Genomic DNA, 288,358 nt, shown 5'->3' with positions numbered 1-288,358 from the left:
GACCTCTGCGGTATGGAGGCTGGCTCTGTTCCAAGGTTTCTAAACTTGATGTTGCTAGTTGAAGTGCAGCAGTTTGACTCATAAGGTTTGAGCCCTGCTTTGATTAGTTGATGTGAGGTAACTGCTAGTGGGATGTGGAAGGTGTGTGTGGGGGGGAGATGGAGGCCCAGGAGTTCTGAGGGGATGGTGGGACGTCATGGTGGAAGAGTGTGGTGTCCTGCTAAGTTCCTGGCAGCCAGGAAGGGCGGGATGAGAGAGAGAGGGAGAGAGGGAGAGAGGGAGAGTGAGAGAGAGGGAGAGAGGGAGAGAGGGAGAGAGAGAGAGAGAGAGAGAGAGAGAGAGAGAGAGAGAGAGAGAGAGTCAGTTCATGGCAGCCAGGGATTTGGGGGTGAGCTGGGGGGGGGTTGCACACACATCTATGAAATGAGCTGCTTCAATCCTTCACAAAGTTAATCCTTTTGGAAAACCAGAACCTTCTCCAAAATTTATGCTGAGATAATGTGCCAAGGTCAAAGTGTCCTCAAGTTAAATAAAAGAAATGAATGTTGGACACTTGACTCTTGGGATACCAGCATTAATGCCCACACTTAAAATGTCCATTGTAGTGAAGATTTAGAATAAAAAGAAAAAAAAGCCTTGAGCATTTTGGGTAATTCGATAGCAGATTCCTATTCGTGGATATGGTCTCAATATAAAAATTGTGTGTGGGGGGGAAACTTGAGAGAAGTCCACTCCCACCCCTGGTCCTCCCTTCCTATTCTCACCCAGCCTTTGTTGTGTACTGGTGGACTGTGTTCAGGATGCGTTGTGTGGCATCAGGGGAGTATGCAGTGCTGCCAGCTACTGGCGTAGGCCTCTCTGTGCAGGGCGCACAGTGCAAACACCCCCCTAGATAAAGGTAGGCATGATGGCTTTCCCATGGCCTGCTCAGTAGAGTGTGTCAATCTCTCTCTCTCTTTTTTAATTGGTTGTTCAAAATATTACAAGGCTTTTGACATATCATATTTCATACATTAGATTCAAGTGGTTTATGAACTCCCATTTTTACCCCAAATACAGATTGCAGAATCACATCGGTTACACATCCACAGTTTTACATAATGCCCTATTAGTAACTGTTGTATTCTGCCTCCTTTCCTTCAATCTCTCAAATGAATCCCTGCGAATGTCTTTCCCTCTTAAAGGCACGAATGAATGTGGCTGTCATTTACATGCAGGAACCACGACTTAGTTGTCACTGCATCCAAAAGCTGTTGAAGTGACCTAATTTCAAGTCATTTTTAATTCAGAGATGATCTCTAACTAGGGGAAATGCCATCATCACTCCTTTCCCTGGCCACTTTGCCTTTCACGTGAAAGCAATGTTTGGATATATCTTCTCCTGAGATCCTAGTGGGTGAGCTGAGGGTAGCTGCTTGATAAAGAAGCAAGTCTACATTGCCGTGTGAGATCTGTAGGAATTCAGCAAAGACAAGAGAGCAAGAGAGAGATGAAAAGGAGTTCAAGTGCAATCACCTACTGGCTTTATGAAGAAAAAGTTAATCTACCAACCTGCCGGGGTCAGCTCTTAAACCTGGTTTATGCAAGGCTGCTTGATCACCTCTCTCTTTCCTTTTCTGTCTCATGCACACACATGCATGCACGCAGATACATGCTTATGTGGACTTTTATGTGAGTTAATCAACATCTAATCATTCTTAGTGTTTTATTTGCAAGTAAACAAAATTCTTTACGTACACAGACTCGTCAGGGGCCAGAATATTTTCCACTGGCAAGTCATCGTCTTACATACAGAGATTTCATCATTCCATTTATCAAAAAACTCAAGCTTCTAGATTTTTCTTTTTATTTAGGAACTATGCTCTGAGCACTTGTCAGAAATAGTGGATCAAAGTCAGAGGCAGGTTTTCCACCCCAGGTGTGGCGCATCCAGCGTGCTCTCAGGTACGCCTCCCGTGGCCGCACTGTCCTGGCAGCTCTGCCTTCCAACATGGCTCCCTCCTCTGCCCTGCCAACAAGATCTTTCTGGGAATGCAAATGTTTTTTTTTCTTTGTATGTATGAAAAGGGCAACTGCTCCTAGCAGCAGCCACATACATGGAAAATTATACTTTTGACCTGCTGAAACACTATATCAGGTAAGAAAATGTCAGGTAATTAGAAATACGGGGAGAGCTCATGAAATTTTATATGTCTACCTGATGCAATTTCCTTTGAAAACCAATGCTTGAATTTGAAAGTGTGTTAAAAATCAAAGCCTGCCTTTCTCTTTCCGGGTATGCCTCATGCTGAGCACTGCCACTTATCTGTCAAATTTTAAACACTTTAGAGCTTTTCAAATGAACAAACTCTTATTTATCAATAACTTCATTATTTTTAGTCTATACTAGTGAAATAATTCATTTTAACCACAAAGCTATTCTCTGTCTGAGGGTAGATTACTGCTGGCGGTGACAGATGACTGAATCCCACATCGGGGGATCCTGCCACCTGTAAACACCGCCTTTGATCAGCCGGGGCTCTGCTAGATCTGGTTCCACCTCCTGCAGTGACATCTATAAATCCCACATCTAGAATTATTTGGCACTTTAGATCCACATAGTTTCACACAACAATCCACATCCTAAAGGAAAATGAGACAATTTCCCTTCCAAGAATAATGGCATGCAAATGAACTACAGAAAGTTTTAAATGAGAAGACTTCAGAGACCAGTAAGAGGGTGAATGGGATGATCAAGCTGGAACTTTAAAAATGAGTGCACTGTTCTGTGACGCAGATGTCTTGTGCCGACGGATCATGGTGCCCTGTGATGGAAAAATCAGACCAGGCTATAAAATGAAATTATAAGAAAATAACAATGAAGAACCAAACCCTGGGGAGAGGGTTAACTCAGCTCCTCTGCTCTCAGCCCGATTCACCAGGGTTGGATTGTAAGTAGCCTCTCCAGGAGACTGAGTACTCACTGTTGAAATGTAAACACTCATGCCAGGCTCTTAAGGCCAGAGATTCAACAGCTGCCTGTGAAAAGAGTCCTTTCTTCTTAGACTTTGTAACTTTCTGAATCTGTAAGAATGTAGCTGCATCACTTAGTTGCTAGGCCAATTAACTGCTATCCGAACCATAACCTCCTAGGCTATGGTTCTTAGAACTACAGCTTGCTTGTAGGGAGGTCAACTCAAGTCACCTTGAGTCACTGGTGCCTGTGGTGAAAGCCACTTCCTGGTGACACTGCAAATGTGAGCTACTTATCATGAAATTCCTGTATATGGTCCTTGGTTCTGTAGGCCAAGAATCCCATCCCCACAATGTTGTTAAGAGAAATGATGTCAAATATACTGCAAAAGCTCCATGTGACCTCAGCTCTGGGACCTGGAACTTCAGAGCACTAGCTCCCCTGGGTCAGGGTTAGCAGAGCCTGGTATCTTGTTGAGCACGATTTCCATAACATTTACAGCCTACAACTCAAGAGGAGCCAAGGAAACAACCCTGACAGCTTCAGAATGTACCTAAGACAGAGATTAGGCATTTGGCCAAATCTTCCATAATTGTACTGCTTTCACCCATGGCCTGATTGCTCAGAATACAAAGTTAAATTGTCAATAATTCAATAATTTGAAGCTAGGTTTTTCCCATGCTCCAGGACATGCACATTTGCCTGTATGTATTAAGCTTTCCTTTCAGGATTCCGTGAGCACTGACTGTCATGCCTGTGAATCATCTGCATGTGACAGTCATCGCACACAGCCCATAGTGAAGGCAGCCACATGTAAACTAATATTCTTCATTTAATTATGTCCTGGGGGTGTGAGACAATGGGCATCTCCTGAACATGTTTCAGAAACACCTGGTGGACTTGTTAACCCTAGGGCTGAGTTTCTCACTCAGTAGGCCTCAGGGAGAGCTTGAGAATCTGCATTGGTAACAGATTCCCAGCAGATGCAGATGCAGGAAGTCCAGGGACCACACTTTGAAAAGCCAAGGCATAGGAATAAGGCTTAGTGGCTGCCATTGATGCTACAAGAGATAAAACCAGGGGGGAGCAAAGAAAGTGTTCATCTCCACACATGGGCTGACAGTTCTGCAAACTCACTGAGGGGTTCACGCTGGCTCTTTCACCCCCTAGGCCTAAATTATATGGAAAATATAAAGCCCATGTCTACAATGGATTAGCTGATCAAGGAACTAACTTATGAGCCTTTCATTGACTTTAAAAAAAATCATAATTGTGATGAGTCCCGTTTAACACAGTGTGAACAAAAGTTTGGAACAATAAAAGTTTCACATATTTACCGTGTGAAGTGACCTGAATGCCCACTCTTGACGAGCTAGGGGTATCACCTGGAGTCATCCTGACAGTCATCCTCATTCATAGTTTGAGGGACCAGATGGTGGGTCATTTCTAAAACTAGGGTGGATAATGGGACCCTGTGGAGTGGGATGTAAGCTCCTCAGTTAGAAATTACCTTGATCATTTCCCCCAGAGTATGCCAGACAAGTAGGTTGGCTTAATTAATTAATTAATTTAGGTAACCCAGGGCAACTTAAACTGACCCATATACCCAGCCCTTTTTAAATTTTATTTAGAGACAGAATCTCACAAAGTTGCTTTGCATCTTGCTACACTGCTGAGGCTGGCTTTGAACTCATGATCCCCCTGCCTCATCCTCCAGAGCCGCTGGGATGACAGGAGACATGTAGGTTTATTCAATGAAAATCAGAGGCACAGATCACCAGAGACAAAGACTTGTAGTGAATGTGTAGGGGCTGATGATAGTGTCCCAAGCCACTGTGTCCCCAAAGTGCTTCAGGATGTGTGGAGCCCGTCATTGCTTCTGTGGATCAACCCCATCAAACAACTTGTGCAATTTCATGGATATATCATGTACTCAATGGCGACATCAGTAATTATTATGTGCATTCAGTTGTATTTCCAGGCTTTACTGAGGTTTCATTATCCTCTCCCTCAAAGGGCAAGATGTGGCCAACTCTGTCCTTTCAAACACAGGGACACCACATCATTCTCCTCAAAGGCCCAGCCCATCCAGGAAATACTCCTGGACACATCTCAAGGACAAAAGATGTCCTCATCTTGCCTCCCAGAGATTCAAACTTTGGATAAGTGCAGTCTGAACATGTTACCATGCTACATAGTCAAAAACAAACAGTCTTGCATGGTGGCACATGCCTGTAATCCCAGTGGCTAGGGAAGCTGCTGAGACAAGAGATATAGAGATTGAGAGTCCAAAGGCAGCCTTAGCAATGGTGAGGTGCTAAGCAACTCAGTGAGACCTTGTCATTAAATTATATACAGAATAGGGCTGGGGATGTGGCTCAGTGATGGAGTACCTCTAAGTTCAATCCCTGCCCCAATAAAACAAAAACAAACAGATGCTTCCTAAGATTTGACTTTGTAAATATTTCATCCCTCCTTGGAAAAGCAAGCTAGATAATCCATGCAACGTGTTGATTGCAATACTTCTTGGTTTATGGTAAGCAATCAAGAAAGCATAGCTATCATGACTTTAGTCAGATTTGAGTATCCTAAGGCATAGATCAGCACTCCATACTTCTGATCGAGTACCTGGAAGGCAGTGAGTGCCTAGCTGGGAGTGTTAATTATTTATTTTTCCGTGTACAACCTACCAGGGGTTGTCAACCTGATTCCTATCCTGATTGGACTGAAAAAATATTTTTTTTTCTACCATTTTCCATTGGTGATTCTCTTAGGGTTGTAAAGAAGAGCTAACTATTCCCCATCCTGTTATTGCATCACCACCTCGACACTGTGTAATTCCTCTAGCTTAATGTAAATTCCCCCATGAAATCTTAATCCAGCTTCAGGAGCAGGGTTGAGTCTACGCAGAATGATCAAGAAGCAGATGGAATTCACTGTCACTCCCCTCTCCCACCCCCGGGACTCAGCCCTCTCTCTCCACCCGACTCTTCCATTTGTTCTGAACTCTCGATGTCTTTTTCTCTCTTCATTTCCATCCCATCCATTCCATAACTATTGATTGGGCATCTCCATGGCATTACCCAGGGCACTCTGCTAGACACTGCAATTAAAAAATAAACATGGCTCCATCCATCCTCCCAGTTAAAGGCTTTCCTTAAGCAGTTACGAAGATATCACAGGCAGGGACACCACCCCCATAGCACAGTAGTGACAGGAATTCAGCTCAGGGAGTTAAATGCTGTTAACAATATCCTCTTTTGTATCTTATTTTGACTCTTTGTTCAGAAAAATATGTTTTATGAACTATGTAATAAAAACATCCTGAGAGACTGCCTTGTTAGCAAATTCTCTGAAAAGCTCTTTCTATTCATTTACTAAATTAGTCTGTTTTCTGCCATCCTTTGTTCCCATCGGATACATTTTAAGAACTCTTTCCTCCTGAAATTACCATAATTAAGTTTAAGCTTACTGTATTATCTTTTCACATGTTGTGAATAAGTGTGCACAATTAGTCTACTGTATTCATGGCTACTTTATTTTTTTCTTTTTTTGTCTTGATTTGTTTTTCTCTCCTCAGAGTTATATAGCTAGAACAGGAGTCAGGAGCCAGGAGCAAGGGTTCTGCTGAGATTGCTGTCCCCAGGAAGAAAGCTTCTTAGCATTTGGGTCTCTATGTTGCAATTTTAATCATACAGTACAATGTTGCTAGCCACAGCAATTGGATCCCCATAATTGATTCATCTTGCAGAACTGAAATGTTGTATCTTTCTGCCCTCATCTGCTGGGTTTTCCCTTCTTCCAGCCCCTGGTGACCACCATCAGAATGTTTCTGTATGACTCTTTTAGATTCCACAACTAGGTGAGGTCATGTAGCATTTGTCTTTCTGTGTCTGGCTTATTTCACTTGGCAGGATGCTCGCCAGTTCCATTCAGGTTGCTGGAAATGGCAGGGTTTTCTTCTTTTTTAAGGCTGGATAATTTCATATTGTATGTGCATACCATGATTTCTTATCCAGGCGTCTGTTTTAATAAACATTTATCTTGTTTATTTGTCTTAACTTGTGAATAATGCCATAATAAACATGGGGATGCAAATAACACATCAAGATTCTGATTTCTATTCTTTTGGGTATGTAGACCAAAAAGAGGAATTGTTGGATATTCTTGTTCTACTTTAAGTTTTTTTTTTTAATTGAAGCAGCCAGGGGTGCTCATCCACTGAGCCACATCCCCAGCCATTTTTCTCTTTTATTTTGAGATGGGGGTCTCATAAATTTCTTAGAGCCTTGTTAAATTACTGAGGCTGGCCTTGAACCTAGGATCCTCTTGTCTGAGCCTTCCAAGCCACTGGGATTATAGGAGTGCACCACCACACCTGGTTCACATTGTTTTCCATAAAAGAGATATCAGTTTACATTGTAACCATCAGTGTATAAAGCTTCCTTTTTCCTCACCAACACTTGGTACACTTTCAATAACAGACATCCTGAGAAGCATGCGTGATATGTCATTGTGGTTTTGATTTACATTTCCTGGTGGTCAGTGATGTTGACCAATTTTTTATATGCCTGTTGTTATTTTGTTTGTCTTCTTTTGAGAACGTGTATTTGGGTCCCTTGTTCATTTTTAAAGAGGCTATTTCCTTTGTGGCTTTTCCTTCTATCTTTTGAATAGTAACTCCTTATTGGATACATGGTTTGCAAAAGATTGAAATTGGGCTCTCATCTTATGCCATACTCAAAAATCAACTTAAAATACACTAAAACCTATATATAAGACCTGAAACCATAGAACTCCTGGAAGAAAACCTCAGGACAAATCTCCAAAGGAGCTCAGCAGTGATGTTTTGGATTCGATACTGAAAAGCAAGTGCCAAAGTCTGGCTGGGCACAAATCACGAGCCACTTAAGAGGAACAAACTTTATTTCTGAACTCCACCGGCACACTCCACAACGCTCCCCAGGAACTCTCCCGAACACCACACTGCTCCTCCAGGAACCACCAACCGGAAATTCCTCCTCCAGGCTTCCCCAACCAATGGGAACTCTTCAGGAATCCCCGCTAGAGCTCAACCGGAACTCAACGGGAACTCCACAAGAACTCAAAAGTCATCATCTTAATGGCTCGCTGGCTTCACCTCTCAACCACTACTTCTGGCAAAAATGTCATGTGTCATCCAGACTCGGCTGTGGCCCTCAACAGGCAAAAGTAATAAAAACCCATATATAAGCAGGTGGGAGAATAAGGCAATAAAAAACCTCTGCACAGCAAAGGAAGCAACCAATAAAATCAAAAGGCAACCTATGGAATGGGAGAGGACATCAGCAGAGATATTGTGGATGGGCCGAATCTGTTGAGCTACATAGTAAAGGCTTGGAGCCACAGTGAACTTAATACTGTACCTAAGGAACAGGTCCACAGCAGTCGTTCAAAAACTGCAGCTTAACAGTATTTAAAGAAAACCCCCCAAAAAATCAGTTGACTACAAAGGTGGCAAAGAAACCCATGAAAATACAAACCTACCCAATAACTTTATCTTCTAAACAAGATGGGAAAGGTTATCATTTAAAATTCCTTCACTAATTCATCCCAACACATCTATTTGCTCCTTGTAGGAACAAACTGTAAAATTAAATAGTCACCATGTGATCATATGAACTACTCTAAACTGCTTTTACTTCTGCATACCAGTTTTAGAATGGAAGAAGATCTTCAGAGGACGCATCAGGAACCAGGCATCTGGCATTTAGCCAAGAGCTTCCTTAAGCTGAGCTATTGCCTTCAATCCTGCCTGGCCAACCAGATCTGCTGGAAGTTGTGAGCTAGACCACAACTAGAAGGTTCCAGCTTCTCTCCTTCTCCAGAGTGAACACCCATGACTGACAGGAGGGGGACGAGCATGGAATGGCTGACCCTTGACTGTTGAGCTTTTCTCTGATGGAGTTTTAGACTTTCCATATGAATACACATCTGGATAGAAATGCAAGGTAGAGAAGGAAGGCATGAGGTATAATTAGACAATGATTAATTCCCTTGGGTCCTTTGGCTTCCTAGAGAACTGATTACTCATAGAGATGGGGACCCAGACCATAAAGCTGGGGACAGGTGAGTATCACCTTGGGACATTGCTAAGCGACAGACCTGGCCAAGAACAGGAACCACTGAGGTTGGAGGAGGGAAGAAGAAAATATGTGGAATTGAGGAAGGAGTAGCAAAACCCAGCCTGCCCTCCTGCCACGTGGAGGCAAGGGTACACCTGCTGCTGTGGAATTACTGGCACCACAGCAGGAGACTCAGACACGTGTCACCTTGCCACCTCTTCCACCTCCTGAGTGAGGGACTCTTTGCAGAAGGGCGTTTGCTTAGGAGCTGGGGAAGGATAAAGTGTCTGGTTTGACAAGGATCTCCCTTACTGCCAAGTAATTTTGCAGAAATGACACCTTAGGCTCAGAGGGCTTTGCAAAAATTTCTAAATCTGGCTCCGTGAAAGAATCATCATTTGTATGACTGTCACACAAAGATTGGGTTATAATCTAATCATTTATAATATAAATTATTGGGTTATAACCTAATAGGTGTATTGATTTACTGATATAAATTACCTGGGTGGTAATTATAAAAAGTGGGGTGTGACTGGAGGAAGTGGGCCAAGGGGAGTGTGGCCTGGGGGTTTGTGTTTTGTCCCTATTGAGTGAAGCTCTCTGTTCCTTGGTTGTCAGGTCCTGAGCTGCTCTCCTCCGCCAAGCCCTCCCACCATGATGTTCTGCCTCACCTCAGGCCAGAGCTGTGGAGTTGGCCAACCATGAACTGAATCTCTGAGACCATGAGCCCAAATAAACTTTTCCTCCTCTATATTCTTCTTGTCCCTTCTTTTGGTCACAGTGACAAAAAAAAAAATCGGAGTCAAACAACATTCATCTTTCAATTGTGCTACACATGGCAGGGTCCCCCTTCTCTCTTCCATGTTAGAAAAACAATATTCAAGGACACCATAAGGGAGGCTTTATTCAAGAGTGAGGGGAGGGACACTATTGAGATGGGTATGGGGACTTGCCACAATGGAATTTGCTGTGAAAGAGAAAGTCTGAGCTCTAAGTCCAGCATGGGCCAGTGGGAATTCAGAGACAAAATCCTTGTGGGGGTTGGTGCATGGAAAATGAACATACAATTCAGGGGTGTCTCAGTCCTTTGCTTTAACTAAATACCTCAAATTAGGTAATAAAAGCAAACAAACAAATAAACAACAACAACAACAAAAAAAAACAGGGACTTATTAGCTTACAGTTCTGGAGGCCAGGAAGTCCCAGAGTATGATGTCTGTCAGGTCTTGTGTGGCTTCAGTACACAACAGAATGCATAAGGGCCAGCCGACTCCAGTGGAAGAGAGAAGCACAAGAGGCAGCCCTGCTTTTGGATGACGGATGCTTGCCATAGCTCTACCCTTCCCTCCTGCAGGAAGTCCATGCATCCCTCTCTCAATGGCCCCCCAGTCCTCCACCTGCTTTCAACAGTGTTACATTGGGTATCAAATTTCCACCTGAGTCTGGGTGAGGACAAATCCCATGCTAAACCAGCCTAACAGGACCGTTGCTGAAGACAGGTTAGGGGGACAAGGCCTCACCTGGGGGTTGGTGGAGGGAGAGGAACCAGATGGGAAGTGACAGGGGACTAGACTTTGAGAGCCAGGAGTTCCTGGTAACCTGACTTAGTAGGGTTCTGGCTAAACTGGATTTTATAAGGAAGAAGCAGGTGGGCTGAGCAAAGAACCAGGAGCCTGACTCAAGTTTGGTGGAGGCAAAAATCTGTCAGTGATCAGGAGAATCTGTTTCAACAGGGTGGAGAGAGCCCAGGGCTCTCCCCTGGCTGGTCGAGGGTTGGTGGACATTGTCATGGCCTGTGCTCCTCAGTGCACATGGAGTGGGTCTACCCATGCTCTGCCTCCAGATGATTCCTCTTTCCCTTCCTCCAAGCTGACACTGGCTGGGCCCAGCTGGGCTCTGAGGCTAGGCAATCACTGCTGCGTCCTCTGCCGCCTCAGCCCTGGCCCTGCCCCAACCCTGAGTGCTTTCTGCCAGGTCATTTCCAGTCTAGAAGCCAAATCACCATAACACCCTGATGATCCTTTATCTTGGGTTGGTTTAGTGGGGAGCTGGCACCAAATTCTGGTCCCTGAGCCATGAGGAAACCTAGGAGAAAGTTCCTCACTGACTGAAAAAAAAAATTGAGAGTAGATGTTCACTCCTGTCTTGCCAGTGGTCAGTGGTGCTGTCCCCCTGGTGATGTTCAGATTGCCGCCACTACCTTAGGACAAGAGGGGAGAGCAGCAGGACAAGGCACACATTGAGAGTGTCAGGACCAGGGGAGAGAGAGATGGTCAGTGCTTGATGACATAACAGGTCCACACCAGACCCTACGCTGCCCTCTATTCTAGACTCTTACTTGTGAAATTAAACTATATAAATCAGTTGAATTCGTTTTCATAACTTGCACAGAAAGATTTCTTCCTGGAGGGTTCCAGTGGCTGGACAAGCTCCCCAGGGCCAGGGGGTCAGCAGGTGTGGACTTTGGGAAGGGCCATGAAGTGGGCATCGTGCCCCTGCTTTAGCTGCTATCTTAAACAGCCAAGGATAATGCATCCTGCTGTGCCTTTGAAAGGAAGGTCCCTTTTTCTTCTCTGGTTTTACACTTAAGAAAAACCCATTAACACTTCTTCTTGCTATTCTTTCTAGGAGAAAGGGCAGGTTGCTGGGGCTGGGGTGGGTCAAGTGGAATTTTAATGAAGAGTGAACTGACAACCTGTTGCTAAAGCCACAAGTTGTCCTAAAGCTTGGAGGCTCTTGCACTTTGCCCTTGACCACCTCACTCACCTCGCCCTCTCCCTATACAGCATCACTTAAATCCCAGTCACAGCTAGTGTCTCTGCGGTTTCCTCCACTACATGGTCTCCTCCAGGCTTCAGGCTGACCTCATCTGGATGCCACCTCAAACTGAAAACATCCAAAAACAACCCAGGCACAGTGGTGCACACCTGTCATCCCAGGGGCTCAGGAGGCTGAGGCAGGAGGACTGCAAGTTCAAAGCCAGCCTCAGCAACTGCAAGGAGTTAAGCAACTCAGTGAGACCCTGTCTCTAAATAAAATACAAAATAAGGCTGGGGATGGGGTTCAGGGGTCGAGTGCCCCTGAGGTCAATTCCAGGTACAAAAAAATAAAAATAAAAACAAACTCTGGTCTTTATTTCCAGGATTTCTTTTCCTTTAAGCATGTCTGGTTTAAGAAGCAGCAGTTCCAGCAACTCATCCATGTGGGCCACAGTGTTAGGGTCCTTCTAGGTTCTGCTCTTTCTCTGGCATTTACTTGAAACTCATCAGTAAAAAAGTCTCCTTCCCAAATCTTACCACATGTGACCCTAATTGAATGTCCATCTCCTCCAAAATTCCTGTGTTGAACGCCTCATGGCCAGTGCTGCAGGACTGGGGGCGAGTTCTAAGGGGAGGCGCTTAGGGCAGGAAGGCTGAGGTTCCCAGACAGATCAATGCCACAGTGAAAGGGGGTTAGGAGCAGGCTCTCTCCTTCTGCTCTTCCATGTCAGGGACTGTCTTCCTCCCTCTACAGGATGCAGCGTCCAAGGTACCATTTTGGAAGTGGAGAGCAGCCCTCCCCACACCCCAGACTTGCCACCACCTTGAACTTGAACTTCAACCCTTCAGAACCAAAAGAAGTGAATTTTAGTTCTTTATGAATTATCCAGTCTCAGATGCTCTGTCATAACCACACACACACACACACACACACACACATACACACACACACACACACTAGGGGGCGGGGAGAGGGATGAAGACACCCTCTTCTCTAACTCAAGCTGTTGTCATTGTCACCCACCTTGTGTCCCCACCTCTGCCCTTGGTAGCTGCCCAGTTTAACTTTCTAACCCACCACCCATAATAAACTTTCCCAGGGTATTTGTATTGCATTGAGAACAAACACAAAATCCCTTTCTTTCCTGGGCTGTTCTGAGATGTACTCTAAATGTCACATGGCATTGACCCTAGGGAGCCTGGAGAAAATTGTCTGAGTAGGTGTGTGGGCTTCCTCACTTGGCCATTGGCGTATCAATCCCTGGTGGGCAAGGTCAGAGTCCTCTGGGAGATTGATGCAGCCAGAGATACAGTGAGGGAGTGATCCACGCTCTGGTCACCCAGGGGTTGACTAAGAATAGTCTTTCATCAGCTAACCTATTGATTCCATTAAGAATTAAGAACCTGTTATGGTCTTACAGTATGGCAGCGAGCCCTGCCCAACCACTTGTATATTATTTATGGGGAAAAAAAAACCAACTCTGCTAATTGACTGCTTTGTGAGTAATGTAATGCCAATTAAATCAGAGTTTTTGGAAATGCTTTTTGTAGTTAAACTTTCACAATCACTGAATATTTTCCGTGGTATCTGTCCACATGGCAAAAAACACTCCTCATCCAAACGAGAAACGGGATGTGCCACTAAAATCAAATAAAGTTTTGGGAAAGTTTTCCAAATGTCTGAAAAGGCAATTCTGCTGTCTCTCTCTCTAAATGTAATTGAAATGCAGCGAGCGGGAGCCCACGGGGTCTCTGCTGGTGTCCAGATGGACAGTTCTGCTTCTTCTGATGATGAGCTGTACTATTGAAAATTAATTGGTATTTTCAGCTGCGCTGGGTTGTCAGCCAGCTTACAAATAGAGCTGATGCTTTAGTATTCACAAAACATTCATCCTCAAGCTCTAACTCCAAATTAATAATTTGTTTCAACTCATGCCTCAACGTTTAAACTTTTAAAAAAATCACATGAAGTGTAAAAAGTTGACCAAATAGTAACGAAGCCATCTTTAAATAAATAATTGCTGATATTTCTGACCTATGCAAAATGCTGTATTGGGGAAAATGTTGAGAACATAGGAAATTCCACCTAAATATTAAGCTGAAATGTCTACAAATTCAAAATATTTTATGTTTGTCTATCTTTGGAAGATTAATAGAGGAAAAATAAAATCAAGACATTTTAAAAACCAAATTGGACAATTCATGCTCATTATGTTGTTATATAAAAGTTATTCAGATTTTATGAATATTACTTAGTATCTATGCCAACTTTATATGCTATATCCCTAAACAATCTGTTTAGTTTTGCATATTTGCACATTTAAGCATCTTATATAAATGGAAACTTTGTGGTCACATATTCTTGTGCAGAAATACTTCTTTTATCTAATATTATATTTCAGGTTTTCATGGACATTGCTTCTTATAGCTGCAATTTGTTCTTTTTCATTACTGTATATTATTCTATTGCACACATAGCCACACATATCTCTTCCACCTAACTGGTGATGTGCACTTCATTCTTTCCATTCATTTGATTAATGCAAATAATGTTGCAGCAAACATCCATATACATATCTCCTGACACTACAAGTTTCCTTTGAGGATACAAATCTTTGAAAGATTTCTGTGGTAGGGTTTATACAACTTTTGGCTTGTAAAAGTTCTTGTATCCCTGGATACTCCTGTAGAATGTGCATCCAGGTTGCTCCACATCTTCCTCAAGACTTGATGCTGCCCAACTCTCCACTACTTGGGGATCTGATTGGTGTCTGATTGGAAAATTAACAATTAATTGTCAGAATCCACCTTCATACACTAAACCAATAGTTACAAAGTTTCATAATCTAGGAGAGAGATTGTTCAGAACTTTCAGAGATGCAATTCATTTTAACTTTTCAAAAAAATATTTAGCACATTTAATGAGTAAGTCACTTTCTCTCTCCACACCTCAGCTTCTATGTCTTTAAAGCAGCGGTACAGGTTGAGTATCCACAATGTTCGAGACCACAAATGTTTCAAGTTTTGATTTTTTAAAATTTTGGATTATGTGAATGTACAAAGATATCTTGGGGATAGGACACAAGCCCAAACAAAATTTCATTAACGTTTTATATACACATTGTAGAGAATCAGAGGTAACTGTGTTACTATTACTGTTCTTAATGGAGTCTGCCTGCAAATAGGATATTCTGTCAAGGTATAGATAGGTAACAGCAGACATGCTTGAAAACGAGGTGTCTGCTGTCCTTGGGAGAACTTGCCTGCAAATTGGATGTTCTGCCAAGTGGGCTAGGAGGGCACTGAGAAAAAAATTTTTATCTGCTCTAAACAAAGAGCAGAGCTCAGCATACTCTAGGTCAAGAGTAGATTAGTCATGAGAAGCGGGTCACTTCTGATTAGAAAGTAAAACTTCTGTATGCTATGTTTAATTAACTGAAAGACCTGATTCATTGATGTTGGAAGGCTGCCTTCTTTGTTCACAATACTAGAAAAAGATTGCTTATACACAATAAAGGACTTTTTTTCTGCTGCTGCTTTGCTTGCTCTGCTTCTTCTTCTTCTTTCTTTTCCCATGATAACCTGCAAGTGAATTACTACAACACACATAACCAGGGGATAATTTTATACAATATGTTTAGGGTGCCTGCATTTTGACTATAAGGCATCACATGAGGTGTGGGGTTTTCCATTTGGGAACTATGTCAATGCTTAAAAAATTTCAAATTCTGCATTTCAGATTTTCTTTTACTTCCTACCTAGGGATCCTGAGATAGCCCAACTTGAATGTGAATATGGAGCATAGGGATAGGCATGATAAATCACGTTATTGCTATTAAGTGAGGCCTTAGAGTACAATTTCAGGTGCAGGAAGAATCCCCAAATGTGAAAGCTTTCAGAGCTCACCGTGACTTGACCACATGCAGCCTGTCAGTTCTGCTTACTCCCTAGGACCTGGTAAGGTGCCAGGCGCAGAAGTGGTCTCAGCTTCCCCCTGGCGGGCTCTGGTACACTGTGCCAGATGAAAGAATATTCTCTATGGCTCTGAGATCCTTTCCAGATGTTTTAAGGTATACATTTTTATTAATGGGGGGGGGGGGTCATGGGATGACAGATCAGCAGATGGCTGCATTGAACACACAGTCTAGGGCTGGGCTGGGGCTCAGTGGCAGAGCCTTGCCTGGCATGTGTGAGGCACTGGGTTCAGTTCTCAGCACCACATATAAATAAATAAAATAAAGTCAATCAACAACTGAAAAAGAGAGAAAGAAAGAAAATATAGTCTAAAGCTCTCAGTTCCCAAGAGGAGGGTTGCACCATGCCACACAAGCCCTCATTGGGAATCACTACGTTGATCAGGAGCAAAAGAGGAGAAAAATGTGGGCAAGGACCTTCATGATGGTTTCTGGGGGAAGCAGTGGGTGAGGAAGGGTGAGCAGGTCTTGTCCTGGCTGGTTTGGGTCATCAGTGAGCGTTGGGGCATGGGGACTGTCCGCAGTTGTCTGGTAACCTGACTCCGGGATGATTTAGGATGGGGGAATAGTGACTTGAGGTGTGATGGTTTGATAGGGAGATGGTTACAGGGGCTGTGGGCTCTGGATTGGCTGGTTTGCATATGTAGGGCTTCTGAGTGAGCGCTCGCCGTCTCTGCGAAGGGGGAGTCTGACCCAGGGCCACAGCATCAGGAAGATTGACTTTCACCTTGACCCTCTGTCTGCTGAGTACTGTGTTTTCCTACTCTAACCTTTGCTTTCAATAAGTCTTTGCCAACAGGTTTTGGAACCATAACCTTTGGGGCTGCTGGGTCAAGGAGTCCCAGAAATCATGCTTCTTCACTCTCTGGCCATCTTATCCGCTCCTCTTCATATGGACTTAGGTCTGCAGCCAGGGGTGAGGCTGAAGGACCCAGGTCTGTTCAATTGTATTGTAAGACACCCTGCTCCCCAGGGTGAAGGGACGTCAGTTTCCTCATTGGAATCTCGCCTTATGGTTTTTAAATTCCCTTGAACAGAATGAATAGGGCCCCCACCCTTGGGCAAGGGGCTGATCTTTCTAGCACAGAGAGCCCCACCCTAAGATCACACCCGCCAGCCAGGCTGCCCTAAGTAATTTTATTAAGACTGTCCAGCAATGCTTCACACAAAGACATTCCTACAGGCATGACGTCTCAGAGGTGGACACGATTTTTCTCTTTCTCAGTTAATCTTTTAATTTATTGACATATATGCTGTGCAATTCTCCATCTGACAAAGGTGATCTCAGACTCCAGGGAAGGGGGCAGAGGTCTATGGATGACATGTTGAAGCAGTGCTAATGGATTTTGGAATGAAAAAGACCCAGCCAAAGGCTGACGACAGACTTAGATATTGCAATACGCTCAATCTGAGTGCTGTATTTGCCTGCACGCACACTGCGAGCTACACTGAGACAGATTACCAATAGAATACGGGGAAGTCCTATGAAAAAGAAGCTGAGATTTACTCACTGACACTAAATGAAATATGACATGATCACATAATCTAGATAGGGTCTTGATACTCAAGAAGAATTTGAAAAATTGGTGGGAAAACTAAAATTGAAACATACACATGTGTTCTGTGGGCAAAACCATCAAGGTTGTAGGATTAAGGAAGATTGAGCCACACTGCCAGATATTCCCAATTCCATAGTCTCCTTTCTTAGGAAGTTTATGGAGAGTGGTTAAATAACATTTAAATCTTGATTCTTCCCATGAATCAAATCCATTTTTAAAAGATGGAAGCATATACTAACTTTGAAATATCTTATGGAGCTTGCTATTCTTAACATCTATCACAATGCCCAATATATAATAGAGTCTCTGTAAATGTTTATAGAGTATGAATGGATGGATGGATGGATGGAAGTTGGATAACTTAATATTTTTTTTACTCATCTATTTCTCCTTTAGCTCTAAATACTTCTTCCTTTTATATAAGTTTCTATTAAATTAAATGGACCAAAAATGATTTCAATAAAAACTTTACCTGAAATGATGTATTAAACTTGTCCCTAACCTCCCAAGTAAGATGGCGGAGACTTCAACTCCTGCAGGTTGCGCAGGGATAATATCTAGTGACTATTGACTCTTTCTGTGTTCTTCAACAGCGGCTTCCTTTGGAGAAAAGCTCTCCCTCCTTTTAATGTTATGGAGAAGAAATCACTTTTTAATTTCATTCTACAGATAAAAATGAAAATATTAACCGCAGGAGAGATCCACCTGAGTTTCCTAGACATTATTGGAGCACTTCCAAGTTTTGTCTTCTGAGGATTGGGGATGGAGGACACGTAGGAAGAGGTCATAGAACCATTCAGAGATGCTGTTGTTCATTCCAATGGATATGCAGGTGTCCTGCTTTGTCGCTTTTGTGCCTATGTTTAAGGTCAGGGTACCACCCTTTCTCATCTTAGCTTGTTATTTTTAAAGATTCCACATCACAGGGTGATTAATTGTTCAAGAACCTGGCTGTCAAGCAGAGCTGCCCAAAGTGAATTGGAAAAATTAGAGCTGCACTCTGCATAAGCTGGGCTCCAAGCCTCATTTTTATTATAAAATAATGAGACTGTGAATGTCGTCGTGTTACTCTAGAAAACACAAATTCATATTTTACGTTGGCTCTGTGTTTCTCATTATGTTGAAATCAGGTTCCCTTTTTGAAAGCATGTAAGAAAATAACAATCAAAAATAATATCAAAATGTAATAAGAGAACAGGAAGGGGAAAAGCTCTTCCCCAAGGATGTGAGGTAGGTGGCCACAGGATGGATGAGAGATTAGAGAGAATGTTGACTAAGGATGGCTGTAAGGGAGCTGGTAAGATAATTGCAAAGTTAAGAGGCCCAAGCCCAGCAAGAGAGCAGAAAGGAAGAGCATTATCTAGGAGAGATGTCAGAACTCAGTGAAGGCTCGGATTCCTTCTCTGGAGGGGATTTGCATGTGATCTTGTTAAAGTAAATTTTTTTCCTGTTGTTGGTGGTCAAAAGTGCAGAAAAAGATCTTTTCCTCACCTATGCCAGATGTTTAAATGTGTTTAATAATTTGTATTTGCCAGTGAGACTTTTCCTCACTCATGCACAGTCATGCCTGACACTCCAATGACCAAATACAGTCCGAGGAGAGAAATGACAAATTTAAAATAATTGCTTTGGGGCTGGGAATGTGGGAAGAGTCCGATGATCTAGTCTCACACAAGGTCTTGGTACTGAATGAGGCCCGTTTTGCCCGCCTTGTGGTATGCCCATCACCAAAAAGAGATGAGTTTTGCAAAAGAAAGAGTTTTCTCACAAGGTGGCCCAAAGCTGAGGAGGCAAGAGCACCAGGCATCAGATCCCCCTCCCCAGGGCAGGGTTTGGGAGAACTTAGGGAAGGAAAAGGGGAGAGAGGTGAGGGAAGATGGGGAATGCAGCAATGAGTGGGCTGTGAGTGCTCATCAAGCTTCATGGCTCTTCCTGCTCAGATGGTGGTGTTGGCGGGCTCTGAGGGTGGAGGTCAAAGGTCACCCATGGGTCACTTGCACGGCCCAGGAGAAGATGGGTGTTCCAGCTGGTTTGAGCTGCCCCAGGTTCCTGAACAACAGCTTGGACACCTATGACCTTCCTGACCCAGGCATCAGATGTCATCTAGAGCAAAGCTCCGTGGGAGAGTGCTACATGGTGAGGCGACCCCCGAGATTGGCAATCAAGGCAGTAACAGGAAAAAGGTGAAATTAAGGGGTTCATTCAGATTTCTCTTCAGTTTCACAAGGTGCCATATCTGCAGGTAGAGTGTTCTGAGGGCTGGGCATCCGTTAGCCCTACAGCCTGGGATTCAAATGCAGATATCTGAGCGCAGCAGAGCACAGAAGAGAAGGCAGGTGCTGGGTTCTGGGGACAGGTGGCTCTGTGTCTGAAACTTGGTTCATTCATCTTGCATGGGAAATGAGGATGTGAGTAGTTCAGTCTTGCAGTAAAAGGGAATCTGCAGTTCAGGCTCCCCGAGTACTTGGTACAGATGAGCATTATGTTGGACACAATTTCCAAGACACACACTCCACTGGCAAACACACTCAGGCTTCCAGCTCACTTATAGAATGAATTTTGTGATTCACGACTTAAGAGGGGAATTGGCAACATACCCACAGGGTGGTTTATCAAAGAGAATTCCTAAAGAACACAAATGATACATATCCCTCCCATCAAAAAGGTTCATTTTTCATTCTTTTGACTAGGAAGAGAAATTCTCCACAATAGGAGTGGATTTGGAAAAAAGTAATATACTTTCAAATTTATAGTGGGATCAGAGAACGTTGCTGGTCTTCTTGAAGGTGAGAAGCATATCTAATTGCTTTTTCTCTCTTGTTTTTAAAGAGCACAGAGTTTACTAAAAAAAAATTCTAATGGTGACAAGTGTCATGCTTGAAAGGTATCTTTTATGGCCCAAAGGAAACTTTAACTGAAAGTCATTTTCAAGGATTCCAAAATGCCCTCTGAGAGGAGCCAGCAAATATTCTGGAACAGTTTCTGAGAAGGGGTGAAGTGGCACCCCCTTTCTCCACAGAGAAGTCTTAACTGGGCTTCTCCAGAAATCTTCACCATGGCTGATTTTAGGACTGTCAGAAAAAGAGTCTCTACAAAAGAGTTCAATGTAGATTAACTTCCTATTTTTGTGTTTTAGTTGGCCACCGGCCAGGAAGAAATCAGCACTCCAGCTGCTGGACACCCCCTTACTAGTTTTTCACAAACACGTATCTAGTACAGTAGTTTGTAGAAATGTGTAAACAAGGCTTCTGGCCTTGAGCTGGGCTTCACAGAAATGTCTACATTTCTAAGATAAGAGAAATTACCAACTGGGCTCCATGGTAACAGCTGGCAGGGAAGAAAAGAAAGGGGAGGAGAAGCTCTCCCCTTCTCAGGGGTTGTCCTTGAAGGGTTAACTTGCCCAGAACAGCGAAAGGAAGATCTGCTTTTGTGTGAAATTTTGCAGACTGTGAACTTCTGAGCCCCTCCCCTTACATGCTGGATATAAAGTTCTGAAACTCCCTGAACTCGGGGTTCAGGGGGTTGATTGATTATAGCAAAAGCTGTGCCCTCTGAACCTGGCTGCAGCCAAGTAAAACTGTTTCCTGTTGTCTTTGGTCCCCTGCATCGTCTGTCCCCTACAACAGGGGGAGACTCCTGGCACTCGCTCTCCATGGTGGCACTAGTCTGCGCATGCTCTAACATAAAGCTACTGATGTGTGTGTGTGTGTGTGTCTACCTGTTCTTTAAATCAATTTTCTCAATTATATACAACATACTCTAAAAATGCACGTGGGTTTCTATAAATAATTGATAAAAATACCACTTACCAGTTACCTAATCATCAAATCAGACAGTCAGGGCCAAAGGATGTATGCAGCATCTGGGAGGCCACTGTTAGGAATTCGGACGTCGTTCTAAATGCCAGGGTGATGGTGCTTTGAAATCCAGGAGTTTTAAGCCTGGGAGGGATGTGGTCTGATCTGATCTATGTTTTTAAAAGATCACTCCTACCTGTAAGAGGAAGGGGAAGCAGTGAGGGTGCGGGGTGGGACTGGCTAGCGGGACATCACAGAGGCTCAGCAGGCAAGAATGCTGGGTCAGAGCCCGAACACTGGTCTTGAGCTAGTGATCAGTGGGTTGAACTGGGGAGGCAGAGTGGATGTGAGGGGCAGGAGAGGGCAGCGGTTGGTGACAGGCTTCTGGTTGGTGGATTGGAGAAGAAGGCAGGTTCGTTACCTGAGGACAGGAGGATGGCCAGTTAGGATTGGGCCAGGCTAACTTTGCATCTCTGGGTCCAGCAGGGAAAGAAGCATCAGTGTCACCAGCACCAACCACCCCTGCCAAAGGTCACTGAACGTACATTAGGGAACATCCTCTTGGACTTAATGCTGGTCCTTTTTTGGAGCTTCTTGAGATCAAAAGTGTTCAAATATTCAAAGATGCTCTTTGCAGGGCAAGCAGTACCTGGGATTGAACTCAGGGGCATGTGACCACTGAGCCACCTCCCCAGCCCTGTTTTGTATTTTATTTAGAGACAGGGTCTCACTGAGTTGCTTAGTGCCTCGCCGTTGCTGAGGCTGGCCTTGAACTTGTGATCCTCCTGCCTCAGCCTCCAGAGCCGCTGGGATTACAGGTGTGCATGACTGCACCTGGCTCAAAGATGCTCTTTGAATATGCTAAGATGACAGCACGGATGTCAGACATCCTTCTTGTCATGCCATATTTCCTTTAGCTTCTGCTAGGCTAAGTGGTGTGTCCAAGCTGGCAGGATTGTGCCTATTTGGCGTTAACCAAGGACCTAAATAACATCATGGCCAGACATGCGTGGGCTTCGGTGGCCCGGGTTACCATTCTCTGAAATGACCGCACTCTGCTTTCTCCCTGACCTTGTGACAGTTTTGCACCCTGGGGTAGAGGATAGGTTGGAAGAAGGCTTTGTCTCCTCTGCTTCTGCAATCACAACACTGTGAAAAACAGAACCAGGTTTTTAAACTTGAAACTTGGAGCTATTGAAGATTGTTCTGGTGGCTTTTGTGTTTATAATGGTTGGTGGCTCCTGAAAGAAAACAGACCTGAGGGCTAGTGGATCTGAGTGGCCACCTTGGCCAGGGTTCAGAGGGGAGCTCTGTGTGGTCAAGGTAGCCTGAAGGTTATGGGGTTTTCTCTATGGCTTCTTAGCTTTCAGTGCTCTTTATCTAGAATACCCATATACAAGCCACAAAAATATTCCTAATTTTCTCTTTGTTCTTTAATGTCTTCAGTTTTGTTTGTTTGTGTGGTACACAGGATTGAACCCACCAGTGTGCTTAACCACTGAGCCACGTCCCCAGCCCTCAGTTCCTTAGGGTCTTTTTAAGTTGCTGAGGCTGGCTTTGAACTTGTGATCCTCCTGCCTCAGCCTCCTGAGCTGCTGGGATTACAGGCATGCACCACCGTGCCTGGCTGATGTTTTAGTTTTTACATTAACATTTTTATACTTCCAGGATTGTTTTAGTGTGAGATGCGACACCGGAATCCAAACATTGCAGTTTTTTCTATGTGGTAAACAATTTATTTCAACCTATGGTGTCTCCCCACATTGCCTGAACGAGGCATGCACCTGGACAACGGTTTACTAAAGGACTAGGGTGAGGTGAGTGAGATGACCAGCTCTTTTGAGTATTGTGCTAAGTACCTCAACATATGCCAGATTAAACCAGATGAAATGGCTGAGTTTTGAATAGAAAAAAAAATGACCATATATATATAGTTTTTGTATGACTGAAGCTAAACATTTTCTTATTGAAATATATTTAATTTTTGCAAAGACTCTGTATCTGAGAAATCATTTGATTTTGAGAAATCATTTTATTATCAAACAATAACTGCTTTAACTGAATTATGCTGAATATGAGGTGGGGCCCACCTTAATATCCCGAGACGACACTCGTCATAGACTGAAGGTGGAGAAGAGCCACGTAGTTGACTTCCAATGTAGAGAATTCTAGGCTCATGCAAAGTGCTCATTAGTAGAAAAGGAATTTCCTCCCCCCCCCTGCACCATGGGTCTGTGGATCCTATGATTTCTAAAACATAAAATATGATCTACAATGACACAAAATTATTACAAACTGAATAGCTTGTGAAAAATGTTTGCAATCTGAGACATGGAGATCTGAAATTTAGCGCTTGCTTTGTGAACTTGATTCTTTTCATTATACAGTTTTCTCTTCTGCAAAGTAAGGTTAACAGCATTTACCTTTTGGAGAAGCTGAGTTTTAATGAGTTAATGTCTGCAATGTGTCTGAATGATCCCTGGCAAGGAAGAGACATTGAATTAATGTTTGTCCTTTTTCAACTCTTCCCTAAGGTAGTGTCTAAAAACCACCCCCTTCTCTCAAGACTTGACAGCTTGAAACTTAAAAAAAATTGTATTTCTTGTATGAATATTTATATGTGGGCAATTTTCCATCACTGGCACTTTGACACTTTTTAATACAAAAGGACTGGGAGATTGCAATCCAGTTATTTTCCATGAATAATTTCACTAATGCAATGAGCAACTCTACCACCAGCGAGCTAATTGTGAGTCTTGGACTGGGGCCAGGACTGGGGGAAGCAAGTGCTTCTGTGAACCTGGGGGGAAAAAACTAATGGGCCACCCAAAATCTCAGTAATAAGAAAAATAAAACCTCAGTGCAATGTTAAAAATAAAAATTAAAGCAAAAAATCCCTGATGAAATAAAATACCAGCATTTTAGATGAAGGCAGGGTCTTTCAGGGTCAGGACTAAGGTGAAATTAGTGAGATGACTGTCTTTTTTAAGTACATTGTTAAATATTTCAACACATGCCAGATTAAATCAGATGAAATAGCTGGGTTTTTTTAAATAGGTAAAAATGACCATATGTCTGTAATTTCATATGACTCAAGATAGACATTTACTTATTGAAATATATTTAATATTTGCAAAGACTCTGCATCTTAGCATTCATTGAATTATCAAACAATAACCACTTTCACAGAATTACAATAAAAAAGGAAATGAATTTAATCCTAAAGATATTGGGGAAATCTGACCATGAGCCTCCTAAGTGTTTGGCACAGAGGATTCAGGCTCAGGAGCTCAAGGTAAGGTCAATCAGTTCAAACTCAGAATCTACAAAAGTAAATAGGACTTTATTCAGAACCTTAAGAATTGCAACTTGGAAAACACAGACTCAATTACTTTTAAATCAATGTTCCAAGAAAGGCCGAAAGGGGGGCACTAATATTAGTATGAAGTATTGGTTTATTGCCAGACAATAATAATATTCTCTCTCTCCGCCCCCCCTCTCTCATATCAGGAACTAAAGCCAGAGTCACTTAACCACTGAGCCACATCCCCAGTCCTTTTTATTTCTTATTTTGAGACAGGGTCTTGCTGAGCTGCTTAGGGCCTCACTTAGTTTCTGAGACTGGCTTTGAGCTTGCGATCCTCCTGCCTCAGCCTCCTGAGCTGCTGAGTTATAATCCTTTTATGATGAGGTTTCTGTTGGAGTTGAGAATAAGTGCTGTGTCACAGGACCTGTGTGACCATTACAGAATGCATCTGCTTAGTAAAAATGTTCTTAAAACAAAATTCTGAAAACCTCTTTGTCAGGTAGCTTTTTGTTACTGTGTCAAATTGCGTGAGAAGAACAACTTTAAGGAGCAAAGTTTTTTTTTTTTTTTTTTTTTTTTTTTTTTTGGCTCACAGGTTTGGAGGTCTCTGTCTGTGGCTGGCTGGCTCCATTGCTTCCAGAAGCAAATCCTAGCAGAAAGGAGTGGAGAAGGAAAGCATCTCACTTCATGGCAGCTGGGAAGCAGAGACAGAGAGAAGGAAAGGGTAGTCTTGGAGAGGCTGTTCCCTTCTCTTGAGTGTCTGTCTCAGCAGATGGGCTTTTCAGGTCACTCATCTGCATGGGTCCCATCAGGATTCTTAAAAGGCTACCTTGGACCCAGGTGTCCTCTTCAGGCCCTAGTTCAGGTGCCTCACACTGACCAGCACACTGTGGATCTCAGGCTCAACTTCTGGAAAGGGGCTGTGAGCAGCCAGCTTGCACACTGCCTCTCGTGGCCTCGGGGTCAGGACCAGAGAGGGGTTTCATGTCAAAAGGAGGAAACCAGAAGCCCTGACTTTTCCAGTAAGTACTGATGGGTAGAAATGAGCCTGGCCAGGCAGACAGGTGCATTCTCACTTAATATTTGAGGAAACAGAGAAGTCCAGTACTTGGACGCAACTCTGGTATCTATGTTGTGTGACCTTTAGTGAGTTAATTAATGTCTTCAGCTTCTATAAAATGTAAAACTGTAAAATGAGATAAAAATCCTTCCTACGGCGCATGCTGTGGCGCATGCCTGTAATCCCGGTAGCTTGGGAGGCTGAGGCAGGAGGGTCCCAAGTTCAGAGCAAGCAGTAAAGCACCCCTGGGTTCAATCCCTGGTACCAAAAAAAAAGAAATCCTTCCTGAATCCACATGGATATGGAAAACCGATTTTTGACCAAAGTTCCGGGGCCATGCTGTGGGGAAGGGTTTTTTTTTTTTTTTTTTTTTTTTTTTTTTTTTTTTTTTTTTTTTTTTTGCAAAGAAGGGCCCTGGAACTGCTGGACACATGAAAAATTGAACTTTGCTTCATGCCTCGCAGCACACACAACTACAAACTCTAAATGGTTCAGAGTCCTAAAGGTAAATGCAGAAACTGTAAAACTTCTAGGATGAAACAGAAGAACATCTATGGGACCTAAGAGTAGTCAAAGTTTTCTTGGATAAGTTACCCCAAGAGGCAAAAATCCCCAAGAGAACAATCTGAAAAGTTGGGTTGCAAAAGACACTGAAACAAAAGTGAGAAGACTGGTGATGAAGTTGGAGAAAAGATTTGAGAAACACAGACTCAGGCAGAAAAGGCTTTCTTGCTATCTGAGCTTGATGTCCAGCCTGTAATTTTATGTATGGTTTCCTCACCCGTACTTCGCATCCTACTCTTTAAAAAGCCTTTGACTTGTTTCTCAAAGTATTAAAAACAAATGAAAAAGCCTTGTCCTAAAATTGCTTTGGGGACATTCCCACTGGGAATGATAATACAAAAAAAAATGCTTGTGCCTTGAGATGAGAACACTGTTGTTTGGTATTTGCGTTTATTGCTTTTTCCTGGCTGTAACGCAGCCTGAAGACTACAGAGTGCAATTGGAATGCAATTAACAAATGGATCTTCTCTACTAGCCCAAAGCAGTCGAGAAACTGGGTTTCACGTAATTCAACCGAGATTATTGTATTGTATGCCTTAAGCTCTGAATCTTCACCGATTTTCATGAAAAAGATTCAGAATGCAATTCCATTCTGATCTCCGACTTCATACACAGTAAAACAGACATGATTACAATATGTTTGAGATGGTTCTGACCTACAGAATGTAAAGGATGCTGGACTAAGGAAATGCCTCCCGTCAAGGACAAGTGTAAAGGTCATCTATATGATTCATATTTACAAGTGAAGCTCTTTAATAGGAGTTATAGATTATAGCATGTTCTCTGCTGTGTGGGCAGAGACTCAGGCTGGTTTGACCCTCACAGGCACATGGACACTGAATGGTGAGGAGAGTGTGGCTAAAATCATGAGGGGTGCATTTATCAGTAATTATCTAGAAGCTCTGGATGCCCAAGAGAGCATCGTGGTGGAGGGTTATGAAATGGTGAGGGGAATGTTAAGTGGTTGGCTTTGGGTGCACTTTAAAGGTGCATTTGCTTTCCCTGTGGGGGTACTTACTTCCCCACACAGGTCCCTCCACGTTCAGTAGGAACACCTCTGTGTTGGGATGAGCATGAGTTGTGGAAGCTGATCTAAGAACAGAGGGGCCACAGGAAAGAGAAACCAAGGGACGAGTTAGGAGATCCTTGCAATTATGTTTGTCCCTGGAGAATCCTGGCAAGGATATCCAGCCTGCAGTGCCCCTGGGAAGCTGAAGGAGAGGGAGGGTGAGGCACACTCCAAGCCTTTATCAGCCAACAAGCTGTGAGTTAAGGTGCAAGAGCCAGAAAGAAACCTTACACCACCTTTTAATGCCTGCAGGCCCAGGAGCACCTGTGCCCTCTGCCCCTGTGGTGGTCGCTAACTGACTCACTGTGAGAATCCAGTGGTTTTTCAAGGTTCTTGAGTCCTTGGGGGTCTCTGTCTCCTTTATGTCTCCAGTAGGTTGTTGAGAAGCTGGTGTCAGTGATGGCGTCAGAGCATGGCCTGCTGGGGAAAGAGGAGCCTGGTGCCAACAGTGTAGGGTTTAGAATTGCCTTTGGATGCTCAGTTCTGGAAGTTAGTGGGCCTTTGATTGATCTTATGCAACCCCGACATTCGCACGGTGTGTCCCATCAACATGCACCTTCCGTGCTGCACTCAGAAGCCTGAACTTGCCTGGCATGGTGGCACAGGCCTTTCATCCCAGAGACTCAGGAGGCTGAGGCAGGAGGATGGCAGGTTCAAGGCCAGCCTCATCAATTTAGCAGGCCCTAAGCAACTTAATGAGACTCTGTCTCAGAATAAAAAGGGCTGCAGATGTGGCTCAATGGTAGAGCACCCCTAAGTAAAATCCCCAGCACCAAAAACACAAATTTTGACAAATTTAAAATCTTTCAGTAAAGATGTCAGGGTTGGATTTTAACATTAATAGGTGTCAGAGGGAAGTTAGAGAAGAAGCATAAAGAACAGGTGGTGGTCGTGTGAACTCAGAATGAAACCTCATGAAAAGAATTCCTAGAAGGTGGTGACGGGTTAGTTGTAGCAGGACAGGGTGGGTCTGTGGATGGTGACACGGAAACATCAGGAGGATTGGATGAGGGCTAGCCATTGACAGAGAGTTAGAGTTAGGGTGGGGGGTGGGATTCAGGGGCAGGAAGAGGATTTAGAAGAAACAACGAACTAATCGAGGACAAGATGAATCTTAGGTCTCTGAGAAAGATCCATCTGCAGGTTTGTGGCTTGGCAGAAACATCTGTATTAGGAGTCTGTATTTAAAAGTCAGCAGGATATGAGAGACGAAGACAGGCCTGTGGATTGGTTTTAAGCTATTCAACAGCTATCTCAAGGTCCCAAGAAAAATAGGAGTGAAATTTATGTCTTGGGGAGTTTTTATGACAATGTTGAATACAAGTTGAAAATTTCGTCTGAAATCCAAGGTGCTCCAAATCCTGAATATTTAGTGTGCCAATATGATGCCCAGAGTAGGAAATTCTGCACCTGACCTTCAGTAATGGGTCACAGTTAAAACTTAATGCTAGCTGGGCGTGGTGGTGAAATTGTTAACTCACAAAAAGTCTCTTTTCAGTTTCATGATCCTAATTTCACACTATCCCAGTGGCTCCGGAGGCTGAGGCAGGATGATTGTGAGTTCAAAGTCAGCCTCAGCAAAGTCGAGGTGCTGAGCAATTCAGAGAGACCCTGTCTCTAAATAAAATACAAAAAATAGGGCTGGGGATGTGGCTCAGTGGTTGAGTGCCTGAGTTTAATCCCCGGTACCAAATAAACAAACAAAAAACAACTTAGTGCTGTATGCATGAAGTATACATGAAACAAATTAATTAATAAATTCCATGTTTAGATTTAGGTCCCACACCCCCAAATTTCATTATGTATATACATATATCCCCAAATTTGAAAAAAAATACCAAATCAGAATAATTTCAGATAAAGGATACTCTACTATGTTATATTTTTAGGCATAATGGGGAAAAAGAATTTTTTTTTTCAGGAAGCTGCTTTGATGTTTCCAGTTCTGGATATAATATGTGAAATTGCCGTGGCTTGGATAGTTTGAAATTGTTAACTCACAAATAGCCTCTTTTCAGTTTCATGAATCCTAATTTCCCACTATCCCTGTGTTTGTAGGTTGTCTTTCATTGTTTTGGTGCAGTAATAGATGTTTAGATCTCAGAACTAACTACAAGACAGTGGGGTTGGGCTGTCTTTGTGGCTCAGGACAGTGTTTGAAACAATCTTGGATTGGTGGGGCTAGATGGGTGTGGGCAGAATCGGACAAAACCTTTCCTGGCTCCTGGTGAGGATCACACCTGAAACAAAGACAAGGGGAAAGCATGTCAGGTTTATTTAATTTGAGTTTTGTACATCACAGGGACCCTTGGAGCAAAAGACCCAAAGATGGCAGGGATCTAGACATTTTTTATGCTTAGGTTTGATGACGATGTAGACCTGTGCTTAGATGGTGAGCTATGGTCTAGAGGGGGAATAAACAGACTCGTCTGCTGGATTCTTCTTGGCCTCTGTGAGCACTGCTCCCCCAGGGTTCAGCAGGACGTCTCTGGAACCAGAGTCTTGCCACCTTCATTCGGGCCAGTAGGTCAGAGAAGTTCTTTCAGGCCAGGTCCTTCACAGGACAGCAGGGAAAGTCAGAGTGGCCCTCTTGCTTCTGAAGTTCTCCCACTCTCCTTCAGTGCAAAACACCAGAGTTTTCTGAATCCTGATCGGTGGAATGTGAAAAATGGAACAGAGTTTTGACCTTTTCACTTGAATGTGGCACCTTGGCCACTATAGAACTGAAAGCATTTGCAAACACGAAATTCAGCGGAATTGGTGTGTGGCAGACTGGATACTCTACTGCCAGTGATAGTTACACCAGAGGTGCCTGGTGTCTGCAGGAAGTGCTTCGTGGTCATCAGCAGAAACCCAGATTCACCAAAAGGCAGCCATTGAGCAAAAATCATATGTTGTATGAGTTTTCAGTGAGACAGTTTTAAACACTTAGGGCGTGGGTCTAAAATATCCTAGAGCTCCATCGGATGAAAGAACCTATTTCCATTTATTAAAGAAGAATTTAAATGACCACCAATTGTTAGTACTGATAGCTCTGCACTTTCTTCCTCTACCCATTTGCAGCGTGTACATTTACTACTGAAACATTCTGAGGGGAATTCCGCCTTTACACTTACATACTAACATTCTAGTAAGTCCTCATGCCCCTGTGACATGGCATCTGATGTAATTTTGCAAAAGAAATTATCAATAAACTTTTATATGTAATTAAAAATAAAGAGCAGACTTAATAACCAAAATCTTTCATCTTGACATTTTTATTCTTGTACATTTTTTAAAGCCCTTAATTGTGCTTTTCTCTAACCAACTAAAGATTTTAAATTATTTTGAGATAGCTTGACTTTCCGTGTGAGTGGAGTTGATTTTTATCATTGGCATTGATAGAAAAAATTAAAAGATATGTAGGAGAGGGGGAGAAAGAAGAATAACGAAGAGGAACTGGGGGATGTTAAAGAGAAGAAGAAATCAAGGTGTTTCCTACATTCTCATGCAATTGAACATTGGGAAGGACTCAATCATTAAGTGGACAGATTTCCGAGGAATAAGAACAGCAAAATACCTATTTTATTAATGCAGAAATGTCTGTGTCTTCAGTCTCTGTGTGTTGATGGAGACCCTGAGGCTGTCCTGCAGTGTTCTCTAGCTTCTGAGGGCCACCAAGCCTGCAGGGAGGGACATGTATCCCATCTGCTATTCCCCCAGGTGTGGCTAAAAGGTCTTTTGTTCTTTGAGTTCCCAAGGAGAACAACGTTTGCTTTCCAACAGGAAGCAATTCTTCCTGCACAGAAGCAAGCACTGGGGCTCTTATGCAGGGATTACACAGTAGATGACCCCGACCACCTGTTCTGCTTTTTCCTGTCTTCGTATGTTACCTTTCCTAGGTGAAGCCTAGTGTTTGAGCCCGTGGCTGCTCTAAACCCAGAGGGTGACAGCAGGGGAGGGAAAAGAGGAATCAAACTAATATTGATTGAGGACCTAGCATGAGCCCAGCAGCATGAAAACGACCCCCTCCGCTTCTGTTATCTTCTTAAATCATCAAGGTCATTCTTTGGGACAAGTGTCATTCTGTTTACAGATGAGGAAATAAGTTCATAAAAGATAAGCAGCATGCCCAGCCTGCACAGAAACTGCAGAGTAAGGATTTGAACTCTGGATTCTTTGGCACCAATGCCTTTCTCTGCTGTGTCATGCTTTCTCCTGTGCAATGGAAAAAAAATATCAATTTATAAATAATTTATTTTGTTTTGACTTCCAAATGAGATCTTATGTGCATATGCTATACATGATACCTAAAGATAAGGTGAAAACAGAAAGCCATTCAGACCAAGGGGAAAGGATTACACATGAGGCAAAGCTTAGTAGGATCACCAAAATTATGGAGAGTTTCTAGGTGTCTGTTAGCCAAGAGGGAGGTGAGGAATGGAGGGTCCCAAGGCTCTCAGGCATTTCTCAGGGCTGACCTTGGGCTGTCATCTGACCTCCAGAAGTGCTCCAAGGTCCTTAGGAAAGATCACCTTCTGTTTTGCTGATAATGAACTATATAGGAATTCTGTTAGAAAAGGAAAGCATTGTGGAAACCCAGTGAGTTTGCGTGATTCTCCAGATTATGCAAATAGATAACGTTTGCATATGCAAAGTTCTGATAAAATTCATCTGATAAAATTTAAGGGCATATTATGAAATCGTCATTCTTAAAAGTTTACAAATAATAAGTGAATCTAATGCAGGTTAAATACTTTGCTATTCAGTGGTCTAACTTGAATAAAAGAGAAAATCTAGAGAATCTTTGGTCTGCAGTTCCTTAGGTCATTGTGTGTAAATACATTGCAGATTGGGGCATTGTGTTTAATTTCCAGGAAACTGTTTATATTTTGCAGGAGATTTAGGCCTCAATGCACCTCCTAATAAAAAAAAAAAAAAAGAAAGAAAGAAAGAAACAGAATAGTGTCACAGGGGTCCTGAACTATAAATTTTATAGTCTGGTTACACATGAAATAGTTCTAAATATGCCAAATAAAGCATATTAGAAAATGCACCTAAATTGTGGAGATATTTTAACAAGTGGATAGTATTGTATTTTCTGGAGTAACTTTTTATATTACAGATTATATAACCCCACCTATTTAGTGCTGCTAACAAGCCTATATTGGAGGACTCTAGAATTATCATCTTTCAAATAAGGGGATGGAGGCAGTCCTGGGATGCCGGCTGGGAGGTCTGGAACACTGTGGGTGTGCTCCGTCGCAGAACTTCTGTGGTCAGGTTATGAGTGAGTTGAACACAGTCCATGGAAAAGAGAGGAGATAAAGCAGCAGCCCCTCCTGAGAGATTTTAGACCTAAATGCTAGAGCAGTCTTACATTCACGGGGAACTGAGATTCTTTCCTCTGGATGAAAAGTAGTAACCCTGTCCCTTTTGCTTTGACTGTTACATCAACAAAATCTTTTAAAGACTTCTGCAGTGCCAAACTCCACTTCAGGATTATCCTTTTATTTCAGTTCATATTTTTTTTTCTGTTCCTAATTTTTAAGTTTAAATGTATTTTTAATCATTTTTTTCTATGCTATTCTTTCTGTTTAAATGATCTGGAAATAGGGAGAACCCTATACAGAGCTATAGGTGGCCAGACTCAGGCAGACACAGGAGAGCAGGAGAGGGACAGATTTCCCAAAGCCAGGAACAAAGGCCAAGGCTGGCAGGACCCTGTGGGGACTGATGAACTGAGCTCACTTCCAGGCCACCAGGGACGACCTAGTGAAGGATGACAGTGGGTGGACCCAGGAATATTCTCCCCTCAGGAGAAAGTAAACAGCTACTGCTAAGATTGCCTCAAAGTGTTGATCTCAAAGCGTAACCCAGGTTTGAGAATCATATTGATTATGATTCTGGTAAAGATAAGCTATGAAACAATGATTTCAGTTGCTGCTTACTGCTCCTTAGTTAGGGCTCTTTGCAGGTGGTCAGAAACAGGCTCATGCTCCGTATGTCAGGGGACGGGGTGGGGGGGTGAAGGCTTGCCCCTGGATCAGCGTCTCTGGCTCTGACACTGTTCCTCCCTCTCAGTGTCTGCAAACACAGGCTACTTCTTCTCCCTCTTGCTTTCCACTTGTTTTAGCCCATTTTGTTTTTGTTGTTGTTGTTGTGACCCAAAGACCTGCCAAGAACAAGTAGAGGAGGGAAAGTTTATTTGGGGGGGGGGGTCAAGGTTTCAGAAGTCTCAGGCCATGGAAGGCTGGCTCCATTCTTCAGGGCTGAAGTGAGGCAGAACATGGTGGCAGAAGAGTGGGGTGAAGGGAAGCCGAAGCTGCTCACATGATGATCAGGAAGCAGAGAGAGAGGGGGAGAGAGAGAGAGAGAGAGAGAGAGAGAGAGAGAGAGAGAGAGAGAGAGAGCAAGATCCATCCTCTCTATGGACAAAATGGAAACCCCAAGGCAGCCCCCACTGACCCACCTCCTCCCGCCCCTCCACCTGCCTACAGTTTCCACGCAGTCTCTATCTGGGGGTTAATTCACTGATGGGGTGAGGCTCTTGTAACCCATTCATTCCACCTCTGAACCTTCTTACATTGTCTCACATGTGAGTTTGGGGGGACAACAGATGTAAACCATAACATTCTGCCCCTGGCCCCAGGCTATCCCCAACTCTCTAGGGCCTTTGCAAACATGGGCTAGGGCTACTTCTTCTCCCTAGTGTTTGTCACCCTGTCTGGAACTTCTGTTTATTGCTTTTCTTCTTAGGACCCTGTGCCTTCAGACATGCGAGTTCCCTGTTCCCTCCCTACCTGGTCAATACTTGAGGTCAGCAGGAGATTCTGGTGGTATGCAAAGTCGCTATATCATGTGAATGATCTCTGCTGGGCCGGGTTCTCCTGCCAGACCACCCTACAAGCCCACAGGGAGGCCAGTGGCTGCCCCCAGCTCATGGACATGCTTGTCAAAGACAGGCGGAGGGAGAGCCATGTGGGCATATCACAAAGTCTGCTGTCACAGATGCAAAGCTTTCCTGCTGACGGCATCTACCAGAGGACAGCTCTGAGCAGGGAGTCCGGTGAGGGAGTGTGCGGGTCAAGTGCTGGCACACGTTCCCAGCTGGAGAGGAGGACCCCCAGCCATGCCCCGGGCCATGGCCACCTGACACCAGATCCCAAAACCACCCAGGTCTCAGGCCAGCTGTAAGGAAATTCGCTTTTCTGTTGAGCAAGCTCCGAAGTACATTTCTAGGAAAAGTGGGGTTTGTCCATTGAATGACAATGAATTCAGCTCTTTTACGTGGTTTTCAGTGGTTTTCACTGAAACAAAAACCCTCATAGGATATTAAAGGGAATATCTGTATTTTTTATTTTGTCTCATCTAAATCATGGGAAAAGAAGATCCTGTTTACTAAAGGTCCCTGGAAGCGGCAACTGAATAACTATGTGGCGCTTTAGTTGTGGTTATTTGATAGCTCCTCATTATTTCCCATTTTGTAGAGTGTCCCGTCAGAGATCAGCACACCATATGCCTTTGCAGTACAACTCGGGCTGCCAAATTTTAAGGAATTAAGATTAGACAGGAAGTGCTACTGGAAAGCCAACCAATGAGGTACGCATTAGGAGAGGAAGAAAGTTGACTTGTGCCGAGTATCTTCCATGTGCAAAGGTACTGAATCCCGAATTTTGCTGCATGGTGGGCTCACGTGAAAATCTTTCAAGAAAATCAATTCTTTTTCCCATGCCTAACTGGCACAGTGTGCAACCCAGGCATTGGGATTTTTTAAAACTTCCCAATTAATTCTAATGTGTAGCCAAGTTTGGGGACCATGGTGCCTAGTCATTTCTGTTTCTTATCTCATTTCACTCACAGAAGAACTGGTTTTGCTGATAAGGTCACAGAGGCCAATTCATCACTGAACACTTGCCTAATGTTGAGTAGCAAAACAGACTGTGAAATCTGACCCTGCAGCTGCATAATTACAAAGCTTGGGTCCTGTTTACCCTTCCATACTTACAGAATCTGTGGGGTTTAAGGCAGAAGAGATTTGCTGTTTAATTTTTCCACACTCTAGAAGCCAGTAGCAAACTTGAATTCATTTAGTGGAAGGAAAAAGTGTGTTTGTGTGTGTATGTGTGTGTGTGTGTGTGTGTGTGTGTGTGTGTGTGTGTGAGAGAGAGAGAGAGAGAGAGAGAGAGAGAGAGAGAGAGAGAGAGAGAGAGAGAGAGACTGGGCTCTTTTAGCGAGAGCTGACTTTTGACTGGAGGCAAACAGTGAGGACAATTATAAATTCCCAGGGTGCAGAGATCACTCTGACCTGCACATGTTCCTGGCAGCCAGAACTGCGGAAGTGAATGTCAAAGTTGTTTTTGTCATTTTCTATAAACATTTCCTGTTCAAACTGTATTGAATTCAGATGGTTAGCTAGTAGGACATGAGGAGTACCTACTTCATTAATTACCAAATCTCTTCATAAGCCTTTTGGCCATTTGGATAGACACCTTCTTCTGAGAAGTATCTATACAAGTCCTGTGTCCCTTTTTAAATCAGGTTATTTGTTTTCTTGCTGTCGAGGGCCTTTTATATTTTTAATATTCATCCCCTTCTCAGATATACAGTGTAAATATTTCCTCCCATGAGGAAATGTTGAGCAAAGGGTACAAATTTTCATTTGGATAGGAGGAATATGTTTTTGAGCTGGATTTCATAAATGGTGACCACAGTTAACAGTATATCGCATCTTTCAAATTGCTTTTAGCATAGATTGTAAATGTTCTCAGTACAAAATAAAGATGAATCTGTGGGGTAGTGGATCTGTTAATTATCTCGATATAATCACTCCACAGTACACACATATCATCACAGTGTGCTCCATCAATACATACAATTGTCATTTGTTGATTAAACATAAAATCAAATTTTTTAAAAAAATCGCATTACTTGATTTTGGCACATTTATAAAGCATATTGTGACACCCATCGCTAGTTATTTAGCATCAGATCACCCTAATAAATGAGAAAAGTGAGTCAAAAAACAAATAAAAAAGCTTGTGCTAGGAAAACAACAAAAAAAGCAGTTTCAGATTAAAGCTTGTGTAAGGTTTAATGAAAACAGGCAGGCATGTTTATCACATGACACAGAGGGTGCTGTGGTTTGGATATAGGGTGCCTGGTCCAATGGACTCACTGGGTGGCAACTGTAGGCAGGTGACCTCAGGAGCAGGTCTCACACAGGGATAGGAAAAGAGCTTTGCACCCCAAAGTAAAGGAGAGAAGCACACAGGGCCACAGACCTGGCAGAATGGTGGGTCACCTCTTTGGAGGCCTGGGACCTCTGGGATGCACAGTGGGAATGGGCGGCTGCATTTCCCCCTGCCCACCCCTCCCCCTCTCCGTCCCATCACTGGGACGTCTAGGCACACATCTGACGGTATTGACTGTGACCCACAAACCTGAGTTCAGGGATTCGCATCTCATTTTTCTCGTACCTGTCTGATGCCTGTTTCTGGCAAGGGTTCATATTTATTGCACTTAATACGATCGAAGTTCATCTTGCTCTAGTTGGGTGTGAAAGTTGTCTCGACCCTCCTCTTCCGGTTGAATATAGATATTTTCACTCTGAAGCAATTTAATTTTCATTTTACCCCTTTAAAATATCTGATATTGCCTTTAACCTGGGAAAGTCTTCATTCCTGCCTCTTCTGTGCTCTCTCCCTCCATTTCCACAGCTCTGTAAGACCTCTCCAGACCTCACAAAGATGACACACGACACCCTGGAACTGGACACCTCGGATGGAGGTGGGCCTCCTTCCCTCCCCAGGCCATGCCTTGTCTTAGAAGCTGCTGTGGGGTTTTGTCCCCTCCAAATCTCACGGGAAATGCAGTTGCCATGACAACAGCAAAGAGAGGTGGGACCTTGAAGAGGTCAAGGAGCTGGGGGCTCAGCTGCTGTTAGGAAAGGGTGAGTCTAGTCCCTCAAGAGATGTCGGCCTCTCCATCTGAGGCTCCCCAAACTCCAGAGCTGGGAGGCAGAGGATTCCTGTTCACCGTGGATTTCTGTTACATCAGCGCAAAACAGACCAAGACGGACGTCCATTCTTATTCCCTCCATTAAAAGTCAGTCAGAGATAAGCCTTGGTTACTAGCTCCCATTTGAGTTTCTTAGTCTCGTGAACCCCGGGGACCTTCACAGCCTGAACTCCTAATTTAGCCATGATACATATTCATATCATCTCTAGCTATATTTCAAATATGTTCTCCTTTTCCTCCAAGACTCCCGGTGTCCGTGAGCACTGTGACCTATATTTGGAAGGTCTTCAAGGCCGCTCTAGTGGCTATTGAAATATGTTTTTCCCACAGGCTCAATGTATAATTTATTGGTTAAGAATAAAATAGGGAAGTGAATTATTAACTGCATCTCAGTGGGTTGGAGCGGTGGGGCTCAAAAGCCCCACAGAACTCAAACTCAAAGTCAAGTGATTAGAAACAGGAAAACTGGAACCTTCCCTGTCCAAGATTTCCCTGTGGCGAGATGTGGCATCTGTAGGGTGATGTCTGAACTTCTTATTCTGACACAGTTGAAGTTGGGAACCTGTCCTACTCACTTCTCCGTGCTTCTCTCCTTACTCATTATAGCAAAGGCTGTACCATTTCCTGGAACCTATTCCCTGTAAACTTAAACTCTAAACCTGCATCTGCTTTTCATCTCCTGTATTCCTGCAGTCCCTCCACACCCTCAAAGCTTCCATTGATCCTCCAAGAGCTCAGTTCCAACACTGTTTCACCCACATTCTCAATCCATAGTCCTTCTGTTCCACATAACTGCATCAAACCAACCTCTTGAATTCTTAACCCTGGTGTTGAGTGTGTTGCTAGAACTCACCCACGTATCTAGGTGGGTACTGTTAATGGTTCCTGTCCTTGGAGAGACCAGAGGTGCAGCACTGTAGCCCTTAGGGCATCCCTTTCCACTTCTCCCTTGGTTCTACCAAATCTTGACCCCACTCCATAAGGATTACACTTTTAATCTCATCCCTTCACCAGATCCTGCCTCTCATTCCACAAGAATACTTTAGCCAGATAGTCATTGCCCTGCCCTATAGCAACCAACCCCTCATATCAAGATACCCACACTTGTCTGCAACAGGCTCTGGATCCCATCTTCTAGTCTCAGCCGTCTTGGAGGGAGAGACCCTCTGCTCTGTCCTGTGTGTTTCTTCAACCGTGCTTCAGATGCTGCTCATTTGATCTTTCCATAAGTGCAGAATTCTTTCCTGGGCTACATGATCTCATGGGATGAGCCAGGCAAAGACATTCTTATCACCCTTCCCTGGGTTTTGATGTCTAGCATTTCCATTTTATTCATGGTATAGTTTTCTGATCTCTGCTAAAACTACTTACCAAGTTTGCAGGATGCTAACTTTTGGAGCCTTAGTTGTGTTCATCACAGTGATTTAAAATTCTCTCAAGAAAGTGCTAAGCCCCGTGACAGAGCGGATCCTGGCTTCTGTGATTGCTGGGTCTCTTGGGACTGTGTCGTTACTTGCACTCTTGAATGGCTTATAGTACTTTCTAAGTTAAACACTTTGTGTTGGATGTTGGGACTGAGACAAACTGTTTTTATGCCAAAAAAATGAGTATGTCTACCTCCTATTAGGCTTTTTGTGTGAAGTTTTATCTGTCTTAAGAGATGTGTGAACCATGCTTAATTATCTTGTGTTTTTAACAGTGAAATTGTTTGGTTTGAATGGTTCATGACTTTTTAAATGTGGGTTTCATTGAAAGATTCAATATAATTGAATTGGAATATTCCCTCTCTTGGTTAATCATAGGCCTTTGAACTTTCCTAAGTGCGTGCCGATAAGCATCTATTGAGGCAGTTATAATTCTCATTAAGTTTTAAACTAGCTATAAAGGTCTTTTATTTCTTTTACTTTTTAAAGAAAACAAGCTATAAAGGAATTCATTCCAAAGTATCCTGACTGTGGCAGACATAATGTTCTGCATCATTGGCTTTTGATTTTACCAAACACCAATAAAGCTCAGCAAGTCTCAGTTGGAAACACTTTCCACTTTTTAATAATGACCAAGTCTCAATATTAGATTTGAAGTCAACTTACTTTTTTAAACAAAAAATTATAGTCTGCTTTTCAGAGTAGTTTTAAGTTCACAGCAAAATCAAATAGAGGAGAAGGAATCATCAACCCACACTCCGGCATATGCACAGCCTCCTCCAAAACCAACAGCACCAAAATTGGGTTTGCTGTAATTAATCAATGCTGACTTATCACTATCAGCCAGAGGTCATAGTTTGCATGTGGCTTTTCCTCTTCATGTGGTACATTCTATGAACTTTGACAGATGTGTAATGGTGTGCATCCCTCATTATTGTTATACAGAATTACACCAGAATTGCATAGTATTATACTGCATAGCTTCAGTGAGTTAAAAACACCCTGTGCTCTATTCATTCTTCCCTCCTCCTTAACCACTAGCAAGCACTGATCTTTTGAATGTCTCCAGAGTTTTGCCTTTTTCATAATGTCATCAAATTAGACTGCTTTTCATTACTATAATGAAATATCTGGGGTAGGCTACTTTATGAAGATAAGAGGTTTCTTGTGGCTCATGATTCTGGAAGTGCAAGGTCAAGAAACCTCAGACTTCTTTTTGTCAGAGTCCCAAGGCAGCACAGAGAATCACATGGCAAGAAACAGGGATACATGCCTGTCTCTGTGTCTCCTCTGGTCTCTTTCCAGCCAGAAGACATAGAATTCAATCTTGAGGGCTCTACTCTAGTGATTTCATTTAATCTTAATCCCTTCCCAAAGACCGCAACTCTGCACATGCATCACTCCGGGCATTAAATTTCAACACAGAAGTCTCAGGGGACACAAGAAATGTATGGATACCATCCAAGGCTCCTTGGCTGGGCTTATATTTTATGCTTGCAAACAAAATCCTTCCCTTTCTTCAACACAAAGCTATTAACAGACTCTTTTGAATCATTTTCATCAAGTCGCAAACAGGTACAAGATCTACTCAAAACTTCTGATAACTCCTGAGGGTCGTCAGAAAATTGACCTTAGAAGATACTTAGCAGAGGCAACTGAGCAGATGCTAATGTTCCTGACCCAGGTCAGAAGTCCTTCGGTAGCTGAGGTCTGTGTTTGTCCCTTCAACATGGTCCTAGGAAGGGACTCTTCTGGTTGGTCCTGCAGATGCTCCCTGCCCTGAATTGTGGGTTGCGTGAAGGACTTGGATCCCACATTCTGCTGCCCCCAGAGGACCTTCTCAGTCACCTGCCCCCCCAGCCTTGGTGCATCTGTAAAGTCGCACTAAATTCTTCCCAGAGCCCTGAACGGCTCCAAGGGTCCCACCAGGTCACTCATCAGGGAAGGCAGGATGCCCCTGCACTCAGGGAGCTTCTTCTCCCCACAGTTCAAGTTTCATGTGGGGAAAAGTGAAGCTTTCTCTCACCAATGTTAGGAATCAGGGGTTGAAAACAGCAATTCTCGGTGTCTGTGAATCTTGAAGTTCTGTTTTGACAGAAACTGACAAGGAAAGAAGTTAGGAGGAGGCAGGCAGAGCTTCAGACTTAACGAATGGGAGTGGAGAAAATGTGAACAGGAGATATGAGCTGACATAGCTGGTGTTGGCATCACGGTCCATTATCCCTGAATTTAAAAATGTAGAATTAAGGGATTGTGGTCCATTCTCCTTGAATTTTTTTTAAAAAATATAGGAGTTTACATTGTGGTTTGCAAAACAAGATATAACTTGGAAGTCCCATTTGGGAAGTGAGGTGGGACTTCGGAGTATGTAAAATAGAGAAATGTCAGGGAGAAGAGGAGAGAGAGAGAGAGAGAGAGAGAGAGAGAGAGAGAGAGAGAGAGAGAGAGAGAGAGCTTGCTTCTGGAAAACTGTAGATGAAGGTGGTGTCTCCTAGGTGCTACCTGGAACTCCACAGTCTCGCAGCTGGTGCATAGAGGGTGCTGGGTCTCTCCTAGGGGCAGGCAGGTGCACAGTCCAACCACGTCTCTGGGCCTGTCCTGTCTCCCTCTCGTCTCTGGCTCACACATCATGATTGACAGCAAGACTCTCTGCTCTGAATCAGCCAGATGTGGCTTTTAATGTGAAAGGAAGTGCTGGGAACTGGGTGCACTGTTCTCTTTCAACAAAGCTCATCTCTCAATTCTATGGTTTTGTCGAGAGCTCAGAAATTCTATTGTGAAAGTCAAAAGCTGAACATGAACCATTTTTCTTTTCTACTTTGCAAATGAAGGCTGTGGGACACAAAGGGGAGTTTATAGAAGAAAAATAAGAGAGGAAAACCTATTAGTTTAATTTCTACATTTAATTCTCTTTGTACACCAATTCTCCTGGGCTCCGTCTCTTGCCCCAGTGCCTACCCATCTTGGACAGGACCCTTTTTTCCCCTCCTGACTCAGGCTGCCTATCTCAGACAGGATATTCCTTTTTAAGCCTCCATGGAAAACTCTCCATTATCAGTTTGGAGACCTGGTCATTGTTCCACAATCAACAGAACAGTCATGACTTGGGAGGCTGAAGTGGGAGGAGCACAAGTTCAAGGTCAGCCTCAGCAACTTAGTGAGATCCTGTCTCAACATATAAAGTAAGAAGTGCTGGGGACTGGGGACTTAGCTCAGGGGTAAAGCACCCCTGGAGAGTCAATCCTCAGTGAGAGAGAGAGTTGAAGTGCACTTGGCACTCCTGCAAACATTTTATTTTATTTTTTTTTGATTTTCATAATATTTAGTTTATGTTTTAGTTATAGGTGGATACAATATCTTTATTTTATTTTATTTATTTTATTTTATTTTATTATTTTTTTATTTTTTATTGGTTGTTCACAACATTACAAAGCTCTTGACATATCATATTTCATACATTAGATTGAAGTGGGTTATGAACTCCCAATTTTTACCCCAAATGCAGATTGCAGAATCACATCGGTTACACATCCACAATTTTACATAATGCCCTATTAGTGACTGTTGTATTCTGCTACCTTTCCTATCCCCTACTATCCCCCATCCCCTTCCCTCACATCTTCTCTCTCTACCCCATCTACTGTAATTCATTACTCTCCTTGTTTATTTTCCCATTCCTCTCACAACCTCTTATATGTAATTTTGTGTAGCAATGAGGGTCTCCCTTCATTTCCATGAAATTTCCCTTTTCTCTCCCTTTCCCTCCCATCTCATGTCTCTGTTTAATGTTAATCTTTTCTTCCTGCTCTTCTTCCCTGCTCTGTTCATAGTTGCTCTCATTATATCAAAGAAGACATTTGGTATTTGTTTTTATTAGGGATTGGCTAGCTTCACTAAGCATAATCTGCTCTAGTGCCATCCATTTCCCTGCAAATTCTATGATTTTGTCATTTTTATTGCTGCTTAGTACTCCATTGTGATGTGTCACCTTTCAAAGAGCAAGTTCCTTCAGCCTCCAGTGGAATTGTACACTCTATGGAAGACAATAGGATGCATGTCAGACCCGCCCCAGACAGGAGACTCCACAGTGTTGAAATCATGTTTATTCCTTGGGAAATATTTTTAATGCTATATTTAACTATGTCTCGGTCATCATCTGCCATTGTTTTTCTGTCATTATAATCAAAAGGGACATTTTAAATAAGTTTCTTACTTACCAGTAACCATGTCTAACAAAATTTAACTCTTTTAAAAGTGACTATATCATTTAGAGACCATAACATATTGGTTAATTAACCTAATAGAGATTGCACATTCTTTTAAATTAGGCATGTTCAGGTTGTATACCTGTGTTTGGAAAGAACAGCTTTTTAACAATTATCACTGATACATTGTTCTTGACATTTTATGCCAACCTTATGTTTAAATGTGATATCTCATTATGCAATTCTAAAGGCAGGAAACAATATGCCAAGATAGAAATATGTCTATTCTTTCTGTGTTTTCATTTCTAAGGCTGGAATTGGCAATTAGATAAATGTTTTCAAGCTATTTTATTACAATATTTGTATCTCATGGGGATGCCCAAATTAATGCAAATATTTCTAGTGAAAGTCTATCCTTCCTCTGAAACTATCTACAAGGCACACTTGAAACATTTGCCATATATTCAATGTTTTAAACTCCTATGTATGATTTCTTCAGTGTGCATCATAAGGGAAGAGTCTGTCTTATTTTTGCATAGCTGGTATAGGTACACATTTAAACTCAATACTTTTAATAATTTCTAACTTAGAAAAATTATCATTATCAAAATCTCAATGACAAATAAAAACAGTAGTGATCAGAATTCAAATATAAGCCTGTTGCCCGGCACTGAGTAGAGTATCTCTCATCACCATAATAAAAACTTTAAAGTCAGCCAGGCACAGTGGTGTATGTCTGTAATCCCAGAGACTTGGGAGGCTGAGGCAGAAGGATCATAACTTTGAGGTCAACCTGGGCCATTTCATGAGACCCTGTCTCAAAATTAAAAAAAAATATATTAAAATAGCCAGGAACATAACTAAGTACCAACAAACAAATAAATAAATCTGATCTCTGGATTCTAAAGTTTACCACTTTCCTCTTTGCTATGTTGAATCTTTAAAATAAATACCAATTCCACGTTTTAGCTTTATGATATGTCCAAGTTATTTATTTATTCTTTTGCTAAATAGCTTAGACCCTTTTCCAAGACTGACCTCTTTTATAATATACTAGGAAAATATAAGTTCCTGAAAAATATTTTAAAGAGACATTTTTCTTCCAGTAATGTAATTGAAACCCACGGGAAAGGACAGCTGTTTTGTTTTAAAAAATAGCAAAAAAATTGGGGAAATGCCTTTGTAAACTCTTCTTCCCCAACACAGGTTCCCCACTGGGAATAAAATTCAAGATTTGCTCAAAAACTCATTTCCTGCTGTCCATTGATATATCTTTCCCCTAACTGCTCAAAATTCATTTGTAATTTAAAATACCTTTGACAAAAGCCACCACGTTCTGAAATATCAAATTTACTGCACTTTATTCCTTCCTCTCTAATTCTTCCAATAAATACACTGTCAGCTGCGGCATCCATTTCTAATTTCCTTTTAAATAAGTAGAGTCGCTTGCAAGCAACTTCTGAGATTCTGTCTTTCAGGGCGCAGGGGAAATATTTCATTGTGGGGTGCAGGGCGGGTGGGCTGGTGTGTTTCCTCGACGAGGGAGGCTCCGTGCAGTGGGGTGTAGTGCTCTAATCTCCGGGTTTCACTCTGTGATGTTGGACAAGCTGTATTTTCTGAGGGTCAGTTCTATCATGCACACATTGGGATTATAATAGCGCCTTTAGGCATGGTGTGGCGACGAGAAGATGGTCTAACACATTATTGTTATGATGTGCTCCAGGGCAGACAGCACGTCTTGTTTTATTGTGCTCAGAGTGTGTTGCAGGGGTTGCACATTAAATAAACTGTTGTCATGCACCCAGGGGGGACGCCTGGCGTGCACATGCCTGGAATCTACTTTATGGGGCCATCATATCTCGCCTGGATTCACTTCTGAACACAGGCTGCCTCTTCATTAGGAACTAGACAGCCTGATGTAAAGTCACGCTCTGAAGATGCTGATTACCATGACTTAGGGTTTGGTAGATGCTCTTAAACAATGGGTTCAACTCATCAGATTTTCCTAAATAACATGATGTAATTCTAACACCATGAGCTGGTCCACAGAAATACAGATTCTTTTAGATTTTAGTAGCTGGAGAGGTAAAAACTAAAGGCGCAGCATTAGAGAAAACCGTTTTTTAAAACCTTATGACTGGTAATTAATTATTCTTTCAGCTCTGAGAAAACTTATGTGTAAAAAAATTGTAAGAAGGGATGGTTTTTTTTCTGGAATATGGCCACACAGGCAGGCGGCAGCTCTTCAGAGGATACGGGCATCCCATTACCCTCTAGCTCTACTAGTGGGATACCCCATATATCATCTTGTATGTTGTTTTTTTTTAAATATTTTTTCTAGGCACAGTTTCCCAGCATATCTTTTTAAAAGTGTTCATCCAATTTAACACCCTATCTCTCTGCTATGAATGATGGTGGTGGGGGGGTGATATTTTACATTACCTACAAGGCAACAGGTGTCCTGCCACAGTTTCAGGGATGCTACCAGAAGAAATGAGACTCCTTGGTCAGAGACACAAGACTTCACTACTCAAGAAATAACACACAGCATAAGCATCAGCAGGTCACTTGTCTTTGTCCCCATGTCTCATGGGGTGACATGGATGGACTCAGAAAGGTACATGTAAACACAATGGATTTCATTACAGAAAAGGGGTCCTGTGGGGCACAGTAGTGCACAATTGTAATCTCAGCAACTTGGGAGGCTGAGGTAGGAGGATCCCAAATTTGAGGCCGGCCTTGGCAACTTAGGAGAACCTGTCTCAAAATGAAGAAAGAAAAAAAGAGAACTATGAGTTTAGGAAATCCCAATCTCTCATGAAGATCAGCAAGTATGTCCACATGTTATTTCAGAAGCAAATACTCATATTCTTGAAGAGAAAGTCTGGAACGAAGGGCAGTCTGTCTGTGCAGAAATGTGAAGGACCCATGAAAAATTACTGTAAGCATTTTCCCTCCCCTATTAGGCCAGCAAGTCTGTATATGCATGAATGATAGACAAATACTTTTTTCAAATCTGCTCTGGAAATCCAGACAAAGGTCTAAGTCAATCGAATAATTGTTTGAAATCAAGAGATGAATATTTTATATTTTGCTAGCAGCAGTTCTCAAGTCTGGCTATTTCAAAAATAGCTCAGCTCGATTAAGTCCTACTCTGTGGGGGAGGGGACCAGCATCTGTATTTTCAGAGCTTTCCAGGTCACTTGAATATGTAATTGAGTTGAGGCGGACAATCACAGAGCCAAAGTGAATCTAGTTCCAAGTAGAATCTGATCAGAGATACAGAAAAAAAAATGAGGCCCTAAATAAAAATCCACAAGATAGTTTCTGTCAGTGAAGAAACCTACAGTCTTTGTCAGGGAGAATTCCAATTGGACGTTTTTTTTTTTTTTTTCCCTTTTGCTATGCGAACTAATTAACTTTACTAAAATGAGATCTATGGTTTAATTCCTATGTAGATAGAACTTATAATTTTGATGAGAGGCAAGATCAATTAATTCTCTTTTTACTACTCGACTGACATTTTGATTAAAGTGTTTAAGGATGGTAGCGTTGACTTTAAAAAACATATTTGCCAACTTCGCAAAAACACATGTATCTTTTTGCAGTTTTCTAAGATAACTGTAAGCAAAGCACATTTTCTTTCCTCCCGTGAGAATCCTCATGGCGTGTCATTCCCAATATTTTATTTTATTTTTTTTATAGAGAGAGAGAGAAGAGAGAGAGAATTTTTTAATATTTATTTTTCAGTTTTTGGTGGACACAACATCTTCATTTTATTTTTATGTGGTGCTGAGGATCGAATCCAGCGCCCTGTGCATGCCAGGTGAGCATGCTACTGCTTGAGCTACATCCCCAGCCCCCCGATATTTTCTTAATACGAGTGAACAGTGGCTGTTTGTACATCTCATCTTTGTCTATTAATCGATATTTGAGAGGAAAACAAACCCAACTTTATGATAATCTTCTGATAATGGTTTTAAGGAGCACAAAGCTTCCACGGTTTTCTTCAACAGAGACAGCAATGATCTCGTACAATCTTGTTCTGATGGTACAAGATCCTGAGGAGGAAAGCTACAAAACTCTAATGGGGAAAAAATCGAAGAATATGTAAGTCAACGAAGAGCTATTCTAAGTGCTCAGAACTTCTCAACTTGATTTATAGATACAATACAATCCCCATCAAAATCCCAGCAGGTTATTCTGTGGATATTGAAAAAGTGATTCTAAAGCTCATATGAGAAGGTCAAAGCCCTAGTTTAACCCCCCAAATATTGAAAAGCAGAAAGGCAGGACCCACACAGGTTCAGAAACTCCCGTGAAGCTGCAGTGGTCAAGTCAGGGAGGTGCTGGTGGTGGAATTGAGAAACAGATCAGTGGGATTTCCAGGAGGCCAGAAGCAAACCCGTATGCACACAGTCAGCTCGTCTTTGACACAGGAGCACAGGTAATTCAATGGACAGGGGACAATCTTCTCAACAAATATGCAGGAATAACTCGACATCCACATGCAGAAATGTGAATCTAATTACAGGCCTTATACCTTTCCCAAAAATTGAACTAAAATGGATCATAGACCTAAATATAAAATGAAAAACTCCCAAATTCACAGTATTTAGCATAAGAAAATGCTTATAATGTCGGTTTTAGCCATCACTTAATAGATACAACAACAAAGACATAATCTATGAAAAAATTAATAAGTAGCCTTCATTAAAATGAAAGACATTCCTCATGGCAAAGGATGCTGTTAAGAAAATATAAAAGACAAGTTGGGTATGTTAGCAACTCAGGAGGTTGAGGCAGGTGGATCACGAGTTCAAGACCAGCTTCAGCAACCTAGCAAGACCCTATCTCAAAATTTAAAAAAATATTTGAAAAAATGGCTGAGAATGTACTTTGGTGGTTAAGCACTCCTGGGTTCAATCCCTGGTACGAAAAAGAGAAGTGTTGGGGGGAGAGAGAGAGAGAGAGAGAGAGAGAGAGAGAGAGAGAGAGAGAGAGAGATTACGAGCGCAAGCTTGTGTAACACGTAACAGATAAAAGAGTGATATCTAAAATAAACAAAGAACATTTAAAATTCAACAAGACAAAAGCAAACAACCCATTTAAAAATGGGTAAAAGATCTGAACAGACACCTCACCCATGAAGTTATACAGAATGGCAAATAAGCATATACAAAGATCAGCCGTGTCATATGTCACCAGAGAAATGCCAATTAAAACAACACTCAGAGAGCGCCCCAGACCTTCTGGGATGGCCACACCAGACCTGATGCTGGTGAATGGGGGTCCACAGGAGCTCTCATTGGTTGCCTGTGAGAACGCAGAATGGTACAGTCACTTTGGAAGACAGGTGGACAGTGTCTTAGAAAACCAAATGTACTTTACCCATAGATCCAGCAATGGCAGTCTTTGATATTACCAAAGGAGATGAAAAACTTAGGTCCCCACAACACGGGCAGCTGTTGGTTTTAGCTATTGGCTTTATTCATAATTTATAGCAGCTTTATTCAGAATTGTCAACATTAAGAAGCAACCAAGATGTCCCTCAATAGCTGAAGAGATAACAAAAAACTGTTGTACCTGCAGGCAGTGGATTATTACCCAGTGAAAAATAGACATGAGCTAGTGAGGCACGGAAAGGCACCGAGAAAAGAGACACATATTAAGTAAAAGAAGTCAAACTGTAAAAGCTGTATACTGGAGGCTTCTAAGCACGAACATTCTGGAAAAAGACAAAACTATGGGGACTGCAAAATCATCAGTATTTTCCAGCAGGACAAGACAGTGAATGGGGACAGCACAGGGGACAATGGACGGATTCTGTAAGCTCTCTCTCTCTCTCTCTCTCTCTCTCTCTCTCTCTCTCTCTCTCTCTCTCTCTCTCTCATAGCTGTTGGTAGACCTTATTTTTTTTTATTTATATGTGGTGCTGAGAATCTACCCCTCATACATGCTAGCAAGTGCACTAGCGCTCAGCCCCAGCCCCAGCCCCAGCCCAAGCCCCAGCCCTCTGTAAGCTCTCATAATGGTGGATCCATGTCATTATGCATTTATCATAACTCACAGAATACACAGCACAATAGTTGACCCCAAAGTAACTTTTGGACCTCAGTTGAACATGTGGACACCTCAGCTCATTCATTGGAACCAGCGTCACAGGGGATGTTACTACTAAGTCTTCTAATCTTTCATACATGACTTCCTTTCGAAGTCATGACCTTCCTCTCATTCCTCCCGGACTGCCTACAGAACCCTTACCCATTTCCAAAACTTATGCCCTGTCCCTCCTCTTCCATCTACACTCTGAACTCTGCTGCTATTAAGCCTGACTTCTTCCTGGACCCCAGTCTCTCTCAAAACCCTAACTCCTTAACACATGGTCAACTTGTTTACTATTGCCCACTGGGAGAAAAGCCCCCCTCTAAAACCAAATCGGGAGAGTCCTGCTCTGGTGATTATGTGCACTCCCTTGGTTGGCCAAACTCAATCTATCTAATAACCAACTAACCCTGTGGATTCATATTCCCAGGCTTAAGCCCGGCACTGCTACACCTTCATCAGAAGAGCCAATGATCGTCACCTGTCATTAAGTACTCTTGTCAATTCTCCCCCTCATTTCTGGCCCCTCTTGAGTCCTCTCTTCTCCCTATGTCTGGAGATTCAAAGCAAGGGATCCTAAGGGCCCCCTCCAGCCAGATCCCCTCCTCCTTCTTACAGACCCCCTACTTGCTTGGATCTGGCCAGGAGTGGGACAGTTGTGTGTTGTCCTTCTGACAAACCACTTAGGTGTCCAGAGCATGGTGACCCCTGAATAAGTGTGATAATAAGAGAGCACTTTACTATTTGCTTTCTGGACCTAAGGAGGAACATGTGTGTTTTGTTTGCCCTCCCAGTTTTGTAATTTCAAGTATAAGTATTTAAAGTTAAAGTGTTTCACATAAAACCTAGAGAGATCTGACTGCACTCAAAGCAAAATCTGGTAACAATGGGCCACCATCCTCCCTTGGCTGCCTTCGAGAAAGGCAAAGGGAGAACCAAGATGGTACACCCAGTTAAGAGAAAGTTTGAAGAGCAGCCTTAATTGAGAGGGGAGGAAGCTAGATTGACTAGGAATGAAGAGTGGAATTGAGGGTGTTAGGTGTAGGACAGGCTGGTCTCCAGGGCTGGTCCAGGTCAGCTGCTGGATGACCTGGATTCTCAAACCCTCTGTCTGGTTCTATATCACCTGTTTGCTTCAAGCCCAAATGCCCAAGCACTGCTCAAGGCTGAAAACTCAACCCCCTCCCGCCCCCCACTCAGGGTTGAACACTTAACCCCCCTTGGGCCAACAAGGCAGCTTTCAGACCCAGGACCCCATTAGATTTGGGCTATTAAAACTCCCTGTGCCTGTTCCTTGCCCCATCATAAAGTTCATTCAGACTCAGGTGGGTAAAATTTCTAATCAAGCTTTTAACCAGCTTCTCCAACCAACTCTCGGCTACTGATAATACCTCCAGTCGAGACCTATGCCGAGACCTATGCCGAATGGACTGATGTCATCATGGATCTGTGGTGGCATGGAACCTTTGTTGATACCTGTCTTCTCTGCCCTCCTGTGGGGGCTCCTTACTTCCCTCCTCTCTTTCTCCCACACTGCCCCATTTCAGCAGGAAGCAGCCAGAATGAGTCGACGCCCACTCTCATTTAATAACAAAAAGGGGGGAATATTGGGAGTCGCCCCAGGCTCCAAAGACTAACTTCCCCATTCCCCAAGAAGAGCCATCCAATGGTGAGCCCTGCTAGCTCACATGATCCTGCCATCCAATGGTAAGCCCTGCTGGCTCACATGATCCTTACCCACCAATCAGACTAGCCCTGCTGGCTCACCTGATCCTTACCCACCAATAAAAAAGCACCCCATTTCAACTGTCAAACCCCCCCCCAGCTGTATAAATATTCAGAGCTGTTCCTCAATAAATGGGCATTTTTTCTGAGGGCAAGCCTTGATGGTTCTTTCAAGTTTCCATCAGCATCACACAGAAAACTAACAGCTTAAGTCTCCAGGACTTGTCTAACTGGGAATGTTTTGAAATGACATTCCCTTCCAATGAAATCTTTTGATCCTTCAGCACCTCCCAGAGAACAGATCCTGGGATCCCTTGGGGGCACTTCAGCATCTCTCAGGTCTTCCCTCAGTCTCCAGGGTTGTCTGGTTTGGACTGCAGAGCTGGGGGCATGACATGACATGCAACCTCTTTCTTCTCCACTAGCCCATTCCTTCTGTGTGTCACAAGATCTGGGAGAAACTCAGGTGCCTCTCTCTAATAATCTTTTGAACATTTCTAATCTCATTGCCGGGATGAGGGGGGTCAGGAACTAGGGATTGAATTCTGGGGAACTAGACCACTGAGCCACATACCCAGCCCTATTTTGTACTTTATTTAAAAACAGGGTCTCACTGTGTTGTTTAGCACCTTGCTTTTTTCTGAGGTTGGCTTTGAACTTGTGATCCTCCTGCCTCAGCCTCCCCAGCCACTGGGATTACAGGTGTGTGCCACTGTGCCCAGCTGATCTTTGTACTTTTATTCACCAAAAACATAAATAAATAAATAAATGATAAATAAATAAATAAATAAATAAATAAATAAATAAATAAATAAATAAATAAAAACTATCTGAATGCCTCCTGGAAATTGGAAATGAGATGGAGTTGAAATCTGATTCCGGTAGCCGTGTTGACTAAAAATGGAGCAAAGTCATCAATATGTGTGTTTCCAAGGAAAGCAAGTGTCTCTAACTGTTCTGGGACTTCTCCTGAGGGGTGGCTGAAAAATGTCATTGACTGGTCAACTCTCTATTGGGAAAGACTCCAGAAAAAGGAATTGAAGTGATTGACAAGAAGTTGGGTGTAGAATATACAGCATTGGTTTGCTGAAGGAGCTCACCACTTAATTCATACTATAGAACATATGGAAATTTATAGAACAGCAGAGACGTCTCGATTTGAGGTTTTTGATTTTTGTGTTTTTGTTTTTGATTGATTGGTTTGTAGTACTGAGGATTGGATCGAGGGGTGCTCTACCACTGACCTATATCCCCAACCCTCTTTTTTATAAATTTTGAGACCAGTCTCACTAAATTGCTGAGGCTGGGCTACAGTTGTGATCAACCCAAGTAGCTGGGATTATAGGTATGTACCACCACATCTGGCAATATGTGGTTTTTAAATTCATTACATAACATAGAATATATAGGAATTTTTCTATACCACAGAGAAAATACCACTTTTTAAGATTTATACTTATATAATTATGAATGCTTACAGGTCTATATTAAAAAGATTAAATAAAAGTGATATTTTTTTTTCAATTCTTCCTAAATACAGCATACTTTCCATTGTTTTCTATTATGCAAACATATGATTTGAAGAGATATGATATATATCAAATATGTACTAATTTTATACATAATCTTTATTGAGATACAATTTATGTGCAAAATGTAAAAATTCCATATACAAAATTTAATGAGTTTTGGCAAACGTGTATACCAGGGTAACCATAACCAATCAAGATATGGAACACTGCTATCATTCTAGAAAGTGCCCTGGTGTGTGTTTGCATTCAGCTCTCACCTTATCACACACCCCAACTTCTGATATAATTTCTCTGACTATATCTTGGCTTTGCTTATTCTAGAACTCCACAATGTTCTCTGTAGTATCTAACTTAATTATGCATTCAACATGAGGGTTTTTTAGATTCATCCAAGTTTGATTAAAGTCAGAGTGGTTTTTCCATTGCATAACCGAGGAGTACTCTATTTTGTGAGTCTAACACAATACGTTTATTTATTTTTTTCTGAGGGTCATTCTAGTAGTTCATAGTTTGAGGATATTACTAAGAAAGATTCTGGGAACATTCTTGTGTGTGTCTTAAATATATCCATGATTGGAATTGTAAGTTCATAGGCTAGATGTTTGTTTAAGTGCATAAAACGATGTTAAAGTGTTTCCCAAAGAGATTGCGGCATTTTATAGTCAATAATATATAAGAATTACAACAGATCCACATTTTCCACAATACTTGGTATTGTCGATATTTCTCATCTTAGTCATATTTTGGGTATAGAAAAGCAACTCTGACTTGAATTTTCTTAATGACTAATTATATGGACCATCTTTTGTGTGTCCTTTGTCTGTTGCTTTTGGTAACTGAACTTTATCCACTCTTTTTTATTCTCTGTTTTGCTCTTTACGAAAATTGTAAGAGTTCTTTATATATTTTGGAAACAAGTGTATTGTGTTTGACTACAGGGTTTTCGGGATAGTTTCTTCTTGTCTGTGGCTGGACTTTTGTTTCTGTTAACATTGTCTTTTTAAGAGGAGTTGTGGATTTTAAAATCAAACGTCAAAATTTTACATGTAATCTTGCTATTTGTCGTATATTTGCTCCACATATTGTTACCTTTTCCTATTTTTTGTCTACTTTCAAGTATTTTTTATTATTCTATTTTGTTATGTTTATTGAATAATTAGGAGTTACTCTTTTATAAGCAAAACTTATCATTGTCCACATTTAACTGATATTATACAATGTATCAGAACTGTACAAACAACATTTTCGTTTCTTTAGGCTTTTGTGCTAGTGTTCTCATTTATTTTAATTTCACTTATGCTATAGACCTTACACAATACTACTTTTATTTCTAAACAGTGAATGCTCAAATAATAAGCAAGAAGTCATATTTATTTACTTACATATACGTAAGTGTTCCTCCTCCCTTTGTGCAGATACATATTTCTATCTGTTTTCATACTTCTTCCTCAAGGACTTTTAAACTGCTTTTGAAGGGCAGATATACTGATAATAAATTTTATTTTAGCTTTTGTGTGGCTGGAAAATTTTTTATTTCACCTTTTTCTGAAACAAGTTTTTTGCTGGATATACAAATCTAAGGAAGAATTTTTTCTTGTTGTTGTTGTTTTATTTTTTCCTTTTTGGGTAAAAGTGGCTTTGCTTCCAAAAAGAAATCTACTGTTGTCCTTGTTCTTGTTCTCTGTATAAAACTTGCCTTCTTCTATGGCTGCTTTTAGATTTTCTCTCTTTACCATGGCGGATGTTAAGCAATTTCTTTGTGATGTTCCGTGGTCTTGCTTTCTTAATACCATTTGTATTTGAGGCTGTGGGGCTTCCTGGATCTCAGTTTGATTTTCATCAAATGTGAAAATGTTCAGCCAATATTCTTTTCCAATATTTTTTTCTCTCTCCATCTCTTTCCTTGTCTCCTTTATGAACTCGAATTAAACATGGGCTATTTGAAATTGTTCTCAGGTCACTGATTCTCTGTTTATTCCCTGTCTCATGTTTTTATTTTTTTATTTTTTCTATTTTAGTTTGGCAATCTTCTGTTGTATCTTCGAGTTGACTCAACTTTTTTTCCTGAAAAGTCTAATCTGCCATTAATCCCATCCATTAGGTTTTAAATCACATGCACTGAAAATTTCATCTCTAGATGGTTCCTATTTATCTATTTATTTATTTATATTTTTAAATATTTTGGACTGGGGATTGAACTCAGGGGCAGTTAACCACTGAGCCACATCCCCAGCCCTATTTTGTATTTTATTTAAAGGTGGGGTTTTACCGAGTTGCATAACACCTTGCCATTGCTGAGGCTGGCTTTGAACTTGTGATCCTCCTGCCTCAGCCTCCGAACTCCTGGGATTACAGGCAGGTGCCATCATGGCTTCCATATGTTTTATTTGAACCTTTTCAATGTCATCCATGTTATGTATTTGAACATAGGAATATAATTATAATAGTTATTTTAATACTGCTGACTAGTAGTTCAACATTTGTATAAGTTCTGGATCATTTCTTAAATTAACTTTTTCCAATTATAGGTCATATTTTTCTGCCTCAGTGCATGCCTGGTAGTTATTCTGAGTAACAGTCATTGTGATTTTACTTTGTTGGGTGTTGGAAATTTTTATATTTCTGTATGTTCTCTTGACTTTTTTCCAGGGATTTAGAAACCATTTGATAATTGTTCTTTTGTCTGGGTCTGTTAAGATGTGTTCAATGGGACCATAGCAGTGTGTAGCCCCTAGTGCACTACTAGCCCCTCCTGCCTGCTCTCCCTAGGTCCCTGTTAATGAGGAGGATTTCCAGGCTACCTGGCAGTCACCTGTCCTGTGTGAACTCTGCACTCGATTCCTTTCTTCAGTGCTCTCTTAACCAAGTGACATCGCCTCCAAATGGGGCAACACTTAGCTGGAGGTGAGGGTGGTGTAGAAAAGGTTCACTCTTTAGGTGCAGCACAAGTATACACAGAGTACTAGAGAGAGAGTATCTGGTATATAATATGGAGGGAGCTGGGTGCAGTGGCACACACCTGTAGTCCTAGGGACTTGGGAAGCTGAGATGGAAGGATTGAAATTTAGCAAGATCCTGCCTCAAAATAAAAATTAATGTAGCCCAATGTTAGAGCACTCACAGGTGTAATCTCCAATATTGCAACAAACAAACAACAACAACAAGCATTGAAGGCCCTTGTGTGGTTTCAGAAATGGGAAAAATTACCTGCTTCCCCAGCCTGGTTTGTTTAAAGAGTTAAAATGTAGTATTAGATATTATGCAGTGATATAGGTTCTATATCACTTTATCTATAGGTTCTATATCTACATGGGTCTAAATGTTTAGGTGGTATTATAAGCCAACTAAATTATTGATTTTAATATTCCTCAAATTATAAGTAAGTTTGGTTTTGTGATTACAGACCTTTTTACTTATATGGCAAATGGCATCTTATGAATCTCACATTTTAAAATAAATAATGATACAACAAAATGAAAAACTACCTTTTTAGGTCATGGTCAATTTATGATCGATAAAGTACATTATTGGAGTAGTTTTAAAAAGACAAATACAAATAGTTCTCCAATATATTTTCCCAACAATGTGATAATAGACAATATATAAATTCAGATGCCAGTCTTAGTGATAGCAATGTTAACTTTCTTACAAATTATCCACATTTCCAGTGGAGTACTACCACGAAAACCCCATAAGGGGTGTTCTGAGAACACACCAGCAATGAGCCAAGCTTCAGCAACATCCACAAGAAGCATGTACAAGAAGACAAAAGGTTGGCACACATGATAGTTAATATTCCTCCTAACTGAAAAGTCTATAATTCCTGGAATGAGTTTTTTGAAGAACAAAAATCAGTTTCTTTTTTTAAGCTTAATTGTTAAAACAGTGCATGATGGATATCTCCGTAGCAGATTGCACAACCACCTAATCATGTTCTGACTCAAAAATCTGTCAAAGGAAGCCAACCAACATAACCTTACCACAAATATTTAGCACTTTTCATGATGATAACATTTGAGATCTACCCTTCCCGTAAAACAGGGCAGCTCTTGGACAATAAATAAGTAAACTTCTTCCTTCTAACTAAAGTTTTGTACCCCTCAGTTATCAGTTCTCCATTCCATCCAACTCTCAACCTCTGGTAGCCTCCATTCTGCCACATTTCTGTGAGCCCCAATTTCAGTTCCACCTGTCAGTGAGGCTATATGTAACTCACCTTCCCATCACGGGCTTATTTCACAATTCCATCCATGTTGTTGCATTTCATTGCACAACGTGTTGGAAAATTGCAACATCCCTCCATACCCCATAAATATATAAAACTGTAATTTGGCAATATATAGCAACAATCATAATAAAAAGCAAAAGTGACATAATGCCTCCATTTGGTCTGATAGAGAGGGCTAATTGAGCCAAGGGATACCGAGCTTTTATAGAAGAGCTGAATAAAGGTCAGTCTAATCATTCTGGGTTCCTAGCATAACAAATTCCTTAGTTTTGGGTTTCAGAATCAGGCTGCTTCCGGATCAACCATTATGCTCTCCTTATTTATGGCATGAACTATTACTAAAGCACACAGTTCCCCTAATAGGAAAAATATTCAACTAAACAGAAAATATTAGAAAATAATTGTGAAACTGGGAAAAAAGTGTCCATTTGATTATTTTCCAACTTCAAGAATATTTTAATGATCCATTTGTGTCAATTATAGTGTAGATTCCAGAATAACCCAAAGGGGCATTTGTTTGCTTCTATGATGAAAGTAATATTTTATTTTTTAAAAAATCAAGATCAATTTTCCATTAAATGTTTGTTTTTTCAAAAGATGTGAACAGAGATCCAGAAGCATTGGTCAGTCTAGGCAAATGGAATGTCAAGTAATGGAATCAGTTTCTCCACTCTGCTCAGCAATGCTGAGAAGGCAGGGAGATGGCTCTATCCTTAGTGGCATCAAGAGTGAGATGAGCCAGGAGTTTCATAAAAGTATGACAGCTCAATGGTATTGTCCCCTTGGTGAAGTGACTCTCACCCTTTGTGTTTGCTTCCTCATCTCTACAGCTGACCCAGCAGGGAAAACAAATCTTATTTATGTGCCCACGATTTACCCCATGTCTCTATTACTATGAAGGATCAGAGCAAACTGGAGAAATATTTTAATTCAAGCCATTTGACCCTTCACAGAAATAGAAACATGAGATAGACTTGGTCATTTATCAGCAATAACCACAATCAAAAGAGGTTAAGTTCATGCTTAAAGTGATGGCACTTAGGAAATGATGAAGAATTGGAGTGATTTCCTACAGTGAATTTGGGCCACAGTGTCAAGATGAGACAATTTGCCAATGTCACCATTTTCCAGCAATTGGTCAATGTCATATTAACCACTCTAGGTTTAATATTAGAAGTTTGAAGTTCTTAAGAGTCAAAAAACTTCAGCCTTTTCAGATAAAGAATGTTAGTTATGCTATTTTCTTTTTATGAGAACAAAATATGGGCAATCATTACACTGTTAGTTTTATACATAGAAGGGTGCTACTTGCAACTAAATTCTATATAATTAGAGTAGTTTTTGCTTTTAGTGACTCATTTCTCTGCAACAACATAAAAAATTACTCCATCTGTATTTTAGTCAATTGATGGCTGCTCTTGGCAGAAGGTGAAATATATACATTCATACATATATACTTCTAGTAATCAGTAAAGATTTATCTTTTCTCTACTTTTTGTTTAAGAATTTAGAATGAAAATCTTACCAGATGATAAATATCAGATCATAAAAAGGTAAACATGTCTTGCTAATCTCAAAATATACAAGGAATATAAGCTAATGCTCAAACTATTACAAGCTGCATTTATCTGCACGTTTTAAATAAACTAGCGGGGGAGGGGGGAGAGTCACATTTTCATAATTTCAATTTCACACAACTTCCCTTACAATAATTTTATTTTACTCCAAAAGTGAATTTATTTTCAAATGAAAAGATTAAGTCCAAAAATCAGTACAGAAGATTCACAATGGATGATATATCAATGCACTTTTTCTGTCTTGCAAGAAACACCAAGAACAGTGGTTTATGGTGTTTTACTCTCTGCAATTAGATAAAACACCAACTATGCAAATCTGTGATGTAAAATGTGTGTGTAAAAATTTCAGTGATTACATGATGTCTATGCCAACTTACAAATGCACTTTATCTTTGTTGAATCTTTCTTCACCCTGCAGAGATCTTTGAGATACAGCAAAACCCCCCCAAAACATTTATCATTCACGCAAGTGTGTTTCCTACATGTTACTGTAGAAATAAAATATATTTTGTCATTCACTTAAACATCAGTAGAGACGAGGTACTCTGAGAAGAACTCCTATGCTGGGAGCAGACCTCAGAGAGTACCTGTAGTAATCCTTTCAAAACTGAAACAAATAAGATGTGAATTCAGTTATGTAGTAGTCAGGCTAAAGTGGCATATTTCCAGCTTGCCCTGGTGTGGACAAACTCCATAATCTAATTAGTCCTTGCAGGCAACTGGCATCTGAGTTCTGGAGACTGTAGCATCACTATTCTTATATAAGTGGTTTATTTAAACCAGTGGTAGTTCCATGTGGTTACCAAATAACCACTATCTCAATACTCGTTCCTGGAACTGTTAGTTCCAATCTTCTGCTATCTTGGTGTGTGTATAAACTCAAATGAGACACATTTCAGTACTTAGTAGCATATATTCAATTTGGTATGCTCTATTAAAATCTGGCTTCGTGATCATAAACCTGTGATTAGAAGAGCAGATTTAATATAGAGCCTATAAATTCTGCCTTTCCTTGGAGGAAGTAGCCTTCATCTTATATTTCAAAAGCAACTGGACAAGAGGATACTAATCAATGATATTTATGCTTAGAGCAATTGAATATTTAAAAAATAAATTGCAGCTGATTTTCCTAATAAATTGAAAGATATTCAGTAAAAATTCAGGAAATCAGACATATCAGTAACAACGTTTAGAAAGAGAAATATAGAGCTGAGGGACCTGGTGTTTGATCCTCAGCACTGTCCCCACCCCTCCACCCCCCCAAATAAAAAAGAAAAAGAAAAAAGAGAAATATAAATATAGAATAATAAAAAACTGACATAATTTCTTAATATGGGAGGGGGAAATAAGTTTAAAATACGTTTCCTTCAGGTATTGATATAAATAAAGAATCAATCTTTTTCACTATAAGAAGTAGTATTTATGTCATCATAAATTTAGTTAAAAGCATGATCACAATTTTAAAAAACTATAATTACATATTACAAAGAAAATAGGCAGACTCTAATTGACATTCTGTTTGCATCTTGTTACCTATCAATTTTCTGTTCCATTACAAAATTCAATACTAAATTTTATCACCAACACTCCATATTGATTTCAACATTAAAATTTATCAAAATGATTAAAAACAGTCAATTAGAAAAAGCAATACACCAAAAATAACATTTCCAGGTCTCTCTTGCATTGCATTGACCATCAGATAAGGAAATCAAACACGCCATTAACTTTTTAGCAGGCCCTTGGCACTGGATTGCAGGACTATGGAAATGCTGGTGAAGTAATCAAAGAAGCATTTCCTGTCCAAAATGAAATATCAGCAGGGAACAGGAACGGGATCCCAGATAAGCTTCTGAGCAATAAAGAACATTAGAGTTTGATTTTGTCTCTTACATGTGAATGAAACTTCTGTCCCATTCTCTAAGTAGGACCAGAGCCTCATGGCCATTTTCTCAGCTAAAATCCCCAATTACTACACAAATTAAATTTCTGTGTTGAAAGAGAGCATTCCTTCTGGGGCAAACTACTCCACCATGATGAATGAGGATTCCTCCTTCACTGTCATATAAATTGCACTGGAGGGAGGGGTCCACCAAGGCAGAACGGGCCTCCCAGCACCCCAGGTCCTCAGCAGATGGTTAGCACTGGCCCACCCACAGGGATGACCAGATCAGGACAGTCCACAGTGGATGGGGTAGATCAGCCCACTGCCAACCAGAAGACATTGTCTCTCAGGACTGTGTCTTGACACGTGCACTTCGCTGAGTAGTCCTAGCACTCTTCGTCTTTTGAGACTTTTGATTCATTTTCTTTGCGTAACTTTTTTCTGTTGGTAAATGCATATGGCTATAGCAGAGATGCAGAGCAAAATAAATATCACAACTGCTATCAAACCTGGGATAGGGGAGAAGACAGAAGAACACCAAGTCAGAATATAAAAGGCGATTTTTGCCTTAATTGGGGGCTTTGCTAACATCACTGCCTTATAAGATAGGTTACAACAAACCAACCATCTACTATATCATAAGTTGGGACCATCAAGCCTAGGAATTTTTAGGTCCGGTGGTTTTATAACATTTGGTGTGTCTGAGTTTCCATGACTTTTGGATATAGTTGGGGTAGTTCTTTTCCCTAAAGGCCTGTGATTGAAATTCAGCTTTTGTGCTTAAAAACAGAAACAGGACTTGGGAAGCTGGGACAGGAAGATCACAAGTTCAAAACCAGTCTCAGCTAATTAGTGAGGCCCTAAGCAACTTCAAGAGACCCTCTCTGTAAATAAAAAATTTAAAAGGCTGGAGATGCTGCTTACTGATTAAATATCCCTGGGTTCAATCCTTGGTTCCGAAACAAACAAACAAACAACAAAAACATATATACACAAGGCTCTGAGACAAAGTTTTAAATTATCTTAAAAGTATAGGGGCTGGGTTGTTGCTCAGTGATAGAGTGCTTGCCTTGCATGTGTGAGACCCTGGGTTCACACCTCAGCACTAAATAAAATAAGTGAATAAAATAAAGCTAAAAAAAAAAAGGTTACTATTACTAAAAAAAAAAAAAAGCATAGTTTGTTTAGTACCATCCTAGAATAAATGTTATTTTTAACTAAGTAGATAAATTTTCATTAAATTGTTTTATATCTTTGTAAATTTGTTTTGATGATAGAGATCAAATCCAGGGCCTAGCACCCTACCACTGAGCTATCTCCCCAACTCCAAAATACTTTAATGACAACATAATTTTGAAATGCAGTAGTGTAACATATATGTGATCAATCCCTGTCACCAAAAATATTGCAGGGATACTTATTAAGTTTATTTTTGTGGAATGTGGACTATTTGAAGGAACCAGATGTAAATGTTCTAAAATATTTAATAACCATTAAATAACCATTAGCTATGCCATGGTTCTCAACCCAAAATCATGCTGAATCAGAATACCTGAGGGGAAGACCTGGTGCCAGATGTAAATGTTCTAAAATATTTAATAACCATTTAATAACCATTAGCTATGCCATGGTTCTCAACCCAAAATCATGCTGAATCAGAATACCTGAGGGGAAGACCTGGTGCCTCCTTCTAGTTTAAGGCTGTAATTTAGAGCCAGAGTGCTAAAGCACCCCCAAGAAAGCTAGCTGTACAGCAGTCATATTCCTGAAGAATGAAAGTCAAATCTATGCTACACCAAAAAGCTATGCATAAAGCCATGCTTGGACTGTCCACATTGTAAGTGTATGACAAAAGGTATCAATTTGTATCTCCAGCTGGTGACTGTTAGAATATGAAGACTATGTCTGTGAAGAGTCTTTGTGAATATTAAATGAAATAAAGTGTATAAAATAATTAATTAAAGTCTAGGTATGGTATAGTTATGGTACTTTCAATAATGAAAATTATTAGCTTTAAAAATCATAATAATTTCATAAAATTATATTTCTAATTCAATGACTAATCGTTACTTGAATATTTCTTTTATTATACTAGCAAGTATTTCAGAGGATCGGGTTGAAATAATAGTAAAAAACAAACACTTGATTTAGTAATAAATAGACATAACAGAAAAATTCTCTAAATCTTATCTCTTATGCAAATTATGACAATAAAATATGAGAAAGAAATAAGGCTGAAGTATGTATATGAGGAGAATAAAATAAATTATTGGGAAAAAAAAAACAAACAAAGACTGGGAATCCTTCTGCGAATTCTCCCTCTTCCCTTCCCCTCCTTCAAGAGCTCATCAGAGTTTCTCAGGACAGCCCAAGAGCCCTGTAAGATTTATTGTTGAACAGCAGAGAATCTTGCCAATGATTTTTTTACAGAAGATCTTACAGTGATGTTTGACCAAAAGCAATAAAATTCCAAAAGTAAGTTTTTGTTGTTGTTGTTATTGTTGTTTTGTTTTTAATTTGCTGACTACCTCTAGCTCTTCAAGAAGATCAGGGGCTAAGTCTGACATTTTGCAAACACTTGTAGGACTTGGGATCCTGTTCTGGAATGTTGAACATCTTTAAATTGCTTTTGTATTGCAATGAAAAATTGTCTCCCCCCCAAAAAAAAAATCAGGATTTATTAAGGATTATATTTGATTTAAAATCTAAGATAAAAGTAGTCTTTTTAGATATGCATTCTTGACTACCTTCTCACATAAAACTGTAAAACTGCTTTTTCCTCATTGGGTCATGTATTATTATTTTATACCTCACTAATTTCAAAGAGAAAAATAACCAAGAGAGTGACAAATGTCAATACACGAAAAAAATATTTAGTCAGGTTTTCATAATGTCTGAATTGTTTTGTTTTCTATCATTTTAGAGGAAAAAAGTTTGCTTTGTATGTACTATGAAGAGTCTATACAACAAGAAAACAAACAATATTTCAATAATCCATTAATTAATTAGTGAGGAAATATGAAATCTAATTTTTTTCACACCAGCTCTGATAAATTATATTTCAAGAAAATGAAACATTGTTTTCATTGCCAAAAAAATATGTTTAGATTGTATTCAATTTTCCCTTCAATGAAAAATAACCTATCCGACTAACTGGAAAGGACAATCAAAAATGAAATAAACCATGGCTCTTGCTGTACCACACTGAGAATGTACGAGATGTCACTGAAATGCACAATTTTAAAAAATGCACTTGAAGTAATGTTAAGCATATTTAAATTTTTAAAAGTTTCTTTTAAAAAATCAAATAACAACTGAAACATCTAAATCATGCAAATTGCCTTTTTTTAAGTATCATAACACATGTGCTCTGATCATTATTTGGCTTTCGACTTAGGTTTTTGTGGCTTTGAATATAATTACTTGGGGCAATGTCTTGCTCTAATAGCTATATCAGATCTATGCCCTATCTGTCTTTCTTTCTTTCTATCTATCTATCTATCTATCTATCTATCTATCTATCTTTCTATCTTTCTATCTATCTATCTATCCTTCTATCTTTTTTTCTATCTATCATCTATCTTTCTATCTATCTATCTTTCTATCTATCCTTCTATCTATCATCTTTCTATCCTTCTATCTATCTTTCTATCTATCCTTCTATCTATCTTTCTTTCTATCTATCTATCCTTCTATCTATCATCTATCTTTCTATCTATCTTTCTATCCTTCTATCTATCATCTATCTATCCTTCTATCTATCTATCTATCTTTCTATCTATCTCCCCCTCCCTCCTATATATCCCTCAGATCTTAGGGAATACAGCTATTTATGAAATAAGAAATTTTCATTATTTTGTGACTTTTTTTTAATTTTCCCTCAGACTGTGGATGGAACCCGGAGGCCCCCTTACCCCTGAGCTACATCACCAGCCCTTTTATTTTGAGGCAGGGTCTTGCTCAGTTGCCCAGGCTGGCCTAGAACCTGCCATCCTCCTGCCTCAGCCTCCCAAGTAGCTGGGATCCGGGAGACCACCACGCCAGACTTTACCTGTTCTTTAAAAGTCCTGTTTCCAGTGGAATCCTCACAGAAGCATCCCCCCCACCCGCCCCCAGCTTAAATCGGTGAACATCAACTCAGAAAACCCACAAGCACCCCTCCTGGAGTGCTGATTCTTAGCTATAATTTTCTATTAAGTTAATACTGTTAAATGGGAACAAATAATTTTTAAAATTTAAAAAGTTGTTTTTTTTTTTTTTTTTTAAAGCGACAGTAATGCCGCAGACGAGTTCCTTCAGCCCCTTTACCTCCGATGACCCCAGAGTCGCTTCTGTCCGCCTTCAACAAAGGTTCTCCCTCCTCGCTGGTTTCGGAACGACCTAGGGTAGAAAAGGGGAGGCTGCCAAGGGCGTCGCAGGCCCTCTCCACCGCGCACCGCCGCTGTTCCCAGCCCGCGGGGAGGGGCAGGGGGCCAAGCACCTGCGCCATCTGCGCCACCTGAGCGCCAGCGGAGCCAGCTCCCGCGCTCCATCGCCGGTCCGCGACCCCGCCGTGCAGCGGGTCCCGGCGGCCACGTGGCCGCGGACAGTGACTCGGGCAGGGCCGCTGGGGCGCAGCGCCTTCAGCGGGGCGGCGCGGCCGAAGCGCACGGCCGAGAGGCAGCGGGTGAAGCCGCGTGCCGCCGCCCGCCGCGTGTCGGGGTCCGCGCCTGGGGGCTCTGCGGGGACAAAGCGACACAGCGTTAGGACGCAGGGGCACTGGGCTCGGTAGGTGACCCCGCCGGCACAGCCGCCACCGGCTCCGACCTGCGCCCCCCCTGCGCCCCCCCTGCGCCCCCCCTGCGCCCCCCCTGCGCCCCCCTGCGCCCCCCCTGCGCCCCCCCTGCGCCCCCCCTGCGCCCCCCCTGCGCCCCCCCTGCGCCCCCCTTGCGCCCCCCCTGCGCCGGAGCAGGCGGCTGATGGCCATTTCCAGGGCAGAGGGCCTCCGTGGACAGCTGCGAGGGACAGCGACTCTGTGGGGGCTTCAAGGCGACGATCTGAACTCGGTTTTTAAAAACTGATCATTAAAACACATTTGTCAGGGAGGCCACAGCCAAGGGAGGAATTATAGTAAACTGACTCTTGGAGACGACAGAGCTCTGGAAGTTCATTTTTACTCCTTCTATTCAACTGTTATCTTTCATGATGTATATTGGATTCATGGCTTTTATGTTCTCTTAACAAACTGTACCTTTTATCCCCAGGTAATGCCCTCCCCCACCTTTGAGCTCATTCACTTATTCTAACCTCATGCGCATCTTGTCTGCTGGCAACAAGGCTGCACTTCTGAAATTCATTAGCTGGGACTTCTTAGTGGTTTCGTTTTTTGTAAGAGCGTTTAACTAGATATTTATTGACCTGAATATGACAGAATTGAGGCTATTCACATTTAGAGTAACAACTTCTATTATCTGATTTGATTCATTTTATCTTACATGGTGTTTTTTAAAATTTTGTTGATTTAGTGGTGTATTATTATTATTATTATTATTATTATTCAGAGATTGAAGCCAGGCTTAATCACTGGGCCACATCCCCAGTCCTTTTTCTTTGTTTATTTTTTATTTAGGGACAGGGTCTCATTAAGTTGCTTATGGCCTCCCTAAGTCACTGAGGCTGCCTCAGCCTCCTGAGCCACTGGGGTTACATAGTTTCCTTCTTCTTTCTCCTTTTCTTTCCTGAGTTTGAGAGTTCCACGTTCCTAGCACCCACAATCAGAATCATTCTCTTGCACCATTACGTGAAAACAGATACTCTTTTCCCCAACACATTCATCCAACTCTTCGCTCACTTGCAGTCAGTAAGATGAGCCCTTGGGCATGGGCCCTTACTAGTGGTCAGGTCCCCTTCCCGGGTCGCTCCCCATGTTACCCACAGGCCAGAGAGTGAACCTTGGACAGTGCTGTTTCCTCTTCGTTTTCTCTCTTTAACCCTCTTTGGTTTTACTCATGCTTATCTCCTGACTAGAATTACCATTTCCCTTACATTTATGTATTCTTTCTTCTATTTCAAGAACCTTTGTATAATTATATATATTTTTTCTAAAAAAGAACTTTGACACCACTGAGATTCTACCCTTAATCAAACTTTAATCAGGCTTCTCTGAGCCATCTGCTCCACTAGCCCCATCTTTTTTGTTTCTGAGTTGTGGAATTTAGCCTGAACCCTCCACTCTCCTTGATGTCCTTGACAGTCCTCCAGGTTATTGATTAGCCCAGCGGGTCTTCATCCAGAATTCCAATAGGCCAATTTAGTAAGAATTCTCCTAACCTCTTGGTAATTTTCCACCCACCAAGGAACACCCTCACCTGGCTGGCTGTCAGTCTACACTTTTCCTTGCATTTTAAGCTGAGCCCAATCTCTTCACTGCAAAACCCCAGTCCAGAGTTCCTTTAGTCCTGAAGAAAGTCTGTCATTTTGTCATGTGTAAAAATATTTCTCTCTTTGACACAATATAATACAAAAAGGTTTTATAATAAATCATGGTATTTCGGACAAGAATCATATAGTTTTATGGGACCTTTTTTTCTGATGAATGGTGAATATTAACATTATATAATCATTTAATTTGAACGTGATGGAACAGAATAGAGCTCTTCTAATTCATCAATAAATTATTTAAATCAGTAATGATCCAGATATACTTTTTTAAAAAATATCTGAAAGGAAGAAATCACTTTGCCTACTCTGAGTCTACCAGGCAATCACTCATTCAACAACCCAGGAAGAAACCCAAGGGTGAAACACTTCTGGCTTTTAACAAAACACTGTTAGTAATTGTTTCTCAGTAGAACACATTTTAAGTAGAACTCAACACTTAGGCAGTGACCTGAATTCTATTTTCCTATTGCCTTGACAAGTTGACATTGTCAAAACCCTTCATTTCTGCACCTGTTAGCTAATTAGCTCTAATCAAGAATGTCTGTGGGTCACTCTGCCCCCTCTCTCTATGGTACTCTACCTGGATTCCTTCCAATTCTCTCTTCTTTTCCATCAAAGCCTGTTCTTGAATAAATTCACTTTTGCATAAATACCTGATTATGCTTTCTGATAGTACTCTAAGAAGTATATGCATTTTAGCAGAAGGAAAGACTTGGTACAAAAGAAATGGTTCTTTAATTATGGAATTTGAAATATTAGCACCTGAGGAGGTAGAAAAAAATATTTGATGTAGGGCTGGCTTCCCAGGCCAGTGTCATGCCAATTAGACAGGTGTCTGCTTTCACAACAGGGTGTCATTTGTTTGAATGAAAAAAAAATGACTACATAAGCAAGCAAATGGACAGTGTTTTACATTGTGCAATATGGTACACACTAGCCACATGCAGCTGTTGCAATTCAAATCAATTAGATTTAAATAAAATAAAAAATTTAGTCCCTCAGTTACAGTAGCCACATTTCACTTGTTAAAAAACTATGTGTGTCTAGGAATGACTGTGTAGGTCAGCATAGTTATAGGATAGGTTCACCATCACAGAAAGCTCTATTTGCTAGCCTTGGTCTGGAAGGCTCATAATTTCAAAGACCTCAAAACATCCATGATCCTCACTGACTCCCAGTTAATGTTAAGTTAGAAAATCAAGAGATTTCTTTCTTTTCTTTTTTTTTAAAGAGAGGAGAGAGGAGAGAGGAGGGGGGGAGAAAGAGAGAAAGAGAGAGGAGAGAGAGAGAGAGAGAGAGGAGAGAGAGAGAATTTTAATATTTATTTTTCAGTTCTCGGCAGACACAACATCTTTGTTTGTATGTGGTGCTGAGGATCAAACCTGGGCCGCACGCATGTCAGGCAAGCGTACTACTACTTGAGCCACATCCCTAGCCCCAAAAGATTTCTATGGATTCTACTAAATTATTTCTAAGTTTTTCTCATTTAACAGATGATATGAAAAGGAGTTGACTTACACAATTAATCTTGGATCTTCCTTGATAAACAATGTAAAATCTCATATCTTTTTTATTTTTTCAGATTTTTTTTGTGTTTTCACCCTATAATATAGTAAGTTGCCCTGGGTTCAAGTGTTTCTCTATGTTTTTCCTGATAAACAAAGAAATGTAATACTTGACAGCACTTTATCCAGACCACTTCTCAAATTTGTTTGGCACAAGAAATTTTGAGGGATAAGGATACCTTTCCCTATGGGATAAGGAATAAGCTTGTTTAGTGCTTGCTACAAAATCTGTAGATTCCCTAAGCTATGTGTTCCTCAGTTACAATGCAGACCCGGCCCATCTGCAGCATTGACCTGAATGCTTATCCCAGCTCCATAAGGGGAAACCATACCAATGGCTAATGTGCATGAAACTTGCTATATAAATAACAGAGCCCTTTATTTCTAACCCAGGGATCTTATGTCATCTGCCAGCATCCACAAATCAATTGTAGGTTTCTTTAGTAGCTTGTGAATCAGGTAAAGAAAATCTCAGACCCAAAATACAATAACCCTTCTAAATGAGGCAAATATCATAGTATAAAAATAATATAAAGCCATAGCTCCACTGAGCTTTAAATGTTATGTGTTATGTGACATCTCCTTATAGAACTCAGAACATAATTTCCAGGATAGTTAATTACCAAAATCATTTGGCATTCTCATATCTGTGTAATTGTAATAATACGTGAGTATTTACACTGCTTTGCTAGGGGATGGGGATGTAGTTCAGCAATAGAACACTTGTCTAGCATACTCAAGGCAATAAGTTCAATCCCCCAGTACTTCAGGGAAATTAATTAATTAAATGAAAATAAAATGTAAAAACTTATAGGCTACTGCTTTATTTTCTGAGAGAAGATAAAAAGACATGCTCAGCTTCTACATTTCTTATTTTGTTTTAGTACATTTCTTTTTTTAAGTTTGTGGTTAAAACACACACACACATACACACACACATACACACAGCCAAATCAAAAGAATAATAATCCTAATTATTTGGATAAAGAATGTAACAAAAGTGACAGGTCACTTCTCCTGGATCATATTATTTTAAGTGTTAACATTCTTTAAGACACTTCTCTGATAAAATTAAAACTACATAGAAAATTTGACTTCAAGAGCTTACATTGAGGTGGGTGTATACTGAATTGATGTTGAGATAATTAACTTGAATGGTCTTCATTAAGCAAGACTATTCAGAAATGGGAAGATAAGAGCCAGGTGTGGTGTGGTGGCCCAGGCCTATCATCCCAGCAGTTCGGGAGGCTGGGGCAAAAGGATCGCAAGTTCAAAGGCAGTTTCCACAACTTAGGTCTAAGAGCAACTCAGCAAGACCTGTCTCTAAAATAAAATATTAAAAATGTGGCTGGGGAGGTGGCTCAGTGGTTAAGCACTCCTGGGTTCAATCCCTGGCACACACACACACACACACACACACACACACACACACACACAAACTAATTGGGAAGATAAAAACAGCATGATAACTTTAATGAATTCTGGGATATTTCTTGTGAAGTATGGTAAATAATAACAAGCATTATTTTATTATAATTGCTCACACACTAGCCTATGTTACTTATTAATATGTGAGTATAGTATAGGACAAGTGCAGTGACTCTCTTATTCATAAGCTGCCTCGACATCTAATTAAGTGTACATAATCAATTTTCACCAAATATTTTTCAGTGAATGGATAAGGGAATGATTCACAGGGGCTAAGAGAATTAATAATGACGAATTTCCACTGAATACTTTGAACAACTTTCTTTGGAAATTAGTGGCTTCTTTTTTCCTCAATATGACAGTCTATCTTATTGTAAGTTAAGAGAATAAATATACTTCACATGGATCTCCAAGTTTGAATATAAAATTATATTGGCATAATTATTAAATAGTTGAACAGCAGGAAAAGACAACAAAACCCATTCGAAAGACAGCTGTCCAAATCATGCTTTATTCTTTGATTATTATTTCACATTTGCCAGGCATGGGCAGAATGAATATTCATCACTTTCTGAGGTCAGTGGCTTCAGACTCCATGCTTCATTGCTCAATTCAAACTTGTATTTTTAAACCTTAAGTTATATGACTTTGAATAACATTTGAATTAACATCTTAACTCCCTGCACCTACTTATTTGGAGGGAAACAGGAATGTATGCAATTAATATTGTTTCCTAATTTGTGATTCTCTTTAGAGTCTATATCATTAAAATAGTTCATTTTCAGAGCTGATTGACATATTTCTTTCCAGAAAGATTCCTTTCCTCAGTAACTATGATGTTAATTTGAAGTTAAGCTGTGCCTTTCAAATACATCCTTCCTGGGGTATCATTCTCAACTTCACCTTTCCCCCTGGGTAAAGGTGGTTATGAGCATGCCTCATGGCTTTGGTTCAGTGTCATCAAGGACAGAAGCATAGGCCAAGCAGGACTTGGGAACCGAGTTCAAGGTGCTACCATTTGCTGAAGGAAATCAACCCTTCTTTCATCTGCTTCAGCTCATGGGTAGTTTTATCATTGAGTGGAGGTCCCTGAGTTGAGGCTGATACTCCATGTCGGCTTTAGTAACAGTTCACTTTTCAGTAAGTGTTAGAAAAACACCGTGACTCCTGCCTGATTGCCCAGGGGGAAGGTAAGCGTGGGTGTTTTTCAGGGGAAGCCTTTGCTCATCCTCCAGGCAGCACTTACTCATGGTTCTATGTGCACTCAGACAAAAGTGCCATTTGTGCCTTGATTGTCACTCACTGGGAAATTATTATTAAGATAAGACAAGGAGCTTCTTTCAGCATAACGAGTGCTTCCAGAGTGTGTGACATAACACTTACAATCTGATGTTTTTTTGGGAGAAAGATCTTTCTGCCACTTACCTAAAACCTTTCCCAACGTGAGGGATTTGATGAATTCTGTCTCCAAGGACAGGTTGACTTGTCTCTGTGCACTCTGGTTAACCTATTAAACGCCTTGTGGGAAGCGAATGTCAAAAGGAGATACAGTTTTAATGATAAGGAATCAGAGGAGGCCAGAAAAAAGTGATAAAAATAAGTCACTTGTAAGTGCTCAACAATGCTTAAATAATTCACCTTAAAACAACGTTTAGGAGGGGAAACCGATTTTATGAACAATCTCTAACTGCCACAAGCCGCCTGCCCTCCCAGCCCCCCACTCTCTTTGCTGCTTTACTTTTCTTTATGATGTATCTGCAGTTGGCAGAATCCACAAGAGGATGGAAAATCAATTATTTTAAATGTAAAAACTTATTCTCTGGAGGAGACTTGACACAGCCAAAATAATTGTAGTTTTATGTGCAGACTTAAAATATATTTTCTTTTGAATGTCAGTGACAACTGCCTGACTCTCTTCTGACTCAGGTCTATTTTGTTATTTATTCCCATTTCAATGAATATCTTGCATGCTCTCATCTTGTGTTTAAACTGCTGGCCTATCTGTTCTTTTGCTATCACCTACTGAAATATTAATTAACAAATTCTACCTGTCGTCACCATGATAAAATAGACATTTCCCTGCTGAATCAAGTAAAAACAAGTAAGGACATCTTGACATTTTTAAAAGAACTTAAGAGTAATAATAACTTTGACAGGATCATTGCTTAACAAACAAAACAAACTAAATACTCCTCTAAACCCTGGATGTATTGGGTTTTCTGCCTTGATCTATGGAGAACACGTGCTCATTTGTTACTATTTATCATCAAACTTTTGCATTAGATTATCCATTCTCTGACAAACTCCTCATGGTGGTTAATGGGACCTTCAAGTTTGCTGCATTACCTCTACAGAGACCACGGCTTCCTCCCTGTCAATCTTCAGCTGGTGAAGGTGCCCATCCGCCATGTTTTTAAAATCAAAATTAAAAGCATCTGGATCTCGATGTCTGTCTAGCTTGTACCTGACCTGCAAACTTCCTAAAGAAGAAAATAAATGACATTTTAAATTACAATGGTATTTTACAAATATTTCAATGCAGATTCTAGAGCACTTATATTATTACTTATTTCATGCACCTTTGACTGTATTTAGCATTGACTTGAATGCACTCAACACTTGCCTCTTCTATACTAGAGGTGGCTTAAGTGCCAACCTGAGTCCAACTGTACTGTTTCTAAGTCAAGATCCGGTGCATTGATAATCACTGGTCTTCTAAATCTTTCCAAAATGAAGAAGTTTAAATTATACATATGGAAACTCAGAACTTAAATCTAAATCACAACTATATTTATCTTAGAAATTGATAAAACTGTAACACTGTATCAATATTCAGTACCTATTATTATAACTTCTTTAATAAAACCTATTTTGATGTGTTACTGATGTGTGCATAATTAAGTTTTTATTTTGCAACCAGAGTTTCCTTATGAAGTCTTCTACCATAACCAAAGAATAGGGAAGAAAAAAGGTTTTATTAGAAGATGAGGTTTGTGTAGTTTTCAAACATACTTAGCTTTCCTACACAGATATACCCTCAGGGCTCATAACTCTTAACAATTTACATGAAGATTCTGATTCTAGGATTGTCTAGAAATCAGATTTTTGTCCTAATTCACTAAATGTAAAGTATGACTTCACTGTCCAACTGTGAAAGTCCTGTAATGCCCCAGCTGCCACTGGTGGAGAGATTGTCCCCTCACTGTTCTTAGGTGGATGTCATCTAACTTGCTTGTCAACCATGGATGAGATAAAGAACCATTGTATTTATCAACTGCTTAAGGAAATTAGCTTTTATATAGCTCCATAATATCATCCATATTAATGCTCTTGTACTTACTTAGAATGAGCAGGAAATAAATACCTGGCAAATATCCAAATATCTTATTTCAAACAGTCTTAGATCATCATGGAGTATTAAAGCATCCTAGCAAAGTGTAATTTCATATCAAATCTGTGAAATTGTCATTCTTGGAATGGGAAAAAGCATCTTAATTTAACCTTTAAATACTACTTTTTATGATAAGCATTATGGAGAGTACTGAAAAACCAAAGTGCATCTTAGAAATGCATGCGATTTTCTTTATTTGTAGTTTAAGTGCTGAAAAGACCCATGTAATTACAGTCCTATTTTTCTAATTCAGTGTTTTCTCTCTTTTTTCTTCACACAAAAGATATTCACCATTGTTGGCCAGGATAATGGAAAGGTATTCCTCATAGAAAGAGCTCACATAAAGCAGTAAGCTGGGTGTCCGAGTGGTTCGGAAGCTCAGGGTGATGGTCTCTTGGGATAGTGTGACATCCCTGTGTAATGAAGAAGCAAGGGAGCTGGTGTTGTCACCTAAGGGGTGATGATCTTGAAAATCATAGGTCACTGAGGAGCCAGTTTCAAAATATGCAGAAATCTCTAGAATGAAAAGCACATTTTTGTCATGTTAACAGAATGCAAATACAAGTCTTGTTGAAAGAATGTCTCAATGTTTTATTTTATTTTGTTTACTCATATAAAGTAACAATAGCACAATCTCTTTTCTGTGTTTCTGGGTTCCCCATCTGTGGAGTCAGTCAACCTCGGACTAAAAAAATTTGAAAATAAATTAATTGGGTCTGTACTGAACATGTACAGACTTTGTTCTAGACATTATTCCCTAAACAATACAGTATAACAACTATTTAGATAGCTTTTCATTTAAAAAATTTATTTAAAAAAGAATTTAATCCTTTTATTTTGGGAGATAAAATGGCAAAATGTTTTGTTTTTTCATGTTTTAATTTTAAATTTAAAAAAAAATAAAATTTGAAGAACAAAGTAACAAATCCCAACATATAGCCCAGAATGACATTTGCTGGAGATTTCACTTAATTCTCCAAATTATCTTTAACTAAGACTTACAAATGATTAGTTTTTCTGTATAAATATATAATTTAAAGGCAGCTGCTTTGAGGTCCCAATTTTGAGGGGTGGGGTGGGGGTTTAGTTTTGGATTTCATTTTTTTCTAAGAGGTAAATTTTTACATATCTTTATTAAGATCTAAGCCTTATACCATAAAATGGACCCAGTTAAAATGTAAAATTGCATTGCCTATCTTCAGATATTCATGGACATGTGCATCCATCACTACCGTCAGTGTTAGTGCCTCTTCATCAATCCTCTCCATCCTCATCCCACCCCCACACAAAAAAATTTATATTCAGATGGAATTCATTCTGTTTCTCCTCAATATCCTAACTGAGGCAATCACAAATCTATTTTCTATATTTTTAGACATTCCTATTTTGGAGATTTCATATCAATGGAATCATAAACTGTGTGATCTTTACTGACTACCTTCTCTCACTTGGCACATTTTCAAGGGTTAGTCATATTATAGCATTTACAAGCACATCATTCCTTTTTCACTGATGAATAATATTTCATTGTATCACACTTTGTTGATCAGTTCATCAGGTGATAGACACTTAGTCCATTTCCACCTTGAGCTATTTTGAATAATACTTCCCTCAATATTCAAACTTTTGCGAGAATATACATTTTCATTTAATATATACCTAAGAGTGGAATAGCTTAATCTTATCATAACTCCATCCTTAATATTTTGAGAAACTGCCTTTTTTTTTCCAAAACAACTGCATCATTTTACACTCCCAATAGAAATTTATGAGAGTTTGGATATCCCCACATCCTCACGAAAATGCATTATTGCCTTTCTTTAAAACTAGCTGTTTTTGAACTATTGCTGGCAAAAAAGAATATTTCAAAAGCATGAGTTGCTGAGAGCCATAGCCAAGTAGGAATGATGCATGGCATTTTTGTTTGAAAGGTGACCCCAGCAAGCCATTGAGATGATAATGATCATGTTAAGATGTGCACTCAATTGGAGATTAGACCCCTGCTGTCGCCTAGGCCTGCTACTTTGGAGCTCTTGCAGGACTCCCTGAGAGTTCCCATTGGTTGGGGAAGTGCAGTAGAAGGGAATTCCGGAGGAGAGATTTCCTGTTGGTGTAGTGTGTCCTGGGAGAAGGCCGCATGTGTGGCATTCGTGGGAGGTTTGGAAATAAAGCTTGTTCTTGCTTGAGTGGCTCGTGATTTGTGCCCAGCCAGACTGTGGCGATGAGTAGAGCAGACTTTGAATATTTTCACCAGAGAAAAAATTATAATACCTGAGGCAATTGACATTCGAATGAATCTGGTTTATCATTACATATTATATATATGTATGGAAGTGCCACGCTGTATCCCATACACACGTCCAATTGTAACGTGCCTCTGTGTGTGTGTGTGTGTGTATGTGTGTGTGTGTGTGTGTATGTGTGTGTGTGTGTGTAATTACAGCCATTCTAGATGTGAAGTCATCTCTTTGTGGCTTTGATTGGCATTCTCTAACAGCTAATGTTGTCAAGCATCATCTCACGGGTTAATTGGCCATCTGTATATATTTTCTGAAGAAATATTCACAAATTCTGCGCATTGTTTGATTAGGTTATTTGTCCTTTGGATTAAGTTATTGGAGTTTTTATATAATTTGGATACTAGACCTTATAAGATAAACAACTTGCAAACATTTTCTTTTCTTCCATGATTTGGATTATATATATAACTATATCATGTGCAAATACACTTTCTGATTGAGCCATGTGAATCAGAGATTTTTTAATTTTGAAGTCCCGGTCCTTTCTTTCTCCCACGTTTTAGGAATCCTACTGTTTCATCTTTCACATAAAGGGGTACGACACACTCAAGGTACATTCTCTGTATTGTGAGACTGAGGTCCATTCTCACTTTTCTGTGGTGTATGTGAATACCCAGTTGTCCCAGGGACCCTTCTTTCCCCACTGAACTTCCTTAGCACTCTGAAATCCATTGACCACAGACATGAACATATAACTCTGAACTCTGATCTATATGGCTAGTCTCAGGCCAGCTAACTCGCTGTTTTGCTTATAATACCTCTACAGTAAGATTTGACATCAGAAAGTCTGGATGCACTAAATCTGTGCTTTCTCAATTTTCGGGGGGAGCTATTTGAGTCCCTTTCATTTCCATATGAATTTTACCATTGACTTGTCAATTTCTAGAAAGGATCTGGCTGTGATTTTGATAGAAATTGTATCAAAAGGTAAAAGTAACACTTCCTATATTTGCACATGACTTAGTCTTTTTTTTAACATAGAAAATCCTGAGGGACTTGCTGAAAATAAATCTGTAGATCAATTTAGGGAACATTAAGCCTTATTTATTTTAATTGTTATAATCCATGATTGAAGTATCTCTCTGATTATTTGTTTTTCTTTCAGATTTATGCTTTTACAGCGTATATCTTCCATTTCTTACTGCTACATATCTTGCTTTTTGATACTATTATAAGTGAAATTGTTTTATATTGATTTTATTTTCAGATGGTTCATAGCCTGTACACAGAAATGCAGTTGATTTTATATATTGATCTTTTATCCTGAAGCTTTTATCAACTTTTTTTGTAATAGTAGAATAGCTGTTAGTAACAGAAAACAGGATTTTCCATGTAAAAATGACTATATCATATGCAAATATAGGAAGTGTTTCTTGTTCCCTCCAAATCTGGATGTATTTTACTTTACTATTGGCCCAGCTGGAACCTCTAGAACAACATGGAAGAGAAGTTGTGAGAGTACTCATATTTCTTTCTTGTTCCTGACCTTATGGAAAAGCATTCCCTCTTTCACAACTGAAATGATTTTGGCTGTGGGGTTTTCACCAGGCCACTGGTTAGGCTCAGAGAACTCGTCTGTTACTAATTTCTTCATTTTTTAAAATCATGGAAGTGTGTGGGATGTTGTCAAATTACTTTTCCGCAGAAATTAGATGATTATTTATTCTTGTTCCTTATTCCAAAATGTTATATTGTATTATATTTATTGATTTTCAGCTATTAAAACAACTTTTTTGGATAATTGCTATTTTATCTTGGTGAATGATCAATTTTATGCAATTGGCTTTAGTTTGGCAGTGTTTCTTGAGGATTTTTGCATCTACATATTTAAGTGAAATTTAAGTATGTAGTTTTCTTTTGAAATCTTTGGTTTTGGTATCAGGAAAATATTGACCTTACACAATGAGTTGGGAAACACACACACACACACACACACACACACACACACATACTCTCTCTCTCTCTCTCTCTCTCTCTCTCTCTCTCTCTCTCTCTCTCTCTCTCTCTCTCTCTCTCTCCCTCACTCTCTCATTTGGCAGAATTTCGAATAACAAATAGTACTTTTTATTTAAAAAATTCATAGAAATTACCAGTGAAACCATACAGACCTGGGTTTTATCTTTTGTGATTGTTTTAAAATAACTAATTTTCTTCATCGCTATAAGCCTATTCAGATTTTCTCTATTCTTGAGTAAATTCGATAGTTTGTGTTTTCCTAATAATTTGTTTCATCTAAGTTAACTGACTTTTTCACATATGTAGTTGTTCACAATATTCCCTAACAATCCAGGTTACTTCTGTTACTCAGTAGTAATGTCTCTCTTGCCCCTGTCTACTCTAGTGACACTATAACTTAAATTCTAGTAATTTAAATTCTCTCTCTTGTTTTCTCTGTCAGTTTTACTGGGTTTGTTAATTTTGTTAATCTTTTCAAAGAACTAACTTTTGGTTTTGTTCATTTTATGTTGTTTTTATAATACCTACTTTATGAAATTCACTATAATGTTAATTTTCCTTCTCATTAAATTAGATTTAGTTTTCTCTTCTTTGTCCAGTATCTTCAAATGGAAGGTTAGGTTATTGATTTAAGACTTCTTTTCTTTTTAAAATACAGACAGTTAGAGCTATGAATTTCCCTCTAGACATGACTTTAGCTGCATCAAATAGGTATTGTTTTTATTCCTCTCTTTTTAAATTTCCCTTATGTTTTTCTTTTTTGTCAAACTAGAAGTGTAAGAATTTCTACCTATTTATAATATTCCATGATTTGTTTTTGCTATTGATTTCTAATTTCATTCCATTGTGTTTAGAAGGATATTTTGTATGATTTCAATTAAAATTTAAGTTTACTAAGGTTTGTTTTACAGGTAGCATGTTGTCTATACTGGACAATGTTCCATGAGTGCTTAAGAATAATATATTCTGCTATTATTGAGTGGAGGATCATTTGATTTGGGTTTTATTTTCCCCCAAGTTTTCTATTTTCCTGATCATCTTTGGCCCAATTATCTACCCATTATTTAAAGTAGAACTTTGAACCCTCCAACTGTTATTCCTCATTTGTCTGTTTTTTTTAATTCTGTCAGGTATTCTTTATGTATTGTGGGATGATATTATTAACTGAACATATACTTATAATTTTTATCTCTTTAAACATTATAAAAAGGTTCTTATCATTATAAAAGTTCTTTTATCTCTAGTAGCACCTTTTTCTGTAAAGTGTATTTTTTTCTGATATTAGTACATCTCCTCTGGTTTCTATTGTCCTTCCTTCCATAGGATATCTTTCTCCATGCTTTTATTTTTAACCTATCTTTCAATCTAAACTTTAGACAGCATATCAATAGACATTTTTGTTGTTGTTTTACCCATTCTGATAATAATCTGCCTTGTGGTGTATTATTTATACCGAGAACATTTAATGTTGTTATTGATAGTTAGATTTATATATCTCATTTTATTTTTGATTTTTGTGTTTCATTCCATTTCTGTTTTCTTTCCACTCTCATTCTGCTTTCTTTTATATTAGCAAATATTTTGAATTATATCATTTTAATTCCTTTCTTATTTCATTTTAATTTTGTGGCAAAATATACACACAATTTGCCATTTTAACCCATTTAAAATGTATTTTTTATGGTTATTACTTAAATCCATGAAATTGAACCATCACCACCAACCTCTACTTTCAAAAATTTTCCTACTCCTGGAGGGGAGGAAAATGGGAAATACTGAGGGATGATACTGGACAAATTATATTGCTATATTGTATGAATGTACAAATATGTAACAAGAAACCCCACCATTATGTACAACTATAATGCACCAATAAAACGTATGGGAAAAAAATGTTCCTCATCCCAAGGAGAAACATATACTCATGAAACAATAAGTCTGCATTCCTTTCCTTCTCCTACCCTTGTAACCTCTGATTTACTTCTTGTCTATGAATCTGCCTGTTATCAATATTTAGTAAAACTGGGATCATACATTTGCCAACTTTATGGTTTATTTCACTTAGTACAATGTGATACATGTTGGATCATGTAATAAAACTTCATGCATGTGTACATTTTTTATTGTAACTGTACAGAAATAGAGTCAAATTTTGCATGTTGATTTTATATTCTGCAACTTTGCTAAATTCATTTATTGTTTCTAACAGTTTTTCCTTCCTGGATTCTTTAGGGTTTTCTGTAATTAAAGCAACATGATCCAATAATAGAGACAGTTTTTTTCTTTTGAATTTGGATGACCTTTTTTCCTTTTCTTGCATAATTGCTCTGGCTAGAACACCCTGTACTATGAAAAGTATTAGCATATCTGTCATGCTCCTTATCTCAAAAAAGAAACTTTAATCATGAAGTAGGATGGTGGCTGTAGGTTTCTCAACATGTGGCCTTTATTATATTGAGAAAGTTTTACTCTATTCCTAGTTTATTAAATATTTTATTATCATGAAAGATTTTCTTTTTTTCAATGTTTCTTTAACATCAATTGAGATGACCACGTCTTTTTCCTCTTTCATTCTGTTAATCTTGAATAACACATATTGAAATGCTGAACCACTCTTGAAATCCTACACTGTATATCCCAATAGGTTTTGATGTATAATCCTTTTATTGTGCTTCACCATAATTTTCAATTTTCTTTTCTTCAGTGATTGCTCTAGGGCTTACAATGTATATCTTGTAAAATCTGCTTTATATTTACACTAATTTAATTCAAGTGTGATATATAAATGGTACTTCCATATAGTTCTATTACTTCTACCTGTTTTGAGCTACTGTTATACTAAAACCAATATTCCATTGCTTTAATTAGAAACTCTGTGCTCATCTAATTAGGATTTTATAAATTTGGTGTCTTTTAAAGCACCTGAGAAAAGAAAAAAAAGTATGTATTCACATTAACTCTTTGTGTTCCTGAAATCCATGTTACCATCTAGTCTCACTTCCTTCTTCCCTTACAGCTTTCCTCCCACCTGTCTCCTCTGTGCTGTTACTTTCAAATACACATCTCCAGAGCCAACCACACACACACACACACACACACACACACACACACACATACACACACACACACATATTCATTCTCATTATAGTTTTATATAATTTCTTTTTTATATCAGTTTAAAAAAAAGTAAGGATAAGAAATATACCACTATACTCTTTCTATAGCTACCTACAAACTTATGCTGGTGTGTGTAAGTGCACCCAAGTGCACAGGTATAGACTGTCTTACTGCCTAGGGTTACGTTCTTTCAGCAGGAAGAACACCCTTTGCTATTTAAGACAGGCCTGCCAGCGGTGAGTTCTCCCCTCCCCCACCTTCTCTTTGCAATTTTCTCTTAAATCTGTGAATACCATCATTTTGCTGTCATTTTTTTGCAAGATCATTTTTCTGCGTATAACTTTCTTGAATGACAATTGTTTTATTTGACATTTTTGAGTGTGTTATTTCCCTGATTTGTGGCTTCCAGTGTTTCTGATGAAACATCAGCTGTTTATCTTGGTGTTTGCTTTTACACCAAGGAAAAATGAGCCATCTTTCTCTATCGTTTTCTAACAAATTTCTTTTTTGACTTCAGCTTTCAACATTTTTTGCTAAGGTGTGCCTGGGTATGGATTTTCTTGTGTTTATCCTACCTGGATTTCATAAATGTGTGTATGTGTGTATATGTGTGTGTGTGTGTGTGTGTGTGTGTGTGTGTGTGTGTATTAATGGTTTTCAAAAATTAGGGGATATTTTCAACTATTATTTGAAAAGTAATTTTTTTCTGATATTTTCCTTCTGACATTCAATTACATATATGTTGGTGTGCTTAATGATGTCTGACGCTTGTCTGATGATCTGTTCGGTTTTTATTTATTCTGTTGTTTAAGATACATAATTTCTATTGACCCATCTTGAAGTTTGCTGACTCTTCTGCTGTTTCCAATCTATTGTTGAGTCTCTATGAATTTTTCATTTCCATTATTGTACATTATAATGCCAGAATTTCTATTTATTTCTTTTTTAGAAATATTTGTTTCATCTACTGTAATTCTATATTTGATTAAAACTGTCATATTTTCTCTCACTCAAGCATGGTGTCTTTGTCTACTTGGGCTGCTGTAACAAAACACTAGAATCAAGGTGGCTCAAATCATTATTCTTTTCTCACTCTTCTGGAGGTTTGGAAGGTTATCATCAATGTGCCAGAGATGTGGTATGTGCTGTGAGCCCTCTCTGTGGTTGGCAGATGACTGCCTCTTGATCTCTTCCTATTATAAGGATGTATATATTAGCAGAGGGATCTCCATCCTCACAACCTCATGACCTAAAGCTGGGCCCCATCTCCACATATCATAATGTTGGTGATGAGGGCTTCGGCATATGAATTGAACATTCCTATGTTCATTCACTCCATAACATATAGTTACTTTTATTTCATTGCACATATTTCTAATAACATCTGTTTGGTGCTATTGATGACAAGTCAGTATTTAATGTTTAAATATGCATTTCCCCTCCTAGTTAATATATTTGTTTTCTATTTAAGGTAATTTAAAACTTATCCTTACATCACATCAAGTCATTGCAATGAACAACAATGATGCTTGGATGATCTTAAAATCAGAACAACCCAAAGGCAGAGTTTGGAAGATCATTTGGAGCCTTGAACAGAAGACAGGAGTAACACAGAGATTTTCCAAAGAAGGAATCCGGTGAGGATGGATATTCAATTGCACAGTCTCAGGTTTTCGAAATTGGTACCCTCCTAAATTCAGTAGAGGGATGGGGGTCTGAAATGACTCTATTTCTAATAATGGCAAATCTTACCCTGGCTTCACGGTGTCAGATGCCAGAGGTGTCCCTCAGAGGCTGTAGCCCCCCCACCCCCACTTTCTCTAAAGTCCCATCCCTGGCCTCACTCACCGTAGGAGCAGAAGGGGCCCTCGTAGGCAGAGGCCGAGCAGTCGCAAGCCACCCCTCTGAGCCGTTCTCCACATCTCCCCCCATGGTGACACAAGTGTCCGTAGCTCCTGCAGTGTCCCGCACACCCTGGCTCCACTCCTGGTGTCACTGTGGCTCTTTCCTCCAGGTCCAGGGCCATCCCGTTCAGCCGCAGGGACTGAATGCACCCCAGGAAGCCCCTTTGCCTGCTGGCCGTCCCACCTACAAGGGAAACACTGCAAATAGAAATGTGCTCCTTGGTATTTTATCCAGGATTTTGTGTCCACGTCAAAGTCAGGCCTTAGGGAAAGTGGCAAAAATTGCAAATTGTTGAACATACCGTGAGTATATAAAATTTTAAAAATATAAACTTGTATCAGATATCATGAAACCTCAAAAGACATCGGATAAAACTTCCTTAAACAACGTTTAGATGAGATTGGCAAATACTCGTTCTAAAACCATTTCTTTAATTTCACCAAATATAGATCACATCAACCCTATTTTGCTTATGTTTATCAACAGTGATGCAGATTAGAATGGTTCTGGATGGACTTCCAAAACATTTACAAGAATAAAAATAGATGTAGTTAAATTTGTATGTGGATGATCGCCCCCTACTCCATCCACTCCTTTCTGAGGACCCAGTGGTAAGTCTTTACTGAATAATGTGCACATGCACATTGGATCACATCAACCTTCAACACAAAATAATCTGTTCAGAGAGGTTGGCAACACTTATGTCAGGATAGACACCGTTTCAAAGGTCACAATAACATATTATTAAGAGAGGATTCCAGAAATTACCTGTAAAATGTGGCCTCCACCCAGATACTCTGATTCAGTGGACCTTCAGTGGGGATCCCAATTCTGAATCTTTTCTTTTTCTTTTTTGTTTTCTATTTAAAGGTAATTTAAAACTTACCCAGGGGCTCTTTACCTCTGAGCTACATCCCTAGCCTTTTTATTTTATTTTATATTTTGAGATAAGCTGGGTCTCACTAAGTTACTAAGAGTCTTGCTAAGTTGCTGGTCTTGAACTTGTGATCCTCCTGCCCTGGCCTCCAGAGTCACTGGGATTATGGGTGTGCATCACCACACCTGACCCAAATCTGAATTTTTAACCAGCTTCATGGGTGACTGATGATTTCTCCACCATTGTTTTATAAAACTTTCCTTAATAGGAATGTTTATTCTAGGCAAATATTTATGTTGATTTTGTTCCTAGGATTTCCCTTAAATAATCCTCAAAATTGTAAGTAAGAAAATAACGTTCTTAACTTGACTCCTGCTAAGTTTGTATCTGGAAAATACCCCAAGGGCCCTTGTGGCAAAGGCTTGGTCCTCAGCTTGCCACCTGGAGCTCCTTGGGAGGTTTTAAGTCCTTAGGGGTGTGCCCTTAAAAAGGATTGTAGGACCCTTAACTCTTCCTCTTTCACTTTTGCTTCCTGACCATGAACTGAACATTAAGCTCTGCCCCCAGCTCACTACCCCCACCAGAGGCCCCAAAACAATGGGTCCACCTGGTCATGATTCAAAACCTCAAAAACTAGGGGTCAAAATAACCCTTTTTTTTCTTATAAATTGCTTAATTTGGGTATCTGTTACAGTAATGAAAACCTGACTCATGTAGTGATGTCAGGTAGTTTTGTGGTTTCAAGTCCTTCAAAGAAGATTCATCTTGCCCTAATGTAAAAACCACCCATGTTGGAAGTTATATTTTATGGAGTCATAGTACATAAACTCCTGCATGTGTGAAAGTCTCACACACACACACACGCACGCACACACACGGATATTTACACACATTAGCCTTCAGCGATATAGTGCTTAGTACCTGGAAGTAGGCTGTGAGATAATTTCTGATTTAGTCCAATTTCTAATTGGAGCGGTGTCCTTATTTGCTTCATCTTGCATAAGAAATAAACAAGTGAGTATGACTACCTCAGTGTGCTTGGTTTTTACATTGGAATGGAATTGTTTGGAAAGGAATATGGCAAAGTAAATTTTTGCCTTTGGGGAAAATAAACAATGATAAAACCATCTATGGGCAAGCCAAAGGAAAGACGTCCAGTCCATCACCCAGGGCTGACCTCTCTGTACAAACGCACTGCAGGATTAAAGGAGCAAACCTGTGGTCTGTTTTGAAGCAGACAGTGGATGACTTTTGTCCACGGATAAGATAGACTTTCTACTGGAAGTGAAAAGGGAAGAAGTGGGTACAGGTGGCTCATGGTCACACAGGTGGTGTTGATCAGACCTAGTGATCACAAATGCCAACCATCTGTAAGGAGAGCTGTTCAAGCCTGGGCATCAGAGACCTCGGGGCTGGATTCCTTTCACTGGTTGTTACTTGACCTCTTTCAGATGCGATGATCTCACCTGGAAACAGGTGACGATAAAACCTACAAAACGAGTTACCTAATAAGAAGCCCAGCACGCTCCCGAACCTACAAGGTTATCAATAAATAGCGCCAACGGTTTGCTGCTACTTGCATTTGCCACTAAAAGTACTCCCACCATTGTGACTGTCTGCTGGTGCCCTCTGCGGTCCTACCAAGTTCAGCGGTGGCCACAGGACTCACCAATGAAGAGCTGGCTGTTGAGCTGCAGGCGCACATGCCCAGCTGCAGGCGCACGTGCCCGTCTGCAGGGGCCCGCTGCATCCTCCTGGGGAGCTGGTCCACCTGCAGGGAGGCTCCCTTGACATTCCTCTCTGCCCTCACGTGGTGCCACCGATTGTCATTAAAGGGAGTGGGTGACTGCACTGTGACCTCACAAGGTCCATTCCCCACATCAAAGGAAAAGGTCACTTCAGTGGGAGCTAAAAATATCATATATGAATATAGCCCAAGTTCATTCCCAGGGGAGTATTGAGTTGAGTCAGGGAATCATGGCGTGCTCTTTACAAAAGGGGACAAAGGTGTCGACGCAGACATGTGACTCGAGTTGGGGAAGGGGGGCAGGAGAAATTTGTATCCTGGAGGATAAAAACAAAACCACACTGATTTTAACATATTCACTTTGAGTTTAATACTTAACGCACTCAGTTCTAGTCAGTAGATATGTACCCCTAGAGAGAATAAGAAACACAATTTGTTTTGTATCTACAAGTAGTTTTACTCAAAAGTGTTTCAAAGTCTCCTCTAATTTTAAAAAAAAAGATGCAAATTTTTACAGTCATAAATTAAGCTCTGAGTACATGAAAAAAATATTTGATCAAATATTTTAGGAAACAATTTTGTGAGTTTGGTTTAAAGTTCTGACTCTAGTTGGCAATGGTCCAGGAAAGACGAAACAGTTTTATGGATTATTGTGTACTTTATGCTTCATGGTTTGACCCTTAAAATGATTGACTAAAATTATAGAACTTTTGTGGTTAAAAAATAAATATGATTATAAGGTAAGAATGACACTATTTAAATTTTTGTTTAGTCAGTTTTCAATGCCAAGTAATGGACATCCTGTGACTTGTCCTGGGGGGGGGGTCACTCACTCTGCAGCTCTATCCTGATGAAGTCCGTGATGCCCAGGTTCTCCATAAACACACCAGAGAAAACCGTGGTCTCAAAAAAGAACTGCACATCCACAGTGAGTTCTCCATGGAAAGTGGGGAAATAAAGGTACGAGGTCTCAGTGTTGAAGGAAGCCAAATTCCAAAATGACTCTGTTTATGCCAAAAAAAGGAAATAAAGAAAAACTCATGAATCATTTTTACTGCTATTTCTAGAAGCCTTCCCTGCCTCACTGGGTGTTCTCATTCATGCCTTATCATCAGGACATCGCATTCAGCGATTATTTTAAGGGTTAGAATTCTGTGTTGAGAAAAGACGGAGGGTAAGCAAAGCAAAAGTGTGGCTGATTGTCACACCAACAACGTGGGCAAGAGATGAGGGAGAAGGTGCCCAAGGAGGTGGAAAGACAGGGGTAGGTTGCAGGATCATTTTCAAGTTCAAGTCAACAGAATTCACTGCTAAATTGAATGCAAGTGTAAGAGAGTTTGAGATGACACCAAGGGTTTGGGGAATAATTTTGAAGAAGCAAGTTTGATAGGGGTACATTACATTTGAAATCTCTATTGAAAACCAGATGGATTTTTGGAGGCAGCAGTTGGTCTATGACTCAGGAAGCCAGATGATAGAATCTTGCTTTCCATATTTTTTGCAAACTAACAATAAACAAATACAACCCATCATCCTAGTAATGCCCTTCATAGAAAAAACAAAAATCAGAACAAAACAAAAGACTCCTTTTTTTTCTTTCTGGTCCAGAATTTAATCCAGGACCACACTTTATATTTATTTCTCAAGCCCCTCTAGTGCCATTCATTCTAGACTTTTCTTGTCTTTCATGAATACAACTGCTATGGTTTAGATATGAGTCAACCCCCCAAATCTCATGGTTGAGACAATGCAAGAATTTTCAGAGGTGAAATAATTGGGTTATGAGAGACTTTAGCTAATCAGTGGATTAATCCATCCATATGAATTAACTGGGTAATCATAAGCTGGTTGGGTGTGTCTCAAAGAGGTAGATCACTAGGGGCGTGGCTTTGAGGTTGATATTTTGTCCCTGGAAAGCAGGGCCTTCTCTCTACTTTCTGATCACCATTTCCTGATCTTTTTTCCTTCTCCACGCCTTTCTACCATATTGTTTCACTTCATCTCAGACCCAGAGCAATGAAGTGAGTTGTCTGTGGACTGAGACCTCTGAAATGAGCCACAATAAACTTTTCCTCCTTTACGTTGTTCTTGTCAGGTCTTTTGATCACAATGATGCAAAGCTGACTAAAATAATAACCTCTTATTTTTTTCATATTTTTGGAGCATTTTTCAGTCGATTTGTAAAATGTTTCTCAATTTGGGTATATCAGACACTTGTCATTAGATTAGTCTTGTGCATTTTGTCAAAAACAGCATAGAAAAACGAAAGGAGTAAAGAAAGAGCCTTCAGAATTGGAGAAAATCTGCCAGTTACTCTTCTGTGAGATTACTAGCTAGGATACATAAAGATCTCAAAAAACACCCAAAACATAACCCACTCAATAAATGGATTAAAAAAAATCTAAATAGACATTTCTCAAAAGAAGAAATACAAATGGCCAACAAATGTATGAGAAAAAATGCTCAACATCCTTAGCAATCAGAGAAATTCAAACCAAAACTACATTGAAATTTTATCTCACCACAGTTAGAATGACACTCATCAAGAATACAAATAATGATAGCTGCTGGTGAGAACATGTAGGAAAAAGGTATATTCATATCATTGGTAGGTCTGCAAATCAGTATGACCAATTTGGAAAGAAGTATGGAAATTCTTCAAAAGATAGGAATGGAACCATCATATGACCCAGCTAACCTATTCATTGATATTTATCCCAAAGAACTAAAATCAGCACACTGTAGTTACACATGCATACCATGCTTAGAGCAGCCCAATTCACAAGAGTCAAGCTATGAATCAGCCTGGGTGCCCATCAATAGACAAACAGATAAAGAAAATATTATATATATTCACAATGGGGTTCTACTCAGCCATAAAAAAGAATGAAATTATGTCATTTGATGGCAAATGAATGAAATGGAAAACATCATGCAAAGTGAAATAATCCAGGCTCAGAAAGTCAGAGGTCAAATGTTTTCTCTCAAATACAGAAATTAGAGATAAAAAGGGAATAAAAATGGGGATCTTATTAAAATAGAAGGGAGACAAGAAGAGGATAGGCAGGAGAAAAGGGGGAAATTGGAGATGATGTTGGTCAAATTATGCTATGTATGTGTATGAATATATTGCAATTAATTCCATTCACATATAATTACAACTCATGATTAAAAAAACAATAAATAAGCACAAAGACCAGTGAAGTAGAGGTAGGGGATCAAGGGGAGGGAGGAGGTGAGGTAAAGGAGAAGCACTAGGGATTGAAATGGATCTAGTTAAGTTATACGCATTAATGAATGCCAACATGAACGTCACTATGATGTAAAGCTGTAGTGCTTTAATAAGAACATTTTTCTTCAAAAGCAGAAAAGTGATGCTCTGTCCTTGGGAGTGTATCACATCAGGACTTGCACTGTGCTAATGTGTCCCCCTACTTGCCATGTTAACTTTAATTGATTTCTGCTATGGTATCTGTCATTGCTCCCATATAAAATTAATATTTTTCTCTTTGTGATTTGAAATTATTTGGACATCTAATGGCCTTTACATAACCTGGTCCACTTTTCCATCCTGTGGTTTTATAGCGGATTGATGGTCCTTGAATTATGATGATACTGGTGATGTTCCATCATTCCTTGACAGGGTGCTAGTCCTCTGTTAGGAAGGGCTTGTTTCTGGACCTCCTATTTAGTATTTTTTATCCATTTCAAATTTATAGCAGCATCACTCCTGGATCCCTATTGTTGTAAACTGTTTATAATCTACTACTGTAACTGATTTCAATGGTTACACTGTCCCAAATCAGGTCAGAGGGAGCCTTCCCAAGATCCTTTGACAAAAGCAGTTGGTGGGACACAGTGAAATTTTTTGAGCAATTTTTTTTTTTATATATAGCAGGACGATCTAGGCTTATCCTCTATCTTCTCTGTCCCATCTCTGAAATCAGCCATTTTCCCAAGGAGTGGTGGTTTCTTTTCATGGAGAAGGATAGAAATAACATTCAGAAGTCAAGATATTAAGTCACATGCTTATATCTCTTTGCTACTAAGGTGCTATGACTTCAAGGCCCTCTCAGTAGTCAGCTGCAGGAACAGGTGTATGGGCACATGCACTACAGCACACACATACACAAACACATCTTTTTGTGTATTTCATATTATCTACTGTGCATATGTTAAAACTCTTGAGTTCATGTTGGTAACCTTCTTTTCTAGTCTAGTACCGAGGGTACTAGAATTTGCTCTTCCTTCTTTCCATATGTGTGACCCCATTCTCAGTGGGGTCACTGAGAAACACCTGGTTTTGTAATCCTCAGTAGATTTTCATGTTTCACGTTTCCCTTTCCCCATGGCCTGGGCACAGTAGGGCCCACCATTCTGGGCTGATTAAGGGAAGCTAAAAGAACCAACTGAAACTGTTTTAAAGAAAGTAGAGATGAAGATAAAGACAGGGAAAGAGAGGAAGGAGGAATTGGGGTAGGGGGTGTCAGCCCTATTTTTTATTTTATTTAGAGACAGGGTCTCACTGAGTTGCTTAGCATCTCACTTTTGCTGAGGCTGGCTTTGAACTTGCAATCCTCCTGCCTCAGCCTCCCAAGCCACTAGGATTACAGATGTGTGCAGCTGAAGAAGGAATTTTTGAAGAAAGAATTATTATTATTATTATTATTATTATTATTATTATTATTATTGGTTGTTTAAAACATTACAAAGCTCTTGACATATCATATTTCATACATTTGATTCAAGTGGGTTATGAACTCCCATTTTTACACTGTATACAGATTGCAGAATCACATTGGTTACACATCCATGTTTTTACATATTATTTTGAACACCACCTCACCCTCTGAAGTTTTGTTGAGAAATTGACATGAAGGAAATGCCCTGAGTCGTCTCAGGATTACACCCACATTCAGAGAGAAGTGGAGGGCTGGTATGAGTTGCCAGAGAGCAAATAATCCAGAAGAAAATGTAAGTGCAGAATTCTTATAGACCAGTGCTCCAGGTCAGAACTTCAAAAAACAGGAAACATGGCTCCAAATGTGAAGGAGCTAATACTGAAGTGTGAAAAGAACTGGATGCCTGTGGCATCCTGATAAAAGTATAGGATACACATCATGTTGGGTTAGGACCGCAGAACAGGACACTTGTAATTGTTGAAGATAAAGCAGCATAGAGAGCAGTTGATCAGACACAGTGCAAGAGACCCCTCCTTCACCAACTTGAGACATGGGGAAAAAAAAGTGATAGAATGACAGACCCTAGACCTAAGATCACAGTTCGGAAGGGACAAGAAAGATGCATCAGATTGTGAGGAGCTGGAGCGAAGAAGAATTGAACCACATCATGTATCAATCAATCAAATGGATCAGAGCTGCCAGCTACACACCAACAAGTTAAAAAGCCATCACAAAGTAAGGAAGGGAGGGAGCATGGCACGTGTATGGAGGAATGCTTAGATAAGTGCATTGAAGAGGAGACGGACAGAGATGAAAGGAACTGGAGGACACAGGGCATGCATGGAGTAAAGCTGGCACATGTCTCAGATGCAGAGAATCCAGCACATGAAACAGAAGGCATTCAAAGCATAATAAAACCATTCTTCTTAAATAAGAACAAAGTATTGAGATCAAAAAGCACAATGGTTTCAGAATAATTAATAGAAAATGACAAAGACTGAGGCTTATTCTGGGTGACAAGTGAGATTGAAGGGGGACAGGTCAAAAACTGGGGAGCATCTGAGGTCTCACCCCCACTGCAGCTGGCCACAGTTTCACAGAGCCTGATAGAAAACACACCTTTCTGGGTTGGAGTCAAAGAGCTTTATTATATATATCACCATGAGATGTATGAGCATCTCGTGATCTGGCATCTGTATGAGCATCTGGTGATGTGAGCATGGTGGTCTGGCTCTGAATCTCACAGAGCCATGTGATTGGTGTGAGATGAGTACAGGAGGGACAGGAGCCAGTGCTCTCCACTCTGGGGACTGGTGAGACATTGGTGGTGATGATGTACTCTCCTGGAGCGACTCCGTTTCCCACACATGCACAGAAACTGCCTGGTATTAGGGGACAGCGATGACACACACTCTGACACTCTCAGCAAGGACATGCAGGGATGCTCAGGGTCCACACTGGATGACCTCTCAGCAGCACCCTCCTCATATTAAGGGAGAGAAATAAAAATTCATACTCCAGATGTCTGCCCAGCAGCATACAATGCTTATGAGTAAAAACACTGGAACTTTCCCCTAGGGAAAGAGGTCTTGATATCGAGTTCATGTACTAGGGCAAAAGGGGATCCTCACAGGTTTGAAAGAATTCTGGGACTGTAGAGGCAATGAGCCCTGAGTGGATGAGGAAAACCTTGGCCATGGCATTCAACCTTGAATGAAAATCCTGCAGGGAAAAACACGATCTAATATTAGAGCCCATGATGGTGATGTGGTGTGTACAGGGTCTGAGAAAAGAAAGTGGAATTCACTGTTTTTATACTGTTAAAGGTGTCCTGAAAATATAAGGGCAATCAACCAACATTCTCAATCATTCACAAATTTGGGAAATAGTTTTCTTAAGGACTGTTCCATAAGAAAAACAATAAATGGACAATTAACCAGTCAACCAAATAATATGTTAAAATAAAGATAATTCATTCTCTGTAAACTAATACAGGTAGAGCATCCATAATCCAAAAATCTGAAATCTAAAATGTTCCGTATCCAAAAGTTTTTGATGCCACAAGAGGGAAACTCCACACCTGGCCTCATGTGACAGGTCACAGTCAAAATGCACGTGCACCAAAAATATTGTATAAAATTACCTTTGGGCTATTTGTATAAGGTTTACAGGAAACTCGAGTGTCATTTAGACTTGGGTTCCATCTCCAAGAGATCTCACTACCGCGCAGGCAAACATTCCCATGTCTGCAAACCACTGCTTTCCAAAACACCTTGTGTCCCGAGCATCTCAGATGAGAGAGATTTCAATGGCTGTTCACTCGTGAAACGTTGATCTCTAGCACAGACGCAGTGCTGTTCTATCCCTGTGCCCATTATGGTGTGGATTAGAATGTCCCCCAAAGGCCCATGGGTGCCCAGCCTGGGTCACTATTGGGAGGTGGTAGAGTCTTTATGGGTGGGTCTCAGTGGAGGAGGTTAGATCACGTGGTGTGTGCCCGTGAAGGGGTACTGGGCCCTGGCCCCTTCCTGTCTCTTTGCTGTGCAGCTATGGCAAGGTGAACAGCCCCCTCTGACTCTCTCTCCCACCATGATGCCCTGTGCAGCCACAGGTCCAGGCAAAGGGCCAAGTGACCATGGACCCAACCTCCAAAATTGTGAGTCAGAATAAACCTTTCTCCCTTTAAGGTTTTCATCTCAGAACTTTGGTCACAGCCACAGAAAGCTGAGGAGCATGAGGCTTTCTGATATCTGCTCTGGTCCCAGCACTACCATGAATTTTCTCTCCGGCCAAAATAAGGGCACTTACTTACTTTTAAAAAAAAAATAATCAAAGTATGTTATTATAGAAAGAAAGCTTTTCTCCTGCCAGCACTTACTGTCCCCCTGGCAGAACAGAGGTCCCAGCGTATACACAGCTTCAGAGGGTGGTCAGCCCCTGTCCGTCATCACCACTTGAATGACTGGCAGGTACTCCTTCTGGGAAAAGACTGTGATGTCACTGTTCCTGGAAAACCACAAAGGGACCCTTAAGATGACTCCAGTTCACACACACACATACACACACACACACACACACACACACAGAGTCACCTGTGATCTCTTATTTGAATCTAACATTTCAGGACTTAATGGAACACTTACAAACATTTTTGGCATTTTGAGAGCAGAGAAACTGTTAAAAATTGAAATCAAAGTTTCTCTGTAATGATTGTGACTTTGCAGGCCACGTAGCCTCTGCGATTGCTCAGCTCAGCCACAGGCACTAATGATGGGCATGATTGTGGGGTGATCAAAATTTATGAACACTAAAATTTGAACTTCGTAACAAGTTTGATGTGTCATGAAACACTCTTCCTTCCAACTACTTAAAAATGTAAAACATTTCTTAGTTCATGGGCCAGACAATAACAGGTAAGTGGGCAGATGTGACTCACAGCAGTAGTTTAGCAACTCCTGATCCATTTGCCAATTCTTGAACTCACTGAACACAGAGAATAAAAGGGGCAAATCAAGAAGGAGAGTCATTTTGCAAGGGATAGTATTTTCACGATAATCAAGCATATAACTGCTCTTTAAAAATTAGCTCAGGATACTACTCAAGTGATTATCAATTACAGATATAAATAGTTACAGATTTAGATCTTCACAGAATTTTACCATTAAATATTTGAAATCCTTTTATGTTTATAGGGTATTTCTTTCCTCAATAACTTCGTAAATTGTAAAATTAAACCTACAGATCAAAATGAATTAAATAGAATACTTTTATAAGAAATACACAGGTTAATGTATGTGAAAGTTCTGTGAAATGCTGAACCCAGCTATCCAGTGGACAAACATGGATCAGACCCTGAGTGAGGCATTGAGGACACATAGGAAAAATACTGTGTGTGCCCCTGAGTACACAGCCCCCTGGGCACTAGGTTCCAACCATAGTTATGGCCTCAACATCTTCCTACGTGTGAGTGACTGAGAAATACAAGCAGGTCTGGAGCAGGCGCTGGGAGGGCCTGGGGTCCTGGTCACAGCTGTGCCACTCCTATTCTCTCTGTCCAAAATAATGGCATTAATCTCTTCTTTTGCAACCTGTTTATGTTTATTTTGTGTCACTCAACTGTGTACGTAATCTGATTCAGAGACAAAGCACCCTTACTCTGGTTCCTCATCCTGCTCTAGAATCTCTATAGAATCTAATAAATACCCTTGTCCTTAAGTCACTCATTTCTAAAACCTTCCTTGGCGTGGATTTATGGCCAAAGATCAGAATAATTAATATCAAATCATGTAAGTCCTTTCATAGTGGCAAAAATAAAGTTTTCGTAAATTTTTATTAAAGATTTTAGGTATCAAAGCTTGAAATTGGAAAAGATAGAAATAAAAGAAAATGGCTATATTAAGATTTTCATCATGTAAATAAATGAAGTAATCTGTAATGCATAAAAGAGATATCAATTAATGTAAGTCAGGTACTCTGCAATATGTGAAATATTTAGTGATACGGAAAGATTATTTCTCATATCCAGACTAATATTCCATAACCTTACCTAGTTATTGATGTTTGTGCAAAGAACAGAGCATGAGTTATGAAGTGTCACCATCATTTAGCTCTGGAGTGGACTGATGGTTGACAAGCAGAAATGTTCTCCTAGGAAACAGGGTAGGTCAGCTGAGGAGATTGTGTATGGACACAGCAGGCATCAAAAACAGCATTTCCATGCTGGTAATCGCCATCTCATCAAGGTAGTCTAATAGGGGAGCTGTACTTCTATGAGCTATTTATGAAGGATGCTGGAATTTTAAAAACTCATTTTGCATAGAAGCTCCAAGCTTCTTGATGTTTAACGCTGCATGCAAAATACTGAGCTTGTGTAAGGTGACAGCTTGTGTAGGGCACCTCAGTTGCATTGGAGGAGATACTAAATCTCCCCCTCCCCAATTATTTTGGAGAGCTCCCAGTAAATCATAAAAAATGGCTAACATTTTTCACCAATTTTTTGTTGGTATAGGCAGATCTCAACCTTTGCAGATTTATATAGATGACTGAAGATTTGCCATGGTTATCAGACTTCCTTCAAATTTCTTCAGCAACTGGGACTTGTTTTTTTTTATTTCTTTTTTCCCTATTATTTTCTGAAATACATACTACAGGTAAAATAGTCCTAATTTGAAAACCTAAAATGGGAAAACCTCTAAAATATAAAACATTTTGAGCCCCAACATGATGCCATGTGTGGAAAACTCCACTCAAGACCTCTTGTGATGGTCAAAGTCAAAATGAAGATGCATTAAAAATATTGTATAAAGGTCCCTTTAGGCTGTGTGTGTACAGGGTTCAGACTTGAGTTTCATCCCTGAGATATCTCATTAAGTATTTGCAAATATTCCAGATTCCCCAAATCCAAAATCTGACACACTTCTGATCCCAGGCATTTCAGATAAGGAATACTGAGCCTCTAGGTAGTGTAAACATGGGAAGAATATATTTCTAGATATGATAACCCCTTCCAGTACTATTAAAAGTTCAGTAAGAGAACTTTCAAAGACTTTTTGCTTGAAAGTTCCCATTGTTCTAGAAATTATGCTTACCTAAGAAATGCCATGACTTCTAAGAACTACTATTAATTACCAAGAGATTTGATTTGATGCAAAGTAGAGCTATACATTTGGGGGGTTGTTGAAAAAGCCAAAAAGGAAAAATGTTGAATCTACCTCAACATTTAATAACTAGGTTAGTAATAAAATACATATCATGGTCCACAACTAATCTTAAAATCTTTCCAGTTTTTCAACTTCTGTTTCATTGACCTCTTTCCTCTCTCCTGGCCAATTCAGCTATCATAATACAATTTGTCTTGATATGTGCTATGACCCATCTCATCATCTTGATCTTCATCTTAAAAATCATCTTGCTTATTCTTTGAGTTTCCATATGGATTTGAAAATCCACTTGTTGCAATCCACACCAATCAGTAAAACACCTGGCATTTGTTAGAAATCCCAATACGTTTTTAGAATAATTTGGAAAAATGACATCTTTAAAAGAGGACTTCTCAATAGCAGTGTTATTGAAGGACTGCATAGTTTTGCTCCATGAGGGTTGTACAGTGCATTGTAGAATGTTTAGCACTTTTTTTGCACTAGGGATTGAAACCAGGGGTGCTTGATCACTAAGTCACATTCCCAACCCTTTTATATTTTATTTAGAGACAAGGTCCCATTGAGTTGCTTAGTGCCTCGCTAAGTTGCTGAGGCTGGCTTTGAACTCGTGATCCCCCTGCTTCAGCCTCCCAAGGCCTTTAGCACTTACTAAAGACACAGAAACATTCCTTCCTTTGTGACCACAAAACTGTCTTCAGAAAAAACAAGCATTCCCCGGGGGATCAAAAGCATACTTGATTGAGGACTACTGCTTTAAGCTACTACTGACTCATAGAATCTATGACAGTAGCAAATCAATCTATTTATTTGTCTTCTAAATCTCAATAATTTTAATATAAAAGTATTAGACTTATTCTAAAGAAATTTACATTGTAACATAGCAAATAGTTTTTATTAAGTCTTTCAGTGTTAATAAATTTATGCTTTTATAGATATTCAAGTAATTTCTCAATACTGATTGATCACAAATTCAGCATATCAACTGAACTCTTCATTCATCCTGGTGGTATTTCATTATATTACCTTCAATTTTCTGTGTAGGCAGTCATGTCATTGGTAGGTAATGATGGCAGCTTTGTTTCCTTTTTTTACAAGCTTTTCATCAGTTATTTGTTGTGTGTATATGTGTATGTGTGTGTGTGTGTTTGTAACTGGCATGTGATAAGCTTTTGTGTATTCTACAATGAATGGTTGCAATGTCAATTTTCTTAACTTTAGTTTTGAAATACTCTTGCCTGTTTCACTTACCGATTCTCCCAAGTCATGTTAAAATCTTCCAGTATTTTGAATAATTTTTCTATTTCTCTTTGCTTCCTTGCTAATTCTTTCTTGATACACTTTTTTTTTCTTGATATACTTCTTATGGTGCATATGAAACTTGTTGGAGCATCTCATTAACGAATCAGCATCATATAGGGTCCAACTTTATCCCCAACGGTGTGGTTGTCTTTGTCTGACCTAATACAGCTACACCTGCTTCCTTTTGATTTGTATTTACCTGGTAAAAATGTCTCACCCCTTTACCTTCAACTTTACTGGGTGCTTATGTTCTCTTCTGTGAACAAGTTATGGTTTCTTTAAAAAATATAATATGATAATGCCTAATGTCTGACTTCAAAATGGACAGAGTGGCCTCACATTCACTGGGGTTAGTTGCACATCTGGATATGTTTAAACTATCTTATGTTTTGCTTTCTATCTACCCTGAATAATAATTAAATAAAAGTCCTAAGACAAAAATATAAAATAATAATAATAAATATAAAACAATATTATATACAGCTACAGGGATCATCCTAACTAGCAAAATAACTTATGGATTTTTGGAGAAGTTGAATTCTATGATGTATGTATATTTCAGAGAATGTATAAAAGACTCTTGAACAATGTTTACTATAAATTTATACCTATAGATTGACTTGGAGCATAGCTTAACATTTTACATTATTAGAGTGCCTTTTATATATGTGTATTTTATGTTAAATGTTTGGTATATTGGAATTACTGTAGAAATTTAATGAAAAAGTCTTGCTTTAATTGGTGTCTATCTAATTATATTTTTTTCATATACTGCTTTAAATGAGCCCCTGACTACATCAAACAGGAGCTAAATGGGTGGGGGATATAGTTGATTCCTTTTATGCAAAACCTCTTGGAGTTCCATTGTGTTAAAGGAGTTCCCATGTTAATGTTTACTCACAAATTCCTAAAAAATATATAGTGTTATCTCCTAAATATATTTAAGACAAAGCTTTGGAGAAATCCACCTTCTGAATTATTGCCATGAGTGCCAGATTGCTCAATTAAACTGAACTTCAGAGACAGACACTTGATTTCTAGTTGAGTGGGAGACTTACCAATTGCTTCCAATTGAAGAAGAATAAAAAGCACATTATCTGGTATTCACAGTGAAATAGTGAATCTTTGGTCAGACAATTTAATCTTTCGATTAACTGAAGGTATTTCATCCAAACTTATACTTTTAAATTACTTGAGCATCATGTAATTACTTATTTGTTCCCATATGCCTGCTGTGTAATTAACTATGCATAAATGAGGAATAAAAACTACATTTCTGTGCAGGGACAGCATGTGGAAATCACCATTCATCCTGGTCACCGTCACAGCTGCAGTGATACTGAGAGTCCAGGCAGCTCCCCTCTCGTCCACAAGTGCACTTTTGTGCATCTGGCAGAGAACCTCCCCAGTAAGTGTGGGTTCCATTGGTTCTTCTATCCCACCAGCTCAGTGGCGTTCCATCTGAAAGACAAGTATGAGAAAGGTGACATCTATTTTGCCCCTCCCGCTGTCCAAAATAGTTCCCTTTTTTTCCCAGGTCTAAAATGTGTGTGTGTGTGTGTGTGTGTGTGTGTAAGAGAAGAAAGATACACTTCACTTCAGAAGCTATATTTTACCCCTGCCAATAAAAATGTGGTTTCTCCAAATATATGGGCCATGTTTCTCCCCTCAGTGTTTCAATATCTAGGCTTAAATAATCCCCATCATCTATTTTTATTTTATTAGGAAATGAGTCCTTAACTAACTTGTACATGGATATCACATATTTTCCATAAAAATAACATTCAAAAATATTTGCCATCAAAACAACAGTAAGAGTAATTTATATACCCAGGATGAATTTGTTTGAGATGACAAATGCCCCCAGAGCAAGTTCAATGTCATACAGAAACAATGATCTATCACCCCACATTTTTTTTTAAAGAAAAGTTGCTATGCATTAGGCCTTTGGAAAGGTATGGCACCCTCTGTAAGGACTTAACACATATTTTTGAGATATGTGTTTTTCTTGTATTACAAAGCCTGACTGTTTATATGGAGGCTAAATAAACGCATGGTTAGGTCTTCTTCAAGTCTCAAGTGAACATGATGCTGAGAAACCAAGTCTGCCTGGTGCAGATGTTCAGCGCCAACTCCCCAACCCTGGCTGTGGTCAGATGACAGAGCTGGGCACTGTCTCAGCTCTACAGAACCACATGTTAAGACCAGGCATGCTTTGGGGGTGGGGACCAGGATGCACATCTCAGTGAGCCTGAGATGATTACAGAAGCAGGTGTGCAGGTTAGCCCTCATAGAGGAAGATGCAGGAGAAGATAAATTGCAGTCATCCCAAAATTAGAGGATAAAGAAAATGGAATTGGATTGCTTCAACCAATTTCCCAAATGTGCTTGGTAATTTGGTGCTGTTTTTCAAATTTGTAAGTTGTTATTGTTGGGCCTTGAGTTGAGATCTGGAACTTATCCCAGGTTCTGCCTTTAATGCTTAATACAACTCAATTATGATTCATTTATAGGTAAGATCTCTGCATTCATCATCCTCACTTTCACTCTCCCACCCCCCCAAAGAAATTTAAAAAAATAAAAGCAATCCTGAGAAATTTATGGAGGAGTAAATATCTAGAACCTGTTAAAAATACATTGAAAGCTTGTTACTAGGAAATAAGAGATACTCAGAAAATTTAATATTCTTTTCTCAAAATGCTACTTTGAGAAATGCTACATTACTTCCTTCACCACTACACTTGCCTAGATTGAAGTGTATATCCTAGTGCACAAGGATGAATTTACCTGGAAATCCCCCTGTAGAGTGGTAAAAAATAAATTTTTGAGAGATTGCAAATATCTTTGGTTCTGCTCAAGTGTCTTAAAGTGTTCTAGAGAACAATCAAAAGACTTCAGAGGAATTTCCAGATGATGTAGACTTAACTTTTCCTGCTTCTTCCGACTAAGCACAATGATAAACCTTGGAGATAACACACAAGAAGAACCACAGGAGATTCTGAAAGGAGGAAAGAGGAAGGCTAACTGGTTAGAACCCAGAACTGGAGGGAAATTATCATAGTTTATATAGAATTTCATTACAATTCCCCATTCATGTTAAAACAAAAAGTTTCTCAGAATGAGGATAGATGATATGGATTAGAAAATTAGCTCTAAATAAAGAAAGAAGGAGCATTAAAGAAAGAATAAATGAAGATAAAATATAACATTTTGACAATCAAATGGGGTTCATTCCAGGAATGCAATGTTCAACATATGGAAATCAATAAATGTGATTCATCACGTCAATAGACTTAAAGATAAGAACCATATGATCATCTCAATAGATGCAAAAAAAAAAGCATCTGACAAAATACAGCACCTCGTCATGTTCAAAACATTAGAAAAACTAAGGATAATAGAAACATGTCTCAACATTGTAAAAGCTATCTATGCTAAGCCCCAGGTCAACATCATTCTAAATGGAGAAAAATTAAAGGCATTCCCTCTAAAAATGGAACAAGTCAGGGATGCCCTCTTTTAACACTTATAGTTAACATAGTTCTTGAAACACTGGCCAGAGCAATTAGACAAAAGAAATTAAAGGGATACACATAGGTAAGGAAGAACTTGAATTAGCACTATTTGCTGATGATATGATTCTATACCTCGAAGACTCAAAAAATTCCACCAGAAAACTTCTACAACTAGTAAATGAATTCAGCAAAAGTAGCAGGATAAAAAATCAACACCCATAAATCAAAGGCATTTCTGTATATCAGTGACAAATCCTCTGAAAGGGAAACAAGGGAAACTACTCCTTTAATGATAGCGTCAAATAAATAAATAAAATACTTGGGAATCAACTTAATGAAAGAGGCAAAAGACCTCTACAACAAAAACTACGTAACATTAAGGGAAGAAATTAAAGAAGACCTTAGAAGATGAAAAGATCTCCCTTGTTCTTGGACAGGCAAAATTAATATTGTCAAAATGACCATATTACCGAAAGTACTATACAGACTTAATGCAATTCCAATCAAAATCCCAATGACATTCCTCATAGAAATAGAAAAAGCAGTCATGAAATTCATCTGAAAAATAGGAGACCCAGAATAGCTAAAGCAATCCTTAGCAAGAAGAGTGAAGTAGGTGATATCACTATACCAGACCTTAAACTATACTACAGAGCAATAGTAAAAAAAAAAAGCAGCATGATATTGACACCAAAATAGACTTGTAGACCAATAATACAGAATAGAGGACACAGAGACTAACCCACATAATTACAGTTATCTTATATTTAGACAAAGGTGCCAAAAACATACATTGGAGAAAAGATAGCATCTTCAACAAATGGTGGTGTGAAAACTGGAAACCATATGCAACAAAATGAAACTAATCCCCTCTCACTCACCATGCACAAAACTCAACTCAAAGTAGATCAAGAACCTAGGAATTAAACCAGAGACACTATGTCTATTAGAAGAAAAGTAGGCTCAAATCTCCATCATGTCGGATTAAGCCCTGACTTCCTTAATAAGACTCCTATAGCACAAGAATTAATATCAAGAATCAATAAATGGGATGGATTCAAACTAAGAAGCTTCTTCTTAGCAAAAGAAACAATCGGTGAGTTGAAGGAAAGATAGAAATTTCTAACATTGGAAATGAAAAAGAAGCCATTGCTAATGATCTGATGGACATCCAAATAATATTAGAGGACTATTTTGGACAACTCAATGCACACACATTTGATTATTGATATGAATTGGGGCAACCGCTTGAAAGACACAATCTACCAAGCCTCACTCGAGGAGTAATAATCTAGACATCTCTATGTTGTGGGTGGGATCACATACACCAAAACAAGTTACACTGAAGTCTTAACCTTCCATACGTCAAAATATAACTTGAATATGTGGTCTTTGTAGAGGTAATTGAATTAAGATGAAATCATTAAGGTAGGCTCCAATATAATGTGACTTGTCTTATTTTTTAAAGAAAGGTAAATATGGACACTGAGCTAGACACACACAGAGGTAAGATGATATGAAAATACACACAGAGAATATCATGTAAAGTTGGGAGGTTGGAGTGATTAATCTACAAGCCAAGGAATGTCAAAGATTGTCCACAAACCAACAGATGCCACAGGTTTCTGTTAACACTTTGATTTTGTAATTCTAGCCTTTAGAAATATGAGACAATTATTTTTTCTTATTTTAAACAACCCATGTCTAGGACTTGGTTATAGCATTTATGAGAAAAGAAGATAGATTTTATTATTAAGTAAAATGAATCAAGAATCAACAATTTTTCCAAAACAGAAGGTTCAGACCCAGATAATTTCATCAGAAAATTCTACCTAACATGATACCAGTTCTCCCCAATGTGTTCAGGAAACAGAAGGACAATGAATACTTTCTAATTTATTCTAAAAGGCCCACATTGCCCTAATACCCAAACTAGGAAACATTTTACAGAACAAAAAAGAAAGAAAAGAAAAGAGAGAAACTGCAGAAAAATCTCTCCTAAATATAGGCATTGAAATCTTTAAAAGTATTAATCAGCTGGATCCAACAGTATGCAAAAATAATTATGCCTCATAATCAAGTGGTATTTATTTCCACATATGCCTTGAATGTCATGGAATTAATTCACATTATTCCTCACATCAACAGGCTAAAGAAGAAAAACCATATGGTCCTATGAATAGATGAAGAAAAAGTGCTCAATACAATCCAATAGCCATTCATGATAAATAAAAACTGTCAGAAGACTTGGAATACAAGAGAATGCCATCCACTTGGTGAAGAGCATCTAAAAGAAACCTACAGTTAGCATCAGACCTAAAAGTGAGGGACAAGATAATTCCCCGTGAAGACTGGGAATGAGAAAAGGGTATCACTGCTCACCACTGCTTTTCCACATTGTACTGGAAGTTCTGGGTAATATAGTAAGCAAAAAAGGAAATAAAGTATATAGATTATAAGGGAAAATTAAAACTCTTTTTTTCACAAATAGCATCACTGTCTATACAGAAAATCCCTAAAAAAACTCAACAGCAGAAATATCTAAACTAGAAAGTGTTTAGCTCAAGACTGCAGGACAACAGTTAATTGCTTTCTTATATAAAACAGTATACCACTGGAAGATGAAATTAGAAGCACAACATATTTTACACTAGATCTAAAAGTTAAATATTTAGGTATAAATTAACAAAATTGGCACATAATCTATATGGGGAAAAAAGTATAAAATTCTGAAGAAGGAGATCAGAGAGGATCTAAGTAAATGGAGAGATATATCATGTCCATGGATAGGAAGAACTGAGAGTGTGAAAGTGTTAAGATCTTCCCGAACTGATCTATAGATTTAGTTCAAGCCTCATTAAAATTGTAGCAAGTTCCTTTGTGGATATTGACAACTGATTCTGAAGTTTACATAAAAAGGCAAAGACTGACAATACCCAACACACTACTGAAGATGAATGAAGTCAGAAGACTGGTAGCACCTGGCTTCAAGACCCACTACAAAGCCACAATACTCAAGACAGCATGGCATTGGGAAAAGAGTAGATAAACCCATCAATGGGACAGAATAGAGGACCTACATATACATCCACACACAGATAATCAACAGAACTTTGAAAAAGACCAAAGACAACTCAATGGGGAAAGTACAGTTTTTGCAAAAGTGGTATTAGAACAACTAACAATCCACATGCAAAACAAGGTGAATCGAGGCACTGTCCATCTTTCATATCAAAATTAAAATGCCATACAACAAAACTTCTGGAAGGTAAAAGGAAAAAATCAAGTTGATCTTGGGTGTGTCAATGAGTTTTTAGATGCAACAGCAAAAGTCCCATCAATGAAAATAATTTTATAAAGTGGATTTTTTAAAAACTAAAAAGCTTCTAAAGTGAAAAACACTAATCTAATAAAAGACTTGTATCTAAAACATGCAAATAATTTGTAGAACTAGATAGTTCCATAAGTAACCCAATTAGAATGAGGCAAAAGATCTGAACAGATACCAGAAAAAAATAAAATCTATTGATGAAACGCAGAATATGAAGATACCCTCAAAATCACATGTTATTAGGAAATGGCAAACACAAACAATAATGGGATACTACTGCACACTTGTTAGAATGGTTAATGTTCAAACACTGACCTTTTCAAATGCTGGCCATGATGTAAAGCAACAGAACCTCTCATTTATTGCTGATTGGAATATAAAATGGCCCAGGCATTTTGGAAGACAATTTGGTGCTTAATAGGCTTACCAGCGTTACCATAAGATCCAGCAATTATGTCCCAAGGCATTTAAGCAAATTAGTTGAAAATATATGTGGTTGGAATAATTCTCACCTACTACATAGAAATCAAGACTTTGTGATATTGATGCAGGGTAGACATATAGATTTTGAAGTCAAAGAATCAAGAAATAGACCCACCACACAAACATGCCCAAGTGGTATCTGGCAATGTTGAAATTGTAATTCAAAAGAGGAAGGACAGTCTTTCAATAAATGGCATTAGGGAAACTGGGCCAAACTCTCACACACATAAAAATCACCCCAAAGTGGAACATAAAATATAAAATATTTTCTATAAAATATAAACCACTAGAAAAATTTTTTTTAAATTTTTAGGATACAGAATTAGAGAAAGAATTCTTAGACTTAACAGCAAATGTACAACCCACAAAAGGGGAAAAAATGATAAATCTGATCTCATCAAAAGTAAAACTTTTGCTAAAGCATAAGGAGGATGTGGAAGAAATCAAAGTCTTATAAAGTGGAAGTTTGGGGAATGTAAACTAGTATAGCCACCCTAGAAACCACTTGGGCACCTTTTTTCCTTTATAAAATTAACCATGTAATTACCCAACAATTGTGATCTTGGCCATTTTGATCCCAGGAAAATGACACTGATGATCACACATTCATAATGGGTACAACGTTCTAATGAATCTCAAGGAGGATTATGCTGAGTGAAAAAGTCCATCCCCAAAGTTTCTACTTTCTGATTCCATTTATATAACACTCTTCAAATGGAAAATAAATCGAGAACGGATTAGTTGTTGCCAGGGGTTACCACTGATGAGTAGGAGGTGGAAGCAGGTGTGGATACTGAGCCAGAGGAGGCTCATGCCGATGGAAATCTTGTGTATCTTGACTGACAAGGTTGTGATACTGCACTGAAGTTTTGCAAGACATTACCACTGGGAGATCTGGGTAAAGGTACTCGGGTTCACTTGATGATTTCTCACAAGTGTGTATGAATGTGCAATTGGCTCAAATTTTTAAAAATTCATTTAAAAAACCAATAAAATCCTAAGGGAAAACTATAGGCTCTTTTTCAAAAGAAAACCAGAAAACTTTCAATGACTGGAGTAGAATACTTCATTTTCTCAACTATTTTAGCCCCTAACACAGTAGTTTCCAAAAGATCACCTGAAGATTTTTTTTCAAAATTCCAAGCCCAGGCTGTTCGTCAGATCAGTTAAATTATAATTTACAGGTATAAGACATTTGCAAAGTCCAATGTTACTTCATTTACAGTGTTGCAAGGCATCAGATTAAAGTTCTTTCTGACTTGCTTGTACACATTATAAGGCAAAGCAGATCAGAGCTCACATCCTAAGGAAAGTTCAACCCATGTTACCCTTCTATGTCATCTCTTCCCAAATCAGGAGCTTCTGAAAGGTTTAGGTTCATTCTACATGTTTGTCTGGGTTAAGTTTATATTTAAAATTCTCCAGTGGCCCCTTTGCCACAATAACTCTAAGACAGAGAAAAATGACACTACATTTTTCCTAATGTAGTTTAAGAAATGCATCTTATTTCACTTTTAATTATTCATTCTCCAAATTCATCTTGTATCTAGAAATAAAACCAAATGGACAACAATGGCTGGTGAGTGCATCAATTAAATCCCAACCCCATTGGGAGGGTTTTGCACACCTGTGTAGTGCACAGGGTACAGGCTGGTCCATGCACACTGTGCTTGCTCACTAACACATCCGGAAATATTGTTTACTGCTTCCATTAGAGGTCACTCTCATGTGACTTGTTCCCTTTCTTCCTCATGCCTGGCTTTCCCTGTTAACTATCTAGTATATTTTCTTCCATAGTCCTGGTCTGGCTTACTATAATTATCTTTCTCACTGATTAAACTTCAACCAGGATGAATTAACAAATACTTGAACCTAGTAATGACAACTATAAATATAAAAACCTGGAGAGCTGGGAATGAGAATAAAACTACAGAGCTGGGAGTGAGGATTACTTACTTCCTGAACTTTATGTAGTTTATCTCATTTATGTAGGACTCCATGAGATCAGTTCGGTGTCTCTGAAGAAGAAACAGATGCAAAAAATTAAGCAATTGGGCTGGGGATGTGGCTCAAGCGGTAGTGCACTCTCCTGGCATGCCAGTGGCCCGGGTTCAATCCTCAGCACCACATACAAACAAAGATGCTGTGTCCGCCGAAAACTAAAAAACAAATATTAAAAATTCTCTCTCTCTCTTAAAAAAAAAAGATTAAGAAATTGCTTGAATTTCTGCAGATGCTACAAAATAGACTTGGACTTCAAACTTAGAGTGTCCGCCGAAAACTAAAAAATAAATATTAAAAATTCTCTCTCTCTCTTAAAAAAAAAAAAAAGATTAAGCAATTGCTTGAATTTCTGCAGATGCTACAAAATAGACTTGGACTTCAAACTTAGATGTGAGATGAAACAAGTCCTTTGCTCTTTTTAGTCACTGGAACCAGCAGATAGGCATTCAAAGGAGACTAGATCACTCTGAGAAGGGACCCAAGTGAGGATTGCATAGATCTAGACAACAGGTAAGATCCAAGGGTGAAAGGCAGGAGGGGGCCATTCCAAGCAGAGAAAGTAGCAGGAAATTTCTGGCACAGAGAACTGTGGTCTGGAATGATCCACAGAGGCCAACTGACCAGGAGCCATGGGGATTAGGGGAGGCAGTACAGGTATGGGACAGTGATTCTGAAGGACATATCTGCAACTGAGAGTCACACACCAATACCTTTCAGTGCATTTGAATAGAAGATTGTAGATTAAAATTTTAAGAGTGGCTTTACTATGCTGCTAACTTACACTAGTTTAGATTGCTGAATTTCTTAAAAAAAAGAAAGAAAGAAAGACAAATCTCAGTATTTACTAATGAAAATAAAGTACTTGCTAAAAAAAAAAAAAAAAAAACAAAACAAAAAAAAAAAAACCTTTATTAAGGAGCATCAAAGGGTTCAGTAAGAGACTGTGGGAGTCCCTAGAAGGAGGGAGAAACATCTACTTAAGAGCAGAAGGTTATGATGCAAGCAGCGCTTCCTCGAGATAATCTGCATTTTTGAGGATGAAGATTGTCTATTAGATAACCTGGGGGAAATGGATGAGAGACCAGCCAGAAAACTCTTGTAATAACTTGAGTAATTATTTCGAATCCGACTTACGGGAGTGGTGGGGCTGGGAGTGACAGGTGCACCTACTGAGACAATCTGAAGGGAGGGATCCAGCGTGACAGGCTGATTGAGGGGTAGATTTTGAAGAGTGGGGAGGCGGATTGGTCCTCCAGAAAGAACTATTAATCCTCACCCACCCTAAAACCCCACTCTCCTCTAATTATCAAAACTGGCATCTGTTATTAGCAAAGTTTCTTTGATTAAAAAAAAAAAAATCATGTCACTAGTCCTGCACGCTGAGCATCCATCCCTTGAGAGGGCGCCCTGCAGCGCGGTCCCAGGCAGGGGTCCTCCTTACCTCATGGGTCTGCTAGCATCCCAGAGCCCCAGAGCCACAGCGCAGAGCCAGCTGCTGCTCACAGCGCTCTGCCAGGGCCACCGCTGCCCGCAGCAGCCCGGCGCTGGCCGCGTAGGCGAAGGTCACCGAGCGTGCGTGCCCCCGGGGGCTGCCTCCGATGGTCACCTGGTCTGGGCCACCGTGCCGCACCACGGTCCACGCGGCGTCTGCGGAGCAGAAAGAGGCAAAGAGGAGGCGTCACCGCGGGAGTCAGAGGCTGCGAAACACCTTTTATTTCAGTTAATTCCTTCCCGCGTTGTTATTGGTGCACTGTAGCTGAACTTGGTGGGGTTTGTCCTTACCCATTTGTGCCTGCACCAATATACCCAAATAATTAGGCCAATGCCACTCTTCAGCGCTTCCCCTCGGTCCCCTCCTTCCCTCCTCAGGTCCCTTTCCTCTGCTTTTCATGAGATCCCCACCTCCACCTTTCTTTTCCTCTCTAGTTCTCACATATGAGAGAAAGTCTACAATCCTTGACCTTCTGAGTTTGGCTAATTTCACTTAACATAATCGTCTCTAGTTCCATCCGTTTTCCTGCAAATGACATAATTTCATTCTTCTTTATGGTCGAATAAAACTCCATTGTGTATATATACCTCATTTTCTGTCGCCATTCATCAGTTGACTGACACCCAGGCTGGTTCCACAGTTTAGCTACTGAGAACTGTGCAGCTATCAACATGGGTGGGCATGTGTCACTGCAGGATATTGACTTTAATTCTTCACTATGAATACCTACACGCGGTCTAGCTGGGCATATGGTGGTTCCATGCCTAGTCTTTGAGGAAATTCCATACTGATTTCCATAGTGGTTGTACTAATTTACAGTCCCACCAACGGTGTACAAGTGTTTCTTCTCCTCCCCATCCTCTCCAGCATTTATTATTGCTTGTGTTCTTGATGGCTGCCATTCTCACTGCTGTGAGATGAAATCTCAGTGTAATTTTGGAGGAAAATGCAAATAAAAAACTACACTGAGATTTCATCTTAATTAAGTTTTTAATCAAAATTTGAATCACTGCGAGTTTGCACTGAACTTTTTGCCTTGGATTTGTTTAGCAACGCATTAGCCAGAATTCAGCCTCAAAGAGAAGAATATATTGGGAGAACTGATGATTAAATTTCTGTGACTTGTCTAATAATATAATGTAAAAATCACTTTTTACATCAACACAAAAATGAGGCTAAACTGGACATGTCCATGTATCTTTTTTGCTCAGTATTTTCCTCATCTGTGTGTTTATTTTCCTTATTATCAAATAAATTTATAAAAGATGCATTTGGGGATGATGGGACCTACAGATTGATGGAATTCCACAGGAAGCAACTTTGTTCAAAGCCTATCAACTTATCAGTAAGCAAGCCCTGAAGAATGACATGCCTTGGGCGTCCCATAGAGCATCCAGGCAGTAATCCTGGCCATCTGTCCATCTGATGATAATTTCTGATTTATTTCTGTTGTGTTGATCAGTTGAATTTGTTTTCTTTTACTTTTGTCTGTTTTTTTTTTTTTTTTGTGGTACTGGGGGTTGAACCCAGAGGCACTGTACTACTGAACTAAACCTCCAGCCCTTTTATGTATTTTTACTTTGAGAAAGGGCTTTGCTAAGTTGTGCAGGCTGGCCTCCAACTTGCAATCCTCCTGCCTCAGCCTCCCAATTCTCTGGGATTACAGGATATGTGCCACCACACCCAACCATTAGATTGTTTTGATAAAATAACAAAAACAAAAACAAAAAACCTCACAAAAGAGCAAACTTACAAGGGAAGAACTTTAGGTTCTTAATGAAAGTTCCCAAGGGAACTCATGCTTGATGGTGTAAAGTATCGCCTAGCTGAATGGATAGCTATGGGTCAGTGGACAAGGAGCTGCTTTGAAGTCACTCCAGTTCAACTACATCAATGCTGCCTGGTCCTTTAGCTTCTAAAAAAAAGACATATTTAATATAAGGGACACTTTACATAGGAGTTTTCCAAACTGTAGGGATGGGGAAAATTCATATGGATATACATTTTTAAGAATTCAAAATCAAAGCAATGTAGAACTTGAGTTTTTTGTTGTTTGTTTTTTGGGTTTTTTTTAGTCCAGGAATTGACCAAAGGGATGTTTAACCACTGAGCCATATCCCAACCCTTTTTAAGTTTTATTTTAGACAAGGTCTCTCTTGAGTCGCTTAGGGCCTCCATAAGTCACTGAGGCTGGCTTTGAACTTGCAATACTCCTGCCTCAGCCTCCCCAGTCACTAGGTTTAAAGGTGTGTGCCACCATGCCCAGCTGTATTAGGTTTTCTATTGAGAAATCACCCTCCCATCCTGTCACATCTCAGAATTTTTAATGACTTGGTTTCCAAATGTCTGTAAGAGAAGTTTAACTGTCTTACTGCTGCTCACCATATCAAAATAACAAACCATATTCCTACCATATCAAAATAACAAACAGAGAGACAAGGAAGCCGGCAGTGTGGCTGGAACAACCCTTTGGCCATGGTTCCTATGGAGAGCACAGTGTCCATGAAAGGACATACAGAACCTGTGAACTAAAGGAGGGAACACAGGCTTGAATTCAATGACCGTGGCCTGCTATCCTCACAGAGGGGCCGCCCAGGCCTCCTGCAGCAATCTCAGTTCCAAGGCTCTTTCCTTTCACAAGGTTCTCAGCATGAATTTCTTTTCATTTTAGAATCTTTAAACTCCCGACCATCCTGTGTGCATGACTCCTACTCTGCATTCACCTTCAGGTTTCTCCTGTCGACTGGATCAAATCCACAGACACCTGACACTCAGGGGGGCCTTGAAGATAATCAGTCACGTGCCATCTTGGGTCCTGAGTTGTGGTTTGATGGTCTTGGGTAACTCACTTTAATAGATTTGCAGTCATGCATGATCACATGTAATAATAGAAAAACAGGTTTGAGATCTATCTGGAAAACGGCTGTCCTAGAAAGCATCAGGAGACTTACTCACCTGTAAACCTCTTCTTCCTTGTGGGATTTCTGTTGAGAAGTCGGATATGATTCTTATCTTTGCTCCTGTGGAGGTGAGGTGGGTTTTTGATTTTGTTATGGTTTTGTTTTGTTTTTTTCTGACTTCTGTCAAGGTTTTTCTTTACCTTTGATGGCTCACAGTTTGAATGTCCGTGCATAGGCATGGTTTTACTTTGGGAGTGGTGGTAGCATGTCCTGTTTTAGTGTTCTTTAAACTTCCTGGATCTGTGATGGATGTTTTGACAAGAATTCATGAAAAATCCTAGTTATTATTGCTTCAAAATTGGCTTCTGTTCCTTTCTTTATTTCTTCTCCTGATATTCTGTTTACATGGAAGTTACACCTTTTATAATTATATCACAATTCTCATGATATTCTGGGTTTAGTTTTTTCAGTCTTTTTAAAAAAAAAATCTCTTGGATTTTCAGTTTTGGAAATTTCTATTTTGATATTCCCAAACATAGAGATTTCTTTCCTCTGCTATATCCAGTCTCCGAATGAACTCATCTGAGGCATGTTTTCATTTTTGTTCCAATAGTTGGATTTCTGGCATCCTTTTTCCTTCTTTTTGAGAATTCCCTTCTCTCGGATGGACGGCTCCTCTGCTCTTGCATGCTGTCTGCTTGGTCTCTTAGACCATTAATCTGTTAGTCCCAGTGGTTTTCAGTTTCTCGTCTGCTCATTCTAACATCCCTGCCATACTGGAGTCTGTTTTTATGGCTTCCTCTTTCTCTTTTGAATTGTTTTCTGCTGTTTGTTTTATTTTTGTTTTTCCTTGACATTTTTTCCTGATAGCCAGGGGTGATGCATTGGTGCAAGTCATGCTGCCCCCAGACCTTTAGTGAATCAAGTAAGATGCAGCCAGTGGGAGGGCCTGTGTGATGCCATCATGAGCCTGGGCCTCCGCACTGTGGCCTCAGCTCCCTCCCCAGCACCCTCAGGCATGTCTCTTTTCCTAAGTAGGCTAAGCTCTGAAATAGATCCCAATAGTTTAGGCTCTGAAAACATTCTTTCTCAAGGGCAGGTCAAGGAGAATAGAATGCTCTGGTGAGTGTTTCCAGGTGATTCTTTCTCCACTTATCCTTCTGGAAGCATGAGGAGATTTTCCTCCAATATCACTGTAAGACACAGGTCAAGCTCCTCACAGCATAAGGATCCTTCTCTGACTGCAGATCTCAATTCCCAGACTTGTCTCCGCAGGGACTCCAGCAATTTGTCAATCACTTTTTAGGTTTTCCCACGCAGGCTCTGGGAAGGGGTGATTCTCTGTGTCTGCCTGCTTCTCTCTCCAATAGGGGGGACAGCAGTCTGCTCTGTGACTTCACATCTTTGCTAGATCTAGGAAGAGTCATTGATTTTTCATTTTGTCCAGTTTTTGACTTAGTAAGATGGAGCGGTGACTTCCAAACTCCTTAGCAAGACAGATGGAAGCCACTGGTTCCTGAAAGCTATCACTCTACATGCATTTTTCAAGCTAGTGGAACAATATTTGACAACAGCACCGTTTTTAATTGCTTTTGCTTAATCTGCTCTAAGCAATGCAACCTCCAGAGAGAAGATGACTTTTTCTAGGGGAGTTTAGTGATTCCTCTGTCATTAACTATATTTTGTCATTAGATGCTTCCCTTACTAACTTCACCAAGCCTCCTTCTTCTCATCTTCAAACAATGACAAGATCCTTGCAAGGGTGACCTTGGTTAAGTCCTTTGCTTTTTGCCAAGACCACATTACTGCAAGAACCCATTGTGAAGAAGCTGAACCACAGCAAGGGATCCCAGGAAAGCTGCATGACTGATGATCTGGGTGCAGGACCCTTCTCACGTTAGTATGATTGTTTGAACCAGGGAGTTTGGGAGATGGTGAGTTTCTGTAGGTGGGACTTCTGTATTTTATATCTTCAGTGCTTTGCTGATCACGTGGTTCTAAATTTTTGGAATATTCACATTTTAAACATTCTTTGGTAATCTTCACTAAAGCATTTTTAATTTCTATGTACTTTCATTTGGTGTTTGCTGGTTCATTTGGTCACTGTCCAGTTTGACGGGACTTCACAACCTTTTCTCTGCACACTAAATGAGAACTATTTATTTCACATTTCTTCTTTCCAGAGAGCTCACTGAAATTTGCTAGGGCAGATTTCTGTAAAAATTTAATTACCTAAGCGGCATTTTAGGCATTTTACAGCAACCTTCAACAATCAAGCTGTGTTCATTTGTAATAATATCTAAACCAGGAGAGGTTTTATAATATTAACACAAATCAAATTTCTTTTATTATAAAAATTACATGCTATTGAAGATATAGATACACACACATACATACATATCTTATTAGTACTTTTAAAAATCTCTTTTTTTGTTCTAAGTTTTTAAAATATGTAAATCACAGAATCAAAGCTTTATATGTCAAAATGGTGCATATGAAAAATATGTAATTGTGACAAGTGTTGCAGTCATAGCAGAACATTAAGTTTCACCTATAACCCAACCAAGGTAAGTCAGAAATACAAGGAAGTTTTATTGACAATAAAATTAGCCAATATATCAAGTTGCGTGTTTCAACAATGCTGCCAACCAGCAAATCTCTCCCTGGTCTATCCTGATCATGGGCATAAACAGTTGATATCCAGGTATAAAGGTTATTGACGTACCTATCATGTTGCAGCACACAAGAAACGGTCCCAGGGGGCCACTGCCATCAGCATCAATATAGTAAAGCCCAGAAGGACTCCCTCGGTGCTTGTGGGCCTCGAAGGACTGCTCATACAGCACTGTAGGAGAACATCACCCATCAGAAGCAGAAGGGATCCCTCAATTGGTTTAATTAGTGTTCAAAGGTTTCCATTTCTGAATTACAGACACAAGATACATATTACCTTACATCATTTTTATTAGTTTGTATGACATTATATTTGATTAGGTAGAAGACAGAAAGGTGACATATTATAAATTAAATTTACTTTCACTAACAAATGAGAAGGACGTTAGCAAGTCAAGATGGATTTAAGTGTTGAACATCATTAGGTGTTAAATAAATATTTGGCATATAGTTCTATTTGAAGAAAAAGGAAAGAGTGTACTGGTGACTAAAATGAAGATTTTCATGGGAATGTGAGGTCACTGGGAAATGTCTAGGGATTGTAGTTTCAATACGTAAATGTTCTCTTGCTTTTGAGCAAGGAAGATGAAGATTCTGAAGCCTAGTGTCAAAGATTTGAAGGGGCATTTTAGAGAAATCTGTGAATCTGAATCCTATCTGCTGTGGATTCATGATTCTATTCAAATTCCCTTCCTTACAGAACAGCTTAACCTCCGCCAGCAACCTAATACCTTCCAACAAGTCATGCCACTTCCAACCCCCTTGTGGCTTAAAGCTATAAATTCTCTGCCATTTAGTAAAACCTCAGGAAACATTTTTCAAGATTGCTTAAATGTGTTTTCCTGCACTGCAATTCTAATTAGCTCCCAATCTGCGTTATTTTCTTTGTTCTTGATGAGGTTGACTTATTCTGGGTCCACAGCAAAGCCAAAGGAAGGGGGTGAGAGTTATTCTCTCTCATTTTGCAAAACAGGAGGAAAAAAACTTTGCAAGAGGACATCTTAAATCTAAGCAACCTTAAGGTAAATATAACCAGCTGTCAAATGAGAATGGCCCCACGGTAGACGGTCCAAATCAACAGAGTTATTTAACAAATTTCTTAGATGAAAACACAAATAGGATAGATTGCTTTTCTGTCATTCTTTCCCACTTGTATATTTATTTAAATGCACAAATTTATAAATGCCTGCTCGGATTCATTCATATTAATGACAATGATTAGACCTACATAGTGAACAAATTAGGAGAATTCTTGTTTTATGTGAACTTCTTGACTTAAATGACAATGTGTACACATACAATTATATGAGTGTCCCAAACAAAAATGACCTGTTTTAACTCTAAGTAGTCTTGTCTCATGGTCCTTTACTGTGGGCTTGGTGAAATTTCACCTTTGCTTGGTGTACCTGTTTGGAAGCCACAATTATGGAGAACCACAATTAGCAACCATATCATTACATCAGAGTGAAATCTGAATAGCTCCTCTGCAAATTTCTGATATTTTCCCTCAGATTTGCTCTGAGTTACATTTGCAGCAGAGATGGCCGTGGGCTGTCTGCTCCCCTGAGAAGCTTTTGTCTAGATCCTCAAGCTGGGAGCACAGGATTCTCCCTAAGCCTCATTTGCATGCAGAGCGCAGAGTTAATAACACTCCACACCCTGCCTTCCTGTTACAGTTTTTATAAAAATCAAATTAAAGAAGTCACAAGGAGTTGCTATAAGTTTCAAGGAGAACCTCAGTGCAAGGGAGTCGAAGTGATGATTTCCTGTCTTACACTGTTTCTCTAAAGACCCAGGGAAGGGCAAATTGTTTGCAAGGAGACATGGAGAAAATGTCAGCAGAGATGCACAGAAAGAAGAGAACTTTAAAAGTTCAAACAACAACAACAACAAAAAAGGGTGTGTGTGAGAGAGAGGTTTTCAAGGCTTCTGGCATGTTCTAATCATTAACAAATTTGTGGTCAATAAACTAGTCTGGGCTTTAAAAGATAGAGGATGATTCTTCACTAAAGACAGATGACGTCTACTAGGGAGAGGCAGTATAAACAAGTTATAGCAAGTCACCTAGAAGTGCTTCCTACAGTGTCCATTAGGAGCACATGCAAAGCTGGTTCAAACAGACCTCTGGGCTCCATCCCAAGAGATTCAGGTCCAATAGGTTTGGGTGAGACCTGAGGTTCTTTATTTGTAACACGTTCCCAGTGACTCTGAAGCTTCTGGTATGAGGAGCACCCTTCAAATGCTGGAGCTAAGGATCTAGAGCCTACTTCCTGAAGTTCAAATCCTCAGGGTGCCTTTAAGTAGCCTGAAGGTCAAGTTACTTGACCTCTCTCTGTCCTCAGTTTGCAATGAGGATAATAAGAGTACTTTATTCTTGAAGCTGCTTTAGGGTTAAATGAGTTAATTCATGCAAATCACTATTTGCATGAGGATAGATATATTTATGTACTCCATAAATGCATACTTTTATAATTATTCACTTATAATTATCATTACCACGAAGGAAAATTACAGTTGTAAGAGACCTTAAAGGTCTGCCAGTTTTTAGCTGATATCTAATTGCCTCTTCTGTAATTTCCATCCCGTTATTTTTTATACTTAATTTTATTACATTTAATAATAAATATTGAAAGCCAGGCAACTGAGTATTTTTCTACTTTTCTTTGATTAAAAGGATTCTCAATTGAAACTACAGCCCCACTCAAGGAAAGGAATGAGTTGTGACATCATGCATTCCTGATTTAATCTAGCTTAATTTTACTCTTTACTTTTATTCTACCATACCTAATTCATAATATTTACCAGCTTCTTTTGTGTAACCGACTTAGTACTCCATATTTCTGTACACTGTCTCAACACCCTTGTATTAAATGAGCTTGGGGTTGGGGGCCAGGCTCAGTGGTAGAGTACTTGCCAGCATGCATGAGGCTCTGGGTTTGATCCCCAACATGGTGAGGGATAACTAATTAATGATAAAATAAAGTGAGGTGGTTTAAATATAATCTATAAATTAACTATTATTAAATACTTATTAATTGATAATATTAATAATTAATTAACAATTAATTAATAAAGACTTATTTGAATATGTGATCACAGAGATGCAGGCACACATAAACAATGAATGAAAAGGAAATGAAGTGACAAAGACACAGAAATGAGGACAATGAGGTGGAAGGCTTACGGGAATGGCAGGTCTCTCCAGTGTAACCTGTGCCATCACAGTTGCAGGAGAAGGTGTCCCAGGACTGGGCACATGCACCCCCATGTTCACAGAAGCTGGGCAGGCATCTGTAAGGAAACAGATACGGCTGTATTCTCCTTGGTTAGTCTGCATAAAATGAAAACCCTCTTTACTAAAAATAGATTAATGCAAAAGTACAACATACCCAAGAAAATGTCGTGTTACTAGTGATTTGTCATCAAGATTTTCTGGTCATCATGATACATTTATTTAAATACATTTACTGGCCTATAACTGATCATATGTATCTTTGACAACTTTCAACACGTCATATTTTTTTTTCTGTTGTGACAAAATACTAACTTAATTTGTGGCTGGGAAAATCAATTACAAATATAAAATTTGCCACGCACTATACTTCATTGTGGACATTTTTCAAAGAAGAGAAGACAGAGAAGGAGGAGAGAGAGAGACAGGAGCACCTTCCATCATAATGCAACATAGCTCCAGGAATCATGAAGAACATTTAACTTAGGTCCACGTGTTGCCCTTTAGATTTAGAATGGGTGATCAATTAATGGTAGATTTAACAATGTTAAGATCTATCATAGATTCAATGCAATATCTATAAAATTGTCAATGGCTTTAAATTTTTACTTTTAGAAATAGAAAAATTTATTCTAACATGGGGAGTCTCTGGGGACCCCGCATAGCCAACACAATCATGATAGAGAACACAGTGGAGTTCTCGCACTTTCAGGGCTTTCTGGATTCTGTTGCATTCCACTGTAAAGCTGTGAGGCTGTTCCAGCCTACTGGCCTCCAGGTTCTTATTAGAACTTGGAGAAGGGTGCTGGGTGAACGGGCAAGTTTCTAAGCATAGCGTGGAGATTCCAGGGACAAATGGTGGCCTCCCAGAGGCTGGGTTGGGATCTGCCCCTGCCCACCTTGTCCCATGGCTGAGAATGCTGCACTGTAGGCCCAGAACTTGGAGGCCAAGGCTGCGAGGGGGAAAACAGTGTGTATTGGAAAGGCAGGTGCAGGGGAGCTAGGACCTGGCCCTGCCTGCAGGGGTCCAGAGCAGGAGCTAGAGAGGGGAGGGGAGGAAGGAAGTGAGACCTCCTGCTTGTGGCTGGAGGACCAAGGCCAGGCAGAAAGCTATCATGTGGACACTGGCAGGAGTCTCCAGGGGCTTCGAAGGGATCCTTTGAGGAAACTAAAAGGATTGTGGAAGAAGAGATCACAGAATTACCTGCCCGTGCCCCCAGCACCCCCACATGCTGGCACCCCAGCAAAGTACCACAAGTTTAAGGTCAAGATTTTGACTAATTACCTCAAGTTAAGGAGAGTTTAGTCTAAGAGGAGAATAATTATGGGCAATCAGAGTCACAATTTTCAAATATTTCAAGGGTCAAAGAATGACAGGGACCCAGAGCCATGAGTAGGTGTCAGATGGACAGGTAAGAAGGTGGGAGGCCGGGTGGAGGAGGCCCATTGGCAGGTGTCCTCCTCCCCTTCCCCTTCTCCTTGCCCATGGCCCTCTTCCCCTCCTCCTTAACATATGGAACATTTTAAGATTAACCTGTAGTGAAGATTCCACAAATCATAAGATTGCAAACCACTGCTGATAATGTAGTTTTACTTAAGATATCTTAGAAGAACTATTAAGTGATCAGAAACATATGAACAGGCTCATCATAAATTTTTTTTCAAGTAAACATGTCAATAATGACAATTTTACATGTAGTTCAGAGAAGCCACCCAGAGTAAAGGAGACTAATGCTGGAGAAAGCGTGCAGAGGTGGGGTCAAAGGTGGGGAGCCTGTGCCACCTGGCAGTTCTAGTGGGGAGGTAGCAGGCCTTCCTGTTCAGAGAGCTCCAGGTGGCCTGGACCATGACACAGGGCATGGAAGGCAAAGGTGGACTTTTTTTTTTTTTTTTTTTTTTTTTTTTTTTACGCTAAGGTCATGAGAGTCTGAAGGAAGAGGCCGTGCTCTGCAGCATGTCATCCTGAGTACACGTGGCTGTTTTTTGCTTAGCCTAAAATTTTGGTAAAAGAAGGTGACTTCATATACCATATCTTTAGTAGGCTTTTTAGCTTTAGTGTTTGAAGAACAAATTTTTATTTTGTGAATTAAAATAATTTTTAATTCCCCAAAAGGGTGAGAGAGGTTCATAGACCTGTGTTCAAGATATTTAGAAGTGAGTTTTCAGGATTTCCAAACTGAATGAGAAGGGAAATAGCAAAGCTCTTTTACTCTTTAGAGTATCACATGGTAGCACCAGGTTTCCCATTTTTACTGCTTATGATATGTAGTTGTTTTAAAAACATCTGCTTGAATCAAATGTATGAAATATGATATGTCAAGAGCTTTGTAATGTTTTGAGCAACTAATAATAATAATAATAATAAAATAAAAACATGTTGAAGGGCTAGACTCTATACACTGACCCAAGAATGAAATAGTGGATAACCCAATTTGTAATCTCATTTAAAAAGTGTTCCTTAAAACCCTTCTCTGAGCCAGCATGGTGGTAGACACCTGTAATCCCAGTGGCTCAGGAGGCTGAGACAGGAGGACCGTGAGTTCAAAGCCAGCCTCAGCAAAAAGTGAGGCCCTAAACAACTCAGTGAGACCCTGTCTCTAAATAAAATACAAAATAGGGCTGGGGATGTGTCTCAGTGGTCAAGTGCCCCTGAGTTCAATCCCTGTTACCAAAAGATCAAGGATAATAGCCACAAACCCTTCTCTGAAGTGGTTATAGCGCACAGTGGCTGAGGCAGCATATTATGGCAGAACATATGACAGAGGAAGCTGCTCACCTCATGGCAGCCAAGAAGCAATAAGAGGAAGGGGTGGGTCCCAACTTCCCCTTCCAGGGCATGCCCCCAGTGACCTAACTTCCTCCCTCTAGGCCCCACTTCCTGAAGCCATTAACACATCCAAACCATAGCACTTCACAACAGATAAGATGTGAACAGATCACATCTGGGGTCCTTGACAAGATATCAATGACTTACAAAAGGAGAAAAATCACATACTTGCATCACAGCTGAGCTGACTGACCTCAGTCCTCACAGTGAGAGCCTCTGTTGGCTGAGGGTCCTGAACCTTGCCTGGTGAGCTGGCACCTAAAGAGCAGGTGACCAGCTCCATGGCATATCTCCAGACACAGGTGACCGGCTCCCAACCACCATCCCCATGACACAGCCTGGTCCCATCCACGCAGTCCTAAGTCTCTGCCAAGAATTCCAACCCCACAGGCAAAAGTAAGAGTCATTGGGACAATTGTTTTGTGATACACTCTTCCTCTTTGACTCACTGTTTTCCTACAAATCAACAGAAGTTTCAAGGGGGAAATTATTCTTGGTTAAATCAAGTTCTTAAGTAGTGAAAATTTCAATCCATAGAAATTATGCTCTTTTAAAATATCACTATGCTTTGTAAACTGAAACAAGTCTAGGGGGAGAAGACAGTTTTATGGCTAATGTTTAAAGCAGAATGACTAACAAACTACTGATGAAGTAGAAGGCAGTAAGTTTGGACATTCTAAAATTTGTATTAACTTTTTATTTTTAATCTATAGCATTAACTATTGGCTTTATTTTATTTTAATTGACATTAAAGCTGTATAGGTTTGTGGGGTACCATGTGATGTTTCCACACTTATAGTTACATGTCATAATCTGCATTTATTTATTGATGGCACATGCCAAGGGGAAGGCAATAAGGCATTTCATACAGAGAAATATCATTCTTCTAAGTGATTATAACTTTTCAGCCAAAAGAGTAATAGAGATAAGGCATAATAACTAGCAGTGTGAACTGTGTGAATGCTTAATTGTTAAAAATTAAAATATTTTTCTTGTAGTCTCCATCTTTCACTGAGTTTGTCATTACACAACTCTCTTCACCAACCTCTGTGGTGAAGTTCCAGAGATTAATTCATATCTGCTCCATGGAAGAGATTTGGTATTTGGTAGCTGACACCACAAATGAAAACAACAGTGACTTGTCCAGACACACTGCCCCTCAGCATGGCCACCCACAAGTGGCATGGTGGCTAGCACTGGGTTAATGACTAAGAGCCCAGTAACATGGGGCCATTTTTAATTAAAATTCCTAAGGTATACATACGCCTTTTTATAAAATGCTATCATTCGAAAAACACAGTTTATACAACTAAAAATGAAGGTTTTGAATCCTCACTGTAATATGACTATTTTATTCCCTGCAGAAAGATAGTAGATAAAAAGAGAGAATAAGAGAATGAAATTCACTTTTCCCCCATATGTCTGCCTTTTTTTCCTTTTAGCTTTGGAGGCACCTGCTGAGATGACCCAGGAGGCCCCTACCTGTCGGTGATGCTGCAGGCATCTATCTGAAGATCGCTGAAACTCCCCAGTGCCCCCTGCTGTACTGAGATGGGATCCACCACTGTGCCACCAATGGAGATGAGCCTCAGGCACCCCTGAAACCCTCCCAGAGGACTTGCACATCCAGAGCCTGAGCTGTTGTCGGGACAGCCAGGACACAGAGACAAAGACAGGAGGAAATCCACAACGTCACCAAGCTAGTCCACAGCATTTATTCTGAGGACTGCAGCTTCCCTGTTTATGGATTCTTGAAGAATGAATTTTGATAGGAGGTGACACATTACATCACTCACTAGATAGGTGAGAAGGACACAAGTCAGAGTTGATCAAATGTTGGATAATACCTGGAATTCAGAAGTTTAAAAAGTTGGGGGGGGGATTAAGATTTTAAATTCATGACAAGGAATTATTGCACATCAAAAAGAAGAGATGTTTGACGTTTAAAATTTCATCGAAGAAGAAATAATAAATTTTGGCATCATGTAGCATTAGTAAGAGAAATTAAAATGAAGGTGAAATTAAAATAAGTCAAGTCATAGCCCGTATTTCATGTAAGAGCCTCTGTATTTGTGAAGTGTGGAAAATGCTACTTAAAAATATAGTTGGATGCTCCTATGTATCTAAACATGTTTAATATCTACCCTGGAGGTGTTTTTGTGTGTCAGAATGTGTGTGCATTTGAGAATATTTTAAAACTAGTTTTATTTGACTGAACAGAAATATTTAGATTGGCTTTTATACTAACAGTATTTAGTGCTTTAGTCACATATATAACCAAAGACTACATTCTAGTGTTAACAACTTAGTACAAAAAGAAAAAGGAGACATCTCACTTCTAGGGCACATAATGACAAATAAAAGAACAGTATAGGCTGTTCCATGAGGGAACAGAAATTAAACAGACACTTGATCATTTCCAATATAATAAGTTAAATGTTAAAAGTCTCATCACACCCATCAACTAACGTACAAATGGTGATGCTTATGATATAATTTACCTTGACCGTGTGGGCTTTGTGGAAGAGAAATACTTACATTGATAAGTATGAGCAAGACCACAACTTTGATTTGAATTAGGCAATATTACCCACACATAAATTCAAACATGTAGAAAATTAGTGATCTGAACTCTCCCACCATCTGCTGAGCTACAGTACATAACTTGATAATGGAACTTAGATTCATGTGTTGCCAGATTAAGAGAAGGAATAAAAGTGCACACTACTATTAAAGAAAGGAAAGCATTACAAAGGGACTTGTTGCAGAATCAAATTACAAGGCATTTATCTAAAACAAGAGTCTGCAAATGTTTTCTGTAGGAGGCCAGGTAGTAATGCTTAAGGTTCTGAGGAGCACAATATGATCTCTATCAAATATTCTCCTTGCTTTTTCTTTTCCTTAACAACATTTTAAACATATGAAAAAAATCTTTGCTTTGGCCTATATAATAAGTCATGGGTCTTAGATGATCTAATTCTGATTCAGTAAATATTTTAACTTGTGAATATGAAATGGGTGCCTCATTTCTTAACAGCATAATGTCAAACAAATCATAAATCAAATTAATAATTTTGGCTGTGTTTCATGAGATTTTAGCTTTTGAAATTTTTTATTATTTGCCCTATTTAAAAAAAAACTTGTTTGTGTTGATTGCACAGCATTATTCTTTTCAAGCTTATGGAATCTAATTTCTTTATTTTTTCCATCATTTAAATATTAGGTATTGCCAGGTGCATGCCTATAATTCCAGCAGCCTGAGAGGCTGAGGCAGGAGGATGATGAGTTCAAATCCAGCCTCAGCAACTCAGCAAGGCCTGAAGCCACTCAGTGAAACCCTGTCTCTAAATAAAACACACACACAAAAAAAGGGGTGGGGATGTGGCTTAATGTTTCAATCTCTAGTACCTTCCCCGAAAAAAAGTAAATGCCATAGCTCTATGGGTTCTAGATTGATCTGTAACTTGGAATTTATTTCTTTATTTTACCAGTGTTACCAAAGGTACATTTATTTTCTAGCTTTTTATCATGGATTATTTAACATCTGTGCATTACTCAAGAACTATAATTCAAATAAAACCTCAAAGTGTCAAACTTAATTCAACAATTGCTTGAAAAAAATAATTAAAGAATGATTACAGAACATAGGTGGTTTTCATTCATCTGTCTTTGACTTTATGTTATCAATCACTTGTACAATTTCAAAGAACAGGCAATGAAGATTCTTTTTATTGGAATCAAGGAATTAATTCAATCAATGAATGGAATGAAATAAAATCCTCTTAAAGCTTGAAATGCACAATGTTTGAGAAGAATCTGAAGTTGGGCACTGGAGTGCATACTTGTAATCCCAGTAACTTGGGAAACTGAGGCAGGAGAATCACAAGTTCAAGGCCAGCCTCAGCAACTTAGAGACCCTGTCTCAAAAATACAAAATAAAAGAGACTGGGGATGTAGCTTAGGTGGTAGGTGGGAGAACACTCCTGGGCTCAATATTCAGTAGCAGTAGTAGTAGTAGTAGTAGTAGTAGTAGTAGTAGTAGTAGTAGTAGTAGTAATAGGATCATGTGGTCTTCAATGTATTAAACTGGGTAATGAACATTAGCTGGACCAGAGGCTGTTTCTATGTTAAGAAATGATCTATTTCTAATTCATGTGCATCAATTCAACTTAACCACTTTACAATGTAAAAATGGATAAATCCATTGTTTTCCAAGGTTTACATTCAAATGGGTAAATTCAGTTAAATAGGCATGCATAGAGAAAATTCAAAATTTACTAAAAAAAACCAGACAAGCTCAAGAATATTTGTAAAAGTAATTTTTATATAATTTTATAAAAAGATAAAAGCAGAGAGGACAATTGTCTAACAATAGTCAAATTGAAGAGCAGAGGTAATAAATAAGATAGGTATATTCATGTAATGGGATAGGTACATTCTTTTGAAAAATATTAAATATTTTCTAAATATTTTTGTAATGATCTTGGTAAAAATAAATACTATTATGACATAAATAAAAGTAACAAGCATGTATTACATTAGCACATATATATTTATAGAAATGTGCTCTTGAATGCCTGAGCATTATTCTAACTCACAGGCAGAATGTTAAACTGTAAGTGGTGATACAATATTCACTGTTTGACAAATAATCTCCTGTAGTTAATTTTATTTGATATCATAAAGAGTTTGGATGGCATTTTCCCTCCTACCTGTCAGAGCTTCATAAACCCTTACTTTTAAAGTGATCTTCTTGGCTTTATTGACTATTTGCAAAATAATTTGCCCCTTAGGGTTGTTATAAAATCTATCACATGAAGCAACATCCTAAAGCAACTTTGATCAGATGTGCACTCGTCAGAATGGAGGGAAGAGAACACCCAGAGCTTCACAGGTGGACAGCATCCTGCACTCCCACTGAAGGTGCTCACAGGATGGTCCACGTTGGAACTATGGGATGCATGATGTGTGGGCTTGCAGTCAATTTTAAGGATGAATTTTCCTTTCATATTGCATTCTCTCCATCAAAACAACTCAAGGAAGAAAGTGGCAAGATGTGAAGCTGTCCTGATGTCATCAGCAGCCGGATCACTGATTGGCAAGTACCTCTTACTATTGGCAATTTGAATGACATGAGGACCTTCCATGTGAACATCCCCAAGATGAAGATTTATCACACCTTCCTTAGCCTCCCTTCTCTGAGCTCCCTCTCCAAGGCTGTGATGTTTTCTCCCTGCACTCAAAGAGCCGGCAGATATTCTGCTTAGGAAAGGCTGCCATGTTCCTTGATTTAGTAAAATGTTTCCCTTTTTATTCCTTGGCAATAAAGGAAAGTTGCAATCACTGGTAAAGTTAAACTATTAGTCACTTTGGACAAAACATGCTTTTCATTTATCAGATGAAAGAAATACCTAAGATATTCTAGAGAAGCCAAGGCTCTGGGAAGCATATGTACCATGCAATAAAACAGGAAAAAAAAATAAGTACTCATGATCATTTATCATGTGACTGTCCTATGGAGCAGCATGATGAAGGGAAGCTCCATAAATGGTGGCCTGTTTAAAATTGTCCCCACACATGACCCTTTAATGAAGCTTATCTGGTAGACATGCATTTCAGTTCATAATTCCCAATCTCTTTTCATCATCCCCATTAAAAACAAAGTAAACCAGCATGGTGACTGTAGTTAATATTGCTGTGTTATTCACTGGGAAGTTGATGAGAACAGATTTTAAGTGTCCTTAGTCCTCTTCCCACACACAAGTGGTAACTGTGAGTGGTGGGATGGATGTGTTAATTAATCTGACAATGGTAATCCATACATGATATATATTTATATTATGTGTACCTTACACACACACACACACACTTGTGTGTGTGTGTATAATTTTTGCTAAATATTTTTAAAAAGAATTTAAAAGTCAAGGGGCTCCTGGCAGAGTGACAGCAGCAGCGTACTGAGGCCTGAATCGGACCTCCGTAGGTCAGCTGCACAGTAGTGTGCTGGGGCCCAGGTGGAAGCAGCAAGAATCTCTAGCTTTGCAGGTGGATCATCCAATGCTCCATCTCCACATGGTGTCTCTCTGGATGTTCTCCCTCTGTGTTTCTCTGTGTTCTCATTTCCCTTTTTTATTTTGGCTCTAGGGATGGAACCCAGGGCCACTTAACCACTGAACTATGTCCCCAGCCCTTTTTATCTTTTATTTTATTTTAAGTTGCTTAGGGCCTCATTAAATCTCTGAGGCTGGCCTCAAACATGCAATCCTCCTGCTTCAACCTCCCAAATTGCTGGACTATAGATGTGTACCACTCTGCCTGGCTATCCCCCCTGCTTTTTAAAAATAAGGACACCTATCATATTAGATTGGAGGTCATTTTAATGACCTCATTTGTTTAAATTTAAGTTTTTAAAAATCAATTGTACTTTTTCTTGTTATGTAAATTTGTTCATATCTATGAACTTCAATATGACATTTCAATTCATGTATACACTGGGTGATGAATGATCAACTCAGGATAAATAGCATGTCCATAACCATAAATTTTTATCATTTCTTCTGGATGAGTACATTTAAAATCTCCTCTCTATTTTGAGATATGCAATGCACCTGTTGACTATGCTCATCCTTGCCCCCAGGCTCCAGTCACTATTATTCTACTCTCAACTTCTATGAGATCTGCTGTTTTAGATTCACAAGAAAGTGAGATCATGCAGTGTTTGTCTTTCTGTGCCTTGCTTATTTAACATAATGTGCTCCAGGTTCATCCATGCCATGGGAAATACCAGATTTCACGATTTTTTGCACCTGAGCATCATTCCATTGTGTTTATATACCATTTTTTAAAAAATCATTTATCTGCGGATGGACAACTGGGTGGATTCCAGATCCTGGCTGTTGGGAACAGTGTGTGACACCCTTGTGAGTGCAGGTGTCTCTGACACACAGTTGGCATTTCCTTTGGCTATAAGCCCAGGAGCTGGGTCATAGGTAGCTCCGGTTCTAGCCTCTTGAGGAACGGCCACACTGTCTTCCCTACTGGCTGTGCTAATTTACATTCCCACCAACAGAGCATGACTTGCTCCACCCTCACTAGGGAAGACCTATTTCCAGATACTGTCATAGTCTGAGCTCCCTGTGAATCTGAGGGAGGGACAAGCCAACCCATCTCATTACCTCTGAAGAAAATAGGATTTTACCTGTGCACATGCCCACTTGGGTTGTGGTTGCTGCATATCTATTTCAAACGGTTATTGACACTTCCTATATGTTTGGATCAAAGGTTCAGCCTCACCATTTCTAACACTTTGTCTGCTCTATGGCTCATGCTCATGTTCTTATGTTAGCTCTGAGGACACCCATCATTTAAATAAAACAGAACAAAACCATTGTTCTGACATTTTAACTTTCTGTTGAAAGACTGAGGAGTTGTAGGAATGAGATCCAGTTTCCTTACTGGTCAGCAGGGGACTCTTGAATCCTTCTGGCTGTCTGTTTTCCTAGTCACATTGCTGGACCCATCTTCTAAACCAGCAACAGCACAGACATCTATTTCTAATCTGCCTAACTCTTCTGTCACACTTCCCTTGGGCTTCTCTGCCACCAACCAGAGTCAAATCCCCAAGTGCTCTTAAGATTCCATTGAGCCTGCCTGGAGAATACAGGGCAATGTGCCCATGTCAAGGTCTGTAACCTCAATTACATCTGAAAAGTCTTTTCCACCATGTAACACGTTCATGGCTTCCAGGGATAAGGGCAGCTCTGGGGGGAGCTTTGCCCACCCAAGATGTTCACACATTCCTTCATGAAATGCCGTTGGCTTTCATGTAGTTGTCTATTGAGACACATCAAATCTTTCTGAAGGAAATGGGAACGGGTATGAACACACGTTCTCAGAAAGTGTCCCATTTCACATTTCCTATTGTCTGTTTGGTGGATTCTCTCTGGACCTTTTTCATCTGGGCTAACAGTTGTGCAAACAAAGCCACTTGGATCACAATTCTGTCATCTGCTCTCATTATACAGATTTTTGTCCTCATCTTCACAGAGTATCCTTGAACAGTTTGTTGTTCATCTGCACTTGGTTGGAAATTTTTTTTATTAGAGATAATTATTTGACAATATCAAATCTTTTGAGAGCAGACGTAAAGGGTATCTTGTAATTCATACTTGGAAATCCAAAATTTAGCCTCATCCTCAACATGCAAAACTCCTCAGATGGCTAACAATCTTGGACCACCATTCCTAAAGCGAACTGAGTATGGTCCCAAAGTTTGGCATGTGTAGCAGCATTTTCTATTTATTTATTTAGAGGGCTCCTTATATTATCATCCATTCAAGATCAATCAAGATGCTAATTCCTTGATGTCTTGAAACTGAAACTCCTTTTGTTTACCCAGAGAAGTGGAGCATCTAACTATAGATACATATGTACAACTGTTAAGAGGTAAATTGAGGAAAAGTAAAATGCGAAGTGTTTTATTTGAGCTAAGAGCAATTCTCGAGTGAGGCAGCTATAAAAGGGAGTTGATTCTGCCATGAGGGTGGAATGGGAAGGCTTTGTCCTCAAACATGGAAGTGAGCATCTGCTTTCTGTACACACACACACACACACACACACACACACACACACACACACGCACACCTATTGTTTGGTTATACAACTGCCTATTTGGTATACCGTGCTGGAAAATACCTGTGAACATAAGTTTGTTGGTGGCTTCTGATCTATTAACATCAGTTTTGAATTTTTGAAAGACAGGCATTTACAAGAAATAAACCAAGTTAAATTTTGCCTTATGTTTGCAAATCAAACACGGTTAAGGTCACTTATGAAGCCTAACTAGCTTTGTTTGCTCAGGGATTTTTCTAGGTTATTTCAATTTACTGTAACAGTATAAATATACACTCTGTGGCACAAAACAGCTTAGTGAAGTCTTTGAATATATGTGGTTATTTGTTTGAAAATGTACAAGTTCAATGTGAAACACACACACACACACACACACACAGATGGATCAGAAGGCAATTCTGGAATGTATGCAAAAGAGTTTTTCTACTAGGTCTATATTCCTGAGTACATATGATTCTTCATTTTGTAGGAAAGGAGGGATGGGTGATGGGTGGGGTATAGCTCAGTGGTAGGATGCTCACCTAATATGAACAAGCCTTGGGGTTTGATCCCCAGAACCTCAAAATTAAAAAGGGAAAGAAAAAGAAAGGAGGGTGATATAGTTCTGTGAAGCACTCCAGTGAGAACCACACATGGTTGCATTAGTTAAGTGGCCCTGGGTGTTGGGGTATCCACTAACTGTATGGTGAGAAGTGCGTCCACATTTCCCTAGAATCTCCTCCTGGGTTGAAAGCTCTCTTACTCCAGAATGAGTTTTCTTTCCCATAGTTTCTTTTCCCATAGGTGGTGTCACTGTGACATGGGGACAGTCCTGCCATGCGTGGGTATCTGTGCTCCTTTGTGTGGCTCCCTCACCTGTTTCTCTTCCCTTGGCGTTCCGGGTATACTAGCCTAATCTGGAAGGCACATCACATCTCACGGAAGCATCTAGAATCCATGATATTGCTTTTAGTGTTTCTTGTAATAAAAAAAAAAACATTTTATAAAAAAGCAAACTTTCCTTCCGAATAATAGATCTGTACTGTCCATCAGATGCCTAAATCAGTTCAGATGGCGACACCTAACACCACCAACTGAGGCTATTTAACGTCCCACAGTTCTGGAGAGGGGCAAGTACAAGATGAGTGCGATTGGAGACGTGGTGTGCAGAGGGCCTGCTTTCTGGTTCACAGGTGGCCACCCTCCTGATGAGTCCTCACAGAGCCGAAAGAGGGCTAGAGAAGTTTCTGGGTCCTTTTATGAGGGATCCCAATCCCATTCTTGAGGTTCCATCCTTATGACTTAATTATCCTCCCAAAGTTAAGATTTTACCATATGGATTTAGGGAGGATATAAATATCTGGCCCTTTGCACCAATTGCACTATGGCTACATTTAGTATACTTGTGTCCTATTTATTCATTTTTATTTATTATTTCTAATGTTCAAAAAATTCTTTACACTATATTTTATGCTTCCTATTACTCCCTTCATATTAAAAAATATCTATTTATCCATTTATAAACTCAGCTGTAAAAATGATGAGTTGAAGTATATGTATCATAAGATTTTAAGTAAGCCAATGACTTTGGTCAATATGATTTATTTGATTTTTTAATATTTATTTTTATAGTTGTAGTTGGACACAATACCTTTATTTTATTTATTTATTTTTATGTGGTGCTGAGGATAGAAACCAGGGCCTTGCACATGCTAGCTGAGCGCTCTACCACTGAGCCACACCCCAGCCTGATTTATTTGATTTTTAAAAGCTGTTAGAAGTCTAAAATCATCTGTTGTAGAGAATTCGCTTATGACATTTGCTGTCTGAAAAAATTCCACTTGTTTCCAGTTTAATGTGTGTAGCTAGCATGTATTTTCTTTTAACATTATGTGAAATTATGAGGTCATTGAAACAGTAAGTAAAATTACTGGAAGGATTGATTTTTGTATCAGTAAGATTAAAAAATTAAACTTTTTAGATATGTTATAGAAGGAGAGAGATCATTTCTTAATATGAACTGATTTAAATTGACAAGAGACCCTGGATGTAGGCAGGGCAGTAAAGATAAAGATGGTTCCACTGTTCCCTGTAGTTGACCTGCCTTCACTTACCTCCAAAATAATAAGTGTTGCTGGAATCCATCAGCCCCTTCACCAGCGGCTGGAGAGCCATGTCACTGTCCACCACCACACTCAGGTGGTTCCATTTGGCAGACAGGGACACAGAGTGCCATTGCCTGTCATTGAGCCCAGCACCTGGAGGGAAGGTCGGTGAAAGGCAATGATGAATTATAAACTTTGTAAACACTTGAAAACAATTTTTCAGACCACTGAATCAGTCCAGCGAGAGCAGTATTTACATGTTGATATATCACAGGCAAAAGGAAAAATTAGCCACCTTTCTTTAATGAAAGAATTTCATTTATTTTGACCAGAGCACACAGGTGAAAAATATTACTCCTTCTAAGGAGTCACTTAATAAATTCTGATAATGTGCTTAAAGTAGCACCTTGAATTTAATGATCAGACATACATGCCCAAAGTCTTTACCCATGGGATTCAAAATGCAGTTTATAAGGTTTAGTCTTCAAAGGGAATATTTACTTGCTTCACTAAATCTAATAAAAATAAATATTCTCAAAGAATCAGGAGATAGTTGTTGAAATTAAGTCAATAATAATTGTAGCCAGGTGTGGTGGCACATGCCTACAATCCCAGTGACTCAGGAGGCTGAGGCAGGAGAATCACAAGTTCAAGACCAGTTTTAGCAACCTAGCAAGGCTGTAAGCAACTTAGTGAGAACCTGTCTCAAAATAAAAAAATAAAAATAAAAATAAAAGGATTGGGGATGTGGCTCAGTGGTGGTTTGATGGCCCTAAATTTAATCGCTGGTACAAAAAAAAAAGAAAAGAAAAGAAAAGAAAGAAAAGAAAAGAAAAACTGTAAAAGTCTTGAATGGGAAAAAAGGTCATTAAGCACCCACTATAGTGCATCCATCAAGGTCAACCTGCTTTCACTGTTTGAGGGACTTCAGAATAGTTGAGCAAAACTGGTGGCAATGCAAAATGATTTTTGTCCACAGAAATGCAAATTATTGTGCCTGTGAGATACAATAATTAGTTATTGATGAAGTTGTGTCTCTTTGTAAACTCATTTTGTCATTCCTTGTCAACCAGTATGCATGGTACTTGAAACTCTCCTTTGAACTGATTGGTTCATCTTACTGGTTTCCTTGTAACTAATGAGCTAAATAAAATCTTTTTAAATTTATTTTTACTTTTAGTCGTCAATGGACATTTTATTTTACTTATTTATATGTAATGCTGAGAATCGAACCCAGTGCCTCACACAAGCTAGGGAAGCACTCAACTACTGAGCCACAACCCCAGCTAAAATCTTTAACATATGTCCCTGTGTTCTCTGAATGAGAGCATTACAAATGCAGACATAATTGTACCTTCTTTTATTTAATATTTGATTTAAAATGCTTAGGAAGTCACTAGAGGTATACCTTACATGTAAGTACACTATTTTTATATATTTACATTTATATCTGTATTATTATATCATATTATTTTGAAATAATATGATAGCATGATAAATTCTTTGATTACAACTTTAAGCACTAAGTATTTATAATCACTAGAGGTAGTCTATTATTTTCTTTCATTAAGTAATATGTCAAAGATATGTGCCAATAAATGGATTAAAAGTGAAATTAGCCTATTATGTGAATACTTCATTGGTGTTTCAAAATTAGGCAAAAATCTTAAGGAGTCAAATGTATTAACCTCTAGGTTATTAGGAATTTTTGTAATACATTTAACATTTTATATGATGATCTTAGGAAGCCTGCTAATTATTAAAATGGGTCTTGCTCATTTTATTTCCTTGCCACAAATACTTTTTTTTAAAAAAAGTTAATATATTATTAGCATTTCAAATGTAGTGTGGTTCTTATATTTTAAAGATTAACGTTAATATTCCAGTTTTCCCTTTTAACCTTCAGTGATATGTGAAGCAGAAACAGAAATACTAAGAGTAATAAGGAAAAACTGTACTTTGAAACACACCAGATGACTAATGTCCTCAATGTAAACACAGGCCCTGTCTAAACACAATCTCTGGATTCCTTTGATACTGTGCATCTCTGTGCCTTTTACCTTCTTTGAGTTCCTTTGCTACTGTTAAAACCATAGAAAAGTCAAATTAAGTGAAAGATGGTTGTCCCCAGACATGCAAATGAATTTGGTGGAAACCCAACTGACCTCCATCCTCCTCCCCCCTAGTCCCACCCCAGGAAACAGACTAGTTTTATATTATACATAAATTCATTGTCACTTTCTGCTTACATTATCGGTCACCCTCTGAATTATCCTTTGAATTTGTTGTAACATCTGGTTCCCTCACTAACTAATGAGTTAAATAAAATCCTTTACATGTTCTTTTTATAACTATGTAAAATTCTGATAGTGCCCTCTCTAAAAATATCTTTTGAAAAATGAAAGTAAACTTGGTGTATTTTTTTTAAGTTTATCATTTATCCTGCAAATAATTTCTTTTTTACTGTTAGGTTATAATTGGTCTTTGACCATAATTTATATCCAAGGAAATCATACACAGAATTTATGAACATTTTAATGAGAAATCTTAAATTAATGAAGTAATGTTCTACAACAGAGATGCTTTTTTAAATGTGTTTGCATGTGAAGATGATCTCTTGTCAACAACTAAATTGGAAGCACAATGTCACTCTCCCAAATCCATCAGCTAAAGTGGTGGGTGTGTGGGTGTGATGTAAGGACTTTGATTGTATTTAATTCTTGTTAGAGTGCAAACCAGAACTGGAGAAAATGCTTGCTCAGCACTTTGCCACATCTAGGAAACATGCAACATGTTAGCAATAATGTCTAACTACTGAAGGAAAAAATCTGAACAGACTTTGAAATGCACCAAAGAGGTGGCTGGGAATCTTTTCAATAAAAGAATTAAGCTGATTTTATAACTCTCTATCTTCGACTAGGTATTTTTCAACCGTGTTGGGACAGAAACTGACCTGTGGAGAACAGAGAGCAATGCATGTGAGATCTATTCAGAGACACATAAGCAGTTCAAGGAAGGAACACAGGGCTTTGCTGTCCTTTGGACACTGACCAGTTTTGCTAGATTTGCACTTATGTGCAATTTCATTTCAGGATTCCTTTTTCTGACTATACATGTGAAGCATTTGGAGTTCTTTTTTGAACTGGCTTTCCTGGTGTAAAACACAAATCACTGGCCACAGTGGCGCATGCCTGTAATCCCGATGGCTGGGGAGGCTGAGGCAGGAGGATCGCAAGTTCAAAGCCAGCCTCAGCAACACACAAACAAAAACTTCCTTAATGCCAAAGACTTTCACTTGCGCTCCCTTTTCTTAGAACATTTCCTTTAGAAAACGTGTAAATTCTTCCTCTGCCTCTTTGATGTGTATGTAGATTTAGGAAAAAAAATACTTAGTTTTAAAATAACTTTAGAAATCTTATTAAAAAAACTTATAAAAATTCTATTTAGATTTTTTGTAGTTTGACAACCTAAGGACATTTTTTTTCTTGGGGTCCTGGAGACATTTCTTTGACATGTAGATTTGTAGATGTCTGTGTGGGAGTTTAACCAGGGTGCTGGCCCCACCTAGTGACTTACCTGCTTGTCAAAGAGGGAAGGGCTGTAGTTTTCTTCTGGATAAAACAAGGAGTCATTACAGAGGTCTCCCCATCTACCAGAGGAATTTAGTATGGGATATTGTAGCAAAAGGCCCTGTTGGGTCCTCTTACTTGAATAGGAGTTATCTTTTCTTGGTAGGAAATTCTTTATTAGAGCATATTAATTATACTGAGTAGTGGGCCTCACATTCTCCCATGAAGGTGACATATTTTGGACATTCCCACACACCATCACCTCTCCTCCCACATCCTGTTCCTCTTCATTGATAGTTCCCTTCTACTTTTACATGGTCTTGTTTCTTGGATTTTTCTTTCTTTCTTTTCTTTTTTTTCTTCCTGCATTGGGTATTAAACCCAGAGGAGCTTAACCACTGAGCCACATCCCAAGCCCTTTTTATTTTTTTATTTTGGGACAGGGTTTCCCTAGGTTGCTGAGACTAGCCTCAAATTTGTGATCTTCCTGCCTCAGCCTCCAGAGCAGCTGAGATGATAGGCATGTGCCACTGAGCCTGGCTTATTTATTAGATTTTTTTTAACCTTGAGGACTTATGTGTAATGGGTGACATCTGGTTGGCTACAGAGATGGATGAGATTTCTTTCTCTTTTTTATCGTCTTGATAGCAATCACTGAGATGGGCATCGAAGTCTGGTTTAATACTTATTCAATAATAAGACTATTTTATTCTTTTCTATCTTTGTGAAGAAGATTCACTAAACTGGCAGGTGATCTCATTTTTATTTCCTCAGAATGGGTTCTGTTACTAGTGAATGAGTTGATCTTTGACATATGTTTGTGTATTGTGGGGAATGCTCGTTGTGAGGAAACAGAAAATAGCTTTGCATTTTCAAAAGATGAAGAATACATATCCAATCTGAATCCCTCTGTTTTATCTTCAGTCATTTTTCTGGGATCAGAGGGAGGGTAGATACAGATTCTAATATCTGTGCTTGCTGGATTATTCCAGAAGTATTGAAATAAGGCCATACCTTCTAAATTCCTTCTTCATAGGTCTCAAAATCCAACTTTCATGGGCAATATTCAGCAGCAGTCAAGTGTGTCTCAGGCCGAAAGAAATCTGTTTGGGGCCTGATAATCCCTGGCCTTATGGAAAATGACCCTTTGCCCCTTCTTGTTGTTTAAACTCCCTTCCTGTTTTAAGAAAAGCCCTGAGGCCGATTTAGGCATGACACAGATTCAGGACTCAGATCTTGTCCTAAATTTGCAAATCCAATCAGGAAAATGTAATAATCCCTGTAGTTACCAAACTTGCCCACACCACACAGCATATCAGTGTCAAATCTACTGCTAGGTTTGTCTCCTGAGGATCTGAGCCCCTAACCCAGCAGGGATAGCATCTGCCCAACAAAAACAGGTCCTGGGACAGAGATGGGAAAAAGGGGGCCTAATGGGGGGGATAATCATTGTGCTAATAAAACCAGATTTCCTTCCTATTGTTGTCCCTTCTTTGAAGACTAAGGTTTCCACTTCACAAGGGGAAAATAGTGGAGGCTTAGGGGACTTCTGTGATTTTTGAATTTGCTGGGATTCTTCCCTGAACACAGGGTGTCTTGAAAATGGGTCAGCCTTCAGCAAAAGGGTAAGGACTCCTGGTATTTGCTGGCATCTTTCAGGACAAGGCAACAGTTATCAATTTGTCTGGTAGGCGAGTCGGCCATGAGCCGGTGGGTAGGGGAAGAACAACAGAAGGCAGTAAGAAACAGGGAAGACCTCAGACACATCACTAAGAAAACTCCGTGAGTCCCCAACCTGAGGCCACAGGGAGCCTGACAGGGCAGGCAGCCTTCTGCAAAATGGCAGGGCTGGGGGACAAACTGTCCAGCCTTCGCCAACCCATACATAATTATAATCCCTTCAGGGAAGTCTAGCTTGAAGTCAGGGGGAACTTTCAACAAAGCAGATAAGCTCCAGAGAGATGGGCCTGGTGTTCCAGAACCTTCTCCAACCAAGGTTAATTATAATCCCTTAATGGAACTCCCAGTTCCAGACCATGCCACCACCATCTCTTGTAACCAGGTGGCCAGGACCCTCCCTTGTCACCAAAACCATGTTATGACTCCTTGTGACCCTGACATCAAGTTCCCTTCTACTTAATTCACATAATTAACCACTGAAACTCACATAATTAACCACTTAAGGGGGTTCAAGAGAATAGAAAAAAGACAAAAAAACTCAAACCCCTTAGAAATCCTCAGTTCTGTAAGGCCACTCCCTTCTCTTCAGAGACAGTCTGAGCCATTCAGCATCTGTGCTGTACACTTCTCTCTTATTTTCACTTTCCCAAATGGAGTCCTGCATGTGACTCGTCTGAGATCCTTCCTGAGATTGCAAGGACCCAGGGCTCAGAATCCCCACGGCTGCTTCAGTGGATCTCCTCCTCTGCTTCAAGTTACCTAGTGTGTAGAGAATACCTCTCCCCATAGCAGAACAGGAGAGCAGGCAGAGGGAGGAGGAGAGATGGAGAAGGGAGGAAAGTAACGGAAAAGTGAACATCTCTGTGTGGTGTCTGCTTCACTAGGTCCCCTCAGCATTTCTACTGGATGGAGGCTGGGCACCTGTTTATCAGGAAATGGAGCTTAAGTATAGGACATATTTTTCTGATATATCAGGAGTAGATCTGCAGAAAATTGCACTTCTTCCTTCCTTCCTTCCTTTTTTTTTCTTCTTTTTTTTTTTTTTTGGTACTGGGGATTGAACCAGTGGATCTTAACCACTGAGCCACATCCCCAGCCCTTTTTATATTTTATTTAGGGACAGGGCCTCACTAAGTTTCTGAGGCTGGCTTTGAACTTGCAATCCTCCTGCCTCAGCCTCCAGAGCCGCTGGGTTCTCGTTTCTTGTATATAATCATTTGGGGTTCAGGAATCACTATAGTAATGGCTACATGTCCCTCATACAAACGGTCTGGGAGATCCTCAAGGAAAATGGCCATCCTGTTCCTCCAAATAAGAGCATTAGGTGTCTCGTGACCTCAGGTATTGACTTAGTACACAATGATTCCCCCTCTGGTTGGTTGTAAGATTTATGTGAACATGCATTACCTGCTGTGACATTCCTCAATGACTGTCCTGGCTGGAAGAGGCTCAGTTTGAGTTTTCCATCCTTAAGAAAGAGGAGAAAACTTCCCGCACCATGCCACAGTTCACCAAACAGCAAACATCCTTCTTTGTCCCATGTTCGAAACTGGAATGTGACAGATATTTTGTCCTCCCCAGAGTTGCCTGGCAGAGCCAGATAACTCCTAGAACTCAGAAAAGTGACGGGGATGGCCTGTGGTTGTGGACATGAGAAGGACACATTTCCCTATAAATAAAACAAAAGGGCATGTTTAGAGCTTCACGGAGCTTCTGTCTAATGAAAGATAGACTTTTTACAGATTTACAAGGGCTTTTTTTTCAATCCAGAATGTTATCAACTAATCTACTTGATAAAGCTTGAATCTATGTTATTTGTCTGATTTTCCAATGTAAGTATTATCATAATTGGGAAAACCTATCCTGATGACTTTGTGTGTGTGAGAGAGAGAGAGAGAGAGAGTGTGCGTGTGTGTGTGTGTGTGTGTGTGTGTGTGTGTGTGTGTGTGTGTGAAAATCTCCTCTTTTCTATTTCTCAGCATTAGCAAAGGTATCATTTTCCAGTCCTCTGATGGATGACAATGACCAGGACATTTCCATACTCTGACTGTTCTCCTGAACAACATTTGATCTTTCCTAAATAACATTCCTCAAAATATACTTTGTACCAACTTCATTATTTTACTGATATTCTCATTAATTAATGAGTCAATTACATTTTTGACATAAGGTTTTTCAACAATTACTTGCTTCATATTTGTTTAGCTTTTGGAAATTATACTTTGACAGTATTCCAAATGTTTTTTTTTCCAGCTCAGGCAGTTACATAAAAAGTTTGCTTATAGTGTGTTTAGCATGAAGATATTAATTTTTATACTCAATCATGTCTCTGTTTTCTTGGGTAGCTTTTGAGTTTCCAGTTTGTTAGGAAAGTTTCATGCCCCCCACCAAGTTCTATGCATAATCAAGCAGACTTTCTTCCAAGAATTGCTATCATTGTTGTTAGTTTCTCATCTTCCTGAAATTTACATATTTTGGTATATTCAAAATAGTGATCCAGGTTTACTTTCTGCCTTCTGGACACTGGTCTTTTCCAGAAGAATTTATGAGATAGTTCCTCCATTTTTCCACTGAGCTGAACCCTACAACTTGTTACTAACTTACAAGTAGACTGGGATCTTTCTGATGTCTTTGCTTTGTTCTACCAACTGGCCTAACCCCACCCAACACCATATTGATTCTTATGGGCTTTGGGCATGTTTTAATATCTGGCAAGTAAGGCGCCATCTTTATGTTGTTCTTTATGTTTGTTTTTGTTTTTTATTTCAGATGGTGGAAGAAAGGAACAGTGGGTAGTTATTTACATGTATGAATTTCAGTTACAGAGAAAAAGCAATTTTTATTCTATTTGGAATTTTCTTTGAATAATTTTTTATTAATATACTGTATATGATTTCGGGGCTGGGGGAAGCATTACTAAAGTAACATAGACAATCTAGTTTAGTGGTTCTCAAGCCTTGTTGAACCCGATGGCTGTTAAAAATCCACAACCGGACCAATTAAATCCCAGTCTCCTGGAGTGGATTGAGGTGAGAGTATCTTTTAGATCTCCTCTGGTGCCTCCAAGCTAAAGCCAAGTTTTAGAATTACTGATCCAAGGATTAAAGTCACTTTTAAGACTGAATCATATTTTTAAAAATTCTGTCTTAACGTACTTCAGAAACTAAAATAATTCAGTTTTCATTTTAAAATAATCTTCAATGTACATTAAAACTATATATATATAAATCAGAACATCCATTCTTGGCTTTTTAAAAAAATTCTACTGAATGTGATAAATTTTATTGTAAAAAAATTGCTATGATGAATTAAATATAAAAAGATGAACAATAATAGACACTAACCCATAGTATAAATCTAACCATCAGACTATTATTAATTTTTTAATTTTTTTCGTCAGCTGCAAATGGTGGGGATCCAGTCTGACCTGACCACAGCCATCTTGAGTCATAACAATCATGGTCCCAGAGGAAGCTGGCCAGTTTTGTTCTCATAGTTTTGCAGCAAACTACAAATAGATAAGACCATTAGAGTGGTAGGTGGAGCTTCAGAACCTGACCCTGGTGCAGGAATGAGCCCAGTTCTTTGATATTAGCTTAAGAGAAGCCAGGAACATTCTGGTTTGCATGAAGTAATTTTTGTCCTAATCCATACATATGCCCCTCCTTCTGATCCAAATTGTGGAGATGCATTGGTTTTGCTGCCACCCAGGATGGAGCTTCTGTCCATAAGACCCCCAATAAACAGCACTCTGTGCACTCCTGACTGTCTGCCTCTCCCTCTTCAGCCAACCAGGACTGGGTTGTTCCAAACACTTGTCCTCATTGTTTAGGTGGTAGTTGTTTACACCCACACAGAAGTGAAGCTTCCTGCCACAGATGAGTGATGATTAGGTGAATGAGTCAATTATGACAATTGAATTTGCCAAATTATTTATATATATATATATATATATATTATATATTTTTCCCTTTTAAATGTTGAAGCAACAGATTTTCTATTTTTATAAAGAACATCTGACATTGAAATAACTCAAAATGGAATTCTTATATCTACCATTTTTTTATTCCCATGCATAATTTGGAAGGAATCTTCTTTTTGCTTGTTTCCATGTCAAACTGATACATTTCACCATCTTCAACCAATGCAATTAATTGGTTAATAGTTTTCTTTAGAAGGATATTTAGGACTCCATAAGTGTCAGGGTTATTGTGGTTCTCCTGATTGGTTATAATCAGATGATAATTATGCCAAGAAATCCATCAGTGATCCAGTGTAATATGAAATTTGCATGGAAAACAATGTCTGAGTCCCTCCAATAATTGTGGCTCTTTGTGACTCATTCTTAACTCATTCCCATTCACCTCAATGATAGTATATAGGGCAACAGAGCCAAAGATGTCAGGGCGGGGATGAAGGACTCTTCTTTACACCAGGGATTGGCAAATACATGATGGGTTGAGTTCCGGAGGTGTTAGCTAGGCCTCTTGGTGTGGAGGCCCATTGTCCAGACACATGTTTGCATTAGGTTGGTTTCTGAGAACGCACCTCTGGCAAAGCTGGTGTCAGTAACCGAGAGTCTCCCTTCTCCTTTCTGTCCCAGAAATATTTAGTGTCTCAGTTTCTCCAAGGATGGGGACTTCAGGTAAAAGACTGTTCTTCCTTTATCTTTCACCTTGTCAAAGGTACCTGGAGCCTTCTTATCAGTGTTCCCTTCGTGTTTCGCTTTTCGAGCACCTTAATGTTTTCTTAGCCACCATTTATGTTTCTTTGGCATGGTTCACAGTAGGCTTCTAACTCTTCCTCTTCCTCCTCCTCCTCCTTCTTCTCTTTTTCCCCTTAAGCTCCTTGGAAGATTCATAGGTCTCATGGCTATATTTTTCCCCCTTTCTACCTGCAGACCCAAGTGAATCATTCATTTTGTGACCTATTGAGCCGGAACCAAAGGTGTTGTCAGATTTTGGTTCTAAAACCCATAAGCCAACTCCTTGCAGCCCATAAGAGGAAAGAAAACACTTTTTAAAACAATATCAGTAAGTAGTCCCGTGTTGTGCTTCTAAGACTTGTCAAATTGAACATGAACTTGCCCTGTAACCCAAAACTTAGGTATTTTTAATTTTAAACATGGAAAAAAGTTTACTGATTTGGAAATATTTCCAGTTATTTAGGGATAGCTCATTGGAGATTTTCATTGCAAAATAATTAGTCCCCTGAGAATAATAATACCCCAAATATTTGAGACATACAAAGTCTGATCTCCATGCAAAAATAAGAAGTTACTTTACTTCATATTAACATGAAATAAGCATGTCCTGCAAGGCACATTTACTTTTTAGCTTTTTAATACATAATAAAAAACTTCTATCACATGTCCACTGTTTAAATAATAAGAGTTGAATATTTTAAGGGCAAAAGAAATATTTTAAGGGCACAAAACACTAAGAATTCATTTTCCTTCCCTTTTCTTTTAAGTTTCTTACCATAACAAGGGCCTGTGGTTTGTGTTTCTTGGCTAATTCAACAATATCCACTCCATTATATTAAAGATTTTCTACACATCCATAAAAGTTTGTATGTGAGATTGCCAGGGACCCTGCAGATGTCGGGATTCCTCCAAAGCTGATCTTAGAAAGAAAAATGACATAAATAACATTGTTTAGTGATGTTTTGATTATCTGTTTAAAACAGTTACGGTTAATAGGTGCAAGCAATGGTGGTCACAAATCCATCTGTGTCCAATTATATTTCCACATTTGTTCATTTCAAATGAGGCCCCCCTATTCTAGGTGGCACTTTTTGATGGTGTTATTTCTAGCACCAGACTTTGTGCATTAACTTAAAGAAAAAGGTGGATAAATTTCCTTTGTGAAAGGCCACGTTGTGAATATTTTTTGTTCTGTGGGTCACTTGGTACCTTCTGCACCACTCCATAGTGAGGTTTTAGCACCAAAGCAGCTATATACAACATATTTTGGAAAAGGACACGTGTTCCAATGAAACTTTTTAAAACGACAAAATGGCTCTTTTAAAATAAGACAAGATTCGGGCCCATAAAGTGCCAACCTCTACACTGGGTCCTATATTTTGTTATTACACAGTTAAGGTAATAAAATCATCGATGATCTAGTATAGACCAGGGTCTCTGTAGATATTATGTGCCAAAACCATGGGTATCAGACACTCATCACAGCTTTCCTGGTTTGCTCTGATTCTTCATGTGCTCAAAAGTAGCTCAAATCTGTCCTTGAAGAACAGGTAGAATAGATGTTATTGAAAAGTTAGATACATACTGGAGATACATTGCAAAAGATGTTATGTCCTCAAAGAAGTTAAGAAACTGTTTATAGGGCTAGGGTTGTGGCTCCATGGTTGAGCGCATGCCTCACATATGGGTTTGATCCTTAGCACCACATAAAAATAAACAAATAGAATAAAGGCATTCTATCCATCTACAACTACAATTTTTTTAAAAATTATGCAATTTATGATAGTCTCAAAGTTAAGACCCAGGTAACTAGATTCTCCCCTTGCATGGAAATGACGAGTGTGTTTGTCCAACGTGAAGGTGACATGAGTGCTGAGGACCTCGATGAGGACGGAGTGCCAGTGCTGGTCATCCAGCAGGCTGCCCAGGGTGCGGTTCACGTGGGCACCAGCAGGCTGCAGGTTGGCATTGCCTGAAAGGAGAAAGCACAGCAGGCTGGGGTGGTTCTGTTAAAAACCATAGATTCCCTTTGCTGCATCAGCACTACAACTTATGTCCACCCTTCCATCCCACATAGCTATCATCCATCTTTCTCTTCATCTGAACACAATGATATCTTGATATCTTTTGTGATTTCTTTTGTATTCATTTTTATACTTTGTTGAAATTGCCTTTTTTTTAGTGATTTGTTTTTTATGACTTTTCATGAAATCCTCATTTACCTTGCAAGTATTTTCTTTGCTAGAACATCACTATCGGTACCAGCTCATAATTTCACAACAGCCTATTCTTATCTGTATGATTATGTATAATGACAATATGTGATATATTATATGTATAATGCATTTATAATGGCCTTCTTACACAGTTGTCAAAATAAGTGCCGTTTGCGTAAATCATACTGGAGATGTGTACAGGCTGGATGCATTTGCTAGCAATGTCCCTCAGTTCTCATTCGCACTTTCCCATGACAATTCCAGTTTGCACTCATTATCCCAGGGTAACTATCAGTAATGTGTCCCTGAACTCTCAAAGGTGTTTGGTTTCACTGATAAATCATATGGTCTCTTTCCTTAACTGTGAAAATTAAGTACCAATGGATGTATTTCCAACTATCCAGATTTTTATTTTAATCACTGGCATGAAAGAACAAATGCCTTTTACCTGAATTAAGAGAAAAGACAAGTTTTCCCTTAATTAATTGCAGAGATACATGATTTCCATGTTGTCCTTCTCTGTGGAGTAGAATCCCATTGTTCTGCATGGTTTTAAATTTCAAAGAAATAACATCTCTTATTGGTCTTATGGGCTTTTTATCCTATCTGTATAGCAGGGCTCCTAGTCCATCAAAATAAACCACCTGAGATCCTGGGAAAGAGGATATGACAAAGTAATTCTAATTGTAATACATTGTACATTGCACCTGAAAATGGATAGGCCAATACACCTCAATATACGCAAACACACAGGTTACATTTCTAGTTGCTCATTGAGGAAAACACTGATAACAATGTATTCTTGATTGGTGTTACAAGTTGATATACCTAATACTCACTGGTAGGCTTTTTCATTTTCCAAATTGATCATTGAAAAACACATTTATTAATATATTCTCATTGACTTCTGTCTTTATACTGGTTTATTTCTTCTCATTCTATTTGATTTTTTAAAAATCAGGAAATGTTATATTTCTACCAAATGAGTTGTCTGTTTTAAGATTGTTCTTCTGTTAAGAATAAGTGTCACTCAATTTAAATGATTTATTCATTCCCAGTAACTTTGACTTCTCTTGATTCTTATACATGTACACACATTAGTGAAGATTTTGTTTGTTTGTAAAAGACACACACACACACACACAGTGATTCTGTTTCTCTGGAGGACTTTAACTAATAAAGGCATACATTTTTTATTTCGATGGTTTGTTGAGAGAGCATGACTTCAATAACACTATTTTGGGCCTTCCGGAGAAGCCTGCCAGAACTACAATTCTGCCGTTTCTTTTCAGTTTTCTAATGGGGCCTTACAATTTCAACTATAAAGGTCATGATCATTCAGTTCATCAAAAAACAAGTGTGTCTTATCTATAATACAAAAGAACATCTGTCAAAATCAACTGAAGATGGAACAACAGACGTACAAAAAAATTTAACATAACCCAGAAAAATCTCTCGTGTTTTTTCAAAGTAGAAGGAAGAAAAAGAAAGCAGTTATCTTCAGAAAAATATATGTTTCTAATAAACAGAGGTGCACAAAACATGTGAAGCCGTCAGAAGCCAACCAGCCCAAATATTCAAGCTGAGATAGATTGTTTATTGTATTTAATTTCACAAAATAATATTTCTGCAAGTCTTTTGTGTAGTTATCCCTTTTCTTTAGGTTATGCAAAAAATATATTTAAAAAAATTGTGCCTCAAAAACTCATCCATTTTGTGCAGCTTAATATTTGAAAGTTTACAAGTCTGATTTTCTCACATGGGGTTAATGTATGCAGGAGAAATTATTGTATTAAGTGCTACTTTACATACACACACACACACACATTCTGTGCAAAATATATGTAAACCAATTATTCCTTGTTATAGAACTAATTTTATGTGCACAATTAAAAGCAAAACTGTCAAATCCAAATGAGGCCACATACAGTTAGGAAATGGCAATTAATTAAGGAAAGCTTTTGAAAGACAGCAAAGACTTCACATTTTGCTGTTCCCATCACCTCTGTGTCTTTATGTGTTGCTCAAAGATAACGTTAATATTTGTGCTTTTATATTTTGTAGTTGTTTAACACAGTGTTCTGCTCCTGAAGAGGTCTTGCCTGGGTGATTTCGATCTGGTTTTGAGTTTTGCTTTTCCTTATTCCCCATGTGACTACGCTAGACCACAGCAGGATTGATTTTCTAAGAAATACGAAGGGGATTTCCTGAAATGTTTTTCTCAGGCAAATGGAAAAGCATAAGTGTTAGAAGACTTGTTTCAAGCCCAGTTTCAAGGTGATAACCTTGAAACTCTAGTCTATTAGGTAATGCCTTGACTTCTTGTCGAATGTGACTGTGCTGCTTCAATCTAGAAATTTAAACACATGCTTTTAACTCAGTATGGGGACTTTTGAATGAAATAAGTTAATATAATAAAAAAAATCCAAGTTAAAAAAATAGTCAACTCTGACTTGTGAAGTCAATACATGAAAAAAATGAAACTAAATAAAAGCACATGTTTTTGATAAAGAACATTTAGCTCAAAAATTAAGCAGCAATTTTAATTTTTGAAAATTGAGTGCTGGTGAGGGAGATCTCCACAAGGTCTCTCTCAGGAGTGATCTGCCCATCAGGGAAGCAAGCCTTTCAGGACTTGGTGCTTGCAGGTAGTCTAAAAGTCAACCTTTTCCCCATCTGCCACATTTTTAGCAATTTAAGACTCTTGTAAGAGCAAATAAATATTTTATAGCCCTAATCAATACAAGTGAACCTCTATAATATATATTTGAATAAAAACAAAAAATAATAAAAATTCAGTATCACATTTATTATAAACTTTCATAATAACCTTTAAGAGAAAAAAATTATTGGTATAAAATTCAATTATATGAATAGGAAATGCAGAGGGACACTGGAAAATTAGAAAACCAAACTTCTTCAAGTTTTTCTGCCATCCAAAATGACTGGAGACAACTTAGTTCTTGGCTTAAAAGAGGAAGTGCTTGTCTAATTTGGTATGAACTTGGTTTATAATTGTTCAACTTACAAATTGAGATTATAGTTTTGATTACTGGATTTCTGTGGTTATTAACAACACAGATACACCACCATTAGATAGAGCTATATTTTCCAGTATGGAGGTTAATTTGTCTTATATATTAAGACTCTGTTCTAGTCCCTTTACCAGTTCTTTTCTTTTCCTTTTAGGGACATTTCATAATATAGAGTACTAGTTCAGAGGAAGGACAAAGGAGTTAAAGCGTGAATCTTAGTTCCATCCTACACAGGTTACACACCTTCTCTGAGCTCAGTTTCCTCATCTGTGACATGAGACTGAAAACAGGCCTTACCTCACAAGACTGTTGTGAGAATCCGACGTGTTAACATCCATGGAGTTTCACAACAGTGCTTAGCACACAGAAGGCCCACAGTGGATAAGTGCTTATGATTTCTAGAGCTCTGGGCAGAGAGAAAAAAAAAGGTGGAAATTAGTTTTCAACAGCACACAGAGGACTTACAGGAAAGCCAGCAGCTTAAAATGATAATGAATTTCATTTCTGAAGGATGCAAGAAATCTTCAACTTTCAAGTCTCATGGTTGGATCCCACCCGGCAAGGAAAGAGATATTTACAACCATCCCACACCCAAGCTGACTCCTTATCTGCCAGCCAGCCTCTTCCTGAGCCTGACTCATTTCAATCGCTGGTAACCTAAATCTTACTGGGAAGTAGGTCTATCTATTCATTTTAGAGGCAAGAGAGAGTGTAGAAGTGACACTTGAAGATGATTGGTACCATTACATCATCACGGCACTTCCCAGAAAGGAATATTGGAAAAGAGCCAAAGACAGATGCATTCAGAGTTTCTCAAAGATTAATTCCTGAAAGACTAAGAACTTATTGTCACAGACAGTATTCACCTGTCTGGGAGGAATTTGGTAAAATCTATGTCCCCATTCAGATACCTCAACGTGTGGTACAGCCCTTTGTCTAGCACATGTGGGTGGCTGGGTCCAATCCCTAGAATCTGGAAAAGCGGCAGAGATAGAGAAACTGCACATGCTAATCAGAATCCATGAAAATTTATAGTGATAGTGAGCATTTTGCTATAAATAGAGTGTAACTGGGAAAAGACACTGCCTTAAAGCAACGTCATATCCCATAATAAAGTTCTTGAATCAAAACAGGGCAGTGGACATACACATGAAAATACCAAAACGTACCACCCTTATTAACATAAAGTGTCAACAGCGTACACAAAATCAATACATCTGAAAAATAATTCCTCGAAGACAAAAAGGACATTGTAGAGATTCACCTTCTGGAGGACATATTTTGAATTACTCAGTAGTGGTGAGATCTTATCCATCTGCATCTTGTTTCCTCAGTGACTCTTACCCAACAGCTCAAGTCTACAAAAGTTAACAGTGCCGAGAGATTCCACAAGATCTGCATGGTGCACTGTGCTTCTTGGGACTGGTCACGGAGCTTTGATCTTTCCAATATTACTCTGAGGAGCTCGAGTAGCATCTCCTCATGAAGGAACATCAAGCTAATGGTAAATCCCCATCAAAGAGCGTGTTCTGCTTTGAAGTCAGTAAACCTGAAGTTGTTTCAGAGTGATGGGAGGACAAGCTAATTTCAGAGCATCAAAGAGAAATTCCAAGTATCAGACACTGTAGCCATTGCAACAGTGAACTCAGCTGGGTTCAAGGGAATACAGTGATGAAAGAAAATGACCAATGGGGGGGGAGAAAAGAAAGTCGGATGGAAAAACAACACCATTATACTTAATGTTCCATAGAAATGTAAACATTAGATTACAGAGTTAGGAAATTAATTGGCTTGCACAGGGGTTGAGTCACAGAATGTGAATAATAGCATTTCATGACTTTAAATGCTTCATGGGTGGTAGATGAATATTATGTTTTAGAAAATTAACATTCTGCAAGGTCAAAGCCGGGATTAGCAAAGAATGGAGGCAGATGTTTGTGCAAATTGTATCACACGGGGGTCCAACCTGACCAAACCTGAGATGCCAAAGATAATTCCATCCAGTCTATTTTTTGCATGTTCTCCAGGTCTACACAGGAATTATTTTTTTATTATTGTCCCATTCTGACAATAATCTATGATGATATAAAGAAATAGAACAAGTATATCCTGGATTATCCAATAACGGCTAGATGATAAACTCTTGCCACACAATTTCATGGTCTGCTTTTCACGTCTGTGTTATATACTCACATTAGTTCCATTCTTTTTACTTTGGTCTCCCACAGGCTAGACAAGTGCTCTGCCCTTAAACTGTATTCCCAACCCTTTTAATTTTCTATTTTGAGACAGGCTGACCTTGAACCTGTGACCTTCCTGCATCAGCTCCCAAGGATCTAGAATTACAAGCCAGTCTTTTGACTTTGATTATAGTTAATAGATGAGAAAAAGAGGCTGACATAATGACATAATAGATGAGAAAAATAGGCTGACATAATGCATATACATGTATCCCTTCCAAGGAAGAAAAAGTGAAGCCTCAGTGCGCTGTACAGAGATTTCCCAGGGACGTCAACAGAGAGAGGCAGAGTCAGAACTGAGACACCACTGAGCAGGCGCTGTGCCCAAGAAACCGGAGCCCCCCATCCCCTCTGCATTCCTATACTGAGTGTCTGCATCAGAAGAACAGCTTCATCTGTCCCTGGTTTAGACTTTATTGACTTTATTCAATGGCTATTATATTGTAAGTACTCTGTTAAACTCTGGAAATCTAAATATTAATACATCTTGATTAAGGTCCACCTCTAAATTCAACTATAAAAAGTAAAAACTAAAGTCCACTCTGTCATGGGAAAATAAACACAAGATTAAAAAAAAAATCAGTTTGGCTTCACAGTTATTTAAAAATCAGAAGTCAAGTTCAGTTGGCAGTTTGGCTTTTGTGGCATCCCATGCAGATGTGGATTTCTTCCAGCAACCAAGGCTACTTACTGTATGCACACCCATACACCTCGACCCGCATCCCAATCCTGCGCTTGGGGTTCCAGGCTAAAGGCAGGAAGCGCAGGAACCTGGCTTCCAAGGGGGGCTGGAGCCGGTAGTGCACCACGCTGTCCGCGTTTGTGTTTCCTGAAAATCCCTGCGAGAAATCAGAGAAAGATCCAGGTCAGGGCAGAGAACCACATTCCCTTGGCCTCCGCTCCATGGATGACAGAGCACATGCGCTCTGTTGCTGTAGAAAAGCCCTCTTTCAAGAATGTCTGCTAACGTTTAGCCCAGATGTGACGCCCTCTCCCGGGTCTCTCCATCAGTCACCATTGTCCAAGTTTTCTGTATTTATGGGACAGTGGAAATTTCATCAGCACCTTTAACATGTCCATAAACACAGTAGCTTCCCTCAAATTTGCTTTTCTGAATTTTTTATCTCCTCCTCTAATCTCCAGGAAATAAAGATGCTCCCATCAACCACATCACCCAGGGTGGTAAAACACCTGGGTGATGAACGTCCAATGCTACAGAAGAATGGACGTGAATGGGACATGAGGGTGGGGAAGGGACCTAGCATGGATCTGGCCCCACCCCCTTAGGTTCCAGACAGGAGATGGCTGGAGGTCAGTGGCTACCACCTAGGGTGGGAGGGCTCTCATCCTAGGGGTTTTACTTCAGGTGCAGAGTTCATCCCATGTCACCTGGCTGTCTCCACATCAGTGCAGGTTTTCTTTCCTACTCTACTTCAAAACTCAGATTTCCTGTGGCCAGAGTTCTGGGGGTATCCAGGGAACCCCCCCCAACCTTATCTGCCTAGGGCAAAGGACAGTGCTTCTGCCTAGTGTCATCACCTGATCATCATCATGAAAGACCAGAGAGAGAGCAAAGAAGTTTATGTAAAATACTTTTTGTCTCGTTTCCAGCTGTGTATGGGGGAGAGCAGGTGAAAGAGGTTGGATCATTACCATGTACAATTAGGACACGTTAATCAAAACTAATAAAAATGTGCAGGAACGAGGGGAAGACTGATGTTCCCGCACATACACATTTATTTGAGATCACTTACCAATGACCAGTTCAATCAATAAGGTAAAAACAGTGCTGATAACCACTCACATGGAAGTATAAACTTAGAAAAATTAATATTTTCACTTCTTATACAATTTTCTGCTGTGTATAACTCCCTTTATCAGGGTGTTCAAACATAGCATGTGGGTTTTATATGAAAAAGTGCAGGGGTGGGTTGAGATGAGGGATTCATGAAGAACCCGCTTCCTAATGAATAAAGGTTTAAATCAGAACTTTTCAACTTTTTAGCTGCAGCCAAAGTTGTATTAGAGAGAAATTCAAAGACCGAGAGACTCTTTCACTTAATAATCATGAAATTAGGGAGTAAAACGTCTGCTTGCAGAGACTCTAACAGTAGAATGGCTTTTTCCTGACATGCCTGGGGCATGCAGTTACACTCAATGTTTGGAGCTGGCCCATTACTTAAACCAACTGTCAAGGAAGTTATCTGGGCTGGGGCTGGGGCTCAGTGGAAGAGCACTTGCCTAGCACATGTGAGGTGCTTGGTTTGATCCTCAGCACCATATAAAAATAAATAAATAAAGGTATTATGTCCATCTACACCTAAAACAATTTTTTAAAGGATGTTATCTGCCCAATTATTTTGCTTTGTTAAAGAATTTGCCAGCTTAACAATACAAATGGAATTAGAATCAATCTGCAAAGTCCCAGACCCCCTGAGGGCTTCCCTTGGTATAAATAAATAGAAATTGAACCACAGAACAGCCTTAGTGAGGGCGGTCAATTTCAATGCTAGTGTAAAGTCATATTATTCATATTTTTTTAGAATTGTAACCAGTTCCTTAAGATACCCACCAAATAAAGTTGTTCTTTAAAGATGCAGAAATTAAAAAGAGAGGAATGATCTACACGAGTATTTCACTCCTGTAACATTTAGGGCTCATTCTCGAAATCACCTTCTATTTTACAATAAAATACCGTGTCTTTAAAAATGTAAGGTAGTCTTTTATCCATTAAATTCCAAATTTGCCTTGAGAGTTTCCATAAGAGACATGAATTTATAGGCAAGCAAAAACAGAAGCATGTTAGTCATAAAGAATAAAGAGCTCTTCCTGCCTGGTTTTGTTTCATAGAAAACAAAGGTTTTAGAAGCAGAGAGCCAGGCATTCTCTGTGGAAATATACAGCCCTCAGCAACTCTCCGGAGCCTTAAATCTTCATTTAGAGACAAATAAGAGACACAGCACTACTGAGGGGACGGTTAGCAAACAACTTTTAGAATCCACAGTCCTTCATATTCTCTTCTGTCCTTGCTCAGGCACCTGACCTTGATGGAAGGCACCATAATTTCTTTTGAAAGTGAAAAAATAATGACTACCTGAAAATTGTGGACATGATTAAACCCATTAACGTATGTAAAGGATTTGTCAGATTATAGACTATTCTCTCCACAGAATTCCCCACCACTCGTATGTATGTGTTACAGCTTTGGGGGGACTTCTGAGAAACTGAGACAGTGCAAAGACCCCCTTCAAACCCTGATTCTTGCAATCAAGTCAGAAGGATTTCAGACACGTCACTCAGAGGTACAGGAATAAGTGTATTGAAGGGACAGGAAAGGGGAAGGGGACACTATGAAGGGAGAGAATATGTCCTCTCCCTCTCAGAGTGGACAGGGATAGTGTCTCTTCTGTACTCTGGTTTTATGGGAGATCCCAGAGAAGTTTCCAGAAAGTCAGACCCAGACCCACCTCTTGACGTTTGACTGACAGCAAAATGACTTCAGATTTGAAAGTACCAACAGCCATGACAAATCTAGGTCACCTTGGCCTATGCTGACCAGTTCTAATTGTATTCTTAACCACATGTTATTACAGATTCTATGGTTAGGAGGAACTATCCTTATCTTCCAGTTTCAGGTTATGGCCACAGAATTCTTCCCTTCAGGGTAACTTGGATTCCTCTTATCAACATCAATTTAGGCCTGCGTTTCTCCTGCAGATAACAGGGAGTTTGCTGAGGAATTGACGTATCCTGTCTACATAGGCCAGGCAGGGCTGCAAGTAAATTGCTTCTTGGAAAAGAAAGCATGTGAGGGTCAGCACGGTGGGCCCACTTATAGAATTATCCCCTTGACCTCCTGTTCCCACCATCCTCCTCTGTCTGGCCACTAACACTTTGGTTTGCTCTTCACATTCACATTGGCCATATTTAACAATCTGGCTGGAGGGGCTACAACTCTCATGGGACCACCTGGCCTCCTACCTAATGTGGCTTCATGGAGGACACTCTTGATGAGGGGTCACTATCACACGCCCAGCCTTCAGTAGACAAATGGGCGGCCAGTCTAAGATTCATCATCAACAGTAATTTTTAAGAAGCCTCTTAGAGATCTGTCATTCTGAAACAGTTCTGTCTTTAATACATTTTTATTAAATCTTTATTTTAAACGATGAGTTTCAGAAATGAACCTCAGAGACATTTGAGAGCAGGATTGAGTCTCCAGGAGGTACCACCAGTGCACCAAGCAATCCCACTGTTTCTTCAGTCAGAACTCACAAAGCAACGTGTATGAAAGATACCAGTTTTTTGTTTTCCCAACACTTGAAAGTACTAAATAAGGAGCTCAGTGCCTAGCATGTGTGATGTTAGAGTCTGTAAATAAGTCAGGATGGCACCTGGTATTTTTCCAGAGGAATGTTAGAGTTCGTAAACAAGTCTGGATGGTGCCTGGCAAAATGCCAGAGGGAGTGGTTTGAGAAGTAACAAAAGCAAGCCATTAAGTGTGGAGATTCCTTATTGGTTGATTGATGTATCTAGTTTATGCTAATTAAGATAAGCTGTGTGAAATGTATAAATAGTTCTGTTGTCCTACAATAAATGGCTCCTACTCCTGCTGTATCAACATACACAAGTTATTCGTCACCCCCTGGTTATTTTGCTGCAGCCGGACTGCGGCAGTGTGACACACTGGATTATATCCTTAGCACCACATAGAAATAAATAAAATCAAGGCATTCTGTCCATCTACAACTACAAAAAAACATACTTTAAAAAAATGTGCTAAACAAGACTCTTATTTCAATATGCTGTTACTATCTTAGTTGTAACGGTTATGAGGCAGGACAGCACCCCTGGGTGAGAAGCACCCTGTACTCCTAGGCTATAATTCTCCTTGGATTGCCCAACTCAGCTGATATTGGACATGAGCTTCAGTCTCTGTGATCTCAGCTTCTTTGTGAATAATATGGGAAATATAACAACTGCTCTGCCCAATTTATAGCTTGTTGAAAGTTTCTGAAAGTGCCTTAAAAATTCTAAGGAGCTATACAAATGAAAGATATAATTAACCTGCCCTATAAGGTATGTTAACAAGACTATTTGATTAAGATAGTTTGTAATTTATAAGTGTTATTAGGAAAAAATTGTATTAATGCTAAGTGTAGAGCATTAGGAGTATAATTAACCCAGCATATGCCCTGAGAGTATTTTATGAATCGATTAAATGGTGCTTCTACAGGTTATTAAAAAGTGAGTATATTATCTTTATCACCTTTCTATGAGTAGTATAATTACACCTGTGTAAAAAGTGAATTAGTAGAAAGCATGATGAAAGATAAAACAACATTTATGTAAATTTAAATATGTGTGAACAAAAGAATCGAGCCTTTTTTTTTTAGAAGAATACACAAAACACATTGGACTCAGGAAAGGTGAATCATAGGAATGATGAATGAATGAAGAGATAACGGAGGCTGAGGAGGGCCACCTGACACAGACCAGAACAATTCTTTACTGATGCATCATTGAAGAATATGACCAGTCAAACCCTTGGCACTCAAAGCCAAACACACACACACACACACACACACATACACAACACACACATACACGCACAGGCTCCAGCATGTGGACCCAAGTATCTGGATGGAGCGCCTTCAACCTTCTGCTGATACCTCCTGACCTTCTCTATTCTCCAGGAACCAGCTGTGGTTGAAGGAAGTGCTGCTGCAGGTATGGCCTGGGGCTGTCCCAGAGACTTGTCCCAGCTGACTGTGAAGCCATCACTCCAGCAGGGTGATTGACTTCTGTGACTATCTGCTATATTGGATGTCCCCTCCAAAACTTGTGTTGAATTTCTTCGCTACAATAGCCATATTACCAAAAGTGGTATACAGGTTTAATGTAATTCCTATTAAAATCCTAATGACGTTCTTCACAGAAATAGAAAATGCACTCATGAAATTCATTTAGAAGAGTAAAAGGCCCAGAATAGTTAAAACAATCCTTAGCAAGAAAAGTGAAGCAGACCTTAAATTATACTACAGAGCTATAGTAACCAAAACAGTATGGTATTGGCACCAAAACAGACATGAAGACCAATGGAACAGAATAGAAGACACAGAGATAATATAAATACAGTTATTTCATACTGGACAAAGGCACCATAAACATACATTGGAGAAAAGAGAGCCTCTTCAACAAATAGTGCTGGGAAAACTGGAAACCTTATGTAAAATGAAATTTAACCACTCTCTCTCATCCTGGACAAAAATCAACTCAGAGTAGATCCAGGACCTAGGCATTAGACTGGAGACCCTACATGTGAAGGGTCTACATAGAAGAAAATGTAAGCCCAACTTTCCACAATGTCACTTAGGAACTGACTTTCTCAACAAGACTCCTAAAGCATAAGAAGTAAAATCAAGAATCGATAGAGGGGATGGTATCAAAGTAAAAAGTTTCTTCAAAGCAAAGGAAACATGCAAGAACATGAAGATAGATCCTACAGAATGGGAGAAAATCTTGACCACATGCACATCAGATAGACATTAATCTCCAGGATATATAGAGAACTCAAAAGACTTAACACCAAAAATGAATAAATAGATAGATAGATAGATAGCTAATCAATAAATGGGCAAAGGAACTGAATATAGACACTTTACAGAAGAAGAAATGCAAATGGTCAAAAAATATATGAAAAAATATTCAACGTCTATAGCAATTAGAGAAATGCAAATTAAAACTACACTGAAATTCCATATCACTCCAGTCAGAATGTTAATTATAAAAATGCAAGTAATAGTAAGTGTTAGCAAGGATGTGGAGAGAATGGTACACTCATACATTCCTGGTGGGACTGCAAAATGGTGCAACCACTCTGGAAAGCAGTATGGAGATTCCTCAGAAAACTTGGAATGGAACCACCATTTGACCCAGTTATCCCACTCCTCAGTATATAGCCAAAGGATTTAAAATCAACATACTACAGTGACATAGCCACATCAACATTTATAGCCCAATTCACAATAACTAAGCTATGAAACCAACCTAGGTGCCCTTCAACAGATAAATGGATAAAAAGAATGTGATACATATAAACAATGGAATATTACTAAGTCATAAAAAGAATGACTTTTGCAGGTAAAATGCTAAGCCAGTCCCAGAAAACCAAAAGCTAGATGTTCTCTCTGGGCATGGAGGGTGGAGAATAGAAGTTCACTGGATTAGACAAAAGGGAATGAAGGGAAGGTGGAGTGATGGGAATAGGAAAGACAGTAGAATGAATCAGACAGAACTTTTCTATGTTCACATATAAATAAGTTTTAAAAATTAAAAAGAATCTTTGTCATGTAACATTATTAACATTGTAACATTAAGTCATGGGAACTTTCAGAGGTGATTAAGTAACAAGGGCTCCACCTTCACGTGAATTAATGCTCTTATTGTAGAAATTGGTTAGTTATCATGGGAATGAGTTTCTGATAAAAAGTATAACTTTGGTCCACTTTTTCTGTCTCCCAAGCTCACTTGCCTTTCCACAATGTTATGTTGCAGCACAGGAGCACTATGTTCTTGAACTTGAACTCACATATACCTATATTGTTTATAAATTCCCCAGTCTGTGGTAATCTGTCATAGCTACAGGAAACAGGCTAAGACACTGCTGAAGGCTTTTTAAGGTTTGGAATTTCCAGTAAGTGGAAAATTATAGGAGCCCCACGGATTGACCTGAGTCTGAGTTAAGTCCCAGCAGTTATTAGTTCTGTGACTGTGAACAAATTACTGGTGGCCCATGTGAATAGGATGAACATATGATAAATGATTAATCATTACCCAATGCTGCTTGTTACTGTCATTGTTACTATGCTAAATATTTCCTCCTCTTCTTGTAACACTGTTCTCTGAAGCAGGGATCAGAGAATAAGGTATATCCACACCCCCAACCCCACAACTCTCCATGAGCCTCTGCACACACCCTTAATTCTCAAATGGACTCATCTTCATCCATAGGTTGGCAGCTCCTCACTAGCAGATGATGTTAGGAAAGAATAGCATTTTTTTCATGTTAGTTTCAGAGGATTATAGATAGTGATGTAGCCTGCAAAACTGCTTCTTATTTAAATTGGTACCTATAATTGGCTATGTGAGGAGATATACTTAATTATTTTTTTCAATACTAGGGATTGAACCCAGGAGTACTCCACAATGTGCCAAGACCGCCCCCCAGCCCTTTTTATTTTTTACTGGGAGACTGGGTCTCACTAAGTTGCTGAGGCTGGCCTCCCACTTGCAATCTTCCTGCCTCAGCCTCTCAAATTGCTGGGATTACAGGTGTGCACCACTGCACCCAGCTGTAGTTAATTATTTTAAAGTAAGGGCTCTTGAATCATCATTTTCTGTTAATAATTTACTAGCCACTATAATACACTAGTGCTTATTAACATAAATAAAATGAGGAAAATGGGGTTTCCCTTGACTCTATCACAAATTAATGGACTTAACCAGGAGCATGACATGGTGTGGGTGGTGGTGCTGGATTTACATTGATTAGCTGTGAGATTCAGGGTGAGTTACTTGAGGTGTCAGGTTTACATGAAGGGCACCGTACAAACTACTATAAAATCCAAAGCCTTTTCCTCTAGAAAGACTGTGGTCTACACACTGGGTTTCTATTAAGGTATAGATAAGCTCAGTGGATATAGAGAAAATAAAAGAATAATCCCCAATAGTATGAGTACCATATTTAAAATATATGTGTAGATAGATGGATATATTTAATTAGGTATAGACTCCTATTTGAAGACTGAGTCGTGGAGAATGTTTGCATGATGCTTGATATTTGAACATGTGCTATGGTTTGGATATGAAGTGTCCCTGAAGGACTCACGGGTTAAAGATGTGGTCCCCAATGCAGCATGTTCAGAGGTGGGGCTTCTAGGAAATGACTGGATCATGAGGGCTCTGACCTCCTCAGTGGATTAATCCACTTGATGGATTCATGATTGAATGGATGATTGGGAGGCCGTGAGAACTGTGGAAGGTCCTTTCTGGAGGAGGTAGGTCACAGAACCTGCCCTGAAGCGGGTATTTTATATACACTGATACCTACATAGATAACACAGTTTAATAGGCTTTCTTACCGAGATGTTGCCATTGACTTTAAGTGACCCCACTAATTAATTAAATGCGTTTTCTAAAAGCAGGTAATTCATCTAACTGTCCTTTGACTTGGCCCTGGGGGAACCCTGCTCTGTGACATTGATGGGAAGGGCCTCCTGCTCTCAGGTGTCCTATTGGACATCTAGAGCTGGCTTGTCATTAAAGTCCAGGCCATTCCCCTGGCGCCATCTCTGACTTCTGGAGGCCTTCAGTGACCAGCCTGTACTGGCACATAGTGGACATTGCTGCAGAATCAGGGCCTATTCCAGGTCAATAAATGCCTTCTGGGTTGAGGGCTCGGGACAGGCCCCCAAGACTCACACCCCTCTCTGACCTTCCTGGCTCTCGCCAGTGTTGAGCACATAGTTGGCACCTAGTAGATACTAGTGGGTTGACCTGGTTGTCAGAGGTCATCTCTCTAGACCAGGCCCTTGGTCTGCAAATACACGGGCATCTGCGGTCCTTGGCTGGAATGGGGTGCTCTCTGCATCTGCACCTCTGCCTTGGTCCCAGTCACGTTCTGCCGCTTGCTACCAACCACAGAGCAGTTACTTAACTGGGCTGTTTTCACCCTTCGCATTGCCGAGTGTCCCAACTTGCCCAGATTAAGAATGAGCTGGGAATGACTATTACTAAATCAGAGGCCTAAGTAGTGTTTTAATTGCTATGGTTTAGGTCTTAAATGTCCCCGTAAAGGCCTGTGTGCTGGCTTGATGGCCAGCCTGTGGGATTATTAGAAGCTAGTAGAACCCTCGGGGGCGGGGGCGAGGTGCAGAGGAAGGAGGTGAGGCCCAGGGAGTGGCCTTGAAGAGGTGATGAGCCCATTCCCTCTCCCCTTTGCTTCTGGCTATCAAGAATTCAGCCCTACTAGTGTATGTTGTATTCTGCTGCCTTTCCTATCCTCTACTATCCCCCCACCCTGGCAGTATGTAAAAAAGTGGATGTGTAACCAATGTGATTCTGCAATCTTTATACGGGGTACAAATGGGAGTTCATAACCCGCTTGAATCAAATGTATGAAATATGATATGTCAAGAGCTTTGTAATGTTTTGAACAACTAATAATAATAATAATAATAATAAAAGAATTCAGCCCTTTTTGTGCTCCACACTCCTGCCTCAGTGTCCAGTGCTGTCACATACCCCAGCACAGCAGGGCCAGGTGACCACAGCCCAAGACCTCTGAAACTCTGAGCCAAAATAAGCCTTTCCTCCTTTTCCTCAATTTTCTCAGCTAGTTTGTCACAGTGATGCGAAGCTAACACAGTTCTTCAGATCACTTGTTTATAATGTTTAAGGGTCAGTACTGGACATTGGATAGATGGATCCATTTTGTCCATCTTAGGGGAAAACAGATCAACACACTTTGTTAAACTGGATCTTCCACGTGATCTTCCGCTCTGTGCGTTGGATATGCCACTGAAATGGCCGTGATCCAGGAGCTATTGTGAAAAACAGTCCACAGTCCTCATAGTTTAAGAAGAGCTGTGACAATGGCTCAGGGAGAGAGGTACCTGGATAGAAGCAGTGACTCTGAGGCCCGCCGATGCCCAAAGGGGAAACTTCAAGCAGGATAAAGCTCGCCATCTCTGACTTCATTTTGTACCTGTCTCCTTTATTACCTTAAACTGTGGGTCACATCCCTGCTCCGCTCTGCACATAGACATGCCAATCATCTAAGAGGTGTTCATCTACAAACTAGTAACACAAGGTCCATTAGCCCTTCATTGACCTAACCTATAATGCCCCCTTGGAGACTGAGGCAAGATTTGCAGCCACCTGTTTCAGACCCTGGAGTGCTGCCCCAAGTCATGTCCCCTTCCCAGGATCACAGGTCCCACAGACAAACACCCTGAGCAGCAGGTGGGACTTGCCCCCTCAGGTGGTAAGGACCTCTGCAGAGCCAGCTCCTCCCAGAACCAGCCCTGAGAGTGGTCAACAGATCTCAGTCTGACCAATGCTGCTTAGTGAGGCAGAACTCTGGCCTCTGCCTGTCCTGCCTCTATTGAAACCCAAAGCTCCTGTCAGCACCTGAAGACAGGCCTGAGATGCTGGGTCTGCCTTGGCCTTCCCAATAGGGTCATGGTGCCTGAAGTTCTTTTCCTGCTTTTCACCATGACCTTTGCTGCTTGGTTTTTAAGGTGAGTGGCCAGACCAGGTTTGGGGGGATCTCTGGAGTCAGGCCTCTGCTGTAGCAAGCTGCCAGGGAAGAAAGCCCACCCTCCCAGCATCCGCCTGTTGCAGTCGGCTGATCTCCACCCTGAGAAGAGAAGGGTGAGCCACCTGGGGTTGAATCCACCTTGGTTTCAGGGACTTCTGTTTCCTCCCCCTATGTGCCTGCATCAGCTGATTTTCCATTCTGTGAGGCAGAGAAATGAACTCCTGGAGCCCAGGGCCCTGGATTCTGATGTCTTCTCCTTGACAATGCCCCTGGGCCTTGCCCTTCCTTTTCCTGTTTTCTGGGGCTCAGTGGAGCCAGTTCTTTTGAACCTACTTGGGCTTCTGCCATTTTATCTGGCTAGGAAGTTTGGAATCTGTAATTCTGTGGTACCTATTAGGAGGGAAAAGACTAAGGTCGGTGCAGAAAGGAGGTTGATTGGGGGAGATCTGTTGTATTTGGTTAAGAATGACAAGTGCTAATTTTGTCTCAATGCTAGGGAAATTTCTTCACTATCTGGGTTTTTTTTTTTTTTACTTTTTTAACAGCTATAAACCTAAGACTAAGAAAAAGATGATTTTCCCCCTGCAGTACCGCTGGCCTTTGTATCTGAAAGTGCACTTGGATTCAAAGTTACTGTACTCCCTTTCTTGTCTGGCTCTTGGTCTGTGATATTTGGATAACTGGGAAATTCTTTGTTTCAGAACACTTGTCACATTTGCTCACAGCACTGAGTCTCTCTCTCTCCTGATGCTCCTCCACTAGGTAAATTTGCTTTTTTTTTCTTTTTTTGTCTCCTCTTGGTCATCCTAACCTGGTCCCTTTTAAGGCAGAGGTTCTATGAACACCTGATCATAAAGGTCTAACAAAAGAGGCACTTCCACTAAAATGAGAAAGGAGTTAAGAGAAGGAGAAGGGTTTGGAGAAAACCCCATCTTGTATGGCAGCTGGTTCTGAGTCTAATAATCCTGGTCCAGATTCAGTGCCTCTGGGTGAATCTCCCACCCACAAATTCCTTTAAAAAAGAAAGAAAGAAAGAAAGAAAGGAAGAAAGAAAGAAAGAAAGAAAGAAAGAAAGAAAGAAAGAAAGAAAAAAACTGCAGTCATTTCTTTTTTTCTTGCTTTCTTTCTTTCTTTTTCTTCTTTTTTTGCAAGAACAACTCCTTTTTTGAGCTCGTGGTTATTCTGTTGAATTCACTGAGGAGGGAGGGTCTGCGTGCTTAAATTCATATATTTTTGTTCTGTTTGGTTTTGTGTAAATGGAGGCTTTTGGCCCTCAGTCTGTTCTGCTGTCTTTACTCAGAAACTGGTTATTCAAGTGTTAAGTCTTACCCAGTCTGGAAAAACAAGAGGGTTAGGAAAGGGTTAACTCTCCAACTCACACAGGGCTGAAGAAAAAGGGAGAGGAATGAAAGAAAGCCTTTGAAAACCAGTCTATTGCCATAGAAAACGGCTTAATCCGAGGTTTATATAAAACTTACAAATAAGCGTCTTAACATTTACAAAAATACACTATATTGGGGTCTATTAAATGTGGGTTTTTTGTAAGTTTTTCAGATTTAGAAAACATTTTGAAATTGTTTTCTTCCTGAGCCTTCTCTACAAAGAGGACCACTAAGAGTTAATTCTAATTGACATTGAAAAACGTACTAAAACTTGAGGCTGTGTTCTGATTTAAAAAAAAAAAAGTATAAAAAGCATGAACTATTTTGTCTTATTAAAAAAGAAGCAATTTGCCTAAATTTAAAAGTTTCATAAGGATTATTTCTAATTGTAAACTAAAGATAAAATGAGGCCAAAAAAGAATCAATAAGTAGGAAAAAGACATATAAAAATGTTATGAGTGTGAGGACATATTTGGGGGGAAGTTTTGGGATTAAAAAGAAAAGATTTTGATTGGCAAAATAAGATATTTTTTTTGTCCTAAGGTCACAAATGAACAAGAAAGCTTGAACAAAAACTAAGCATATGAACAAGTTGTAAAATGTCTAAACCAGGCCCAGGAGATTTGTGAAGGACCACATTAGGAAATTCATGTATGATTAAGTTGGCTGTAACTGAAAAAGTTATTTGAAGCGCTTTTCTGAGGTCAAAGTTTAATACACTGATGTCAAATCAAAATGGAATCCTCCACGTTTGAGACAGAAGGTTTTCTGCTCTTAGTCACATTTACCAAGAACTGGCTGGAAGAACAAAGGTTTTGTGCTCTATCAAAAGAATCTCTGTGTTTGCTGTCTTTGTGAGGCTTTTGTTATTTAGGGAATAGAGTCATAGCAGAGTCAGGGTTTATTTAAGTGTCATTTTATTTTATAAATGACCACTTTTTATAAACAACTATTATTTGGGGCCACTTACTATGTATGTGGTACCCTAGATAGCTATGATTAGAGATGTGTATGCATCTAAGGGCTAACTATGCCATATGTCTGAACTTTATCTGAATATTATACAAAAATGTGTCAGGTTAAAGGTGTACAGGTTAATACATGAAGGTAAGCAGTTAGTTTTCTCTTTTACACAATACGCCTTGTAGCTGGACCTAAATATGAGCAGTGGTCAATGAAATTCGACATTTCTGTCATATGTCTTCAATACCATCCAGATTAAAAAGACTCTCTGACACTTACACCCTGGTTTACATCTATTTGCTTTGATGAAGTGTTTTATTATTGTGTATATGAGATATACCTGTACATCACCAGGTCAGTCACATTACTTCCTAAACTTGTTCAGAGTTTTATCTCCATCAATCATATTACCTATGTAGACCTATTGAAGACAGACACATAAAGTCATCCTACTGAGCTATGGTTTGTAAATTTTGCTCAAAAGTAGAGACTAAATTAATATATATATATATATATATATATATATATATATATATATATATATATATAGGTCTTCTGTGTGTCTGTGATGTTCATTATTACTGACTTGTTTGTGTGTTCAATGTATTTATGTTCCCCAACTAGACTGCTCTAAAATGCAAACCTGAAGAGAACATTTTCCAAGCTGTATCCTCCAAACAGACATTGTTCATAGTCACAACAGCCTTCTCCAGCCTTATACTTGTGTATCCCTAATTGTATCATGACCATCATCTTTGAGCAAAGATAATTGTTTGGGCCTGAACACTGCACTTGGAACCGTGTCCAACAGACAATTAAAAAGAGTGGACGTTGGTCACTAAGGCGATGCATCTTTAAGCAAGTACATCCTACTTAAGAGACCACCACCACTTTACTTTTAAGGCTTTATGACATTTATTCCTAAGACAAACTGGAATGGTCACTGTTACTTTTAACTGTTGCTTGTTAACATTTTGCATAAGTACTACTTCTAACAGAATAATCCAATTTTGAAAGAATAGCCATTGCCTATAGGACAGATAGAAATGGCAATGAATCTTTATACTACCATGTTCCTAAAAATAACTCCTGAGGGATCCTGACTGGCCTTACCAGTAAAAAGAAAAAAGGTTAATTTTGAGCCAACACAGGGCTAACGGCTTGGTCTTGAACACACAGCAGGGAAATTTAACCAGAGACAAATGTGCTATTTTGGAGGTAAAAGAAAAGCCAAACTCATGGAGACATTGAGCAAAAGGGCTCCCACTTGTATATACTTTATTAAATGGAACATTGTCTGACTTTGGCCCCTCTTATATTCTGCTTTACAATTCACTTCTAGACTTAAACATCTGGCTGTTTTCACTTATATACTTGAGCCATTGTTTAGAGACCCTGGTTGTCCCCATTCCGTACTGGTTCACCATGTGGCTAAGAAACCCATAGACTCAGATGGCTGCTCCCCTATCAAGGAGTGGACAAGGCAAGGTTTGGGGGAAAAAGCTATAACAGGGACTCAGGACACCCATGCTGGAAGCAGTGGCTCTTGGGCCTGCAGATGCCCTTGGGGAACTTCAAGCAGGATAAAGCTCACCATCTCTGACTTCATTTTATACCTGTCTCCTTTATTACCTTAAACTGTGGGTCACATCCCTGCTCCACTCTGCACAGACGCACGCAATCATCTAAGAGGTGTTCATCTACAAATGAGTGACATAAGGTCTATTAGCCCATCGTTGACCTAACCTATCCTGTCCCTCTTGAAGACTCAGGCAAGATTTGAACCAGCACTCACAGTGGTCAACAGACCTCAGTCCAACCAAGGCTGCTCAGTGAGGCAGACCTCTGGCCTCTGCCTGTCCTTCCTCTATTGAAACTCAAAGCTTCTTTTAGCATCTGAAGACAGGCCTGAGATGCTGGGTCTGCCTTGGCCTTCCCAATAGGGTCATGGTGCCTGAAGTTCTTTTCTTGCTTTTCACCATGATCTTTTCTTGGGTTGTTTTTGTTTGTTTGTTTGTTTGTTTTGGTTTTTTTTTTGTACCAGGAATTGAACTCAGGGATGCTCGGTCACTGAGCCCCAGCCCCAGGCCTATTTTGTATTTTTATTTACAGACAGGATCTCACCGAGTTGCTTAGTGCCTTGTTTTTGCTGAAGCTGCTTTCAACTCACCATCCTCCTGTCTCAGCCTCCTGAGCCACTGGGATTATAGGCATGCACTACCACACCCAGTCTTTTCTTGTTTTTTGAAGTGAGTGGCTGGACCAGGAGTCAGCCTTCTGACCTGGAACTTCGTAACAGTAACAGTTTCAAAGACTTTTATTACTATTTTTTTCTATTTCACATAGTAGCTTTTAGCTACTATGTGAAATAGAAAAAAAAATATATTTACATTCACTTATAAAATATTCTGAGAGAGGGTCCCCTGTACAAAATATTGACAGCATAAATGTATCTGTATTTCCCCATATCTCTTGTGCAAACCACACCAGTAAATGGTTCTGTCAGCGTCATATGAATCAGACTAAGGTAAGTACCTTCCAAAACCCTGAGCCAGTCCAGGCCACCTCTCTGGTCAGCATCTGGCAACAGAGTGGCTAGACCCCAAGGTGCCACCTGCCTAGAATCCATGAGGGTTAGAGGACAAGACTGGGTCATAGCTACTCTGGTGGGGCACTGGTAAGTTTTATGTCTGATGGATTTGTAGGATGGCGGCAGCATGGGGTACCAGGACATTCTCTGTACTGGGCTCAGAGTTGAGTTTTTCATTCAGAAGATCTGCCATGGCTTGTAAACTGCCTCACAACCCCAGAGTGATGGCATCCAACATCACAGACCCATGCAATTATGAACCCACAGCCCGAACTGGCAAACTTGTTTTTTGGTGGCAGTTGGCTTCATTTGTAAAATATAGAGACAGACTTTGGGGTGGAACTATGTTTCACCAGCCAATCAATCACTCATGTCCTCAGTACTTGACTTCAGTTTGACTCTACTGCAATTTTCCTGGTGATGCTTTATGTCCTTGGGAAGCTAAGCATTTTAGTAAAGTTACAATGACATCTTTATAAGCATATAAAGTTTCGCCAGCTATCAATAAATCATCCACATATTGAATCAGTGTGAAGTCCCACCGTGAGGAAAATTACATTCTCTTGTGAATGCCAAGAACATGTAGTAGGTAGATCTCTAAATCCTGCAGGATCTCTAAACCCCTTGCCATGAATATTGCAAGTCTTCATAGGTGAATGCAAAAGGGAGCTTTGGTTCTTCACTTAAAGGTACAGAGAAGAAAAGTGAACATATTGCTAAAGTAGAAAAAGCTGACACGGGTATGCCAATTAAAATAGTAGCAAAGTCAGTACCTCTGGGGGCTAGAGGAATCACAAACATATTTCCTTCTATTAGATCTTGTGTGTATCTTCAGTCATGTTACCTTATTAAATTTTCCTCCCTTTCTCACATGTAATATAGAAGAACAACAAGGTAAACATCCCTTTCTTTATCATACTCTATTTCCCTAGTGGTTTTTTGGTTGGTTGTTTTGTTTTTTTTTTTTAACTACAGATTCTATTCCTTATATTTAAACTAGAGAAAAAGTATATTGGTTTACCTGTCCCATATTGTTTTCAGAAAAAGATTTTTTAAATCACATAATATCTGGCTCCATGATGCATAAAGAAAGAGAAGGGAAAGATTAAGATGAGAAAAGAAACAGACTCACAGCTGCCCCAACCACCACCACTACCACCACCAATCAGGTCAATGCTGGCCACTAGTTTGCACCGTTTTTCAATTATTTCCTGCCTGATACCTTGGGAGACAAAGCTCCTGGAAGAGAAAATAAAGCTTGGGGTCAGGTTGCATCTTATACATTTTTCCTTCATCTCTTCCAGCGTTCTTTTCTCCAATATTCTGTTTTCTTACAACAGTGGATTTCCACCAGAACATTCTCTCTTATCTGCTTTTGGGGCCCACTGAAGTGTGTCTCTTCTGGGAATGATCCTAACTGGACAGCTAGCACTGCAATCTCAAGTTTTGTTTTCCTTTTGTTTTTCTGTTTTTGTCTTTCCCTCATAACAGGATTGCTGTTATCAAGACACAAGAAACTGTCTGCCCTGGCCAGCCAAAAAAAAAAAAAATTACACATACACACACACACACACACACACACACACATACATACATATATATATATATATATATATATATATATATATATGTATGTATGTATGTGTGTGTGTGTATTTTTTTAACCTGAATATTCCCAGCATGAAAATTCTTGCCCCAACCCTCCGCCAAAAAAGTAAGAAACTTAAAAAAAAAAGGACTTCTACAAAGAGTAGAGGACCAATGCCATATTCTGATCTTCCCTTTGGTTGATCTCCATCAATTTAGAAATGCTTCAGTGAATTGCCAAGGAAATCCCACCTGGACCTTGAGTGCATTATGGTGGCATTGCCACAGGCAAAGTGAGTTCAAGGACTTCATCAGTGAGCCCTGTGTTGGGTCCCCATGGTACAACTTGGATCTTGGGAGAGGAGGGTAGCTGGCTTCCCGAGGCCATGCACTCCCTGATTGGGGTGGGTGGGGTCATCATCTGGGCCCAGTCATGTTGATCTGTGAGTTGAGTGAATCCACCAGGGCAGAAATTCACAGCAGCCAGTGTAGATCACACACACACGGCTGTTTACTGAAACACTGCTGCAGAGAATCTCTGTAAATTTTTCTGAATCTTCCAAGAGCAACAGAAAAAGAACTCTTAAGGTGGGTAATATCCACAGGGGGCAAGACCATATGGACTTGACATTTGAGTTAATGGAGTTCCAAGGGGTAGGGCTGGTTTTTTCTATGTTGAGAGGAAAAATAGTTATTTGTTGCTTGGCTCTATAGTTTCAGCTCCTGTTTTGCCACAGTAGTTTTGAGGTCAGATAGAAGAATAAAAAGAAAATAGGCAGAAAGGAGACAGAAAGGAAGGAATAGAAAATATAATTTTAAAGTTTCATATACTTTTCTCAGTTGGTCACTCTCTAAGCTCATCTCTCTCTCAGGGGCTTGGCACTCCCAAATTTCTGTGAAATCTATGAATCAACCTTGTGTATTGTCAACTAACCCACCACACAATACACTATGTAAAGAGAGGATATTTTAAGAAACCTATAATTTAGGGGACTGTTCAGCATTACCTATTTATCAGATCATGGAAACCACATCAGATGAAGAATTCTGAGAATGTCCAAACCATCAAACACCCTATCACCAGACTGATGGCATTCTTACACACCTTCCCTTACCCAGACCTCACCAAATTTTCTTTAAAAGAAGAGCCAGGAGTCCCCAAAACATGTCTCCCACTTGCGGGCTGACCCACATTCTCCCTTGAATGTGTATTCCTTGCTGTCCTAAAAAAAAAAAAAAAAATCTCTGCCTCTATTGCGCATGCTGAAATTCTTCTCCATCAGGTATGTCAAGGGTCCCCTTGATCCTGAGTCAAGCTCTCCTTTCCTTGAAAACTCCTAAGGACTCTTCCAGAAATAGCTCTTCTCCTATGACAGCTTCACTTTCTTTTTATCTCCTTTCTTCCAGGTTTCTAGGGCAACCACTCTTCAAACCAAAGGCGCCTTCTTCCTTTTTTTTAAGACATAATCTCTTACCCATCTTCCCAATGACTACTGATTTCCTTTTAATCTTTTCTGGATTCTTAACTATGGTTTTCCTACTTAAGTTAGAGGAAATCACAGAGGAGAGTCAGGACAGCCAACATCAGGATATTCTAGTAAGGCTGATGTTTTGTGCTTTCCAAAGAGAGGTCATTCAGGTGAAAGAGGTCTGCTGCAGTGTTCTGGACTTCCTGTGTGCTCGAAAGTGGGACCTCAGAACTCATATCACACATTTTTTGCTCAATAGTAAGTCAAAGTTTGTGGTGAAGGCTTGGGATTTTCCTGGGGAATCTGACACGACTAAGCCAAAGGAGATGAAGGAAATCTTTTATGCAATTATTCAGGATCTCTTATCTGATGGTAGGTAGTCATATTTTTACATTACTAATAATTTAACAATAAAAAGTACTTAAAAAATGGCCATGAATTCTGTGACAGACTGACCCAGTAGAAGAACTCACTCAAGAGTCCCCATCCTCATCACCAAATTGTTGGTGGAAAAAAGAAATCAAGACCCAAAGGATCATGCCAATTCATAAATATAGAATTGATTTTTTATTATTGTTGAGGAAAACCAGTCCCTGAAAGCATGCAGATAGCCAGCAAGTGGGTTCAGAGCTGTGGTGGGTATTCAGCTCCAATTGTATGGGATTAAAGTTGTAGTTGTTATGCATCATCCTACTTTGAGAAAACAGCAGAACTGGATTGACACCATAGTTTTACAGAACTAACTAGGAAGTCTTGTTTTACATACTGCTCTGTGAGGCTGGCTCTGAGGTCAAGGTCTTCAGAATTCAGAATCTGTGCTCACTCTGAGACAGTGTATTAGTCCCGTGATTGGTCACGTCTTTCAGTATTCCTCACCGAGAATGGATTAGGTTATTTCCCAGCTGGGTGTGTTTTTCACAGGCTTACCTGCCTCTCCGTGCTGATTATGCAACAGCTGAGCTTCTGAACATCTTCCCTCTGAAAGTGGCGTGCTTATTTAAAGTGAAACAACTGGTAGTTCAAATCATACTCCTATGAAGCTTTTATTTGCTGAACATTTGAATTTTAGAGTTTCCTGATTTAGGACTTTAAATCTCTTACCCATTTTTGAATGTGATCATTTGCTTAATTTTATATTTCTTAGATTCTCCTTAATCAACTCGTATTGTGTGTTTGAATAGGTATTCACTTATTCAGACTTAAAAAGGGCTGCACTTTGAGAGACCTAGAAGTATGCTAATGACATTTTAGGGGAAATCAAATAGACCATGAAATTGAAGTTGAAGCTCCAAGACTGTAAATATTGATGACAGAAAGAAAGATGAGTAATCACAGAAAGGAAAGTAAAATGCTTTGGACTAAAAAACAGAAATACCAGAGGCAAATAGTCAACATGCCAGACTTAACGGGTACAAGGGCCTACACAGGGTCTGCAGAATGTATCTGAGATTTACCTTTTGGTTCTTATACTCGCCTGTTGAGAGCCACAGCCAAAGGGGCCCCCGCAAACTTCCAGCTGCCAGCAAGCTTCAGACTGCCCCAGCAACATCTAGCTGATTGGCTCCTCTGCGGTGATGTTCATTGGGCTGTTTCCCTGCCCTTCAGACTGCCAGCTGATGATTGGCTCACAGCGGCCCCAGCAACATCTAGCTGATTGGCTCCTCCACGGAGCTGCTCATTGGGTGACTTCTTTGGCTCTGCCCACGCAACCCAGCCAATCGGCCTCAAGAGGAGGAGGATTGTGGGAGGTTGAGAGGCTGGTGTGGGGGAGAGAGGCTTGTGGAAGCAGGTGGTGGCAGTTGGGCTCTGAGGGTTTTTCCCTGGAGCTAAAAACACATTGCTAGAATGTTATGCCACACTTACAAACTTATTAAAAAATTATAATCTAGAGATAGCAATAGATAAAGTACAATTAAATTTTCCAATTAATTATTTAGGAGTTCTATTATCCTCAACCATGGTCCGTCCACCAAAAATTCAAATACGAGTAGATCAACTCAAATCACTTAATGACTTTCAAAAGTTATTAGGAGACATAAATTGGATAAGGCCTTATCTAGGTATTCCAACAGGAGAATTGGGACCTTTATTTGATATCCTAAAAGGTCCATCAGATGCAAATTCACCCCGAATGTTAACGCCTGAAGCAAGAAAGGCATTAAAAATCATTGAAACATATATGGAAATTATGCATTTGGATAGAATTGATATAAGTTTGCCTTTATTATTTATTGTACTACCAACAAAAAATATTCCTACAGGAGTATTTTGGCAAGAAGGTCCATTATTATGGATACATTTATCTTATTCTCCTAACACTATTCTTACTAGATATCCTGAGGCTGTAGGACAATTAATACTCAAAGGAATAAAAACAGCAAAGGCAGTGTTTGGAATTTCTCCCCATAAAATTATTACTCCATATACTATGAATCAAATTGATGAATTAGCTAATGAGTTAAATACTTGGGCAATAATAATGTGCAAATCTAATGTTTCATTTGATAACCACTTACCATCTAATCCTTTATTGTCTTTTTGGTCATTGCATCCTGTAATTTTTCCAAAAGTGACAAGAAAAACACCTATCATGAATGCTCCAAATATATTCACTGATGGGTCAAATAATGGTACAGCAGCAATAGTTACACCTGATCAAACTTTTACATTTTTAGTACCCAAACAATCAGCTCAAAAGGTAGAGCTTAATGCAGTATTACAAACTTTTGTGATGTTTAAAAATTCTGTATTTAATTTATTTTCTGATAGCCAGTATATAGTTAATGCTATAGTATCCCTTGAAGATGCTGGTAGGATTTCCCCTTCTTCTACTGTTTTCTCTTTGTTTTCCAGTATACAAAGTTTAATCTGGGACAGAAAAGATCCATTCTTTATAGGACATATCAGGGCACATACAGGATTGCCTGGAGCCCTTAGTTTAGGCAATGATTTAGCAGATAAAACTACACGTGACATACATATATTCTCTATACTAGAAGAAGCTATAAATTTTCATGAAAGATTCCATGTCAATGCTAATACTTTACAAAAGCGTTTTAAAATAACTAAGGAACAAGCTAGACAAATAATAAAACAATGTCAAAATTGTGTGACCTTTTTACCACAAGTTAATCTTGGAATCAATCCTAGAGGATTGATGCCTAACCATATTTGGCAGATGGACGTCACACACTTGCCAGAATTTGGAAAATTAAAATATTTGCATGTTACAGTTGATACTTCTTCTGGATTTTTGATGGGCTCCCTTCATGCCAGCGAAAAAACTAAAGATGTTATAGCTCATTGCTTACAAAATTTTGCCACTGTGGGCATTCCAAAACAGTTAAAAACAGATAATGCCCCTGGTTATACGTCTACTTCTTTTAAACAATTTTGCTCATCATTTGGCATTACTCATATAACAGGAATCCCATACAATCCACAGGGACAAGGCATAGTTGAAAGAGCTCATCAAACTATTAAAATGTACTTATTAAAGCAAAAAGATGGAATTGGGAAGGGGTATATATTCCCCAAAGATAAACTTAAAATAACCCTTTTTACTCTAAACTTTTTAAATTTGGATTCATCAGGACTTAGTGCTGCAGAAAGGCATATGTGTCCAAAAAATGTACATAAGCCCAAGGTACTTTGGAAAGATATTCTAACAGGACAATGGAAAGGTCCTGACCCAGTAATTGTCTGGAATCGGGGGTCTGTTTGTGTGTTTCCACAGGAAGAACAGCAGCCGATTTGGATTCCAGAGAGATTAACCAAGGTTCTGACCCAGAACAGCAGCCGATTTGGATTCCAGAGAGATTAACCAAGGTTCTGACCCAGTGATTGTCTGGAGTCGGGGGCCTGTTTTTGTGTTTCCACAGAGAGAACAGCAGCCGATTTGGATTCCAGAGAGATTAACTAAAGCAATTTCTACAGACCAAAAAGAAGATGATTTAGCTCAAATCCATAATAGCTGATATCCAAAACTCCAATTTGGCTATCCTTACATCTGCGACAGAACCAGGATGCTTTTTTCAATATCTATTTTATTATTGCCCTTTCCCATATCATGAAGTTCTATTTTATTTTTTTGAGCTCATACAGACCTAGGTTAATGTTTTGCTGATCAGTTCTATTTTTTTTTGACTATAGAGTTTTTAAACATTGCAATAGAGATTTTACCTGTAAAAAGTTATAAGGCCTTTACTATTATGTTATGTGTTGTATGTATTATATTATGTGTGCACACTTGTGTTTTGTGTTATATGTTTGAATGTATGTATGTCCAATGTACGTATTTCCATATATCATATATGATGAGCGCTCATGAAAAGATGGATCCAAATATATTTTTTTTTTATTCACGTGATTTAAATGGTTTAATTTAAATTGGGTAAATAACTGTTAAGAATTGTTTTAATATGTAAACAACAAAAGGAGGTTAACAGATCTGTTTGTTTACTCTCACCTTTCGTTTTCATTATATTTAATAATTCTCTTCACTATAATGTAAATTGTTAAGAAAATTGTTTTCTTTTAGTGCCTTCTGAAATGTTACCTAATTTTTTCTTTAGCCATTATTGCCAGAATTTCTATCTTCATCTGAAGATAGAAGATAATATAAATTGTTAAGAAAATTGTTTTCTTTTAGTGTCTTCTGGAATGTTACCTAATTTTTTCTTTAGTCATTATTGCCAGAATTCCTATCTTCATCCCTGTGCCGGTGAAGACAAAGATAAAACTAATCTACAGTTTCTGCAATAGCCATCACTGAACTGCTTACAGAACTTGCACTGAACTGCTTACAGAACTATGTGTCACTTGTATGCATTGTGAACTATCTGTTGGTGCAGCGACTTGTGGTAGTGTTGGGGTATTTTTGCTGATGATATCATCGGTGGTACAATTTTCCCAAAAGGAGCCGTCAATTGACTTGGTATATCTTCCTCCCTTCTGCTTGTCATGATCATTCAGCTAAAAATTGGGGGTCAACAGAGGTGAGGCAAAGAACCTCACCCCCCCCCCGAGACCTCTCCACAGGTGTGGCTGTATACTGGACCGGTAGTCAATGACGGGTAAGATCCAATTACAATGGTACCAACCTAAGACAGGAGGCTGACGCCCTGAGGTCAGCTCATCCGAAGACGGGTAAGGACCATATGTAGTATTGGACAACCTAAGGCAGGCACGGTCCCTAAGCCACATGCTTGTTGTTTAAACAGAGAGGGGGAGATGTTGAGAGCCACAGCCAAAGGGGCCCCAGCAAACTTCCAGCTGCCAGCAAGCTTCAGACTGCCCCAGCAACATCTAGCTGATTGGCTCCTCTGCGGTGATGTTCATTGGGCTGTTTCCCTGCCCTTCAGACTGCCAGCTGATGATTGGCTCACAGCGGCCCCAGCAACATCTAGCTGATTGGCTCCTCCACGGAGCTGCTCATTGGGTGACTTCTTTGGCTCTGCCCACGCAACCCAGCCAATCGGCCTCAAGAGGAGGAGGATTGTGGGAGGTTGAGAGGCTGGTGTGGGGGAGAGAGGCTTGTGGAAGCCGGTGGTGGCAGTTGGGCTCTGAGGGTTTTTCCCTGGAGCTGTTTTGTTTGGCGTTTGTAGTTCTAAAAATAAAGTTAGTTTCTTTTTGACAAGTGGCTCCTGATTTGTGCCAAGCCAGACTTCGGCACTCGCCCATCCCGCCTAGCACAGGCACACCTGTTATACTAAGAGAGACAGCTTCTTGCACACGTACACACCCAAGTGACAGCCAACATGTCTCCAGAGACAGACTTTAAGAACAACTATATGTCACTCTTGCATGAGGTCGGCCAATGGTTTCATGACGCCTCTTTGAATTTGAGATCATTTGTTTTGCCCGTGATATGAGCTTAGAATATGCAAATAGGGAAATGTATTAATATCTTCATTAACCATTAAGTTCTGGTTGAATCACGTATTCTGTGTCTGGAATCTCTAATTAAAAATAAGTTCATAATCACAAGAGAAAAAGAAAAACTGGCTAAAAGAACATGAGTCACCTTGAACAGATACTCCATTTTGCAGGAATAAATTCAGATATGACCTGATCTTTGTTAAATCACACTGAATTGGCTCAAACGGCATTTGCTAGAAAACATCAATAGCTTCCCAATCAGGATATATTTATCAACTCAATTCTAAATCAATAATACTTCTCTCCAAAGTTAGTTTTGATCATTTTTTAGTTGGGTTTTTCTTTTTAAGAGGATAACTGTCCATTTTGATAGCAAGAAACAATACAACAAGAACAACAAACAAACAAACAAAAAAACCTACCTCATTCACAATTTTCTTCTCAAGTTAGAATTGTTAGATATGTCTTGCTACAGTTTGGATATACCTTAAGTTGGTCTTCCAAATGTCCACGTGTTGGACTTGGTTCTTAGCACGGTGTGGAACTTTTTAAGAAGGGAGCCCAAGGGGCACCTGTAGGTTACTGAGAACACCTCAGTCTCTCTGGATTCCTGTCTTGAGATGTGATCTCTCCCTCCTGTACACAAGGTCATCACTGCTATCCACTATGATGTGATGCAGCCATGCAGGCCCTCATCAAAGCTAAGCCAGTGCCATGCCCTTGAACTTCCAACACTAGGAACTAAATAAACCTCTTTTCTTAGTGAAGTTAGTCTACCTCAGGTATTTCATTATAATAAAGTTAAATGGACTAATAGAGTTTTATAATATATTTATAAGAGAAATAGGTTTATTATTACAGGAAAAGTTATTTTTACAAAAAAAAGCACCCATCATTTATCAAAAATATCAATTTTGGGGAAGGGGATAGGAAAAGGAAAGGCAGTGGAATGAATCTGACCTAACTTTCCTATGTACATGTATGAAAATACCCCAATGAATCCCACCATCATGTTCATCTACAAGAAGAGGGTCCTAATTAGAATAAGACACAGTCCATGCTTATATAATTATATCAAAATGGATTCTATTGTCATGTTCTACTAAAAAAAAAGAACCAATTACTTTTTTAAAAAAATATCAATTTTGCATTTAAAGGAAACATTAGTTTAAACAAAATCTAGCCAAATATATTTGAAATCTGTTAAAATAAATGGTTAACCCCCATCAAATTATGTTTCAAAGCTGTTTTAGATGTTTTGGTAAAAAGATAAAAGTGATTTCCTTAGCATTTACAAAAGTCCATAATATTGCTAAGCCAAAATGATAATAGGCATTTGACAATAAATTTGAGATGCATGCTGCTACACATAAAAAGTTAAATATTGAATTGGAGAGAAAAGGAAAGTAGATATGTTTCTGAAAAGCAAATTGAAATGAGTGTGAGACATTCTGTTTCTGTCCCTGTCCCTTGTCATGTGTAACTGCACCTCAGCTGAAGGCCAGAGAGCTGATTCAAGGTGACTGACAATGACCCCCAGGAAGGTCTCTTGACTCCCTTGGGAGTAGGCATTAAATGTGCCTATTTTAAGTATTAAACATAAAGTCTCCATTGCTAATATGTTAGCCTGGTATTTTATTATATGGAGATAAATGTCTTACTTTTCATCTGTCTCCATCCGTGAGAGGTAAGTGAGCCTTGGTAAGACTCATTCTGCTTATCTCCTTCTATTGTCTGATTTTGATCAGAGAATAACAAAGAAAAAAATATGATCTATTTAGTTGGTGAAAACTTAAAATAAAATGATAGATGTTTAAGGAGATGGACATGCTAATGACCCTGAGTCAATCAATATGTGTCGTATACACGTATCACATCATCACACCAGACCCCATAAATATATATGTTATATGATGGTTTGTGTCAAAAAATAAAAAAGAAAGAAAATTAAAATACAGAAAAACTAATATAAAAGTGGAAGTCATGCTTTCTTTCAATCTTGAAAATAACTGCTCAAGGGTTTGTCCTGACCACCCCTTCTTCCGCTGCACGTTCATCTTTAGTCAGGGGGTGTTCCATTCTGACTCCTTGTCACCCCACAGGGTGTCTGTGGTGACTGCACAGCTCCTCCCCTGGCACTTAGGGGCTCAGCTCCCACAGGGGCAGCTTCACACAGACCTCCCCTCTTTGTTCTGGGGCTATAATGTGCCCTGGGCAGACTGTGTTCTGAAGGTGGGGGCACTGGTTCTCTGCACCCTATGGGGAGCTGTACTAGTTGACCTGTGTCAGGTTCCTATCTGCTTTTATCTCATCCTGTGTTGGGTGCCTCAGGCTGCAGAGAGCCTCAGCCCCCCACCCTGCTGCCTCAGAGATAGCCTGCCTGGGTCCCTTCCCTCATCTCTAGCTGTTTCTCCTACCCAGGGGAGGAGGGTGAGGAAGAGGAAGAGATTCAGAGCTGCATAAATGGTTTGGCTTCTGCTTTAGGACTGACAAGAGAACCTCACAGGGTTGGTTACCAGCCTCTTTCAAACCTCTTGGGTCCCCTGAGAAGATACTCCCCATGTTTTTAATTTTTATTATTTTAATTATACGTATCAATGGGATATAGGGAGATGATTCAACACATGTGTATAGTTGTAATCATCAAATCAGGGTAGATATTTCCATACCATTAAACATTTAAAAGACTTTTTTATCAACACAGAATAAGTTCTAACGTTCTGCAGCACAGTGGGGTGACTGCACTCTACAATAACCTTTTGTATGTTTTATGAACAACTAGAATAGAGGAGCTCCAGGCTCCAAACACAAAGTCATGCCCAGGAGAGGTAGACATTAATTGCTCTAGTTCTATCAGTTCATATTGTACCTGTGTATATCCATTCACCCTATCTTTTAACTTTTGTTTGGATAAATTACTTCCTTTTGCTACAAATGTCTAGCAAAAAGAAGTAACTATGTTTAGGTTTGAATCTCTAGAATAATAACCTTGATTATCTGATTTTTCTCCACAGGCTCCCCTCAGTTTAGATTCACAAAATATATCCTCTTGATGACAATGTTCACAAGTTTCTAGGATCAGTTCAGGATGTGTTTCCACTTTATGGAAACTTTCCAATCACTCCTAAAAGCTGCCTTTGCCTTCTTTTCTGTCTTCTTTGCAGACTGGGAGGTTTTGTTTTGGATCATCCCTCTGCCCTAGAGCTTGTGTTCCATTCTTCACTAGAGTTTTGGTGGAGGCAGGATAAGCAGCAGAACTAATTGAAATCATTTGGTGTTTACTATGTTCCAGGTCACATGATTTCTGGATCTGCCACTGATGTTAATGTTTCATACAGAGATGCTAAAATAAGTTTTGGCTCGGAACTGAGTCCAAACTTGCCATCTTAAATTTGAGAAGGAGGGTTTCACAATAAGATGAAAATATAGAATAAGTCATGCCAAATCTGTTCAAATTGTGATTCTTCCACACCCTACGGAATGGGTGGCTGTTCTATGTTTGGGATAAAACATATAAGTAACTGCCTGAGAAACTCTCAAGAGAAATTAATTGTGTCTTCATTCAACCCAAGTTAGTACCAGTTGACTTCAGTGAAGTTTCTTCACCTAGCTGATTCTCTGTCTGACCATAAGTCTTCATGAAAATTAAATGTGAGAAATGTCAACCATTTCAGACTGCACTTGACTTTTAAGTTATGTTCGGTTGGCCCTCTGTGACCACAGTTCTACATCCATGGATTCCACCAATCGTGAGTCAAAAATATTCCACCCAAATTGGGTCTGTGCTTAACATGCACAGATGTGTTTCTCGTCTTTTTTCCTTAAACAATGCAGACAAGAAGTACTTAAATTGTATTAAGCATTATTTAGAAATGACTTAAGCCATTCAGGAGGACATGCATAGGTTATGTGGAAACATTACACCATTTTACATTAGGGATTTGAGCATCTATTGATTTTGGTATGCTGGCAGGCTCCTGGATCCAATCCCTGATGGATACCAAAGAGTGACTCTATTCAATAAATTTTCTCCCTTTTATTTTTCCTTTTCCTTGTGTAATCATCTCCCACTCTAAATCTGGCTTAATGAAGTCTACTTTCAGAAAATAGGACTTAGAGCTATTTCGGTAAACCCAAATATGTTTCAGAGAAAACTTTTATTTAATATTTTGGGCAAAGCAGTAGAATCTATCACATGTTAAAGCTCCAAGTAGATCTGAAATTGGTCCAAGAGCAGACTGGGATCAGCTGAGTTGGATGAATGGTCAGTTTGAACTAATGCAATCTGTCCAAATGTCCATTATTGATATCCGTCAGGAGCCTCTTCCTGCAGGACTTATTTTGTGTGGCTACAGATCTTTCAGTCAGTAGATGCACTGTCCCTTATACATTTTTCCAAAGGGTTTCATAGCCTTCATAGTTTCCCTTCTACCACTTAGCACTATAGCTTTAAATAATCAAGTATTTTACATTGTTTGCCAGAATATACATCACTATTTCAATATCTTGAGCTTTGAGCTCATGGGTTTGAGGCTGAGACCTAGTGACTACATTGGCTCCTTCTATAAGCTAACAGTTGTATTCTGCGTTATCTTTGCTGAAAATTCACAAAAAGAGTAGCTGGGCATGGTGGTGCACACCTATAATGTTAGCGACTTAGGAGGGTGACTAAGTAGGAGGATCACTTGAGCCCACGAGTTCAAGGCCAGCCTGGGAAACAAAGTGAGACTTGATCTCTTTAAAGAAAAAATCCACAGCTCCCTGTTATAGAGGCTGAAGTCCATGAAATATAATCACTTAGAAATAATGCCTTCACACTGGGGCTAACCGGAGACAATGACAAGCACTAGCAAACACTTTAGATAGACAAACCAGCAAATGTTCCCTCAAGAATAACTTCCTGGCATAGAGGTGGATTAATGTTTGAAGGAATCAATTTTCTGCAAATATTTATTTTGGAGTTATGTGTTGACTCTTAGGAATTGTTAACACAGGTCCAAAGAGCTTTAAAACATTGGAAATGTCCAGATGTCTTACCAGTCTGTATAGGTCTGCTCAGGCTGTCATGGTAAACTATCAGAGACTTGGGCCTCCAACACTAGGCTTTCATTCCTCACAGTCCTTAGAGTGAGAAGTCCAAGCTAAGGTTGTCTTCATGGCTGGCTCCTGACAAGGGCTTTCTTTTGGATCTGCAGATAGCCACTTTCTCTCTGTGTCCTCACATGGAGGGGAGAGAAATCTCCCTTCCTCTTCCTAAAAGGCCACAGTCCTATTGGATTGAGTTGGATTGATCCCCACGATTTCATTTAACCTTGATTACCTGTTCAGTGGCCCACATTCAAACACAGCCACATTGCAGGTTAAGACTTCAACATGGGAATGTGGGTGGGGGGTGGGGATAGTTCCATTCAAAAAATACTCCATATGGATGATTTTTCTAAGGAAAAAAATCTGAGAAAAAAGAAAACCTAAAAAAATTTGGCTATTAAAATCTGTCTTTCAGTAAAAACTTTTTAAAATCAAACCCTTAGGGGAAAAAAACCAATTTTCCCATTAATAATGGTCATAGATGTTGGCTAATAGTCTTTAAAATGTATGTTCTCCAATTAGGTTTAGCAAAGGCAATTTTAAGATTTAAAAAATCCACCCATTTTTAAATGATAAACAAGAAGTAAATAAATATTATGGAAATACTAATTGTTCTGGTTTGGATATGTGGGGGTCATGTGTCAGGCAATTCAGGGATTTCAGAGGTGAAACCATTAGATGAGAGATGTAACCTCATTGGTTGGTTAATGCATCTGATGGATTAATAATGTGAATGGACTACAGACAGGTGGGGGTCCTTGGAGGAAGTAGGCCACAGGGGTGGGAGTGCCCTTGGGGATTAGATCTTGTCCTCGATCCCTTTCTTTTCCATCTCCCCCTCCCTCCCTCTCTGCCTTTAGGTTGCCATGAACTGAGCAGCTTTCATCCAGAATATTCTTCTGCCATGATTTCTGCTTCACCTCTGGCCCTGAGCCACAGGCTGCCAACAATGGATCAACTCTCTGAAGATGTGAGCCAAAATACACTTTGCCTCCTCTAAGTTGTTGTCAGGTATTTTGATTACAGTCATGAAAAGCTAACATGCCAATTTAGCTTCTATGCATTGAAGGACACTCTTTCTTGCTGACTGAACTGGTTTATGGATTTTTCTGGTATACAGTTACCAGAAAAACTTATCTGTGGATAAACCACTACTGAATTACCATGGAGAGCATGATTCACAGAGACTAATGGTGTTTTAAATAGACACTGTAAACTATGATAAAATTCTTATCAAAATCAGTGGAAAATATCTAATGGAGACAGATAAGAGAGGAGGATAAAAATATATACCAGTTGTCTACTTATGATTGCATTTATATAAGCAGTAATATCATTAGAAATAATCATCCTACACCAAGCATTCCAATTTGTTCTGGAAATTTTTACCTTTTACTTTTTAACTTGTTATTTATTTGCTGGTGCTAGGGATCCAACTCCAGGCCTCATACATTCTAGGCAAGGACTCTTATCACTGAGCTACTTCCCCAGCCCTTTTAACTGACATTATTTCCAAATGTCAGAATCTTCACCAGTCATCACAATGATCCTCAAAATTTATGGGTATTTTGTCTGAACTCCCACAAAAGGATCAAAGCATTCATGTTTGGGCAGCTCTGCAGATACACACAGGGTGCTGAGGTCCAATTCAGGGACACAGTGTGGCTAACACCCCCTGTTCTCATTCCCTAGAAGCATGCTGAGCAAAGAGTCTTCTCATTGTACCTCTGAATAATGCTCATTCTAATTTTACATAGCTTTTAAAATAACATAGAAAAACAGGAAGACAATAATATACAATGACACATGGTGGAAATAATATTTTTAATAAAATATCTAAAAGCTAGCTATAGCATGTCTCTATTATGTGATACTACATACTGATTTTCTGCCATGTTAGAAAATATTACAGGTTGGTTATTTCTAGTGATTTTACTACTTGTCAGAAATGCAATAAATATATAGCTGGTACATGTATTTTACCCTTCTCTCTTATCTATCACTTATTGATCTATCTCCATTATCTAATCTACCTAGCCATCTACTTTTTATCGATATCTATCTCTATTTTCTATCATCTATCATCTAGCCAAAATAACCAGAACAAACCTGCCTACTTTCCATCTTACAATGAACCACACAAAACTTCAAAGACGTCTTTTTCCTGCTCTTGGATGCCTTCTCCTATAGTCTGGATCTTAAATTTATCCCAAAGGCCCGTGTGTTGATGGTTTGTTTCCCAAACTGTAGAGCTCTGGGACTTGGTGGAACCTTTAGCAGGTGAGGCCACGTGGGAGGGAGTTAGGTCACTGAACGCATGTCCTTGAAGGGGTTATTGGGACCCCAGGTCTTTCTCTCTCTTTGCTTTTCAATGACCACAAAGTCAGCTCAGCTCCATCATCACTCCTGCCGGGATGTGCAACCTCACTACAGGCCCCAAAGTGACAGCCTGCCAATCGTGGACTAAAACTTCCCTAATGTGAGCCTCAATGAACCTGTCGCATTCTAGGATGCCTATCTCAAGTGTTATGATAGAGTAAAAGAAGCTGACACACCTTGATACCCTCGCTCCAGGAAAGAGATAAACATAATATAAATATATATTCATAAACATTTTGTATTTATGCAAAATATTTTTATATTTCAATATATAAGTGTAATGTATAATTATATTTATATTATATGTGATATAATTAATAAATACATAATCTAATATACATGATATACATAAATATAAATATAAAATTTAAGGTTGCTCCTTCCGCTTTGTCTGCACACACTAACTTTAGACCTTCTTCAATCCCCATTCTCTTATGTCTCCTGGTGCTCAGTGACCACCAGCATCATTGTCACACACTGACCCTGGGATTCAGTTCTCAGCCTTGGTTACCCTGGTGTGTAAGAGCACTGCTGTGGCACGCCCTCCCTAGTTCTCTCTCCCACTTGTTTCCTGGTCTCCTGTCGTGATTTTTTTTTTTACCCTATAAAACTCCCACCTATTTCTTAGGCTTTTTTCTAACTCTGCCCTCATCTCCGAATGTGCCTCCTGCCACCGTCTTCTCTGGCTGTCCCCTTTCTCCGTTCTGTTTTCAGATCAAGTGTCACCTCTTCAGCGTGGCCACTCTTCATCCTGGCTAAGAGGAAGGCCCCTCTCATCCTCGTCCCTCCTGCTGTGTGTCATGACTCCTGTTCTAGCTGCTGCTGTTGACAGCACTACCTGGCTGGATGGTGGTGGCGTGCTCACGCTAGGGCCACCCTCTCCATGCCTTCTCTCAGGTTTTGCTCTGAGTTCCTAATTCCGAGCACTGTGCCCACCCCCTTATAGAGTTCAAAGACATAACTGAGGCTTACAGAAATTTAACCACTGTCGTCCACCGTGGTCTCCCAGATGGACCTATATATTAGACCATGGGAAATGCTGTGGGATCCCAGCTGCTGCGGAGGAGCTTTTCCTCAGCATCAGGCTCCAGGAGAGAGAAGGGGCCCTTGTCACCCCCCAAGCTCCCTACTCTCGCCAAACAAGAGGGATGTGAGGGAATCTTTTCCAAATCACTTACTGGATTGTGTCTTAACAGTGGATCTTCAGATTCTCTGGTGGGAATTCCCACAGCACAGAGAAGAGCAAACTGGGAAGGAGTCAACCCCTCTACTGGCTACGGGGTGGGGGGGGTGACCTCCATCACTCACGAGGTTCTAGAGAAACTAGAGGCTAGAAGGTCATGAGAAAAGTGTGAAACCATGCCCCTTCACTCCTACTCCCCACCAGAAAGCCTAGGGTCTGGCTGTGCCTTTGTGCCTCACAGGAAGTTTTTCCAGAACCTTCTCTCCTCCCAGCCAGAACAGGCCTCCTTTAGCTGTGTTTCCAACAATCTTTCACAGAACTCAAGAGTATTTAGCTGCATCTCTCTTTGATCAGTGACCCTAGGTGTATCTTGCTCACCCACACAAAGGCAGCACTAAGGACCATCACTTTTGTGGCCTACTGCTATTCATACTTGACATATGGCAAAATAGGAAACATGCAGCTCATTAATTGTCTATCAGATTGGTTCACTTTAAGTTCCACTACACTAACTTCTGTTTACATTGCTTCCATCCTCAGAGCTTGTTTCTAAAATACAGTTTCCACCTATAAAAAATGTGAAGCGCTGGGGATGTAGCTCAGTGGTAGAGTGCTTGCCCTGCATACCTGAGGCTCTGGGTTCCATCCCCAATACTGCAAATAATAATAATGATAATAATAATAATAGAAGAAACAGAATTGATTTCTAAATTTCTTTCCTATACTCCAGAATTCTTAGTTGCTCTTATTTATAACTACAGAGTACATTTTTGAGATCTTAAAATAGACATGTAAAATTCAGATTTTGGGGATTTTAGATCTCAGATTAGGAGAGTTTATGAACTCTTTCCCAAGCCTGCTAACTCCTCCCATCACAGTAACCCATGAGGCACAGACTAGCAAACAAGTGCAGAAAGATCCCTCTTGGCTGTGTCCTATGGTTCAGTTTTCAGGTCAATTGTCACCCTTCAATACCACCTGCTCAGAGGACAGCAGAGGGTCCCTGACAGCATTGGATTTCCAGATCTGCCTAATCTCTAAGAGCATGTTCCCAACTCCCTCCAGATAAAAATCACTCTACATTTTAGAAACATCCCCATGAACTGCCTTTATTTTAAGGTCTTCATTTTCTTGATAAGTTTTTATTTCTTCTCTGTGGGATAAACTTTATGCATATATGATCTGTGTAGTGTCACAGGTCCCCAGGCTTCAAAGGGCTCCCTCAGTCTTTGGTCTCATTCTCTGCTTGTGTCATCATTAAGAATTATTAAATTCCTAATGATTTTTGAGTAAGAAGCCCCATATTTTCATTTTGTACTGGGGCCAGTTTCTATGATTTGAGGACAGTTAATTTGAGGAGAGTTAATAATAAAGACTCTGGAGCCACTTACTAAATTCAGGACTTTGGATAAAATGCTAGGATACCCTATGCAAGAAGTATTTATTATCATCATTATTCCATCTTGGATTCCCTATCCGAAATGTTGAAATGTTTCAGGTTTTTTATATATATATATATATATTCATGTTTTAGAATATTCACATATGCCTCATGAGTTATCTTAGAAATCAGACCCAAGTCTAAGCACACAATTATGTTTCATATATGCCTCATATACTTAGGCCAAAAGTAATTTTATACCACATTTTTAGTGTGCCTGTGACTGGATGTCCATTCCTCCCATGAGGTCAGGTGTGGAATTTTCTCTTTGTGGATCAGTGCATAGAGTTTCAGATCTTGGAATATTTCAGATTTTGGATTATTGGATGAGGGATATTCAACCTATATTATTATTATTATCATTATTATTTATGTTTGTAGATATGAATGTGTTCTTGTAAAGCTTCAAAGAATACAGGAGGCTGAGGCATGAGGATGGAGAGTTCAAAGCCAGCCTCAGCAACTTAACAAGGCCCTAAGCAACTTACTGAGACCCTTTCTCTAAATAAAATATAAACAAGGACTGGCGAGGTGACTCAATGGTAAAGCATCCCAGGTTCAATCCCTGATGCCCTGATGTGCGCTCACACACACACACACACAAAAAAATGAAAAATTATAAAAATCAAAGAATACCTAAATATATGGAGCAAAATGAGTTAGTCATCTTTTGCCGGTCTGTCCCCTCTCCCCCTCCCTCCTTCCTTCTCTCTCTCTTTTTCTCATTCTCTCTCTTCCCTAGGAACAACCAAAACAGGAAGTACTCTTCAAGTTCTTAACACTGTGGTCACATATATTTTATATACTTTATGCTGTTGTCTGGGTGTGTTTTAACAACAATGGGAACATACTTTGCTTTTTTCCTAAATTTTTTTTTCACTTCAATGAGACAACTTTTGGAAATCTCTCCACTTTGTGTACTTGGGCCTCATTCGTTCTAAGAGCTGGACGGGGTTGCATGATGTGTGACAAACATCATTTTCCTCTTCTGTATCAATAAACTTCTAGACACTAGAGAATTGCCATTTTGACAGATATATGACACTGTGGTGAACATCCTGTGCAGACAGGGTAGAGTTGCCCTTATTTATTTCTGTTCCAAGGGTTTCCTAGGGATAGCGTTCCTAACCCACAGGATTGCTCATTGCTGAATCACTCCTTTTCACCATCACAAGGAGGTGTATTTTAAGCATTCAGTCAAGTCGGTGACTGCAGGAACTGCACAGCGTATTTTTCTTCTTGGCCACAGAAGATTGTCAGGTTGGTATAATGAAGCCATAAATAGAATGACTTGCTAAAATTTAATGATTTTTTCCCCTTTAACTGAATTTTGGCTAGCTTTCAAACAAGCCAAAGGAGAGGGGATTATATTCCCTAATGCAAACCAGTGTACTGGGCGTCAGCATGATCAGGGTCGTGTGCTGGGCACCTCCCAGGAACTTCATCAGACCCTTGCTCAGATATAGTTCCTGACCAGTTGTCATGACAACTAGGATCACCCTCACCTAAATCTGGTCGAAATGCAAAACTGATTCCGGAGCTTACACAGAAATATTTATTTTCACTACTTTTCTTCTAGATTATTTTACAGATTTTAGATTTCCAGTTTTAGAAGAAAATTCCTTGTTTCTTATTTTAGAAATTCCTTGTTCCTTGTTTTCCTGCATTTAGAAAATTCCTTGTTCCTTATTTTAGAAATTCCTTGTTCCTTGTTTTCCTGCATTTTAGAAATACAATTTTTAGAGTTGCAAATGTATTTTATTGTAAGACTAAAGTAAGAATTTAACTGAACTCACCAAAAGTGGTTGTTTCAGCCTAACATATTTTACAACTGGTTCCCCAAGTCTGGAAAAATAAACAAAGTAAAAGTATTATGTCCATCTACAACTAAAAAAAAATTGTTGTTGTTTGTTTTTTAAAAAGAAAACTACTAGAAAGAGTCACTTCTTTCAAAATGTCATCTCCAGATCTTGTATCTGAGGTGCTGCCATCTAAGTAGGCATCCTTTGTCTGCAAGCCTTTTAGTGCTCATGGATCCCCTTATTAGAGTTTAAATTTCCTTCCCTGGTGATTCTTAGGAGTTAGTTTCCTGTTCATTAATTTATTCAAAATATTTATGAAAGCAGAAGACTCTTGGGCACTGGAAAAATGCAGTGAATAGGTCACCCTTTATAAAAGACTAAATTTGGTCTCTTCATTCTTTTGCCTTGGGCTGGTTCTGCGAGAGAAATAAAGTATAGACTGTGTTAGAGGAAGTGGATCATGAACTGAGGGAAGTCTAAGGTGGAGCTGTGACTTTACAATGGAGAGCTCTTTCCTCCGAGCACATTTCAGAGAAAAATCTCAAGCAATGAAAAAAACTTGAGCAAGTTAAAGCAATAAGAATGTACCACAGTGTGATAAAAAAGACACTTAACCAATTTATAATTACACTCCTAACATATAAACTGCTTCCTTATTTACAAGTTGAGACTATCAGGAGTCAGATTTCTGGGTATAAGTAATCATTCTTCTCTATACTTTTGCATGAACTTCTCTTTCTTAAAAATTTTATGGCTGTTTCTGTAGCAACTCCAAATGAAAACAGTGAAAAAAATTGCCTATTTTTTTAACTCTAAATATTCAATTCAAATCTAGATGAAGTAGTAAAGAATATTATCAGCCTTTTGGTTCCTTGCTATTAAGAAGCATTTTCTTGGTAGATTTTGAGTTTATAGTCATTGAAGAAGTTGTAGGCATGTTTTCAGGTAGAAGTTTTGTGTTGTGGCTAGAACACCTGAGATCTACCCTCTTAAACGAAGTGCACAACACAGTATTGTTGAACTATAGGCCCAATGTTGTACAGAGGATCTCTAGAACTTATTCATCTTATGTAATTGAAAGTTTATGCATGAAAAGATAACAGGTGTTGATGAGGCTGTGGAGGACAAGGAATTCTTGTGCACCATGGGTGGGAATATAAAAATGGTGCAGCAGCTATGGAAACCATGATGGTGGTTCCTCAAAAGATTAAAAAATAGAGCTACCATGGCATCCAAGAATACCAGTTCTGGGTATTTTCCCAAGAGAACTGAAGTCAGGATCTGAAAGAGCAATTTGTCCTCCCACATCCATTGCAACATTACTAAGAGCAGCCAAGATGTGGAACAACACAAATGCTCATCAATGGATGAATGAATAAAGAACATATGGTAGAAATTCTAAATCACCAGCTGAAGTGGTCCATAACAAGTCTTAGTATTCACATGACATTTGTCATCTTGACACTCATATCTTGAAGATGCAATTCTATATAGGATAGTAACCAATGATTTGAATATTATCTCTGTAGGGTTTAGATTTTTCCTATCACTGAAACGTCTTCAGTGATGCAGGCAACTCAAACATCCCCTGGGAATTGGGTCTCTGTGATTCCTGGATGGATCCATTAGGAGAACTCCCTACAAAATTTTGCAGCTTCAGGATGGGCCTGGATAGACTGAGGGTGGTGAGATCGCTCCAGCTCTTTCACCCTCTCCAGAGCCATGGCCCAAGGCTGCTTCCCACAGGTCATGTTATAGGCTCACTTTGCAAAATCCCCACGGGCCAGCCTGTGAGAAACCTTCAGCAGGAGATGAGGTGACCCTGAGAAAGTGTAAGTACCTAGCATCTTTCTGCCCACGTGCAACCTACTTACAAGCTGAGTGAAGTTCCACTAGATTTCTTGGAAGGGAGGATGGTTTTTACACTGGAAGATCTAAATCCGAGTTCAAGAACTATCATGATTTCAACTATGATATGAGTCACCTGTCATCCTGGAATGTCCATGTCTTCATTTGCAAAATGGAGATAACAGTGACCCCACAAGGACCTTACCTGAGAAAAGATGTGCACATGTCTGCAAACATAGCACATTAGAAAATTCAAACAATTTCTACTTCAAATCCACTTTGGTATGAAGCAAGGTAGAAAGAAGATAGTAAAAGAATAAAAAAGAATAACAAAGATTTTTCTGTGTTAATCAGCTTTTTGTTGCTGTGAACAAAATACCTGACAAGAGCAACTTGGAGGAGAAAGGATTTATTTTAGTTCATGGTTTTAGAGAATCCAATCCTCTGAATCCAAGGCTGGCTCAGAGACAGAGCATCATGCAGAGATGCAATGCAGTGGAAAGCTGGTAGGCTTATGGCAGCCAGAGAGTAGAGAGAGGAGAATGGGTCAGGGAGAGGACAGACCCTTCCAGTGACCTCTTCCTCCAACTTGGTCCCACCTCCCAGTACTCCATTCAGCCATCAAGGCTTGATCCACTGCTTCGGTCAGAGCCCTTCTGATCCAATCCCACCCCAAAGCTCCCCCTCGGAACCCTGCTGCCTTGGGGACCAGACTTTCAACACGGGGCCTGTGGGCAGACATTCAGGGCAGGACCATAACATTTTTATTTACTGGTATTTGCTCTCATCAATTCTCCGAGGCATCTGAAAGGGGCCAGAGGAACCACAGCAGAATAACAAATGCTTCTTACTCTATTTCAAAACTTTACTAAACTCTCCAAGTTAAATGTTTTCTCGTTGGGGTAAAGGAGAATTAGGTTGAAAAGTAGGATCTAGAAAGGAGTTATACTGGAAGAAACAGCATTGTGTTTCAGGCTTTGCATACGTGCAATTTTCAAGAGCAAGGTGTTTTCTCAGGCTGCTTTTCTGAAAGAGCTGTGCGAGTCCTCTTCAAGTCTGCAAGGTCTGCTTCCTGTTTGCTCACAGAGAGCACATTCTCAGACCTCACGGCTAATCAGCTAATCGTTTTCTTCACTTTTACCTCAAGGTAAAAGTGCTCATTATCATAAGTCACCCTTTAGTCCTCCTATCACTATTATCGTTTCATGAGTCCTTGGATGAGAGATTTAAGCCAGAAATAATTTAGAACAATAAAAGCACGTACTTCTGCAGTATTCTTCTTAAATACTGTATCGCATTTAAAAATATAAGTTATGGGGCATGGACCATCCTAATTAACACACATGTGAAAGTACAACTATAATGCGTGTACGCACGGTGCCCAGGGACAGCAGTTCTCACACGTGGTCCCCAGGGACAGCAGTCCTCGGTATTTACTGAGCAGATGATTTCCTTCAAGGTGAACATGATATAATTTACAGATGTTGCCATTTTTGTAAAGGGCAGTCAGACTTCCCTGTATGAGTTTGCATCACTAGGAGTGAGTAGAAAATCAGCCTTTGGCTTTCGAGGTAAAATGGCAGTAACAGGAGGAAAGTGGTCACTGGAAAAGAGGTAGCACATGGAATTAATAAAGCTACAATCAAAACGAGAAAAGCAGAAAGCCAAACCGAAGCAAATGCAACCCCAAAACAAGTCAAAAATGGAAAATAAAAACAATGCAGCAAACTCTGCAGAGAAGGCCCGGAACCTGGTGGGGCCTAAACCCCCACGTAGGAAAGGTCAGCCCTGCTCTTTGATTTATTCTGCAGGTGAGGACTCTCCACACTCTGCCCCTTGCCTCTCTCCCCTGCATCTTCTTTTCATTCTTTCTCCCTTTCCTCTGTGGTTCTCAGACTGGGATAGTGATTTAGAACCAGTCACCTGGGTACAGACTTGTTCAGAGAACACTTTGGAGGGGACAGGAAGAGCCTCTTAGGACTGCAACTTGAAGACCCAAACTGTCTTTCCCTCCATCTGATATTGTTGTAGGGGACATATGAGGCAGGGCACCAAAGATAGAAGAAAGAAACTGTTTTATTTGGCTGCAGCCAGGTTCAGAGGGCACAGCTTTTGCTGTCATCAATCAATCCCCTGAACCCCAAGTTCAGGTAGTTTCAGAATTTTATACCCAGCATGTAAGGGGAGGGGCTCACAAGTTCACAGTCTGCAGAAGTCCACATAAAGGAGATTTTTCTTTCGATATTCTGGGCAAGTTAACCCTTCAAGGACAACACATGAGAAGGGGAGAGCTTCTCCTCCCCCTTTCTTCCCTCCTCTGCCAGCTGTTACCATGGAGCCCAGTTGGCAACTTCTCTCATCTTAGAAATGTAGACATCTCCGTGAAGCCCAGCTCAAGGCCAGAGGCCTTGTTAAAGGATTTGTCTTTTTATTATCACACTTTGCATTTGCAAACACACTTCTACTCTACTGGATAAATGTTTGTGAAATACTAGTAAAGGGGTGTCCAGCACCTGGAGTGCTGATTTCTTCCAGGCCAGTGGCCAAGTAAAATAGAGCAACAGGAAAACAGGAAGTTTACCCACATTGAACTCTTTTGTAGACTCTTTTACTGACAGTCCTAAAATCAACTATGGTGAAGATTTCTGGAGAAGCTTAGTGAAGATTTTCTGTGGAGGAGGGGGTGCCACTACAATATGTCTCTGTATGCAGATATCCCGGGGTTTTTTGATGGGTCTCCTCGTGAAGCAGGGCATGCACTTTACCTAATGCTAAACTCTTCCTCCCTGATGAATTCCAAACCTGATTAGAACAGCCATGCCTGGTCTATACCAGGTCTGACTTTCTAGGCAGACAGAATCCAGAGGCACCAAACGACTTGTTGCTAAGTAGAACACTGAACACGGTATGAGCCAGGACAGCAGCAAACCACATCTCTCCAGGATGCTGCTCAGAACCCAAGGCCAGCAGTTTCCCCAGGCTTCTCATTCCTATCTCCCTGGACACAGAGCCTCAGATCAACCTGCCGGTTTATCTGTTCTCAGGATCCCTGTCTCCCTAATGTACCTTCCTACTTCTTTCCTCCTTTCTTGCAGTTCTTTCTTCTATATCCCTCATTTTTAAGGAAGGAAGAAAGAAAGGAAGGGAGGGAGAGGATGGGAATAAGAAGGAAAGAAAAGAAAAAAAAAGACTTGCTTAATGTTAGAATGTTCTACTGTAGAAAGAAAAAATTGAGACCTCTCTATTAGGGCAGCTCAGGTTTCTAATCGATCCCCCCACTGACCCATTATGCAACATGAACAGGTTGCTTAACCTCTATGAATTGCATTTCTTCATCCCAAATTCATTGTGAAAGAGTAAATGATATCATACACCTAAAACTCCTATAATGGGTCTGGGGGTGTGGCTCAGTGGCAGAGCCTGGCATGTGTGAGGCACAGGGTTCGATTCTCAGCATCATATACAAATAAAGGTCCATCAACAACTAAAAAAAAATACTTTAAAAAAATTCTTATAATGGCACCCAATTCACAGTAAACATTCAGCAGTATTAGGTGCCAGTCTGTGATAATCATGTTGATTGAAATCCAAACCTGTCTTTTGGACATCACTGTCCTAAAACCCTTAGGAACACACCTTCTTCATGTTTCCTCATCCTCCTTTTTGTGAGATCTGAAAGCATTGTTATCAATCTCCCATCAACTGCAGAAGAATAAATTTCCTCCCTCACAAAAATAACCAAACACAGTGACAAAATAACTCTTCTCCTAAATATCACCTGAGTGTTGCCCCCTCTGCATTGCATGGCCATTGTCATGGACTAAACTCCAAGGCATTCCCTCACATCTACCTCCATCTCCTCCATCCCAACTTCAGAACTCACACAGCTTTGAGGCAAACCCATAAGACACCTGGACTGACCAATCTTGAGTTTCGTGAGCTCCAACTGCCCCACTCCAGCGCTCTCTCCCACGGCCACCTTGACCGTCTGTTGGGATGGTGGTGCCATCTTTCAACTCTTGGATCCTTAAATTCTACAGATTGGTGTACATTTCCAAATACTGTCAGAATTCTCACCTTCATATAGATCTGCTTTGGACATGTTGACTTTCTGACTTTATCCGCTTCTCAAGGTCTAATTATCCTCCTTATGCTGCCACAATAGTATATTTATTGTTCACTCACTCTTTTGTCAGTTTGTTGGCATGCTAGTGTCAAAGTCATCCATGACAACATCCCTACAGAGGCTAACCTGGGGCCGATCCAAGGAGCTGCCTCCTCAAGTCCTTCACATATTTGAATGTTAATGAGAAACCCCAGCCCTGCAGAAGGGGGCCTTATACATGACCTCCAGCCTGTGGTCTTTAAGCCACCAGGACAGTGTTCCCAGCCTTGACCTCACACTGAAATCACCAGGTGGATCCCTGAACACATGCTCAGGTCCCCCACACCCGAGTTTCAGACTTCAGTGACCTGGGCAATGGCCCACGTAAGATTCTCAGTGTAAAAAGATGTTGTCACTAGAGGTCCCTTTGGTTCCTTCCATGTCCAATTCTTTCTTCCATTCCACATGGCGGCTGTACACACAGCCAGACTCCCTGCTCCAATTCCACTTTCCCGCATGGCTCTTACCACAAAACTTGAATCTTATGAACAACAAATAGATAACAGGCAGAAAGTCCCTTTCAGAAATTTGACATAAAACATAATCACCTCTTCCTCCTGTTTCAGAAAAAGTACTGTCTCTTTCCAGTGTCTTCTATATCCTGGGTCCTTCTTCCTACCACCCCCTCAGGTAACTGTTCTCTGAGTCTCTCTTATACCACTCTCTCAGGTTTCCACCATGATCCCCAGCACTGTCACCTGCCTCTGGTTTATTCCTGCCGCAACATGGGGAAATTGGACCTGCACCATGGTGGTGCTAGGAGGTGAGGCCTTAAAGAGGTGGTCAGCTCCTTAAGAGGACTGATGTCACTCTTGCAGCCTGGGTCCCTTACCTCCAAAATGGCTGACTATACAGCAAGACTACCCCTTGTGTTTTGTAGCTTCCACACACACCTGCCTGCCCTGCTGCTATGAGGTGAACCACGTGGGGCCCTCACCAGAAGCCAAGCAGTTGCAGCCCTATACTCTGGGCCTTGCCAGCCCCCAGAGCCACAGGCCAAACTCGACCTTTGTTCCTTATAACTCACCCAGTTTCAGGTATTCTTGAAAGTAGTAGACAGAGTCCCTCAGGCTGTAATCACATACAAGTGTCTCTAGGTTCCCCTTCATCCTCTCTTCTGCTCACACACGTCCATCTCCTTCTCCAATCATCACACTCCTACCAAGCCTTACTTGCTTCCTCCGTTTCATCATCTCATGTTCCTCCTAAAGCCCTTGCCATCAGGCATCCCCTGTCCTCAGGCAGATAAAGTTACAGATCATTTTATCTCTCTCATTCATTGATACAGATATTTTTGTTTCATTCTCACAATAATCCCAACAGGTACATAGTAGAGCAATATCTACTCGTGTTGATGAATATGAAAGGTGTTAAAAGATTAAGCAACTGGTCCGCACAGCTAGTAGGTGGTGGACCCCATATGTGAACCCAGCAGACTCCTGCCTCTGCCTTCTTTACCTACCTTCCTACTCTTTCCTCCCGCTCACCCGATGGCAGCTCTGTCCTACCTGATTTGCCATTCTGAGTGTTTGAGTCCATCTTGAGCTAGACAACAGAGGTAGGACCATAATTTCCACAAAACCACCCTTAGGATGCACACATGTGCCAGAAGAGAGATCAGGTGCTGAAGGTTCCTACTAATGTTTTCCCTTTGGCACCTTAGCTAGCCAATCAGGTCCAGCCACACTGATTGTGCCAAAATCTGAGGAGCCTGGAAGGTGAGGATCAACAGAGAGAAAGAGGTAAGAAAAGAGAGGGAAGATGAGAAGACTGGAAGAGACAGACAAGGGTGACTAACCCAATACCGAATGTTCTGGAGCCCTGGAGCAAGCAGCAGTTTGCCCTAAGATGTGACCCCATAGACTCCTGGTAACCAGTAGTTGCAAGCAATACCCAAGCAGGCAGCCCATGAAAGATGGGGGGACTGGGTTGTGAGAAGATATATATACATTCCTGAGCCCAAACTCAGGTGGACCCAGAGCCTGCTCAGTCTGATCAGAGTCACAAATGTAGTTTTCATTCAGAACGAATTTTTTAAAAAACATTTCATCTCATAGCAAAAAGATTTTGGCTCAGATGGGGAAAAAAACTCTCAACATTAAGATTCCAAACAGAATAAGAAATCGATGGTATGCCTTGTGAGAATTCAACAAATGTATTCGAATATGTGTCTGTAGCAAATTAATGAGATGTGATAAGGAAAATGCCTTCTCAGTACAGGGGTGTTTTAATTGTGACCTGGCATCTCTGACATGGAAGCTCTTGAAGGGAAGCTAATTTTCATTTGAGTTTGCTTAATTGACTAATTAAGGAAGCAATTCTGATTTGAGGGTGGAAAAAATCATTGTTAATGTAAATTTATTGACCATTTTACATTTTATTATTTTGGAAAAGCAAGGGTGGAGAGGATACTGCCAGAGTAATTTTGCATTAAGTTTTTGGGTGTCTTTTATAGTCATTTTTGCAAACTTCTTTACAATAAATACAAGCCTTTTTCGAATCTGAATTTCTTTCCTTTCAGTCAGAAGTTTTGCTAATGAAGCTTTTGCTGGAGTGGAGCACAATAGCTCCCCAGGGACCTCTTTCCACCATTGAGGTACTTTTTCTCTTTCTCTCTCTTAAAAAGAATAATATTGTGTCTTTAGAATGTTCCAGGTGCCCAAAGAAAGACAAGCCATTTGATTTGAATGATTTGAATGATTAATAAGGACATTGACGAATACAAAATAAGAGATAAGAGTTCAAATTCAAAACGAACATTGATCTTTAAAATGGAGAACAAAACCGACTTCTTCTGCATCATTTCTGTCTGATACGCTAGATGCTGAGCCTAAATGGTTGATGTTTCTAAGGCCCATCTTTTCCCTTCGGGCTTGCAGCTACTTCAGAAGTGATGCGCTGGCCCTTGAATCTTTTACAAAGGACAACTTTCCACAGCACCCAAAGTTGACTGCACAGGTACATTTGTGAAAGGAGAAATGTGTTTTTATTGTTGTAAAGAAAGGCTTTTACAGGAGCATCTTTCGAAGGGGACAAAAAGAGGAATTGGAAATATGGACAGAAGTCACTTGAGAGCCAAAGGCATCATAGCTCAGTGGTAGGAGATGTCTAGGGCTGGGGGTGTGGCTCAGTGGTAGAATAAAATTGTCTAGCAGGTGTGAGGCCGAGAGAGAGAGAGAGAGAGAGAGAGAGAGAGAGAGAGAGAGAGAGAGAGAGAGAGAGTCACCTGGTTTAGGTCTTACTCCTCAATTATGAGGAAGAGCATTTATTGTAAGTATTTGTACACTGTCAGAGCTATGCAAAGTGTCTTGTTATAAATAAACAGAAATATCTATAATGCAATCCATGACATGACTAGATAACACATTCCATTTTATCCAAAAAGATGGTTATTTAGAATATCGTACTGTTAATGTTTATTCTTATCCATGTATTAAAATGGACACATTAGGCAAAAATCCATTGTAGAGATGATTTAAGATTCTATCCATATGAAGGAGATATGACAAAGTCCTCATCTCTTAGAATTCTCAGTATGAAATGAACAATGCTGTCTCTAATAATGAAATGGACTAAGTGATACACATTTTAGCCAGTAGTCCATAGATATTAATGTACACAGGCATTCAAGTGTGTCAAAGGTATAGCTGGGCCAGAACAGAGTGAAAGTCATTGTGAAATAGAACAGAAAATAACTGAATTTCAACTGTTGTCAGGGAGAGATCAGGCAAACCAGTGCAGCTCCTGGTAATTCATAAAACCTCTGGAAATGGAACTGTCTCAGAAGCCATTTCTGTGATAGAGAAGGAATAATTTGGTGAATATTTTCAAGGTGGAGGGAAATATTTTGAAGATGGCAAGCACGTGGCTTTACTGTTGTTGTTTACAATAACAACAACAACAAAAAAGAATTGGGGATAGAGCTTAGTGGGTAACGTGTCCCTGAGTTAAATTCCTAGTACCTGGGGAAACAAGTGATCATGAGGGTCAAGAGTTGTAACCCTAGTGATCAATCTAGCTACAAAAATTTGGAAACTGAGTCAATGGCTGAAATGCAAAAGGAGGTCATCATGGAAGAAAGCCAGAGTTAAAGTGGTGGACAGCGCCCACGGCTCCCACAGCAAAGCAACTCATTTTTATGAAATGTATTTTGAAACAAAGGTGATGTGTCACCTCTGTTAACAAGGTTCCCCAGCGAACCCACCCAAATCCTGACAGATTTGTACTCATACGTTTTCCTCATTTCAAATGAATCCTCTGTGATAACTCTGATACCCTATCTATCAACAGAAAGGAAGCAGAGGACACAGCAAAGCTAATTCTTCTTTGAACTTCAATAATACTTTAGAGCACAATAATATAATGAATAATACTTGTTAAACTTTACATCATTGTTGTTATTTATTGTAGATTATTTATTAAGGAGGCCCAAGTTCATCATTCAGTCTTCCTTATGCTTCTTTTTTTTCCAGCTTATTGCAGCGTATGTGTGTGTATGTGTGTGTGTGCATGTGCAAATACATGTGTGTTTATACACCGAGGAAACACTAACAGGAGAAATAAGTTGACCCTGTGAATGGAAAAGGGCACAGATCAGAACTTAGAATGAGCTGCAGCTGCCTCTATGGCAAACGCATGCTGAACCACTCAATTTTAAGCCTAGAAGAGAATCGATGTGTGTCTATTAGTCTGTCACCTGACATTGCTGTTTGTATAGGTCAAATTCCTTAGATGCTGGCAATTCCACATGGTTCGGCCTGTAGCACAAGACTGGATCCTACCTCCACCTTTCACTTCATAATAAAAAGAAGAGAAGCTCAGGGCTGGGGATGTGGCTCAAGTGGTAGTGCGCTCGTGTGGCATGCGTGCGGCCCGGGTTCGATCCTCAGCACCACATACAAACAAAGATGTTGTGTCTGCTGAGAACTAAAAAATAAATATTAAAAAAAAAGAAGAAGAAAAGAAGCTCACAGGTGCTGAGCTCCTGGTGCTTGGTCAAGGGTTTTACCAAAGGCCATGTTAGGAACAGGGCTCAGTTTTACCCTTCATTAGATGGTATCCCCACCATAGCCCATGATCATCTAAGGCTGGAGAGCTCAGGGCCTGGATAAATATCATTCATTAAACATCAAACAAACATGTCATCGAAATACCACTAAAATAAATATCAAAACTAGAATCTGATGCCTCCAATCTAATTCCATGGGGCTTATAACCAAAATAACAAAGTGAGAATGGCATTTACCCTGAGTGAGATACATATTAGATATTAAAAAGAAAAGAAAGAAAGAAAAAAAATATATATGTATACCCAATAAGTCTCTTTCACAGTATTCCATGTGGCCTCCCTCTGTGAGTCTCTTTCTGACATGAGGCTGCTCTTCCTCATTTAAAAGCCCATGAAAGTCCCCTTCCTTCCAACACAGTGTTGTCCACATGGGCCACTCCACCCCAATCCCTCTCTTCTCTTCACCCCCTACGATCCCCTCCCTCTCAGGGAAAGACAGGACTGCACGCTCACTCTAAGGCTTTATAGCAGAGCTTTGTCAGTTGGTTTTCATCCTGGAGAGACTTCAGTGGGTAATAGAATTACATAATTTAGCCAGGCACCGTGGTGCACACCTGTGATCCCAGAGGCTTGGGAGGATTTCGAGTTCAAAGCCAGCCTCAGCACCTTAGCAAGGCCCTAAGCAACTCAGCAAGACCCTGTCTCTAAAATTAAAAAAAATTAAAAATGTCTGGGATGTGGTTCAGTGATTAAGCACCTCTGTGTTCAATCTCTGGTACAAGACAAATAAGTAAATAAATAAAAGAATTACATTATTTATTACTTTAAATGAATTTTAATTGCTTTGAATTTAATTGAAAAGACTATATGACACATGTAGTTTAAGCCATACATGGATCCATTTTAAATATATATATATTTAACCCCTATTCTTTTCCAGAGGGGAAAATTGCTACAATTATTTTTCTAGTGGACCCTTCCAGAAATGTCCTGTATCTTACATGTACACATTATACCTATAGATGTAGATATTCATTTTGGAAATTTCAAATGGGAGAATATTTTATTCTCTTCCTTGCCTTTAAAAAAATCTTGAAGTTCACTATCAGTCAATATGTTTACCTCATTCTCTATTAAGGGTGGGTGTTATTGCAGAGTATAAATGTTTGAATTTATTTATCAGTCACCTAGCAATTAGAGAACTGTATCAACATATCATTTTATTATTATAAAATGGTATAATCTATGTGTGTTCCTACATGCATATATGTGCATATATTAATGCCATAAGGGTGAGATGCATTCCTGCAAGTAGAACTACTTCATGTAGCTTGTACATTGAGAGATGAAAACATTGCTCTTTTTGCATTACCTTCATCCAGAACACTGCAAGGAGATCAATTTTGAAATATAGATGTTGTCAAATGGCTGGCTGTCTAGGAGTAGTATCAATATATATTCCCACCAGCATCTGAAGTGGTGCTGATTATGAATCCTCCAAATTCCACTCTCAACTCAGGAGCAGGCACATAACAGGCCTAGCTCTGGGGTCGGGCAGGGAGTTCAGATTCTGCAGCCAGATTTCTTGGGTTCAAATCCTTGAGCCATTACCCATCCAATCTACAGTTGGGTTAAATAGACAAAACCTGTAATTTTTTTTTCTTTCCTTGATATTATCTGGGAAGACCATTAGTATCTACTTCGTAGAGTCTTGTTAAGGATTTAAACATATACGAAGCACAAAAGAATCTTGCTGGGTACACACTGAAGCACTCAGGTTGTTAGGTCTTCAAACTAAAATTTCTTCATTTTCATTGAAATTTATTTTAACATGAGTCTTAGGCTAAGCAGTACTATCCATGATCTCGCAGAGTTGGTGTACCGTTTACATTTGATTTTAAGAGACTTTACACTTAATGCGTAACTGTAAAAGTTGGAGAAAATAAAATGTTTTAATCCATCCTGCTGAGCTGAGGAGAGTCTCAGTGCTGTGGCTTTATTTTCCTTTCTTCAATGTGGAAGCAAGGCGAACATCATTTCATACATTTAGAAATCATTTCTTGGTCTGGGCTGCTCATTAACATTTCTCATTTTTACATTGCCTTTCTGTCCTTATCCATCAATGTGTAAAGGTACTTTTATAGATAAGGAAATTAACAGTGTTGTGTCCATTAAAATCTCATTTCCCAATCCTGGATTGATATCTATGGTGGCATTTTTTCATGTAGTATTTTTCTAGAAAGATAATTTATTTGTCTATTCAGTGTGATCTGGGTTTGCATTTTTCTTAAAAATATGTGCTCACTCCAATACTGTAAAGGCAAACTTTCTCCCAGAATCCTCTGAGATTGTCTCTATGGATGCCTTACTTTATATCTTTAAATATATGCAATCTATTTTGATATAAAGAGTGAGGTCAGGGGCTGGGGTTGTGGCTCAGTGGTAGAGCGCTCACCTTGCACATGCAAGGCCCTGGGTTCGATCCTCAGCACCACATAAAAATAAATAAATAAAATAAGATCTTGTGTTCAACTACAATTAAAAAATAAATGTAAAAAAAGAGAAGTGAGCATTATTTTGTTTTCTTTTTGCAGATAACTACTTAATTGTCTTCATATAATGTATGAAGTATATATTTTTCTTATTCATTTAAAATATCATATATTTGACATGTCAGCATACATGTTGTAATTTATTAACGGATACCATATTTTTCTCCACTGTTCTTCATACTAATATTTAGCATCCAAAAATCCAGAATTCAGCTTTATTATATATTTCTCCTGTTTGTAGGACTAATTTCCCTTATTATAGTTCTTTATACTAATTGCTTGGCTTATTCTTTTTTAAAATTAATTTTTTAGCTGGGCATGGTGGCACACACCTGTGATCCCAGAGGCATAGGAGACTGAGGCAGGGAGATCCCAAGTTCTAAGCCAGTCTCAGCAACCTGGTGATGCCCCTAAGCAACTTAACCAGAACACCATAACTATAGTGGCCGTGTTTTATAACAGATCTCTTGAATTTATTCCTCTAATGTAATTGAAATTTTGCATCCTTTTGACCAACATCTCCCCAAACAGCCTCCTCCCTGCCAGCCAGCCCCTGGTAGGCACCACCGGCTTCTCTGCCTCTGAGTTCAACATTTTTTAGATTCTACGTCTAAGTGGGACTGTGCAGTATTTGTCTCTCTGTTCCTGGCTTATTATACTTAAGATAATGTCCTTTCTCCATGCTGTCATGAAGGATGAACTTCCTTTTGAAAGCCTCAGAGTATTCTGCCATGTATATATACCACATTTCCTTTCTCCATTCATCCACCCATGACCACTTAGAGGGGCTCTGTTGGCTTCTATGAATAGTGCTGCTACAGACCTGGACTGCAAGTGTCTCTTAGACTTGCTGCCTCATTTCCTTTAAATGTTTGCCTAGTAGTGGGGTTGCTGGATCATTTACAAGTTCTATTTTAATGTTTTGAGGAATCTCCATACTGTTTTCTATAATAGGTGCACTAATAGAGATTTCTACCAAGAGTTTCCTTTTCTCCACACCCTCACCACTTGGTATCTTTCTTTTTCTTATTACCGGAGATTGAACTCAGGAGCACTCAACCACTGAGCCACATCCCCAGCTCTATTTATTTGGAGACAGGTCTCACTAAGTTGCTTAGTGCCTCACTGTTGCTAAGGCTGGTTTTGAACTTTCAATTCTCCTGCTGCAGCCTCCCTAGCTGCTGGGATTATAGGTGTGTACCACCATGCCTGGCTTTTTTTTTTTATAAGAACCACTCTAAAAGATGCAAGATGATATCTCATGTAATTTTAATTTGCATTTCCCTGACAGGTATTATTAATTAGAACTTTCACTAACTATATAGAGGGCTATTCTCCCTAAGATAAATTTTATCATGGTAGCCAAAGTTTCTGTGCAGGAAAAAAGCCCTACTTGTCAATATCTTGGATAGAAGCAGAGTATATACTATACTTCTTTTGAAAGAAAACTGCTTAGGTAAGCAAATAGCTCTGATTTGTCAATGTCACTGAATGAAAAATGAAGGCTGTGACCTCTCAGGAAGTCTGTAGATGTAGGGTAGTTGTTTTCAGAAAGTTAAATGACTCACAATTGGGAACCTAGAGGGAAATCAAAGGATTGTGCTGGTAAACCAGGCTTCCATTGAGAGAGTCTCCTTCAGGGCCATGGTGAAGCTTTTCTTAAAGAACCCACAAAGGAACATGTTAGTTAGGTTTTCACTGCTGGGACAAAAACACCCGACAAGAACAACTGAGAGCAGGAAAAGCTTATCTGGGCTCATGGTTACCGAGGTTTAGGCCATGGTCAGCCAACTGCTTCCACTGCTCTGAGCCCGAGGTGAGCAGAACATCATGGCAAGATGTTCACCCTTCCCACAGTTACCCTCCAGTCCTTTCAATTTATTAATCCATCAAGTGGACCCATCCACTGATTAGGTCACAGCTCTCAAGATCTGATCATCTCACCTCTGAATATTCCTGCTTCAACCCAGAGGATGTGAGTGACCACCTTGTATCCAAGCCACAACGGGGAGATTTTCACTATTACCAAGACAAAATGGGACTGAGCTGTTATATGGATTCTAAATGTGACCAAAGGACAGAATCCCTGACAAAACAGAATCTCTCACTGTGAAATTAACCAGTGAGATTCTGGAGTAGCCCTGTCATTCTTAATATCATCCTAAGTGCTTTCAAAAGTTTAGGGCATGGAATAAGGAAGGAGCTGCAAGAGCTTGTCCTTCAAGGGGTTGGGGGTCAATGATGGCATTCCACCGCCAATTTTGATTATCTCATGACACTCATCCACAGTTGCCATTTTGATTTTCCACAAAATTCCTGGGCAATTTATTCATTCAAGAGAACACAAGTGTAAATTCAAGTTGCTTGTGCTGTGTCTCAAGGTTACAGGTCTACCCGTGGAGCTTATGTGGCCCTGACCCACATCCTTCCCTGCAGGGACTACCTCTGTGCTCCTGGTGCTATCGGGATGCAGAGGGCTCCCCCTCACACTAACTGAACTCAGATGAATAATATTAAATGAAAAATATTAACCCAAGGAGCTTTTTAAAGGTTTTAGCTTAAAAACAGAAAAAAATGAGTAGTGCTGTGTAGATCATACATTATTAATAGAGCCCACTGACTACTGAAGTAACTTGTTGCATACTTTCTAAAAAATGCTTTCATTGTGGTAAGATAGATGTCACGCGGAGCTTAACATTTTAATCGTTTTCAAGCCTACAGTTCAGTGGCATTAAGTACATTCAGATTATGCATCCATTACCACCATCCATCCTTGGAACTCTTTAAATCCTGCAACTGAAACTCAGAGCATGCCTTTTAACAACTCACGAAGTAGGCAACACCCTGTGATGCCCTTCAGTTTCCGAAGCGTTGGAAAGGTCACATTGTAGAGGTGTCACTTGATGTGGCACTCCTGGCTTGCACAAACCTACCTCAAAGGAATTTTTAAAGCTTGGGCTGCTTGACCTTAAATGCAGCTTAAGAAACACTTCCCATTCAATGGTCACCACTCACAGGAAAGATTTTGTCATTACTGACGTTCTTTCTCTTTGAGTTTTGCTCTGAGGTAGATTACATATGTTCAGGACTAAAATTTTTGCAGAATGCTTCATCAGGAAAAATGCAAAAAGACTGTTTCTTCACCTTCTTGGAAATCAGGACTTTGGATGCAATGGTGCAAAGATCAGGCATGGAGGTACTGGCAAGCCCAGAGGGCATATAGCTTGATGCCCAGAGTGTTCTTCATAAATAGCAGATGGCATTAGTTTCAATCATGGACAAAATATTTGTTTTTCCCTCTTGCTTCCTATTTAGGAAAAGCCCTTTCCTTCAAGGGAAAAAAATATTGCCTAATCTTGAGTATTCTTTGTATGTACACAATATACATGGATCTGTTGATAATGCGGTCAGCTTTATACAGACAATATGCCCAACTTGGCGTTAGATGAAGGGAAGGTGATGTGAAGATGTGGAGATATAGAAGGAACAGGCTGCAGTTACTACAGCCAGAAGCAGAATAAACATCAATGAAGACAGGAGATCAAATGATCACCCCTGAGCCTGGAGGAAACAGAGCTCAGGCACTGCACCTGTATAACAAGACAGGGGCTGGCTCTGTCTGCAGACCTGCTCTCCCTCTGACTCACTGTGTCCATGCCTGTCAGGGGCACAGGGCTTGCTGGCTACCCAGCCACCCCACCAGCTCCTCTTCTCCCAGGGTCACCTAACTATTGCCTGGCTCAGAAGATGCACTCATTTGCATTATTGTAGAAGGACAAAGAAGCCACTAAGAGCTTTTCTGTCTGCCTGGTGCTTAGTGCAGCCTCTTCCATCGGGTCCCTGCTCACTCCAACATGATCAGCTCTTCTCTGATCCCCATCTTCATGCTCTTGGATTAGATACCCTCACCTGTGCTCCAATCAGGCCAGATCATCAAGGAGAAAATTCAGACAACTTATGCTTCCAGGGAGGTCCACCAGTGTACTTCAGGATCACACACATGAGCAGGTATATTTAGATTTCCCAGTTTGGATGGACATACATTTTGAATCCTGGAATGGTTTGGATAAGAGGTATCTCCTCAAAGCTCCTGTGTTGACATAGGAATGTGCAGAGGTAAAATGACTAGGTTGTGAAAGCTGTCACCTAATCAGTCCAACTTATTGTGAATGGACTAACTAGATGGTAACTATAGACAAGTGAGACATGGCTGGAGAAAGTGGGTCAATGGGGGACGTGCCCAGGAAGAGTGCAGCTTCCCTGTGGCCCCTTCTCCCTCCCCCCTCCTTTCTGGCCACCATGAGTAGAACAGTGGCCCTCTGCCATGATGTTCTGCTCCACCGTGGGCCAGAGCAATGGAGTTGGCCAACCGTGGACTGAATCTCTGAAGGCATGAGCCCAACTTTTCTCCTCTAAGTTGATCTTGTTGGTTATTTGGGTCACAGCATCAAAAAACTGACTAACACAGATACAAAATTCTTTGAAAAGAGAGATATTTACTAAAGAGGATATTATTTGGAATACAAATGAGGGGGGAAAACACTTCTTTTAATAAAACTACTTTTAAAAAATCCTAACATGACTAACATAACTTAACAGTCATGTCTTACACCTAGACACCCTGTCTCCAGTTGCTAACAAAGGGCACCTTCTGAAAAAATGTGATATTAAGTGACTCTGTCATATAGTGATTGTTAGAGTGTACTTAACACAAACTAAGATGGCTGAAGTGTCCCTAAGTCATACAGTCCAATGGTTCCATAATCACATACGGCTGTTTTTGTCTAAAATTTCATTATGAGGCAAATTACTGTATTTTCATATAATATTAATTATTATTACTGAAGGACTTAATATCTGTGGATATTACTTGTATTCCAAAGTAAAATGGTGATAAGATGACCAGTACTGGATTTCAATACAGATGAAAGGTAATTCTTTGAAACAAAACTTGGGAGAAGATAAAGATAAAACTTGGGAGAAGATAAAGATAACCGATGATATAATTAAAGCAAAACTCATCCTCTTTACCAGAAAGTTAAAAAGTTACAAAACAAACTCACACAATATTATCCAGGGGATACTTTTTTCTTGGCATAAAACATTTTAATGGAGCGAGAGATCCAGAACACAAACAAAACTCCATATACAGTACCAAGAAATAGTGAGTCCCACAAGGAAACACACAGCAAAGGAAGAGACGGGGATGAAGGATGGATGACGTGGAAGGGTTGTGTGTATGTGTGTTCGGGCCTTGAATAAAAGAATTTTATGCAGAAGAGAATATTTATCTGAGAAATGAATCAAGGAAGTTATATATGCTAAGTTACCTAGGGAAAGATTTCAAAGGGACTGAACAGATACTACAAAAGACGGACCTCACTTGACACCTTTAAAGAGCATCATCCAGAAGCACAGTGTAGCACAAAATGTTATGAAGCCAGAGAGAAGCAGTGAATACAGTCAATTTTGCTTCCTTTAATCTACAAAAGTTCTTTCTTGAAAACAACTACAATTGTACGGTACACAAAATCCATGGTCATTTGCAGCAAGAATTGAAGAAAATAAAATTCCACGAATTTTGTAATTAGAAGCCATATGCAATAGTCCAGGGGCGGACTGGGAGGCAAGCCATAGTGGTAATGGTGAAAGTGATGGAAGCTGAAAGACCCCACACATTCTCAAAGGATTTGGGGTTGACAGGATACACTGATGGAGCCAATGTGGGGTGTGCAGGAATAGAGTTCACTGGTGACTCCAAGGATCTTGGCTCAAGCAGCTGGTAAATATGGCAATATTTACTGACAGGTGGATGCCCAGGGGAGATAGTTTTGGTGGTGGGGAGAGTATGGAAGGCAATAATTTGTGTTTAAGCATGCTCATTTTCTAATTTTTTTGACACCCAAACAGAAAAGGAGTTTGATGCTTACAGGGAAAGCTTGAAGCCAAGTGGAAGGATTGGATAAGGATCTGACCATAGCCATTCCCAGCCTGTAAAAAATTTCATAAGAAATTAAAGACTGATCTATTTCTTTACAGGTTTGGTTCTTAAGTCTCACAGAAATAAGTGGAAAATTGACACTAGGGATGATGGCTTGTGGCTGTAACAAAATACCTGAGAAAAAATAACTTAAGGAAAGAAAGATTTATTTTAGCTCACAGCTTCTGAGGTTTCAGCCCATGATCACTTGGGTCCACTGATTCTGGGCCTCTGATGAGCAGAAAGAGATGGAGGAAGGGGCTGTAGATGCATGTAATCCCCAAGAGCACATCCTCAAGGACTCACTCCCTCCATCCAGATCCCACCTCCTACAATAATCACCACCTTCAATAGTTCATTCAGCTATGAACCCAACAATGGATTAATCCATTCATGGGGCCAGAATCCTCCTGATCCAATCACTTTCCAAGAGCCAAAGCCTTTGGGGGACATTCCAGATCCAATGCATGACACCTTGATACCTGATTTGTTTCAGATTCAGACTGTTCTTCTTTCAGATTTTAGGAAGGTCCTATACGGCATACACCAAGCATCAGTGACTAGGCAGAAATCTTACACATGGCTATCTCTGCAATAAAATACATGGATATTCCCATTAAGCAGGATAAATAAAGAACATAAACAGCCCCCAAAGTTGGAACATTCAGATTTTGTTGCTACATGAGTTTGGGTTTTATCATTTTAATCGCTCTGCTTCTAGAATTAGGCACTGCAGTAAAGCAAGTGTGGATCTTTAATAATAGAAAACATTAGTGTAGCTAATAAATAGACCCAGACCCCCCAAATTAAAAAGCCATTAAAAAACAGGATAAGGAGAGCATCCAAGAAATATACGAGGTTGGAGAATAAATTTTTAATGTGTCCTTAACATAAAAATAAAATAAATAGGCTTTTTAGAAGAGATCTGGAGACACATTCTGTTTTCCTGCGAGAGGAAGGTTAATGCAATAAATCTAAGGCAAGCACTGCACCCAGTCTGAATCTGTGCTGGAAAAAAATGATAGTAGGTTTACAAAAACATGCAGTTTTCTTTAATCCATAGTGTAAATAATTTTATACATAAAAACCAAATCTCTTTAAGCTAACTTATTTTAACTCCATTCATGAAATCTAGAATTATTGCCTAGATAAAGGGTGAAAGCTCATATAAGATATGCAATTTATTATTACAGCAGTAATGACAAGACTATATAACAGACAATATCTACTCATCCTTTTAAGAAAATGATAAACCTAAGACAATCAGTGAATTTTACTTCTGAAAAAGTAACCGAACAGAACACACCAGAGAGGCCACACTCATCAAGAATATAATCGTGATTCAGCTTATATTTTCCTAGAAGATATTATTAAAGTCTACCAATCTCTTATTTATTAAAAGCAAGAATGGATGACTGAACAAAGAAAAGGTCCCTTGGATGCTGAGGTAGGTGGAGAAACTCAGCTATCTGCAGAGGCATTTAATAATTCAAATGTGAGACCCTCACTCTTGGCTATTTTACAACTTTCATGAAACTCCTCAGTCTCTCCATCTCTGTATGGCCAGTCCTCTTGCATCTCGGAGCTCATGTTATTCTGCTTTCTAGGACACCTACCTTCATCACTCCGCAGCACTCCAAACACTCTCTTCAAGGCCTGTCTAAGCTCCATTCTGCAATCCCTGGGGTCTGTGTCTCGTAGGTGAACACCCAATAATCATCTCTAGGCTGGTCTGTGGGTTCCATATCTTTAGCATTAACTTTGGTTCACCCTACAATTCTGTGCAATCAGAGTAGGCACTGAATTTATTAAATGGTGACAATTTGCAGGTCAGAGGGATGGAGGAGGAAGGGCGAGCCATGACAAAGCCCTGCCCTCAAACACTTCTTGGATCAAAATGGCAGGAGGAACCAGATCCTCACAGTACCACGAGTCCTAGTTTTAGTGCAACCATGTCCTAGACAAGAGCAGGGCTGGGAGAGACTACTGTCAGTGTGGTTGCTCAAGAAAGGTGTCCTGGGAGAGGATGAATCCCACTCATTAATTCAGAAAAAATCTGCTGATGTTCTGGTCTCTACATGGAAGAGTTAAACTCCATAGAATGCACTTATTTCCTAGAGCCATTAGAACAAAGTACCTCACACAAAGTAACTAAGCTCCTAGAGGCCAAAAGACGGAGCTGACCACAGGGCAACTACCTCTACAAGCACTTGGGAAAGACCTGTTCCATGCCTGCCCACCTCCTAGCTTCTGGAGACCTCAGTGTTCCTTGGCTTGTAGACGTCTTACTTCCTCTTCATGGAGGGTTCTCTCGCTCCATGAATGTCCATCTTTGTGTTCAAATGTCTTCATTTAGGAGGAGTCATTGGATTAAGACCAACCCTACTGACCTCATTTTAATGTGGTTGTAAATAACCAATTTCCAAATAAAGTCACCTTTCAACACACTGTAGGTTAGGATTCCAGCATGTGTTTTGGAGAAGCACAAGTCAACCCAAACCAGAGATGCAGAAAGACACTGTGAGTTCAGAGGATGCTCATGCTGTGATGTGCCTTCAGGAAAGGAAACCAGTCACTCCAGTGAAGCTCAGCTCCGCCCACACAGGTCAGAGGGATGGAGGAGGAAGGGCGAGCCATGACAAAGCCCTGCCCTCAAACACTGTGAGTTCAGAGGATGCTCATGCTGTGATGTGCCTTCAGGGATGGGATGGTGGGGACTGGCATTTGGTGCTACTTACACTATTTTGGATTAATACAGACCTTATTCTTCACATTATTTCTCCCTAAGCATATAACCTTTTAGAGTAAGAAAAAAAAAAAAAGGAAACAGGGAAAGAAGGGAGGGGAGACAGAAGGTGTTGGTTTTAGAATATCTCTTTTATAGGGAAATCATGCCCAACCTTTTAAATAGCCTTCATCAATGCAGAGCAAGATTTCAAACATATCTGAGTTACTTCCAAACCTTAGGTACCAAATTATTTTTGAAATATATTTCAATTAGTTAAATTTAACAATAAGTTAAATATTCACAAAATTAAAACAAAAATTATTCCTCAAAAAAGGCTTTGAGACATAATCACCAATAGAAATGCCACCACCGTGAGGAAATTCAAAGTCTTCTGGAGGATCTCACTGAGATCTACAGCCTGGAATTTCTCAATGTATCTACATAATAAAGAAAACACGATTTTTCAAGTTCAAAGCCTGTGTTCTTGAACTTGTCCTACATAGAGAAACTGCTCATTTATTAAATTTTAAAACTTCAGTATCTTTCAGAAGCATGAGATTAAATCAGAGAAAATGAAAGAATAAATTCAATATACTAATGTGAAATCATGCAGAGGCAATGCTAAAATATATTATTCAACAAAACGAGGAAAATTACATAGGATTTGTATTATTCTTAATCTTCCACACTACTTAAGGTATAGTAACAAGAGGCTCTTTCAATATTTTCTTTGACATGGGCAACCTGCTTTCACATAATTTTTTTTCAAAGTAATCCTTAAAATCCTTTTTCTCAATAGAAGTATCTTTTGCAAATATCTTTCCCCATTCTTTAGGTTATCTCTTCATTGTTCACTGCTTCCTGTGTTGTATGGAAGCTTCTTAGTTATAATCTGATTTTTCTACTTGTAGTTTTGTTGGTTGTGATTTTGGAGTTTTCTCCAAAATATCCTTGCCCAAACTAATACCCTGATTTAGTTACTATTCAGTGTATAGATGTATCTAACAGACTATACTTCCTAAATATGTGTAATTGTTATGTGTCAAATGAAAACAAAATAAAAAGTGTACATGAAAACTGTTTCTCTTTATGGGTTTGCAGCAACGAGTAGTGATTCTTATTATTGGAAAACATACCCAGATGCTCTCTTCTCGTCGATATTGCTTGCAGTTCCTCCCACTGTCACTGAACATCAGGAGGTAGCTGGTCACCCAGTTGGAGCTCCTGTATCCGCCCTGGGTGGCCACAGCCGTGACCCCCATTCTCTCTCCAAGGTCAATCTGCAGCCATTGGTATTTATTTGACACAAGTGGGGTCCATCCACCAGCTCCTTTTTTTGAGGCAGAAAAAAAGAAGGAGAATGGTAAGGAGGAGGAGGAAATAACTTAGCATACCTGTTCCTGGAGTAGCAAACAGTCAGCTTAGAAGTCTACATAAACTTGAGAAAATCATAGATTCATGTTAGAAAAAAGAAACTGAAAGCAGATGAACCCTACATTGTCTTCACATTTTGCTAGATGACTCCTGCCATTCAGGGGGTCCCAGTGAGTGGAGGAAGTGTCTGATGTCATGTGGGCGGCCAGTTCATAATTCCCGTCATGCCTGGGGGACCAGTTCTGTTCTCTGTCAAACACAAGAGACTAAATTCCTACAGTAAGGCACAGTATTGGGCATTAAGTAAATGAAAATAGTCAAAACACAGTCCTTGCGCTCAGACTGCCTACAGTCGAAGCAGACACCAGTTCAAGGGGCTGGTGGCTGGTGGCTGGGCTCTGGGGTAAAGCACCTGTTTTGCATTCAAGAGGCCCCATGTTAGATCTTGAGTGTCACAAAAAATAAAAGGGATTTCAAACTACAGAGTACTTGTGAACAGATCTCATTTATACATGGAATTTAAAGAAGTGGATCTTAGAGGTAGAGAATAGAACAGGGTCACCAGGGACTGAGGGTGTGTGGTGGAGAGACAATGGTAAAACCTGAAAATTAAAAATGAATGAACAGGTCCAGAGTAGGGAGTGGAGGAGGGAGTCCCTGGAAGGGCTGTGGGCTCTCTGGCTGTAGCACAGGGAGACGGGGAGAGCCCCAAGGAGTGCCTGTGTTCTCATTACACACTGAGAAGTCTGCCAAGTATCATGAGTCGAGGAGCACAGTCTGCCGGGCACAGAGTCAAGATTCTGATCTTTTTGTTTTGACAAAGGTCACACTTTTGGGACCAAGAATAGCAATGGCTGGTGAGGTCTTACTGATGTTTGTCATTTTTCTGGTCAAATAAATAAAATGGGAGATATTTCGGAACTACTATTTCTTTAATAATCAGCATTCTGGACACTGCTATTTTCTAACTCGGGGAATGTGTCTTTTTATTAGGGATTATTTTTATAATTATACCCTAATTTGTAAAGTATTCAATACCATGTCCAGCATAATGTGAAGGTTCAAAAAAGCTTGTTATTGTAACATAACTGGGAAAAGAAATGAATGAGGGGATGATATTACACCATTATATGATGGGATGTAGGAGTGCAGAGAAATGTATTTATAGGCACCTCTCTGGATTGATAAGCACAACTTAAATACTATGTGCTTAAGAGCTCAAATTTTACAGATTCTTTAGAATTCAGATTCTAAGATTTCTTTTCTATTTTTTTTTTTTTTTGGTAATCAATCTTTGTTCAAAATATTTTCCCCTTGAATGTACCATAAGCACAAACCTTTTTGATCCAGACTCTGAAGATATATATGTGTATATATGTATATATATATGCACACACATATATTTATGCATATGCTTACAGATGCAGATAGATAGATGGTAGATGGATGGATGGATAGATAGATAGATATGGGGGGGGGGCGTTGCTTTGCTTTTTATTGCTATGTACTTTAACTTGAAGATCCTGGGAGGTAGCCAGGCATGGTGGCACACACCTGTAATCCCAGCAGCTCTGGAGGCTGAGGCAGGAGAATCAAAGCAAGCCTCAGCGAAAGTGAGGCCTTAAACAACTCAGTGAGAACCTTTTCTAAATAAAATCCAGGTAAGCTGATTATCTCCTAAGGCTACCTTTGGAATTAAATGACAAAATTCCTGTAAAGTGAACTCTGTACCTGACCCAAAGCTCTCAATGGTTCACTAAATAAGAGATGTTGTGCAAGAATGGAAACGGGTAGGTAGTGCTTTCTGACTGCCTGAAAAGTGAAGTATGCTGGGAGGATCAGGAGTGGGGAAGAAACCATGGGAGCAGTTTCCACTGAGGTGCACATAAGGTGTCCCCCAAACCCTTGCACTGTCTCTGGCAGGGACAAATGCAAATTGTGCTGCAGATCATCCAAGATTCAATCTTCCCTCATGTAAAAGAGCATGCTGTGTGAATGGAGGATGATCCCCATGTGCAGAAGGACACCTACTGTGCCCACCTCCGACCTGTAAGTGTCAGAAAAGTAGGGGAGACTTCAGTGGCCCAAAGTGCAGAGTTGGCCACCAGTAAGTCACTGTCTTCTAGACAACATCCCAGACTCTTTTATTGGGGGAGATTGGAGATGGGTACCGGGGATGGAACTCAGGAGCACTCTACCAGTACCCTTTTTTATTTTGAGACAAGGCCTCCCTAAGTTGCTGAGTCTCCCTAAGTTGAACTTGTGATCCTCCTGCCTCAGCCTCCTGAGATGCTGGGTAACAAACTCTTAATAGCATATTATTTTGAAGGTGCTGATGGGACATGGAGGTCCTATGTGGATGCATAAAGTATGTAATGTAGGTTTGGAGTGGAGTTGGGTACTCCAGAAGTGAGGGCAGTGTGACACTCCATCCTCCTGGTCAGACAAGGACCAGGATCCTACAGTGGATGCACGGTAAGAGTGAGGGTTTATCTGCTGGCACTTTCCTGTTGAGATCTACCAGATCCCTGAGATTGGGGTTTGGATGTGGAACAACACCAGAAAGATCCTGTATTGAAACATCGTCCCCATGATGGATTAGATAGGAGGTGTCCCTCCAAAGCTCAGGTGTGAGACAATGCCATAACTTTCAGAGGTGAAACGATTGGAAGGAGAGCCTTAACCTAATCAGTGCATTGATCCTCTGATGTGGATTAGCTGCGTGGTAACTGTAGGCAGTTAGAGAGTGGCTGGAGGAGGTAGGCGGTCAACCCAATGGATTAATAGTCATCCAATGAATTCATTGTTAGGTATTTTGTTCACTATGATGTGAAGCTAATGTACCACTCTCTCCCAAGTCCACGTAAAGTTTAATAACTGTGAAATTCTTCCACAGTTCACCTAACTAGCAACAAAGAGTCTCAAAGGTACAAACTTACTGAAACTGCATTTCTTTTCCTGTTTTTTTTTTTTTAACAATTGTTTCAAAGAATAGTTGGAAAAAGGCAAAAGAGATGCTATTAACCAATCCCTCTCCCCAATATTATTGTACATTGGGAATTTTATACATTTCAGTTGAGACCTCAGAGGAACTATTAAGTATTTTGGATTTTTTCCCCCTTGTCATTAGCTAGCATTGATGATATAGTCCATGTTCTTTAATTGTATATCCTTGTTAAAAAAAAATTCTGTATTTTCATTCCTTCTCATCCCAGGTCCAAAAAAATAATCAACACAGAAACACATGTGGAGAAGGAGAAAGGGAAAATGAATCAGCCTGTTCATGGTGTGCTGCCCTGGGATCATGAGTTATCATTAGAAGAAAGAGAAACCCTGGTCATCCCTGTCCTCTGTCACTCACAGTTTGCTAGATTGTTTTAATAAGGGCACTCCTGCTCACAGACAGCAATACATTCCAGTTACTCCATTGTACCTGTGCCAAGAGGCAGTATTCATATGCAAATCAGCCATCCTGTTCAGCCACTACGGATAAAATAAGGAACCCTGGAATTAGAAGAATTGCACCAGGTGTGGCAGCCTCAGGAAACCTGCAATCCCAGCTGGGCTTCAAGGATGTGTTGCTTTGCAGGTGACTTAATTACACACTGAATAGTCCTGGTGGGAAATAGAAAATCACTGACCCACCGTGCTGATCTAGTTGCTTTCATTAAAGGCAGCTTTGGTGGTTGGTGATGAAGGCCACACTGGAGTCATGGGGAAAAAAAAGTTGGCTGACTCTACCAAAGGGTGTGTGGCAATTGCCCCGTCATCTGTCTCTGGAACAAAGTTGTCCTTTGTTGTCTAATTAATTAGTTGTCCTTTGTTGTTTAATCAGTTATTTTTTGGCATTGTAGTTGTTTTTGTTTAAAACTGTAGAGCCTGGAGTGCGGCTCTGTGGTAGAGAACTGGCCTGGCATGCACATTCTTCCCCCTCACCACACACACAAATAATAAAACATTAAAAGGACAACACTAACCACTCTCATAGGATTGCAAGGAGAACCACGGGGTCATTGATGCTAAAGCACTTTGGATTGAAAATTTTTATACAAATGTGATGTCATATTCAATTTTTGTTTTCTTTAAATTAAAACTAATGAAAGTGTTTGTGTGAATGGTAGAGTCAAGATTACACACCAAACAATTCCACTTAACCTGGGAGCATCTTTGCATAGTCTATTTGATGGTCACTAAAGCTAAAGACACCTAGAAGGCACTGGGCATGTGCCCCCAGCTCACCCCCTAAGCTCATCACTGGCTCCACTCCTCCTCTTCACCCTCCTCCCTCCCCTGCATTCTGGCAGGACAATGCATCTGAGCTAATTGAGGTGTCACAAACACTCAATGGAACTATAGGCAGACAGCTCAGCCTGTACTCAATCCTTAGAACCTGTGATGATCAGAACGTCACCCCACCCATTCATTAGGTATGTTCTGACAGGTGCATTTCACTACCTGAATGAGATTAAGCAAAGTCCAGAAACTAAAGATTTCCCTCCTGATTGCTATCATGTGATAAACAGCAGAGGCTGCTTTTTAAAGGGCAGTTATTTTGTGAAGACTGACTTGGGGACCACATCAGGAATGCTGAGATTCACTACCATTTTGTTTCTAAATGAGCACATGAATTGGCACTTGTTTCATCCAAGATTTTCTCCATTGTTGCACCTCAGAGCTCTGAGGAAATGTTTGAAGTTTTGCCACTCATTTTGCAATGGAAATGGAAAGAAGAGAAATGAAAAACAGTGAGGCATGCATTGTGTGCTGAGAATGCTACCAGGTATTTCCATCCACATTATGATTTTTTATTTCTAAAAGCATCCAGTGATTCAGCTTTATTGCATCCATTTTACTAATGAGAAAATAATAAAACAATTAATTTACATACATGTAAATAGATTATTTTAAAAATCAGCTCCTCTTTCATTTTTTTAATCTCATCCAGGAACATATTCACATGACTTATCAATCACTTAGTGCTTTTTGTTTATAAATAACCTGGATGAATTTTGTAAGTTTTCTCTCTGGATAGACAATCACATTTTACTACCTGAAAGTGTGAATGAACAAGTTGAGTAGAAATCCCTCAGCAGAAACCATAATTGCTTCTAGTTAAAATAAAATAAAATAAAAATCCCCATGCCTACAGTATATATAAGAGGTGGCACTGTAAGAATGTAGTGACTTTATTAATAAGGGAAGTTATGCAGAAGTACCTCATCATCACCATCATTATCTCCAACACCACCATCATTACCAGCACCATCACCATCATCATCACCACCACCATCACTGTCAACACCATCATCATCATCATCCTATGCATTCCTCAACCTGTTATGAGTACTAGGACTAAAAGCTACCCAGGAACACAAACTATAAATAAACAAAGTAAACATACAAAGCTAACTACCAGTAGGGGATTCTAGCAATCCATCAAATAAATAATTAAATTGATCTTATCACAAAGAGATAATTTCCTATAAGAGAATTAATTGTTTCAAATGAGATTTTATCCAAATATGTTTGCTTTTTTCCTCATGTAATTGACTCTTAATACATTGCAGAATCATTACAGATTTCAGGTGTTGCCTGTGGGTAAACAGGAAACAGAAGATGAGAGATGAGAGTGGGTCCATCACCACTCCTACATTCCAGTGTGGTTTTTAAGTATTTCTAGGGAAGGAGTAGGGTGGATTTTAAGTGAACTTCCTTATCCCACTTCTGAAATTTATGGGCTTTGAACTCCAAAGTTTTTTTGTCAGTAAGTCTGCCTTTTTGTTGAGGTAATTTAAAAATTTCCTTGAGGCCTGATTTCATTATATTTTTTTAAATGAAGCTCTAACCAGGCATGTGCAGAATTTCAAGAATTACAGTCTTTTTAACCAAGTAAAATATACACTTATCCTGCCAGAGAATCTATCTTTTCACTCTGGTCTTCTTTTAGCTACTTTTTCTTCAACCTTGGAAGACTGATGTAGGAAGAACATTCAACCTCCCAAAAATATGTTCATTAGGAAGAATTACACTTACCTATAGCTCATATCTCAGGGTGTATGGAAAAACTTGCAGAATTTATTATCTTACAAAATGCATTTATACCCTCTGATAACCTGAAAATTAACAAATAAGAGATGAAGCAAATAAAAATCGAAGAGAAGATGATAAACTTAAAAATTAACCATACAATCATATTAAATATAAATGGTATAAACACTGTTAATTAAATGTCAATGGTGTCAGATTAGATCCAACTATGTGCTGCCTACAAGAACTATACTTTAAAAATAAAAACTCAAATAGGTGAAATGTATACAAATGGAAAAAAGATATCATCATGCTAACACTAATCAAAAAATATACATATATGGATTGATGTATTAGAAAAAGTAGATTCCAGAGAAAAGTTATTGCAAAGGATAAAGAAGAACATTTCATAATAAAAAGATGCTCATTTGTCAAAAAGTTCTAATAATCCTATACATGTAACAACAGAGCTTCAAAATACATGCAGCAAACCTGATGAAACTGAAAGAAACAGACAAATCCACAATTATAGTAAGAGACTGTAGTATCTTTCTCTCAATGATTGGCAGAACAGGAAGGCAGAAAAGAGCATAGAGACATCACTATCAACCAGTATGATTCTTTGATATTTAAGAAATATTCCATTCAACAATAAAATAAATAGTATTTTCAAATTCACTTGGAAGTTTCAACGAACTAGACCATATTCTGAATCATAAATATGCTCAATAAATTTAAAATGATTTAGTTAATGAAAATAATATTGTCTGTGATATGCAACATTTAAATTAGAAATCAATAAAGATCTTTGGAAATTTGAGAAACATTAAGAAACTTAACTACCAGACTAAATGATCCATGAATCAAAGAAAAAACTAAAAGAGAAACCAGAAAATATTCTAAATGGAATGAAAGTAAAAATACAACATATCAAAATCTAGGAAATGCAACTTCTAAGCATCTGTCCAAAGAAATAAAGAGCTACAAGGAGTCTCAGTCCCACCTGTTATAGTCAGGTTTGTAAATTGCTGACATCTTCCCAGAGCAGGCTGGTGGGACAGGGAGAAACCCTCAGGCACCTCAGAAGCTAGGGGTGTGCACCCTGTTGCAGGTATTTCCTCCACTGGGCACTGACGTCAACTCACAGGTCCTCCATGGAGAGCCCCACTGGGCACTCAGAAAATACCAGAAAGAGCCCCTGAGGGTTAAACTACTCAGCCTTCATCCTTCCCCATCTCTGCTGCATCTTGGTTTTGAGGTAGGTGTGGTTCCATTCATCTCCGTAACTGTGTGTAATTCAATAAAACCGCCATTGTGCCTTTTTCATACACTCGCTGTGTATAGGATAAGATATGGAATCTCAAAATGTCACTTGAGCAGGCAAGGAAGGCACCTTTCTTTCCTATTTAATGCCATCTGGTATCATACAAAGAAACTCAAGGGCAAAATGCTCAAAAAATAATAATTTCAGTGAAGAATAAATCTGTCTGTATGTGATTCATTGTTCAGTCAACTATAAGTCTCAGTCCATTCTCTTCCAAATATTTACATTTCCCTAAGTATTAGGCTGTGGAAGTAATTATAGTTTGTAAAGTCACAGGAACACTTTGTATGAGATGATACATGCACTTATTAATTATTGCATGGAATGTGGTGACATCTCAGTATGTGCTCTAAATATCATCATAACGTAAGCACTGTTGACAAATAATTCAACAGGTAATGCACACTAGGAAAAAAGCAATTCCACCAAGGTTGTCCTATTGAACTCTTTGTGGGAAATAATGACCACCTCAAAAGAATCCAACTGCCAAGCATGATCGTGAAGGAAAATGGGCCAATCTCCATCACATGCTGCAGAAATTCAAGAGTGCCTCATATAATGCTGACTTAGTGACTAAGGTAGCTGGTTACAGAACCCACTGTGGTGTTTTACCAGCTCCTGTTATTGGCCATGGTTCTTTTAGGTCAGCTCTGTGGCACAAATTAAACTCCTATTCAGCAATTTGGTGTTATTTTAAAATCGCTGGCTTTACAGGAAACAGTAAAGAAAGTACAGAGACGTAACATGTACTCATCTTCTACTTTCCCCCAACAGTTACAACTTATATAATTATATGAGAATATCAAAACCAGGAAAATAATGTGTCTGTGGAGTTCTGTGACACTTCGTGACATGTCAAGAGTCCTGTCACCACCAGCACATTTAAGAAAGAGACCCATCTCCTTGCCACCATGCCCCTCCTCATTGTTACTCTTTATAGTTAAGCAGCAGCCACTCATTTTGACCCATCTGTGCAGATCCTTCCTCTATGCCCCAGATTATCTCTTTTTTTTCCCATTCCTCAGATCCTCAGTTTCCTAACTGGTCCTCCTTCTCTTCTCCATTTTTTTCATTCTTATGTTTGTTTGCTATATATCATACTGTTTTAGAAACATATGTAGCTGGAGCAGTAGGGCAAGGATATGTACTATCTTTCCAGAAGCAGAAGGGGCAATACCATTAGTAATCCAGTCACCTGTGGTAAAGAGGAAGCTTCCTGTTTGAGCTCACATCTGTGCTAAGTATTGCACGACAGCTGAGTTATCATGTATATCACTGGATTTTTTTGAATAAGGAAAAGTAAAGGGAGAAAATTTCATAAGAAAGAATGCATGGTGTGGAGGCCTAGAAAGTAGTGTGATGAAGTTCCTCTGTGGGAATAACTTTCAAAGCTAAGGAAACGTAGTTCCTTTCATATTATTGCTAAATATAATATAATATTGCTGTGGTCATTTAAGTCTTAGAGTGGACATGCAACCCAGAAATTCCACTCCATGGAAATATGCATCCACTCTAAAATTTGAATGTTCATAGAAACATTACTTATACCAGAAAAAAGTAGAAGCGACTCATATGTACATCACGAGTGAATAGATAAACACAATGTGGCATAGCCATAAGTTAATTACTATTTAACAAAGAGATGCCTCACAAAACCATGGAGTCTTACACTCAGTTCTTTCTTGAAATATTGCATTGTGCAGAGCAATGGAAACTTCTCATAGGTGGAGGCCACATGCTATAAGAAACCAGGTCAGGGTCATTTCCTACAATGTAAAGATTTTTCTTTTGTTTAGTAACTTGATTTTTAGGTACAGTGCTAAGTTTTCAGTAGGAGTTATCACTTCTAAAGTAAGAAATACATATCTCAACATTGAATGATGCCCACAAATATCCTATACCATTCTGTGGAGAGTGTTTTATTTGAATCATGGCCTATGACTCCCTCAGGGATAGCTTTGGGCTGACAAAGCTGCCTGTTTGAAGTTGCAGGTCAAGATGCCCCAGTTGCTATGGTGATGTGGGGTCCTGGTGGGGTGCTACACGTGAAGCTGTGGGGCTGTATCTCTTTTGGCCTTGAGTTCAGTACCTTCTCCCAGGGATAGTGAATTCTGAGCAAAGCAAGATGACCCTAATGTCTTGCTAGCCCTGTGCCCTTCAGATTGTCTGCTTTGCTGAAACTTCTCCACAATTAACCTTTCAATGTTACCAACTTGCCTAGCTAGCTCTGAGTCAGCCAGGCCTCACCAGGGCTTGTCTACCCACCTGGCCCCAGCCTTTTCTCCATGTCTGTTTGTCTTTTCTTCATGCCCCATTGCTCCTACACAGCCAGGCATGAAGCCTCAGCACCATTCACTTCCCTCTTTAATTGGAAGCATTAGGCAAATATTTTCTCTGCCTCTTCATCACCTAGAACCCAGGCAGTGTTTTAAGGAAGCATGATTGTGGGCAGACATCTACATGGTGATGGATGAGAACAGAGGAGGAAAATACCCGGTGTGTCTCCATTTGCTTTGTGTTTGCAGGAAATCACTCAGGCTTCTGGATTTTCCCTTTTGATGAAACTAATTCCTATGCAATTCTAATTTCCAACCTGACCTAGGGGCCTGCCGTTCTTTGGCTGGACTCTTCACATCAGAGCTCGTGGTTTTCAGTACGAAAGCGCTCCCTGAATCCCTGATATAGGATTGCCTCTGGCTGTGAAGGAGAGTTAAGGCAGCTCTTATTGGTGGGGAGAAAAAGGACAAAGCACACACATGCTTTTGCCTATGCAGTTTCAAGTTGTTTCTGGCAAGACTATTCATTTCATCTCGGCTCCTGCCCTGCCTTGTCACACTGACAGGAGGGTGTGCAGTCACAGAAATGAAAAGCAGGCTCCCGGAAAATGCTACTGAGAAAAATCCAATAAATGCTCACAATTAAAGGTATAATGATCATAAAAATGATAATTTTGATAAGCAAATAGGGTAACTGAATACCAGCATGTATTAATGTTTTATTTTTTAAGCTTTTAAAGATCTACATAACCTGAACTTGCATAGTTTGCTTAAGGATATGGTTAAAAAGAATGAAAAAGAGAGCTCAACTTTTTCTTTTCTTTTTCTCTTATTTTTCTTTTCTTGTTTGTAATGTACCATCATATTTTAGGAGTTTTGGTTTTGTAAAAAAAATTTAGCAATTTCCCATTCTAACAACTACCAATATAAATTCAATGACACCAAAGTCAGGTTTTATGGTTAATCTCAAATTTTTAAGAACTTGAGATGGAGCTGGGAGATCACACACACATACGTACACACACCCAGACACACATGCAATTATTTGTGTACATTTATTTAACACCTATCAATTTTGCAAAATTAAGTAGGAAAAATTAATCATACAATTGGGATTAGCTTTTCATCCCTTTGTGTTTCTTTGCATAAAGAGGTAAGGGCTGTGCAAATTCTAGATTAGAATGAAATACATACATTCCCAGACTTCATGTCAGGAATTTCGAAAAGAAATGTGAACCAATTTCAACTGTGACTACTATAAATTAGGAGTATGAAAATCATATTTATGGCTGTTAATGCTTTCAAGAACCACTACTCTTTACATTTGTTGGGTTATAATTACTATCTCTTTGACAGTATTCATCCATGAGGAATCTGATAGGAAGATGAGCAGACTGTGGGTGAGTCAGTCACACCAGGACCCTGTGGCTTGGGTACATCCTCTTTGGCCCAGGTGGCACTATTCTCTCCCAATCTTCCCACTCCTAAGTCTTCCTTTCTACAAAGCCTCAAAGACTTCTGTCTTCTTGTCGCAACTATTTTCTAAAACGTATTTTACATTAATTTATCCAATGTTTTGAGTGCCTGAATCATCGTGTGAATTCAGTTTCATATCTATTGATACCTTAAACCATAAAAGTCCCTTATTATGGCTTAACGGAAATCACAGATCGGTTAACTATTTTTGCACTCATTAGAGGTGTCTTCCTACAGCTTTTCCCTAATAGGGAAGAAGGAGTGATGAGATGGTACACATGAACTTCTTCATGGAAGAAAGGTAAGAAGAACCATGTTCTTTAAGACTCCATAATGAACTTTCTAAATCAATCATAGTTTAATTACTTTTTTAACTTTAGTTCCATGATCTTCAAGACCTGACCTAAGCAGCTCCTACCCTAAAGGCCAATCAACAATTTTAAAAGCAATATAAAATTGCTTTTATATTATTCAAGGAATCACCAGCACAATCATCATCATCGTCATGTCCATTTTGTCCTCCTGAACCAGAGGGAGATTGCTACATCCACTAAGATCAATGGGACCATGGGAAGGGTCCTGAGTTAGCTAGTTCTACACAGAAAATATTGAAATACATTCCACTGGTGGGAATAATCCAAAATGGTGATGATCTACAAAACATGAGGCATAAATTTAGAATTCAGTATTCAGTGAAGTATTAAATAAAATAGTGAAGAGCTCTTCAGGTTGGTAAATACAGTGGCAACTTTAAAACTCTTTATCTGATTGGCACTCCTGATACAATTAATTAAAAGGCAGAGAAGTGAATTTTATTTCTGACTCAGAAGTTAAAACTGTCACAGCTACTTCATAATTAAACTGCTTGCAATATTTTTCTGGTTTTTTTTTTTTCATTTTAATTTTTATTTATTTATTTATTTAGGTTGTTATTGCTGCTTTCAACATAGAAATCCATTAATCTTATTCTTAGGGTTTTTTCTGATAGATTTGTTTTAAGTTGCCAATGTCACATCACCAGCAGTGTAGTGACCAATGTAAATGAAACCATAAGGAAACTTGGTCACTGCAAACTAGTTGCACATCATAAGAGCCCCATGGGCTGCCATAACCTAATGGATAAAGCTTTTTCAGGGTTTTGACATTTCTTTGATTACAACTGACATTATTTGGCATTAATTTGTGTTTTATTCTGAAGCTTTCTACCACATCAGTATATATTATTTCATATTTGCTTTTTGCAAAGCTCTGGGCTAGAAGTTGTGACAGCCATAATAGGCTTAATGGCTTTTATTCCTGCTATCATTACTAACAATTATTTTTTTCTTCAGAAGCACTTAATAAATACTAGGCTGTGTTGGATCCAATTTCATATGCTAATTTTATATTGTGGTAAAATATACCTAACATAAAATTTGCCATCTGACCTATTTTTAAGTTCATGGATCTAAGAGATCTGATAGTCTGAAGTACCTTCTTGTTCTGCCACCATCAACACTATCCATTTCCTGAACTCTTTCATCTTCCCAAACTAAGACTCTGTACCTGTTGAAGAGTAACCCCATTCCTAGCTCTTGGAAACCACCACTCCACTTCCTGTCCTGATGAATTTCACTACTCTCCATACCTCATGTAAATGGAGTCATACAGTATTTATCCTTGGGGACTGGCTTATTTCACTTAGCACAATGCCTTCAAGGTTCATCCGTGTTGTAAGACTGTATTAGAATTTCCCTTTTTTTTGTAACAGAATGGCATACCATTGCATGTATATTGTTTCTTGTTTCTATGTTCATCCATCAAATGGATGATTGGGTTGGTTCGACATCTTGGCTGCTCTGAATAAATCTGCTGGGAACACTTCTGTACCACATCCAAACTGTTTTAGGTGTGTTCATTTGTTTAATCCTCACTCAGTTTAACTATCTCATAAAAGGTACTCTTACTAATTCCATTTTATATTTGAGGAGACAAAAATGCAAGGAAATAAATCCATTGATCCTAAATTGCACAGATTGTAAGTGGTAGTATCGGGGTTAAAATAAAAGCAAACAAAAAACCAGAACCATTTGACTCCAAGCTTATTCCTAATCACTTAGGATAAGATGGCACTCTTCCCTCAGCAGATCTAGAAGAAGAGCAAGAAAAACCATGTAAACACCCAATCTGCATGCTAGCATGTGATAAATGGTATGAGAGATTTTTGAGGAAAAGTGCTGGACATATTTAATTTGCAGAAGTCAATAAATATGGCTGGCAGCCCAAGCCTACATGATGACCTGCTTCCATGACCAGAGAACTAAGAATGGTTTTAAATTTTAAAGTGGTGCATGTGGGGTGGGCAGAGACTAAGAAGGAGGGGGAAGAAAGGAGAAATAAAGCAGTGATCCTAAAAGCCAAAAGCACTTTCTCACTCTTTAGGGAAAAAAAAAGCTAGCTGACTCCTGTTTTAAAAGGATGGTGAGATTCTTTTTGGAGGGGTGATTAGGAAATAGAAGGCACTTCACCCAGGTCCTAAAGTAGAATTTTAAAAAGTTGAAATGAGAGTTGGTCCTGCTGGGGGATTCTGGTAAACACTGGGGCCCCAATGACAGAAGGATGCAATTCAGGCTGCTGTGAACCAAGAAGGTGAGAAGGGAGCAGAGGTCCCTCAGAGGGAAGAGTGGGTGGAGCCAGTGTGGGGGGTCCGTCCCACAAAGGTAAGGGAATGAATGCTCCACCTCTTAACCTTAGGAGTGTGTGGCATACAGAGGGGTCCATAAATTCAGGAATTTGGAAAGAATACTCACCACAATTTTAATCTTAGAAAATAAACCAAGGTTTCATAAAAATTGTGAGTGATGTCAAGGATTAACTCATGGTGGTGAGAAAGAAATCAATATTTGCAAATCCTAACCAAATTACCTACATGGAGCTCAAGGATGGATGGAAGTGAATTCACTGCATTACCCTTTGTATCTCTTATGCAGAAAAATCTAATTTAAAGCTACAGGTCCCTGGGGATGGCCTGGTGGTTTTCTCAGATGATTCTGGATAAATACAGACATCAGAGCTGTCCACATTCAGCAGACAAATTTTCAATTGACTCGAGTGGCACATATCAAATCTCAAGTCTGGCTGCTTTCTCTCGAGATAAAGCATACTTTGTTTTGTGCATACTTTGTACCTGTGGCTCTGGTGAGTACAAGCGAGAAGCTCCATTGGTGCAAACACTTTGCATCACGTTTAAGTCTTTTTAAGAAAACGTCAAGTCATCCTCCAGGACATGGCATTTTGGCCTAGAAGTGGAAGGTTCAAGCTGTTGAGATATTGAATATAGGCCTGTTATGCCCCTGGGAAAAATCAGAATCAACACACAGGTGTCAAGTTTTTAGTCACAGACTCAGGAAGCAAAGTGTGACTTTATTTTTTTCCATAACCCCAAGAACTTCTCAAAATTGGAGCTCCAATTTGGGCCAAGACCAAAACTATTCACGACAAGGTCTGGGCCCAGTTCAGGAAACTGGGACCATTTTCACTTGCTACCTGGAGCTGAAGCAGTCCAAACCTGTCACTGTCTTAATGTGCCCACATGAGGATACTGGGCAGATTGCTTTTGGGGACAAGCTGCCTCCTCTCCATTAGACACTCGGGAGAACACACTGAAATACAAGAACCTCAATGGAGATCCTCATGAGGATGCTCCCTTCAGAAGCCAATATCAGGGCAGAGCTTCAGGGGAGAGCCCACCATCTCCCACCCACGCTAAAGTCCAATCCTATTGAAATTTCCTAGGCTGCAGTGATCCTCTCTCTCTGCACAAGACAACCAGCAACAATCTGAGTTAGGAGCAGAGACCTAGGTCCAAGGATAGCAGTGAAAAAAATCCAGTGAGTTTGGAATCCAGAGTCATTTACATTGATCGTGCACTGGCCATCGCACACGTAAAGAAGATCTTTGTGGGAATCAGCAGTGTCTTGAAGAAAGTTTTTATGTTAATTTTAAGTCTCATATCCCTCCACCCCTCAACTCCCAGTGCATTATGATAACGATCAGCACAGATTTTACTTGGTGATTTTTTGCATGACATCATATGTATGTCTGTAAATACATATGTAAATAAAAATAAAATATAAGTAAATGAATCAATATAAATCTATGACATATAAATATGTATAAATTAATATACGTGAAAATAAGTACATATGTAAATAAAAATTTTATATATATACATATATGAACAATGGATTTCCAGTTGCTGTCTGATCCATGTGTCAGCCCTCTTGTTTGCATAGCTCACCTGGCAGCTGCTTTCCTGTCCTGTTTCTAGCTGACTTGCACAATCACTCACAAAAGGGTGAATGATTAAATAGAAAGGCATTGCCACCAGCATCAGTAGTTTTCAGGGATGATCAGATAAAAAAAAAAAGTTAAAGAAATGTGCCAATAGTTCATCCTACTTATTATCTCTTCAAACAAAATATTAACTTTGTGATGGACTTCAGGAGTTTGTAGGCCACAAAAAGGGTGATACAGACATTTTGGGTGTTAGGTATGCCACTCTGAACAATGGTTGGGTAGTGCAAACACACTTTGTGGAGGTGGCAGAGGGTGCTGGGGATGGAACCAAGGGCCTCACCCTGGCTAGGCATGTGCTCTCCCTATCCTTCAAATTTTAGGAACCAAAATTCCTAAAATTTGCCCAGTTCATACTGGAAAAACATCATCCCATAGTTATTCTTGAACATTTTATATGACCTAAGTTTTGTTTGAAAATTAGTCGAAAACATGGACATGGTGTGCAAGCACACAGACACAGGAGGAGCCAGGGATGAGCACATCCCTGTTAAGAAAGTCCAGGTTCCAAACATTCATCCCACGATTCCCTGGTTGGTTGCCTGGGCAAAACTATCACATGCAGAATCAATTTTGTCTCAGGTTAACACAGATTTTTTTTTTAATCTATTTGAGTAGTGGTTACTAAAAGTGTTTTCTAAGCTCAATTCTGAAAAGTACATGTCTCTGATCATCTTTGTTTCCATGCCTCCAGTAACCATGTAGAGTCACTAATTCATATCCCTGAAACAGGAACATGGTACAATTTAGTCATAGCTACCAAATCTAAAAAAAAAAAAAAAAAAAAAACATTAGCAATACTCTAAAAATACTCTAAAACACAAAGAAGTATTCACAGAGACATCCTATATTCTCTTAATTACGTTAGCCAAATGGTAATTAACCTCACTTTTTCATTTGGTAAAACATATATTTATTATTTTCCTATTAAAGTGTCTCAACCACCTGCCTAATTTCGGGGAAGCTTAGAGAGCCCATAGGCAGCAGTCTGAGGATTGCTTCATGAAGGGGCTAGTTCCTGAGATCCACAGAGTGAGTGCGTGGGCAGAATTGAACAGCGCTTCAAAGCAGGTCAGCTGAGGACTTTGCTAGGTATTTATTTAATTAGGGAAAGCTTCAAAGGTAGAAGATCAGTCATGGGGCTATTAAGGCCACATAAGTGAGACATTAAGGGACAGATTTGGGGCAAAATCCAGGGAAAGGAAGAAGAAAGACTTTTAAGCGTGAAATATTTCAAAGAGAATACTCAGAATTCAGCAACTGGCTAGGAAGGAACAATAGAGCAGAGAAGGACGATTCTGAGATTTTTTTCCCCCTACAAATTGTCCAACTTTAATGGCCACTATTTTGAATTAGTAATAGAGCAGTCTTCATATGGAGTATGAGAGCTACTGTAACAAATTGATCCTTGGATTTGTATATTAAAAGCAGCTTTTGACCATTACTTATCCATGTGTGTCACACATATCTTCAGAGAAGCAGAGTCTATTTTTGTTACTGACATTGGAATCTATCCTATGTAGGTTGATTATATCAAAAAGATACCATTTGCCCACAAATATTTATACTCTCTGCTTGGAAAATGAAGCATCCCTTTAAATGCTTTCTATACTTACTGACAAATCACCAACTGTGTTGATATATTTACTGGATACAGGTAAATTTCTGCATTTTTTAGCACAATTGGGCAAAGATTTCTTTTTATTTTTTTTATGTTGAGTCAGTTATTTGTGCAAAGAGAGAAAGTGCTCAGCCATTCCTAGAAGATTCAGGCTGTGTTGCAAGAGAAACCAACCTCTCTGCTTCTCCTGTCTCCTCTGCAGAGCTGCAGAGACATCTGATACCTGGGTAATACATCCACCGCTGCAATCAGGCTGCTAATGCACTCTTGGTTTTGTGTGCCGAGGAAGGACACACAAACAAGACATCCTGTTTCAGAGTGAAAGTCACCTGAAAAACTCCATGAACCCTCCTCAGTTCTAGTTGCACGGTTAGATCTTCAGGATCATTACTGCTATTTGGTCATTTGGCCTTTGCTGATTTTCCCCTTCTTAAATATCAGCAATTACATTTTGTAGATGATTTAAGAATCTCTGAGCTCTGTAATTGTCAAAAAGCTGATTTTCATTCTCTATTCTTGTGACAATTTTCTGAGAAAGTATGGCTCTCACCTCTTCTTTTTTTCTGAGCAGCTAGCCCCAAATGACATCTGCTAACTATGAAAGAAGGTTCTATTTCTTCCTAAGGTTGACTTTTGTATACCAGAATTATTTTCCTCATGAAACAGATATCAAGAACAAGGCTGGTCAAGTCACAATAGCTAAGCTATAGAACCAGCCTAGGTGCCCTTCAACAGATGAATGGATAAATAACAATGGAATATTACTCAGTCATAAGGAAGAATGAAATTATGGCATTTGCTATTAAATGGATGGAGAACTGGAGACTATCATGCTAAGTGAAATAAGCCAATCCCCAAAAAACAAAGCCAAGAGCTCTTTCTGACATGTGGATGCTAACACATAATAAGGGGGGCTGGTTAGGGAAGAAGAGAAGTACTTTTGATTAGACAAAGGGGAATGAAGGGAAGGGAGGGGATGGGAATAGGAAAGACAGTAGAATTAATGGTACATCTCTTTCCTATGTTCATATATGAATACACGACCAGTGTAACTCCACGTCATGTACAACCACAAAAATGGGAAGTTATACCCCATATCTGTATGATATATCAAAATACATTCTACTGTCATGTATAACTGAAAAGAACTAGGCTGGGCACAGTGGCCCACACCTGTGATCCCAGCACCTCGGGAGACTGAGACAGGAGAATTGTAAGTTCAAAGCCAGCCTCAGCAACTTAGTGAGGCCCTGTCTCAAAAGAAAAAGTAAAAATTGGGCTGGGAATGTGGCTCACTAGTTAAGCATCCCTGGATTCAATCCTTGGTACCAAAAGGAAAAATAAAAAAAAAAAACTAGGGCTGGGGGTTTTAGCCTAGGGCTCATGCTTACCATATGCAAGGCCCTGGGTTTGATCCCCAGCACAAAAAAAAAGAACTAAATTGTGGTAGCAAGTGTTTTCAAAGTGTGCTGAACCAAACTGGTACTCTCTGACTATGGGCTGGGACCATCTCCGTAAGATCTGTGCCCATGGGGCAGATGGGAGCAAAGTTGGGGACTGTCATTGAGCTGCAGCCAGGTCACAGCCACCTTCCCGCCTGCACCAGGGCTCTCCTAGTGTCAGGAGCTCTGTACAGTTAGAATCGTGAGTGGCTGGGGTCATGGGGGAACAAGGACCAGAATTAAAAAAAAAAAAAAAGAACCAGGCGTGGAAATGGAGAGGAATCTAAGACACACAGCAGCACAGCTGACCAGTCTGTCCAGGTGCAAGACGTCAGTGCTGGAAGTGGAAACCAGGAGGACCGTGGGCCAAGCTTCGGAAAATAAGACCTGATTAAGTTCAGCTTTGACAGGAGTAGACAGCAACTCCCCCCGTGGTTGTCATGGGGTAGACTGAGCAGAGACCATTTCTGGTGGACTGTTTGTATTTTATAAGTCTTATTCCAAATTTTATAGAATTGTTTTAGCAATCCGATAAATTTTAAAATTGATAAATTTAGGAATTTAGCAATTCTGTAATGCTTATTAGAAATGGGTCTTTCTCCCTGAACCCATAAAAAAGAAGCTTCATGCCAAATTTGCCCCTGATGTTCTTATATTTCTGCTTATTTTGTTGTATGTTCAATTTGTGATTTTTAGAAGGGGCTGCTGTAAAAGTCTCAAACCAAGAATAATAATATTGTCCATCTTCCTTAGACCATGAGAATCTATGGTTATCTTTAGGGAAAAGTATATATTTAATTTGTTGCTGCAGAATTATACCCATGATAAGAGAAGCCAAAGTCTCTCTGATGTTCTTCCCACATTGCCACAGCTTACTATGTTTTCTGTTCTCTTTACATTGCACTGTCTTAGGGATGCAGCCTCCTGGTGGCTCCCAAGTCTGGTGAAGCATGTGACCAAGGATGTAGTGAGACATGAATGACCCAGGGGTCACAGGGCTCATGCAGCCTTCCTCCCCTTGACCTTGGGCGTGGTGCTAGAGAATGTGACAGATGTGGGTGAGGCCTCATGACGACATCATGACATGCTGTTAATTCTTCCCTGACACTGACAGGTCATCTCCACACCTCCTGGGCTTTGCATTTTCCAATTCTTCACCATCACCTCCAAATTCTGCTGAATACAGAACATTCCTTTAGCCTTAGAAGGAAAACTCATAAAGGGGAGTATCTTAAAAGTAACCAAGTGACACCATGTATTAAAGCATCCAGCTTGGAGCAGTAGTGAGGATTACAGCAACTGAGTCTTGTGCTTCTTCTCTTTAGAGCAAAAATTATTTGCTATCCTTTGTATAAGATTCCCAATGGCCTGTGTTAAAAAGGCTTGTCCCCAGCGTGGTGCTATTGGAAGGTGGTATGAACTTTAAAAGGTGTGACCTGGTAGGATGTCCTCATGTCATGAGAGATATGCTCTCCAGGGGACTGTGAGACCCTGGCCCCCTTCCTCTTTCTCGATTTGCTCCCTGGTGAGGGATTTTCTGATGCCACCACATGTTCCCATCATCATGAGCTGCATCATGACAGGTCCAAAGCAAATAGGGCCAATTGGATCATGAACTGGAACCTCCAAACTTGTAAGTCAAAATAAACCTTTTCTCTTTATAAACTGATGATCTCAGGTATTTTGTTATAGTAACAAAAAACTGACTAACATAGTATTTATGTTACTCTCATCATGGCAGTGATGAGTGTAGCCAAGATTTCATTCAAAGAGCAACCACCAAATGCTCACTTATTTCAGAATCCTCACATTACAGGAATATAAACAGGAGGTTTATTATAGTTCTATTTGGAAATTTCAGGAACCTTTTTTTCCCCTAACTTTAAAACTTTAACAAGCAGGAGATACTGTCCATATGATTGCATCTTTAAAATTAAATGAAATTTAATTGGAGAGAACCAGTGCTGAAGAATATGAGCAAAGTTAAAGAGGAAGAAAACAGCAACAGCTGTTGGTGAGATGTCTTCTTTGATCTTGGAAAATTTTGAGGCAATTTGAAGTTTCCAAATAAGAATAAACAATCACAATAAATGAGAAGGGATAAAGTGTACATTTTTCCCACATGAAGAAATTGCAATTAGTTTATTCTAGTCCATTGTTTTGCATAAAAATAACTCTAGATAGGATTAAAAGAATATGCCAAAGAGAGTGTTATGTCCTAATCTTAGAAAGGCATATCATTATCATTATGAAAACCAGCATAAGAAGCAGGGAATTTGAAGTATGGAAAAATAACTTTGATCTTAGTCTGCTAATAAAATATATGCAGAAGAGTCAGAGAGCACCAGATGCACAAATAAATGTGTGTTTTCAGCCAACAAACAAAATGATATGCAGAAAAGCTTTTTTTAATCTTAAAGTGAAAATAATAATAACTGCACTATGTTCATTAATGATTAAAATTGCCTAAAGTAAGATATTAGATTTTCATAAAACCATTTGACCAAATACATGAGAAGACAGACCGATACAAAAAGCAAAACTCATTCACCTGTGAGTATGTTTGCTAACTAAACAGAACATTGATCAATTTATTATAAAGTGTATTAAAGCCAATTACAATGACTATATAATTAACTTGTTTCTCAAAGTCAATTACTGATCATGGAAAAGACCAAGTCCTACAATTGCACACACTTATAAAGATTTCCTAATATAGATCATACACTCATTCACTCAAAAATAGCAAGAATTTACTATGTGCTAAGATATTATTTGAATTCTCTTATGTTAGACACTTTAGACCATATGTTAGTTTTCAGAAGTTTTAATTTAGCTTCCCCAAAACAGTTATAGCAAAAAAGAATAATAACCATATTATCTTAAGATAATTAAATATTTGATTCTAATGACTTCTCTGAATTTCCCTGACACCATTATCAAAATCTGTTCTCCAATTTTTGCTCAAAATCTCTTTCTTATTTAGAAATAAAATTCTGCCCATCTTATTTCCTTTCCTAAGGTTTTGACAGTTTATTTTAGTTTTACTTTTATGTGAAATATGCCACACAATTCTTAGTGGTGAGTTGTTCAATCTAAAAGGTGAAGAGATGCAAATTGATCCTTGGCATCATAAAATTTACAGCAGATCAATTTTCTCTTCTGATGAGCCAATTGGCAATTAATTGATGTCAACTTTGATATAATTATCACAATTCTGTATATTTTTCCTAATTATTTAAAAGCACTCTCCAGTAATGGGAAACTACCAGGTAGCTAAATATATAAGGACTTATTTTTTGAATATTTTTACAACATAGATTAAGCTGCAGAAAATATTTATCAAGAAAAGTCCATTAGTCCTCTACTTCTTAGGACCTGACCCAAAGACACCATGCCATCATCAGAAGCATGTGAGAAGTGACCATTACACACTAAGGTCACAGAACTGTGGGTTAGGTGGGCATGGTGATGCACGCTGTAATCCCAGCAGTTCTGGAGGCTGAGACAGGAGGATCGCTAGTTCAAAGACAGCCTCAGCAATGGTGAGGCACTAAGCAGCTCAGTGAGGCCATTTCTCTAAATAAAATACAAATTGGGGCTGAGGATGTGGCTCAGTGATTGAGTGCCCTGAGTTCAATCCCTGGTACACACCCCGCCTCCAAGAGTGGGTTATTTTAGGACACTAAAACACTTCCCAAAAAAATACTCACTAAATTTTAAAATTAGCCCTTTTCGTGGTCTATTCAAGAATCAGAATCATTTTATTTCTTTTTTTTTTCTTTTTTGGGGACTGAACCCAAGGCTGTGAGCATGCTAGGGACATGCCCTAACCCTGAGCCCTGAAGTCCTCTTCATTAATAATAGATCTTAGCTAACTTTCTACTTGTCATTTGTAACAGAGTTTCATCTTAACATTAAAAGGGATTCCAGGCCATGCAAAGATTCAGTAGTAAAAAATAAAAACAAGAGGCATCAGCAAGAACTCACAATATTGCCTCTTTTAGCAATAGATGGAAACTTTGGAGCAGATGGAAGAGGTTTAAAAAAAAGCATTTGTCGCTTCTGGGAGCAATGATGTGCTGTTATTGTACTCCAAACTCTAATTCTTTCTACTTCTTCAAATTCTCCTTGTTTCAAATGCATAATTATAGGTTATAGAAATGCATTTTCAGATTCCCCTAGTGCAGGGGGAAATATTTCATTAAGGCACCTTGTGCTGTCACTTCGAGAGTCTGTGGGTCCCAGGCACACGTGATCATTAGCTCCTTCTCTGAGACCCCTCATCAACCTGTAAGTGCTACCACCTGGCTTGCTGCAATAATAGCACAGATTTGGGTTTTTAAAATGTGCATCTTCAGTAGTTGGTCTCTAGTTTAGAACAATTTATTATGTGATTTACAAAGAATTAAAAGGGAGGAGTTTGACAAGTCGAGCTCCAAGAAATGATATATGTTTAAGGGGATGGAAATATTAATTATCCTGATTTAACCATTAAAAATTGTTTATATGTATTGGATTATCACATTGTACCACAGAAATCTGTAAAGTCATTACATGTCAGTTTAAAAAACTGTGAGAAATATGTAAAGTCATTACATGTCAGTTTAAAAAACTGTGTTCATTGTATTCATTAACACATTAAAATTCAAGCATATTAAAATTTCAACTATGAAAATCTAGAAAGCAAAAACATATTTGATTAATTACATTCTAATCTGACCAGTATGGTACTGAATTTTTATAAGTGGAAAGTAACTTTGGATTATGTTTCATAGTTTTTGAAAGGTTTGATGTAAAATTGAGTGTTTCCCCATTAAAAAAAAAGGTGGGGGGCAGAGAATAACTTGGTTTGATAAGTATATTAATTTTGTGGCTCAGGGGTTCTTCATTTAGTAAAACAGAAGAACTAGTTTAGTTTATTACTTTCCAAGAAGCATAAATGAAGACATTTCCAAAAGAGCAATCTTTGGAGGGTCAGACGGAATTAAATGGGGTCAGATGTAATTCACTGACTACTCAGTCACCTTCTTCCTCTCTCATCCCTCACACCCGGGTTTTCGCAATGACCACAGCTGTGTCCGTGGAATTTTCCCATCCTAGAGGTTCCAAGTACTGGGCTGTCTGACTGAAGAGCATTTGTTTCCTGACTGTTGAATGTGGCTCTGAGATCTCTGCACTCCTCTGGAGAAAGGCTGTAATATCTGCGACCTGCAGTCAATTGTATTTTGCTTTAACTCTTTATGATCAGGAGACTGGTTTAGTCGCTCTTCGTAAATCACTCTAAATCTAATAAAGGATCTTAAAACACCAGAGATAATCTACAGCCTTCCATATATCACTCACAATTTGGAATTTCTTATAGGGAGGAGGAAAAGTCAAAACAAACAACAACAACAAACATAAAAACCCACAACAATCACAACAATGAATTTATAAACACCTCAGCTGGTAGTTAATTAAAATGATAAAATGGAACCATTTTTCTTTAATTCACATGAAAATAAATTTTATTAAGATTGATATTATGCCTTTGCACTATACGAGTTGAAAGAACATGAACTAAGAATAAAAATGATGATGGAGAATCCTCGCAGTCCTATCCTAACAAAAAATGTGATTTGCCATTAAAAAGAGCTATGGCTTGAGATGAACTTTGTTTTCTCTTATCCCTTGTGCCCAGTATTAATCACTACTCCAGTGATGGCCACATTCACTTAGGCTCTACAGGAACATCATCTGGAGTAAAAGAACCAGATCTTAGCAAATGAATGAAATAGCAGACTTCATTGTATTTCAGCCAACATTTTTGTTTATGTATTAGTTTAGAATTTATGCAGTCTATTTGCATATTTACAACTGTGTTCACGTAAGTGCATTTCAGCAAAATGAAGTGAGTTCATTCACTCTGATAACCATATTGTCCATAACAAAAGAAATAATACATTAATTTGGTCCAAAGTGCAACTTACTAAATGTGCTCAGATATTGAAAACACCAAGGAAAGCAGCAAGAAGTTAAAAAAAAAACAGTAAGGGGCTGGAGATGTGGCTCAAGTGGTAGCGCGCTCGCCTGGCATGCGTGCGGCCTGGGTTCGATCCTCAGCACCACATACCAACAAAGATGTTGTGTCCGCCGAGAACTAAAAAATAAATATTAAAAATTCTCTCTCTCTCTCTCTCTCTCTCTCTCTCTCTCTCTCTCTCTCTCTCTCCTCTCTCACTCTCTCTTTAAAAAAAAGTAAGAACAAATAACAAGAAAGAAGGCAATAAGGAAATAAGGACGTGAGGTATTTATAGTGCACTTTTTGAGTCTTTTCATATATGCCTACAAATATTTTTTTGTCAAAACTGTGAATTCAATTTCCTGAGAATTTATTCAAAGAATGTTTACCTTAGTTTTTGCTTTAAAATGCCAGATGGTGCCTCATCACTATGTATAAGGTTTCTTAAGTTCCTATTTTGATATAGTGTATAAGTCAGCTTTCCATTACTATAACAGAGTACCTGAAATAATCAACTTAAAAAGAGGAAATGTTTGGCTCACAATTTCAGAGATTTCAGTCCATGGTCAACCTGGCCCAACTGCCTTTGGACTGTGGTGAGGTAACAAAACATGGTGGGAGCACATGGTAAAGAAATCCTCACTTGGTGTGAACCAGGAAGCTAAAAAAAACAAAAAGGAGCTAGGGGTCCCAATAACTCCTTTGAGGTCATACCTCCAATGACCTCACTTCTACCCACTATGTCCTATTACTTAAAGGTGCCACCACCTCCCAGTGGGGTCACCACGGGACCAAGTCATGGGTCTTTGGAGGACACTTACCCAAACTGTATCACACGGTAAGTTAGCACTCAGTTCCCTACACCTCTGTTTAAACCCATGTAACGGAAAACATGCTCCTCTCAAGAAATGTCTGTAGGTCTCAATGGATATTTACAATGGAACACAAATAAACCATTAAATGCTCTTTCTCCTCAGTGAATGCTAAAGAGAAAATCCAGAGGGTCATTATGAGAAGCAAACTGGAAGTTCTAGTTAAAATAATAAAAATCTTTTGAAAATGCTTCTTTAATCTGCCATTATTTTTCAATCTAAATAGGGCTAATTAAGCAATCTGGGGCAATGTACACAAGAAAGGAGGAAAGAAACAACTCAGGATAGATAAGAGGACACAGCAGATGCTAAAGCCTTCAGCACACACTTAAATACTGAAATGATTTTACCGGAAGATCAAACACTGTCAAAGCCAGGTGTGTGCGACTTGTTCCAAAGCTGTGAAGATTGGACCCAGAGGTTCAGACACACCAGCTGCCCAGGGGCAGTTGATTCTTGCAAAATAAATCCTCAGTCCAATGAGAGCAAACGTGCGTATTTGGAATTTTATTTCCTTCTATAAAGCATCAATCAATTGCAATTATTTTATTAAGTGAAAACCCAATGAGATTCACCGAGGATCAGCAAGAAAGAAGAAGCAGACTCACCATCTCTCCGATTAAGCCTGGCGAACCCAGGGCCGTGGCTGCTGGACAGCTCCGCGGAGCTGCTGAAGGAGGACGGAGGCAAGGCGGATCCCTGCGGAGCGTCACAGTCGCCTGCCAGGGAGGAAGCCACATTAGGGTTAATAAATATGCAGGCGAAATGGAGTGAAGAAACAGGAGCTCAAAAAACATTAGGATACAGGATAATCATCACTCTTACGTTTTTAACTTCTTAATATGTCTGTTGGAGTATGATGCACACAGTGACATTCCTGAGAGTTGATTTAAATCATTTTCAAAGTCCCTTGAAAAAGGCATACAGCCCTGTGGGCTCTCGACCATAATGAAGATACAGAACTAGTCGCTCAGCCCTGAAATTCCCTCACATTCGCACATCTTCGTGTTCAGCCAGGGGTCAGGGTGCACCACTAACCCAAGACAACTGGAAACTGCACTTGATGTTGGTGGCCTTTAGGGACACTGCCACATGGGCAGCATTAATTCCATGCCCAAACCTAGACTGTGGTTAGAAGTTCTCACTGTGCCCCTCCCTGCACAGAACCTGTGGGGGACAAGATAGGTGGACTGTATGCCAGGTGCTCAGGTCAGAGTTACCTGCAGGAAGCCAGGGTCTGTGAAAAGCAAATCTGCAGCAACGAACTGGAAACCTCTCTGTGCCGACCTCTTCAGGGGGATCTCTGTATACAGGGTGTGTGCTCCCGCCTTTGCCTGGCATCTTTGGCTTCTCGGGGAATGACCCTGCCTTTTCAGCCCAAGGACCCCTGTCACTCACCCTGAGACAATCCTCTGTTACTTATGATCTGGCCTAAAATAATCACTAGTGATTAAAGGCTGTTTTATCAAGATTATTTACCACCTGAGTACCCTTTGGTCCCTCCTGCTCCTGGTGTCCACCTCCTCAAAGTTTGAAGAGGCCCTGGAAATACTCCCACCTTGGATGGTTCTTATCTCATGTGTTACAGTTTGGAGAAGAGGTCTCTCCCAACAGCTCATATGTGAGACAATACAAGACGTTTGAAGGAGAAGTGATTGGGTTGTGAGGGTCTTAAATTAATCCCCTAGTAGGGGTTAACTTAATGGTAACTGAAGGGGTAGGTGTGGCTGGAGGATATGGGAGTTGGGATTGTGGCTTTGGGGTATATAATTGTATCTGGTAAATGGAGACCTCTGTTTTCTGATCATCATGTGAGCTGGTTCCCTCTGCCACACTCTTCTTCCATGATGTCCTGCCTTATCCTGAGCCCTAAGGAATAGAGCCTGCTGTGGACTGAGACCTCTGGAACCATGAGCCCCTAAATAAACCTTTGCTCCTCTGCAATTGTTCTGGTCATATGCTTTCATCACAGCAGTGAAAATGCTGACTAATACAGAAATTGGTACCAAGAAGTGGGGTCACTGCTGTGACTAAACTGAACATGTGGTTCATGAGAATTTTGAGCTTTGGGGAATTGGTGGGAGGAATTTTGAGATGTTTAGCAGTGTAAACTGAAAATGCTTTGTTATTGTAAGTGGAGCTTAATGGCTGATTCTGGTAGGAGCTCAGAAGACCAGAATGCCATAGGACTCTGGACAGTAAAGACAGGGCTCAAGAGGGTTTAGAAGAAAAGGAAGACACTACTGGTAATTGTACCAGAGATCATTTGTGCTATGTTCCAGCTGAGAAGCTGCCTGAATTTTGCTCAAGTCCTGAGTCTTTCTGTGAGGCTCATTTTAAAAGCAATGAACTTCTTAATCTGGTGGAAGAAATTTCTAAGCAGCATAGCTTTCAGGCAGTGGCACAGCTATTGCTTTTAGCCAAATTTATTATGATATTCAGTAGCAGAAAGCAGAGCAGAAATATTTGAAAATCTTCAATTGAAAGGCAGGAGTAAAACTGGGGCCAAGGAAGCCACAGTTGTTAATGACATTACTGCCACTAAATAAATGCTAAAGACTTATTGCCCATAGACAATAAGGCATCTCAGGAGCTGGCAAGTCCACACCCATCTCAGGCTCAAGGGAATAAAAGTGAAAATTCTCTTGAGAAGAGACCAGCGTGAAATCCTTGAATAAGGGGGCCTAAGAAGTTTTTTCAACATGCTCAGCTACCCAGACAATCGGAGGCTGCTGCAGCCAAGGTCCCCAGAAGCACAGCTATTGATCAAGATGGCGGCAGAGCGTGGTGTCAACTACATGATACTGGTTCTTCAGGACTGTGGACTTTGGAGTTAGGGAATCATGGAGGCTTCCACCAAGATTTCAAAAGAAGGCCTTGGAAGCCAGGCAAAGTGCAGCAGTGTTGGATTCCCTGCAGCCATTCCCTGAGAAGGCAAGCTGTGGAGATCTGAGGTAGCCAAAGCTGCAGTAGAGACCCCTGAGATTAAGAAATGCCAATAACGTGGGACATCATCCTAGGAAAGCTGCAGGAATTGCACAGAGACAAGCCAACAGAGAGGCCACTTGGGCTGTAACCAACAAGGCCACAAGGACAAAGCTACACAAGCCCTTTGGAGAGGACATCATGCCATGTGCTCCAGATGCCAAACACAGAACTACAGGACTTGCTTGAACAGCTGGATTTTGGTCTTGCTTTGGCCCCATCCCTTTTCTCTATACCCCTATTTTTGTGAATGGAAATGTTTATTCTGTACTTTTATATACTGGACACTTGTAAATTGCTTTTAATTTTATGTGAGCTTATGATGTGAGATTGCCTTGAGCTTCAGAGAAGACTTTGGACTTGAACTTTGAGCAATCTAGGAACTGCAGAGGCTATGGATACTCTTTGGAATAGACTAAATATATTTTGCATTTTCAGATGAGTGTGAGCTTTTGGAGGCCAGGAGCAGAATGTTATGGCTTGGATGTGAGGTGTCCTCCAAAAGCTCACATAGGAGACAATGCAAGAAGGTTCAGAGGAGAAATGAGTTGGTTGTAAGAGTCTTAATCTAATCAGTGAATTGATCCCCAGAGAGGAATTAACTGAGTGGTGACTAAAGGTGGGTGGGGTGTGGCTGCAGGAGGTTGGCCTTGGGAGCATGGCTGTGAGTATATATTTTGTATCTAGATAGTGGAGTCTCTCTCTCTGCTTCCTGATCACCATGTGAGCTGCTTCCCTCCACCACACTCTTCTACCATGATGATCTGCCTCACGTCAAGCCCAAGGATTGGAGCCTGCTATCTATGGACTGAGACCTGTGAAACCAAGAGCCCCTAAATAATCCTTTCCTCCTCTACAGTTGTTCTGGTTGGGTCCTTTTAGTTACAGCCGTGAAAAAGCTGAATAAAGTACACTGTGTGCCTTGGGTTTCTTCTGTGTCCTTCAAATCTGCACTCATTTCCCTTTCAGATGTTGTGCATATTTTCTCTAAGAAAAATGTTTATTGATCTGTTAATCTTAAACATGTTTTCTATCATGCATTGGGATATGTTATGAAAAAGGAATGCCATACCTCGAATATATCATTAGAAGATTCTGAATTGTGTATTTATATGTACTTGTTAAGTTCACTAAAGGTGGGGGAAAGGCATACAGAATTAATTATATTGCAATAAGCTGGCAAAATGTCAACTACTCTCAATTAGCTAGATGTAAGAGGTAGCCTGGGGTCTCCTCTGGTGATTTGTTAGGCTGAGTACATGATATTGGGAACCACAGAAACAAAATCTAGTACATAAAATTGGCTTTAGTGAAGTTGACTTCATAAAAAATATTGGAATTAACAGCAGCTTTTCTAAAAGAATTCATTTCCACTGTTAAATTAAATTTGAATTGTTTTGCTGAAGCTGTCTCCATATATATTTCATGTTTGCCCTAAAAGTTTCTCCATATGTTGTGAACTATAACCTAATTTGATGCATAACTAATCCTGAAAGTACACTCTTACAACAATGTTCCAAGTCTCATAGCAGCTGAACCAAAAGCCAATCAGAGGCTAAAAGCTGCCGAGATTTGACCATATAAGGCAAACCCCAACTGCAGCCAAGCAGGTCACTTCTGTATGTCATTTCCTGTTCTCTGTTGATAGATAAAGCTTGTGTATGTGGTGAGGTGGTGTCTACTGAGCCATTTTATGTCTGGACTGCTGGTGGACTTAGGAAACATCTCTCTTTTCTCCTCTATTTTTCTTTTCCTTGAGGTGAGGTCTGGCTATGTTGCCCAGGCTGGCCTTGAACTCCGCATGTCCTCTGCCTCAGTCTCCCAAGTGGTTGAATTATGGGCACACAGCACCATGCCTGGTTCGTCAAATATTTATTTGCTCAAATAAGCTCTGCTAAAGTCACTTCGTCTCAAGTTTTCCTTTTGATACCATGAAGACAGTGACACATCTTAAGATGTGAGAACAACAACAGATCAACAACTCACCCTGCAGCAACCATCCCACCACAGGGGGAACACTGCTTAGGTACATGTGCAAAGTAGCTGCTACATAAATATCTTTCTATGTATCCCCTCGAGGTGACAACTGACATTTACATAAGGTGAGTCTGACTTTAGGGCTTGTGATCTTAACATAAAAAGAGCAGTACAATTTGGCTGAGACCATGATTAACACACTTACAGGAGTTAAGGTTCACCGACAATAGAGCCTGTCTCCATACTCCCCAGCACACATTTTCCCTGGATAACACTGGCAGTGAGGATTCTCAGAATTTAGCAAATATGCTACATAATGGGATAAGAAAAAAAATAGAGAAATACTAATCCAAGTTGCTAAATATTTACTATTTATAGTTTCCACCCAAAAAAAGCATTTTAAAACTGTGAAGAAGCAAAGATAAAAAAGACAACCAAACCATCTTCAGGTGACAGGTCCCATGCTCCCATGAACAGTCACAGAAGAATCCAAGAAGAAAGGGCAGCATTTAGGGAATATTGCCTCCTCAATGTACTTGCCTAATGTTATTATCCTTCATCATTGATGAGGGAAAATAAATCCAGGGATAACTTTTGAAGTAGCATTAAAAATACTGAATAAAAATATTCTTACATCAAAAAAAAAGACATGCTAACTAAAATCATACTGTATTCCATTTCTTTCTATACTGCTGCATTAGGCTTTCCACGTGCCCTTGGGACTCCTAGCTGGCAGGCCTAGCTCCCCCTGGGAATCATGAGCTCTCTGAGAGCACAGTACAAGCCTTATCCAACTTTGTGGGGTGCACACCTAGCACAGCATCTGAAAGACGACACATGCTCAGTAAACTTCTCTTGAGCATTTATTAACTGGTTGAGTAAACAGTAAGATTATCATTAGGCAGTAGATTTAATTAAACTTAATCTTCCTTAATAATTAGGTTGAATTTTATTGTTCAAGTTCAAAGTCAAGAGTTTTAGAGACATCACAGGTTCATATACTAAGGTGATCTCAAGAGAATGTTGTGGATAGGTGTTAACAGATAATATCACCGTTATGTTTTCACTTGGTTTCTCCTTAATTAATTTCCCAACTCTGCTTTTCTGGTCTCAGATGATTTCCAACAATATTAAAGTCCAAGAAATAAATTTCTAAAGACAGCTGGAAACAGAACGACTGGAATTTCCAGTTTCCCCTTTGGAAAATCCAAGAGCTTCCTCTGGCTTACCTGGAAGTTTGGTCAAAAGTCGTCGTGTTTCCATGTGTTTGACTCAGCATGGAAGGTTGTAGAGTTTTATTGTGCTGCTACAGAAAAATATTTCCTGGTTACTCTCACGAGCCAAGGGTAGAGATTCACTTCCACTAGGTGTATGTTATAATGCTGTTCTGCTATAAAATCATGTTTGAAAATTATATTAAATGTTTTCTACAAGGTTATTTTATACCTATTCAAAAATGTTAGAATTCCCAAAGAAAATAACAACAAAAACCTCTTGTTGCCTTGTTACTTAATGGGGTGACTCAGCTAGACTTGCCAAAACTTAAAGGTTTGAGAAAGAGAACATTCATAAAATGGGCTTCTCCACCTGGTCCTGGGGATTAATCCTTCCTGTGGGCCTCCTGATCCCACTGTTTGTCCCCCCCCCTATCCCACAGGCCTGGTGTCACACTCACCCTGCCATCCCTGGTTGATAGCAAGCTTGGTGATTGAACTGCGCTGCTTGAGAAAGTGTGGGCCAGAAACGATTCTTCATCAGTGTGCCTATAGAAGACATGGAACATTCAAAATAGTGCATGGGATTCACAAAAACCAACACTGCATTCATAGAATACTAATCTTTCATTTTAAGTTTGATATTTTTGATAAATCATTGTGCCAGAGATTCCTGTGTGTTCCAGGGCTACAGACGGGACCTCCCAGCCCCTGTCCTCAGGAAGGAGACAGACAAAGCCATATGATCTGTAGAACTGGAAGTCACTAAGAGCAAGGAAAGTGATCATATTTCTAAGCTAATTAATCATGTGCTGGGATCTACTAACAGCTGCTCTACAGTGAAGCAGGGAGCCCACTGGAAGCAGGAAGAGCCGACTCCATGACAGGATTTTGCCATTTCTAAATTCAGCTGGGCATTAATCAGGGGTAACTTTGATTCCTTCATGGTTAAGCCTCCTGGAGCTTTCACTACATCCAGTTGAAGGATGTCCAATAGGAACACTGTCCCTTAGTTCTTACCCTTTACTTTCAGTCCACAGCCAGGAAATCACCAAGGATCACACCCCTTTTCCTTTGTAGGTACAGACGCTTTTCCATTATCTCCACCATCATCCTTCCCCAGGCCCTCAGCTTCGCTGGGTAACTAATCCTATAGCAAATGCTGATTTACTGCCCAACACATGCCTTACGGATGCCCACAGCAGAAACCTTTTAAAAATAAGTCACACATTAACAATCTCAGACACCTCTAAGGGCCCCCACTCTACACGCGTTCTGAAATTCAGGTGTGATGTCTGGCACTCAGTGCCCTCCAACTTCTGGTCTTCTTACCCTGTAGGCTATAGCTGGGTCCCCTACAAATTTCTCAGATGAGCTTCCTCCTTTAATGCTCTCCCCATTGCCTGCACCTGGCCTGCCTGAGCTGGTGCACGCTGACTGCCCCTGCTGTCCCTCCTGCACTGGAGTGCCCTCTGTCCTCCTCTCAGCTCCTCCTCTACCTTGACCTTGGGGCTGCACTCCAGCTCCAGCTCTGCCCTGAGCCCTCTCACCTGTGTGCACACGGAAATGCTCAGGTGCATCTCATGCAGAACAGCTGCGCCTTGCGGAGTGGGAGCAGGGGAGCTGCGTGGCAACCACGTGCAGCAGCAGGTGGGTGGACACACAAGGACCTCACTCCAGAGAGGGCCCTTGCTGTGGTGACCCAGTGAGGGAGCGACTAGCAGGACCAGCAGAGGAGTATCTGCTTCCTGGAGTGACAGACAATCCCGTGACCCACCCCGGGAAGAGATGGTGCTTGGAAGAATACTGCAGAAGCCTGTTTACATCTTGTGTAAGTCAATGGCAGGAAGCAGAAGCTAGAGGATGGGTTCCATCCCATCTCCCCCTCTGAAGGATGTTGGACTTGTTGAAGAAAAATTGCTACAGGGATGCCGAATATCTGTTGGCACCAGTGTGTCCAAGTGACTTAGGGACCTGTGACTATAAAGTCATGAAGACTCATTGACTTTAACATTCTAACATCAAGGACTTTATCCTGTGAGAGCTACAAAAGAAAATAAGTGATAAATGAAATGAGAGTTCACAGACAAGCACATTAACTTCATGATCTAGTTTATAGTTGTTTAAAAAATAAATGCAAGCCCATTTAGATTGTGAATCTCACAAAATGGGAAATGCTATTCACAGCAGATAAATACAATGCCTAGATTTGAATTCCAGATATCAACTGCAAAAGTAAAGGGACTCTCCGGTCAAAGTCACCCTTCTGGCTTTCTCCACTTAACAGCACCTTGGGGGCTGCAGCTCCACTGACCTGTCCAGCCTCATCCTCCCCTGTGTGTCCACCAATCGGAGCCAGGGATGCATCTGTTCACACCGTAGATACTGGACGCTGATCACCTCCCAGGTGCTGTGCCAGGGGCTGGGGGTGGCAAACCCCTCTCGGATGCAGCGCTGTCCAGTGGACATGGTGCCTTTTTAAAGGGATCCACTGCAGTGCAGCAAGACCAGAGTCCCCCGAAAATTAGGGGTTTGCAAAAAAACACATGGAGAGAGCAGAGTGTGGGCGACTGGAAAGGCATGGCACAGATAGTGAAGTCTGCTCCTCAGCCTCCCAGAGAGATTAGGAAATACAGATGGTTCAGGGAAAGTCAGCAGACCACGAAGAGAAGGGGTAGGGAAGAAGCTGCAGGCCTGTCTGAGGGAGAACTGTATTGTGGTGCAGGATGAAGGGGCAGGGGAACTGGTAACTCAGAAAAGGATCAAGAGAGGCTGTGAAGGTACTGGTCTGCTTTCCTAGGAGCATGGATTTAAGCTGAAAAAAAATCTAACAATGAGATGTAGCATGAAGGCAAAACTTGCTTTCTAAATACAGATGTGTTAAAATTGAATAAATACACAGATTTATTCTGCACACCAGTGCACTATGACCCTAACCTACACTGGCAGGCCACTCGCTCCCTGCCCCACTCCTTCTGGCTCACCTCTTATTTGGCCATTGCTGAGCTGACCAGGGAAGGCCTTCAGATTCCCACCAGCCGCTCACTCACAGTCCTCACCCCACAGCAAGGACCTAGCACCTGCAGGGGAGCTTTTTACCAACCCACCCTGCTGTCTCAGGAAGAGGCAGTGAGCAGCTCAGCGATTTCCCCTCACACTGACCTTCTGTCTCCTACTCATCCCAGACTCCCCATGAGATCCCATCCCCACCTTTCTTTTCCTTTTTCCTCTCTAGTTTCCACATATGAGAGAAAACATATGACCCTTGACCTTCTGCGTTTGGCTTATTTCACTTAGCGTCATGCTCTCAGGAACTGGGCATCTATCTACAGGCAGTAAACACTGCTTCCTTTACTCTGGAGGCAGACACCATGAATGGGACCCAGGACTCTGCTCTACAAACAGCCTTAAAATGACAATGCCTGGCTTGCAGAGTGTGAAGAAGTTCCAGAGACCTGTGGAGAACTGTCTCCCAGCACATATAATCTGTCTTCTAGGGAAACAAGTAAAAATGGAGCTAATTCCGTAGAAGACATTATTGCCCAGAAATAAATCTTTTATAGCCCAGGTTTTATTAATAAGTGTATTATTGTTTACATGAAGAATAGCAAATTAGGGGCTGGGGATTTGGCTCAAGTGGTAGCGTGCTCGCCTGGCATGCGTGCGGCCCGGGTTCGATCCTCAGCACCACATACAAACAAAGATGTTGTGTCCGCCGAAAACTAAAAAATAAACATTAAAAAATTCTCTCTCTCTCTCTTCCTCTCTCACTCTCTCTTTTTTAAAAAAAAAAAGAATAGCAAATTATTACCCTATGGTGATTCATAATATCTGAGATTTTTTATAGTTTTATTACAATTTTAGAGATTATTTGGGTTTCTGGAATTGCTGACAGACAATGAGAACAGCAGAGGGTGGATTAGTTGCTTTCTTAAAGCTAAGCAGCATCTTGCTCTATTGGGACACTTTCTCTAAGCTTTAGTAATGTTTGCAAATTTTTGACTTTGTAACAAGCTGTCCTAAAAAATTTCATAGGCCCTAGGGCTTTCTTAATAAACTGTGAACTTTTCCCCTGATGCTGTACAACAGTTCAAACTAGCACAAGAATCATCCGCACATGGAACAAGAGTTTTGTAACATCATACAAATACTTATTTCTGTATATTCCAATAGAAAAACGTCAAGTTCCTGAGAGCATTACGTGAAGTGAAATAAGCCAAGCTCAGAAGGTCAAGGGTTGTATGGTTTCTCTCATATATAGAAGCTAGAGAGAAAAAGGGAAAATAATTGTGTAATGTTAAAAATGTTTGCCACTTGATATTGTAACACTCTTCCTACCGATCTTCTTACAACAAAATTATAAATATATTAATTATTAAAAAAATGTGAAGTCATAGCACAAGTCCTTAAAGTGGAGAAAAATCAAGCATTTAAATCATTTCTATGGTGGTGATATATAACCTCAAAAGTACCTAAAATTGGAGACCCACAGTGAACCATCCTTAAAAGTTGATCTGCTGTCATAGGGATTTTGCTTCAAATGCCTTTCTCCTTGTATCTGTGTCAATGGATTTGTCTTCAGAATAAAGTTAGGATCTTCTTCTAGTGACTTTTACATCCAAGTCCATTACTGGTACTGTATCTTCACTGCTATCCTCAAAAAGATTAGATACAGGGACCTGTCGGAGGGCAGACTAAGTATAGGAAGTTCAAGAGGACACTCCTCTTGTGGTGTTTGAGGGTATGGTGTAGGCAACTATCAGAAGAGTCATGATGCTGTATTTTCAACTCTCATTTTCTTATGAAGTAAGCCTGAAGTATTCTCTGCAAGTACAAAACCACCTCGTCCCAATGGTGATTTTACTGGGTAAATACAACATGGGGACAATGTGTTTTTAATTCTCCTATGTGCTAGTCAGCTTTTGTCATTATTTAAAAAAATACCTGAGATAATTAAATGTTTATAAAGACAGAAGGTTGCCTTTGGCTCACAGTTGGGGAGGTGTCAGTCCATGATAAATCAGCCCCTGACTTTGGGCCTGTGGAGAGGCAGCTCATCATGGCAGAGAACACAGCAGAGAAAATCCACCTACCTCCCCAGTCAGGAAGCAAAGGGATGGAGTACGGGGCTGGGATCCCACACTCTTTCAAGGGCACTCCCCCAGGGACCAAGAGGCCTCTTACTGGACCCCACCTCTTATAAAGCTTCCACCACCTCCTAGAAGCACCAGCCTGGGGACCAAGCCTTTAACACAGGTCTCTGGGACCCTCAGGTCCATACCATGCATCTCACAGCTTTTCTCTCACTTTCTGTGCATCCCATGAACTTGCTGCCCCTGAATGCTATATCCAACTTAAATATTACCACCTTGTTGGAAAGATAATACATTTCAAAATCCAAAACAAGTGTTATCTTCCTATACTGGAGGCACCTCTGATTCAATGGCTATCTAAAAGTGATAGGTAGTATTTTAGATCAAATTATTCCAATATGTCAAAGAATAATTCAAATTGCTTTCTCCATTTCCAAAGAACTCTTTCCCTTTGGGTCTGGAATTCCATAAATATGGGGTTTCTGTTGAAAGGGTAGTGAAAAGATTCTAGCCACAAGCCAGAGAATTCAAGGTCAAAGTCATAGAAGATTTGAGCTATCAAGACTAAGACTTCCAAATGATTTCCAATATGTACATCCTCCCCCTTAACTTTACATTTGCCTAAGATGCAGTGGCATGAACTTTAAAAAAAAAAAAAAAAAGAAACTATAAGTCATATATTTCTGAAAATGTATTTAATATTATATTAAATATATTTCAAATAAAGAATTTAGAGAGCAAAATAGGCCCAGCGGCCTGCTGAGGGGCAGAGCTGCCCCCTCCCCCTGCTGCAGCAAGGTAGGTGGAACTGTGAACACCAACAGAACAGGCTCAGTGGCCTGCAAAGTAGGCGGACCTGTGACCCACCAGCAGAGTAGGCTCAGCAATCCGCAGAGGGGTAGACCTGCCCACTCCCCCCGTTCCAGCAAGGTAAGCAGAATGGTGTCCACAAACAGAACAGGCTCTGTGGCCTGCAGAGGGGCAGAGCTGCCAACCACGCCTGCAAGGAAGGCGGACCTGCAACCCACCAGCATATCAGGCCCAGCGGCCTGCTGAGGGGCAGAGCCGCCCCCTCCCCCCGCACCTGCAAGGTAGGCGGACCTGCGACCCACCAACAGAACAGTCCCAGTGGCCTGCAGAAGGACAAAGCCGCCTCCCGCGCCTGCAAGGTAGGTGGACCTGCGACCCACAGGGAGAACAGGCCCAGCGGCCTTCAAAGGGGCAGAACCGCTGCCCGCGCCTGCAAAGGAGGCGGAACTGCGACCACAGACAGGACAGGCCCACAGGCCCGAAGAGGGGCAGAGCCACTGCCCGTGCCTGCAAGGTAGGCGCACCTACTACCAACAGGCAGAACAGGCCCAGCGGCCTGCCGGTGTGGTAGGCACATTGCCCCAATTGGAGGAGGAGCAGAGCCCCTGTCCGTGCCTGTGCAGGAAACTTTGCAACTATACAAGAGTAATACAAATATATAGGGGAAAATCCAATAACACAACAGTTTCAGCAAGCAGAAAGAAACGCTAACAGTATGAAGAGACAAGGAAAGAAAGGACCACAAGCAATGCAGGTCAACTCAACGTTAGAAGAGGTAATATCTGCAGCAGATGGAATGTCGGATAAAGAATTAAGGATATACATGCTTCAGATAATCTAGAGTCTCAAGGAAGACATTAGAAAGCAAAATCAGTCAATGAAAGATCACTTCAACAATTAATTACATAAACAAATCCAGAAAGCAAAAGATCAACTATACAGGGAGATAGAGATTATAAAAAACAAACAAACAGAAATCCTAGAAATGCAGGAAACAATAAACCAACTTAAAAACTCAATTGAGAATACTACCAGCAGAGTAGAACACTTAGAAGATAGAACATCAGACAATGAAGACAAAGTATTTCAACTTGAAAAGAACATAGACAGCTCAGCAAGACTGTTAAGAAACCATGTGCAGAACATCCAAGAAATATGGGATAACATAAAGAGACCAAACTTAAGAGTCACTGGGATACAGGAAGGTATAGAGGTTCAAACCAAAGGAATGAGCAATCTATTCAGTGAAATAATTCCAGAAAACTTCCCAGAATTGAAGAATGAGACAGAATCCCAAATTCTAGAAGCCTACAGGACGCTGAATGTGCAAAATCATAAGAGATCCACACCTAGACACATTATAATGAAGATGCCCAACATACAGAATAAGGAGAGAATTTTAAAAGCTACAAGAGAAAGGCAGCAGATTACATTTAGGGGTAAACCAATCAGGATAACAGCTTATCTCTCATCACAGACATTGAAAGCTAGAAGATACTGGAATAACATATTTCAAACACTGAAAGAAAATGGGTTCCAACCAAGAATTGTGTATCCAGCAAAATTAAGCTTCAGGATGGAAGATGAAATTAAAACCTTCCACGATAAACAAAAGTTAAAGAATTTGCAGGTAGAAAACCATCTCTCAAAAAAATCCTCGGCAAAACATTACAGGAAGAGGAAATGGAAAATAACAATGAAAACCAACAGTGGGAGGTAGGACAGTAAAGGGGGAAAAATAATCAAAGAGGAAAACATACCATGTTCAGTATCATAAATAAACAAATATGGCTGGAAGAACAACCCATATCTCAATAATAACCCTAAATGTTAATGGCTTAAACTCACCAATTAAGAGACACAGGCTAGTAGAATGGATCACAAAACATGACCCAACAATATGCTGCCTACAGGAGACACATTTGATAGAAAAAGACATACATAGACTGAAGGTAAAAGGTTGGGAAAAATCATATCACTCATATGGACTTCGGAAACAAGCAGGAGTGTCCATACTCATATCAAATAAAATAGATTTCAAGCCAAAGTTAATCAAAAGGGATAAAGAGGGACACTACATACTGCTCAAGGGAACCATACACCAACAAGACATAACAATCATAAATATATATGCCCCAAACAATGGTGCAGCTATGTTCATCAAACAAACTCTTCTCAAGTTCAAGAGTCTAATAGACCACCATACAATAATCATGGGAGACTTCAACACACATCTCTCACCACTGGACAGATCTTCCAAACAAAAGTTCAATAAGGAAACTATAGAACTCAATAACACAATTAATAACCTAGACTTAATTGACATATATAGAATATACCACCCAACATCAAGCAGTTACACTTTTTTCTCAGCAGCACATGGATCCTTCTCAAAAATAGATCATATATTATGTCACAGGGCAACTCTTAGACAATATAAAGGAGTAGAGATAATACCACGCATCTTCTCTGATCATAATGGAATGAAACTGAAAATCAACGATAAAAGAAGGAAGAAAAAATCATGCATCATTTGGAGAATGAAAAATAGGTTACTGAATGATCAATGGGTTATAGAAGACATCAAGGAGGAAATTTAAAAATTCTTAGTGATAAATGAAAACACAACATATCAGAATCTATGGGACACATTGAAAGCACTTCTAAGAGGAAAATTCATTGCTTGGAGTTCATTCCTTAAAAAAAAAAAAAAAAAAAACAAATAAATGATCTCATACTTCATCTCAAAATCCTAGAAAAAGAAGAGCAAAACAACAGCAAAAGAAGTAGAAGGCAAGAAATAATTAAAATCAGAGCTGAAATTAATGAAATTGAAACAAAAGAAACAATTGAAACAATTGATAAAACTAAAAGTTGGTTCTTTGAAAAAATAAATAAGACCGACAGACCCTTATCCATGCTAACGGATAGAAGAGAGAGAACTCAAATTACTGGCATACAGGATGAAAAAGGCAATATCACCACAGACACTTCAGAAATACAGAAGATAATCAGAAATTATTTTGAATCCTTATACTCCAATAAACTAGAAGATAGTGAAGGCATCAATAAATTTCTTAAGTCATATGATCTGCCCAGATTGAGTTAGGAGGATATAGACAACCTAAACAGACCAATATCAATTGAGGAAATAGAAGAAACCATCAAAAGATTACCAACTAAGAAAAGCCCAGGACTGGATGGGTATACAGCAGAGTTTTACAAAACCTTTAAAGAGGAACTAATACCAATACTTTTCAAGCTATTTCAGGAAATAGAAAAAGAGGGAGAACTTCCAAATTCATTATACGAGGCCAACATCACCCTGATTCCTAAACCAGACAAAGACACTTCAAAGAAAGAAAACTACAGACCTATATCTCTAATGAACCTAGATGCAAAAATCCTCAATAAAATTCTGGCGAATCGGATACAAAAACATATCAAAAAAATTGTGCACCATAATCATTGTAGGATTCATCCCTGGGATGCAAGGCTGGTTCAATATACGGAAATCAATAAATGTTATTCACCACATCAATAGACTTAAAAATAAGAACCATATGATCATCTCAATAGATGGGGAAAAAGCATTCGAGAAAGTACAGCATCCCTTTATGTTCAAAACTCTCGAAAAACTAGGGATAACAGGAACATACCTCAACATTGTAAAATCAATCTATGCTAAGCCTCAGGCTAGCATCATTCTGAATGGAGAAAAATTGAAGGAATTCCCTCTAAAATCTGGAACAAGACAGGGATGCCCTCTCTCACCACTTCTGTTCAACATAGTTCTTGAAACACTGGCCAGAGCCATTAGACAGACGAAAGAAATTAAAGGCATAAAAATAGGAAAAGAAGAACTTAAATTATCACTATTTGCAGATGACATGATTCTATACCTAGAAGACCCAAAAGGGTCTACAAAGAAACTACTAGAACTAATAAATGAATTCAGCAAAGTGGCAGGATATAAAATCAACACACATCAATCAAAGGCATTCCTGTATATCAGCGACAAACCCTCTGAAATGGAAATGAGGACAACCACTCCATTCACAATATCCTCAAAAATAATAAAATACTTGGGAATCAACCTAATAAAAGAGGTGAAAGACTTATACAATGAAAACTACAGAACTACAGAACCCTAAAGAGAGAAACTGAAGAAGATCTTAGAATATGGAAAAATATACCCTATTCATGGATAGGCAGAACTAACATCATCAAAATGGCGATATTACCAAATTTTCTCTATAGGTTTAATGCAATGCCAATCAAAATCCCAACAGCATTTCTTGTAGAAATAGAGAAAGCAATCATGAAATTCATATGGAAAAATAAAAGACCCAGAATAGCAAAAACAATGCTAAGCAGGAAGTGTGAATCAGGTGGTATAGTGATACCAGACTTCAAACTATAGTACAGAGCAATAGTAACAAAAACAGCATGGTACTGATACCAAAACAGGCAGGTGGACCAATGGTACAGAATAGAGGATACAAAAACCAACCCACAAAATTACAACTTTCTTATATTTGATAAAGGGGCTAAAAGCATGCAATGGAGGAAGGATAGCATCTTCAACAAATGGTGCTGGGAAAACTGGAAATCCATATGCAACAAAATGAAACTGAATCCCTTTCTCTCGCCATGCACAAAAGTTAACTCAAAATGGATCAAGGAGCTTGATATCAAATCAGAGACACAGCATCTGATAGAAGAAAAAGTTGGCTACGACCTACATACTGTGGGGTCGGGCTCCAAATTCCTCAATAGGACACCCATAGCACAAGAGTTAATATCTAGAATCAACAAATGGGACTTACTCAAACTAAAAAGTTTTTTCTCAGCAAAAAAAAAAAATAAAAAAAAAATAATAAGAGAGGTAAATAGGGAGCCTACATCATGGGAACAAATCGTTACTCCTCACACTTCAGATAGAGCCCTAATATCCAGAGTATATAAAGAACTCAAAAAATTAGACAATAAGATAACAAATAATCCAATCAACAAATGGGCCAAGGACCTGAACAGACACTTCTAAGAGGAGGACATACAGTCAATCAACAAGTACATTAAAAAAAGATCACCATCTCTGGCAGTCAAAGAAATGCAAATCAAAACCACCCTAAGATACCATCTCACTTCAGTAAGATTGGTAGCCATTATGAAGTCAAACAACAACAAGTGCTGGCGAGGATGTGGGGAAAAGTGTACACTTGTACATTGTTGGTGGGACTGCAAATTGGTGCAGCCAATTTGGAAAGCAGTATGGAGATTTCTTGGAAAGCTGGGAATGGAATCATCATTTGACCCACATATTCTCCTTCTGGGTCTATTCCCTAAAGACCTAAAAAGAGCATGCTATAGGGACACTGCTACATCGATGTTCATAGCAGCACAATTCACAATAGCAAGACTGTGGAAACAACCTAGATGCCCTTCAATAGACGAATGGATAAAAAAAATGTGGCATTTATACACAATGGTGTATTACTCTGCATTAAAAAATGACAAAATCATAGAATTTGGAGAGAAATGCATGGAATTAGAGCAGATTATGCTAAGTGAAGCTAGCCAATCCCTAAAAAACAAATGCCAAATGTCTTATTTGATATAAGGAGAGTAATGAGTAACTAAGAACAGAGTAGGGAAAAAGAGCATGAGAAGAAGACTAACATTAAACAGGGATGAGAGGTGGGAGGGAAAGGAAGAGAGAAGGGAAATTGCATGGAAATAGAAGGAGACCCTCAGGGTTATACAACATTACATACAAGAGGAAGTGAGGGAAAAGGAAAAAATAATACAAGGGGGAGAAATGAATTACAATACAGGGGGTAGAGAGAGAAGAGGGGAGTGGAGGGGAGGGGGGATAGTAGAGGATAGGAAATGCAGCAGAATACAACAGACATGAGTATGTCAATATGTAAATCGACGGAAGTGTAACTGACGTGATTCTGAAATCTGTATACAGGGTAAAAATGGGAGTTCATAACCCACTTGAATCAAAGTGTGAAATATGATATATCAAGAACTATGCAATGTTTTGAACAACCAATAAAAAAAAGAAAAGAAAGAAAATATATTTAAATTTTGGAAAAAAAATTATTATTTTTAGTTATAGATCAACACAATATCTTTATTTTATTATTATTTTTTTATTGTTGGTTGTTATTATTATTTTTTATGTGGTGCTGGGGTTGAACCCAGTGCCTCATGCATGTTAGGCAAGTGTTCTACCACTGAGCCACAACCCTGGCCCTGCACATATCTTTATGAAAGCTATTATTCTGAAGGTTTCATTTCTTATAATATCATTGGTTTTGATATTAAGGGTAATTGTGGACTTATGAAATGATTTAGGAAACTTCTTTGTCTCTTTTTTCTTTTTATTCAGTTTTTGACCCAAAGTCAACTTTTTCTAAAATAAGCATAGCTATTCCTGCTCTCTTTTGGCTTCCATTTGAATGGAATATCTTTATTAAAATCTTTACTTTCAGTCTATCCATGTACTTAAAGTTAAGTGAGTTTCCTGTAGACAGCATATAGATGGTGCTTGTTTTGCTAAGCTACTCTATGACTTTGAATTGGGAAATTTTAATAATTTGCATTTCAAAGTAATATTGATCTGTAAGAACTTAATAGCATCATTTATCTATTTGTTTTTGGTTATGTTGTTGATCCTTTCCTCCCTTCTTTCTCTATTGCTTTTTTCTTTTTTAAATTTATTTTTTAAAAAAATAAATGACAGTGGAATGCATTACAATTCTTATTACATGTACACAGCACAATTTTACATATCTCTGGTTGTATATAAAGTATGTTGACACCAATTTGTGTCTTCATATATGTACTTTGGATAATGATGTCCATCACATTCTACCATCCTTGCTGATCCCCTGCCCCCTCCCTTTTCCTCCCACCCCTCTGCCCTATCTAGAGTTCATCTATTCCTCCCATGCTCCCCCTCCCTATCCCACTATGAGTCGTCCACTTTATATCAGAGAAAACATTCGGCATTTGTTTTTTTTAGGATTGGCTAATTTCACTTAACATTATCTTCTCCAACACCATCTATTTACCTATAAATGCCATGATCTTATTCTCTTTTATTGCTAAGTAATATTCCATTGTATATATATATATATATATATATATATATATATATATATATATATATACACACTATATTTTTTTAATCCATTCATCCCCTGAAAAGCATCTAGGTTGGCTCCACAGTTTAGCTATTGTGAATAGTGCTGCTATAGACATTGATGTGGCTGTCTCCTTGTAGTATGCTGTTTTTAAGTCTTTTGGGTATAGTCTGATAGGAGGATAGCTGGGTCAAATGGTCGTTCCATTCCCAGATTTCCAAGGAATCTCCATACTGCTTTCCATATTGACTGCACCAATTTGCAGTCTCAAAAGCAATGTATGAGTCTACCTTTTTCCCCACATCCTCGCCAACACTTATTGTTGTTTGTCTTCATAATAGCTGCCATTCTGACTGGAGTGAGAGGATATCTCAAAGAAGTTTTGATTTGCATTTCTCTAATTGCTAGAGATGACGGACATTTTTTCATATATTTGTTGATTGATTGTATATCCTCTTCTGAAAAGTGTCTGTTCAGGTCCTTGGCCCTTTTGTTGATTGGGTTATTTGTTTTTTCTGTGCTTAGCTTTTTGAATTCTTTATATACCCTAGAGATTAGTGCTCTATCTGATGTGTGAGGAGTAAATATTTTCTCCCAGGATGTAGGCTCTCTATTCACCTCACAGATTGTTTCTTTTGCTGAGAAGAAACTTTTTAGTTTGAGTCCATCCCATCTATTGATTCTTGGTTTTAATTCTTATGCCACAGGAGTCTTATTAAGGAAGTTGGGGTCTAATCCCACATGATGGAGATTAGGACCCACTTTTTCTTCTATTAGACGCAGAGTCTCTGATTGTATTTCTAAGTCCTTGATCTACTTGGAGCTCAGTTTTGTGCATGGTGAGAGATAGGGGCTCAATTTCATTTTGTTGCATCTGGAGCTGTACCTTCCAGCACCTTAACCACTCTGCTCCAAGAGGCATCACTCCTGGAAGTGTGTGTGCACCTGCTTAAAGCCCCTTATTTTAATATGATCTGGGGAAAACTTACAGATGCTTATTCCCTTCTGCTCCCAGAGCTAACAGGTTTAGGACAGAGTCTAATAGGAGGTAGCTGTAAAAGTTGGGGTGCTTGATGCAGGGTTGAAACCATGGGAGGACTCAGGGAGAAACAGGGCACTGCATAATTTTTAGCCCCTCCCTCTCTGCATGGCTTGAAGAAAGAAACCCTGGACACACCTGTGTGCCTGCACACAGCCAGCACTTTTATCTATTGTCTACATATTTTCACATGTACGTTGTCCCCTCTGCTCCCAGAGCTGGGAAGTTTTAGGTGTGGTCCTCTCCTGTGGAAGACATAGAAGTTGTGTTTGATATGTAGACCGACGCCTAGGAGGGTTCAACCGACCTGGAGTTATTGCTGGGGCAGTGAAGCCTTGAGATGCTGACCTGCTTCCCAGGCTTTTAGCTAGTTAGTGCATGTCTGCCCTGTCACTCCCTGGCACACGTGAGAAGCCAGGCCACGAAGTAGCCCCTGGAGCAGTTTATTGCACCAGGACGACTTCAACGTTTATTATAGAGTGAGTAAGTTGAAGATTAATGATTTCATCTGTTTTTTTTTCTTTTTTACTGAGAGCCTTTATTTCATTTCTGAATATCATCTTAACTTTGCTTTACAATTCTTATTTTAAGTCTTAAAGATGTTGTTCCTCTGCATTCTCATCTGTGTTGTTTTTGGTGGGAAATAAGAAATCTGCTGCCATATTTAATCTTTGTTGTTGTTGTTGTTGTTGTTGTTGTTTGTTTTTGGGGTTTTTTTTTTTTGGTACTTAGGATTGAACTCAGGATTGCTTAACCACTGAGCCACATCCTCAGCCCCCTTTTATAATAGTTTATTTAGATACAGGATCTTGCCGAGTTGCTAAGTACCTCAATGAGTTGCTAAGGCTGGGTTTGAACTGGCAATCCTCCTGCCTCAGCCTCCTGAGCCACTGGGATTACAGGCATGCACCACTGTGCCCGACCTTACTTTTGTTCTGACATATGTGATGTGTCTTCCCTACCCTTGCAAAAGGGCTTCTCTTTATCATTGGTTTTGAGCAGGTGATTTTGACGCTCCTGTAGAAAGAATGTACTGAAGCAAGAGCTTCCGTACAGAGGAATAAATGAGGTTTTTCAGTCCAACTGGTAGGAGCAGACACTCCTCCTGGCCCCATGTGAGTGTCGAGTACTGTTCTTTTGAGTCCTTTTGAGGGGTCCTCTCTCTGGCCTTAATCAACCCTTCACTCCCTCTGTCTTCAACTCCACAGCTCTGGGATCCATCAAGGTCCTGTCTCTCCAAGTAGCAAGCTATAGCAGGGGGCACCTCACTGAGCCCTATCTTTCAGGGATCCCTTTCCTTTGTTTCCTGAGGTCTGTATTTGGAAAACTGTTGCTTCATCTGTTTTGACAATGTTAATATTGTTTCAAGTGAGCAAGTATATCAGGGCCCTGCTCCTCATCAGTGCCAGAACTTATAACCCGTTACCAATACTATTCATTCTGAACTTCACCGATTCACATACAGTTGCCATACTTTGATAATTTTACCTGTAATTTTTATTAGAAATTCTTGTCCCATCTTTAGTGGATTTTATTCGAAGAGGCTTTTTCTTTGCTCAAGTCTCCTTTTCTAGCGAAGATGTCATAAACTATATGTGAATATTCCGTGTTCCTTGGCATGTGAGCACATAATCATCTCTTTGCTTTTTTATACTCACTCTTCTTCCTAAACCTACTGACTATCTTCCTAATCCTACCTACTATCCATTTTTGACTGGATGTTCTCTTCCACATTCAATCATCCAAGGTACAAGGTCCTATGCCATTGTATATCAATTTATCTGAGACATCTGTGCAGAATGTAATTCAAAGCTAAGTATGCCAGTCAAGGGCCCAATGCCCTTCTGGGCTTCAAATCTTACTTAGATTTGTGTTTTCATACATAAATTTCCCCTATATATTATTATAAATATCCCAAATTCCCAATACCATTCTTCATCCAGCAGAATGATTCCTAACCCAAATTGAACATGTTCTTACCCCTAACCATACACTGTTCCCTCACTCCAACCTTACAGAAGAGCAGGGACAGAGTTGGTCTTAAAATACAGGAATGTAGGGGATCTTCCACCTGCTGAGAACCTCAAAGGTCCATGCAGAAATGATTCCTGGTGAAGATATAGGCAGCTATAAAGGACCTGAGAGAGCAAAAGTCATCTTCCATAGCAAACAACCTGGTCAAGATAAAGGGATGTCTCTGAATGAGCCTCTCTCTCTTTAATTTAGACAAGATGGACCAAAGCAGGCCTGTGTGGAGAGGTGTTCCTGGGTGCCTATAGTGGATATACCATTCTAACTTGTGAAAGTGTCACAGGAAGCAAGGACAGCCTCCATCTCATGGGACCCTTGGAAGCAACAGTTAGGACAAAGTGGTTTCCAAGGCAGTGACCTCATTCAGTTCCTGAAGGAAGTAACCTCACCTCACTTCCTTGGTGATGGAACTCTCTGAACTTGGGATCCAGGAAGCCAGGCACCCAGAGCCAGTCCCAGTCCCAGTCCCAGTGGGCTCACTTGTTTGGATTTACCAAGGAGAGAGTCAGTATTTCTTGGTACCTACAGATGTGAGGATGGCCAAATGCCAGGAAAGCTCTGAAGAGGGGACTTTCCTGAGAAAGCAGGTAGTGAGTGGCTCACCGCTGGCTACTGACAACTTCACAGAGTTGACCAAGGAGGCCAGATCTGAGAGAGGACAGGCCATTTCGGGGGAACATAGTATGGCCCACAAGTCAGATGACACTCCAGATAGTCACAGACCTACTAAGGGAAGGAAGTGCCTTTGTGGGTGTGGGTGTGAGTTTGTGGTTTTGTCTCATGTTCTGAGAATAGGTAGGAAAGGTGGTGTGTTTTGTTTGGAGTGGACTGTTTCTAGTAAGTCGTTTGACAAGGTGAGTGTTTCTATGTCTGTGTATCCCACTGTGTCCCTGGTTGTAGACATGAGAAAAGAGAATGCATCAATGGATGTGTCCTGTCTAGTAGAAAACTTCCCAGCATTCATCCTGCCCAATTTATGAATGGACTGCTGCTTGCCTTATCAATGGGCAACACCTACTATCTTCCTAAGTTCCTGTTTTCTTCCTGAATTCTGGCCACTCTCCAGAATAGGCTCATGGTTTTGTGTCCAAGATATGTACCACCTCCCAGATCTGTGACATGGCCATGTACTGGATAACTGAAGGGAATTGCTAGCATCTCAGAAAACTCACATCTATCAGTGTGAGCAGTAAAGTGTCAGTGGAAAAACCCTGCTTTGGGCCTTTTGCTTACCTATTGTTCTGTTGCCCTGAATGTCAGGAAGTCGTTGCCTCAGGCCAGCCCTTTGTGAAGCCTGAAGAAAACAGTTTTCAAATGGAAATGAATGGGCATCACCTGTGACTTTTTGCTTAATTGCTTTGCAAAGGGATGTGTCTGAATCAGCCTTTTGGCCCTGTGTGAGGCTGTGGCTTAGATTCTCAGCACCTGATGGATTAAAGAAAGATCCCATGTGTGCATCCAAAGCCAAAATGGCAAAAAGAGCAGTCATTGTGAATGAAGTCTCTCGCCTTCCTCTGTAAAGTTCCTGACCTTCTTCAAGTGAGAATAGGGATCCTTTGGGTCAAATGAGTTCTTCAAAGCCCTGCAGAGGCTAGCCCATAGGTGCTTGGGTTTTCTCATGACTCCAATTCACACAAAGAATCTATACCCCACAGTCAGTAAACCTCAAATTGGAGAAGGGCAGCAGTATTAAATGCAGGCCTATTTGATCACTCCTGGTTCACAGGAAGGGTGTCCAGGCCACCGTAACATTTGGCAAATGAGGGGCAAGGGAGCTTATTTTGGACACTGTCTTGGGCTGGGCCCTTTATGGAAACCTCCAGACAGAGGTTATGATGAGTGTCTATATGGAAGAAGATGAGGGCCATGTAGCAGGGTTTTGGTTTGAATTGTGGTAATTTGTGTGGCAGTTGGAAGGGATGACTGGGTCCACCTGGGCTTGAACTCTGGCGTGATTCTCCTAGGAGCCTGAATTCTGAAACTGACCTCAGAGAAGTATTGCCATCAGTTGTGTTGGGATTTTAGGAGGCCAAGCATGAGAGTCACCCTTGGAAACTGAGATCTAGGCCCAGGGTGGCTTTCCACAGAGCACTGGGAATCTCAGCCAGGATATCACATGATTTTATTCTTAAAGACCTGGCAGCCATAGTTGAGAGTCAAAACACACATGGACTTCACATTGTAGACCTCAATGGGCCACTCTTGGGAATCCTTGCCTCTGAGTGTTTCTCCAAGAGCTTTCATTGAAATGAGCTTCGTAACCATTTAGTGGTTCCTGAATGAATAGCAACCCACAGTGCCTCCAACTTTATCCTTGAAAAATGGCTTGATAAATACCATGAAATTTTTGAAATTCCCATGACCAGGTGGCACTGGAGAAACTTTGGATGTCCTGTTGCTGATCATGAGTGTACCAGACAGCGCCTTGATTGACTGGGTTTCATGAAAATGGTGTAGAAAAGAGATGCCAGTAAGTTGCATCCTGCTGATTAGTGAGCCTAGAGCAGTGGTGTGCAGGTGTGTGATAAAACATCTGTGGTGGGGCCATGTGAATCTGCCATTGGCTTCCAAATGGCTTGTGACTGACATGGTGCAGAGAGCAGACCCTTATATGTAAAGGCATCTTGTTATATAGAGAGGTTTCAGGGCAATTTTCAGAATCAAGTTGCTATGGTCAAGGGGGCAAGCTCTGTGGAATAGAAGCCTGGTTGGTGCATTCTCCTAGGACCCTGAGTCAGCACACTTGACAGAACTCCCTCCAGCACTGTGTTTCAGTTGAACTCCTTGTATTTCATGAAGCAAATAGTAAACTCTCAGTGAAACAGCAAGAAACACCACGAAAAGTGGAGGATGACCAAATGGCCTCACAGTCCACACGGGGAAACACTTAGCCCCCAGTGGCAGCAGTTTACCTACAAAGAGAGAATTCAGCACTGCTGCATCATGTTCATTGGAAAATCAGAAACCATCTCCTCTAGGTCACATAGATGCACACCCAGCCTTGATGGTTTCACTACAAAGGAAGCTAAATCTCCTGATAACAACATATATTTCAAGTGCCCAACCTCAGAGGCAGTTTCCTAAGAAGTCTTTTGGCCAGCAGACCTTCATGTTTATGGAGTGTTTACCCTGTCCATTACTTATGAAATCTCCTCTACCACCTCCAAGGTTGTGAACTCCTGAGCATTTTCCATTCCATATATGTATTCACAGATTTTCTAACTCTTCTCCTTGAATTGTGTCTTACTTGGGGCAAAGGTAGTGTCAAGGCATTGTTCTGAATGGGAATGAGAAGATTTTCGTGTAGCACATAATTGCATACACATTGGATTCATTTTCCTATTTTCCATTCGAAATACTGAATCCCTGACACTAACCCATACCCTACTAGAATCTGATTATGAATCCTGATATGATGAAGAAAAATAACCCAAACAGAAAAGAAACACAAGCAATTCAGAGGAGGCATGGTGTATAGTTGGATTTGCCTTTTGCATTATAAAGGGTAGGTGTTATAAATCTATTCCAATTTAAGAAATGGTTCTCCATGTGTTTGTAAATTTAACAAATATGTGAATTCCTTTCTCCCTTTCTCTGTAGCCTATTCAGCACATGTATTTTTACATGCACATATAGAATCCTTCCTGGTATCTCATGTACATTCTTGTGAGGTGTCTGACTTGGCAAATACAAATTGTGAGAAGAGATCACTCCTCCTAAATGCTGTTGGAACTGAAAATTCAACCTTTGGGTGAGCTTTCTACTTGTACAACATGATACATAAATCCATGTTCAGTAAAATAAATATTTTTGGATCTTTGGATGATATATATTTCATGATGAATTTTGATTGGCATATATATTTCTACTTTTTAATGTCTGTGTGTGTGTTTGTTTGTGTATATATATATATATATACACACAATCTCCAGATTTTTCAAAATATAAAATATATGTGTCTTATTATACACTCCCTAAATTTATTCATGTTCATGTATGTGAATTTATGATCAACTTTTCACAACATTATTATCAGAAATATCGACATCTTGTAGATGCAATCCTTGCTTGTATAGCTCCCTGGTAAATAAACTTTTCTACATTGATATAAACAATAAACATTTTTGGGGGGTTTTTAAACAGATGTTTTATTCTTTCTATTTAGTTTTATGTGATAGTTGAATACATTTTCATATATCATACATACATGAAGTAGGAAATCTGACTCTTCTGGTTGTACACCACTCATGTAATCATATCAATGCACATAGAGTAAATAAGTCTGATTCATTTTACTATCCTGCCTCCCTTCATATCCCATCTCCTCTCTTTTTTCCCTTCAGTTTAACTACAAGTGCATCTATTCTTCCCTACCCCCACCTGCTTATTGTGAACTAGCATCCACATATCAGAGAAAAAATTTGGCACTTGGTTCTTTGGGATTAGATTATTTCACTTAGCATAATTTTCTCCAGTGTATCAATTTATCCTCAAATACCATACCACATTTTCTTTATCCATTCATCTGTTGAAGGGCACCTGGGTTGGGTCCATAGTATAGCTATTGTGAATTGAGCTGGTATAAACATTACTGTGGCTGCAGCACTGTAGAATGCTGATTTTTAAAACCTTTGTGCATAAATTGAGGAGACTGGTAGCTGGATCAAGTGGTGGTCCCATTCCAAGTGTTCTGAATAAACTCCATACTGCTTTCTATAGTGCTTGCACAGTGAATTTCATCATCACGTCTATCTACAAAGCATCAATTTAAAACATCAATAAGTAAATATAAGTAAGACCAATAGAGTAGAGGAAGGTGAACAGGGATAAGAAGGAGTGTAGGAACAGAGAGAATACTGGGGAGCTCAGAAGTAATGCAAATTGTATCTTATGCATGTATGATTATATCAAAATGAACACATTATACTGTAGAACTACAATGTATAAAAATAAACATTAAGAGAAGAGCACAAAATTTAAATTTCATGCTTATAAAACTTGAAAGCTGCCAATTAACATGTAGTGACAGCATGCAGACCAGTGTTTTCATAGGGGAGTATGAAGGGTGAGAGGGAGAGACTATAATGAGATGAGAAAAAACAAAGTACATTGGAGATGTTCACTACCTTGATTTTAGTGGTAATTTCAAGGGTGTAAACATATCCCAAATTTGGCAAACTATAACAGTTAAATATTGCAGTTCATTACATGTCAGTTATATCTCAATAAAGCTGTTTTTATTTTTAAGATAAAAAATGACAATTATAATTTTTAAATAACATATTATCTACATATCATTGCTCTCAGCTTGTAATCTCAGAAAATAACAAAATGAGATAATAAAAAATAGTTATATGGTATAAGAAACCTGAGCTGTAACTATCTTTTTATTTTTGCACCAATATATTTGATTTTGTTTTAAAATAAATGATACTGGTGCATTTAGAGAAATGGATATGTGTACCAGTTACCTGTCATTTTTATTTTTACAAAATTTATAAAAATATCATTTATATATACAAATCTTATACAATTCAGGTGAAAAAACATGTTTTTTATACATATACATTGCAAAAGGCTCACCATCATCAAGTTTACTAATACATCCATTACCTCCAAACCATTGTATATGTGTGTTTTGTTAGAACATTTCAATTCTATTGTTGAGCCAGTTTCAAGAACACAGCTCAGTTGATCAATTGTTATCAACAGGCTTTACATTAGATCCTGACCAGTTACTTGTCTTTTAAAACTTAAACTTTAGACTTATCAAGTCAAATCTAATAACTCTAATAAAACTAATAAAACTAAGAGTCTATGAACATATGTTCCTGCCAGTTTAGTTTTAGGGAGGAATTAAAAGCTAGAGAATTTTACTGGGGATACATCACTTTTCCAATTTTTAGCACACTTTAACATATAAAACATGAAGTTGAAACAACATGTAAATCTATAATATATGAGGATGGGCCACTCTAGAGATCTCGCTCCTTGGCTTGCAGATTCCTGTTGTCTCAAGGTCTCCTCCCTTGGTCCTTTGGATGGTGCCCACACGGAACAGGGGTACAAGATGATGATAGTGTGATTTAGATCCATTGGGTCAACTTTTAATGAAATGCTACTCATATCAACATACCCTAAGTAATACATTTCTTTAAATTGCAGATGAACTCTAATTGATTTTTTGGAGAGTGGGATATACATTCCCTGTTGCTTGTGGGAGGAGTCTCCAAAGCCTGCTGAGGAAATGCATAAATTGAGTCCAAACAAGTCATGACTAAAATCCATAGAGAAGTGCAAAGGTTGCTATTTCCAGAAACTGGCCTTTCTGATCAAATGTAGGTACCAGGGATCAGGCTTAGCAAAGTCATTTGACCTCTCTCTGACATCAACTGCTATTAGAAAGGGAATAGAGTTTCATATGCCACCTAATGAATCATTGCTAGTCCACACACACACACACACACACTCCCTACTTAATCATATTCCAGACAGTGATGTGTTTTTATCTACAATTTAAAATGTAATCTGGTAGTTGAGTTAGACTATGAATGTTCATCCATGTGGTGGAGAAATAAAGAGGGCCAAATACTGTGACATGCTGTAGACTCCAGTTGTGCTCTGCCTTGTAGTCTCCAGATCTCTAGGGTACTCATGATAATTGTTTTGTTTTGATTTTCAGGTATAAGAGGATCACATCATTTCCACATAGTACTAGGTGCCTCATTGAAGAGAGTAGGGCAGGGTTGCAAATTTCCAGTGGTTACTAGTATGAGGAAGTGTAGGTGGGATACAAATTAAATCCATAGTGGTTTGAAAGTAAAATGCATCATTAGAGTCCATCCAAAAAATCAGTCCTGACGACTTCTTTCTTTTCTGATCCAGGCCCGCCCATTCATTCATATATTAGCAAAGATTCTTTGTTGTTGAGGGCCACAGCCGAGTTGGGATGACGCATGGCATTTTTGCCAGAAGTAGTGGTTGAGAGGTGACGCTAGGGAGCCATTAAGATGATGACTTTTGAGTTCTCCCAGAGTTCCCCTTGAGTTCCAGTTGAGCTCTCTCCGGGATTCCCAGAGAGTTCCCATTGGTTGGGGAAGTGCCAGAGGATGGATTTTTTCTGGTTGCTGGTTCCTGGAGCAGCTGCATGGCGTTGGGGTGGGGGTGTTCCCAGCAGCGTGTGTGGAGTGTGCTGGTGAAGTGCCACAGTCTTGGCTGGGCACAAAATCACGAGCCACCACACACCTTGTAGATTCAAACAGTAATTCTTTATTTCCGAACTCACACTGGCCTCTACACACGTTCTGGGGAAATCCCAGTTCTGCCGCCCAATTCACGTCCCAAATATTTTCTGAATTCCACAAGAACTCAACGGAAACTCAGGCAGCAGGAACGCCCTATTCCCAGCAGCAATAATCTTAAACCTGGAACTTCCCTAAACCCAGATTGTCTTAAACCGGGAACACCTTAAACCCAAATTATCTTAAACTGGGATACTTCCTAAAACCTGCAGGATACACCTTAAACCTGGATCCACCCTGGTCCTTGAGCAGGGTCACCTTTCTCAAAGACACATGCAATGTCACAGCAAATTTCCATTTAACATGGGGTACGCTAGCAAGGAAATTTCGATGCATCATTTCTACTTGGCAATGGCCCTCAGCAGTGGAGTTCAGAAATAAAGTTTGTTCCTGCTTCAGTGGCTCATGATTTGTGCCCAGCAGACTGCGGCACTTTGTGTGTCTATTATACCCCAGGAACTGTCCTTACCACTGGATATAGGAATAAACAACACAAATAATGGCCCCTTTGCCTCGGCCTCTTTGCATTTGTGTTTTGATGGGTTACTAACTCTGCTTGATCCCAGTGTCCAGTAGAGCCATGGGAAGCTGGATGGAGTAGTTTGTCACTACAGGTGGTATGCTCAGTAGGAATATTCTCCAGTTGCTCTCTATTTCTTCCCACTATCCCTAGAACAATTTTATGAAAAGTCACAAGGTAAAATGGTAACAGTTTTTACCTGTGTGGTTGTGTTTTTATTGTCACAAAGGTCCTTGATTACTTGCTATTAAATATGTGGTAGAACAGGATGAGAATGTCCTATATCCTCTGGTCACTTCTTTCTAAAGAAGATTGTCCTACCCTCTATATTCCCTACATGCTGATAGGTTTTCCTCTGGGGACTCATAGGCAAGAGCTCTTGCACTGAGCTACAAAACAAGACCCCTATTTAGAGTCTTAATGGACACTATGCATTAAAATAGACTTTCAAAATTATATGCTATAACAGTGTCTACCTGTATTTTTTCTATTTATATGCTTTGCCCATTTATAATTTTATCTTTATAACCATTACATATAGTGTATTGATATATTTTATATTTTATGAATCATTCCTTTGAAATCAGTTCTGTTCTATGAACAAATAAAACTTATATTTTGGAAGGTCAGAACTGTGAATACTCTAGCAAGGTGGACAACACTTTTGCTTTGCTTGGTTTGATCCTACGGATTAATTTGTTGTTCACCAGTAAGAGTTCTCCAGGACTCACACTTACCTCCTCTCCCTCATATTATGATATATGTGACAGATGACCCTGAAGAGCACCTGAAGGACACATTCTATGATTGTAGAAGAAGAAATGGCATCACCTTCTCACTTATAGGGACCTTTGCTTTTCTTCTGAACAATTTCTCCTTTCTTACCCTAGAAATGAAAAAGTGTTTCAATTCTGTGTGTCTAAATTTAATTAGCTCCTTTTAAATTTGATTTTTTCTCAATATCTAGTGGTATTTTAAATAGACTTTAAAATTAATAAAAATACTATTTTAAAAATGTATTTCTCCCTTTTAGAATAGTCTTTGTAGTTTTAGGGTTGCTTCACAGGTCCACATACTTTTTTTCACTGGAAATCTGTCTTTCCTTGATCTCTGGTTATCTTCTGTCAATACTTCATAGTGACCGACATCTCTGAGGACAAAAGCATGTCCTTTGCTGGCTGCCTGTCTCAGTTCTTCTTCTTCTTTGCTGGGATGGCTTGCAAAGAGGGCTATCTGCTGGCTGTCTTAGATTATGACCACTACATGGCCATTTTCAACCTCCTGCTTTATGCTCAGGCCATGTCAAGGACATTGTTCCTCTGTTTGGTTCTATATTCCTATCCTTGGGATTTTATCAATGCAGTAATATTAATTAGCAAGATATTCACTTGGAATTTCTGTGGTGATAATGTCATTAATCATTTTGCTCATGGATTAAAAGTGACTTTTTCATGAAAGAGAGGGGGCAGTGATGTGTTAACAAATGCAGGTTACTTCCAAGCTAATGGAAATGGGGAAGCAAATACAATAATTTGCTCCAAAATTTTACTTTAAGTGTACTTTTATAATGTCATTCTAGTAATAGCTATAATTTTCAGTAACACAGTTTGGAACTGTGAGTAACAATGTTCTCACTTGTAAAGTGTAATTGTAATCCTTGAATTGCTTTGTTATAAAAATTACTGTAGAAGATATCAATAAGCCTGCCATGTGCTGAACATAAAGATGTAAGTTTCTTTGTGAAGTCTGGTGAACGAAACAACCCTTCCATGTAGAATATTTTGGGGGACTTTGGTTGTTTTCCTCAATGGGCTCCATCTGTGGCTTTCCCCCCTATGTTGGTTAACCTGAATGAGGAAACTAAGGAGTGCTCAGGTTCTGTGAGAGATAATCCTCTTAGGATAATTCAAGGTCTCACCAATTCATTATTGGTGTCAAATACAGACCATGCCATTCCTCTTCATGTAGCAATGAGTGTTACAGATGTTGTAGTATATATTGGACATTTATTTTAAGATTGTTATTGGTACTAAAGCACTATTTCTTACTCCCCCTCTTTTTCTAAGAGTAAATAGGAAGTGATTGAAACACTGAAAGTTCCTGAGGTAGAGATATTCCTGATGAAGTATACCCACAATTCATCCAAATGAGAGCGAACTCCACTCCACACACAAACTAGCCCTATTTGAGATCCAACAATACTTCAAGGTATAGAATATGGAAATATAGGAACCTGAACCTATGAATGTATTCCAAGTAGGTACAATTAGAAGGGGACTTCAGGCCCTAATCCTAGATATTGTATTTCACATTAAATAGCAGCTGTGAATTATATGTGGCATTAAGAAGCAGGCATCAACTAAGTTGTCCACTGTGTTAATGACCATGATAACATAAATCATGTGGTTAGAAATAAAAGAGTAGTGTTAGGATGTTGCCCATTGTAGACTAAGCCATGAATAACTTCTCAGCCATTGTAATAAAATTGACTTCAGATAAATAGGACGTTTTACAGTGTTTAAATACAGAAGTAATACTTCCTAATCCCTTCCTTGGATTTTAAGTATCATACAGGATGTTCTATTCAAATACATTATGGGGGAACAAAGGTATAGATCAATTAAAAGCTATTTCATTATATTTTTATTTTATTTTTTTGGCAAAAGATGCTAGTGATTTAGAGCAGAGTGATAGCCGTATAGAAGATTAGAAAGGCATAGCACATAATAGGTGAGGACACAGGATTTTTTGAGTTACTGAAAAGCAGATAGGGAACTAAGAGAGTAGGTTGATTACCAATTTTTGACTTGACAAACAGAAACACTGGAATTTCAGCAATTGATACAGGGAATGAGCAAATTATTTTTCGGAAGCTAATGAGAACAGATACGCTAATTAACAATAGAAAAATGAAAGAGTCTTCATTTTACTACAATGTCATCAATTGAATTATGTAACTATCAGCCATACTTGAAAGGAAAGAACATAAGATGTAGAAATGGAGATCTTAGGTTTGCATTCTAGTTATAATGCTTGCTTTGCTTAGCTCAAAGGTAAAGTTTTATAACATTGAAATGCATAGTAACCACCTGTTTGTTTTAACACTCCTCCCCTGCTTTAATAGAGAAGAAATCAAAGGAATATTTGGTCAATGGTCCAACAGTAATTTTAAAAACATTTATTAAAAAAACCCTGTAGTCAAAAAATAAGTAGTGTGCTCAATTGAAATATCTCTTTTTGATTTCTTTGTGATTAGAGGACTTTAGTATATGAACCTTAAGGATTAATGAACTCTCAGTGGCTGAACATTGCAAATTGTTTCTTCCAAATGTTCAACAGTAGCAGTATCAAAAATGCCTCAACTGGCCAGCCTCACCTGAGTTTTTGCTCTGCTTCTTGTCCTCCATATAAGTATGGCTCTGAAGTAGGCGAGAATTAAGCTTATTTAAAGTCATGTTCAGAAAATAGATTTTTTTTTTGTTATATAGATTACTGTGATCTCAAAGTAACTAAGAGATATAATACAAAATGTAAAGTTTTGGGTAAATTGTAAAAGGTATTTGGGTATGTAAAAAAGAGTTTCTAGAAAGTAAAATTTGTATGTAATTAAGTTGATAAATGGAACTTTGTGGAGACTAAATTGATATGAAAGGTATATTAGTGTTCATTTTTTATTTTCCTTGTAAAATTTTATTCCTATTGCCTATTAGTGTTTTGTAGATGTACTTCTTCTAAAAGGACAACTTGAATTAATTTGAGACAATAAGCCATCAGCTATAGAACAGATAGGATATAAATGCTGACTTCCAGTACTAATCTTGACCCCAATTAAATGAAAGAGGTAATTGTAAAATTACAGACATTGAAGTTATAACTTGTTACTCTCATAAGGTTGCTGAAACTGGTGTGAAGGATGTTTAAAATCAAAACCTTTAGAGGCCAAAGTCAAGGACATAAGAGGACCAAGAAAAAAGCAGCCCGTTATGTTCCATCTACTCTGTCACTGCCCAACCACCACCCTCTCTAACTCTCACCTCATTCATTCTAGGGACAACCATTTCACCTCATTCATACTAAGAATCTCAGGACAATCATTTCACCAAGACATTAAGAAATTCATTGCTGACATATTTACCAGCATTTTAACAAAGCTCTGTCCAAGAGCCATCAGTAGGCTAAGGACAACGGCTAGAGCAAAAGCAGTGGAATTGGATTTCTAGAGTTATACCACAAACTCTAGATGGTAATCAATTACTTTGTTGTATGGACATCCTTGACAAAGTATGCTGGATTTGGTGATTCTAAGTAACTGAATAGTAGGAAATCAACTAAGATGCTGTTTTTCCTATAATGAAGAATTATTTTATTTATTAATGGATGCAAACCAGCATAATTTCTCCTAAGAGGGAAGTATAAATTCATATTATTCTCCAACCTATGCTAAGCTACTTCACAAACACTAAAACTATAGATAGAAGTGGAGGCTTGGATCCTTAGATAAAAGTCACCAAACTTAGCCAACATGTTTGCATACATCTTCATCCAGACATTTTATTGAATTGCTTGCAGCCATTTACCTAGGTATTACAATATTGGAAAAAGGAAAATACCCATATCTCCTCGGGATGTGATGATTAATCTTTATTGTCAAATTGATTAGATTGAGAGATGCCTATGGAATTAATAATAAAGTGCAATTCTGAGTGTATCTGAGAATGTGTTTCCAGAGATGATTGACATGCCAGACAGTAAATGGAACAAGAAAAGTCTGCCCTGAACGTGAGGAAACCATCCAAAGGATGGGTAGCCAGATGAAACCAAAAGTGGAAGAAGGAGAAAGTCCACAAGTGTGTACATGCTGGATTCTTGAATGCGCACATTTTTGGCTGCTGCTATTGTCCATGGACATCTGACTCCAATTTTTCTGCTTTGGAACATTCATACCAACAACTCTTCAGAGAGCGTTCATGTTTGTACTGGGGCTCTGTCATTGGTCCCTCTTGTTCTGAGACTTCCAACTCTTTGGTCTGAGTAGCTACTGGTTTCTCCTCAGCAGGCTAAACAATATGAAAGATCATTAAATGTAATATGAAATGTAGTAAGAAAGGTAAGCAATATGAAAGTTTATTTTGGCCTCAGTGCATGCCTCTGTGGTTCCAGTGGGAATAAGCATAGAGCAGATCATTACTTACCTAGAACCACAAATCATATTGAGTAGAGATACAGAATGAAGCAGAATTATTTTCACTTTCTTCCCTTCACTCTTGTCATGGGGATTATCACTTTTTAAAGGTTCAAATGTAAAGGAAGTTCCCCAAATATCTCCCTGTAGATGCCTTCTGCTGATACATTAAAGGGAATGCAATACCACATCCTTGGGAGAAATATAGAGGCAAATATTATCATTAAAGTCTTGAATGTTGCAAAGGTTAGAATTCCTTTGATGCCCTCTACTCATGTCTTTTGGATTGTAGGATGAGTTGAAGGTCTTCAATGTAAAAGTTACAAGTGTCTATCAATTTTTTATAGGTAAATAAGTTGAAGATGGGATACAGGAATAGTAAATTTATTCCTAGAAAATAAAATGGAGGCTAACGTAGAAACAGATATATATCTCTTCAAAGACTTTATAACTGAAGTAGGCTCATACTAGCATTAAGCTATTGTAGACTTGATGGGAAAAACATGCACTCTGAGGTCACTGTGTTTCCAGAGACTGAGACTAGAGGGCTGAGAGATTCTCACACTATATTGAAACTTCAAAGTCATAGACTGCCTTAGAAGAAGTACAAAATCCTTTATGTTTACACCCACATGTTTGCCCCTGGGAGATTGCCACTAGTCAGGTAGATGAGATTTTATGTACTGTGAATTTTAGACAACCAGTTTCTCCCACACAACCTAGGTGATGCCCAAAGTACCCTTATACATCATGGTCAAAGGAGTGGACATTAAATATGTAACTACGTTTATACCATTTTTCCCCTCATCTGAGCTGATCTGTCTGCTAATATTAGTTAGGGTCCAAATGCTAAAGGCAGAAACCAGTGCTGTGCCTGTGATTTGCCATCACCTTCTGGGAAAAATGGTGGATCCCTTGGGTAGCAACAAGATGAGATTAGAAGACTTCTTGATCAACCTTGTAGGAGTGTTGACTGCTCTCAAGAATAATCATTTTTTATAGGATTTATTTGGTTGACACATTTTTTCCTGGCAGTGTGTCTAGGTATTGACTTACATAAGGCCTTATGCATGAATTATTAGTGTGGTCACTGATTCTTCTGCTAAAAATCCTTCCTCAATGTAACTATTCTGATAATCAACCAAACATTTTATCTAGTGTCAGTCACACTTGTCTTTTAATGTATTATGGCCCTCTATTGTCTTTATGATTGCAACTGAAATGCCTATAGGTAAGTTTAAACTGAGTAACTATTCAAATTTAAACTAAATCAGGGAATATGAAGGGAGTCACAAGTGCACTCCCATAACTGTACCCTTAAACACAGTGCCAAGGAGTCTCCTGGGGGAGCATTTGACCACAGGGAAATAGAATTTAATTATGTAGACTTGCTGCAAGGGCTAGGATGCAGAGGTGGTTTCTAGAATGTTTATGTCATTAAGGTTGCTTTTGATTGGAATCCTAAAGGATTTGTATTCAAGTTGTGGAAAGAAAGAAAGGAAAAATACTGTGTCAGGCAAAAATGTATTTTTTAGTTTCTCTAAAGACCCACAGTTCTCCACTGCATGATGACATAGAAAGATTGTTCCACCACCAATAGAGGGTGAAAAGACAACTCCTCAATCCATTTACCAAGTGCTCATTACCATGTCAGGTCAGAATGAAGAAGGTCAGAATGAAGGAGTACCACAGAGCACCTGGGGATTGTCATGACCACACGTGGAAGGAGGGAAATGAGACACACTCACAAAGAAATCATATCAAGGAACAGGGCCTAGAAGACACTTATGGAAAAAAATCTAGAAACAAGGACCTATATTGTAACCTTGATTATATCATTCTACATATGAGTGATTTTTCCATGATGGAGAAAACCTAGTGAACCTAGTCTGGAGAGATGAAAGCTGGATTGTTTCTCCTGTCAGTAGAATTGAGTCAGAGAAAGTGTATATTTGGTTGTTTCTTTATTTGGACAGTATTATAAATCACCCACCCAACATCCCTACCTAAGCCCACCATGCTAACTTGGTTCTAGCTCCTTTGTATGATCATAAATTCCAGCTTTCTCTTTCTTCTTTGTAATAGCCATTTCTTCAGCTACCCACATTTAGAAATAGAGAGACTCTCAGGACTCTGTGCCTTCACCTTGGAAAGCCTCCATTTCTACCCTTTCTTTTTCATTGCATTCATGCTGCTCTCTTATGGTTGAAAATCTTAAAATATTATTTCACTTGCGACATTTTTATCCATGCCACAGAACTAAAGAGTCAATCTAGAACATTGAGTGATCCCCATACTCATACATAAGACAAAGTGAATCACTCCCTTCAGTGTAAACAAATAAAACCAGACCCAGTGTGATTTACACAAGGAGCTCTATGGAACATCTGCTTCCCTTTCCTCTCTTTACTGGAATCCTGGTCTCTACAAGTGATAGAAAAATGAGTTTCCCTCATTCATTCTGTGGTTACATGAATTCCTCATTATAGCTTCAGTCTCTGTGGGTCTAAAGGCTAAAATCAGTGTATCTTCAACAAGTTTTGTGACAACCTGATGCTCCAGGCACGTCCAAGGCACCTCCCTCCACCATTCTCACTTAGTCTCCCTCAGGTCCTCTACCTCACCAGGCTCTCTGTGTGAAAGCTCTGATACACTGATTATGCTGTGAGTGCTCTCCACTTGGTCCTCACCTCAAACTGGAAGATCATTTTCTTAAATATTTCTCATTGTCATGATGCATTTAAACATCTGAAGGACCTCAGAGAGCAAAAGTCATCTTCCATGAAAAACAACCTGGTCAGGATGAAGGGATGTGTCTGAATGAGCCTCTCTCTTCTTAATGTAGACAAGATGAACCAAACCAGGCCTGTGTGGAGAGCTGTTCCTGGGTGCCAATGGAGGATATACCATTCTAACTTGTGAAAGTGTCACAGGAAGCAGGGGCAGCCTCCATCTCATGGGACCCTTGGAAGCAACAGTTAGGACAAAGTGGTTGCCAAGGCAGTGACCTCATTCAGTTCTTAAAGGAAGTAACCTCACCTCACTTCCTTGGTGATGGAACTCTCTGAACTTGGGATCCAGGAAGCCAGGCACCCAGAGGCAGTCCCAGTGCCAGTCCCAGTGGGCTGACTTGTTTGGATTTACCAAGGAGAGAGTCAGTCTTTCTTGGTACCTACTCATGTGAGGATGGCCAAATGCCAGGAAAGCTCTGAAGAGGGGACTTTCCTGAGAAAGCAGGTAGTGAGTGGCTCACCGCTGGCTCCTGACAACTTCACAGAGTTGACCAAGGAGGCCAGATCTGAGAGAGGACAGGCCATTTTGGAGGAACATAGTATGGCCCACCAGTCAGACGACACTCCGGATAGTCATGGACCTACTTGGGGGAAGGAGGTGCCTTTGTGGGTGTGGGTGTGTTTGTGGTTTTGTCTCATGTTCTGAAAATAGGTAGGAAAGGCGGTTTGTTTGGTTTGGAGTGGACTGTTTCTAGTAAGTCGTTTGACAAGGCAAGTGTTTCTATGTCTGTGAATCCCACTGTGTCCCTGGTTGTAGACAAGAGAAAAGAGAATGCATCAATGGATGTGTCCTGTCTAGTAGAAAACTTCCCAGCATTCATCCTGCCCAATTTATGAATGGACTGCTGCTTGCCTTATCAATGGGCAACACCTACTATCTTCCTAAGTTCCTGTTTTCTTCCTGAATTCTGGCCACTCTCCAGAATAGGTTCATGGTTTTGTGTCCAAGATATGTACCACCTTCCAGCTCTGTGACATGGCCATGTACTGGATAACTGAAGGGAATGGCTAGCATCTCAGAAAACTCACATCTATCAGTGTGAGCAGTAAAGTGTCAGTGGAAAAACCCTGCTTTGGGCCTTTTGCTTACCTATTGTTCTGTTGCCCTGAATGTCAGGAAGTCATTGCCTCAGGCCAGCCCTTTGTGAAGCCTGAAGAAAACAGTTTTCAAATGGAAATGAATAGGCATCACTTGTGGCTTTTTGCTTAATTGCTTTGCAAAGGGATGTGTCTGAATCAGCCTCTTGGCCCTGTGTGAGGCTGTGGCTTAGATTCTCAGAACCTGATGGATTAAAGAAAGATCCCATGTGTGCATCCAAAGCCAAAATGGCAAAAAGAGCAGTCATTGTGGATGAAGTCTCTCGCCTTCCTCTGTAAAGTTCCTGACCTCCATCAAGTGAGAATAGGGATCCTTTGGGTCAAATGAGTTCTTCAAAGCCCTGCAGAGGCTAGCCCATAGGTGCTTGGGTTTTCTCAGGACTCCAATTCACACAAAGAATCTATACCCGACAGTCAGTAGGTCTCAAATTGGAGAAGGGGAGCATTATTAAAGGCAGGCCTATTTGATCACTCCTGGTTCACAGGAAGGGTGTCCAGGCCACCGTGACATTTGGCAAATGAGGGGCAAAGGAGCTTATTTTGGACACTGTCTTGGGTTGCGCCCTTCATAGAAACCTCCAGCCAGAGGTTATGATGAGTGTCTATATGAAAGAAAATGAGGGCCATGTGGCAGTGTTTTGGTTTGAATTGTGGTCATTTGTGTGGTGGTTGGAAGGGATGACTGGGTCCACCTGGGCTTGAACTCTGGCGTGATTTTCCTCAGAGACTGAGTTCTGAAACTATCCTCAGAGAAGTATTGCCATGAATTGTGTTGGGATTTTAGGAGGCAACACATGAGAGTTGCCCTTGGAAACTGAGATCTAGGCCCAGGGTGACTTTCCACAGAGCACTGGGAATCTCAGCCAGGATATCACATGATTTTATTCTTAAAGACCTGGCAGCCATAGTTGAGAGTCAAAACACACATGGACTTCACATTGTAGACCTCAATGGGCCACTCTTGGGAATCCTTGCCTCTGAGTGTTTCTCCAGAGCTTTCATTGAAATGAGCTTCGTAACCATTTAGTGGTTCCTGAATGAATAGCAACCCACAGTGCCTCCAACTTTATCCTTGAAAAATGGCTTGATAAATACCATGAAATTTTTGAAATTCCCATGACCAGGTGGCACTGGAGAAACTTTGGATGTCCTGTTGCTGATCATGAGTGTACCAGACAGTGCCTTGATTGACTGGGTTTCATGAAAATGGTGTAGAACAGAGATGCCAGTAAGTTGCAGCCTGCTGATTAGTGGGCCTAGAGCAGTGGTGTGCAGGTGTGTGATAAAACATCTGTAGTGGGGCCACATGAATCTGCCATTGGTTTCCAAATGGCTTGTGACTGACATGGTGCAGCCAGCAGACCATTATATGTAAAGGCATCTTGTTATATGGAGAGGTTTCAGGGCAATGTTCAGAATCAGGTTGCTATAGTCAATGGGGCAAGCTCTGTGGGATAGAAGCCTAGTTGGTGCATTCTCCTAGGACCCTGAGTCAGCACACATGACAGAACTCCCTCCAGCACTGTGTCCCAGTTGAACTCCTTGTATTTCATGAAGCAAATAGTAAACTCTCAGTGAAGCAGCAAGAAACACCACGAAAAGTGGAGGATGACCAAATGGCCTCACAGTCCACACGGGGAGACACTTAGCCCCCAGTGGTAGCAGTTTACCTACAAAGAGAGAATTCAGCACTGCTGCATCATGTTCATTGGAAAATCAGAAACCATGTCCTCCAGGTCACATAGATGCAGACCCAGCTTTGATGGTCTCACTACAAAGGAAGCTAAATCTCCTGACAACATATATTTCAAGTGCCCAACCTCAGAGGCAGTTTCCCAAGAAGTCTTTAGGCCAGCAGAGCTCCATGTTTGTGGAGTGTTTACCCTGTCCCTTACTTATCGAAACTCCTCTACCACCTCCAAGGTTGTGAACTCCTGAGCATTTTCCATTTCAGATATGTATTCAAAGCTCATATTCCATCTCCCTTCCTTTGTTATGTATGTTCTTAAGGGTGTACATCTCCCTTCAAGAACTTCATAAATAGAATCTCACAAATGTTGGCATTTATTCATTCTGCCTGCCCCTACACAAACAAAGTTCTATGATTTTTGCTGGGGGTGGCCTAGTGCCCATCATTCCCTGACCTCATGATGCTCACACTCACATGAGGAAAGACAGAAAAAACATGCACACATATGTTAGGTCAGGGTAGTGTCTGAATTATTCAGGTTCATGTGGTTTTTTTAATATTTTTTAGTTGTAGTTGGACACAATACCTTTATTTTATTTATTTATTTTTATGTGGTGCTGAGGATCGAACCCAGGGCCTCATGCTAGATGAGCTCTCTACTGCTGAGCCACAACCCTAGCCCTGCTTCTGTTTCTAGTTCCTCCATATTTTATAATTTATTTGGGAGCAAAAATGCTTTTAATGATGCCAATGTGCCTCGTTTCTGCACCTTAAGGAAAAGAGAATGGCTGGCTGAGGCTGTCTCCAGGATGGGGATTATTTTGTTGCTGTGCAATTTGGCTCCTGCTCTAAAGTGAAGCACGTATTCTCCCTCCTGTGTATTTTGAGTTGGAGACTTTAAGTAAATGAGAAGTGGCTGATTTTACTTCTGAATGCAGCCAGCCTTTGCTGGCACAAGCACAGATGTGGCCCAATCAATTTTGCATTCATGCTGAGAAGCGATTTGCTCAAGTTCGAGGAACATCTGGGTGCATTTATCTGGACTGGGTGCACACACCAGAGCCAGGCCTTTGACAGCATCCTGTCCCTCCAGGGCTGGCTGTAAGAGTCCCAGATGAGGACCTTTGCAGCCCAGCTAGATCCTTCCATCCTTAAGTTATAGCAGTGGGTCTTTAACACTCTGTCATCTTTGTAATTTATAGGTTTGTTTTTAGAAGTCTAGCTCTGGTAAATTTGAGAGTTTATTAAGTAAATCTTCATTAGCTGGTTAAATGGCCTCCAAAAAGTTACCCAACCGAGTGTACAAGCGTCAGGATCTGAACCCATCTATTAACCCACGTTTGCACAGTGGCCCCCGTCTCGATCTTTCTCCTCCTGAGTATTTCCCTTCTCTTCTCTGTCATAAATTCTGTGTGTCAGTAGCTCTATGGCTCGAAGAGGGTCGTAAACATCTTCTTGTTCAATTACCTCAGGAGTTTTTCCCCTTTTATGTCAGCAATTAAATTTATGAGGAAAAAAAAAGTTCTGTCTCTAAAGCTAAAGAGACACAGTCAAGCTCGAAGTAAATAAAAAAGGAACGCGACCAACTTGTTAAGTATCAGGGAGGCCGTGGGCCTCAGAATCGGAAGACATGGCTGGAGGCCCAATGCCAATGAGCGACTGGCTGGTGACCTGGAGGAGGGTCGCCCTCACTCCCTGAGCTAGAGTGTCCCGGGAGCCAGGCTTTGCCATTTCACTGTGGGAGGATCAGATGAGATGGAGTTTGTGAAGCAGACCCCCGTGGCCAGCCCCTTCCCTCTCCCCCGCCTCTTACCCAGGGAAGCAAATGATTGAGTAAGCTGCCTGTGACCTGTGGGTCTTTGTTTTCCCAGAGCCTAGACCATGGAAGATGCTAGAATAGATCAAAAGGAAGGAAGAGTGAATAGGCGATCAGTGAGAGTTACTGGGTTTTGATCTCACTCTTGGGTTGGGTAGCTTAGGTCCCGGAAAAAGAGCAATCTCGGTGGATGGAGACCATCCTGCTGCAGAGCTAGTCGGTGGGACAGCAGAATGGACATCACCATGGAGAGATGGTAGGAAGTGCAGGCTTTTGGGCCCCTCCCTTGTTCTATGGAGTTGGGATCTGCCTTGTTAACAAGACCCCAGGGAGCCAGGCAGGTGGTGCTCCCTGTAATCCCAGTGGCTCAGGAGGCTGAGGCAGGAGGATCATTAGTTCAAGGCCAATATTAGCAACTCAACAAGCTCCTAAGCAACTTAGCAAGAACTTGTCTCAAAATTTAAAAAAAGGACTAGGGAACTGGGCACGGTGATGCACACCTGTCATCCCAGCAACTCGGGAGGCTGAGGCAGAGGATGGCAAGCTCAAAGCCAGCTTCCAAAACTTAGTGAGGCCTAAGCAACTCAAGGAGACCCACCTTGTCTCTAATAAAATGCCCAAAAGGGCTGCGAATGTGGCTTGGTGGTTAAGCGCCCCTGGGTTTAACCCCTGATACCAAAAGAAGAAAAGTCCCAGGGAACCATATGTGCATTAAAGTTTGAGGATAGAGCCCCTGACAGTGAGCCCAAGAGTAGGAGCTTGACCTGCTGTGCTGACCCAGGCAACCTTCACCTGGCTTTGGTCTCAGGGGAAGCCCAGCATGAGAGCAAGAACAGAGCAGGGCAAGCAGATCTTTGCTGCTCTGAGGTGGGGAACAGCCCGTTCATGACAGGTCAGTGGGGACACATTTCCCCTTCTGTTGACACACAGCAATGTCCTGTTAGTGGCACTCCTCCCTCCAAATCCACTGAAGACTGTGCCGCACAGGGTGCAGAGCTCAGCAGGGTGCAGAGTGGGGCCCCTGGCCACACAGGCCTTGCAACAGCCCGGTCAGCAGCCGAGGTCCTGGGCCGTGTCCTTAGTTGCTCTGGGCGCACAGGTAGGCACGGAGAGCTGGGGTTCAAGTTCCGCGCTCTGGATTCTGCAGGGCTGCATCTCAACAGCTGCTCTCCCCTCCCTTCCAGCTGCACTCCACCTCGGCTGCCGGGTCCTCCTGCAGACTTTGCCATGAGAATCAAGAAGCGGGCACCTCCTCCTCTCTGACCACTAGGAGATCCCCAACCGCAGTGTTGTGCCAGCCAGAACGCAGGGGCCCCCTGTGTCGCCCCAGCACCCCCCCCCCCCGACTGGCCAGAGTGAACATTCTCTGAAGGGTCTTTTTCTCAGGGCACAGAGCCCTGCTGACTCCAGGTAGGAGTGAATTCTTCTTCCTTGGGTCTCTGCATCTATTCCAGAGAAACAGATTTTACTCTGGGTGGAAAAAAAAAAAGAATAATTTATTTCCAGGTCCTTTTCCTCTCAGGCCTTTGTGCTTGAGAGCGGGGACCCTGTGAGAGGCCGAGGGGGTAAAGCACTCTGGGCTCGGGAGAGGCTGAGGCTCTAGTCTCCAGGGCTGTTTGCCCTGGGGCAAGATGATGAACCTCTCTGTGCCTCGGTTTCTCCTAATGCACAGCAGAGATTATGAGAGCATCCACTTCTTCCGGGTTTTGTGAGCATTAAGTGAGTTTATATTCCTAAACTGCTGAAAACATGCCGGCCACACCAGGTCTTATTACATCTTTGTTAAATAATATCCTTCTCTTGTCTTCACATCTCGGTCACCAACACGTAAGCGTCCAGTAAGTGACTTTCAATTGAAGGAGGGAGGGAGGGAGGGAGCCGAGTCTCAGGGGACGTCTTCTTTGGCTCTTTCTCTGTGGCCAGGGGACTGGCACTAAAACTTCAAGGATGGCAAAGCATTTGCCCGATGACCCTGCAGCCCCTGGGTATTTCCCATCTCGTTCCCGGGCTCTTCTGGCTGTTGGGTGACAACAGGATGGGTCATTCCCTACCCTGACCCCGCGGTCCCCCAGGCTGGGCACAAACATGCCACCCAAGGAGCTCCTCCTCCTTCAGGCCAATGTCAGTGGAGCTGTCCTCTGCAGAGCCTGTGGGGGGTGCACCTGGGGCCCCCGAAATAACAGGCCCCTGCGCCCGCGTGTAGGTCCTTGCTGGGCCAAGCAGCTGGCTTTCTGTCTGTCTTCGGCCCCTTTTCATCTTGAAGGAGAGACAGCCTGTCAAAGCAGCCCTGGTGCTGGCTGCCTGCGAGGCTTCCAAAGGGCAGAGATTTTATTTTTCTTTGCTCCTTGTGGTTTCCTGAAGAGACACTGCACCCTGTGAGCGTGGGAAGGAGGAGCAGCGGAGGGTGCGCACGGCACCCCTGCTGGAAACCAGGTCCCTGCCCAGGAGCTGCTCAGCGCACGGCAGGGTGGCGCCAGCACCTCCTAAGCTCATGGGCCGGGCTGCCTCCTTATCAAGTGCTTCTGATAAGGGAGAGTTTGCAGAGTGTTCAGAATCTCCTAGATGGTTCATTCAAAGTCATCATGTCTTACCCACAGTGGGAACTCAATCTATTATATGCATACACACATGCACACACACACAATAAATAAATGAATAAATGTTCAATACCAATCCTTTCAATCAATTCTCTTTCATTTAAATCCTTTTTGTAGGGCCATGGGGTACTCAGTGGTAAAGCTCTTGTCTTTCATGTACAAGGCCCTTGGTTCAATCCCTAGCACTAGAAAGAAAGAAAAGGAAGAAGGAAAGAAAGCCCCTTTGTGTACATGAATATATATATCAGTCAGGTTGAGATGAGTTATGCTGCAGTAATAAACAACCCCATATCTCTGTGGCTTAAAAATTGTTCCTCAGGGTCAGCAGAGGGAGGGAGGGTTCTCTCTCCAGGACCCAGGCATCTGGAGAATCCAGTCAGAATGTCGCCAGCATCATGGCAGAAAAGAAGAAATGCATGGAAAGAATCTTGAGCATTAAATAAGCTAATACATTTGAGTTAATATATGAGTTAATATACGTAGAATATGTGTTAATAAATGTAATATATATTACTTCTCTAACTCTTAAAGTTCCATTCCTGCCTACATTTTATTGGATAAAACTAGTCACATGCCTTAGTGCCCTTGTGAAGAATGGGTCACATTCAATGGATGGTGACATCTGATGGGCCCATTTGTTACACTGTTGTACCAGTGATTCCTCACACCTACTTCTTCTGTAGGTTTGATGATATGTTATAGATAACTTTTTTTTGTATTTGTTTTTGAAGCCCCGTGTGATTTTAAGGATCATTATTGGAAAGGGCGCGATAAAGCCGTATTGCCCATCAATTGCTCTAGGATTTCTCGGCATGGAGGCATTGATAACACTACGATAGTAATACAGAAAATACCCCGCCTCTGTTTCCCTGTACAGTGAGGAGCTGTTTATAGCGCTGATTTCAAAGAAGAACATTTAGCTCCTCTACCCAAGCACAGTCACCAGCCCTGAGTCCCACAGAAGAGTGTTCATTCTGCAGGAAGGATTCTAAAGCTGAGGGGGACAGGGGAGCAGCCACAGAGCACTGGAGTGGGAGGAGGGGAGGTGGGGGGTGGCAGAGGGGGAATGCACATGACCTTCACATGCAGCAGGATGAACCGGAATGAAGAAGCATGTGTCCCCTCATGAGCTTGTTCAGAAGGAAAGCTTGGGATCTCAGAAGCAAGATGCGGTCACACCGATTAGATTGACACAGCACAGGGCCCCTGATTCATGTAATCCAGACCAGGACGACTCCCTTAGCTAGTTCCTTGAGCAATCTGTGCGGCGTTCTCAGTGAAGAACTGGAGGCCAAGATGGTTTGGGGAGTCTGCATAATCCATATCTCCTCTGGAAGTGCCCAACCATCAAACTTCTTTTGGACCCTAGGATCCTTCCTCGTGGTCACCACGGGGGAGTCACTGGATCTGAGATGAACTAGTCCGCAGTCCCGGCTGGTCCAGTTGGGTCTGTTTCTTAAGAGTTTAAGGTAAAAGCCACAGAGCAAACATGTAAGTTGCTTCGTCTGACGAAGAGCTGGTCCCTCATTCGTTCATTCACTCAACTGATTTATATTGAGTGTCCAGCGGGGGAGACGGGACCCACAGTTCCTACTTCACAGTCTCCGTTCCCATGTGGCCCAGGTCCTTCATCTTACATCCTGGTGGTTCAGGAGAGCAGCAGGAACGATTTGAGGCTCCTTATTCTGAAGCTCAGACCCTATTAATTGTTTTGCCATTTTAATAAATTTCTTAAAAATTTAAATGGCACCATTTCCCCAAGTGCCGTTCTATATAAAGACATATGGCTTGAAAGCCTCTTCTGATTATTTCCATGAAGAGCGGAGAGAAGTGGGGAAAGTGGGGCAGTCCATTCCTCCTCCACCTCCTGACAGCTAATTTTGACCTGCAAGTTCTGCGTTTCACATAAGGAAAGAGTTCCTGGGTTCACATCCGCCATTCCTGTCTATCACAAAGCACGGAGCACGCACAAACACACAAGCCTTGGCAGATGCTTTGGGTGTGTGAGAAACGCAGAGACAGACACTAAATGTCACTCCTGCACAGTGCCCTGGGGTGGGCCCCCATCTCAATTGTTACAGTTTCCTACCCAGGTTTTCTGGGGGAGTTCCAACTTAAAATAGCCCCTTTTGCTGTCCCCAGAGGCACCGATCTTTTGCAGATTGCACGCCCAATTTATGGTTTAGGAAGCACTATCACTTTACCAACATGTACCCTTGGATGTGCTCTAGGGGTGCCCCAGAGCCGGCTGGCCACTTCTGCAGCGAGAGGCCTTCTTGTCTGAAATTGTATGAGGATAAATTAAATAACTGAAAGGAGGAGAGACGGGCAAAGGGAAGAAGAGAAAGGTTAAGCGAGGGCACCCCACCTCATTTTAATGGTCTCCGAATTCCTAGGAATAGTCACTCCGCGGTGACTGCCCCATATAATGGTTCCCTAAAGACTCTGAAATTGCCACCTGATTAATGCCTCATATTTCCAGCCAGAGACATCGCTGAAAAGACATTCAGTTAATGGTGTTCACCGTGGCTGGAATCATTAGGTAGTGCAGCATGATGTGTCCTCAGAGCTTCTCGGAGCTTGGCACATAATAGATGCTAATTTAAGGGATGGAAAGAATAGAATCCAATCTTTGAGTTGAAAAGGCCATCCCAAGAACGAGCACATTCTTCTCTTACCTTTCTCTGCTCAAGTGTGGTCAGCCTTGGTTTGGCTGCTGCTTATCTAGGGTGCTTGGCCAACTCTGCAGCAGGAGGGCTGTCGTGAATCTTCCTATCACAATGATTTCTGTGTGACCAGGCCATGTGCCTCCACCCAGCGGCCCTGGGCAGAATCCAGTCAAGTGTCTTTTGAAAGCCTTTCAGGTCTGGTGTTTGGAAATCCATCCAGGTTCAAGGTCACAGGCAGAGCCCATGCTAAACCTGTCACAGGGAGCTACCAGAGACCCACTCAGAGGTTTCATCCTAAGGAAACACTGTTCATTTCTCTTTGCTCCCTCCTGGGCTCTGAGCTTCCTTCCCAGTTGCTAAAGGTCAGGACCAGTCTTGTCTTTTGTTCAGTAACTGGGAAGTCCTATATGGGATCTAGCCTCCATTGGTTGTGCTGTATATTGTATTTTGTGTCTCCTTTTTGACTCTTTTTTTATAAAGAATAAGATGAGGGCTTTAGACCTTCTTTTTAGAGTGACTAACATCTTGATTTGCTTGGGCTTTCCCAGTTTTACTACTGAAAGTGACACACAGTGGACCCCTGGGAAACCAGGTGCTGGGCCTCCCCTTCCTCCTTCCCCCCTGCCTCCTTCCTCCTCTCAATTTTAATCCTTTCTACCTGCTCTGTCCCTCACACCCCATCCCGACGTGGCTGAGGCCCCTCCCCAGGAGTGGGTGCTTCCTTGCTTGAGGCAGGTAGGGGCTGGACCCGTCCCTGGCCTCTCTCAGCCCTCTTAGGTCTCTGGGGGCTACTGGCCATGGCTCTTTGGGGTCCTGAGTTTAATAAAAAGAAGTTCAAGGTGAATGTGGCTGAAGCTGCGTTCTGGGGACAGAGACCCGCTAGTCAGACCTGTGTGGCCTCCGGTGCTGTGTGAGAGGACAGGTCCTGCCAAGACACGCATGGTGACTTCTCCAGGGCCTTCTTCCCTGGAGTCCCCCCTCCACCCACTGCCATCACTGAAAAGCAGGCGGGAGCACTGAACCCCTGTCCCTGTGTCCACCACCTCTCCTGTGCTAGGTTGGCTCACCAGCCTGAGGGCACACGCGTCCCAGGAGCGTCACATTATCTCAGCTTTAAGATAAGATCATTCCCAACAAGGGGCTCAGGCGGTCTCCCCAGGCGACCTCAGCACAGTGTCACTCAAACCTCCACCATACCCACACATGCCACCATCAGTCACCTGTGACATTTCTACAATCCATAGCTATTAGGATTAAACAAATCGACTTTTTGATTTAAAAAAAATACATTTGTTTTCAAAGAAAGCTTTGTGCAATGTCTGTGCTTCATTTTGATAAAAATGTTGTTATTATTTTCAAGAAAGGGAACTTCTTTTCAAGACTCCAAATGTCACATCTGTGTCACCTGCCATTAATACGAGAGTGGAAATAAACATCATGCTGTTTTCCACTTGTACACATCCTAACTGAATGGAATGAATCTTTAGAAGAAGCGTTTTCTCTCCCTGTCTTTGGATGCCCAGGGGTTCTTCTCCATTCCAAGCCCAGATACATACATGTGAAATATAAATACATACAACACATCTCCATAGCTCTTGCCATGTGTCCTGTGTCACTTGAATGGTTTTAAAAATACGATATAGTTGATTCTTTTTATCAATCTTTCAGGGTGAAGTGGGTTTTTGTTCTCCCCATTCTACAGAGGAGAACACTGAGACCCAGCACAGGCAGTGACTGCCCAGACCTCACAGCTCACAGGTGGCAGAGCTAGAATTTAGTCCTGTGCCTCTGGGGAGCAAAATATATGCTTATCCCAACTGGAGCCCAGATTGTGGCTTAGGAGAACCACTCACCACCCAAAGGAACCATGTTTCTTGGAGAAATGGTCGATTCCAGGTCTGGGACAGGAAGTGCAAGGTGACCTTGGGCCTCTAGCAGCTCCATAAAGCAAGGAAAAGAGTCCTGAATCCAGCCTCATGGGGCTCGTAGTAGATAAATCTAGGAAGATTTTAGCATGAGAATATGAAAATTTGATTGCAATACTTTGACTAAAATTCCATGAACCCATAGGGATGCTGGAGGCAGAGAAGGGGAAGAAGGGGGGGGGGGAGAGAGAGAACAAAGAAAAAACTTATTTAAGAAGAAGAATCATATCAAATAACATAGAAGGAGTTGGGAAGGAGAGTTAGACAAAGTACTGTTTAAACTTGCGATTGAGCGCTCCTGTGGGGCCTGAGTTAGTGAGTGAGTGGTGGACGCTGTAACTGGAGAAACCGTCTGGAGCTGGCACGTCGCTGTGGACACCTTCCTAAAGCCCAGGGGGTAGAATGTGTCTTTACCAGGGGGATACGATGTCACCACCTTGACCGAATGACAGGTTCTCTCTGTTGACATTATGTACCTCCCAGGGTGGTGCGGAATGAGGCACAGAGCGCCATCTGTCAGGAATCCTTGCTAAGTTGCAAATCACGAACCTGTTAGAGTTAACTAAACCGAATCTGACATAGAACCACGTCTACTTTATCGAAAATACGGGGGACAGAGGAAAACGTCAAATGATGACATGGAAAGGCCATCAGACAAATGGCAGACGTGGGACATTCTCTAGGACAACAAGACCCTTCAAAAGCCAATGTTGCAAAGACATTTGTGTGTGGTGTTCTGGGCTAACAGCTGCGTCGGTGACATAAAGAATGTCCTGTGGTGCCTGGGTTTTGATTGGATGGTGGTTTAAAAAAGCTTTGAAATGCATTCTTGGAACACATGAGGAAATTTGAACTTGGAGGTTAGAGATCGTGGGGCTTTTGCCCGCCATCTTCCGTGTGACAATGATGCTGTGGTTGTGTAAGAAAGTTCTTAGGAGACTGAAGTAGTTAGGGATAGAGTCATGATGTCTCCGACTTTAAATAGTTTAGAAAATAAACACAGAGAGCTGCGTGAGAGCTGGCTGCGTGGGTAGATAGGAAACACATGGGGACAGCGCAGGTCCTGGCCCAGTGGAGTCACCGCAGTGTTGAATCGAGGTGGGATTGGTGCTCTACTTTCGTGCCTTTTCTGAATATTTGAGCGTTTTCATAACATCAACTTGGGGCCACTAAAACAGAATTTGCACTTTTGCCAACCCTGACGTGCGGCCCGGTAAGAGGACAGCTGGAGTCCCCTGCGAATCTGACCTCTAAAGTCACCTGGTTGGGCAGCAGGACAGGAAGGTGAGGCACTCAGTCATCTCACAGGCCAGGGATCACGATGGCGCTGTGGGGCTGTGCTGTGACCCTGTCCACTGGAGAAGGGGGCTTTCCAGGGCGGAAACACTGAGTCTTGCTGCCTGGCCTCCCCTGACCTGCAGGGCTATGTCCTCTGTACCCAGTGCTGCAGGGTCTCCTGGCCCTCGCCCACCCTCTGCTTCCAGTCCGTCTACACCACAGGTTGGAGGCTCTGAGTCACCTGGGTCCTGCAGCCACCAGCCAGGAGCCACCGTCCTCTCCACTCTGAAACTCAAAGCTCTGTCGCGACATGCATTCATTGATACGTTCATAAATCTGCCTGACCAGGGAGACCGCGGGCAATCCTGCCCAGCAGGTGAGGCAGTGGTGGGACTCCCGGAATTGGAAGTTAAGGGCTGGTGTCTGAAGCCAGGAAGGCTGTCGTGGATCTTCCTATCACAATGATTTCTCTGAGACCAGGCCATGTGCCACCAAGCATATGCCTCCGCCCAGTGGCCCTGTTCCTCATGGCTAGGTTAGGTAGCTAGTAGGGCTGGCTGGGAAATGAGCCCATATTTGGAGAGTAGTGTGAGGGCAGGATCATCAGGGGAAATGCCTCCCAGGAGGCATCACCTGGTTTGAGACTGGCAAGATCCCTTCTGCTCACTGGAGTCACCTCAGTCGGGTCTGCCAATTGCAAGGGCTGGCCCCACCCACAGCATCCAAATCCCCACCTCCTGGGGACTCCCGGCCTCCACATTTTAAAACATCCCAGGAGAGTCACACAAGGCTGAGAAGGGCTGATCTAGAGGTTGGCACTGCACGGACCAGGGGTCCCCATGTGTTCCTGGAGCAAGGGTCCCCTGCCCCACCGCCACGCCTCCTGTTCCTGCCCAGATGAGACCAGGGGAGGGGAGCTCAGGAGAGCTGTGCTCAGGGGGAGGGTGAGGGGCAGCCTTGGCCTCCGGGTTCCAGGGAAGCCAGGAGGGGGCTGAGCAATGCTGCCTGTCAGCCCCCGGTGACAAATGACATTCCGACCAGGATCTCCTTATATACTTCTAAGCTGACCCCTGCAGATAGCTATCAAAAGACCAACCTGTCCTCCAAGATTAATGACTCTGGAGAGAGGAAGAAGCCCAAGCCCCAGCTGGGAGCAGCTCTGGAGCCCTCCTGCCCAGCCTGCCCTCTGGGGGATGTGAGGGGCCAGGGAGCTGCCCTTCCCCATGCCCTGCACAGGGGACCTGGGTGGCACCTGGCAAGGTGGCCTTCCCTGTGCCCGCCCACTGTCCCCAGCTCCCTCCCTCCCCAGCTGATAAGCTTCTCTTTCCATGGCTCTTGCTGAGCTGGGGCCTCCATAGGCATCCTCCTGCTCTTTCCTCCTGCTGTCCCCTTCCTCCTCTGTCTCTCCCGGGTCTCCCTGCCTGGCTTTCTGCTGTGCACCTGGAACTGCTGCTCCTGTCTGCCTGGCCCGCCTCTGGGACCCCTCTGTCTCCATCTGTCTCTACCATGTACCTGTCTCAAGTCTCTGCCCTACCTCTGTCTCTACCTGGTCTCTGCATCTCTGTTTCTCCCTCTGAGTCTCCACCACATCTGTCTCTGTGTCTCTCTGTCTCTGTGGCCTGACTTCCTGTGTCTCTCTGTCCTCTGCCCTCTCTGGCACTGTCTGGAAACCTCAGTGGGGGCTTCCGGGAGGGTAAGACAGCATGTTCAATACTTCTAGCATTTCTTCACCCTCACGTAGTACTGAGAATTGACAACTCAGGAGGCCGAGACAGGAGGATTACAAGTTCAAGGCCAAACTCAGCAACTTACCGAGACCCTGTTTCAAAACAAAAATATGTCTCTCTGCTTTTCACACCCCTGCTTTGATGTACACCTCCCTCCTTTCTCCCACCCCATGTTCCAGTATGTGCTCTCACCTCCCATCACCTCCCGCTCACTGCCTCCCTCCTTTCCTTCCTGTCTCCCTCCTCCTCCTCCTCCTCCTCCTTCTCCTCCTCCTCCTCCTCCTCCTCCTCCTCTCCCTTGTCTCTGCAGTGCTGCTGGAGGGAGGTGCTCCCTGACTCTTGCAGCTGGGCAGGTCCCCAGTGTGACCCTGGCCTGTTGCTGCCTGGCCCCCTGCCACCTCCCATCACTTCCTGCTCTTTGCTTTAAACAAAATAAAAACAAAAGAGAAGAAAAGAAAGGGAGAGGAGAGGAGAGATGGCTTCACCCTCAATCCACTTTGCCAGTCAGTGCCCACAAGTGCCCATGCCCACAGTGGAGGAAAGCTCACAGGGAAACTCAGGCCAGTCACGAAGCTGCTGGGCATGTTTGCAGCCCGTCGACCACAGCTGAGATTTAATAACTACACGTGGCCTGCTGTGTGGTCTGTATTTATAACTCGTTTCCACAAAATTCCTACAGTGTAGGTATCATTATCCCCCTTATTCAGGCAGGTTTCAGAGACAGGTGTCAGAGACATTAAGACACCTGCCCAGGGCCACACAGCTACTCAATGGGACAGGTGGAGTTCCAGTCCATTTTAGGTGGCCTGGAGATCCTGCCCTTTCCACTGAATCTTTCAGAGCTGTGCTGCCCAGCGAGGTCACCAGCTCTTTAATGAATGTAAATGAAGTGAAATTTAGAATTGAGTTTCACTGGTGCCACCAGCCCCAGTAACCACATGTGATAGCGGCCGCCATGGTGGACAGGACAGACAGAGGACATTTCTATCAATGTGGTGAGCTCTGTTGTACATAAACACAGGGGAGATTTGCATGGTCTCTGTGAGAATAGAAAAGAACACAGAAGGATATTGAAATGGCCTTGGGTCACCCTTAGTCCAAGTCTTGGCTGGGTGCGGTGTTGCGTGGAAGACCCTACAGCACAGCAGCCAGCCTGGTTTTCTACCTGCCCCCTAGCTCATGGTACCACACACCCTGTCTTCACCACCGTGTGTGTCTGCATTTCCAAGGAGCACGGGGCTGACGTGGGGGGCGGGGTATCCATCCCTCTGCAAGGCAGGAAGAACAATCTTATGCCAGAAATTAAATGTCCTTATTTCAGCTGGCATGCAGGACATTGAAGCCTTGTGCAACACGAGCAGCTTATCTTGTTCCACTCGATCAAAAACATTTCATAATGCCATTGCCTTCCACAAGGTCACCTTGAAATCTCTCCCTTGCTCAAAGCATCCTGAATCTTCCTTAGCCTAATAGAAACATTCTGGAAATCTGAGTAGACTGGCCTTGCTCAGCCTTGTTCCTTCTCTAAGAAAATTGCATCTCGCCTGTCTGTAGCAAGACTCCATGTAAAAGGAGTGATTCCCCTTTCTTGCTCGCTCACCATCTGGGCAGTGGTCACACCAGAGCAACCCCTGGCCTCACTGGCTCACCCCAGAAGTCCTGGCTCCTGCAGAGGTCTCTGCAGGGAGATGGATTCTCAGTGGTCGTTGAGGATTGCCTAAGGGGTTTTGCCATAGCTTTCCAGTGCCCTGGCTGTTCTGCTGGGCACTGATCACCCCTGCACTCAGCTCTTCTCAGCTGGTGGTGCTGTGGCCCCCTGGGCTCAGAGGCTCCCTACTTTGGTGGCCGCCATCATAAGTCTTCCAATGCTCCAGGTAACTTAAGGTCCAGGGCGGCATGGAGACCTGCCCTCTCCCCTCTCTTAGCTTGATGCCCTGCTGGAAGTGACCCAGGGCAATGCTGTGTGGGGTCCCAGTGTGGGGCAGCTGTCCTGAAGCTGCTGTGCCCGGTGTGATCTTCGTCTCGCACAGAGCACTGTGTAGTGGTCGGCTGTGTTAAAGAAGTTGGTGACACTTGTTCTGGGGATTTTGCAGTAAGAGAGCAAGCTCAACTTCAAGTTCAATAAGGAGAAGTAGGAATTTAGAACTGAGGGCCAGAGAGAGGCAGAGATGGGCTAAGAGGGCAAGAGATTCTTTGACCAACTAACCTAACAAGAGTTTTTCTGAAGACGGACCAGGTGAGCAGATCTTGAGCTCGTGGATCTTCCCTAAATGGACTCAGTAGGATTCTTGTGGAAACTGGAATAGAGGGGCCTGGAGGGAGGGCAGAGACCAAGGTCAAGGTCTAGTCAGAGGACTCTGAGGAGCCAGAGAGGAGTCAGGTCAAGGAGGGTGTCTGTCCATAGCACGTGACCTGGTGACTCTGGTTTGAACCCTCGCTGTGCTGGCTGCATGACCTGAGGGAGGTCACTTAGCCCTCTGTGTTCTCCTCTGTCCAGTGGGGAGCAGCACTGACCTCCCAAGTGCGAAGGCTGAATTGGTTGTCCCCA

The 288,358-nt window shown here is 40.3% G+C and overlaps 1 protein-coding gene across 1 annotated transcript; it reads right to left on the bottom strand.

The window, feature by feature from the left end:
- Window positions 1–58,069: 58,069 nt before the first annotated feature.
- LOC144369945 (contactin-associated protein-like 3) lies at window positions 58,070–207,458 on the bottom strand. Its single transcript, XM_078030418.1, is given in 23 exon segments — window positions 58,070–60,266; window positions 60,268–60,335; window positions 64,135–64,226; window positions 64,337–64,544; window positions 70,665–70,746; window positions 71,586–71,719; window positions 72,922–73,146; window positions 81,852–82,105; window positions 84,489–84,693; window positions 85,366–85,536; window positions 92,093–92,220; window positions 97,478–97,645; window positions 106,967–107,153; window positions 112,624–112,743; window positions 115,756–115,862; window positions 120,113–120,286; window positions 129,357–129,498; window positions 136,002–136,263; window positions 140,075–140,220; window positions 141,089–141,271; window positions 141,964–142,167; window positions 147,482–147,629; window positions 207,295–207,458. Coding segments are annotated over 23 exon segments (3,588 nt in total). The 5' UTR covers window positions 207,421–207,458; the 3' UTR covers window positions 58,070–60,212.
- Between the last annotated feature and the right edge of the window lie 80,900 nt (window positions 207,459–288,358).

This window comes from Ictidomys tridecemlineatus, chromosome 13 (assembly GCF_052094955.1).
Source record: "Ictidomys tridecemlineatus isolate mIctTri1 chromosome 13, mIctTri1.hap1, whole genome shotgun sequence".
NCBI classification, from domain to species: domain Eukaryota; kingdom Metazoa; phylum Chordata; class Mammalia; order Rodentia; family Sciuridae; genus Ictidomys; species Ictidomys tridecemlineatus.
The sequence above is the reverse complement of the archived record's forward strand: the minus strand, read 5'-3'. Positions and strand labels throughout refer to the sequence as shown.